Here is a 235,355-nt window from a genome sequence, read left to right as displayed (position 1 = left end):
CAAAGTATGATTATCCTTCTGTTTAAAAGTAATATAGCATGTCATTTCAATAACTTGAAACTAAAACTTCATGCCTAACAATTAAAATAGTCCTTTCAAGAGAAATTAATGTTCTGAAAAGTATCAATAGTCTTGATACCTTCTTTACTGTGAACCTCAAAGCTAGCTGGTCTTGTACGACGACTTATTACTGATGTAGTGTCTGTATAGATACACTGAGTCATGGCCCTGAGCTGTTCTGGCTATTAAAAACTCAGGTTTGACATGTTTCCTCTTCTAAAAAAAATTACCTTGATAGTAATACTTTTCAATGAAAGACCTTCGGGTTCTGTAAATGACTAGACTGAACACACGGGGGAGAAATCTGAACAGCTCTTTAGCCTCAAAAGCAGTTAGAGAAAAGGCTTCCCTTTGAATGCAGAAATAAAGAACAAAGATGAAAATGTAAGATGTGATGTGTAATGTTTGATGGAAAGCTGCTGCTGTTGGGAGACGGAGACAGAGATGCTGTTCCAGTGGTGTGACCGGAGTGGCTATCTAGCTGTAAATAATTTTTTTCTAAAAAAAATTCATGAAATGCTGTACACCATGATCAAAAGCAGGCTATCAGATTTTTTTTTGAGTAGAAGAGGGACAACTTGAGAATGGAATAAGTAATTCTTGGTCTAATAAATGCATAAGAAGCAGCTGGTAAACTCCAGTTTACCAGTTTTCCACTGTTTGGAACTCGATGAGAGCTAAGAAGGTCGGCAAGGACTAGAACTCCTGTGACCATGTTTAGCAAAGGTCTTGCCTAGCTCACACTCTAAAAGGCAGCCTCTCTGCCGTTCCTAAGTGCCTACGTGTTCTCTTCTGGCACAGCAATACTGCACTGGCTAATGACAAATCACCACAGTTGTTCTTTGCAGTAATCTCTAAATGATCCAAAACAGCTGGGAGGGGAAGAAGCTGTCACAGTCTCTTCACATACAACAAAGGTGATGCACAATGGCAGAAATACTGTTATACACATGCTCAAATATGAAAAGCACTGTGTCAAAATAGACTTTTATGTTAAAACATAACTTTATTGACTGTTGCAGGGTTTCTGCAAGGTGATGTACCTTCTACAGGCACTTCTGCCAATACCTAGCTGTATGTCAGATTAGACTTGCAACACACTGTAAACCTGCATCTTAGGGCAAAGCTCTCCTACTGGACTCTGACTGGGGGGGGGGGGGGGAAGGAGGCGGCGGCGGCAAAAGATGTCTTCCTAGATTTTGACAGATAAACTTTGAGGAAGCTTACACATAGGAAAAACTTAGATCTCTAAACATAAGAGCAAAACTTTCTCTACCCCGAATGCCTGACTTTGACCTAAATTTCAGACTTTTCCTCCTTGTATGTCTTCATTTTTCAGAGCTTTAATGCCTTTTTTTAAAGCCTTAACCTGACGAATTGACCTCCAGTAGGTCCAGCACATCCAAATGCGTGCTGTAAAACAAATGTGCTTTTATTATTCACAGGCGTGCCATCAGGTTTAAGTATCGACATTTTACGAACAGAAGCAAACACACAAACAGCATTAGATCTAGATACCTTTACTCAACAGTGGTTTTTTTCCTTTATTGTTTTTTCCCAGGTTAGAGGTATAATGAAGATCTTGGAACAAGGGGCTACGTGAACTTGCTAAAGATGTCTGTTCCAAACCAACAGCGTTCTAGTATTGTTAACCCTCCTCCACCTGAATATATAAATAACAAAAGTACTGGTTGTCAAACAAACCAACTTCAGTACTTACAGAGGGTGGTCATGAAAGCCATGTGGAGACACAACTTTTCCTGGCCGTTTCATCTGCCTGTAGATGCAGCAGCACTGAGTCTTCCCGTAAGAACAATTTTGGTATTGCACTGAAGTATTAGTATGTAAGATATTACAGGACTGCTGAATTACTGTTGGTTTAAAAGATAAACTCTACAGATCATGGAAGACTGCTTTGCATATGAACTGCTTATGTGAACGTAACTAGAAATCCTTGTTTTAACACTATTTTGCAGTCACTGGAAGGGTATAAAAGCAGTAGCTAGATGATATGGTTTAAGCCTATAAAACCAAATGAACGGATAGCCTAGAATGTGCTTGCTTATATTAATGACTCTTGAAGAAAGCTAAGCATTATCTGGATTTACTTGTATGTGTTATCTCCAAGCATATATCAAAAATATTTACTTCCTTCCACCCCTGAAAAGTATCAGTACTCTAAAGCCAACAAGCTTGTCCCAGAATAGTTGGGTTTGGAAGAGACCTCCGGAAATAATATGGTCCAGCAGAGGATGGTTGCAATCCATTGTCCCTGGGGATATGGCCCAAGCATGCTGTGCCACTCTGCTTCCCCCTATAGATTTAAGGAGATTAAAGGGCAGAGTTCTGCAAGAGAACTGCTTTCTCTGGTTCATTCTAAATGCTGTATCTATGTTCCTTTGCTTTCTAATCTAAGATTTTTTTTTGTACATAAGTATCCCTAAAGAAGCAATAAGTGAGCTTAGATGGAGGAAGCACAGCTATTTCTCACTTTTCCTTTTGGAATTTCTGGAGATTGATATTCTGTCTATGCCTCCTTTTACCTCCTTGCTGGTTTATTCAATTTATCTAATCTTTAGAAGTATGGGCTTCCCCACTCCTCCTCTTTTAAGGTGGGGGGGGGGGTCAACTCTTTAATGGTGAATACTTTGGAAAAGCAGACTTGGTTGATCCTAAGGTAAATAGGCAAATCTGGATCCGGTTTGATACATAGAGGTAACTACATTTATAATCCCTTTTTTGAATTCCAAAGCATCTTTGGCATCTTGGTCTGAAGTTTCTAGAGGAATTAAATGCCTCTGCAAAAACAGGAAAGAACAGGTGTGCTGTTCTCATACTACTGTGGTAGAACATCCTTCTAGGAAATGCAAGATTTTATATCTGAAATCTTGTCCCTGCTCAGTATTACCTTCTTTATTTTACAATTTAATCATTACAAAGTGAAAAAGTATGACTTCATAATAAACTCCTGTACTGAGCATAATGTCTCAAGACTAATTGTCTTAATTAGGTATCTTCAAACTTCAGTTTCATTTCCCTAGTTTTTTCATTCAAATGAAAACATCAGTTAATCATGCAATGGTATTTCAAATAATCTGGAAGATGCTGCTTTCAGTATATGAGTAGAAAGGTATTAAAACCATGGCATATTTCCTTCAATTCTCTTTCCAGCCTAAGCAAGCCTTTCAGTTCTCTCCAATTTCCACAAGACTAATTCTACCAAATCACTGGTTCCATTTAGACTAGGCAAAACTCTTGATCTGGATCTGTTTCTCCTGACAAACTTACTTGGTCAGGTTCTCAAAACACCCTGTCAAAGTTGCAGTCTTCCCGTGTCTCCCCCTCACCCCCTTTCTTGGAAGAAACTGTCACTTAAGGTTAACATTAAAGGTCATTCAATTAGAATAGTGTCAACAATTGCAGCTTGCCTCTGGCCAGTTCTGCCTCTTTGGATTTCTGAGGCAGCCACTTATTTTGCTAAAAGTATGTATTTTAGTTTCACCCTTTCACAATCAACAAGAGAATTTCTGGCTTCATGGCAATGAGAGCAAATGTCTTTGCACTTCCTGTGCTGCTTCTTTCCAGGTATCAGATGCAGAATGGACATAGTTGACTATTAACTGTGTTTAAGTTTTCCTACTGGTGTTTTGATTGAACTCACACTCTACACTTATGATGTATTTAGCTTTTTAATTTCACTAAAACAGATTTTTTTAATACAGTTTCTGAACTACTCTGTGTATGCACATTTAGTGGTGATATTCCTGTTCTGATTCTTAAAATTCAGCAGCAGGAATGAGCAGTGCCCTGAATCTGGCTTTAAGCAATGCTACTAAGATAATAGAACGATAATAGTTCATGATGCCCTTCAGCTGTCTTGCTGCCTCATTACTAGACTAGCCCTGACTGGAGAGGCAATGTAACCTGGTAGATGAAGCATTAAATTGGCACCTGGGAGAACCTGGCTCTTCCCCATTTTTGTCAATGACTGAGTGACTCTATCTTTGACTCTCTCCCCCTGCCCTGTTCTGTAAGATGGAGTGCTACATCAAGTAAATTGCTTTGAGTTTAGCAAAAGAGAAGTACGTATATTTTTCATAAGTACTACTACCAGTATAGCTCTGGAACGTGGTGCAAAAAAGCATTCTTTGGGGCTTTGAACGTTCTGCTGGAGAATCCTGTAGGACAGGGCAAGGAAAAATGTAAGATGGGGAGTTCCTGAACACTTACTTCGGTGGTACCCATGACTCTACTAAAAAGCTTTCCTTTAATAAAATATTCCTTCCAACATAACTGTTTTCTTCTTTTGCAATTTAACAAGTTTCATAACTACATCTGTAAGCATCTTCATGTCCAAGTATTTTTACAGCATTTCTTGTATTATTAACATTCTTTCAAAACCACAGGATTATTACAGTATCATAAAGAAACCCATGGATTTGAGCACAATTAAAAAGCGTCTGGAACATAATTACTACACAAAAGCTGCAGAATGCATTGAAGACTTTAAAACTATGTTCTTGAACTGCTATATATATAACAAGGTATGTGAAACACTGCAGCACCCTCTTACCAGTAAACAATTAAATTGAACAATAAAAATAAGTAGTTATTACAATCAGCACAAAATCAGTCCATGACTTGGACACTCTTGGAAATGAGTATCTTTAAAAGGGGGGGCTTGACTGCTAGAACTGACAGAAGGTGCATATGCGTGTCTGAGCCTGCTGTTCAGTAACTGAATGCATAGGCTTCTCTGCATAAAGATTCTGCCTGAAAAATCTCTAGGTTTGTTACATAGCTTGTGAAAAGCACAGTATAATTGCTATACATGCTTAAGGCCTGCTATTATGAATCCTGCTCCACTCCTCCAGTAAGTTTGACAGACTAACCTAACTTGAAATATGAGCTGCGCTCTGTGCTTGAATACTTGCTGGCTGTGTCTTAGCACTCTGAGCTTCAACATCTTTCTTCAGAACATGAAAATGAATAAGGGGATTACAGCTCTGTCTTCCTTTCCCTTTACTGAGAAGTACGTGGATATATGAAGAAGTAGGATTGTGCAAGGGGAAAAGTGGTTTGTTCTTCCAATTGTGAAGCAACTTGTAATAGAATGAGTGTGGGCAGACAGGGCCTTAGGTCCTCCTGTGGTCCTGGTGGCTTGTTCTAATTGTTGGAGCAGGAGCGTACAGACTGGTTAGCTGAAAAACCAAGACTTTGCTATTACATCTTCTCCTGTACTCTGAATGTTATTGACTATATTTTGCAGCCAGGTGATGACATTGTGTTTATGGCACAAGAACTAGAAAAAGTGTTTTTGCAGAAAATAGCACAAATGCCACCAGAAGAAAGAATAGTGATCCTCAACAAAGGGAAGAGAAAAGGAAAGAAGGCAGAAGGTAAGGACTACATTACATGCTGAATTGCTAATGTATATTAAACAACCAAAAGCTGGGAACAGAATTCTCCATAGCTTGCCACAGCTTAGCCCTGGAGTAGTCAGGATGCTCTCACAAGACTCCATTTCTCCTAGAACATATCAGATAAGCAAAAACACTGCTATAATGCTTTAGGTTCAGTGCTGCCATAATACTTCTACAGTGCAGCCAAAATATGGATGTTCTTATTTTCTACTTATAAATGAGCCTAACTAAGGGGGGGGGGGGGGGGGGAAGAGAATTAACAGTTTCATTGATAGTGTTACATCACAGTTCTGTAGGCAAGCTTCTGGTGAAAGGTAGCTTTGCCCATAAGAAGGAACACTCAGTCAAGACCCCTCAAACTTACGAGGGAATATCATATTAGGCTTCCGAATGTAACTTGAAGCTGTTAATTATAAGGGGCCAGAGATTAGCTTCCACTTGTTACTCATCATTGACTTCTGTGCCTTTTTTATTGCTTTTATTACTTGTTTCACTACTCTGAAAACTGTTTCACTTCTACAAAGTGCTCACTTTGTTTCTAATCAAACTATTATCGAATTGCTCTAGAAACATCTAATTTGCTAATATTGGCAGACAAATACATACTTCTATTGATAGAAGTAAGACTATGCTGTCCCTAGGATTTCTGTGCATCTCAGTTTGAAGACCTCCCTGTGATATGGTTTTCCAGTGGGGTCTGAAGGCACTGCTGTCAATTGCCTTGTAGACAAGATGCAGCATCTTATCATTAGATCCAACAGCACCTGACTGAACTTCAGTGGAGCTACAACACTTCGATATCCTGTTACCTCTTAATAATGACTTGCCTTTTGACATATGTGTAGCAATGATCTTAGCTAGCTCAGTTCTTACTGCTTCACTTTACAGAAGTTCTTATATAGCTAAGCAACTCTTCAGGGTCTCCTGATGACTTTGCTGCCTTCCCCTTACTGTTCTTTGTGGTGTGGTTGTCCTTGTTGCCGACAGTTTCTGAAATTAATACTATTTTAAAGAAAGGTTTTAGTTTGACAGACCTCTAACTTCCTTTCAAAAATGATCTCTACCTCTACCTTTCAAAATGATCTGGCAGATCGTGCCATCTGTACATAGGTGTAAAGAAAACGACTGTTATTTCCATTGGCATAACCTTGATTAAACTTGGCATCACTGCTTGGAAAATAGTGAAGCCTGCAGGCCTAAGCTTGAACTTTAACCAAGCCCGTGGGATACTGCTGATGGAACTACTGCAGAACCAGCTAGAATCAGCCCTCAAAGACAGAGAACACAATGTACAGAGGTAACGGTTAACCTTTGAATAAGATACTGAACACAATGGACAGGTATAGGTTAACCTCTGGATAAGAGAAGGCGCTGTGAATCAGGAACATAACTACCGTCCTGGGATGTAGACGTGAACCAATCAAAAGCATGGAGACCACCAACTCAGTAAAGAAGACTGGAAGAGACTGTCCCTGCAGGCAGGGAAATAAGACTGTAAGGAGTATAATTATTCTAGAATTTCTTTGTTCTGCATCCCTCTTCAGAGGCACCCAGCTTGAGCTGAAATGAACGATTGTATAAGAGTCTGACTTAGTGGTGAATGCCTGGGGACCTTTATAACAATAGGTATAGGAAAAGCAGTGGATAATTCAGTTCTATGTATCCTTTTTTTTTGGGGGGGGGGGGTAGGAGGAGGAAGAGGATGCTCAGTTGGCTGGCTTACTACTCTGACTAGTGCCCTTTAAAGCAAGACTACTAGTAAAATATCTTGAGCATGTCATTGTTTTAGCAGAATATGTTGGTTGAGCAGATAGAGGCGACACCTAAAAAAGAAATTATCTTGCTGAGAAACGTTGGAAGCTGAATTAACCTCTGGTTCTTGAGTGATTACAACCATTTGAGATGCATTCATAACACAATCTTGCTGGTAATAAAGCTGTTTAAGCCCACTTATCCCCTTTGTACACACAAATGTGCAACTTGTACAAATTTTGAAATGTTTTCAGTGCTCCATGTTGGATTTGATAGCAGAGTACACTGCTGGGATCAAAGAAATGCTTTTTGTCTTGCAGGCTCTGGCTTTATAAGCAGATCTATATACAGAGCCTGTTTCCCTGAAATGGACAACTGACTTTCATTTCAGATAATGTCATGCTGTTGCTTAGGGTTGGATAATATTAGCTAGTAGGCTTAAACATCTGTGAGAAATGAAGAGGATGATAAAGAGCTGGAGAGATCTTGACAGCTATCTAATCCACCTCTCTGTATGTTTTTTCCTTCTAGCATAGAAAAACATAAGTCTAAACAGTCCTTAAATCAGTGACTGAATTCTATAATATTTTATCAAGATATGCAGGAGTACCTAAGCTTGTTTAAATTTTAACTGTGCTCAAACGCAAACGTTCTTGTTGCCATTTGAACTCACTGCTGCTTGGCCTTTTTAAAGTATCTGTAGAGAATGTCTTAGTCTCTTCTTGCCAAGGAGTTTTGACAACTCACATAGAGCAGCATGATGCCTCTTCAATCTTTCCTCAGAGTTAATTATCTCCCTTGAGGCCGAGTATCCACAACTCAGCACAGTACCCTAGCTGAGGCCCTAACAGTGTTGAGTAAATAGCAGAGTGTGTACCACTGCTCTGTTGTATACAACGCTCTTGTTTGTGTGTGTTATTTCGTTTAGTTTGGTGGGGAGGGGGGAGGAAGTTCTGTTGTCTAACTCTTCAATGTGATTATGAAAGGAATTGACTGCAATATTTAGGACATAACTGAAACTTTTTGTTTTAAAATGATAACCAGAAACTCAGCAGCCCAACCCTGCGACTTCTGCAACTACGCAAAACACAATTCAAAAACAAGCTGAAAGCAGTGAGCAGCCTCCAGTGATGACGCAAGAGCTACAGCAGGTTACGCCAGCTCCTTCCTCTACAGCTCCCCTGACTGCTTTAATGCCAGCTGCAGTCCCTATAACAAAAGTAAGTTACCTCATAGTAACCAAGGTATTGAGATTATTGTTCCAGACACTAATAGCAAAACCATAGGAGCGATGTATATTGTATTATCTTTTCAAAACTTCTATTGTGATAGTAAGATATCGGTTTTAGCTCTTCTGGGTTGCTGCTGAGTAACTGGGGCAGTACTAATGCTACTAAGGAAGCAGAACTTGTGCTGGTCACTTGGTGTATATTCTAAACAATTACGGTTTAAAAATGTTCTCAAAGAAATACAGTAAATTGAAGATGGTCACTCTTGAAGTGTATTTCTAAGCTTCTGCAGGCTTCACCTAAGTGTAGAAATTGCTCTTTCCTTGAGGGCTATACAATGGCTTTAACAGTAAAATAAAGTTGTTTGTGAGGTCTACTTAATTTGTGTTTTCAATGTCAGTTAAACGCTTGGTTGCCGAAAATAGCATGCTTGCCTCAACACTAACTAGTCTAGACAAGTGTTTACGGCTCAAAAAATAAATTATTGGTAACTAAGTGGAATTTGAATTGTATATGAACATGTGCCATTTTGATCTGATACGGTTCTGCATTGGTTTAGTTTTGTTTGCACTCTTCCAATTGGGAATAGGCATATATCAGTCTCTTCCAGTGAATGCTCTCACTTTAATGAAGAGTGAGCATTGAAAAAGCATATTTTATCGCTTCCAAACCAAATACCACCCAAGGTAAAGAAAATAAAAACCTAATCCTTACAGGTAAGGGCCTGCAACCAGGCTTAGAAACTAAGTTACAGTCACTTTCTCTGCGCCAACTTTATAACCTACCGACTTTCTGGTCGGTTTTTAAGCCATTTGAGAAGATTCCACAGCCTGACCTAGAATACACCCTGTTCTTGTCTTTGCCAGTCAATGCCAAGCTCAGTCTTAAATGTAATGCTCTGTAGGTTTCAGTCTGAAGTTGCAAAAATGTGGATTTTGGTAACTGTAGAAGTTATGGTACTTTCTTAGAATTTTTTGCTTAGTTTCAAAGCTGACTGTTCTCTCACTGTTCTGGATACCTGCGTTCTGAATAACTGCAAAATCATCTTCTAGGCTAAAAAAGGTGTGAAAAGGAAGGCTGACACTACAACTCCTACTACCTCAATATTCAGAGCAAGCAGTGAATCTTCTGCAACATTTAATGAAAGAAAAACTGTTAAAACTTGCAGAGGAGAAAAGGAATGTATGATACCAAATAAGCTTCTGAAGAGGGACTTGCCAGATTCTCAACAGTCACCTAAAATTCTTAAAAAGGTTCAGTTATCAGAACAGCTAAAACATTGTAATGAGATTCTTAAAGAAATGTTTTCGAAGAAGCATGCAGCATATGCATGGCCCTTCTTAAAACCTGTGGATGTTGCATCCCTCTCCCTTGGTGAGAACCAAGGGACCACCAAATGCCCTATAGACCTGGGAACCATTAAAGTAAGTATGTTTTGTAGGGGACTGGGATGTGTGTGTTTGCTTCAATAGCTTTTGTATTGAGTGGATTTTAATATTGTTAGCTAAAAATATCATGAAAGCTGCTTCTCCTTTGAAAGAGATAATGGGCACGGAAACTATATACACTTACGCTTTGATTATCAAAGTTCTAAGCCACAGCTTACTGAAGAAAATGCCTTTTAAGCCTTATTGTGACTATGCATATGAGGTGCTTGTAAGCAAGCTGCTAACAAAACATGCTAAATATCTTTTGGTCTACCTGCACAATGCTCCATTCTAAAAAAAGGAAAAACAAAAGAAGATAATTCCGTAATGTCAGCTTCTGCTTCAGTGAGAATTTCATCCTTGGTGAAATGCCCTGGAACATTAAACATCAAATACTTGCATGCTACCTTTCACTGTTCCTGTAAAAAAGGGACCTTTCTAGATGGAGATACTAGTGCCCAATGCTTTGCAAACAGTGGGCACATCTGTCTAGTGTTGAACTATTTAGTCAAGTTAAGACCTATTCTTGTGGGGAGAACTGAATTTCAACAGTCTATCAATTAGCTGGAAAACTGGCTTGTGCAGTATAAAGACGGCTCCTTAATTTCCAGCCAATTATTTTAACTCCAAAATGGTTATGGAAGTTGCCTTGTACCAGTATGCTTAGAATCAAACAAGAGGCTAGCACCTGACCAAATATAATCGCCTGAACCTTTTTGTCTTGATCTGAAAAAGAGCTGAAAAGTAGTACTCCAAAGTCCTTACAGCAAGTATAGTTAAACTGTTCAAAAGGGGAGATTTTAGTATTTTGTTAAAGGGACATTAGTGGAAGGAAAAGAAGCAAGTCTTTCTGTGATTGCTTCAGAGCACTCTTCTTTTATTTCCTGTGCTGGGGCAAGCTACTTTTGATGCTGGACATTAATTCTTGTTCCTTCTCTATTTTCCTGCCAGTTCATGGTGATATTCTCTAGCTCTAAAGTTAGAAACCCTAAATGTGCATTCATTTTCTTTCCATGCAGAAGAAAATGGACAATTCTGAATATAAAGATACACAAGAATTTGCCACAGATGTAAGACTAATGTTCATGAGCTGCTACAAACATAATTCTCCAGACCATGAAGTAGTTGTTATGGCAAGAAAGCTTCAGGTGAGTTATTATGCAAGTCAGACTGAAAACTAGGTAGGGGCATAAGATTCCCTTGTGGTCAGGTGCCCTGATACAGCATCTACTGATGTTACCAACTACTATGTTGCAGTGTAGTTCTGGAAAACAAGCAACAACTTCTTCATGTTCTTAAACCTGAAAAAGTGCTAATCTCTTCACTATTCCTGAACTCTTTCTATCTTTTTAGGATGTTTTTGAGATGCATTTTGCCAAAATTCCTGATGAACCTCTGTCACAGCCCACAAGAGAAATGACAAAGGCTTATTCCAGTGAGAGCAGCAGTGATGACTCTTCAGAAGAAAAAACATCTGAAGACTCTGAAAACGAAAGAACAATGCGCCTTGCAAAGCTTCAGGAGCAAGTAAGCAACGCTATTTAAACATGCATGACAGTTTTAATCTATAGTGCCATTTGCAATTCTCTGTTCTAAGGCTCAGCATCAAAGGTCATTATTTAAAACAATTCCAGTCTTCTGGACTCTTAACAGACCTTTGGTTCCTGTTTGGAAGCATCTCCATATGCTATCTACAAGTGAATATTCTCTAAGCAAATACTAACTGTCTATCTACTGGCTTAAAGATCTTCAAAGAAACTTTATTTCCTATGTCTAGTGGGTGGTTTTTGCCTTCCCTTAAAGATCTGACTGCATTAGGATTCTTCATACAACTCCAAAATGCAAGGGGGGTAGAAAGGTGAGGAAAGCAAGATTGCTTGCTTATTCCACATTGAGTGAATCGTGGGTCTGGTACTCCTGCCTAAACTCTGCTCAAATAAGGCCCACAAACTTTTTTTGCTTTAAAAAAATAAAAATAAATAAAATCATGTTAACATAGGATGACAACAGCATCCAGATACTTCACACAGTCTAGTGACATGGGTTTCTAACAACGTCACTTGTTTCAAGTGGCTGAAGAGCTCCATTCTTATGTTCAGTCTTTCAAAGTGTGCTAGTTTCATTGAGTAGTCCTGAGTTCATCTACATAAAAGCAAGCCATTAAATTCTACATAAGAAAGCTCAAGATGAAGTAAAATAGAAGGGATTTCATGCTAATGCTGATAGTATGGCTGTGCTTCATTGGCTAATAATGGGATGTGACTTGCTGCTGTTTGAACATAATGCTTTAACCTGCTGATGTATCTAATCTGGGGGGAAGGGAGATCGGCATTTGTTCTGCAAGTCAAATGAGGGGCAGTCTAGTTTTCAATATTTGTCAGAGTAGTACATACATCATGAATTTATGAATACAGGTCTGCAGAACAACTTAAAAATCCTACAAGACAGCCTTAGCAATAGCTAAGCAAAAGCATTTTAATGGGGTTCAATTAGAATTCTTTCTGTCCTTCTTCCTTCTGTCCTTCTTCCTTCTAACCTCTATGGAGTTTAAACAAATTTGTGTTAGCTTTTTCTCCAGAGCTGTGTTAGTCTCTCCCAACTAGCTATTTCATATCACAAAACATCTTGGATTTATGAGCTGAAGATGTAAATGACCAGTCCCACTAGTCTGGTTCAGGAATTTTGTTAGAGGCATAGCCCAATAAAGCACTTATGCTTCCCAAATGTCTGAAATTAGAGAAGCTGCTGGATGCTCCTACAGCGATTCTAGTGTTTTATCCTTCACAGGACACTAGAAAACATATGCTGAGAGCTACTGTTAGAAAAGCTTACTTAAAACAAGTAGCCTTACATCTTTCTGAAGACCTAGTCCAGCTGTAACTAGTCTATGACAGTAAGATGCTTGGAAAACAAATGTCCTATTAGTATTCGTTCAGATGGCACAAATCTCCTATGATACCTAAGACCAGTTTATTGTTCCTGTTACACTGCCTGAGACTCAAGGGGTTGTTTGTTGATTTCAACAGCTTAAAGCTGTGCACCAGCAGTTGCGGGCTTTGACCAGAACATCCTTACCCAGACTTAAAAAGAAAAAAGGGAAGGCTAAAAGAGAAAAAAGGAGGGACAAGGAAAAAGCTAAGATAAAAAGCCTGATTCAAAAGAAGAAAAATCTAAAACATAAGAAGAAATCTAAGAAGAAACTGTCTTTAAACATGTAAGTGTGGGGGACTTACGTGGGTGTCAAATTATTTTAAATTGCTGTTACCACAGTAAACTTTTTCTCGCAGTCAATCAAAGAAAACCATGCAGCATGTCTTGTTGGCACATAAGTCAGAAGATGAAGATGGTGCCAAGCCTATGAATTATGATGAAAAAAGGCAGTTGAGTTTGGACATAAATAAACTTCCTGGAGATAAGCTTGGGAAGGTAGTCCATATAATACAGTCAAGGGAGCCTTCACTGAGGAACTCTAACCCTGATGAGATAGAAATAGACTTTGAAACTTTAAAGGCTTCAACACTCAGAGAACTAGAGAAATACGTGGCAGCTTCTTTGAGGAAGAGACCAAGGAAGCAGCGTGGTATGTATGTAGCATGAATGATGCTTGAAAACAGATTTGCCCTGTTTGGCTGTAAGTGTTAACCTCTGTTTCGCATGCAGCTAAAAAACCAACAAAGTCAAAAGAACAACTTAATTTTGAGAAGAAGCAGGAGCTGGAGAAGAGACTACTGGATGTCAATGGTCAGCTAAACCCAAAGAAGCAAAACTTCAAATGTAATGTGAATCTTGCTTTTAGTAATTTGCAATACAATTAGCTTAATGGGATTACTGTCTTGGGCCTGTTTTGTTATCCATCTGGGGAATTTCTCCTCAGAATACTTGAGGTATTAAGCTTCCGTTGCTAGTCTAAAGACTCTTTGGAGGTTAAATCACCTGTGTACCAGCAGCAGCTTCATTCAGTTACTTGTCCTGCCTCAGACCTTTTCCTTATTCTCACACCCAATACTTTATTAAAACAGAAATGATAGCTTTGTCATGTCTGTAGTGTAAGACAAGATATAATGATGGCAGTGGTGAAGTTCATGTTGTCTGGCATCCTCTAGCTGATAGCCAATAGTTAAGAGAAATTAAACCCAGTTGAAGAATGACATCCCCACCATTTATCCTATTCTAGATTAGATAGTCAAAACCTGGCCAGGTGCTTTCAAGTGTGTAGGATTTTTTTGGTTTTGTATGTTATGGACTGAACGTATCTATAGAGCTGTTTGCTGGCACAAGTTTAGCAATACCTGCCACCCCTGCACCCTCTATTTAGATCTTATTTGATCAGGTTATCAATTTTAGATTCAAAGTTCACTTTGATCTCGTCGGAGCTTAAGGGACAACTGATAATTCTGGGAAGCTTTTAAAACTGAACACCTTCTCCCTTATGCTGACATAAACACAACACAGTTCAAAAAAACCTCCCACAGTCTGTATACTTGGTTTGCAGTTCACTTTCTGTGGCTTGTGGAGACCAAAGAATAACCAGCTCTAGTCATGTTTGGTTAGCTCCTTGTCTCACTGCTGCTTTTAGGCTAGCAACAGTTCTGCATCAGTGATAGTTCTGCTGTGTTGCTTTAGGCTTAAGGAATTGCGCTAGGGAAAACAACTTGGTTCAGGCTTTTCAATAGCAAAGACAACAATTCAGTACATACTTGACCAAATCTATACTTCTTGATAGTTCTCAGTTGTGGACTGAACAGATCAGTGCAGCTGATGCTACTGATGCAGGTTCACTTGTTCCTCATTAAACTAGTGAGTGCTGTTATTGCCCTTTATTGGATATTTAATAAGCTCCTATGTGAAACAAGTAAGCTGAAATGACAGAAGCAGCCCTGCAAAACGTAGGCTTGCATCAAGCATAAGTTCTGGCAAGTCTTTGCTGTCTGATATATATGATGACTGGAAAACATCCTAGAAAGAAAAACTGCAAGAAGCAGCTAAACCACTTGCATTGGTTGCCTATTGCAACCAAGTGAATATGTTGTGGGGGAGGAGGCAGGCTAGTGAATCTTTACAACCAGCATTTAGCTTAGGGTCTTCCTTGCAAACAAGAAAGCGTGTTTAAGTGATTTGTGTCCAGAGAAATAGCTATACTTGCAGCTTCTCATTTTCAAAACATCACAGCACCATATCTTTAAAATGCTTTTTGACTGCAGAATTATTGTAAATTCTAAGTTAAACCAACCCTGCAGAGGCAAAATAGTCAGATGGTGGGGAGGTGGCAAGAGATGACATCCTACAGTACATATGGCTCAGGAAAGAGGAGAGTTGGCTATAGATAAAGACTTCAGTATGCAAGTCTGGGAACAGCTACAAGCAGAGAAACAACCTCCTAGCAGCTGGAAGACTTCTGGGGAAAACTGTCTTTGACTAGGTCTGAAGGCAGGTCCTAATTTACCTTAGGACTGTGAGTTGAGAGCACCTCTTTGGATATTTCACTCAAGCAGCTATCTTGCTGCTGGTAAATCTCCCTCCCCTATTAAGGTCTCAAATCAATCGCTAAACAGAGCAGATAGGGGCACGGCAAAGGTCTAGGAGCCATGTGCCAGCACAACCCTAACAGGGTAGATCTAGTCTTGTATGTTAAGACTGTTCTACTGCTGAATCTTTTCCTTTTTATCCTGCAGTTGAAAATGATACTGAGCCCAGTACTGGACCAAGCCGACTGAGTGACAGCAGCAACAGCAGCAGCTCCTCTGACTCTGGCAGCAGTACTAGCAGTGCTTCTAGCTCCTCAGATAGTAGCGACTCTGAATCGGGTTAGATAACTTCCTTTCATGGCTGTGCAGGCAAAATATTTGCCTTCTGACTTACTGTCTGTGCTTATTCCAAACGCTTGCTGCTAATTTCAGTCGTTCTTCTAGGCTTGCTTCATGCTTACGGCCCAGTTTCAGCGCTATTAAATGAATGTCTTAAAACCGAATGTTTAAGAAAAAAGAAATTAAAGAAAGCACATGTTTCATGGTTTTTTTTTTTTTTAAATAAGCAACTTTAGGAAACAATCTGCCAGTAAGAGGTCTGTATCTAATCTGGAGATCTGGCTATCAGACTATAGCTTACCTACATTTTCATGGGTTTTTTGAGCTTTTTTTAATCTTCTGGTCTGCAATGTGAAGGGAGCCTTAAACATTATTTCCATCTGAAAAAATCTATTTATCAGGGATTTTTTAGATGAGAATTCTTTTTCAAAATAGTTGAGACTTCAATGCACCCAAAACCCTGGGCTGACTCCATAGGATTCTGGAAGTCATAACTCAGATGGTGGAAAAGAATGTTTGGGATGCTACAAATGGCTGTAGCATGGCAGACCCTCGTGGGTAAGGTTTAGCTCCTAAGACTAGGGATGAAAATATCAACAGCATTGACCGTAGGCCCAAACTCTATCCTGGGAAGAGAGGCTGCTTAAGGTGTGTCAAGCTTGTTCAAGGGACACTATAGTGCTTTGCTGTCCAGATACCAGAAAGATGCTTCTCTCTATGCATAGAATCTTATTTTTTAGTCTTCTGGGACAGGGTATCTGCCAAATGAGGGCTACAATGCAGATATGTCTGAGGTAACTCTCGAAGATGAGGTGAATCCTCTGGTTGGCCCCTTGCAGTGTGGGGGAAGCAAGCACAGTAAAGTTGTTGGTAATAGCAAGACCCTGATCCCGCAGAAATCTGCAAATGGCTTCTTTGAATACCCTGGGAGTAGTTCTCTATATAAATCAAGCTAAAGAAGACAAAGTATTCAGGATAAGAATATTCTTGTCTATGTGAGACTCGGCTCTCAAAGTACAACTGCAACTCACACACTGTATGTGTGAATATTGCAACATATGTGGATGCCTGATTTCTTTTTTTTTCCTCCCCCTCTTTCTGCCCACCTTGCTTTATTTGCAGTTACAGAAACACGCTCAAAACAGAAAGGAACCAGGCAGAATTGTCCAATTTCTATGGAACAAGCTAAGGTAACTGATTGGAATGGATATAGCCCTTGTACCCTAACCAAAGTTATTTGTAAATACAATGGTATTGGAAATGACAAAAGGGAATAGGGAATTATGTAATTCCCTATTATGTAGGGAATTATGTTAATAGGAAATAATGTAGCTTGAACACTGCTTGTTCTGTGGGTGACTTAAATGGAAATGTAAAATCTGCTGTTTTTGAAGTAGGTTGTGTAGCTATTAAAGAAATTGGTAGACTGGGAGAACTCCTGAGGTTCTCTTACCTCTTCCAGATACCCTGGCAGTTCAGTGCTGGGTGAAGGAGAAAGGAGAAGACAGGAGGAGAACGCTTTCAAAAAAAGTATAGAAATGACCTAATAAACAACGCAAATGCTACTAAATCACTCTTTCTCTAACTATGGTGGTATTATGAGCAACAGCAAAGTCTTATGTGGAAAGTATTTAATGCCTCTAAGGTCAAATTGCTCTATTCCTGTAAACACAGTGGATGTTAATTCTTGTCAGAGTTATCTCTGCCTTTTACAATTTCCTTTAAAGCTAACAGGGATGGAGAGACCTCAAACCTCAAAGCAAGATCACACACAGCCCTTCATTTTTCTTTCAGACTACTTTAAGTGGAAAAAGCATCAAAATTCCACCTCTATATAGGAAACCAGGTGGTAAGCTTAATAGGATCTCTATTCAGCAGCTCCTTCTGCATCTTCATAAACAAAAGCTGAGGAGAGCAATTACACAAGACATGCTTTTCCAGAAAGCTCAGCCTCTGCAATGCCAGAATAACAAGAACATAGTAATTCAGAACAAAATGCAATGTGAGGTTTTGATAGAATTCTGTATATATCAGACCAGGGTAGTACATTTTACTTCCGGGGGGGCTTTGTCTAGTCATCTAAACTCTTAAACACTTGACTAGTCTTACAGTCAAGCTCTATAGCAGAAATGGTGGTTGAGTAGGAAGATAGCATCGCATAGTTTAAATCTATATTAATTACTGAAATTTCTTTCTAGAGAATACCATTGTCTTTACAGAGGATGTATTGCAATGCTGTTCCACAAGCACAGCCTTCATCTTCTCTTACTAGTAGCTTGCAAAATCAAGGATCATCTGAAATACAGCAGCCATCTCCCAATGTACTACAGAGGTTTCGGCCTTTACAGAGTAGATCCCTTAAATCATCAGAACAAAATACCCAGTCTCCCGCAGGTAAAAATCATTATGGCAAGAAACATCACTTTTTGAGTGGACTTTAAGGAAAGAAGGGGTGGGAGAACTAACGTTGATATTGCCCAAGAAGCTTACCTTGAGGTTTTGGAGGTTATCTATTTGGTAACGTTGAAAGCTCTTGCAAAGGGCATGATTGTAAATACGAAAAGTGTCAGCACTGAAGATGAGCTGGGATTCTGGTTATTGGGGCACTTGTGGTGGGGCGGAATAGTATTAAAATAGAGTGCTGTTCTTCCTCATTTCCCATTCAGGGAAGGGAGGCAGCAACTCCTCCCTGAGTTGGAGATGAGATGGAGAATGATGTCCTAATGAACCTAGGGCTAGAAGAAATGCTGAACACCTTAGGGCTGGAGTTAGATGCTTAAACTCACTATCACCACCTTCAAGTCCATACCTGAAATACCTGTTAGCTGAACTTAAGGCTTTGGTACCATGGACCTTCTGACTTGCTCACTGTTATCTAGACATGCATCAATATGAGTTGCTACTTCTTGAGTTTGTTTCTAAGCTGCTACTTCTTTCCCTCCTGCATTTTAAAAGGTCTAATAACCTTAGATACTTCAGAGTTATTGGTAGAAGACAGTTTGAGCTGATAGCTGAGAAGCTAATTACAAACTAATTAAAAATCTCTCCTAGCAGAGCTAGTATACATATCTTCATATCTAGCTAATCCACAGTTTTAAACACTGACCTAATTTTGAGATGTTTTAAGACTGCCCTGTGTCTGATTGAAGTCATACATTTCCCTTCTTTCCTAGGTATAATCACAGCTGTATCTGCTCTGCATGATGCTCCAGCCCAGCAAATGCTGCAGAGTACTCCAAGGACAAATAAGCCTCTTGTCACCCCATGTACTCATGCTGTACCAGAGGTGAATACATAGCTCTCTTCAATGGATTCATCTCAAGTAGCTTTTTTTTTCCCCAAGTATATGCTTGCTCCTTTGAATATGATCTGATATTGCAGTACTTCTGGCTCAGTTTGACACAATGAAGGTCACTTTAGGCTTTTAGCAAATCACTCATCTAAAATCCCACTAACAAAGTGATTCTTATTACCCTTTAATAGGACATGAATTCATTTCCTGTTGGCCCCTACACAAAAGGGAAGAGTTCAGCTGATTAACGTATCACATGTCTAATACAGTATAAAATGGTTTTCTCCTCACTTAATGCTACAGCTTAGGCTCCTGTAACCCTTGCAGAAATATAGGCCAGAAGCCCACTTCATAAGCCAGCAAAAGTGAGATAGACAGTTTATACTACTATGTTTTTGTTCTCTAGGAATATGAATCTCAAGCTCAGTAGTAGTGTGAAGACCCTAGAGGCTACCTCTTGGATAAGTGTGTTTCTCTCTTGCTTCTCCTAGAGCATGGAAACTGAAACTTTCAGGAGCATAGATATGAGGTTACAAAGTATTTACCCACAGTCCATTTCTATCTTAAGCCTTTCTTGGAGAGTGCCCTGGTTAGAAGGGCCTCTGTTCTAGACCCAAGGAAAGTGTTTTTGTTTGGTTTTTTTTTTGATGTTGCTGCAGCAGTATATCTTCTATCTTGGCATGTATAACTATCTACGCATGTTTTTAAATATTATTCCTTTGGCCAGGACTTCATAGTTTTTATTTTCCAAAAGGGGTAGAAAACACCTCTTCTCCTGGGTATATGAATACAAACTTATCTTGCAGGAACAGAAAAGGAACTTGCCCTATCCACTTGCACACACCTTCCAAGGTAGCAAGTAGCACATGTTACGAGATTCAGGCTTGTGTAATCCCTTCCCCAGTTTAAGGGCTGATCTTCCACAGCCCTACAGATCTGCATGATCTTCCACAGTAAAAAGGCACCACTGAACTAAGGTAATTCAGGTGTTCTTCTCTCTGATCCATAAGCCAGAGTGGGGCAACTGGGTTTACAACAGTAAGAGACAAATTCTATTATGTTGCACCATGTAAGGGTTAAAGAGCTTATCCGTTTCTCACTCTACCTCCTTCATCACTTGTTATCTCAGAGTGGTTTGCACTCCTAAATCCCAGGTGTTAACATAGGACTTCCTTTGGCTGTCATAAATATGAATGAAATCAACTCTTTCCTGCTGTTTATATAAACTAGAACTGCAACAATTAACTACTCTAAGCTCTAATACTGCTACTGTATAGTAAGAACCCACATGTTAAGCATTTTAGGGTATGTTTTGAAGTCTCATTTCCCTTCTAGGTATCTGATACAACTTCCCAGGTTGTTACTACCCGTTGGACTAAACAAGTTGAGAAAACATTAATAAATCCAGACAAATCAAGTAAACTTCAAAACACTGCCAGTGAGAAAGCTGCTGACTCAAAATCCATAAGTCAAGAACAAAGTATGTACTGTCATAATAAAAAGTGTAACTAAGATCAGAGGTATAGTTAAAATGTATATGTGAACCTGACTTAAATAAAATGCTGAACACTTGTTCTTTAGCAAACTGATTAATGTACAGGGGGACATTTTTCCCTTGCTCTTTCTTTTTCTTGACTACTTGCTGCTTTTTTTTTTTTTTTTCAAATATAAAGCTAAGTTAAATAGATACTTTGTTCTTGTTTCGTGTTAGAATATATAAAGCCAATGATTTTCTTGATTTAAGAACTTAACTGCCTCAGCATAGGACTAGCAATAGGTAACCTAGTTTTCCAGGAAGCTTGAGAGAACTGATGCTCCAGTCTGTTATGTAGAACTTGGCTGGGCTTTAAAATGTTTTCTGCTGAAGATCCTTAGCACTCTTCTGCCAGGGAGCTTGTTTTGTATGTATTGAGTTACTACCTCTGGCTCTTGGAGGTGACAAGGATCTGCTAGAGTAAAGGAATGTCAAACAGCTCTTCATCATAGAACAAAATGATCAAACTCATTGATCCTGTAACTATTACAATAAAGAAAATGGTTAGTGGCTAAGGCACTGTACTATTATGCTTATGTAATACTGTGGTACTTCATGGGTCACTATGCCTAAGGAAACTTGAACACAATACTTAAAGCAGCCAAGATACCAAACTAACCCACATGAATAAGGGGATTTGAAAAGGCTCCCTGAAAGCTATGCTTTTTACAGGGATGCATCAAACTAAAGATTTCTGAGGTGCAGATTGATCATCTGTGCTGCTAATGTCCTACTAGTTTCCAGAAGGAGAGAACCAAGTGTTATCTGACACGATGTTTTCCTTTCCTCCTTTGAGCCTTACCTCTCCAAACTACCTGCATGTTGTTGAACAGGGGAAGGAACAGGCTTCTGAAAACTTGGTGAAATTTAAAGGCACAGCCTTATAACCTAACTAGCCAAAGAATAATCCTGGATAATTAAGAGTTGTATTATATCAACTCTAAAAATGGAGACTTAACTCTCTATTGCTTTATTTAGTATTTGCATGCTCTTAACACTCCTATCCATACAAAATGCTGATCCTTTTTAGGTTTGTAGCAGCTGGAGCTGGTAAATGTTTTCCATGGATTCAGCAATTGATTTTCACCAACATTTTTGGGTCTTTTGGAATTTGAAGTTCCTGCCCTATATACTGGATGACTAACTGCATCAAGATTATGGTGTTGTCTGAATATGTTAAAAGATTGGGAAGGCCAGTGGGAAGCCAAATTGTTTACATGGGGGGGTGGGGGGGGGGAGAAGCATACCTAAAGCTACTGGGAAAGCTTGCTTCCTTCCATACCTATTTACTGTTTCATATCTATTTACCCTAATTTTCTATTCCTAATCTTCATTTAATCTGCGTTGTCCTGCTATCTTTCTCTCCCGTTTTCAATTCTGCATGTGCAGAGAACAGTACAGGGGCTCCTACCTCTAACACGGGAATTATCTAATGACCCTCTGTCTCTGAGTACATTTGAACTTCAGCCTTATGTTGTGTAACACTGTTCTGTGACTGTAGCTACCTGTCCCCTTCCATGATACAGTGGTGCTTGGTTGTTCCTGTAGCGATATGTCCCAGCTGTGCTCAGTGTTGTCCTCGGAGGCTCCTTCTACGATTAGCACCTCGTGTGGAAAACTGGAAGGGGAAAAGAACAAACCTGTGGGGTGTGTGTGTTTTCAACAACAGTAACAAACTGCCAGTTTGCGTGGCCTCAAATCTGTTGATTAAAAACTGCAGAGTGGTTAGTACTACATGCATCTATTTAGAACAAATCAGGGAAACTAACTCTAGTTTGGTCTGGATACTTAAATCATTTGAATTTTGTAAAGGATTCTACTGTCTCAGGCATTTTTATGAAGTTCCCTAGATCTCTTTTTTTAAAAAAAAAAAAAAAAAGGTATTTTGATTTTTAGGCTGTGACACCTCTGATACTTCTGATACTGTGGGTGCTGGTTTGGTGCTATGTATCACTAAACTCTACTGGCTTGTTAAGAAGTTTAACTTGTGAAATAAATTGGTAATTGCAGCCTTTCGTTCAGATTAAGAAACAGGGCTTTTCAATGAAAGATTCTGTAAAGGCTGATGTTACTATAAGAGATGCCCTAGCTACTGTTTGCAGTTCATGGCTGCAAATGCTTTTGTCACAAAGCCTCTAGGTTTCTGTGTTATATCTAGATCTTTAGCTACACATTGACTATGAACCTAGACTTGCTTCAGTTTGCTTCAGGTGGTGGTTCCTGGCAGGTATTACAGGTCTACTGGAAATCTGTAGGAATAACAGACGGATCAAAACAATCTTAACAAGGGGGATAGGCGTGTTCTAGGTATGAAGGTCTTGCTTTGTTTTGGAGTACTCAGTGTTGCTGTGCAAGGTTTCTTATTTGAAGATCGCAGTTGCTTGTATGAGGATAAATGAGGAGGGAAAAGAAATGCCTGTTGTATTAAGAGAACCACCTTAATACACTAGTTCTCTACTCTGGAGGAGAGTAAGTCCAGAATTTGACCAAGATATATTTTGATTAAACCGGACCTGGAATCTAGGAGGAGAACGGAGATATCGGGATTTGGAACCCTCATCAATAGGACTATAGAGGTCTTCCTTTCTATTTTACTTCTTCACATAGTAAAAGCCCTCCTGCTCCCTTGTAATTATACCATCTCAGAGATAACTGGTTTTGGAGGCTGTGGGTCTTTTTGCAAATTGTACTTACAACAAACTTCAGAGTTTGAAATGCTGTTTTCAGCATTCTGGATTCAAATATCTAAACTTTATTATTTGGGTGTTTAAAAAAAAAAAAAAACCCTACCCACACTATCTTCAGTTTCTTACTATGCCTTTAATTAAAAAAAGCCTCAAAATGGAACAGAAGATCATTGTTATAAGATACGTGTGCTGTGTTTATACCTGGTTCTAAAATGGTGGCTTTTTCAGAGTACATCTAGACTTTCATCTTGGAGGCTGTTTAAAGAGTTTTTATACCAAAGTAACATGTAAGGTATAAATTACAATACACAGCTTTTGCTAACTGTGTGATATTTTGGCAAATTCCTAATATTGCAAAAGTCTCAGGCCTACCCTAATGACTGTAGCAAAATGCATCTGTTCCTGCTTTTGAAATTCTTTTTTTTTTTTTTTTAAAGGTTCAGTAAAAGCACATTTCATACAGAATAGTAAGGCTCTCTTGCAATAACAGCAAGTATCAGAAGCGTTAGTACTGTTAAAATACTGTTAAAAGTTAGTACTGTTAAAATACTGTTAAAAGTTAGTACTGTTAAAATACTGTTAAAAGTTAGTACTGTTAAAATACTGTTAAAAGTTAGTACTGTTAAAATACTGTTAAAAGTTAGTACTGTTAAAATACTGTTAAAAGTTAGTACTGTTAAAATACTGTTAAAAGTTAGTACTGTTAAAATACTGTTAAAAGTTAGTACTGTTAAAATACTGTTAAAAGTTAGTACTGTTAAAATACTGTTAAAAGTTAGTACTGTTAAAATACTGTTAAAAGTTAGTACTGTTAAAATACTGTTAAAAGTTAGTACTGTTAAAATAGTAGTTTTAGTTTGTCTATGTAAATGGCTTTCCCTTCCCTCATAATAAATGGACAATAGCATGAAGTATGTATGCATCCTGCTAGTGGAAATATAATGACGAGCTTTTACTGGCTGACCCACTTTCTTAAACAAGTGGAAATAGGCAGACTAGAAAGCTTTAGGCAGAACGAGCTTACGTGATGAATGAGAGATTCCTAAGTAATGCTGGAATGAAAACGGAAGAGTGCTCGAAAGGAAGGGACAGGAGACAAGTAACCTACAAGCTGCTGCAGTAGAAGACTTTCTGCCCAAATTATTTGGGTGTTTTGCTGAGAGCCCTCCTTAATTTCCCATCTAGACTTGTTTAACTTAATGATTCCTTTGCCTGCCCCAAATGGGAAAGAACCTCTTAAGGTCAACTTAAGGAAACATACCTGTGTTTGGGAGTGTTTCTGCTATTCAAAAAAAAAAAAAAATCTGAAGCGTAAATCCTTAAGCTAATTTTTAGAATGACGCTTCAGTTTGAGGTGACATAGTCCATAACAATCAACATATCACTGAAAATATTTTTTTTTTCCTCCTTTCCTTCCATCAGGTCATTCCGACTCACCTAATGATGGTAAAAACACACCAGAGCCAAAATCCCAAGTTCTTCCTCAAAAGGTAAGAGTATTGCCTTAATCCCGTTTGAGGAGAAGAATCTGGATATATGCCCACTAGGATTAAAAGTTCCCTACCACAGGTGGTTCTCTATAAATCCTGTCTCTTATGATTTAAATACTTAGTGCCCGATAAGTCTTCGGCATTGTCATAACCTGTACAGCTTTCCCTCTCATTTGTAGTGCTAAACAAACATAAATATCTCTGAACTCTGACTATTTTTGAAGGTAAATTATATGCAGGATTAACTTCAAATTAGCACATCCATGTTATGTCATTAATGTGGCTTCTCTGATCTAGTTTTCCTATTTATACTACTAGTGCACCTTTACACAGTTTTAATTTTCAAGTTATTAGTCATACTATTTAATCCTTTATCTTGCTAGTAACAAAAACAATGGATAGTATGTCCTTGCAGAGTAGCAGTGGCATAAAATCTTGAGTGCTGTTGAAAAACCTGTAGTGAAAAAGGATCACATGCTTTTGACTATGGCCCCACCATTATGACTGGGGGACCACTTAAAAGATTTTTATGAAAACTCTGTATATAGTCTGAATTAAAGTGCTTCTAGAATTTTTCTTTAGGCATTTAGCTTTCAGAAAGCTATTAATTTCTTGATATCGACTCCAAAAATATGCATTTCCTTCATATGCTTGGATCAAATTGCAAAGATTTTGTTCCTCAGTCAAACAAGTTCTCAAAGCATGTGAATTTCTGCTAGAAAGTAATACTTCTGAAGAAGACCAGTTTTAGTCTATTCTGTGAAGGAAAGGCTAATAGGATGAAAAAAAACACACATACATATTTAAAACAAACAGAAAATCCACAAGCCTACTATATTGCTATTGTTATATAAGGAATATTCATAAAAATGGGTGTCCTTAGGATTAAAAACCTGTCAATGCTCCTCGTGTAAGCACAGTCTTGTAAATTCATGCTTTCAGGAATTAAAAAATGGGTAGATGGGACCTTAGAGGTAAGGGATTGGGTAAAAAATAATAGCTACAAATGCTAATGAGCGCAAGCCATTTTTCCAAGGAATCTCAAAGCTGATGAGAAAACATACTGAAGTCTGATTAGATTGCTGTATTTGCGCTAATATTCTATTGAAACAAAGAAACTGTTGCAGATATTCTGAAGCAGATTCGGTCAAAACAACACTGTGCTCATGTAAGAACTTAAGCACGCAATGGATGAGGGAGGAAAAAATCCTTAATTGTTGCAGACTATTTTTGCCTTTTTTTTTTTTTTTTCTCCCCCATCAGGACACAGGAGTTAAGAATATAGATTCTTGGGTAAGCTTATGTAAAAAGATGATGCTTCCAGCTCCAATAAAAACATCTGCCCAGAGCTTCAAACAGTTCAGGAAAGCAGCACTAGAGAAGAGGAGCGAGCAAGCACAGGAGTTAACAAGGCCACTGGTGCAAGCTGAAAGGGAACTCCAAAACCTTCCTCAAGGAAGAGAAAGGTCTGCAACCACATATGCTTAAACATTACTCTGTCTTTTGCCTGTTTCAGTTATGTGCAGGGTCTACCATCTGGATAGCTAGAGGGCTTTACGGATTTGTTTTTGCTTAAAAACAGGAAAAAAATGACCTTAGGCTGCTTAATTGATGCAGTATAATTCTTCAACGCTTATGTGTCATCCACGATGGGAGGCTCAAAGTCAGCTTTAAGAACTGATAATGCTATTATTTAAAGCTGTATAATAAATATGGCTGTAATGGGTAGTGTCACAGCTGAAGAAACATCTGGCTAGTGGTAGTAACTGTGCTGTAGCACTGGTGTGATGTTCCATGGTCGTGCTGAGAATATCCTCTAAGAAAATAAATTTAGTAAGGCAGCTGTGTGTTTTAGTAATGACTGGCTGAAAAATCTTTACGGAATGTGCTGTGTATTTGAGGGATACTTGTTTAGTCAAAGGAAAACCAACAGCTTTTTAATTAATACCTTAAGCATGTGTTGCTTACCCCCAGAAAGATTGTTACTGGCTGGCTAGAAAGTGAATCAGATTAGGCAATAGCTGTACGTCAGATACCTACTTGAAGGGCATGAAAAAAAGCTGTACTACTCTGAGCACAACTGTAGTTTTCTTCTCTGCATTGCCATAAAGAAACATATTTAGTAAGCTACTGACATGGCACTCATCAACAGTAATTTGTAGCTATTTTTTAAGTATCTCTTTTAGTGAGTACCCACATCTGCATCCCAGTCTGAGGTCTATTATTATGCTGAGTGGTATAAGTGACTGCCTACTAATTACTGCATTGCAGAAATAGCTTAGAAAACTGTGTGATACCTTTTTGACACGCTGCTTTCAGAAATATTTCCCTCTTCAGTACTTTTTCCTGTCTGGCCCTGTGGAAGGTAAGTCTTAAGTTGGTGCCTAAATTCTTTTGCTTTATTATCCCTTCACTGGTGTCTTTGAATTGCTTGTTTTTGGAATGCGTTATCTCAGTAACTTGAGTATTTGAAAAAGACTTGGGAGCAAGTTGTTTAGAACGTACAGCAAAGAGTCAGGGCACCTTCAGCGGCTACTGGTTTCCATGAGGAGGAAATTCATCCAAGCCCATGAGCTACATCACTGTATCCCTCTCCCCGAGAGAGGGACAAACATTTGGACCCCTGAGCAGCTGCCAGACTTGATGAGGAGCTGGAATTCCTCCACGTTAGCATCTTGGCTCTAAATTCTAAAGAATCCCAGTTTTGGGAACCCCAATGTTTCACATTCACGATGGTCAACCTGGAATACTGCAACACACGCAAAAAACGTTGGCTTTTGAGGTTTTGTTTAAAGTCCTCCCTCTCTAAAAGGAATCAACGCGCTCCTGAAGACACCTTGCATCAGCACACCTGCTTCAGTGCGACTTACTAGAGATAACTGTGCAACTTGTGCCTAAAAACGTAAGAGCAAACCGTCTCAGCTGACGGTGCCAGTGCTTTACCTCCTCACCAGCACAGAACCAGTGAGTTGTCAATTCTAGGTAGCTGTCAAAGCATATTGACTTTTCTTCTTCTTGGAAAAAGTTCTTCCTCTTTTTTCTTCCTAGCTTGTCACTTGTCCTTTGCTCTCTTTTATGTCTTCTACAAATATTTCTCTGTGAGCTCCTAGATGCTAAAGATTCATTGGTGGATGAGACTACTTTCTGTTAAGATAACCACTCCATCATTCTCTAATGCAAGAGAAGCATCTATGGAACAAGTCATTAGGGATGCTTGCCTGAAGTTTGTAAAGTCTATCTCAAATAACTAATTGAAGAGATGGAAGATGAATACAAAGCATCACTAGCCAAGGAAGTACCAGAAACTTAAGTATATATATCTTGCAAGGAATGTGATTTCAATAGAAGTTTTATGTACCACACACAAATCCTATGTGTACAGAATGGAACATAGGGAACCTTATCTTCCTACAGCATAAAAACTGCATGCATATACCTCTCACAAAGGGAAATTACTATGAATCAACATATAAAATGGCACCATGCTTTAAGTACTATGTGCCGATTTACGTGCAGAATCCTCTTCAGGTGCAAACATTTGTTCTGAAGAAAAAGAAGAATCAATTTTTACCCTATACTTCTTTCTTTAAGGGGCCATGAAGGGGCAGGATTGGAAGCCATGGCAGTGAAAGCTTTTGAGGCCCAAAAAGAAGAGTGCAAGAGCAAACAATTGCCAGAAGCTAAACAACACTCTCTTGTTCAAGACCGTAACTTGGCTAGAAAAATGGAACAAGAACGTAGAAGGAGAGAAGCAGTAAGTTGCTGGCTTTCCAGCTAATTTTGTGTCATTTTTAATAGAGAAGAAAATATGCTAGTTCAGGTCCTTAATTTGAAGGACCTGAACTACTGTAAATAACAGAACTATACTAACTGAAAAGTTAGTCCAGAAAATGAAATAAGTTTTCAAGTAGTGCACCACGAAAAGCTACCTACTTGGTCCCGTTACTCTCATCAGCTTAGAATGACTTCATAGTAAAATCAAATTTTAAAATGCTGTTACTAGTCTCTGGATAACTTCAAACCTGAAGTCTTGCAAGCAGGCCATCCTCTCCCATGTACTGCATGTTAGCAGAAGGTACTACTCATATTGTCCTGGTCTGAAATATCAAAACTGAGCCTTTTATAAAGTATCTTACTAGTTTTATTGGTATCAGTGAAGAATACTTCAGTCATTACTATTTCCCAGATTGTGTGTGTGTGTGCTTTTTAATTCATAACATTGTACAACTGAATGTAAGAAATGCAGTGTGATTAAAAATCACACTAGATTCAGATAAGGTCTACTGAAGCTTTTATTTTGTTCAGCTGTTTTCAGAGAGAACTTAAACAACATGCATATGCAAGCTTGTAGTGACAGGGGAAGGTTTTTTTTTTTTTGGGGGGGGGGGGGGGGGGGAGAAGGATTTCAGTTTTTTTAGGTCTTCATAGTCTTTTATATTTGACCTGCATGGTATTCGTTACACCTGAATGCTATGAAAATATCTTGATTTGCTTTCTTACAGATGACTTGTACAATTGATATGAATTTGCAGAGTGATATTATGGCAACATTTGAAGAAAATCTTGAATGAAAGCTGATAGTTCATGCAGAACTTTGACACTACTACAAACTGTACAAATTTGAAAATGTACTGGTTATAAGCTTAAACATTAAGACCACTTTAAAGAGTGTGTAAGCTGCTTTAAAATGCTTAATATTAAAAGCTTATTGATACTTGAAGGATTTGTTGCTTGTTTATATGAAATCTATTTGTTGCTAGGCAGTGGAGCACAGTTGTTTTTTGGACTACTGTTTTGTGTGTTACGTGTATATATAAGAGAAAACATTATCTTGATTTTTAATTTAAAATTTGTTTTAAAAACAATTATTTTTCAGAAGTACTTGAAAATCTTTTATATTGAGCATAGCTGGATTCTTGGCTTTGACTGTATTAAGTCATAATATACTAAATATGCACCTATAAAACTACTCTAAGCCAAGGTCTCATCAATTATGTGGTTGTTATTAAAATGGTCACTGTCACTACAATACTTGTACAACATCTGGACTGTGACAAAAGACCTTTATAATAATGATTTCTGCAGAGTATATGCGTTATTTGTAACCAAAAAACAACAATTCCTGGAGCTCTAATTTCAGCAACAAATCCACCTCATTTGCAAATTCTGTACTTGCATGTCCTTTAAGACACAGGCATGTTGATCTTCTGTTTAACATACGTTGTTAATACAACATGGATAAGTGTGCGTGCATGTTTGGCAGACATTGCTAATTACCTACAGAAAGAAATTAACTAAAATAACCTCCTTCTGGCTCAAGTTTGACAGGCTATCTGATAACGAAAGACTTCAATGTTGGGATACTTGCCTGAAGCAGAAATTGGAGCATAAGAGACCTATATTCGTGTAGATTGCACATAGCTATCTCATATTAAGTACAGGAATAATAAAACTTCTTTTTTAGAATTCTAAACATCAAAATGAAATGTGTATTATAAAAACGTTGGGTGGAAGGGGACCCCTGGAGATAATCCAGTTGAACCTCCTACTTAACTCGCTCTCCCCCCATGGGCACTCCACTGCCTCCTGGGGTTGCCTGTTCCAGTTCTGCACCGTCTCCTAGTGAAAAGACTTTTCCTACTAAGCTTAAACGGCTGACTTTTACCTGTGCCCCCTCCATCCTTTTTTTCCTCCACCATCTATCATTGCCGGGTAGAGTTTGACTCTATCATATCTTACTATTCCAACAGCTGTAGGCTACTTTCTTGCTAGTATGTTTTCCAGGCTCCTGACTATAGTGCTAGTGTTGTTGGACCATCTCTCTTTTTTTCCTCAAATTCTTTAACTACGGGGTCCAAGCCCTGAAGAATGTTTTAGGTACAGCTGCCTCCATGCCAAGTCGAGGAGGAATAATACACTCTCCTTAACTTGCTGGCATAGTGCATACTTATAAGTAGTGAGGGAGAGCCTACACTTGGCTCAAACTCAACTTGTCATCCCTCATCACCCTCAAGTTCTTAGCAGGACTCCTACTCAGCCAGCCAGTACTGACACATGAGGTTATTCCAAGCCTCATGGCACAGTGACGTCTCAACCATCTCCTGCAATTCAGTACTATCTTCAGATTTCGGTTGCCCGTGAAGATGTTGAACAACATAGGGCTTGCTATTACTTCTTGAGCTGTTCTGCTTGCTAGTGGCCAACAGCTAGCTACTAAGCTGTTGATTACTATCCATGAGCATAGCAATTTAGATGTTTTTCAGCACATTTAACAGTCAAATTGTCCAGCCTATGCTTCCCTGGCTTTCAAATGAGAATGCTGTGGGATTTGATTCTAGAAGACCCAAAGCCAAAGTATTTTACCCCAGCTGCTCTGCCCTAGTGCACAAAACTAGTCACTTCATAGAAGGCAATCAGCTTGGTGAAACATAATTTGGAGTTGTCAAAAAGTGTTGACAGTTTCTGATGATCTTCCTGTGCTTTGCTTGGAAATGGATTTCACGTGGCTGTGTGGAAGCCTCTCTAAAGTGAGACTGGACAGCTTGTAGCTCCCTAGATAGTGCTCCTTTCCTTCTTTCAAGATAGGTGCAATGTAAATTCTTCCCAAGCACTTGCTATTTTTTGGATGACAAATGATGGCCTTTCAATCACATTAGTCAGCTTGTTCATCACCCCTGGAGGAACATCCATCCAGTTCCATGGATCTGAATGCTACTTGTCTGCTTAGTTTGCTTAGTCAGGTGGTCTGTGGCAGACCCTCAAAAACATGCTCAATGCTACTTTCCATTTTGATTGTGATCCAGAAACTCTTGATAGACCAGATGTGTCTCGATTCATACTGCAGCTCTGTATAAAGCAGCTCAGTTACAGAGACCACAATGGTGCTTCCCCATATATCTTTCCTAAACGCTACGTACCCCTTTTGACAGCACTCCAGTCATGTGAACTACCTCAAAAGTCCCTGATTCTAATCGCTTTATAGTCCTCTGGCTGCACGTAGGCTTTCAGTTCTGCATATCTGTTAACAAGGCTCTCTACATTGGTGTCCAGACACTTTTGGGATGCCTATGAATGCCATCCCTTCTGAAGAGGAAAACTAGCTTCCTTTGTAGCTTTCTCCCATCCATACCTCCTCTGTTTATCTCTGGTCATTTATCTCTGGTGTCTCCTTACAAACAGTTTAAATATAGTTTAAAGCCCTTCTTGCTCTGCTAGTAAGGCTATTCATTAAAGTATTCTTTACTGTCTTTGCCAGGTGACTTCCATCTTCTTCAAACATAGTATCATTATCAAAGAACTCAAAGCTTTGCTGACAATGCTAGCTTTGCTGTCAAATATTGATCTGCCAGCTGCATTTGCTCCTACATAGACCTTTTCCTTTGACCAGAAGAATTGATGAGAAAAATCACCTAAACTCCTGGCTCACTCTCTCTTGCGTTTGGAGCCCTTTGGTGGTTACCTTCGATCTGCTCAAAGCCTTCACCCATCATGCAGATGTGAAGCAAGGTAGTTAGAAAGGCTTTGTGAGTATCAAAAAGCATGAGCAAGTACGAAACCTCTTGGGTCTGTAGGGCTAATAGGGTCTGCAAGTCCACTAGAATGTGTTTTGAGATCCCTGTCTACTGCTGGCTCTGAATTTTCAGATACAAGAAAAAAAATGCACCTAAACACATAAATGACAGCTAAAGCATGACTAAAACGGCATTCCGGTCCTTCAGGTAGGAGGCTGATGAGGTACTGCTAGCTCCAAAAGACCTATTCTGCCATAAAACTGTTCCGTATCTTCTATTTCTGCCATTGACGAAACAGTAATATTTGATTAAATAGCAACAAGAGTATGCATTAACAAATGCTCAGATATCGAGGTATCACCCCCTGAAATATCCTGGGCAATTCCTCTTACGTGAGCCCTATCTGGATGCATGCTCAGGTGTCCACTGTCTGCAAGATTTGAGTACTTGCCTAGGAAAGGGATTTGGGGTGAAAGACAGGTAGAGTGGTTCTGTTAGTTAGGACATCTTGTTGCACATCCACATCAAAGGTAGTATAGCCCTGCCTTCGTTTTTAGTTTGTATGTCATTAATAACTGTTTTTCCTAAAATAAAACATTACAGTTCACATTCAGAGCCCCCTACCTTGCCCTCATCTGGACATATTTTCTGACTGGGCTAATGCAAGCTCAGGATCTCTTGCTTTGGAATTAGCAGCTGATAGAAGGGAAGAGGAGAATTTATTCTCTGCCTTTCATCCATCCTATATAACTAATGTGTGTTGCTAATGGTATAAATTGATACTCTTGTCCATTTGAAAACTAATTCCTGCTTCTGTAACAACTTTTCCTTAGATCATAGCCTCACCTGCTCAGCAGCTAGGTGTGATATTAGCCTTATCTCTTACTAATCGTGACATACAGGCGAAACCACTCACTGTTATTTCACGTCACTGTATATTGTCATGAGACTTACAGTCACAATTTCAGTGGGGATATAATAATTTGATACGCCTTCTATTTGCAACCTGCAGTTCACTTAAAGAAGGTAGTAAGTTCCTACGTACACACAGAAGGCTGAGTTCAGAGGAAAGGAAGAGGCCTCCCGATGTAAGAAACGAGTGGCAAGCCTAGAATGGCTGCATTTGCCCAAAGTACTCACTCGTCACCACACTCAGGCAAGCAGGAATACTCCTTGTACAGATACAGTCCGCAAATAAAAATGATGCTGCTTGAACACACTAAGTGTTGTCAGTTGCCTAACTATTAAAACGTGTACAAATTTCTGCTATGATACTATTAAGTTACCTTGATCATCATTATTTGTGAAAATAGCTGCATTGATGTGGCATGTTTGTACTTGTAAAATTTTATCTGCAACTGAGAGAGTTAGAAGCTTAAGACAGCAAGGTAAGAGAGTTAAAAGCTTAAAAGACTGCCTCTGTCACTAACGAAAAGAATATGTTAAATTTTTTACTATCAATCAGGCCTTGGTCAGGCTGGAGGCAGAGTCAGTGACATGCAAAGTTGTCCTCTTTTTTCTCTGAGAGAAACAGGAGTAGTTGAACCGACAAAAGATAAGTAGGCAGATGGCACATCATGGAGAGCAAAGTACGCTTTCAAAGCTGGTAAGACAATCTGGCCTGGGGTTTGTTTGGCTTGGCACCCATTAGAACAACAGTTTAGAAGCGAAGATGAGAAAATCAAAATATAAGGATGCCAAAAAAATAACAGGTTGTAGTCCCTACTTTCTCAATTTTATTTATTCACATTTGCTAGCAGTTGACAGGAGAAATACAGAAGATTCTAGACTTTGTTTCACAAAATGCTAGAAAATGCGTGGAACATGCTTGACTGGCACAAACTGGTTTGCCGTGTGCAAGTAGCTAGCATGGTCTTGCAAAGATAAAGAAAGTGTTCCTTAATAAAAGAGGAATTCTACTGCTTTCTTGACAAATAGGTCAGCTTAGGTAGCTCAGCTTGAAATGCCCAGAAATACTGAGTCAGGGTGTGCTGAAGGCGGGGGAACCATTTCACTGTGCAAAAGCTGTTCAGAACTGCTAGGTCTCCAGCAGTGTCTTACTCCCAGTTCTGCTACTGGATCCCTATCTAATAGTTCAAGACTACATCACCAAACTTTATAGGTAATTGAAAAACTTGTATATCATTTAGGAATTGGACATAAAACTACACAAATCAAAAGGAAAAGTTTTGATGTAGTTTGTTATAGAAATCCAGGGTATGGTTATCCCATTGCTTTTGATTAAAGGCTATAAAATGAGGGGGAAGGGTTAACAGCTGAGAAGAGCTAACAGTTTAAAGGGACTTTAGGGTTTCTGTGAACCAACCACGTTCCAATTTCTTCCACTCTTCAAAAGCCCTGAGGCAATGCATGTGAGACAAATGCTAGGGCTAATAAATCATATATGGACAGCATGAGGGTATGAAAGATGGAAGACTGCAAAGACACACGTCCATCAAATGGCAGTAAGCACTCCAGATAGTACTAAGTGTGCTAGCACTTAGCGGACCCCAGAGCACTTTAAGAGGATGAAAGATATAATCTGCATTAGCACAGGCAGCGCTAATGTGACGGTAAAATGAGAACCACGCTTGACCCTCTGCTAACAGCTCTCTCACAAACCAGGTCTGCGCACGTTCACTTGAGTTTGTCTAGGAACTATGACTTGCACCATTTAGAGATTCTGATACAATAACCCTGCCTCAGATCTATAAATCAGCAAGCTTTTCCACCGTTCACGACTCGACTCATTCCAGCAGAAAAAGGTTACAGGGAGGAAAACACTTGGACACTGGCACCCCTATTCAATCCACACCTGCAACTCTTCCGTAAGTCTAAACTACTCAAAGCCCACCTTACCTAAAAACTGCATAATCAGCATGATGGCTCAAGGAAATAAAGGAAAGACTTAAGTCTCTCTGTTCTTTTAAATACACTTCTTGCCAGTTACTGTAGTTCTAACAGGTTTGTGTTTTTGCCAATCTCATTGAATTTTATACCGCGTTATGTTTTCAAAACTCAAAAGGAAAAAGACACCTGAATGTGTGATAGACACATGAATGTGTTGTCACATGCTAACATACAAATACATTGCAAAAATGTCCTCAGTCCTGAAAATGGAAGAGCAAGAGGAAATATCCAAGCAAAAAAAAAATCACCATAAATAAGGAAGCAGTGATGATGTCTTGGTAATGGAAAAGGTTGAATCGACAAAAAATAAAAAATAAAAAAAAATCAATAAAATCTCATAGAGGTAGCATATACAATTATTGAGGGGGGAGTAATGTATACTATAACATATTGTACCGTGGAAATATAGTAGTGCGTCAAGTTTCAGACTAATTTAGTTCTACTCTTGTGAAAAAATCAGCTAAGTGAAAATACCATTTTTCTTTGAGTAGCTCTGATGGCCTAGCAAAGCCACGTTTCTTGTGCAACCAAGTACTTCCTTATAATAAGGCACATCATCTTTCCATACTTAATCCTTCTTATATCCCAGATGGCTATTATCAGTTCACGACTGAAATGAATGCTGTGCCTAATCTATGGCTGGGCTTGCACCAACCTTTCTTTAGAGGCTGGGGGAAGAGGCTCACAGCTAACTCCTGGATTTCCAGTCTTCTTTCCCCAGTTTTTCTTAGAGGATGCTTTCTACTAATTCACTCTGATGTCTAGTTTACTGAGAAACTCGAGCCCACTGTGATACAAATATCAACATCAATTGCTTTCTTCCTGCCACACTTTCTAATTTACGTAACTGAGTCACTGGTCTGCTTGAGGGCAGCGAGGGGAAAATTTTCCTGCAGCTAGTCTGATACCGAGAAGCTGTGAAGGCTTCTTCCCTACAGAAAAGGCTATTAACACAAAGGCTGACACGTAAAAAAATCGTTATATGCTAACCCTAGGGTTGGTGGTATGAGTAATCTGAGTACGAACGGAAGGCTCAGGCTTGGCAGGCATGATTCATATAATTTCACTGGAGCTGCAGAGGTTAGTGTCTTTACTGAATCACATCAGCTTCTGTTTTTATTCCTCCTCTTCTCACCCAAGAGAGGGAAGCAACCTTGAACAGCCCAGCACTTTCTTCCCCCAACAGCCTGATAAAGCCTCTGACCTTCAGTTTGTGGGACTCACATTCTGACAATAAGCACAGCTAGTCATCAGCATGATTCACAGAACTTTCTAAATACCTAAACTGAAACCACCCTTGTTGTCATCTGATGCAGTTTACTGATATCTGATTTGTGCTATTGATAACAGGAAGCTAGATGGTTTCTTTTACAGCTACTTGAAGATGCTATCTTTATTAGTAAAAAAAAAACAAAAAAAACCCACTGAAATATTGGTTTTGTATCTTGCTTAAACTTTAAAATGCATGAAAAGGCAATAACGGGCAATTCTCTAGAACGCTCCCTGCCGCTGCTTAAGCTTCAATTTGATTTAAGTATCAGAAAAATTCTGAACCTGTCGAAACCAGCATTAATTCTGCCACTGCATTCAATGGGACAGGGATTCAACACTGGAATCTATATTTGTAAGTCTGAATTTAGAACAAGTAGGAGAAAGCATTTGGTATGTTACAGACAAAAATTGTCTACAAGCTGTGTTCCATGCATAATGTAAAATATGATATATATTCCATCTGTATACATGCTTGCCCAATTTGCATTTTAAAATATCTCACCCAGTTATACATCTGAGAGCTAGCAGATGCATGGTGTCTTTGCACTAGCTTCTACTTACATCATTGGACAGAACAAAAACGGTTCTTTTGAAAACTGAGTCCTAATCTTCCATACTCAGCTGAACCAAGAACAAATTTTAGCCTTCAAATAAAATCTGGCCAACCCTCCTGACCCCCAAAACTGTGAAGGCAGTTGCACACAGGCTACATTGTTAGCTATGACTCTCTCGTGTGACCTCTACACGTCTTGGATGTGCTGGTAACCTCTCTTCCGAGAAACAAGGGTTTTAGAGCAAGACGTAAAGGTGGGCAGGTGGGCTGGATCAGGATTTGACGTGCAACCTCACTTCCACCTTTCTTGTAATCAACAACTACTAACTCCACGTTTATCTCCCAGAACTTATCAACTGCAATGTATTCCTGCATTTTAAACATGAAAAATCGATGGCTTAATATATTTATGCTTCTTCTTACAATTTTTGATTATATGAATCATTATCATTCTAAAATATCCTTTACCTGCTTATCCGTCAATTAATAAATGATAGGGGCTGATGGAGTTCTTCTTATCTCAGCGGGTCCGTGACCTCACCTGTGTGACCGTGAGTCCTTGCCTGTAGCAATTCACAAACAACAGAAAGGCGTGAGATTGTTCAGCGTATAACCTCAGCCGCACGTGGCTGAGACCGCACTAGCAAATTACACCGCCAGAACAGAGTTTGTAACGATGATCCAACTTCCTCTGCTAGCAAATTCCTCTGTAAGTCGAAAACTTAAGAAGTTACACATTTTGGTACTGGAGCCCAAAATTAAATTGTTATCTTTCTGAGAAATGTTTTGTCCACAGCAGCGCAGTGTAATAACTGAAACTGTAACGTATACGCAAAGGCACTTACAATATCGCCTTTAAAGGGGCAACAGTGAAACACCAATGGAAAAAAAAATCTAGTTTCAACCCATGTTAGAGCTGTGCTCCTACAGCCGCACACCCACGCGTGCCCCTGCCCGCGGCACGCAGCGCCGGCGGCGGGGCCCGGCCCGACCCGCCCGCCGCCGCCGCCGCCCCGAGGGCACGCAGCGCACGCAGCCGCCGCGCCGCTCCAGGTACTGTTTCTCGTTATTTCACCGCGCTTTTTTAACCGCCAGCGGGGGCCGGACTGGCCGGAGCGCGGCCTCTCACGCAGCCGCCACCGGGTCCGGCCCAGACCCGCTGCTCGGAGCCGCGGCCGCCGGCAAAGCCGCCCCGGGGCAGGCCGCGACCGGCGGCGCGGGGCGCGCAGGCGGGCCCGGAGGCGGCGGGGCGGGGCGGCGCGGCGCGGTGCCCGGCGGCGGCGCGGGGCGAGGGCCGCCGGGGGCCGCGGGGCGGGCGCGCCGCCGCCGCCGCTCCCGGTGCCTCCGCTCGGGCGGCTGGTGGCGGTGGCGGCGGCGGCGCTCGGAGGCGCTCCCGGCCGGCGGCGGCGGCGGCGCGGCCCCATGGCGAGACCCGGCGCGGCGTGCCCGCCGCCCGCCCGGCGGGTGATGGTGGCGGCGCGGGCGCTGCTCTTCTGGGCGCTGGTGTACAGCTACTGCGGGGTGTGCGCCTGCATCGCGGGGCTGCGGCTCCTCTGGAGCTTCGGCAGGCGGCCGGGCAGGACCTTCCGCTGGGCGGTGCGGGAGAACCCCCCCGCCTGCCTCCACGACCCCTCGCTGGGCACCCACTGCTACGTCCGGATCAAGGTGAGGGCTCCTCGCGGCCGCCCGCGCCGGCCTGCCCGCTCCCCCCGCGTGCGCGCGCCTGCACGCGTGCTGCCTTGTGCCTGCACCCGTGCGCGCGTGCAGGCTCTCCCATGCACGCATGCATGTATACATGCCCTGCTGTGCATGCATGCATGTGTTCGTGTGCACGCACACACACAGGCATGCACATTTGCTCTCCTGTGCATGCATCCCAGCCGGCACGCGCGCTCCCCTACTCCCTGCTGCAGCCCCGCTGCCAGCTCCGGCTTGGCTGCCACGCGCAGGTGGCAGGGGTCCGCACACAAGCGGCGCGGGGCTCTGCCCTGGTGTGCGGGGACATCGTGAGTCAGTGTTTAGGCCGCTCTCACGACCGCAGCCCGGGAAGCGAGAGTCGTGAGCGCTGCCGCAAACACAGTTCGGGGAGCTGCATGGACTCGCAGGGGTCTGGGGGTATGCGTGAGCGAGGAGCGCGCACTGTGGGTTTTGTAACTGGCTATTTTTAATGAAATGAGCTGTAAGCTCTGACTTTTCTGGGATCTGTGGAGATGGCCTTGTGCCACATGAAAACTTAAATTATTAAGGATCCCAGTATCTCATGATTCCTTTGTGCTCTGTTTACCTGATTAGGCAGCATGTGCACGCTTTTTTGCTTTTAAGCTGTGTTCTTTCCTGTAGCACTATGCAGTAAATGAGCAGGTTGCTAGAGAAGTGAGGGGTCTGGCACTAATGAAGAGCACATGGGAGGCCAGCAGAGTTGCCGGTGTCACAGCCACGCGCGCCTCAGAAACGGGAAACCCGTGTGCCGGGCGTAAGAGCAGGCTGGCGTGTTGCCCCCTGAACACCCCCTTCCAGCAGATGGGTGCAGAGTCCCATGAAACAAAGCAGAAAGACTGTTTGTTTCCACAAAGGTGGCAACATCCCGTCTCTCTTTGGGGGCACTGCAAGGGCTGTAGCAGGAACACACAGGAGGGAGCTGCTGGGAAGGTAGATGGTGGCCTTGGTCTGGGGCTTGTGGCATTTAAAGTGCGACCTGGGCTCCCTGGGAAGATGGTGAGACAGCGTGGGCTTGGGGGGCAAAAATACTTCAGGAATGGGAGGACAAAGTGTACAAGTGACGATTGAATTGGTATGAATGAAGGGGATGTCCTTAAAGCAATAAATAGGTTGAAATAAAACAATTGAGGGTAAATTCCTAGAGGACACCCACTGAAAGAAGTGGGAGGGAGGGGGGCTTGCCAGCTACTACTCACTAAACTGAGAATCTGAGGAAGGAGGTAGAGAAATGTCTAGGATCAAAGGCAGAAGTGATATAGAGGGTGCTGAAGATGATGTAATGGCCCTAAAATTAACCAAGAAGAGATCATTAAGTACTTAGAAACCTATAGATACTGGTACCACTAATATCCGCTACCACTGAGTTGGAGGGACTCCAGCTTCGTTGGCATCCCAGAGAAGAAATATCAGTATAGCTTTGGGCAGAACTTAGCAAAAAGTCCCTATTAAATCTACAGTGAGTATGAAAAAAAGAAAACGGCCTCCGTTTTTGAGAGCCCTTTCAAGTACCCCGATGTCAGTTAATGATTTTATAGCTGCTCAGTGACTTAACAGTACAGTGCCAAGGTAGCTCAGAGAATTTGAAGCACGTGTGGCAAGAAAAGCTTGGTTTTCTGTGCATTCGTGATCCTGGATGTGGCATAAGCTCTTGATATACAGGCAAAGGCACGAGTTGACCATGTTCTTTTTTCCTCCCTTTAAGTAGCAGAGACTGCAATCTGTGACATTTGCTCAGGAGGTGTATGACCTTTCTTCCTGCCGTTTCCTTCATGTGATTTCTAAATAGCATGTTATATTTTGTGAGCTAAGTCTTTCCCAACTTCTATATCCACTTCTGTGCAAGAATGCAATGAACCTGTTAGGTCATAATTTCAGTTTATTTCAATTCTGATAGGTTTGACCTTGGGTTAGCGTAAGCTCGTGTACATCTGTTCGTTTCTGTGGCGTTTCAGTGTTCAGCCTCTGGACTGCTGGCAATAAGCAACTTGCCTATTGGTAATTCTAATAAGACCCATGCCCTAAAAAGGTGCATCAAAAACAGTGACTATAGACAGGGTAGGAAGAAGGTAATCACATTAAGACTGTGTTTGCTGAAGCAAATCTGAAACCTTGAATAGTAAAAGCAAGCAAAAAACACTTACTTTCTAGTTATCTTAATTTTGATCGCTTTTAGGGTTTTTTTTAAATGCATGCAGCCCTTCATTATGCCAGATTGCGATGTGCTATAGTTTTAAATAGCTGGCTGTAGTATAAACGAGCTGACAAGATTGCTAGTGCATTTAAGGTATACCTTACTAAGTCTTCCCATCAAATATACGATGGGTGTCTGTTTGAGAGAAAGGTGCTAGCTTCTGGAAGAGTCTGCGTTTCCTAGGCACCGTCCCCGGCGATGCTCTTCCAGAAATGTTAGCGTGCTCATGGCTGAATTAGCATGTAGTCACCAGAGCTTGTCAGGTATTAAAGAGGGTCCTCCCTGGAAGAAGCTGTGGCATTGAGGGTGGGGACGCTCAGCCCTGCCACGACGACGTAGCAGATCTCCTCCTCTCAGAAACCCAGACGACTTCTGCTTCAAGGGGAAGCAATACGTTTTTTTCAGGGGCGAGAAATTGTTTCTCAGACTGTTGTCCAAACCACATTTACTCTCAAGTCACAGGATCAGTAACAATTCTATGCAGCAATAAAAGCACTTCTTTTTCTTTCCTTTTAGGATTCAGGGTTAAGATTCCACTATGTGGCTGCCGGAGAAAGGGGTAAACCACTCATGCTGCTGCTTCATGGCTTTCCAGAGTTCTGGTAAAACTCCCTGCTTGCTTTGCTTGTATAAAAGAGGCTGCTTGAGATACCTGAGAGTGGTCGTCTCACCTTAGGTATCCCCGGAGTGATCTGTTGTATGTAACCGTGCATACTAAAAATATTAAGTTCTAGGAGGGAACAAAGGACTGAGACTGTTTTTAACTGCAGCATCTAGAAAATAGTGCCTGTAGCCTAACTCAAACCAACCATTCTTCTTCCACTGCAAAGCCGTTTTTTTCCCCCGAGTATGTACACTTTTCTTCATACTTTGGGGAGGAATTGCTTATTTTTAAGGAATTTCCTGTTTGGAAAAACATTTGAACTGTTACGGTTAAAATCAGGAACCATAGCAGAGGGGGCTAAAATGAGAATCCATGTATATTAATGTACAGTATGGATTGCTGCATTTGTTAAAAATAATATACATGAAGTCCTAACTGGAGGAGGGGGAGAAGAACTCTTAAGTTCTACAGTCTTCTACAGCCTAATTTCAGAATGCTACTCAGGGAAAAAGGCTCTATTATTAGTTCATCAGAAGATGAATGATGGCATCTGCAGATACATGAAGACAAGCAATGAATCCAAACCAATCCTAAACGTTTGTTTACAACAGTGGAAAGCAGTCACGTGTCTAGTGTTTTAACCAAATTGCTTGGGCTGTCATTGCCAAGTTTAACCACTGAAGCATGGCTTACAGAGCTTGCACCTAAAAAACAGTAAGGGAATAGGGGGAGTGGTGATGCCAGTAATTCAGCAAGTAAATGATCCTTTCCCATTCTAAACTCGGCTATGGAGCTAGGCTCCACTGTGGGAGCTGTGATCTTTCAAGCCGGACTCAGGTCATACCACGATGAAATGACCCAGGTAAAACAGAGGTCAGTTCTCTCCCCTCAGCTGTTTCCTGTAAATACTAAAGGCCTTGAGGATGATGGTATAAAGTCGTATTTATTATTTTCAGATACGTTTTCAAGGAAGCAGATTGTTCTAATAATAACTTGCTAACTAATGGGATAAAAAATGTAAACATAGATTAAAATCAGCCAGTTAGGTTGGGGGGTGTTGCATTTTCTATGCAAAAAATATGCGTATCTTGCATAATGTATGCTCTAACACAAAAAGACAGCTGAGACTACAGATAATTTCCCCTGCAGTGGGCGTGATGTGCAAAATCCAGCATTTTATATACATATTCTATTGAGATTCAGTATATTGTTTCCAAAATTCAGAAAGCCATTTTTACAGTTTAGAACGATGAGTCACTCTTTAAATGACAATTAATATATTATATTATCTGACTACTCAAATGGAATAATGAATAAGAAACTTGTATATAGGTCATTACTACCACCAATAGCCTGGTTTATATAGCTGTTTTTAAAAACAAAAAAACATGCTAATAGTTCATAAAATAGACACACGACAAATACTGGTGTCGGTTTGTTACTCAATCTGTATAGAGCTTTTTATGCAAGAATTGAGATTGTTTTGAGAGCATGAGATTAAAATAATCACAATTTAAGAGCTATTTAAAGCGCTATCGCGTTTGTATTGCTTGGCTGGAAAAAGAAATGGATACGTATCACAGTTACTAATTTGAATTACCAAATCCTCTACCTTCAAGTGTCTCAAGGTTGTAACTAGAAGAACTATAACCAGCCAATACTGACCATGGTGACTGATTGTGAATGCCTTAAGATGAAAGATGACTTAAGTATATAATGCACCGGAGCCAGTAAGAGCCAGTAAGCGCCTTAGGTGCCTAAGAACTTGAAAATCAATACCAATTTTATGGAGAGACGGTATTAAAATACTTCAAAGTGGGCATAACGTGAGATAGCTGGGTACCTATAGGGATATATGTGAGCTGCTGAGTTTTGTACAAGTTGCCTTCCAGAAATAATGTGATCAGAAAATCATAAAATACTTTCCATTATTCAGCCTTAGGAAAAGAAAGGCATTTACCAACATTTTCAAATCCTGCTTGTGAGGCAGTTGTCTCAGTAATATGTTTCATACGTGATAACAGGAGTTCTGTGAATGTGACTGTAAAACCTACCCACGCAGTCAGACATTTAGTGACTAGCGAACTGTTGTGAAAACAGGATGTGGGGATAGCAAGTAGGCATGCTGCTAGAAACAAAAATATTTTATTTATTTAGGGGCCTTGTTGCTTCTTCTTACTGAAATATATATGATAGCTATGACAGTTACCATGGCAAATTCAGCTTCCAAGTCAGTATATTAATGACTTTTAAAAATTTAATTCCTTGAGTAAATCTTGTAAATCTTGTATTTGTTGATGTAAATCTTATATTTCATTACATGGTACTGAAACAAAAAGGTGATAACTGTTCTGTTTACATGAATACAAATCTCTATAATTAACGAGTGTTGTTGTAATATTGCTTATGTTATGTTCAAAAAACCTAATGACTGGAGGCAAAGCTAAAGTGGAAGAGAAAAAGATATAATATAAACACAGTTTGAATTAAGGTAGAAGTCCATGCATCTCACTTATGATAACTGATGATCCAGAAGCTTTATATAATTTATCTGAGATTTTTGACACAAGGCCAAAAGTAAAAGCTAGATCCTAGCAAGGAGGGATACAGCCATTGTTATATATGCCTAGAAGGATCATATTTTTCATGTATCTTTAAATTACAATATAAGATAAGATTTGTACTTTCTTGATACTGGCTAGTCACAGTTTTAATTGATTTCAGTAACAGCTGAAGGTCAGGTAGTTCTTGCAGGGTCAGGTTTACCACTTTTGTATTATATTAGCTGTATACCATATTCGTCCATTCACTACTTCATATTACGGAATGAGGAATATCCTAAGCCCTTGCCTGAGTTCTTCATTTTGCATATCTTTTAATGTATGTAATTTTATCCCTCTTTTCCACAGAAGCACTAGCAATGAAATGCTTTGTGTAGTACCAACACGCTGAGAGATTGCTGTGGAACAATTCTGGTAATAATAGAGACACAGATAAAGTAGTAGTAATATAAATCATAGCAGTTGACCAAGTTCATTTGTTATTCATCTTATTTCTTTCTTCAGTTAAATTACTGTATAAATTATCTGACATTCCTTTCTTGAAAAGGGGAAAAAAAAAATCTGTCCCCTGAGGCATGCTTCTCTTCTCCATCTGACCCTTCTTTGTATCAGAAGAAGCTGGGGAGATCAGAAAACTTTCAGACCATCGTTTCTTGATGCTATTATGGCTCCAAGGATAAAACAGAACAGTCCTATGTGCGCTCTGGTTTATGCTTGCTTCCTTCGCAGCATAGAGACCACGCCAGCTCAAGCAGCTGTGGAAGCAGCCAGGCTCTGGCCGTGTCCCCTTCTGGGCAGCTGTGCTTCCTTACTGGAGAGCTGAGGGAGGGAGCCCAGAGCGACTGGAGCTGCAAAGGACCACCAGCTCACCGCACCCAGAGAAGAGGAGCTCATTGCAAACAAAGCCCAGATAACTCATCCCCAACTATTTGGGAGCAGTAGGATTGACTGCATTGTCCTATCATACTGCTTGACCTTCTAACTCCAACTTTTTTTTTCCCCTTTGCTAGGTATTCTTGGCGCCATCAATTGCGGGAATTTAAAAGCGAGTATCGAGTGGTGGCTCTGGATTTGAGAGGCTATGGAGAAACGGATGCTCCTTCTCACAAAGAAAATTACAAGTTAGATTGCCTGATAACAGATATAAAGGACATCTTGGAATCTCTAGGTGAGTTAGTAGAACACAAACTGCTCAACTCAGACTATTTAACTTTCTGGCAAAAAAATATAACTAGTTGTCCTTGATTTTAAAAAAACCTGCATTTTCTTTAATAGATACACATTATAGATATATAGTTAAGGATTCTCATATCTTATGGACTATTGTCAATATCAGTGAAAAAGATTTGTTTTCAAATCCTGATGTTTATGTCAGTATAAACAATATGTAAAGAAAATTTTCCATCATGAATTTAAAAAAAAATCTTCCATGTGTGCTGTGAAGTCCAGCAGCCCAATCCTATGATTTCTTTTCTCCTGACTAAAAAGATGGTCACTTACTCCTAACACTTGCACTTAATGAATGCTGCTATGGATTAGAGTCTAATAGCACTTGCAGACAAAAGAATTTAAATCTGGGGAAATTTTTCTGGCACACACAATGTGGAATAAATATGCTGGATTTAAAAAAAAAAAAAATTACTTCTGCACAGTAGTCGGCTCTCAAGAGCTGAATCACTTTGTCTTACATAGCAGTGAGAAGAAAAGAATGGAGAACAAGAGACACGCTGCTCCCTGTGCCAAATACACTAAGTAACAGCCTGGAACTGAAGCAGGCCTGCAAAATTTGCCCCTCCAGCTCAGCAGGAAGCGTAGCTGTTCTGGGGATAAACTGTAGCACCTAGTGAAGATTATTTACCTTACATACCAACAGCAAGACAAAGAATTACACTGTCACTCTCGGAATCGTTTTCATTCCCTGGCTACTCTAAGGGCAGGGAGAATACTTACTGCTTTTCACATACAAGAAATTGTAAAGCAGTCATGCAGTCCTAAGGATTGAATTTAGGATTTGCTTGTGATGTTTGAATATTGTCAAAAGACTGGGCGGGCAGTCCCCACACTTGTGTTTACAGTTTCCAACCTTCTCTGGTTGTGTTAATTTCCATGGTAATGCCATGGTTATGCTTGTGAAGAGCTGTCATCATAATGCAATTTCATAGGGATTTTAAAAATTCCAGAAAAGATATTTCTAAGGCTTGTTATCTTTGTTCTAAACCCAAAGTAAATTCTTCTGGAGAGCCTGGGTAATATCAAAAGTGCTGAAAGAGACTTCCATTCAGGGGGGTTTTAAAGGTGGTTTGACAGCTGTGTCCAAATTTCCGTCAGAACTGAAAAAGAGTTTGGCTTTTATATATTTGATTTGGCACATGCCTGCTCAGTATTGCCATATTCAGTGGAGAACGTGATGGTTTCTGACAACATAGTATATATCCAGACTGATTAAAAAAGGAAGGGTCAAGCTTTCAAAACACACAGTCATGATTTTTTTTCCCTGTTAGTAGTAAAATTCCCATTTTCATCAGTGGAAGGATGAGTAGGTAAACGCTAAGAACTTTAAAGAGTCTCATCAAAACAGGACATGGAGAAGTGCTATGGGCCTGCTAAGTATATATACATAACATTTATCTATGGCTATTAAGTATAACTTCCACTTTTTGCATAATGATGATGTTTAGTGCTTAGATCCCATATTTAAACCAATTCATACAGATCAGTTTTGTTCAGGAGGGGCTCAGATCTCAGTCTTTCTGCCTCCAGTTTCAAACTCCAAACTCTCCGAACGTGACAAGTGTGCGTGCGTTATAATGACTGCAGGTTGAATTGTGTATTTGACCCTACATTGGCTGAGATGAGAACAGTGTGGCCATTTGGATGCATGAATGTCTTTAGTTTGACGTTGACACCGTATGGTCAAAGTGCAGTTGAAGCCAAACTAAGTCATTTTAATCGTGTGTTAAAATTTTAACTATAACAGCGCACTAGTTTTTCTGGCCGTTAGTAATGGAAGCAGTGCAGTATGAAATAGCTGTGTTAACAAATGTGCTGGACTACCTGTTTTACCTAACAGTCGTCGTATGTGATAATTTGTATGGATACAAATGTCACTGAAATAAAGCCCAAATCTGTGTTTATGTGGTAGGATACAACAAGTGTGTGTTGATTGGCCATGACTGGGGAGGAATGATCGCTTGGTTAGCGGCTATCTGTTACCCAGAAATGGTGACTAAATTGATTGTGGTTAACTTCCCTCATCCTTCTGTGTTTACCGGTGAGTTTTATAGTAGTCTTTTGTTAATCCAGAATATTTGTATTTTCTGCTTTGAGGGGACTTGAAGAGAAATGAACTACTTGCTTTTAGTAACATATTCAGCAGATAAGTTACCAGTTTTCAGTGGCACTCGTAATCTGGACTATATTTCATGAAATATGAGTGTATCAAATAATTTTGGAAACAATTTGTTGTAGAAAGTGGGAGAACTTGCAAGCAAATTTACTGGGTTTTTTTGTTAATTCTTGAAGGTCCAGAAACCTAACTTTCCTACACATTAATTTGCTTTATACCATTCTGGCCAGATAAAGTTCCCTGAATGTGGGTGTATATTGCATTACATCTAGCTTAAGGCCCAACTGCATTATTAGAACTGTATAAAACAGCCTCTACATGAATAAGAATTGAATTTTTAGAATTTAATCCTGATTTAGGTGACAAGTGAAACTTTATGATCTTTTTACAATATTCATTGGAACAAGACAACCTTTCCAGGCTATTTGCTAGAGGCTGAGGAACATACTAGCAGTGAGATGAAGCAAGGATCTAGGTGCTCCAGTAGAATTTGTGGAGTGATAGGCTTTGAGTTGGTCTACTACTCAGAGTTACAAAATATTTCACAGGGACTAGATCTACATGCAGTATTTAAAATTACAGTGGTATCTCACTAATTTTAATTTCTTCAATTGCTGACCTCATCCTTTTTCCATTAAAAATAGTCACACCCCCCCCCTCCAGAAATAGTTAGGAGTATTCAATGAGGCTTTAATTTTCATCTCAACTGAAGGTAAATGTGACCTTCCCTGGTGTAAGGTCGCTTGGAATCAGAACCATTCACGCTTACTGCTCTTAAAATGTTCTTGGCCACCTTTCTAAGACATCAAAGGACATTTTGATGGGTAATTAAACCTCACTTACCACAGAAGAGATCTGTTCTCCACCACTGGAGCAAGCAGGAGCTTTTACAGTGTTTTCCCTGAGAGCAGGAGCCAGCCTGTATAGAAGCAAAATACATTTTACTATAGGCTATCTTAGTATTTGTTTGCATACTTGTTAAAGTACAAAATCTGTTCTGTAGCTTGAGGTAGTCTCCCTGAATCAAATTTGTTCTGCTGTGGAAAATACACTGCTTATAAATTGACCGTTCCGCTTGTAATTACTACCATATTCTTTACTATGATGAAAGTCTGGTTTTATTTATTTATTTATTTATACATATAATTCCGTACTAGGAGTTAAAATGCTCTCAACTATCCCTAAGGGATTATGGTACTTCTTACTGTATACCTCACTTGTGCCTTACATACCACTACTTTGGGCAAACTATAATCACTTAGTCACTTAATGCATGTCACTTCTTCTTGTTAACTGATAGCAGTTATGATACTAGATTTCCAATAGTTTCTTCCTTAGGGTTTCCATTTCAGGATTTCTTGACTTCCCACTGCATTCATATGTGCTAACGTCAAAGGACTGGTAACGGATCTGTGTTTATAAGTTTATGCTCAGCAGTGAGGTGGGGAAGTCTGCTTATTAGGAAATGGTGAGTTAGCTTTTTTCCAGTATTGAAGAGATGTCTGTAGCCCTCCTTGCAAAATTAAAATATTAAACACAAACTTTAGAAATCAGGCAGTACTGAAAATAGGTTAGCTTACTAACACCCTAGTAAATATATTGGTAACATACGAGTTCAGAAAAGTCAAGTGAGCAGTGCTGATGATGGTCCATCGAAGGAAAAATACAATGGCTGATGCAGTTTAAGAATGTGTGAGGTATGAATGTTTAGAAGATAGCTGAGACTTAAATTTGCTTTGTTTTAACACCAATTTTCATTCCTTGTCAGAATTAACATTTCAGAGCTGTCTCCTATTTTGGGAGTGAAGGGTTGCCTTCCTGAATGTGCATCTGTGAGGGACAGGTTCTAGACCCCTACCCAGGATCTGCCTGCGTTCTGGGCTCGCTCCTAGGCAGGCAGTTAGATATTTGAACGTCAGTGTTGGCTCTTGCAACTCATTGAAGACACAAAATGACAATTTAAAAAAAGAGAGACTTAATGTAAATCCAGCTACATCATTTTCTTTTGTTATATATGTCTTCAGTGTCTTTCAAAAGTGACACTCTGTAGTCTTGATTATGGTTCTTGAAATTGCCAAGAAAGAAGACTGCTAGAAAAACATGAGCAGGATTGATGCTGTCTTTAGCAATCTAAGTGGATTATCATCTACGGGTTTATGTGCATCACGCTTTTGATAGGAGAAAAACTTAAAGACAGAAGAAACACTTGCGTTTATGTATTTGTTATTCTACAGCTGAAAAAACGCTTTGGACTAGCTGCACAAATAGAACTTAAAGTGAAAACTTACCAAGCTGTGAAACTCTTCAGGGTCTCTGCTCTTCATCTAATCTTTGGCAGGCTTCTGTTTTGCTCTCTCTTTCTATTAACACATATAAGAAAAGACGTATGTTTTAATAGCCGCATCATATACTTACTCCTGAAACAGTAATCATCCTTTGTCACATAGCATGCTCTAACGTAATACTTTTAAAACATTCCTTTAAGTTTAAAAAGTAGCAATATTAACAGTAATTTTGTTTGAGTCATCAGTTTTCATTTTTAATTCATGGGCATTTTTGTTTCAGAATACATTCTACGACATCCATCACAATTGATTAAATCTGGTTACTACTTCTTTTTCCAAATGCCATGGTTTCCTGAATTCATGTTTACAGTAAATGATTTCAAGGTGAGCAAAATGAGTGCTCTTGTTTATATGTTTAACTGTGAGTGGTGGAACAATTACCACCTGTGTTGATCCTTTCTGATGTTATTATATAACTATAGTTACAGGAGAGAAACTATAGTTACGTGAGAGAAATAAGGTGTTTTTTGTTTTTCCTTCAGCTTTATGTATTTCTTTTAGGCTAGTGGAGTATTAAAACAGACTGATACATATGCAGATATAAGTGTGTAGTACCCTCTGGTAGGATTCACTCTTGCTTTTGCGTTCCTGGCAGGTGCTTAGGTATGTACTTTTAACCTACAACACTGTAGTGCGTTTCTCCAGCTAGGCGCTAGTCAGCTGGTTGCGTATTACGCGTCCCGCTGGCGTGCACGCTAAGTCTGGTGCCTGGGGAACTCCTACCGACTTTGCAGAAGCTCCTTTGTGCAGTGGCACGTCCTCCCGTCCCTCATCGCCTGGCACAGGGCAGGCAGTCCGGGCATCTGATTATCAAATTCTGCCAGGTGATTAATTCTGCCTGAGTAACCAATAGGGCTAATATCTTGTATAACCTTTAAAAACTGGCATCCTCTTCCACGTGCACAGTCTAGTACAGAGCTCCCAGTGGTGCTGCAAAAGCAGCATGCACATGGAGGACACAGCTGGGAGGGGGGGGTGTCCTGTCTCCTTCTCCCTCCCACCCTCTTGGCTGCTGGGGACCAACTCCAACAAAAATCTGTGCCTTAAACTTGCCTTTGCCTGTCACAGGTGACGGGGGAGGTCCCAGAAGTGAGTAACTTGGTAATATGGGTATTTGTCTGTAATTACTTCTTCTGAAGTAAATTGCACCAGAGATAAGTGTATTGTATGCTTTACCCATAGCTCTCTAAAAAACATTTGAACCATGCATTATATTCCAAAATGTATAGATAGGTTTTAGAAAGATGTGTCCTGTTGAAGGAGAGAAATAGCATTTTCGAGACATCTTAGGTCACGGCTTTTTATTTTTCATTTTCTAGGTTCTGAAAAATTTATTTACCAGCCAGGCCACTGGAATTGGAAGGAAAGGCTGCAGACTAACAGCAGAGGATATTGAAGCTTATCTCTATGTCTTTTCACAACCTGGAGCGTTAACTGGACCCATTAACCATTACAGAAATATTTTCAGGTCAGTATAACATTCTGAAACCAGGTAAAATATTTTAGAGACCTCTGGAGGCCAAAAATATTATTGTATCTTCTGTCACTAAGGCAGGAAGGAAAAAGGCAAATCTACTTCTAAAGTCTGAACAGGTAACAAATGCATGCAGTGTGAATCAAAGTGAATTTTATGGTATATCCACAGAAGATAGTGAAACAACCAGCGTGCTGAGGAGGAAAATCTTTTTTCAAAATTTTAAGAAAGCAAAGGAAGACCCTTCCTCATTTACAGAGCTCAAGGCAACCACAGAGATCCATCCCTAAATGTTAAGTTGATGTTGATTAATTGTTTGTATTATGGTTCATATTACATAATAAGCTCTATGAAAAACAATGGGATACAACTAAGTTTCCCTTGTTTTTCTTTGTAGTTTTATGAAAACATCTCTCTCTAATTTTACCATGTTTGGGCTGGCTTTTATGAAAGGTGATTAGCTGATTTCTTTGGTAGTTAACCCTAAAAGAAAAACAATTGTGTGTTTTTGTTTTTGTTTTTTTTTTTTGGTCTTGCATAGGTCTCATCAGACTCAGTGACAGCAGTGACCATATATGGCAGGGAGCATGTATAGGCTAAAAGAGAGAGTATCATGACGGGAAATAATTTTGCAAGCTTTTTAATATATATCTTATTTTCCTCCAGAAACTTTCTAATGATTTTAACTGTCTTGGAAAGAGGTGGCTTGCCTTTCAAGACTGACACCCCCTTTTTATCCACTAGAAACTTTGCGGGCCAGGAGGTCTTTAATTCTGCATGTACTCTACTCATGATTTGTGGCCCTACCTTGAAGGGCTACCTCAAGAGGAGTGGGTTTGAACTCTTTACTCCCTCACTGCCTCCAGTCTTCAGTAGTGCTAAATCTCTGGCCCGCTTCTCTAACAAAAAGCAAGCGTCCCAGTATTCTTAATAATGCTTTCTCTTTTCCTCCTCTAAACTCAAAACAGTGGATTATAGAAGCAAGTTAACTTTTCATTTTCCCAGGCCCCAATTTAGTGCCACCCTTACGGCTCTTTCTGTGCCTTCCATGTTGCCATGGAGAGTGCAGGAGAACAATCAACAGGGAAATAATGACAAGAACGGGGATCTGAGCTAGATGCTTCTTGTACAGGTTAAGAGACAAAACCGGAAAGAGGAAGAAGAGAGGTGATTTATTTTCTCCTAAATGAGAGGACACTTAAGTGCAGACACCAGTGGGGAAAAATAAAGAAGTGGCTGTGCTTGTAACAGTATGCTTATTTAAAGCTATGCAGGGAGCAGTTAATACCATCAGCTGGGATGTCCCAGGGCGGCAGGAGCTGAGCGGCGGCGTGGCCGCTCCCGAGCCACGTCGCTGCGCAGCAGCAGCCTCGAGGGTAGAGCTAGCGAGGAGCTATGGAAGCGTGAGTCTCCTGAGCGTGGATCGTTAGAGTTGCCGCAGCACCTCGCATCAGCGAGTGAGCACATGAACCAGATGCTTCTCTGACAGTAACAGTGAAATATTTGTGTTTGTTGATAGCTGAATTGCTGTGGGATTCAGATGAGATGAGTGCAACAGTTGCACATGCTAAAACTGTTGTTTCAGACCTTCTTCAGGCTCAAGAAAAAAGTCTAATATCAGTCATTAATCAGAAAATACCTTCATAGAGCTATTAACTTGTGTGTGTGTGTGAGTAACCACACACTATTTGGTTTATTTTTCTAATGAAAGTATAACTGCACTGAATTCAGAGGATGCCATTTTAGGTGACATCAGCCACAGCGCAGCAGGCTTTGGACTAGAAAAAGATTGGTCTTCAGCTCACTTGGTCCTTGCCCCAATTCTGATGGTCACATGTTAGGATGTGAGTCATTAAATACTAACACTGGATTGAAATTTTCACTTCTCGCATAAGCCATTGAGCAGCATTTAGATCCTAATGACTTGTATTCACCATGCCTCCCAGTGGGCTGTCACTGGTGACCTGCATGTTAAAGGCTTCCAACTCATTACTATCCACCTGTCCACCTCGAGTATGGGTTCTTCAGAACTTGGTTCTACTGGCAGGTGACTATCAAAGAGATGTTGAAATCATCTGGTTCCATCCATCCATCACCAGCACATTTTTATATATAGCATAGCTGTAATTCCATAATCTATAAATTAGATGCAAACACCTTGGGAATTATAAAGCTTTTGTCTTACGCTTAGTTAAGAGAGAAGCAGTTGAAGTTTGAATTTTCTTCTGATACACCATTTAAAAAAAAAAAAAAATTGGATTACTCTTAACAGCAGTTAGGAAATACTTCAGGAATACAGAAAAATTGCCGGTCAGTAGTACCACATGGAAGGTTTGAATCTGTTTTTCAAAGACAGACTTCACAACTGGAATTTCCCTTTCTAAATGTGGAGTTTGCATGTTAATCCTTGGTAAAAGGTATTTCTAGAAACTTCAGGTACAATTCCATACTCCAGACTGAAAAGAAATGCAGTGTGCCTCATAGGCAGTGAAAAATGACGAATAAAGTCTTTATTTGTGCAAGGCTACAAATCTTGCATAGTATTTAGTTACAAGAGAACAGTAGTAAACTGTACAGTAGTGAAAAATATATATACAGTATAAATAGTGAAGAGATCCAGGATACTTAGAAAGTTAAGAGGTAAAGAGATTAGTTTAAGTATACTAAGTGCACTGAATCAGATCATCAGATTATCAGTTTTAACAGTGATGCTACCAATAAGCTATGGTTCAGTGGGTTTGGTCAGTTAGTTTGGAAAAATGAGATCTAAATCCAATACTACAAAAGCTGCTTTGAATTTTCCTAGTTCATCATTCAAACCTGAGAGAGCCCATGTTATTTTACCTTTGCTTCTAATCTGTTCAGTCTGATTAGAATATTGCATACAGAATGTTGAGCTCAAAAAGAAAAGGTCAAACTTAATTAAATGACTGCTTTTCTAGGTTAGCAATCTTTCTTAAAAAATATAGTGATTTTTCAGGAAAGACGGTCTTTCCTGACAGTCTTTAAATATGTAAGAGACTATTGCATAGGAAAAGAAAATAATCTGTTCTCCACATTCCTGCTGGATAAGATGAGCAATGGTTTTAAATTTCCACAAGAAAGATTCATAGTAGGCATTAGGGAAAACTTTCTAATGGTCGGAAGAGGGAAGGACTGATGTAGCACTGAGTTGTGGAATTGCCATCTTGGAAAACCTTAAAGAAAAAAGCAAGATAAATATCTTCTGTAGGTTGAGTCCACTTCAGGGCAAGAGAATGACTTTCTAAGGTTTCTGCCACTCAGTATTTATGATTTTATGTTTCTTTAAGAAACAAACACAAGGATGGGAAACAAGGAGTCCATTTACATTAGAAAACTTGCAGTCCTATCATAAATAATTTTGTCTATATGTCTTTTGCTTAATATTGTAATAAATATTAAATGTTATAATATTAAATATTATAGTAAATGTTATATTGTAACTATATTAATGTTATTAGAATAAAAAGAAGAGCTGAAAATGCCATTTTGCTAGAAAAATCAATCACTGTTATATTTATCAATAGCTGTAGAATCCTGCAATATTTTTCCCTTTTAAGTTCTGCAACCAGTAATTCACACTGCAGTGTAATGCATCAGAACATAGCCTATCAAGTATAGGTATCAAGTATATGTATTAAGGACCATTTTACCTCTGTTTGGTATATACTTTTTCCATGAGGGAATACAGTAGGCCATTCAGGTTAGTAGGCCGTTCAGGCCTGCAGCACACAAAGTAGTTGTTCAATGCCTTACGCAGAGAAAGCATTAAGAAATTTGGAGATTCGGCCCAATAAATGCATGTAACTGTCAAAAGTAGACTATGATTTCAAGTGACCTTTTATTAATATTTCTTGAGATAGTATGTAAGTGGAGAAGAATGTTTTCAAGTGTCCGGTTCTTTGTCTTATGTTAAACTAAGGCATACTGCGTTCGTTCTTTGTCTTTCTGTACTTACAGAGCATAATCTCTTAACTGATTTCTAAGTTTCAACCTAGCACTTAGTTGGCCTTAGAAGTTTGTTCAGAAAATCTTTTGTTATACACCATTGGTTTAAAATAATCCAGTTTGAGCATTAGTACAATAATGATTTGTGTCTGATCAGTTGGAGTCTGTTTTGAATGACTACAGGTAGTCTATTACAATATGCTGCTGAAATAAAGCAGTGTAAGCATAAATACAAAATTGTTACCATCTCTGAAATAGATGAGTTGAAATAAACTCTGATGGCCCATTAAAAAGAGTTTAAATGGGTCACTGTGGTGGTACAACTTTTACTAACATCTTACTTTTTGAGGGCTTTTCTTCAATATATCAATAAAATGGCATATAATGTATTTCTTCTTAAACCCTTCCAAGTCTGCCAAAGCTCTGGACTGTGACGTTTCTTCTTAAAATGTTACCGTCCTTAAAAAGAATTAAAGGACTTTGATTCACATGAGTATTTTTTTTTTTGGTATTGTAGAAAATACCTTGGAACTTGGAGAGCTTGCTATAAGTTACTGTATGTTGATTTCAAAAGCTAAGCTGACTAAATCTGTCTTCGTTTAGTCTTGTTTTTAAAAAAAAAAAAAACAACTCAGTGTATTTTGTTTTTTAAAGTTGCCTACCTCTGCAGCACCATGAAGTCATCATGCCAACCCTGCTGTTATGGGGAGAAAGAGATGCATTTATGGAAGTTGAGATGGCAGAAATTACACGGATTTATGTTAAAAATCACTTCAGATTAACTATTTTGTCTGAAGCCAGTCATTGGCTCCAGCAGGATCAGCCTGACATAGTGAACAAGTTGATATGGACCTTTCTAAAGGAAGAGACAACAAGAAAAAGAGAATGACTGTTTGTACGTGCTTTAAGGGGTCTACATAGATGCTCTTCAGATTTAAAAACTAGTTGTTATCAGGGCCATATTTCCAGCCTGCCTTCTATTTTGAGCTCTGTTAGAGAAAAGTGTTTTCAATGTACTGTACATTTGGACACCAATGTTACTGCTAAAAGAAGTAGTATGAGAATATATGACACCAACATTGGTTTTACCTGTATACTTGTATTTTGCACATAAAACACCTGCCTTAAGATATATGCATTTGTACAGAAAAGAAGTCATGGAAAGTTGCTTGGTTTTGTTTTTTCACTTGCTTTACAGTTTTAATGTGTGGTGCCTTTTACAAATTTATAATCAGACAATGAAGTGGTGCCATACAGAAAGGAAGTTAGGAGTTTTCATTCTAGATTCACCTGAATTTTTTTTTTACTGTATTTTACCATTAAAACACTAACACTTTTTATTATCTATATTTTAGCACACTGAATGACTGAAAAATTTTGGGGCACATTTCTAGTCTTCAAGTGAATAATGATACATATCTTGTTGTACTGTTGAATGCAGCTGCTTTGTGCAATGTGTTTTTCTTGAACAAGAAGAATAGAAAATTAAGATCTATACTCATGTATCAAATCCACCTCTGTCTAATAAAATGCAACTTAAATTATGCCCTTTATCCGACTTCCTATGGAGAGATTTCTTAGAGGCTAAGGCTGAGGTCTGAAAAACTGAAGTGTCTGTCCACTGTATAGCCTTCCTAATGTTGTGATTGTTGCAGTTGCTTGGAAATAAAGCCCCATTGTTGGCATTATCCTTCCCATGTTAGCAACTTCTGTTCTTGTCCCCAAGAACTGCTGCCAACTTTCTGTGTTTATAGGAGGAAGAGACACAATGATTACAAAAACAGAGGGTAGCATTAACTTGCATGTGATGGGAGGGGAGAAGAAAACTGGATGCTACCAACAAAGAAAAAAGCATGAAATGGGAGTCCTCAGAAGAGCTGAGTCCCCTGCCTGTACGATCTCTCAGGGCTCCTTCCCCACCTGCAGCTGCAGAACAAGTGTAGTGCCATGGGAACAGCTGAGGACGAACAAGACTCATCAGGGGCATCAGAGCCAGGGGAGCCTGAACCAAGGGTCCACACCAGGAACAGGAGACAGCTGAGAGGTACTGGAGACTCCCAAGGAGCCTGCTCCCACACGCGCCATCTCATTCAAGCCAGAGTCTCACATAGGTTATGAGCCCAGCTTCTGCTGACTTCTCATTAGGCCTGTGCTGTCAGCTAAGTATTAGCTCTTGACTAAGCTGACCTGATCTGCTTCCTTTCATGCAATTCACATGATTTAAGGAAGGGTCCCCTCAGGATGGTGATAATGGTTATTAATCTTGCCTTTTCCATTGATGGATGGTACCTGACTTGTAAGGATGATCTTTCCCAAAATGTTTTCAACATTTATAGACTTAAACGGTCACATGCTTCTTTTACTACACAGACTTGCATTGGAGAGTGGCTTCACAGATGCTCGTATGAACTGTCGAGCAGAATCCTCCCTTTAGTGTCAAACATTAGCCACACTGCATCACCACTATCTATCTATTTTTTTTTTTCGTTCCGCATAGCAATATAGTCTGAGTTTAATTTGTCTCCGTTTTACAGCAAGGAGAAAAAGACATTTTTCTGATGATTCCAAAATGTCCTGTGTGCAATGTTTTTAAGGAAACTTTCCTAAAGGTCTTTCACAGAAGAACTTCCCTTCTCCCCAAAGCTGAGGTGCACAGTCTCCCTTCAGGGTTTCCGATCACTGTGTAAAGCGAGATGTCCGTACACCTCACGCAGTACCACAAACAATGTGCAACAGGTCTAAAGAGGAAAGGGGCACCTGTAGTCACTTGTAAGTGGGAACATGATGCAAAAGCTGCTTTGATGAGGGAGGAGAGGTTGATGCGCTTGTCAGTGCTGGCAGGTCAGTAACGGCAGGAGGCTGGACCCAGCAGCGTTCATCCCTGTTTAGATGTGCGGTTGGCACATATTTGAAAGGGGAAGTGAGATCTTTGTGGGTTTTTTTTTTTTTTAATAGAGGCCTTTTGTCCAAAGTTGGCTCCCCTGCTGCAGTGCAGTACTGTGTATGACAACTGTGAAGAGCAGGAATTTGCAGTGAAAGGACCGTGACTTTAAAAGATGCTCTGCTGGAAGGTAAACCCAGGTTTGAACACCAGCCACACACTGGAATGTTTTGCTGAAAAAAACCCCTTTAACCTCTTTGTGCCCTAGCTCTCCAGCAATCAACTTTAAAAAACCCTCCCTTGTCTCAGAAGGATGTCTTCGAGCTACTTTTATCGTCTGCAGGGCAGTGAGTTCAATTGCTCAGTAAGAAACCCCTTGCTGGACGGCGGGAGTGTTTCTGGAGGGCCGGGACCCCTCGCCTGCCAGGCCTCCTCCTCCTCGCCCCCTTGCAGGCATTTCTCCTGGCGGTTCTCACGAGAGTTACCGGCAGGTGGACACGTAACCGGTAACAATCGAAAGCCTTATTCGGCTTTTTAAACAGCCTGTGACTACTGGTAAATGGCAGGGTAAGCGCAGGAGATTACATAAGACCCCCAAACGCTTATTTTTGGAAGGAGAGAGGCAGGAACAGACGCGCCTCGAAGCCCCCCACGGCCGCCGCCGCCGCGGCCGGCGGACCGGGCTCCGCGGGGCTCCGGGTACACTCCGGCTCCGCGGCGCTGCGCGCAGCGGAGGGAGCCGCCCCGCCCCGCGGCCCCGCCCTCGGGCACGTCAGCGCCGGCCCCGCCTGCGACCGGGCGGCCGCGAGCTCTCATTGGCCGAGGCCGCCCCCGGCCCCGCCCCGCGTAGAGGGCGCGGGGAATGCGGCGCCGCTGCCCCCGTGACGCCCAGGGCGTCGTAGCTGAGGGACCCTCTGTCGGCCAGCGGCCTCCCGCCGGCACATGGCGCGCTGCGGCCGCGGCAGCGCCGCGCCCAGGGGCCCCGGCGCGGCGGAGCGGCAGCGGCTGAAGGAGGCGCTGGCCGAGCAGCTGCGGCAGGACCTGGGCAGGTGGGCAGCTAACGGCCGGGGGGTAACGGCCGGGAGGTAACGGCTGGGGGGTAACGGCTACGCTCCCGCAGGCTCCTGGCGGAGGGGACGCGCGCCGACGTGACGCTCCACGCGGGCGAGGCGGCGCTGCGGGCGCACCGGGCGGTGCTGCTGGCGCGGGCGCCGCGGCTGTTCGGCGGCCTGGGCCTGGGCCGGGGCCGGGGGCCGCTGCGGCTGGACGGCGTGGGGCCCGCCGAGCTCCGGCGCTTCCTGCGGTAAGTGCGCGGCGGCGGCGGGGGGTGGCGCGGGGCACCCGGGCTCGGCCGCGGAGCGCCGCCTCTCACGGCGGCCCGTGAGCCGCTTCTCGTTTCGGTGCTTTTTTGTGTATTTTTTTTCCTCTAGTTTTAACGCTTCTTTTAAAACTTTCCCATTCCAAATGTTATCTTTACAGCCTTTACATCTCCTGCAGGGTTTGCAGAGGACTCTCCTGCAGCTTGTTTATTTACCTCCACCATGCTCCCTTTGCAGACAGGCTGCGGGTATACTAGTCACCATAACATGGTTTTGCATGGTAGGTAAAGGCTTTGTAATAGAGCAAGAGGAAGACAGCAGAAATCCTATCTGCATCCTTGAAAATTGTCAGTGGCTATTAATACTATTGTTAGTAAGACTACATCATGAAAACAACCAGAGAAAACCACTGTTGTCTCGTTTTTGTTTTTGTTTTTTTTTAATGTTACGGACTCAGAAGGCTAAGAGGACCTCTGAGTGACACATGCAGTGAAAAATTGCATGGTCACCACTGAATTTGTAATAACCTGTGGTGTAGGGCAGAGAATCTAGCTTTCCACCTGAACTGCAGTCCCAGAGTGCAGTGCGCTGAGCTGTCAGCGTGGTGTGGGCTGCCAGCTTCCCAGGGAGGACCAAGATGACTCGTGTGAGGGCCAGAGTGCAGTATTTTCCCTTCCTTTGCTAGCTATTCTCAAATCCCAGTTTTTCACCCCAGACCGTAGGTGAGTACATCAGGGATGCTGGCCTGGTGCCTCCACTGGATCCTGCAGTCTGCCCTAACTCTGTGCCATTAATTTGTCTTTCGAAGAACTGAGCAGCATTTGCTTCTCTTTAACAAGGCTGTTAGGGTGCCATCTACCTTTTATCTAGCAGCACAGCTGTTGGAGAAAGTAGGCAATTTGGGGGAAGTGCAGGAGCCCAACTGTAGGCCCTCTGGGACTCCAAGAGGGACTCGAGATATGCCTACAAATGTAGGCACTTTCAGACTCCAGAGAGATGTGGGAAGGGAAAGGCACTGCAGTTCTGAAGTTTAGTGCCTAAAATATAACTTGGGCTGACTTGTCCCTATTGACTTCATCCATTCTCTCCTGAAAGTTATAAATGAGGCAGCAGATGGCTAAAAACGTATATTCAAGGGTAGTAAAACTAACAGATGTGAACTGCGAGAGTAATGTCTAAAACACGGAAACACTGCAGTTGAATAAACTGACAAACTGGTGTTTATCTTTTAGTTTACTGCCAAAGTCTCTCATAGGAGCATCAGCAAAATGAGAGTGGATTTACTGTTGTTGTTGTTACTTTAACATGACAGACATGTTTTTGCCTCAGTTTTTCCATAAATCCATTATTCTTAGTTCAATTTCATTAATTTGCTTCTCATTCCCATAAGTGGTGGTACAGAATGTTTTCTGCAGAGACATAATGCAAATTAAATATTTTTCCCAATTATTTTAATTAAGCGCTATTATATTTTTATTATTCTTTTGTCTTTTTCATAGTAAGCACTTAAAATGTCTACAGTTCATTGATACTTGCTTTTACTCTGGTCTGTGTATGCTGGAAGACAAATAGTGATCTTGAGAGTCCTGCAGGTTCTCCAAAGAGAAGTATGGTACTAGTCTTGAAAAACATGTTTAAATTCAGAACAGCTAATCTAAACATAAACATTTTATTTTTTCAATCTGTGTAGCTTAGACGCTTATAATTAACCCCACTAAGCTATGAATGAAGTGCGTTTTGTGAGCTCTTTTTCACCAGGAAGAAACTTGGTCACAACAGGTAGTGCAATGTCTGTATTGCAGACACTGTTCACCCTAAGTTTTTGCCTGATGAAGCTAGGTTAATGTTGAGTCTGCCTTCCTGTAGCCTTCTGTCGCTCTTAACAATACCACTTGAAAGGGGTCACCAATGGCAAGCATGTCAATTTCAGATGATTGCTCAAAGGTTCTGCAGCCTGCCTCAAGAGAAGCAAGCAGCTTAGCGTCCCTACAGAACAAGTCTGTTGTACATCATTAATATCTTACCCTCTGAGAGACAAATTGTTTTTTATCCTTTGTCCCATCAAATATAAGTAAGTATACACAGACATAGAAAATATGTATTTCAGTTGACTAGCTTTTGTGGGGAGGATGGACTGTCAAACTAAAGCATGTTAGGGGAATGTATTTCTTGATGCTCCTAGGTTACGAGAAGGCAATAATGCTTCTTCATAAGTTCGGAACCTGGTTTTATTAATTCATGCCAATTATAGATGTACTGCTAGAGGCAATAACTAAAACAGAAAACAGAATTTCTTTGCAACATCTCTGAAGAAAGCATGGGGATTTAAAAATGCATATACATAGTCAAAGCATATCTATGCAAGAGATTAATTCTGCAGAAGAGCATTAGGGATCACAAACTCTAGAGCAGGAGTATGTGGACTTATAAATACATGTCTTAACAAAACGCTTGTTGTCAGCTCTGCAGCATTTTCTTTGTGTAAGCAAGTCTGTAGCATTAACTGTGTTTTTTTTCTCCAACTGATTGTAATTCTACCATAGTTTTTAACCGAAATACTGGCTAGTAGAACTGTTTTTTGATTAAGCCAAAATAATACTTTTTATAAACAAAGTGGGTAGAAATTAGATTTTCTTTTGTTCCATTAAAAGTATTCTGGTGATGTGTGCTTTGGAGTGCAAGCCTGAAACTTAGAATCCAGGTGTCACTAATATCAGGTGTGCTAAAATAATCCCCACGAAGGTCTGCCCAAACTTAGCTAGGGTTCACAAAGCAACTTGCATGCCCTCAGTTGACAGACTTGTTAGAACTTTGTAACTGCAATATGTAAAGCTTATCTATGCTTAGTATATCCTGTGCCTGAACCAAATTTTTCCTGTAGTTGCAACCCTGATTTGATAAGTATTCTTACTTAAGTATATTGCTATAAATGTTAACCTGCACACTGCATTAGACTTTTGGTGGAAAGGGTGAGTATAATTAACTTAAATCCTTGTGCCACTGTACTACCAGAGGAAAAAATCTCTTTACTAGTGTATACTATTTTACATTTTGTGCAATGTGTCCCTTTTGTTCTTTCATTAGCTTATGTTTATGCTAAGCTTTTTATGACTTAATTACACTGAAGAGTTTCAGTACTGGTTCAATTATTTAAAAAGAAAATAGGTTTCAGTCCAGAAAAGATAACTGTAGAAATGAAAATCTATAGTTACTACTCTTATTGTCTCCTGCTATGTATATTGAAGGGATCTGATTTCAGGAAGAACAGCAAAGGACCTAATGACAGTCAGATGAAGCTAAAAAGCAAGAAATATAAATCAAATACAAAGGAATACAGTTGTCACTGTGATGTGTACTGCCATGGGGGTTAATTTGTAGCATCAGCACTTGAGTCAAAGTAGACTGGCCAAAGCTTTGACCTGATGTTTATGCAGTTCTGCACTGGGTAGTACTGGGGTGCCATATCTAGTTGAAGTGCTGGCAAAAACATTCTTGAAGATAAACCGCTAGAGAGCATAACAGTAACTTCTTTCTGTATCCTACTCTATGTACTCCCTTCCTTCATAGAATAAATTTTAGGCTGTAGCAACCACTATTAATACAACAGATATCCTATAGCATTGTTCCAGTTTTGCCTGTCACCTAGTCACAATGCTTGCAAACGCAGCTTGAAACTGCTCTTCACATCTTCTGAAAGAATCTTTCCTATGTGCAGGGAAAAAAATCGGCCAGAAGGTGGAGTATCTGTCAGTGTTACAGGACATTAGACTGATGCTACAGAAGATGATGGCTGAGCCCTATTTTTAGCTTGGCCTTCTCTTGTATGTGGGGTTTTCATAAAGCAGCTGCACCAAATACGGCAGGACTTGTTTTGTTAATTTATTTTTTTAAGTTTATATGTTGGATTACAAAGTAGGGAAAATGGCAAATACTTCCTTAAACAACTTCTGCATAAGATGATCCAAATCACTGGCTAACTATTTTCGTTGTCCCTATTAGATACTGGCTATCTCAGAGACAAAAGTAGACTTCTGCATGTGTACTCTGAATTCCTTTAAGCTTATACCTCAGCCATCTTACCCTTAAAATACAGGCTTTTGCATTTCCTTTAGTGGGTTATGATTGCAGACCAGTCTATTTCAGAAAGAGAACAGCATGTTTCCTCCTGTGCTCTTGAAATGTTGTGGGTTATACCATCTATGCTGACATGATGCTTTTTTATCCTCCTATCACTTGTGCCTGTTTATGTGGTGAGCTCCCTAACCAAGCAAGGAGCATCTGCTCTGAATGACTGTTTCATGTAACTTGGAAACAAGCTAACTGCAAAAAAGGGGTTTCTGTGGCTCTTGCAGGTGGGTGGGCTTTTTTTGTTTGTTTGTTTTTTGTTCAACAGCTATTCTTCCCCTTCCTTCCCATAAGACTTAAGGAAATAAGTAATACGAATTCACAGCTAGTTACCACAAAAATGTAGCAATTCTGTGTCTGTAGGGGTCTCAACTGAACTGCTAATATATGTGGCTAGAAATATGTTTGCGGAGCAGTGCGCCATAACATTACTTGAGTCTGCAAGAAGAATTCATACAAAAGATTGTGGAGTGTGATTCAGAACAGCTGTATTGATGCAAACTAAGGTTCCAACTAGGATCCAATACCTTTCTTCAGAAAGTGGTCAAAAGTAGATGCCTAAGGAGGGATAATAAGAACACGGGAAGCATATATGATACTTCCCCTTATTGTCCTCCCAGATTTCAATCCTTTTCCGCTTGGGCTTCCTGAGCTGTGGATTTGATTTCTAGGAATATCTTGACTAGCCTAAACCATTGTGAAAAATGCTGCAGATTCTAAAAGTTTGGTAAGGAGACCACAGCTCAGCTATCCCCTGCATTCCGAACCTCCCCTTTTGTTTGAATGTGGCTGCTACTGTTTCATTTGATGTCCTATGTCCTTCGTTTGATGTTTTCATTTGATGCTCTTGTATTTGGAAGAGAGTGAGCCATTATTCCCTGTCCATTCTCTTCATGACACATTTTCCAAATGCCTGGCATATCTTTTCTCTTTCATTTGCATCTCCCCCGGACTGATGAATTCTAGCTTACTTTGCCGCTCTTTGAATGGAAATCATTGCACATCCTCGTTGCTGTTCTTCGGACTCCTTCCAGTTCCACTGTCATCTTGTTAAGATGGAAGGGGGGGAAGCAAACTTCAAGACATGGATGAATAATAGATTTATAAATGGCATACTACTATCTTGTTTTTTGGTCTCTAGACTTGCTAATATTTGAGCATTCTGTTCTATCATGAATAGTAGTAATGGTTATCTTTTGTATACACTTAACTCGTGAACTATTTCAGAATGAAAAAATGGCGTTCAACCAATAACGCAGAATTCTGAAAATGCCAATAGCTGTGTTCTTATCTGGTGAAAAATACACATGAGATGATTCTATGCATAACGTGTTTTGAGTAACAGCTTGGAGAAAAAAAATAAGTTATCCATCCCAGAGCAAATGGAACTAACGAACACTGCATTTGTAAATATGGGAAGTACCGGATGTTTGATTTGATGTTTGATAGTGGCCATGTTAGTTTGGTGGTATTACAAAAATGAGCTAAGCTAGTCACTAAGCATAATCAGATCTTGATGAGTGAGGAAGGGGGGAGGGAGGGAGGGAATAAGTAAGATAGTACTTGAAGCTTGTAGTTTAGATTTTATGCCATATCCTGTAAGGAAAAAGCTTCAGAATGATGTCTGTCTTTTGGTGAAAACAGGCCTCAAACACATGCCAGTCACAACTGACACTTTCATCTCCTTTCCACATACACAGAAACCAGCAGTTTTTCTTTTCTCTTCTTAGATTTTATTATTATTTTTGATCCTTGTTCATATGTAATCACAATTTCATAGGGGAAGTTGAGACGCTGAACTGTCAAGTAGCAGTATGTTCAGTGTTTGTGTGATATTAATCCCTTGCTTAGGAAAACATTGCATCTCAATGCCATGGATTTACGCCAAAAATAAAAATAAAAAAAAAAAAATAGAAAGGAAATCAGATTTATGAGGAAAAAGGCAGAAACCTTTCACTGGAACAGTGATTGCCTAAGGGCCAGATTCTTCCGCTGCTGAAATGAATAGCTTTCATGAGGACTTCAGAAATTGAATTGGCCTCTGTGTGAGGCAGTGAAGCAGTTGATGTTGCATCTCATAAGAAGAAATTTACTGAACTATTCCTCTCAAGAAATCGGTTATGTTAAAGCAACCATCTTAGCTACAAAAATCAAGCAGATGAATCTTCTACCAAATCTGAAGGGAAATGGAAGGATCTTAAGTGATCCTGGTGGTTTGGGGTTGCACATGTAACACGCCTAACTTGCGCTAACAAAGATTCACTGCTATAGGTGTGCTGCTGAAATACAGCAAGTTCAACCTTAAATTCAGTGCTCAAAGGTACTTGCTACAGTTGGGTTTGCGAAGGACTTCAGTACATTAAAACAGTGGGCAGGAGTTCACAGACTTCCTACATCTTCAGTGTTACTTATCAGCAAAAGTTAAAGATAGATGTTTTTATCTTGGCATTTTATTGTGATAACCGTTTTACAGTTTTACTAAAACGGTATAATATGGTATTTTAACACATGTTCAGAAGGTATTTCAGTGCTGATCTAGTTATGATTTGAAGTTTCAATATGTGCTATACAAAGTCCCTATTTAAAACAATCCACAACATTTGTATATTAAAAAGAAGAGTAGGATTTATGTTTCGTCTGTGTCCACTTATTTTATTACTGCCCATGCTACCAAGTATCCTGATCTGGGAGTCTGTACTTGTCCCTCCAGTCTAAAGTTGCAATAGTTCTTTTTTTTTTTTTCAGGACATTTAAGCTGATGCACTGTCAAACAGCAGAAACTCCCTTTTTCATACATAGCGTGAAGCTGCCAGTACAGAAGCCTGACATCTTTAGTGTTAATCCAAAAGTTTTTCTTTGTCATAAACAATTAATTAATTTGCATTGCTGGCTGAATTTAAGATGGAAAAAACTCTCTCTCCTGCCATCAAAGTCTTTTGTTCGAGCCTAGTTTGTAATCTCTTTACTAATGCTCTGTGTGAATCTGGGCATATACAAAACATATCCATGGATAACACATATAATGTTTAAACAGTGAGTGTGTAAAGAACTCAAAAGCATTCCCGTAATGACATCAACAAATAGAGTGCTTGTATGGACTTCTGAAAGCCCTTGGCCTTGGTAGGAAAGGTGTGTGTATGTATAACTTCATTTAAGGTGAACGTGGAGAAGGAGAAGGAACAGTTTCCTCCCGGTGGACTCTCAGTGAAGAACTTTCAACTCTGAGAGCAAGTCAGATCTTCTGTAGGGAGGATTTAAAAGGCAGATGCCTGATAGGTAGAGTTTTTCTAGAGTTGGTTAACACTTAAATCCCGTGTTCTTTCATCCAAGCTCATAATTACTGTGGGACAATAGGATTGGCTGTCATAACAGCTTTCAGTAAAGCTTGGTGGCAATAGTGTTAATTTCAGTGACTGGAGGTATTTTTGGAAATGACATCAAAAATGTGTTCCTCATACCTTTAAATATAGCATCATTAAAATAAAGCCTGCCTTTCCTCTCCCTTGCTCTTGTGTCCTCTCTGTGCTCATTAGCATTTTATGACATTTCTGTTTGGGATCTTTTCAATCTTGCCAGCAGTGGATGTGGCTCCCAGTAAGGAAATATACCGTGTAACTTAAATGACTAATAGAAGTGGGCCATAACTCAGAATTCTGTTTCAATTCAAATATTATCTTAGGATTTTTTTTTAAACTATATTTTTAGTGGATGTAAACAAGCCTTATTTGTTTCTAATCAATATTTCTGACTCTTTGGTTGTTTTGAGAATGTGCTTCTGATGAGACTGTATGGTTTTCCAGACCATGTAAACTCAGGCAGCTACAACCGTCAGAAAGAGATGAGCCTTAAAGAGAGATCTTTGAGAAACTTCCCACAGAACTTAGCCTAAGTGATTTGGAATGAGAGAGAATTTAATTTCAGGATATCTTTCAAAAATGAAACTGTGAATGACATCAATTTAATGCGCAGTATGGGCTACTTAGGGTTTTCCTAGTGTTTTGCAAGTTACCTGAAAAGTACCTGCTTTTCTTCAAAGTACATTTTGAGGTCTCTATATAGGCTGTGTGTTGTTACATAAATGAAATAACTTAAATACTAATTATATTTTCTGTGATGCTGGTCGCAGCAAGTATAATCTAGTCCAGTCTCCTGCTCTTTGTTAGATAGGTATGTTGAAAGAATTGAAACACTGATTTTATGTCTTCCTAGTTTGTTTAGATGTCACTGGAAGCTGCTTTCCTGTAAATAGTTAACTCAGTTCGAAGCTGGTCAAGTTCAAAGACTTCCTTCTCTTAGTATCTGCTCCTGATTTATAAAAGAAATTTATACCTTTATAGAAACATAGCCTCTTATAACATACTAAACCAGGGTGTCACAAAGAATGATGACTACTCCAGGTGGTCTAGAACAGTAAGAGCTGTTCACAGCATGATAATTTTGCATCAAGGGTCCAGGCTGCTTACAATAGTGTTTTGAAGAGAGAGATTTATAATATCATGAAAAACATTAGTGCTCCAAGCTATGCGTTTTGCTGTGTATGAAATACTTCCGTAGCTTTTACTTAAACAGAAAGGCATGATTTGATACTCTGTAGAAGATGGTCTTAATTCTTAATTAATTAAGATTATAAATAAGTTATAACTTTACAACTTATAACTTAATTCTGCCTTTAAAAGTGAATCTCTAAAATAAAGGCTGTTGCAAAGCAATGTTTCCTGTAATGGGTTTCTTAAAACTGCAGAATATTCCCTCCTGGAAAGAACAGTTGAAGGGATTGAGCTGAGATAATGAACACTTCTAAAAGACATACTAAAAACATTATGGATGTCTGTGAAGTAGAATAATGTATATGCTCCATCAGACTTGAGAAGTAGTAAATTTACAGTCTACATGAAGCAGGACTCTCATGCGATACACAGATATTTTGCTGAGCTTTTGAAAGTAATCAAGCCAGTACTGTGACAGGACTTTTAAAATTAAGCTGACTAGCCCCCATTCCTTGTCTCTTTACAGGAAAAACATATTTTTAGTGGAGTAACTTTTTAGCTCTAGAAACAAATTACTTTTTTGTGTTTTATCAGCATGTCATTTTGATTTATTTGCAGATCCCTACAAATTTTCTAGTTTTGATAATGGTGCCACGTTTATTGACTTAAGCCTAGTGACAACAGAATTGCGTTCCTGAGGTTCCTTATGTAGATTGTCTGAAAGACTGAGGATTCCCAAGGAGACCGCTGTCTCATTGCCTAGACTATGAGATTCCCTATGAATATATTTTTCAGTTACTGGCAGTGAGAAAGCAGTACTATTAAAATCATGATTTTTTGGCAAAGCAGTGTATTTAATTCTCATGCTTCCTCCTCAAAGTACAAAGTCAATTTGTACTGCCTTTACAAGTTGAATATGCCACAGATTCCAAACACAGAAAAGGTAAATAAATCAAGTTCCAATGCAAATTTAACCTATTAAGAATGGTAATTTACTTTCAATAAACCCATGCTAGGAACCTTCCTGCAGTTTGTTTCACGTTCATCATGTGTTACCAGTTTATTACTACTTTAACTGTAGGATTTGTTTACATCTGCTAAAGATGCAGGGAGAACGTTGGAAGGTTTGGGGTTTTGTTTTGTTTTGTTTTGTTTTTTCCCCTCAAGTCATGGTTGCAAGTGGAATAGTCCATGTGACTTTAAGTGATGTTTCTTGGAAGATCTAATGCAGACAACCAACCTGAAGATGCAGAAAACTAACCTTTAGAGAATTCCTTGGAATTCTGAAAATTCTAGGTTATTTGGAGTTCTACTCTGAATTCCTGCTCCTGAGTCCTACTGCAATGGAACTGTAAAATACAGATGTTAAGCACTGAGAAACGGAGTCAAGTGGGGAATTGTGTGGAAGTCAGAGTCTTAAATTTCCTAAAGAATTGCAAAGTCTCTATGCTCCAGTAGGCAACCTGCTGTTCTGTTCTTGGTAGCCTGACTAGTTATTACTTTGTTTCCCTGATGTCTCATGCTATTCTTACATTGGGTTATAAAACATTGTAAATAAGAAAAGCAATAGAGGGCTGAGCCAAGTTCACAGGTTAGGAGTTTTATAAGCACGTTTACATATAGTAGTCTCCAAAATCTATGTAAAGAGAGTAGCAGGGACACGAACCTTACTATTTCAACATGAAATTTCATTTTTCCTGTTACACGCATTCCTGGACCTCGCTTTCTAAAATGAGTAAAATATCAAAACTCTCATTTCCCCAAGCTTCCTCACAGCTTTTTGTCGTTGATCTGTTGGTGAGGATCCTTACCACATTATACAAAAAGAAACTTGCCTAACTCGAACCTTTAAATGTAGGAGGTAAGAAGGAAGGTTGTTTCTTTGCATCTTTTCTCTGCCCCTTTAGAGGACCATGTTCAAATAGTATATTCAAATTACTGTGTCCCCAGTCTTAACAATAAATCCTCTTTGCATGGAATAAGTGACTAAATGCAAATCTGTAAGTACATGTCTGCTAAATCCAGAGTAACTGTAGCTCTTCTGTTAAACTTTAACTTCATCCGTCTGATATGAAACCACTGATTAAACATGTTATGCGTTCACATTCACTTTTTAAGGCTCTATTAGGTTGCTGAAGTGCAGTATGTTTCTATAAATAGGAGATCTCTGCAGTCACAGACTGCAGGCTTTGTTAGCCTTTGCAGATCTTGATCCAAAAATAAGCTGATGAAACAGATGGGGAAGTGGGAAGCTGAAATTACTAAATGGAGAAAATGAAAGCTTTTGGGTAATCCTCACTGCAAACTTTCATGCTTCAAGCGTTTAATTTCCTTTGAATTGAAATTTAAATCTCAATTTTCTTATGGTTCTGTATTTGTAATTTTGGTGTTAGAAGCTTTTTACACTTTGTTTTTTGTAAATTTGATGATGATATTAAAGGAAAAGTCAAATGCCTTTTCTTGGTCATACTAAGATTTATAAATCAGTGAGCTGTCGTTAATAAAACAAAGGATTTGATTCTGCTGCTGCCAGTAGAGGATTATAACAGATGGACAATACAGAACAGACAATTTTATTAAATAAAAAAAGTGAGGGGGTGGGGGGGAACTTTGTTCCTTGCAACCTGATAATAAATTTTATTTGTCAGAATATGCTAGTGCCTGTTTAACCATTACAGAAATATTTCTGTTTGCTTTCACAGAGATAAATGGTGTTGAAAGAAGTTTTTAGTATTGTTAAGCTCTGTCATCACTGTACAGTTCAGCTGTTGTTTTCTATTCATGAACCTTGTTAAACAAAAATATGTTGTCATTTTGAGCTGGTTCTTTTGTTTTGGTCAATTTAAAAACTACAAGAGTAAACTTAGTGTCATCTTCTAGGCTTGTATATTCATCTGATATAAATCTTAAAGAAGGTGAAGAACTAGCTATGATGAAAAAAATATTGGGAACCAAATTAATACAAGAAAACGAGACTGTTACTCTTCAAAATACTCAAATAACAAATGTAAATTGTCTTGGAGATGACAAAAGAACAACTGTTGAACAGAATTCTCTAAGTGGAGCTATGCCAAAAGAAGTTGCTTGTTCACCTTGTATTGAAGAAGAAATTCCTGGAGTCGATGCAGAAAGCAATAAAGCTATGGCAGGTGGGTTTGGAATTATATTTGTTGGTTTTTTTTTTTAAACTAATTATCCAAAAACTGTTAATGATGTGAAAACATGGGGAAAGGTTATAGCTATTGCTATAACGCAGCTAATATGGATATTCTTTACTATGGTCCACTTTGTTCTTTCACACCTTGAAAAAATGAATTGCTTTAGAAGTTTGGCTGGAACAGATCCCAGACCAGTGGAAACTTGACAGCATGTCACGCATTAGGCATGTAAATCTGCACTGTGTCCAATTTTTAGTTTGTAATTCAGCAAATTACAGGACTTGACTCCTGAGAGCATGAAGCTTCCATAGTATGTAATTTCTCCATTTCTTTCCCTTTTTAGCAAAATTATACTAGTTGCACTGTTTTTTATTTTGAAGATTTTGAAATCTTTCAAAATCTTTCAGAATCTTCCCTTCTACAGCTGTAAGTAACATTAGGCAACGTATAACTGCATCTACACCACAGGTGTTGGCTGCTACAGCTGCGTCAGTAAGATATGCAAAAAGGTAGGATCAAGCAACATAGCAGTTCAGGCAGAAGCTCGTAGCATTACATGACCCTAAATTTCTTCAGAGTCTACTTTTCTTGAACCAAGAGGTATCATATCTCTGCAGAAAAACGAACTGGCTGCATAATCTTGTAAAAGAGTACGTGTAGCACTCTTCTTCCATTGATATCAAATGTGAAGCACTAGTCACATTTCCAGTATCTCAGTTCAAAATGCAAGTAGAATGCATTTTCCATTGCTGCGTCTGAAAAGCCTTTCAAGAAAAGTTCTAGCTTGAATATGCCATGTTATAATTTTTTATGATAGCAGCTTCTTCTGTTCAAATAATTTAAATTATCTGTACCCTGACAATAGTTTAGTCTGTACTGGAAGAACTGAAAGTAACTATTTCCTCTGCCATCTGCAGATAATTCCAAGCTAGAAACTGCATCTGTATTAGGAGAAGACTTAGTGATGCTCTACAAGAAGTGTTGTTGTCCAGATATTACTATTTGCATAGAAGGCACAGACTTTCAAGCTCACAGGTACATACATTAAGTATTTCAGTAGAAATCATTTTAAAATAAAAACACTGCTGGGACCATCTATCTAGTAAATTATTCCTGATGCTGTTCTCTAGGTGTGAACTGCTCTATTTTTTTCAGGTTTTATCATCAGAGGTGGACATACTTTGCTACTAATGAAATTTTTTTTTGTTATCTGCAATGATTATAGTGCTTTTAAGATTTTTGTTGTGCACATATATAACTATAAACTTGTGTATAAACACTGTAGTTTTCTTTGCTAACAGTTTTAAATAATTTGTGCTCTCTGAAGAAGGCAAAGAATTGTAATTAAACTTACACATGTGCTCTGAATAAAATTACAATATATGTAGAAATATTCTGGAGTTGAAATATTTTTTCCGCTCTTCAGAAGCGGTGCACACAAAATCTGATTTTACTTCGATTACTTCAGTAAAGCAGATGTAAAGATTGTTCTTCTCTCTTCAGAGAGCACCAGTTCCAGACCATTTAAGAATCATGATTTCTAGCTGAGAAAGCAAATTAAAGGAGCAATATCCTTTTCTTCTTACTTGTATGTTTGATATCAGTCTGCTGTAATGTTTGTATTTGAGATAGCAAACTGGAGAGCTTATTTTTTGTTCATATTGTGTATATATCTAAAACTGAGAGAGCGGATCAAAAAAACCCTATTATCTTCAGTATTTTCTCAATGCAAATCCATGGGAGGGGGTTATATTAATTACATTACAGATATCTTTACAGATCATATGGGAACATAGTGATTAAAATGGTGAATCTGTTTTTTGTTTTGTTTTTTAATAATAAGATTAGGATAGACGCAGAATCTCCAAAGTGGAGTGTAGTTGGGCATGGCACTTTTCCCTCTGGTCTACACTATGAGGACACTTAGCTCCATAGTTTTGAGAAACAAATACTTCAGTGCAAAAAGAAACTCCACAAAAATATTCAATCAGCAGAGCTTCTTCAGTTTAGGCCACTTACTGCCTGGACCAATGTATCTAGTCTAGCTAGAATAAAATATATGGCAGGAAATCATAGAGTAAACAAGGAAGTTCTGAAAGTCTGCAAGACTTGATTGTTTCAGCACCACATCATGTGAACAGTAGGAGTCAATAAAGGGAAACTAACTTTGGGTATAATAGTGGTGAAAGCACCCATGTGATTTATTTTGAGGGGGTTTTTGGGAAGTTCTCAGACTGGAGACAGTAACATAAGCAGTGTGTGTTTACATGCATGCACATCTCAGTAGTCCTTAAATTTCCATTAAGTCCTATAAACTTCTAAGAGATTTTGTAAAGTGTAAGGAGGAGTGATCTGAGAAAGTTGCAAAGTTATGTCTCTCTACTTAGCAACGTGTTCAGTAAAAAACTTGTGGCACAAATCACGACAATAGGAAAGTACAGATAAAAATTTACTTCAGGCTTCAAATGCACTTGATCTCCATGTTTTTTATAAATTATTTTATCACTGTTGTATGTTTAAGTAATACATACTTGTCAGTAGTATGAGTCGCCTTCTTAATTTAAAATTTTTGAAATATCCACTTCAACTGTGCTTAGCCTTGTAGTTGATCTAACCCTATTCATTACTAAAACTTCTTCGGAAGAGAAAGATAATATTGGAGATGCTGTATTTCACATCTTCATGATACTGTATTACTGTACTTCGTAAGAACAAGAAAGTGAGTGTGCTTGTAAATTCAGAATTTCACATACCTAAAGCTGTGATGTAATACTCATTTAAGCGTGGATATATTTAACTCAGATATGAAGCATTCTTAATTATTAATTATTGCTGGCTGAATCTTTGGAGCAATGTGTGAGAAGTTTCAAATTTGAAGTATTGAGACTTTTTAAGAAGAAAGAAGGGAGAGTTATGAGGCATTCAAAGTACATATGAATGCAAAAGAGAGGGTAAATAACATTCTTCTTCCTACACAAAAATGAGAGTGCTCTGAAATAGTCGGGGAGCCAATAAATATAAAACATGTAAAATAAAGTACTCCCATACAGGTTTCTTTTTTTTTAAAAGAACACCACATTGCTTTTTTCTGCTACAGAAAACAAAGTAATTTTATAAATAATCAGAAACTTTAGAAGTATCAGAAAAAACTGGTATGTATGAGAATATCATCTATAGCTACAGTAAGCCAGATAAAATGTATAAAGGCTGACACTATAACTGCAGTAAATTCGGGAGGCTAAAATCAAAAGCAGTTTTCATTCACTATCCTCTCCTGTTTCTACCTTAAGAAAAGCAGCTCCTGTTTGGAAGGTTTCTCAGCTCTTTCCTGAAGAATCTGACATTGCTGAGCTAGATAAACTACTGGCTTGGGATTTCTTTGTCTTTCATGGAAAAAGTAGTAAATCAGACTACCCTCTTTATACCCTGTTATACCTTTGTATTATAGAAATACAGGGTAATAATCTAAATGGAAGTAATTGATAGCTCTTCTTGAATAGTGCTGGAAACATGAAACACATTGTTGGATGATGTTCGCATCAAGTTAGTTTGACCTTTAGCACGTACTGGTAGGTGGGCAGCTGATCTGGAATGGCAGAAGTTTTATACTTACCTTTTCATTTTAATAAAGAGACTTTTTTTAGTACAAATAGAATTTGAGATAGAGATTCAGGATATAATTATTTGGCTAAAATGTGCTGTATAAACAAGGTTATATACTGTTATTTTGTAAATAAAGCAGAATAAATAAATTTGCAATTTCATGTTATGTAGAAAGAGAATGCTTGTGGCATTTCTTCTGTGTGAATGTTAAAGTCATACCAAAAGCAAGCTTTAACTAAGAAATTTAGAGCTCCAATTTTTCTTTTTTCTTTAGCACGTTTTGAAATTTTAAACGTGCTGGAAGAAGAGGCGTGCGGTATGCAATGGCACCGTAATGCGTAAAGGGCAAAGATTTAAGTCAATGTTATCAGAGAGATTCATAATAAATATTTGTATCTAGTGGAATAATGTTTACTTTTTCTCTCTCAGGGCCATTTTATGTGCCAGATCTAGTTACTTTGCTGCTATGCTGAGTGGAAGTTGGGCTGAAAGCTCCCAAGAGCACATCACTCTTCAAGGGTAAGTGTTGTCTTTGCAAGTCATGTGGGAGCAAAGGTAGGCAATTTTAAATCGCTGCAAATATGCAGCAACTGTGCTGCATATAGAGCACGGGAGATTAATGTGCCTTGACGTTTTTTCCAATGTGATATATTTCCTGAATAGTGTTTTGATTCCAGTACGAAATACTGTTTGAAATGTATTTGTTAATATTGTGAGATGGTACAGGAAAAGTCTTTTTTTGTCAAAAAGAGTGTACTATTCCTTTTTTGTAGAGCATGTTTTAGTACTCACAGACTATTTTGCACTTCTCTCTTATTTGCCTCATGTCACACGTCACGAAAAGCTGACTGGACAGTGTAATCTATTTTCACAGCTATTTGTACAATAGAAGTATCCTAGTTATGATATAAAGACAAACAATTACATTTCATAAATAGTGTTAAATAATGACATTTCAGCATCATACACTAAGAAACACTTTTGACTAGCATGCTTGTTTTTAATGTCTTTCTGTGCAAGTGCCAAAAATAACTGAGCTGTCAGCGAAGGATAAATACTTAATACTTTGTGGATAAACTGGGGACCAATTTAGTTCTTTCCAATTATCATAAAAACCAATTGAAATATTTCAATTTTCTTTTCAAAGCAAACTAATACTTCTGCATGTTAGCTTTTTTAGTTTGTGTGGTGTTGGCTGATTCAGCTTTCTTCAGAAAGAACTGTATACCTTACAGTGCTGCAAAATATACTTGCTTGGTTTTAATACAAAATTACTTAGCCAAGTGGCTCTTTCTTGTATTTTCATCATTTTAATCTTCTGTCTATGTAATAATGTTACTGCAGAAACGGGAAGGTTTTTGGTTGATTTGCTTGTTATATTTTAATGCTCGTAAAAACAATACACTTTAAGTAGTTGCTTAGCTCTTATGCTATATATAGCGAATGTTTTAGAGGTTGGTGGTCAACAGTTACTCTGGTAGTTACATTTGTCTCCCTGAAATTGATTTTCATATGTTCTAATTTCTGTCAAAGAAATTTCAGTCTTTATTTTTCAGTAAAGGCTTTCTCCTGAAAAGTACTTAATCTTTATAAGAGTGTACTTTCATGCCAATGTCTTACAATTTTCAGTATTAAGAATCATCTGAATTTATTGTACCTTTTCTAGTTCAGCTTTCTGCTTTGTGCAGATTTTAATGCTGTCTTTTTAAACATTTATAAATAATAAGTACATATGGTTTACTCTGAAATAAAGAAAATTCTGTATAAGATAACAGCTGTCAAGACAGCAGGGAAACTCCTTGCTGATTTTATGGTTATCCTGTATAGACAGAAAACTGTGTGGATTTTGCTGCTTACCGTGTTCCAACCGTTTTTTTCTTTTGTTTTTAGTCATCAAAGTCTGTTGCTTAAATATGGCTAATGTTTTGAAGGGTCTTCACTCCATTTGCATGACTAGCTTACGCTAACGTACACTGCACCTGTGGGGTCTGAAAATTGCACATTGAGATGTACGTACAAAAGTACAGCAGTGTACTGTTAGGAAGACCATTTAAAAATACATATTCCTGGCCTTTCTCCTTATGGGGCTGGGACAATGCAAGGATGCAAATGCAACTCTGTGGAGCGCTTTTGGGTTTCTTCTCCTTATTTCTTCTGAACATAGCCATAAAGACTTTTCCTAAATATTCTGAGATGCAACTTTTCTCCTTAGCACTGTAATAAACCTATTAAATGTATTTTTATCAAAGGAAAACCTTAATTATATTTCTAAAATCAAGAATTAAAAGTAATTATTATAGAATGATTTTGAAACATGCAGTTACTTAACTGTTGAGTAATTACTAGTAAAGGGCCTCAAGAAGATTTAAAAAAATCTCTTCTGTGTATTATCAGAATAAATAACCTAGAGTTTAGGTAGTTATCACAAATCTCACTAGTATATGGTACTTTTCTGCTTATGACTAATCTCAAGGATTTAAAGTGTTATAAAGTTTCACCAATACTGCTGAGTAGCAAAGTTAACCCACGATACCGTCCCTTAGATAATTTTACATTGCAGTCATCTTGGAGACAGGAAATACTCTATCAGGTCGTTTACCTTCCATTCACAGAATGGCTGGATGATGTATTAGTCTTTTGACCAACTAACTTTGGTTTAAAAATGTGGTAGCTTTTATTCTGGGTATGCCTTTGTTTGTGGTGATGTTTTTCTTTCTTTTTTGCAGCATAAACCACGTAGAAATGAGTGTCATCTTGCATTTTATATATGGAGGTATTCTGGACTTTCCAGACAAAGTTGATGTTGGGTATATGTCAACTTTTATTATTTTTAATTGCAGTTTATACCTGTTTTGTATTTTCTCAGTTGAGAGTCAAAAGGAAACTTCTTCATGTAGTATAAATAAGACAAAGATGCCAAATGTGGTGATCATTATATCTAAACATTCTTGAGGAAATTCTAAAAATAAAGCTGTTGAAGAAATCTTGTTTACTCAGCAGCTAATGGAAAAGGTGGGCCAGCAATTTTTGGAATATTATACGAGAAAAGTAAAAAACAGGAGGGGGTCCTATATCTAAATAATTTGACATTTTGTTCCTACATGCCTTCTAGATTTTAGAATTGTATATACACAATGTGTCATGATATGTTACAGTTAATATTTGGAATGTATCTTGAAAGAATCACATGAGTTGGTGTGCAGGCCATGTAGTTAGTCTTGGAACCATAAAAGATGACAAGTAGCAAGCAATGTAATTGTTGACTTTTTTACTGCTATAGTTTCTAATCCTCGTTTTAGGTTGCTACTGTACAATAATTCTAAACTGATGAAATGAATTGTGAAATGTATAATTGTTCCCTGCAATAATTTATATATCAGTTGTTGAGCTTTGCCACTCAATATTAAACCCCTACAATTTCTGAATTTTAGAAACTGTTGGTCAAAGCTTACTTAAAATAAAAATATAATATTGTTTATAATACAACCCCGTGTCAATATTTAAAACAGTAATTGATATAGCAAATAAAACTATGATATTGATTAGTATATAAAATTAATAGCTTGCTTACTGTGCTTTTTTTAGTATTTGCAAGGGATACAATTCTCAGGTACTCTCATATTAGTTTTATGTAACCCTGGGAAAGAAGAACTACAGAAAGTCAAAACTGCTGGTACAAATATCTTTTCCACTTGCTATCATTAAAATAAAGAGAAACTGAGAGTCTTCCAGGCAATTTTTCAAGCAGTTGTTGAGGCTTACTTTTATGTAATACGACTGGAGTCAGTGGTTGGGGAGATTATTTTTAGGTTAATAAATGTTCTTGTTTGAAGATTATTCTTGGGAGATTTTCACACTTGGTTATCAGTGTGCAGGTATTTCCTGCAGAAACTTCTGATTGAACAGAGAGGTGACATTAGTGTGTGAATTGTCTTGTAAGTGATTTCTTTTTTTGATGCCTGTTGTTATTGCTTTCTCTTTAGTCGCATATTGGGCATTGCAGATATGTATGGACTAGATGGGCTGAAAGAAGTAGCTATCTACATCTTGAAAAGAGATTACTGCAATTTTTTCCAAAAGGTATGTCTAGATCTGTCAGTTATCATGCTACTTTGTGAGCCACAAAGCCTAAGGGAAGAATCACGTTACTTACAGATCACACTGATGAGATAGTTAACCGCTGTGTGGCCAAGGTGTTAGCTTAAGTCAGCAGACTCTTCTTCGGTGTGGATGTGTTAAATTCAGTACGACTACTGACGGGAGTAAGCCTGTGGTATCATCCCCTTATTTATGGAAACTTGTAATCCACACCTGATGAAAAGCAGTATTCCACTCTAGCAATTGAACTTGTATTAAATTACATGGAGTATAATTTAATACAGTCCAATGTATATGCAACTTGTTCTTAACAGGAGTAGGAATATGGAAATACTGTATATTTGCCTATCAGATTTCATGGGCATATATTTTGAAAATAATTTTGTTCAATTTAAGAGTTTAAAAATAAACAACTATTTGAAGTTGAGCATTTTCTTGCATGAGGCTGAATGCTACATTTTTGACCTGTATGGATGCAGATGACCTCCCTGTTCTGCACAAAAGCAAACAAACGTAAATACTGTGGTAGTGAACAGTACTTCTGACTGAACTGAAGATTTTGTACTTCTGTATAGTTTGTGTAAGTAAGAATGTACAATAATTGTGATAATTTTCTAACGCCTATAGCCTGCTCCTGGAAAACAGCAACCTGTGCTAGAATGCATGGCTATTGCTCATTCATTGGGAGTGGAAAATCTATATGCTGCTTGCATGAAGTAAGTAAAATAAAATAAACTATAGTTCGTTTTCTGTTTCTCTCTTTGCTGTTGAAATTAATTTATTTTGAAAGACTGAATTTATTTTGACATATTAAATTTTCATGTTTTACACAATTTTCCTCATTAATATTTTACAGGGATCAGTTAATGTTAACAAGATAGAACAATTGTTTCATCTGTTTCTTACCTAAGAAATACTTTTTTTTTTTTTCCCCCCCTCAACAGATGGGTGCAAAAACATTTTGCAAAGTGTTTGTCAGAGAGAAGCTTTGCCAGTTTACCTGCTGAACTTCAGAACAACTGTCTTGTTAGGTTGATTCAGTCTTTGGTAAGTAGTATATAATGTGCTTTACATAAAAATATGAGTATGTAAATTTTTGCTTATTTAGCTCTGCAAAGTAATTTAAAAGATAATAAATACAGTATTAAATGTGTAGTAAATTAATTATAATATATAAAGATCTCATTAAAATAAGGATTTAAGAACAAATTTTGATGTGCAGATGTAGTTGCTGTGCTTCATGGAACATAGTCTAATGAAAATCATGCAGAAGTCCAGTATAATAATACCAAAGAAGTTTATGAAATGCCATTGTGCCATTATAGCACATCATCATCTGTTCAGACACAGAGTAACAGCAGATTGCCGTTATCAATTCTTACATTAGGTGGTGGGGTGCCAAATTGCAGCATTTGTGATTGCCTTTTCCTCTTAGTCTATATTCTACTCTGGAAACATGTACTTTTTTTTCCCTAGATTTCAGGTGATCACTGGCTATCAGTGATCATAAACCATCTATTTACAGGCAAGCCAATCTCTCAAAATAAAGTAACAGCATAGTATACTTATATGACAGTACTGAAATGCTCCTTCAAAGCTTAGCATTCACTCTTTGTGGCATATATTTATTGTTTCAATTTAGATCCGCCTAAACTTAGGTATTTCCTAATTGTGTTTTAAGATTGCCATCTGAGCTGACTTAAAACAACTTCTTTGAACTTGGCCCATTAACAGAGAATTCGGTCCAGCAGTTAGTCTATAAATGCACTGAACTCTCATAGAAATATGAAGAGTAGGTAGAGGAGCTAAAGGTAAATCTGTAGAGCCGCTGCCAGGCATTATTGAGTATTACTGTAATGTGGATTGGCATACACAAAGTTTAGTCTAGCTAGCTCGGATAACACTGACAGGAAGACAGGATGGTTTCAGTTCAAGCACCCACTAGACAGCTAAGTATGTGAGGTCTCCAGAGGGCTTTTACAGCTCACGCTGAAGGCCTTGTTTCCTTGTCTTTTTTACTGTTTTTATCCAAGCTAATTAGCTCAGGTACAGCTACCCATGCTGCCAAACCTACCCCAATTCAAGAGTTGTACTCTCAAGATGATTCTGGCCAAGAACTGCCCCTTGCTGCAAGGGCTGCAAAGGCTTCTGGGGACCTTCTTGGAAGACTTAGCAAGAGAGTGCTTATACCATCAAGTACTGGCACCAGTAGATCAGCTGTGAGTGGCTGCTACTGCCTATTTAGGTGACAGCTTGAAACACGAGAGATTTCAGAGCTACCTGGTTCTGCCAGGGTTGCTTGACAGTATCCACAGTTATAAACAAATTGTCCTTCTACCAGGATACATAACTTTGCTTGTATTAGTGAGTTTTGTAATATACTAATACAAAGTAAAGATTGTAGCTATAGCTGCTATGACAGTAGGATTATTTTGCTGTTATAGTATATCAGTACGCTAAATTGTTCCTACTATATATATACAGCTTTGTGGTCATACGTATGCATATGTCATATTTGCTATAAATACTAGAGTAGTTTCAAATAAGTTTCTCATAGATAAGTCCATTCTGATCTATGGGTTTTCATGCTTACACCAGCACCCATTGCCAAAGTAGCTCAGGTATGTAGCATAAAGACAGAGTTCACTGCAGATGCAGTTCTAATATCCCCTCTGGTCACACTAGTGTGGCAGCATCAGGATAGCATAAAGGTAAAGCCAAGCCACTTCAGGCCTCTCTTCCCCTCTGTGCCCATTATAATATGTCAAGATGCATTTTACTAATTTAAAGTTAGTGTGGGTGGGTCTTTGCAAGATTCACCATGTTTTATGGACTGAGACGTAAAAAGGTTTTAGAATTGCAAATTTTAAAAATGTAGCATAAGCCTCTTCTGCCCACAGAACAGTTCTGTTGAGTCAACACGTAACTCTGAGCTCTTGTGGCACCCAGTCCAAAAATTTGTGGACCCTGTGTGGTTTTTCCAACTCAGAATCTGCAAAAATGCTTAAAGCTGCTTGAGGGAGAAAGAAGAAAAGGTCTGATATTAATTTTACAGGGGCTATTTTATGTTTTACAATCCTCCTTTTAAATGCTCTGCTGCAGAACTTTTTAACAGTTACACCCAGTTCAGTAGTACGACCCTACTGATTTTTTCATTTACCAATATTGGAAATGTAAAAAATAGTTACTGTGGGGCAGTTCTTTAGAGGAAGAAAAAATGCAAAGAAAAGGAGACAGCTGGTGGGAGAATTTCTGGGAAGCCTGAGTGACGAGCACAAAAACACTAAAATGGAAGTGCAGCTTACAACACCATTCAGGTACTTATCCTTGGAGTCTCAACTAGATCTAAGGAAATGACTACGTTTTTAGGCAAGCAGAGTAGACTCCAGTTTAGAATGGAGCTAGGAAAAGAATCGTAACAGAAGTAAAATTCACTTAGAGCCACTCTTGCAAAGTGTTGATTTAATTAGAAGTCCATGAAGGCATTTTGTATTTCACTGGAAGTGTCTAATGGGAGTAAATGCTTATTGCCTTGTGAGCAGGGGCTGAATCGTGGACAATTCAAAAAGCTTGTAATTGAGTCCAATGGGAGCAGCAAGATCAAATCATAAGCACGTATTTGATCTGTAATTTACCTTATATGCATATAATCAAACTGGTTTTGCTCAGTTTGCTGAGTGAAATAATAAAAAATATAGTTGGGCAATGGCTGTCCGGATTACATATATAGAATTGCTCCTTGCTGCAATATGCATGAAAAAACCTACAATATGCATTCGTACTCATTTCTACTTTGCATGAGTCAATATAACCTGAATCTTTTTTGTGTCAAATATTTATCTGAACTGTTGCTTTTTCCAGCATTACTGCTCTTATTGTGTAATTTATCGGTGACCTACTGGGTCATGTTATTTAGAGCTTTTAGTCCATTTTACTTGTGAATAATGATAAACTGCAAATTCATTTCAAGCCATAGTGTTGCTCAGGTACTGTGCTGATAATGTGATGCCAATACTTAGATAAGTACAGAAGTACCAAAGGCACAGAACAGGGAGTAAATATCACGAAATTTGTTTTTAATTTAACTCTGAACGTAACTGTTATTTCTTAAAGAAGCATTAGAGAATGAAGAGGGTAAGTTCAGTTACAACTCCAGTGCCTAATGGTTGCTTTATCCGAGAGGACAAATATTTGATGTTTGACTCCTTTAAAACAAGCAAAAGGTTTCACGTGTATGAAAATTCTTCAATATTTAGGTATCCTGAAGGCTAAGTGGCCATCTGTACTCACCTGAAACTTTTACGCCCCCACTTTGGAAAATAAGTTTTTCTGTGACATAAAAGGATCTTCTCCATTCGATTTTTTCAGTTATGATTTGCCTTATTTTGTTCTAGATTGCAATATGCAATGACACATAGTTGAAAAATACAACAAAAGCTACTGAGTACTTTATTGCCCATCTTCAGCAGGCAAAACAAAAGCTGTAGATTTTTGAGTTTTTGCTTCAGCTTCAAAGGTAGATATAATGTCCTGAATTATCAAAATCCAAATTCATTTAAAAGAAACTACAATATGGTTGGATTTTTATGTAAGTGCTTAGTAACTGAACAGAACCTGTTTTATAAGCAGCAATTGTTTAGGTGGTTACTCTGCAACAGGCTAATTTCTGTTTTTATTTAAGAACCACAAGAATGCTCCTTTCCTTCTGATGGAAAGTGATCGGCTGATCAGTAGTCTTCCTCAAGTGAAATGGACTGAGACAGCTGTTGCCTTGGCATCTAGGCTACAAGAAGAATGCATAACATTTATTGTGGCAAACTTCCTACATATAGTACAAAGTGAAGGCTTTTATATTTTGTTGCAGGTAAAAATGCTCTCAAGTTATTGTATTTAATGCAGTAAAAATGCATGTATGAAAATGCATGTATAAAAATTGTATAAAAATAAAAATTGTATTATACTTTGGATAGTTCAGGCTGTTAAATAATCTTTTGTTGTTGTTTTAAAGTATGCTTATATGGACAATTAATACAGAATTAGGCAGTTTTTATAAGTGTTATTTTAAAGTAAATTAAGAGTTAATACTGTGTTCATGTAGGTACCTAACTTATGTAGAAGTTCCAGAGAATTTAGTGGGACGATTTCTCGGTTGCGAAGACATAAATATGTACATGAACTTCCAACAAGCTTCCGTAACACTGGACCCCCCCGAATGACAGCATATACCTATAGGAATGATTGCGATTATTAGGAGCATGCTCAAACTTCCAGTGATTTTGGTTGTGAGATGTGGGAATGTGGCAATGCTGTAGGTCCTAGTTAGAACTTACCTAGTCATCGTTTCTCACAGGAAAGCTTTCTTTTAATAAGTAGCAGATTTAGAAAAAAAAAAAAAAAAAAAAGAAGAAGAAGATATTAAAACATTTTAGATTTAGAGTTGTGTGTGGCTGTAAATTCATCACAGGGTGTTTGTTTCAAAAATTTGGATTAACCAGAGGTCTCAGGATTATTATAGAGATCTGGAGGGGGAAGGGGTATGGAACGAGTACACAGGAAGGAAAATGTTCAGCTTTTGGAATGCCTCCTAGACTGATGTGATAGCAGACCCCTTCTGTTCAGTAGGGCTTCTGCATACAAAGTACACTCTTTTGTTTTAAATGGCTGCCTTTTGTTGTTTCCTCAGGCACAGGCAATGAGCAGCAAACCTGACCTTCTAGAACTAATTTTTAATACAATTGAAAGAAGTATTAATACTGAAAATAGCTGCTTGCTTCTTGTAGCTGTGGATATGTTGTTGAATTCCACAAACGTGAAGGAGATGGTAAGTGTTACAATGTGCAGTGTTTGTAGGAAAAAATATTCTGGTAGTGTTTTGTGCAAGGGTTCAAATCAGATGATGCAGTTTGAGCACAGGTGGCTCAGTCCTGCAATTGGATCCACACAGAAAGGCACTAGCCTCAGTCTAATAAATGTGGAAGTGCAGAAAATACTGGCAGTGGTTTACTGGATAATGACACTTTTTCCTTTTTTTTTCTTTTCTTTTTTTTTTCTTTTTAGAAAAGCTCTACCTATGGCAACACTAAAACGTATTGCACGTTAGTGGGAATATGATTCTCATGGGCACCATTACTCTGCTGATCTTTACTATCATTTTAAGTTTGTGATGAGGGAAGACTTACTAAATGTTCAATTACCTTAAACTTACTGGGGAATAGAGCTTATTCTCTGTCTGTCTGAATGTCTGTCTGCCTCTCTTTCTGTTTTTTCTCCCTGGTTTGTAAAAATCATAACTACATTTGCTTTTGTTTAAGATTATGTCCTCTGAAGTGCGACAGCATCTTCATCTGATGTGTGTATTTTGGACTGGGGGGAGGGGTCTGTTTCTGTGTGTGTAACATGCTGTGTATATTCCCACAATTTAAATGATGAATAATAATGTTTAAGCTGTGGGTGACTGTAATGCTAGGGATAATTCATGAATAATATGACATACTGATTAAAATCCAGAATGCTGCTACCAGCAAAAAAAGAAAAATAAATGCAAAATGAATTACTGCAATCTGGTGCTATTGTAGATCATCTTGGTAAAAGCAATGAAAATTTAATCATATACATTATTTTTCCCCAGAGTATTTGACCTTGTTGTGACAGCTGATAGTAAAGAGTTATTAAGGGGTTCATTTAAAAAAAAAAAAAGAAAAAAAAAAACGTTTCTAGTGCTTTAGTATGCCTTGGAGTGGTTTGGTCTCAAAATACTGTAAAAATTACAGTGATGGGCAATATGCTTTCAAAAACAGCATCTCTATCTTCCAGGCCATCATAAAATAAAAGTGATGACATCATTGATCTAGCTTAGGGAGTAAGTAGATTCTGAAAGGAATAATGACTGGTTGCTATGACAATATGCCTCTCGCCAGCTGCTGATTTGTTACTTGAACACAGGGTTTTACGTGCAAGATCCAGGCTCTGCGTGATAAGCTCTGGGTCTTCCTGGTTCAGTCTTTTTATGCTGTTCGTCACACAGAAAGCTGGAAGCTGATGAGGCCAGACCACCAACAAAAAATAGAGACAGGTATGTGTGGCATCAAAGGACATTATAGCTGTTTAGTAATCTGTTTAGTATACAGAATTTAGTACTGGGAAGCCAGAAACAAATTACAGCAAGATTTGTGATGCTCTAGGTTTCTAAAGTGGTGTTTCAGAACTGAAAGCAAGATAGTGTGCTTAGCTAGTTTCAAACATGGAAATCAGCAAGTCATCTTCCGTGAATAAGTCTCCCTTGTTTATTTGTTTTTTTTTCCTGAGAGTGTATACAATAGCAACCAAAGATATGTAGATACATTCTATTCTTGTTTACAGCTATTCTGAATTATTGAAAATATTGCAGTAGGACTTATCTGTCTCCTTTTTAAGGAGAAGAGCACTTTGGAAGAATCAAATCTGCACAAAGCTGATTATCAGTTCTGTGAGTTCTATGATTTTAGTTTCTATCTTTTATTGGTTTTCTATATTATTGCATAAATATTGCTTGTCTCTTGCATAATGCTTATCTCATGTGGACCGTGAGTAAATGCAGATGGCTTGACTTCACAGTTGATTGGTATTGTCATATTGTGTATGCTACTGCAGAGAGCCCCTAAGGAGCTGCATAGTGTTCTCTAAAAATTTTAACAGGCAGTACTTCAGCTTCCAACAAAAAGGAATTTTTGTTCTGAACGCTGCTTTGTTTTGAAGTACGCAAATATTCTGAGGGTGCAGAACTGATGATGGAGTTAGGTTAGTGGCTGAGTATTAGCTTTCATAATACCATGTTATAAAAAAAAAAATGTGTTGAAGATTTCTGTATAATCAAATCACTTGATTCAAAGAAAAGAAAAGGTAAGCACTTGAATGTCCTTTTTGTTAAAGCCATTAGCATCTAGACTATTATAGGAATAAAATTGTTCATGCTTAAAGATGGATTAAAATTTTATTCTAGAATTACATGTTGAGAGAAAGATGCAGGCTCAATCTTTATAAGCATAATTTAGGGGTGTAGCCAAATGAGGTCTCATTGCTACTTTATAGAACAGGCTTGTGATTTCTTCCTGGATTATAAACACCTTCGGAAGCTGAGGAGCTGGATTCAGAAACAAGCGTTATATATATTTGTATGTATATGTTTGCATCCTTATCCTTATTCTAAATTATGTTTAGGCTTTTTTTGCATTAGGGCTTTCAATGCAAAAAAAAATTAAATGTAAGACTGAGGTGTGCCATTAGTTGTCTGAACTCCATCTTGCCAGAAATTGTTTTATCTTTTATATTATATTATAATATATGTGATACATTTTATTTATAAACAGACAGACTGAAATGTTTGCATGCATCATCTGCTTTTAATTATAGGTGAAGTGATTATGCAATACTGTCAGACTAATTTTAACCTTCAGGTGAAATTTGTCTGGGATAATTTAAATCAACTTTCATCTTGCAGATTTCTGGTGGTGGCTTATTCTTCAAGGATTTAACCTATATAGAATTAGCACACTAGGAAGGAGGAGGAAAAATGCCAAAAGAAGACATAATATTGTGGATTTTTTCATTCACATTTTTTGTCTTTTCCTAGGCACAAGTTTATATGGATTTTGTCTAATATATTGGTGTGTATTAATGTGCAGAGTCATTGTTGGAAAAGGCGTTAGATCCCTGTGGTGCCATTTTCAGCATACTTTTTCTCGTGATTTTTACAGACCTATATACAAATTATTTTTAATATCTTAAATGATAATTCAGCAGAATTTTAATCTTATTTTTATACATGTGGGGTTTTTTGTATGTATAAATAATATGTCGGAATATGAGGGACTGAGTGCTTAATTTTTTAAATCAATTTTTTGTAAAACCTTTTTCCAGCTGGAACATTAATACAAACAAAAAAGAATCCTTATTGATTTTTGGGTCTGTATGGCGTCTATAAATATCCTTTTTCTGTTCTACAAGCACGATTGATTTAAAGGCTTTATTGAAAAATGCTTCCCTCCCAAAGCAGAACAGTCTCCCTCCCCCCCACCCCAAAAGGCATTCACTGCTTGAAAATTTCACATGACAATCACAGGATAACTCATGACATTAAGCTGTAGGCTGCCTAAAGAGATATTATGCACATTTAGATATTTTGGCTTTAGAACCTCTGAAAACATATACTATTTAAACAACAGATCCATTACATTAAGATTATATAAATTATTTTATAAATGACAGTGTATCAGTTGGAAGTCACTAGCACTCTAACTTTGAAAGTCTTTTTTTGGTAAATTTTTGTACACATTTTCAGAGATCTCAGTTCACTGCAAGCCTTGAGTGAGCTAAGATTGCAGAAGCGAGTGTGTCTTACCATGGAGATGGAAAAACAGAAGAGTTAAACAACTTGCCTATGGCCACATGACCGCACTACAGATACCACATTTTTTGTTCTGAACATAAAAACGTATTTCTCCACGTAAAATTTGCCATGTAAGCAAAATTATCCTTACTAGAATAATTACAGGACCTAAAGAATTGCTATCTGGTTTCAAAACATGTTAATTTAGTAGGCTGGAGTGTTTTCTGTTCTCCTTCCTTTCCTGCTTACTAGTAAAGAAAATGCTTTTTTCCCTTTTACAGCGGCTTTTGACAAGGGTGATGATCGAAGACTTGGCAAAAAACCTGTATTCACTAGTTCTCAGGTAAACATTGAGACTCAAAAATCTTGTAGACTCAACAGCTTGTAGACTTTACTATTTTCATCATTTTAATTCAATATTAATTTGTCACATATTAATTAATGGAATTTACTTTAGAAAATTTATGTTTTCTTTGTAAACTAGCATTTCATCGAAATCTGTAATGTTCATTATTGGAAATGTTTCAGGAGTCATCCTATGCTCTACTACATTTTCAAATGGATAAGCTCAAATAAAAGATAGGAATTTGTGTTCAGAAACTCACATTCCCCTGTTGCTACGTAATGAAACTGATCTCTGTTTCCCAAAGCAAATGGTTGGCTGCTGAGCTAATGAATCTCTGGTATTGTCACAAGCCATCACAGCACAATCTATGACACTTCCTGCCTTGAAAAAATACATTTTAGTGTCCTCATTCTTAATATTGAGGTTCTCACTTGAAATTACATTACTACTTGGTAGAAAAATAGCGGGGGTTTTATATGATTTGATGGTCAGGGATGGGTGCATTGTAATTATTTTTGGTATCATAAAGAATCCATTTCATTCATTTAATTCTTCATATTCCAGAGAATATCTTTACCTGAGAGACAGAGATTGAACTACCGTTGCTTATCTGCTGGGTACTCTGTTAGTAATGGTTAAAAATTTCCTGTATCACATGTATGTTAAATTAAATTTTGTTTTTATGTTGATAATAATTCATAGTCTTTGTTCTTCTTTGGAATATGTGCCTATATCTCAAAAAAAAAAAAAAAAAGTTTCCTTCAGCAGACACTAATCACATAAATAATGCCAAAAAATCTGTCCAATGTGTGAAATTGAGATTTTGCTTAGATATTTCCATATCCTCTATATAGAGCAGTATTTCACAAGGGATTTACTGGGCACTGTAGTTAGTTTCTGGTACATCTGTAGCTTTGAAAGCTAGCAATCTGAGCTGAAGAAAAATATATTTTTTAATTATTTCTATGCCCAATCTTGTTATTTTAGCTTCATGTACTACTAAAATAGTAGCTGTGTTTCAGAAATTAATGATTATGGATGGTTTAGTGGGAGAAAACTCTTCTGTTTTTCCTTTTCTTTCTTTTTTTTTTTTTCTTCCAAGCTAAACAAATCCATTAGTGAATCAGCTGGTATAAAAAATACATCCTGGACAGAACAAGGCAAGAAAGATTGCTGGGGAGATACTTCCACTAATCAGGATAAAATGAAATCTGATGGATTAGGAGCATCTGGACATACATCAAGCACCAACAGAAACATCGCTAACAGGGCTTCAAAGAACGAGGATGTAAAGGGGAAAGATGGCAAAAAAACAGTTTCCAAGATTACTAAAGATTCAAAACCTGGAGAAAAAGTTGCTTCACCAAAGGCTAGAGCTGTTATAAAGCCAAAAATAGAAAATAATGGAAATGCAAAAGCTGAAAGCATGCTTACCAAGCAAGATGTTGAAAAGACATCATCTGCAAGTGGACAGAAAAATTCAGGAAGTGGCAGAGGACTAAAGAACCAAGAAGGAAAAATTGCAGGTGCCAGACCTAAAGTGCTGACTGGAACCTCAAGTGTGCAGATCAGAACAAAGCCACTGAAAAAAAACACAGGAAAGGAATCTCCCTGCTCTGTGACTGGGGCAGGAACTTCCAGCAAATCAACAAATTCAAGCATGGATATCCAGACTGGCAGTGAACAGACAGAAGAACCCAAAGAGGATAAATTGGCAGAAGAAGAAAAAAAATATACTGGTAATTTAAATTTAAAAAAAAAAAAAAAGTAATAATCTCCTTCTGACTTGTCACAGGCTGGTCATACATTGAAAAACAGCCTGGGGAGTTTAAAAAATAAAAAAAATTCTAGATTGATAGTGACCCCTTCTTCCCATGTAAATGAATATTAACTTCAGATGATAATATTAAATTTCCCCTCTATTAACAAACTTTATTTTATGATTTTTTAAAAAAGTCTCTCATCATCTAGTGGCCATGTAAAATGGTAAAGTTTTCTAGGTCTAGGATCTGCACTGTTTTCAATAGCTCACCTTTATATATTAGAATTTTTTCAGTATTTGTATGCTATGCATTTTCCCCTTTAACTTTGAATTTACTTTACCATAGTGAAAACAAAGTTGTCTTCGAAGACATCAAATGGACTCACCAACAAAAAAAAAAAGACTGAGCTGGAGCCTAATGCTGCAGCAAGCAGGTTTGTTACAACTCAGTACGCTACTTTATATGTATGGGTTTTTTTCAGTTCAACTATTAAACTTACTGCTAAGTCAACATGTACTTTTTAAGCTAAGAATACTCTAGAACAGCTGTCTGTTGCATGTTATTGGCAAAAAAATTAGTTAGCTACTGGAAACACTGTTGTAAAGAAAACTTTTTTTGCCTTTGTTTTGGATTGTTTTATACTAATCATTCTAACATTGTTCTAGGTTATTCAGAGCTCTGCATACTGGAACAGTTAATGATTGTACAAAGTGCTGTAAAATTGTCACCTCTGGAATAGCTTAGATTGAACTACAAAAACATTGGACAGTAGGACAGTGGAAAACCCTGTGAAACTGGTTATTTTTATATATATATACATAAATATATATGTATTTTTTTATTTTCAAAAAGAGAAAAGGCATTATGAAACTTAGATTGCATTTTCCATGTTTTCTATATATATTTGTGTATATATTAAAATGCATATATTACCTGTTCAAATATCATGAAACATTTATAGATCTTAAGCCTAAAACTAATGCATATATTTTATTTCCAGTGTGACAAAAAAATCAACTGGAAAAGGATGCAATGAACAAAACATACAAGCTGTTCTGAAGAAAAAAGGGACTGTGAGTAGCAATTCTGCAACTCAGCAAAAGGCACAGAACACACCTACCAGTTCTCCCAAAAACCAAGGTAAAGTTTCATGTGACAATGAAACAGTCCTCCATTGTTATGCAAAGCTTTATGCTATTTTTTTAGCACAAGTATTTGGCAAAATCTTCTGAACAATTCTGTTTATTTTCCGTGTTTCATTTTTACTGACAGCCCTAAACTGTAAAATGTAAATGAACGTGTCAACTTCGCAATAATTAAACAAGCAGAAAAATCCACTAACTGGCAGGGAAGGCCACCTCTCTAATCTGCTTTGCGGAGTTTTTTATTTTGATGATACATTGCACTTCTGCACTTGGAGCCACCACTGAGTTCTGCAGATCAAACATTTATAATATGCACCAAAGATCCACAGTGCAAACTGCTTGAAGGAAATACTTTCTAAATAATCTGTTGTAATTGCTTTATATATTTACAAAACGAGTAGAATCCAAGTCTGATAAATGAATCATGGTATTTGATACACATAATGCAGTATCTAGTAAAACCATTTCAAAGTAATTTTTCTTCTACATAACTAGCTTCCTAAATAAACATTTGCGTTAAAAAGAATCTTTGGTATCAGGTAAATGCTTCCATTTGATTGTTATTGTTATTGCAGAGAAAGCAGCTGCAATGACTATAAATAATAAGCTTAGATCTAAGAGATGTGTAATCCAAGTATTTTAACTCATAGTTATATGCAGACAAATATACTCTGGTTGGACAAGAAAATCTTTCTGTCCTTGGAACTGCCACTAAAATTTAAAATTTCTTTATGAATTGTTAGTTTATGCCTTCCTTTGTTGTTGATCCCCCTAGCTGTAGCTCTACTGTTATTCATTTACCCCACAAACTTAATTCTTGATCTCAACACTGAGGGAAATGACATCCTAGACCACAGAGATGAGACCCTGCTGTGAAATGATGCAAAATGTTAAGGATGGAACCCTTTTTAATCCCATTTTGATTATCTAACTGAGGGGAGGGAAAAGTATTCAAGTTATACTATCTTAAATGTATTACGATAGATAAAACATAGGACCTGTCAATATGTGGTCATTAAAGATCCTACAGCATTTTCTAATAGAGCGGGAATATTAATTCTGGTGTTCTAATCATATTGTAACTAATGAAATTATATTCTGCCTACTTTCATTTCCTCTGCAATATAAATTGAATACAGTGCTCATCACTTCCTGTGCTAAACTGCTGTGCAGCGTTTCTATGCACTATTAGATAGTTGCTGCTTTCTATGCCAGCGATTACTACCTCAGTGACAAGTGAACTAATTCCTTTGTGGGTAGTCTGTAAGGTGTTTCAGTTTCAAAGATGGCGTGTAAATGCAGGATGGTATTTTTGTCCACTGTTTATATTTAAGATCTTAATTTTTAATTCTTTAACAAGCCTTAAATCCCTTAGCTGCATAGAAAGTTAAATAACTATTACTCAAATTACATAAATTCATCGTATATACTTTGACTGAAATGCACAATCTTTACATTTTTTTCCTCCTATTTGTTAGGCTTTCAGGTGGAATCACCAAATTCACTGAAATCAGGAATGTCTCCAAAACAAAATGAAGAAAAATACGTGATACAACATCTGGTTCAGACAACACTTTCAGAAAAACATTCTTCAACTAAGAAAAAGAGTGTTAAGCAGTTGCAAACACCTGTAGCAAAAGCTACTGCAAAAATAACAACACCTAAAACTCAGGTTCAGTCAAAGCATGGTGAGAGTATGAACAATAAAGACCCAAAACTGAAAACAGTTGGGCAATCTGTATTGAAATCACAGTCCTCTGCCCAGAGACATTCAAGAAGTGAATCTCCTGGTGTCCAGAAGACTATGCACACCTCTGAGCCCAGAAGTTCAGGACCGAAACTTGAAACACACATGGCTGATGCTCTGGCAGTTCAGCTTCACGACAATAATGAATGCACTTCTGCAAAGCAAATTGAACGTCTGAACTCTTTGATGGAAGGTAGCAAAGAAGATATACTCTTGGCATCCTGTCAACAAGATAAACAAAAATTATTGGATCCTCCTGACAGTGGGGAATACAAACTACAGTCTGAATCTTCTTCTCCTCTGATCATCAAACAAACTATTCCTAAAACAACTGTTTTAGTCCAAAATGAAATGGGAGCAAAACAGATCTGTGGAGATGCGACTGAAATTAAACAGCTTACAGATGCAAAGAAAGATGGCAATCCTGCTCAATTTCACTGTCATGCACAGTCTACTAGTGATGGATACTCAGACTTTTCCAAGGAACTCCATCAAAAGGCTACTGCTTCAGGCGAAGGGATGCAATATTCAAAAGCAACAAAAGCCTGTGCTGAACAAAATAATACATTAAACACAGAAATAGGTCTCAACTATGGTGAAAATATTTCACCAAGCTTTTCTAAAAGGATATCCAATAAAGAGGATGAAACATCATCTCAAATTCATATGGAGGGATTTCTGACAGCTGATGAGTCATGTGATAGATCATCCTTGACCGAAGACAAACCAATTACAGTAGATTTAGATGATGTTTCAAAATGTGCCATAGAACAAGTAACAGAAAAGTGTTCGCCTATAGATGCTACAGAAATGCCAGAAAACCATGAAAATGCAGAAATTCCCTTTGTGGACCACTGGAATACGGGGGCACTCGATCCAAAAGAGAGTCCTGAATCAGATACTGGCAGTGCAACCACATCCTCGGATGATATAAAACCAAGATCAGAAGATTATGATGCTGGAGGCTCTCAGGATGATGAAGGATCCAATGAAAGAGGGATTTCCAAATGCAGCACTATGTTATGCCATGATTTTCTTGGAAGAAGCAGCAGTGACACAAGTACACCTGAGGAATTAAAAATTTATGACAGCAGCCTAAGAATAGAAGTGAAAATGAAAAAAGAGGGTTCTGATCTATTCCGTGTTAATTCAACAAGCGATGATGAAATACCAAGAAAAAGATCTGAAATCTGGTCACATCAAGAAAGTGCAAGAAGGGCCAACACTAGAGAAAATGAAAGTTCTACTTTTGGCAAGGCACAGTTTATTCAGGAAACAGACCAAGTTTCTTCTTCTGCTGATGAAACGGAAGATGACAGATCTGAAGCAGAAAATGTTGCAGAAAACTTTCCTCCATCAGATGTTCCTACTCAACAGTTCCAAGGAATTGATAATTTGGCTTTTGAAGATGCAACAGAAAATAATACTGCAACTCAGGAGTTTTCTAAAACTAAAAATTTCAAACGATCTGTTTTACTTTCAGTAGATGAATGTGAAGAACTGGGATCAGATGATAGAGTGGAAGCTCATACATCACGTCAGCATTCAATAGATTCTCTTACTCCTTCAGATGTATTTGATAGTGTTTCCCATGAGCACCATGGAACAACTTTTTATTCAAGATACTCATTGGAAATTGAAGATGGATTCCTGGACTGCAAACAGCATAAGGATAGAGACAACAGGCTGGATAACAGTGAAAGTCCTCTTCTTCCTGACACTGAAATCCTAGGAAAGGATAATCAAGGTACTTCAATGACTGAACAAAACTGTTCAGAGAAAGTGTACTCTGCAGCCAGTCTGTGTCCACCAGCAGAAAAGCAGGAATTAAAAATGAAGAATGAAGTGGCTAGTGAATTTCAACAGTGCAATAAATACTTGGACAATGATGCAAAATCTCAAGATAGACCATGTCATCTGGATCTTCATCACAGAGAGACTAATTCTGATATGCAAAAGAGCAGCTCTGCCAAACCTGTAGAACCCGATAAGAATCAGTTACTGACTCAGGAAGGTCAAGTGAGAGACAGTCAACCAGCAACTACTGAATACGCTAATACTGATTTACTTCCAGGTAATGTACAGAAATAGAAACATTCAGTCATTCCAAAACAAATTAATAGGGAAAACAGTGGCAGTTTGTCTGGGATTGAATCCTGAACTGAAGTAATTTTGGCTGAAAAAATACAGAAAATTTAAATATTTTTAAGTATTTCACTTGGGTGCAGAATACTTGTCTGTTTGAAATATCCATAAACACCTAGTTGTTAATGAGAAACTTGACTACTACAGGAAAACAGATTTTATGTAATGCTAAAAGGAAGATTGGACACAGTTGTCTGTAGTTCAGTTATTTTTGATCCAATCTAACAGTGACAGCATCAACTTTTGATGGAAACTCAGTATTTGCTTTGTCTGCTTGACAACATTCCGTATGTCTGAAAGGGATGTGCAATAACTACAGTAATAACCTTAACTAAATCGCACTGAACTGTTTACTTAACAGCTATATGCATTACTGTTGTAGATTATTTATATATTATATTATACACAAATTTGGATCCTTCTCCCGCTGAATATAACCGAATATTTGCCATATACATCAGTGGGAGCAGGTTTGAACTCTGATTTAGAGCTTACAAGATGTCTACAATTCTAAATTTTACCAGTAAAAGCTAATTTCCTAAAAGAGAGATTATACTTTGAACTAATGATTATATACAGAAAACTTCTAACTTGCTTCACATAGTTAGATGATTACCTGTCTAGTTGTTTTGTGTTTTGTCTTCTTGATATCAGTAATTCAGTTTATTATCCCATCAAAAATACACAATAGTGCTGATTACAACTATTGTGTATTCAGGAGTAATGAAATGCTGACAATGATCTATGTTCAGCTACGCCACAGAACAAGATGACATTAAAAGCTGTACTATTTTTTTTTTTTAAGTTTGCTTGCTCTTGCCTGCAGTTGCCCTTGCATGTGCAGTATAGAAATAAGCCTGTGGATAAACTATTTTGTTTTTAATTCTTTTTTAAGCTGACATAGTGTAAGTCACCATTCAGTAATCATTCTCTATTAATTCCCTCCATGCACCTCCTAGTCTAAATTTAATTTATGTAGTAAATGAGAAATTTCATGTGCATTAAATGTGTATTTACATAACTTGTCACTTTCTGTATCAGAAACTTAATAATGGAGGTTTACTGTTAATTACCAGTGGTGATTGCTGCTTTAATTTATAAACCATACTTTGTTTTTTACATAGGAAATAAATGCCTCAAATTCTGTCAATTTTGTATTACATTTCTCCCTCCCCCCTTTTTTTTAACCTGGTTGGATTGACCTTCCTGAATGAGTTAAATTTTGCTCTACACAGCCCTGAGGGGAAGATCATCTGCAATTTTTACAATGTACAGTATTGTGAATTATTTCAGGAGACATAGATGATTATGACACAATGGCACAAACCTGCATGTATGAACATCGACCTTCAAAAACCCTTTCTCCAATATATGAGATGGATGTTGGAGAAGCATTTGAGCAGAGGATGGATTCGGAAACAGCAGTTCTAGATGTGGATTTTGAAGATCAGCAATTTGCAGAACAGGACTGGACTCTTCTCAGGCAATTATTATCTGAGCAGGACTCAAATATAGGTTTCAAAAACTCTGTTCCTGAAGACCTTAACTTAGCACAATGTCTTATCAATCAGACACTGTTTCTGGCACGAGATGGCTCGAATCCTCAGGGTACATCACAAGTTGACACTTTCAGTAGGTGGACTGAAATAATGTCTCCACTTGACGATTCTTCAGCAAGCATTACAGTGGCAAGCTTTTCATCTGAAGACTGTTCTTCCCCTCAAGGGGAATGGACAATTCTTGAACTGGAAACCCATCATTAAGGTGATCAGATGCTTGCAACTGGACTCCAACCCATTCCCCAAATCTATTTTTGATGCGTTGTTTCCATATAATGAAATACTGCATCAGTCAAGAACAAGCAATTCTTGATACTGAGGCAATCTTTCTGATATAATGAGGTAAATATGTTAATTTATAACCTAGATTTAATCACAAGTACAGTAATTTTTCAAGGCTTAAATGTATGTCTTTTTCTAAAATCAACTTTGAGCATGTATTTTCTAGACTTGTTAGAAAAAAATAGATGACATGAAAGAAAAATCCTGGTTCCCCCTCTCCCTTTTATACTCCTTTCTGCCAATTAATATTCTCATTGAGCAAGAATTTAAGGATGACTGCACAACTAGTAGAGCTATTCCTCTCCTTTTTTTCTCTCTATATGGTGACTTGATTTTACAACAATAAAGACTCAGAACAGTTGTGTCAAAAGGTGATGTGTGCCAACACTGCTTTAAATAATAGAAAAGTATACTTGTGTTTACAGAAAACATTTCAATATGAATCTGCTTTGGGCTTTACTAATATGAGCAACTTGTTCCATCTGTCTCCTCCAGGTTTGATTTTTGTATTTTTTGAGTTTTGTTTAGAAGTTTCCAATAAATTTTTTAATTTGTCTTTGCTTCAAATATAAGACTTCAGAGGGTCTGTACTCTAGGAAGGCACTGTTTCTTTCCTGGAAACACACATGTTTATATTTTTAATGACTTAGTTAAATATATTCAGAGGAGTCAGTAGGATGCTGATCCTGTTCTAAAAACAATGTGTCTAGTATCTCCAAAGGTATATTTCATGCTGAAATGCTGATAGAGATAATCTGGCCACTGTTACATCAGAAGTCTGACTTGCAGGAGAAGTACCTTTGATCTTCAATTCATTACACTTGCACTCTTTTGAGACTGAGGCATGGCTAAATTCTCATGGATTTGACTTTGCTTATTCTCATAGATAATACATTTTTGTAACAGGATTTTTCTCCTTCCAGCTTCATTAGCATCTCTAAAGTGTAGCTTTTATGTGGAGACTAAGTGTCAACATAACCATTTTTCCAGCTAAGGAGAGTAAAATAGAAAGTACTTCTCTACACCGCTCATTCTGCCCTTTCTGGCTGTTAAGTTGGGTGTGGATAAGACTGTTTGATAGGACAAGGGGGAGGAGGGAAGTTATAAAATATTTGTAATTCTTACCAAATCAAAACTCTTCCTGAAACATTCAGGGTTTTTTTCCCCACAAAGCATAAGCCCTCTAAGAAATATCTGCCTATCTTATCTAAGTTTTCTGCCTCCTCCGAGTCATTAACAAAAGCAGTGCCTTCAGAAGTGGGTGACATATGGCAGCAAAATGTTACTGACTTTTTTTGTTAAAAGTATCTATTTAAGACAAGTGCCCAACTTAAGCTGGCTATAACCACAGATAATATGATCAGTTTTGCAAGCTTTTGCACAACTCTGACAGTGCACTTAACTTTGTTTAGAAACTTCATTTATTTTTGTTCATAGTCAGAAACTCTCAGTTGTGTTCAAATATGAAGTTGCCCTAGCATACAACTAATGAATTTATCACCTGTCGTATTTTTAGACTTGACATAATAAGGAGAACTCATGCAAAACATTTAGTTAAGGAAGTTACTCAAGAAAGCCACTTCATCGATCATATACAGAAGTAAAAGTGATGTTTTATTTTCTCCAAATTAATGAAGGAGACATATGAAGACAGGAAAAAAAACAAAAAAAAAAAAAAGAAGGGCTTCTTTTCTCTTTAAGTTCAGGAAGAGGAAGGAGTCAGAACCTGTGGAAGAGGGATGCTCTGTTTCAGAAGAAAGACCTTTCCCCTACTCCTTCAGCTTTTAGCAGCATAAATAGTCTGTGATAAACATTTTAAATGTAATATGCTATATTTAGCCCAGTCTTCATACTGGAGGGAGTCAGATGAACCTTTAGAAGTGCAAATTCATCAAAAGAACCTATCTTTTACCTTTAAGTTTAGGTGTGCAGACAGTGAATTGTTTTATTTACTTTACTGGTTGTAATATGAAAATTAAACCCCATTCCCTCCTGAAGTCCCCACTGATGTTGTTGCATTTCCTTTAATAGCTTTGCAGTAGAGCAAATGATTAGGATTTGGTGTATTGTTCAGCTGATGTGTATGCAATAATAGAATACAGCTTCCCATAGCCACACAGTCTCTGTAGAAGTAGCAGAAATAGAAAGCGGTATTGTTTTTAATTTGCATTACCAGAGTGCCTGTGAGCCTTAAGCAGACCAGCATCCCACAGGCTAGACACTGTACAAACACAGAACAAAAACAAAGACTTCCCACAGAGTGGTTACAATCCAAGTTAAGACAAAAGATTAAAAAAATACGGATGGCACAGCAAAAGGAGAGAGTCAATATTTGTCTAGCTGATTAGCAATGGTTTCAGCACATGATCAGTTTAAATATTGTCACTTTTTTCTCTTTATGCTTTACAGCAAGGGAAAATCGGAGGGTGAAATTTGCAGCCTGGATAATGAGGGAGCTTTTAAGGATCTCTATTCCTGACCAGCTCTGTGTGCCATCTAAACTCTGCCCATTTGATGTTGTTTAGTAGTCCCTCCTCCTTCAGAAGGGCATATAAGCTTTAAGCAGGTGTAGGTGGCTATTATGTTAAATAGTATCAGTCACCTTGAATTCTCTGGAGTCCTGGTCGTGTCTCCTAACAGTGATTTTGTGAATGTTTACTGGCCTCTTCTCCAAAACATGAGAGAATGGCCAAAGGTTTGTTTGAAAACTTAATATGCAAATAATTGAAGGTTGTGTGATAGACGTTAAGTGAATAGTGAGTAAGGGGTTCTGAATGACCCTTAAAGTAAAGACAAGGTGTGTACTCCCAATGAAGCTGTGAAGGGGAATCGATGAAGAAATGGCGTGGTCAAAATAATTTTTAAGGGTTCATCTTTGCAGTAGTATTTTGAATACGTAAGAGCAGTACAACTCTTTTTATCAAAGAGAGAAGAATGTTGCTGTCAACAGGTGATAATGACAGCGTACATGAGAGAATCAGCTATGTGAAGGGATAATTTTAGAAGGACTTACAGGAAACAGAGAAAGAATCAGAACAATTTAGAGGAGAGGACTCAAATCTGAGTTGAAGATAACAATCCTGCTTTTGCCTGCATTGAAAAACACAGTACTAAAGTGAAGAATAGGGAGGGATGTTTTAAATGTACTGACTTTAAGATAGGCTAGACCTCCACAACCTGATGTTCATAGGCAAAATAATTTTTTTTGCTTGAAAAGGAGTATGGCGTGGATTAGAGAAGCAGCTCCCCAGATTTTTCACATATAGGTGGTAGGTAAAATTTAATTTGTGGAATAAATTACCAATAGACATATTGCAGAGAGAAAAGAAAAAGGAATTGAGTCTAGATCTCTTGGACCCCTACAGAAAACTGAGGAAGCTGGAGGTTCTTCCAAAGCATCAGCTAAAAAACAACGAGGGAAACTATGGAAATAAGCAAAGAAGGTTACGGGAATCAAATGAAGATGGCAGGATTTCAAAAAAAGCACAGTTGGCTTTGCTGAAGATGGCCCACAAGGCCAGATGAGGATAAAGTACCAGCTTTGAGGCAGGTTACGAAAACATGCTTGGGGACCGTGATCAAAGTGAGATTCTGGCTTCCTTGGAATGAAAGGAAAGCAGATACCAATTTGGAAGAGTATATGAAAAGAAAGAAACTGAGCTTAAAGATGAAGATAGGCAGCAGTTAGAAAAGCATGTTGGTTAAGTATATTTTGTCTTGATTTTTAAAGCCATGAGATATACTGTATTTATACTGTGTAACAAAAGAAATGAGGAGAATGAGACCTAAAGTGAAGATCGGGAGAGAGGAGCGAGTATGCATGAAGGAGATAAGCATACTCTCTGATAGTGGTACTATGAGAGAGTATGAAGAAGAATCAAATATCTGCTTTTGTGGAAAGACGTTTATCTTCTTCTCTTGGAAAAACTTGCTGTAGATTCAGAAAAATCATAGAATCACAGAAAAATTTAGGCCAGACGGGATTCTCTGGAAGTCTGTAGTCCAACCTCCTGCTGAATACAGGGCTAACTTCAAAGTTAGATCAGTGGCTAGGGCCTTGTCAGGGCCTGTAGCACATGCAATAGTAATAAAGTCAGTAGATAGGAACATCACGCTCACAGGAAATAGGTATTTGAGATAAAAAGATTCTCATTATAACAACATAACTTTGGATGTTGTTGGGAAAGATAACATTAGTCATGAAGTACAAGGAACATGGCTTGCTTGCAATATTTCCAAGTTCTGGATCAGATGTGACTTGACAGTACATGTTTAGTAATCTTAGTCCAACATTTTACATTTTAAGTTTTTAAACCTGTTTCAAAATTACTTTGAATTTTTGAGTTTGTATATCTTATTATTTTGGAGGAACTAGCAAGCAAGAGAACTTCCCATGTTTCTCACACAGACTGTCTATAGGATCGGTTCCCCTAACATTGTCTTCCTTAATTTCTTTCAGAGAATGTGTACACAAAAGCAATGCTCCTGTTCTAAGTACAGATTGCCAAGAGACTATTTTAAAAATCTGAATATATGTTACTGCCCTCTGGAAAATAATTACAAGCATGCTTATTTTACTTTGTTCCAGAAAATCTAAACCTTTGCATGAGGAATTAAGAACTGCTCTTGTGTTTTTCATCTGTTGCCCAGAACCAGGACATTTAAGAATTAGTAATTTTGCTTCTGCTAACGTCAAAGGAAAAACTCCTGCTGACCTCAGCTGAAGCAGGTTCAGGGCTTACCTATATTAAATGCATGTACTAGAAATGCTGTTTTTCCAACAGATGTATTTCATAGTTCTCTAAGTTTTACTCTAATAACTTATCATATTGTACAATTATAGATGTGAAAAATTGCAGCTAGAAAGACTTCAATTTAAGAGTCGTGACTGTGTGTATTCTGTTAATATTTCATGACTGGGGTGATTAACAGCTGTACATTGATAGATGACATTCTTTCCAGGACTAAGCAGGAACAGAGGACAAAAGATAGAATCAATCAGAGGTAGAAGCTCTGTTAAAACAGGTATTTCATGGAAATGGGCTTTTAAATTTGAAATCCACTATAGTTAGAAGATTTTTATCTCTTGCAGAAAATCCATAATGTTTTTTAGGTATAGTTCTTGAACACAAGCTATGATGTGTGCTATTTTTGACCAATAAGCTTCAATATGAATATTTTTGGAAAAATTCCAGCTAAAATCCATTCTTTGCCTAATTTAAAACCAAGCTTCCTATCAGCAACTACAACATGTATTTAAGGGAACTAGACCTGTGACCATGTAAAATTATTTACGTAAAATGTGGATATCAACTGGGGAAAAAAAATGGGTTTCCACAACAACTTTTCTCTACCTTTGATGACTAATAAGTGAAGAACCATACAGTGCATGTGTGCACACACATGCACAAATCTCTTCGGTTTTTGCATTTGACCATCCTTTTATACTTTGCTTCACAGTCTACACAGTATGGTCAATTAAGCAACAGTTCTGCAAACCTCCAAACATGAGTGAATCTGCTTAAAGATTTGCAAGTTGGCTTTCAGATTAACATTCACTTCTCAGAAAGGGTAATGGAACTGGCATTGGGGGCAGGCATTGTGCATACTTGCATTTTTACATAGTACTCAACTTAATGATGAACCATCTGGATACAGTTAGAGTATGAAATAATTAATAACGGTATTCCATTAAGTTGCTACCCTGCTCGCCTTGATTTACTGCTGATGTTCCCAGCTCAGAAGATCATTCCATTAGTGAAATCAAAGCCCTGAGAAATATAATTTTTTACATTATGTACAGCAAAAGACCTTTTGCTATTGCACTGTTGAATATGACTTCTGATTTACAGATCTTGAATAACTGAAGCCTCAGTTTTTGGGGGGCAGGGGGAGGGAGGACTCTACAATCGAAACTAGATACAGTTAACTAGGTCACTAGTAGTCAAAATACTTTTTGTATGTTAAAAGAGATGAAATTGGAATGGAGTGAGTGCATGCTCTGTCTAGTGAATCTGAACAGAGGCTCACACACACAAGTTTTGAACTGTACGGTAGGTACTCATCTCCAAATCAATTGCACGGTTGCAGCTGCGGGGGCCTGAGCCCCAATGACACAGGTAGTCCGTTAGGTTTTATATATAGGCATACAAGTAAAAGCGATTCTGACTTTTTGAAAAGTACTGAACTTTCTCAAGCTCCTAGTGAAGTTAGTGGGGGTGGTAGCAGATCCATATTTGTAAAAATCAGCATATTTTTATATAAGTGTCTGAACAGAAGGATTGGTACCAGAAATAAAATTTTGGCTCATGTAATTTATACGTGTACTTGTTCCTTCCTAACTGTACAAGCCAATTTTGAAACTGAGCTTAGCAAGGCTCTATCAAAACACTTAAATTTTACAGCATCCTCATTGACACAATCCTTATTTAGTCCTCTTGGAGGGTTTGCTCTGATCAGAAAAATATGTGATTTTCTTAAACTTGCGTTTAATGAAATCATTTTAGTTCTTCACCTCCTTATTATAACCTTCCTTTGAGTGTCGCATGGCATTCTGCCTCTCAGTACAATTATATCAATGTGCTTAAACTCAGTATAACCAGGACAAACCATACGTACATGCCACATACTGTGTAGGTATTGTAAAATCTTTTTGTGTTACCTTCATAGAATCAGGTAATTTTCATGCCTGTGAACCTGATAACTACATATATGTCAAACCACGTACCGCACAAAAGTATCCACTTTTTTTTTTTTTTTGTGGTAAAGCAGGAAACTTACTTACATCCCTATTTTCTGGATTATTGTGCTCTTGTAATTGAGATTATGAAATACATATATCCTCTCTCTCTCTCTCTCTCTCTCTATATATATATATATTTATTGGAGTACATTCTGAGAAAAGGTTGAGTCACTACCAATAGTCCATAGCTTTTTGGTCCTATAATATTTTGACTACTCAGTCGTTTCGGGAGGGAGGGTTAAGCTCTCAAATTGAATGCTTGCATTTTTTCCACTGGCTTGCTTTTTCAAACATTTGTCATTAGGATCACAGCTGGGGCCTAGGTAACCATATTTCCAAATGATACCTTGCGAAGCTGCTTTTCTGTTTCCAGAATCACTGTACGGTTTCATAGTCCCATAAGCTTTCTTCCCCATGCTACATATTGAAGATTCTTAGTTGCTTTGTGTATGACAGATGGAAATAAATCCTATATGTAACTTAAATGCTGAGTCACTGTACTTCATTAAGCATGTGGACTGCAACCATCATTTTTAATTTGTGCTTATTAATGGCCAAAAATGTTACTTTCTCTTTCCAGTTGTTTAGTGGACCTTCAGGCCTTTTTTCTCTTGCAAGAGGGAAAAAACACTCTTTCTTGGGTCATGTCACTGGAGAACAGGGCATAGGTGCTGTGTCTGAAGATGAATAATTAGTCCTCATATCAAAATCTATAGAAAAGGAACATGAGTGGCTCTGTGACTGCCCTAAGAAACTGAGTATCAAAAAAATGGTGCCAGTTCAGAACAGATTCGAAAGGCTGCAGGATAGTGCAAAGAAACACTACTTTTGAGAGATCTTGCCTTGCCATAAATCAGCTATGCATCCAAACACTTAAACTATTGCTTTCATCATATAGGAGTTCTAATCCCAGGATCCTTCTGTTCCTGCCTAAATGGGGGTATCCCTTCTGCTCCCAGGAGTTACTTGATAGGCTGTCAAACATAGCACTATTCATTCTCCCTCTTGCAGCTTAGCCTGTATGTGAAATGCACCCTGCAGGTATATGGAAAAAGAATGTGGTTTGAGAAAAAGCTAAGACTAGCAAAATGTCAGAGATCTTCAGAGCAGAGATGAACATAAGTAGTAAAACGAGTCTAACTCCTATTCCATAAAAAAGAATCATTAAAAGCACTTCACTTAAAGGTCAGCTTTGATTGCCCCTTCTCTCAAAATCACTGCAAATGAGACAGGTTTGGGGAAGTTTATGCAAGTAGCTCTGTGCATGTCCCTGAAGGATAAAGAGCTGGATTAATAATAGCTGTAAACAGTCATAGACTTCCATCTCTCCTGCACAATGAAACCATAAAGTTGTGGGGTCAGATGTCGTCTGAAAGCTATAGGAGCGATCAAAGATTGTTTAGCATGGAAGAACATAGTTCCTAGGAAATTCTCTCACATCAAGCATGACTGAGCACAGATATGGTAGCGAAGCAGAATCTAGCTCATAGTATGAGGTAGCAGAAGATCCCTCAAAATCACTTTTTGAAAGTGAGACTATTGGGGGGGGGGGGGAGGGCAGAGAGAGAACATGTTCCAAAAAGTATGCAGTCCGGAAAATTCTATGATCTTTGAGTTTAAGCTCTCTTTAAATAGCCTCCTACTTAGATAGGAGCCTACTTTATACTTCTCCAATATGTCTCATTCCAAAAATAAAACCTAGTCAGTCAATATATACTATACTATATATAAAAATACTATTTGTGTTTCTCACGTATGTAGGATTTTAATCAAGATGTAACAATGAATATCTCTGAGGAGTTGGAGGCTTAATTTAATGATTTTGTCAATCCTTCACTTTTTAATATGTTGAATGACGACTGATCTTAGCATTTCTTGAGACAATGCAAGTTTTTATATGCCAACAGAGCGTCTATGAGCAAGATTCTTGTAGATGTCATAAACTGCACTGCTTCTACCCACTATTTTGCTTGTACTCAATACACTGCATGTTTTGAGGAGACCCCTACTATTACTAGCAATCTTCTATCTCCTTAGAAAGCATCCTGCATACAAATTAAACATGATGTGCAATTTTAGGCATCCACATCAGTGAAAACTTCACATGCTCTATTTGCCCACTTGGCCTCTAAACATTAACAAATGCTATTTTCATAATCCATTTCAGAAATTCAATCAGTAAGAAATAGTCACACTGCTCAAATATGAGAGTAGGACTTCTTCCATATGTATTTTTGCTTTTCTGCTTGTTTTTGTATAGTCAGTGTGCTAATCTCTATGCTAATTAATAGTGTGTATCCTAATAGTAAAAGGATAAAATTTCTCAGTATGATTAATTTTTGCAGCACGCACACTTTACCCCAAATGTGATATTTTAATTTAAATCCAGCAAGGGTAAAGTTCGTACCAACATTAGTTTTTAAAAAACAGCTCCTTTGACTCAAGTGAGAACAAGACCTGCATAGAAGAACACTTAGAAAAGCTTAGATAACAAGTGGAAGACTACAGGCACGTTCTCAGCTGACTTTTTAATAAAAGAACTAGTTTTGGAATTGGGACGGCAAGGAAATTACTTCTTTAGTACTGCTCAGATGACAGAGTACAACTATCTTAAGAACAGAAAAAATGAGCTTTCATCACCTTTCACCTCTAAGCTAATAAATTAAGGAATGTTATTCTAAGTTTGTTCCAAGTCTTTATCCTAATTTGATTTTTGTTTTTCAAAATGTCATGTTTATTATATTAAAATGCAAGCACATCAGTTTATATCTTTTTATTAATCATCTATTAATGCAAAACTGAATAAAACGTGTAAGGAAGAAAACAGAGGATAGTCTTATGAATCATGAAGGAAAAAGTATGGTGCTGGGATCTAGATCTTCCCCTCGGGACAGTTGGGTCCATTCCCTCCAGAGCTTTATCACTTCAGTAAAATCTTTTTGAGGTATTTTCCCTTTGTGGCATACCAGCACCAAACTTGGCACTGCAGTACGCGCAAGAGAAAGTGCACTATACCTGCCTTTTTAGATCCCTACCAGCTAAAAAAGAGCTGCTACTGGCAGTAAAAGTGGTGCTCAAACGGGGCTGCTGAAGTAAAGCTAGGGCTGCTGCTAGGATTCTCCCCTGAGCCATCCTTAGCCTGGGATCTCAGCATCCCCTGTTGCCTAAAATTCAGCCCAGGTGAAGGATGAAGGTTAGGGTTAAGGTTCCAGCTCCAAGAAAGGGCCAGCTGACGCATACAGCAAGAGTAGGCTCCATAGGGGCTGGCAAAGTTTTCTGAGGGCTGCTGGTGGATTTCTCACCTTACTACTCCTTAAGCTGAGGATAAGTTCTGAGTTACGAGTTCCTGGCATAGAGGTGCAGTACAGGCTTAGAGTCAAGATTCACAAACACAAGGGCTTCACAAACAGAAAGTCTGAAACATAGAGGAAAGCAGGGCTTAGGAATGATAAAAGTGAGAGCTGCTACTAGAACTCTCTTGCAAGCAGCCCATAGGCTGGAGACTCAGCAAGTCCCGTAAGGCAAACCTCAGCCTAGTGTTAGGGTTCATAAAAAGAGAAAGCCAAGGCATACAGCAAGATTCTGGCTCAAATGGGATTGCAAAACACATGCTAGAACTGCTACTAGAATACTCCCTCGAGCTGTTCTTAGCCTGGGGACTCAGCACGTCCCGTTTCATAAGACCAAACGAGTGTTAGGCAGGGGTGGTTCTTATACTGGAGGCGGGGGGCCTATTCCTCTCAGAAATTTGTCTCATGAAGAGTCTCATTCTTGTTTTATTTCAACTGTGAACCATTGTCCAACATAATGGCAGCCAGAAATATATTCAATTAAGTTTCCATAATAACATTCAGCCACTTAAACTTAAGATATATTAAGATATATTAATATTTAATGTTATTAATTAGTAATTAATGTTAACTAGTAATTAATTACATTGATATTTAATATGTAAGCAAGTTTAAATATAATAATTGGAGTCAACCAAGTAAGAAAAAGCAGCTTCTGTTAAGCTGATGCTTTTCCTCACTATGCCCCTCATTACTGTGTGCAAGTGATTTACTTCACCCATCCATAGTGACAGAAACTGAATACTGAATCCATAAAACTATGAAACAAATATTTGATCCATTGCGCTTTGATGCCTCTCAAGTGGACATTCTAAGTTCGGGGGGAGGGGGGGTCGTCCAGCTTCATTTTACTTCATATACAGTCAATGACTAATGGGGAAAAAGGCATCTGCTGGTATCCCAGGTTGCTAAATCCAGTGTTTAAATTTCTTAGTAACATTTTTTACAATGTAGTAATTTGCTTTTATGTACCCTATTTTTCTAACGATATTATACAGAAGGAAGAAAAAATCTACTCACCTGTTAGATATGAAATTGTAAATTGCCATTTTACCCCCATCCTATTCCCTGCTATTCTTTTCTCCCTATCTGAATTGATGTAATTCAATTAATGCACATACATATTAGACATACTCCAAAATATGAATTCAGAGACACTACAGTGTTATAAATCAAGTACAATCACGTCAACAGACCAGTTCCTACTCTGTACCCCAGGAACTAGTACTGAAACACAAATGCACTCATAGCAGGCATGAATTCAAACTTCACCTCAACAGACTGTCCACGTATCTGGATCATCAATCCTCATCATAAAAGTTACTATAGCTGTATTTTAAAAGAATTCCCGATGTTCTCAACTGCCTGATTTTTGTATGCAGTCAGAGCAGTGGGAAAAGGCACACAGCTCCACTGTGTTACAGGAAATGCCTCCACAGTTCATTGGCTCTGTCATAGCCGTTCAGAACAACACTGGACCCCAGCTACCTTCGACGTTTGTTGCTTTCCTTTAACTTGCTGACTTTTACATTTATGCTCCACAGAAATTTAAAAATTCAGTATTAGAAATGTTGGACTTACTATTGTAGCATGATCTTTCCGCACCCTTTCAGTGAAGGTTAATCAGAATATTCTGGGGCATCTGACCAACAGAAGTAGGCAATCCAATGTGCATCCATTTCACATCTGCCTGAGTACAAAAAAAGAGAAAGTCATTTTTTAAATCACTGAGATGTCTACTTCTCTCTTCCTAAGTAGGTTAGACCACTTGCTATTTTAATTTTTTTAATGTAAACGAGCATCCCATTTCCTTCTATTTTAAAATCTTCTAAAAAGCATTTGAGAAGGACAAGCTTTTATTGTTATTTCAGGTTTTCAGTAAAAATACTGGTTTCATTATATAAGCAAGAGTTTAGATTCACACATATTGGGTAGACACAAGCTGGAAATTAATGCTTTTTCCCTACTTTTAATGAGTTTCTGCACTATAGCGCTGCTTTACTCCGTAAGTAGTACTGCCTTCTCATATGTGATGAAAGAGAGAGCAACAACATTCTCAGCATCCCCTTTTCTCTGAAAGTGGAGCTATTTCTGGCTTTTAAATTTTCATACTGTCTGTGTAAAGTCTTTAATATTTAGACTATCGCAGAAAATATTTGGAGTATTCCTCTCATAAATGGCTGCAGAATTAGCTGTCCATTAAAAACAATCCATGAAGATTTCCTCTATGCAAAAATTAACTACCATCACTGTTCATGTCACTCACTTGTTCAGCCTGGGAGTCCTCTCACAGTTTGGCTTTTACAGTCCTTTTTCTCACCTAAAAATGTCATGTAATCACACTTCTGTGGCAGCAGGCTCTCAGGCAGACACTGGGTTTCTGCAAGACTTCTATTGGGACACTGATGTCAGGGCTTTCAGTACTATCTCAGCAGAAGTCACTGTCCTCACACACCAGAGCACGCGGAGTAGCAGAAACGAGGGAGAGTCCTCACAGGCCGCAGGAAAGACCATCCAGTCTGGTGCTTCCTCAGGTCACGTCAAGGCCTGCGTTATTTTCTTGGTGGTAAAGCACGTTTCATTTGGGTTTTGGGAGGTTTTCTCTGTTTTAACTCCTCAGGTCTCTGAGGGAAGGCAGGTTTCAACTGCCACAAGTCTCTCATTAGGAACAAACAGCTCCAGCTTCACCTGCACCCACCCCGCGCGAAGCAGACGGCGTCGCGGAGAGGCCGGGCTGCCCCGGCAGCGCCGAGCGCCGAGCACCGACGCACTCCGCACCCCGCCCCGCCATGCCAGAAGCCCCGGCCCGGGACGGGCCCTTTCCCCGCCGCGCCCAGCCGCGCGGCTGAGAGAGAGACGCCGCCGCAGCGCGGGCCCTCAGCGCGGAAAGCCTCTGAGGGCGGGTGGACGGGCGGCAGCGCGAGAAGCCCCTGAGGGCGGGCGGGGGCGCGCGCGAGGCGGCCCCGAAGGCGGGAAGCCCCTGAGGGCGGGCGGGGGCGCGCGCGAGCCGGCCCCGAAGGCGGGAAGCCCCTGAGGGCGGGCGGGGGCGCGCGCGAGCCGGCCCCGAAGGCGGGAAGCCCCTGAGGGCGGGCGGGGGCGCGCGCGAGCCGGCCCCGAAGGCGGGAAGCCCCTGAGGGCGGGCGGGGGCGCGCGCGAGCCGGCCCCGAAGGCGGGAAGCCCCTGAGGGCGGGCGGGGGCGCGCGCGAGCCGGCCCCGAAGGCGGGAAGCCCCTGAGGGCGGGCGGGGGCGCGCGCGAGCCGGCCCCGAAGGCGGGAAGCCCCTGAGGGCGGGCGGCTGCGCGCGCGAGCCGGCCCCGAAGGCGGGAAGCCCCTGAGGGCGGGCGGCTGCGCGCGCGAGCCGGCCCCGAAGGCGGGAAGCCCCTGAGGGCGGGCGGCTGCGCGCGCGAGCCGGCCCTGAGGGTGGCCCCGGGGGCGGCCCCTGAGGGCGGAGCGGCGGGCGGTGGCGCAGCCCTGAGGGCGGCACCGGGGGCGGTGAGCGCCGCCACCGCACCGGCGGAGCGGGGAGGGCGGTCCCAACGCTGCCGCCGCCGCTGCCGTGGCTCGCTCTCACGCTGGGTGCCGGCTGTCAAGGATCGTATCTTAGTGCGTTTGAGACATTTGAGGCTTTTCAAACGAGGAGAGACCCCCCATTAAAAGCTAGATTGGGCACCTAAGGGCACCAGGGTCTTACGCGAGCCAGATATCCACCCCCCCCGGAGCCATTTTGTGTCCTTTTGCCCCAGGTGGGGCTGGTGACACGGGCGCATCGGGGAGGCTGAGAACCTGGCACCTTTGCCAGGGAGCTTCCATGTCCCCCGCTGCGCCAAATGAGCCTTACTAAAATAGAAAATAGCTGCCAAGCTGGGCATCGAGCAATTTTTTTAAAAAGTGAAAATGCAAATGTACAGAAAAGAGCTACTGCTCTGCCCAAAAGCTTGGTGGGCTCTACCAGGCTGAGCAGGAGGCCCGGGGTAGCCATCTCGAAACTGTCTCACTGTGAAAGGTGCTCCATGACAAACACGCCATTTGAAAACAGGACAATGATTCCTTAATCATTGAAGTGTTTTTAGAAATATTCTCCTTAAGCCATTTATTCATTGTGCTGCTCGTACCTGTCACGCCTTATAAAGGAAACCCTCTTAGATGCAAATTCTTCAAAGGTATTTAGGTATCGAGTTGCCATTTTATATACATTAATTTGTTGGTAGAAGGCACCTATATATTTTTTTAATAATTGGGTAGTGCCCTGATTTTGACCAAATATTCAGTGGATCCTTTTGCCTTAAGCATTTCATCAACTTTATTTGTCAGCTAACATTTGTGATCTTTCTTTTGCTGCTTTTTTTTCCCCAGTTTTTTCAGAGGGTGGCAGCTGAGATTTCACTGCAGAGCTATTAAACCCCTGTAAAAATGACAGAAAGTGTTGGGCGGGAAGAGTCAAGATGGATAACAACTGTTATTATGAGTACAGCTCTGCAGGTACCGCACTGTTTGTCAAGAGCAGCATCTGACTCACTGAACACTGAAAGAAGCATTTCCTATATTCTATACATGGAAATACTTCATGCGGTGTAAACGAATTCTATGCTATGTTGAGGAAAAAACAAAGTCATTAGCCTGAACTTGCTTCTACCGTAACACTGGTTCTTCTGGGTTTTTTTTGTGATTTTTCTCTTAGCTATTTCTGTATCTATTTGGCTATCTATTTAGTATTCTTGCTACCCGCAAGCAGTTATACTGCTTCAGGGCTGTCTTCCTGACTCATCGTTCTTGCACTGCACCGACGCTGCTTTCAATGAGTACTAAAATCTGCAAGGGGTGTTCTTTATTTTCTAGATTTCTCCATAAACATTTTATTTTCTAGTATACAGTGTCAACACTGGGATAGGTTATTACTGGGTAAGTGCGCAATTTAGTTAAAAAACAGTGAGCCTCACGGGCATTAACGTATACTTATATCTGTTAGTATCACAAGCCTAGACTCTCTCTGTTCCTCAGTAAAGTGAAAGGGGCTCTTAATTAGTTCCTGACGCTGAGGCCATTTTGATGCCAGCCTGAGAGAATTTAGAGGCTGAGGGCTTTGGCTCACAAGCAAGGACAGAGCGTACATTAGCTTGGCTGACAAGGTTACCACGCTGTCTCTGCTGCACCAGTCGGGGAATGGCGCTGAAGCAATTCCTGAACCGCCACCATGTAAAGCCTGTTCTTATTTGCCTGCTTGCCTCAGAATGACAGCCTGAAAATTGTACCAGTTTGGGAACTGTTTCAAGAGCAACTTAACCCTCAATATGTTAAGAGATGTCTGAGGGCGGTGACCTCATCAGCTATACCGGTGTTACTCACCTCTGTTCTTAAAAACCTAACTCTACTCAAAGCTACTGCCATTGGTAAAGACTCCTTGGAAGCAAATGTGTGGAAATAGCTGCAATACAATTCCAAGAAGACTTTTCTTTTATGAAGGTGTTACTTTGCATCAGTTTGATTACTTCTGCATTATGGTTTTTCTTCCTATGCAGTCCTCCTTTTCTTATAGTTTTTGCTGATATTTGTACATTAAATAATTCATTATCAACAGTGGCTTTGAAGCAGAGAGTTTTTCCAAAACTGCAGTCACACCTCATAAGCAGCTGGTACTGAGCGTTCCCCTTCCAGACACAATTCGAAACATGAAATTTCTGGTAACTGTCTCCTTCATGGTTCAACTCTCCTCCTCCCTACATTGCATTTAAAATGGGTAAGCTAAAAGATGAGTTCTAAAATCTTAATCTAAATCTAATCTAATCTAATCTAAAAAGGATTAAGTGGTGTAATGTTTAAAAAGTATGGGCTTGAGCAACTTTTGTAGAACACACTGTAAAAATGCTTTTTGCAGGCTGAAAAATATATCCAAACACACTCCCCTCTGCAGATGATTATGTTGCATAGTGCAATGTTCTTGTTTTCCTGAGTAGATTGCAGTCAAAAAGCTTTAATTAAAATCATGCCCAATACAGTCTTTCTGAGCTATCTTCCAAGTGAAACGCTGACATCCATGAAAATGAATGCAGTCTAATTAACTGGAGTTACAGAAACACACTATTGTACGTTCCTCATTTCTGCAAATTCCCCTTTAGCACATCGGTAAAAAAAAAATAGACTGTAAAATGTTGGAGGTTCTTTATGTATTATAGAAGGGTTTCCTGTGGCAAACTGAATGCACGCATACAAATTGTGATTCAATTATTTGATAGCATCCAATAAAAATACCTCAAAATTTCATTAACTGAAAAAGTTCAGATAACGTTTTACTAGTTTTTTATTGCAAGTGGAATAAAAAATATTTTCTAAACAACAATACGAAAGTTCTATCTATGATCCTTCAGACAATGCTTTAAGAATATTTCTCTCCAATTTGCTGGCTGAAAACTTGTTTTAAAATAACATTTTAATATTTATTTAGAATCACGAAATTTCTACACTTCTACGGAGTCAACAACACCGAGTTCGATATTCAGATTCGGTGGAAATTGGATCTGTGATATTCTCTCTTTCTGGTACAGTATTTTGAAGTTCATTTATGTTTTTAAACTCGTAAACTCTTACAAGGTACAAAATGAGGCTCTGTCGTAGGCTACACTGCATTGGATAAAGCTGCCTTGCTGAAGCGTCATACAATAGCGGAAGGAGCTGTGCTGTGATTGCACATGAGTCAGAACTGAGAACTTTGGGGCTAAAACATTTTCATTGGTCTTTGCTGTCATTGGACTCCTTGTAGCACAGCTACTTGGATTTGATGATTATTGGCTGAACTGTTCAGTAAATTCTTGTTATAACTGAGCAGACACACTGAAGTGTCACTAAAATATAAGAGAGCCATCAGGATTGTTAGTGTTCATGACCATTAACACAAGAATGAATCAAGACCCTTGGCTTTCATCTTCCAAGTGAGTTTGCAGACCTGGTGGTGAGGGAGGAGTTAAGGAAAGGAAAAAAACTTGGGTTTTTTTTTTCAGTTGAGCAGGTTTGATTAGGAAATCCCTGACACTGCAGATATGAAATATCTGTCTTTCCTTGTTAGAGTTGAAGATGCTTTAGACAGATAGACCAAAATAAAAAGATAGAACTGAATCTTTCCTGAACTGTAAGGATTAACAAAGCATACCTTGGCCCAGTCTTTTGTGTCCTTTGTTGTTAAACCTCCTGAACTTGAGCTTCTTAACTTTCCCTTTTAGAATAACCCAGTTGATGGAGTTATAATTTAATTTTTTCCCTGTGTGCGTCCTCCTGTTTCTTAGTATTATGAATAGTATGGTAGACATGTCGGCTTAATTCTTAAGATGTGGCAGGTGTCTCTATCTTATTTAGAGATGGGAACTGCTGACCTCTTCAAGCAGTATTGGCATTTGCCCTAAATTAATTCCATATAGCAGCTTCTTGTTCCTGACGCATTTTCTTTCAAAGGCATTCAGATATCTGTCTGTACTTTTAGTAGATTGAACACTTTTATTTTGATGTTACGCTAGAAAATAACCTCCAAGTTATTTGTAGCTCTGTCTTAAATTTACCAATCATTGCTGGCCAAATCTTTTGACAGGCAAATGCAGTAATTGCCTCAGGACTGTTGTCTCCAATACCTTGCATGTCACTGTCAAGATGTGTAAATTCATTCACATCTTTGTTTTATTGCCTTTTAAACTAATGCTTGAGCAGGAATGCTGCTTCCTGATGGGATATTTGTAGTGAGAAGGCTTCACGTGAGTACTGCCGTGAAGCATGCATTTATCCTCTAATCATTTTCTTCTTCAATAGGGGTTGCATTTATACTGGCAGATACTCAAGACTTACTTACGACAGGAGAAGAGCAGTTTTTAGACCGCGTTCAGAAGTTCATAAACATTCATCGGAATAGTTTTTTAGTCTTGTCAGCTGTCCTTCACGGACCAGAAGAATGGAATATAATGTTCAGGATTCAGAGAAGGTATGAATGCAACATCAAACCCAACTTCTTATTACTAGGAAGAAATTAGGTATAACTGTACTCAACAGTCATATATGCAGGTGAATTTTATTTTGCTCATGCACTGGAAAATTAGCTGAAAGATACATTTCTCACTATCTCACTGATACGTATCTCACTGAGCCATCTTATTAATGAAAGATGAAAAGAATGGTGAGTGAATCAACCTGACATGTCATAGTCAACTCAGCAAAAGGGGACATTCCTTAAAATATAGCAAATAATATTCCTTTCAATCACTTTAGGACTACGCAGTATAATACTTTTTAAAGATTTTTTTTGCACACTGGAAAAATGTGCAATATTCCTTAATTCTTTTAGCTCTGTCAGCATATTTTTTATGGTAATTAAAAAAAAAACAGGTAAGATTTCTTCGTAAAAAAAGGCTTTATTGTAAAGCATATTCTTTGCCAGCTTTTAACAGCTGGTTACTTGGAACAGCATCTATTATGTAAAGAGCTGGAACAACTGAAATAGTAATCAGTGTTATTTTACATTGAAAGTGTAAAACTGAACATTAAAATTGGTCTGTTTAAAACATTATCTGTGATTTCTACTGAAGCCTGAAAACTCATGTTTCAGTACATACATGCTGAGAACGTTATCAAATTCTGTGTTCTGTACTTCTACCCTAATCAAAGCCACTTTTTTGTAGGTACAGTAGCCCAACTGCAGTTGATTTTCACTCTTCACATCAAATAAGTGACTTTCTAAGAGAGTTTATGATCTTTACCTCCTTGAAATTAGCACTAATTTAGTTAAGTCCTGAGCACACTGCCGATTGCTGATAAGTAGCGGAGCATATGGAATGAAATGTAGGGGTCCTATTACCCATTCGTGAAAACTCCATACATTTTATGAGAGGTCTTAAAAGATGCCATCATTCTACAAGAACATGCTATTCAGCTGATGGCAGAGCTAATTCTCCATCTACTTTTGTGCCTTTGTAGGCTTGATTTCCAGGATATGCTGATCACAAACAAATGCAGCGTTTTGAAAATATATTCCATTTGCCAAGTCAGTAACTGTATTAAAGTAAAAATTATATTTTTGTCATTGCAGGCCACACCAAAGTGATGTTGACAAGGCAAAATTATATTTTGAATGCGTGTGCTTTGTTACTAGCTGTTCTGCCATTGTATGCAAATCAGTGAATGCATTTTTGCATTGGTGGTGGTGGGGTGAAACTTGCTCTATGCTCTCCCAAATTACAAGTTGCTTGTTGGATTTGTTAAAAAACAAAGCAAGCCCCCTGATGTTTTCCAGAGGTCTTTCTGTATTACTCTTTTTTTCCTTGCTTATCTATAGTTTTTTGTAATTGGGAAGGATTTTTTTCATTAAAAGCAACATTACAGGATTGTTGTTCAACACCGTGAACACTTTATGTAGGTTTGTGTATATGAGGGAGGTGGGAGGGACAAACATTCTTCTTCATCACACATCCAGAAAATGAGCATTCCAGTAATACCCTCATTAAATCCACACTGATTTTTCAACTCCTTGGAGCAAAGTCTAGTCATACGTTTATAAAGGTCAGTATTCTGTCCATTGATCAAAATTAATAAAACAAACTAAATTTAGACTTGGTATAATTGGAAGCAGTACTATTGATAGAAATGGATTTTACAAGTACTTACCCCGATACATGAATTGCTGCTTGATTGTGCTTAGTTCATTCATGCTTTGCTTTGCCAACAGCTGGTACTGGCAAAGCAGCATCTGTTAATTTTCCTAATCCTAAAACTGGGATTGAAAGGTAAATCAAACCCCATTTCTGCACTAGATTTTAGCAAAACTCAACAGAAGGATCCTGGCTTCCTACTCCTAGGAAAAGGCACTACTTATATTTTTACTGATTTAGAAGAATGGGCTGCCAAGTTCAGCACATATCTAAATATCAAGGGGCTTGATGTGAATGAGTCCAAGTCATCAGACTAAGGGGGAAAACAAGTGGTAAACACAAAGGGAGGTCAGAGGGAATACACAGTTGAGCAGCTGCATCCCTCTTTTTATTAAATTTGTCATTATTTAAACAAATTCCTCAGTCCTTGTCCTTTAGGCTCTAGAGTGTTTTAGCTCTACAACGGAAAATGGCAGCAATACTAACTACATTGTCACTGTAACAACACACTTAAGGTACAAGCCTAAAATGAGAGAAAGGTTCTGTGCTTGCCTCTTCCATGACTGCCTTGAATTAACTACTGATGCTAATGTTTTGTATCTTCAGATCCCATTCTCAGGATAACAGCTACAGAAGTACATACGAATAACAGATATTTATAGAGAGAGTAAGAGAGCACATTTTAGGCTAAGTTATTTGAACGTCCAAGTCTTTAAATGAAATTCTTACCAGAATTATCCCGTTGGTTTAATTACTTCTAACTCAAACTATCTAGAAGCACCAATCTTTGTACCTACAGAGATTCAGGTCAAATTCTGAAGTATTTTTTAGAACAGTGTTTTTGGATACTTTCCTGTGTTCTGCCAAAGCCATCAAAAATACCTTTTTTTGGCTGACATTTTGAGAACACTCAGGTCTTCGACAATGTATCAGAGGATCGTTTAGTTCTCCTTGAACGTATGCATGCTTAAGAAGTAGAAAAGATTGCTGTTCTAAGAGCCCTAGCAGAGATAACGATAAACTAGTGGTACAGAAATGAAACGGATACACAAACATCATAGACCCTGCAGTTGCTTCTAAAGATAAAAATAATCCTCTGTGTACTTGTGAAAGCACAGTTAGAAAAGTCATGTGCATCACACTGGAATGCTTTTCTAGTTTTGTGGAATAACAAATTAAATGTGCATTCTAGAAGTAACCTTAAATTATTTTGATGTGCAGATTCCTGGGCAGTAATTTACGTATCATTCCAGTTCATAATACAGCTGAGACTGTTAAGTTTATGCTAACTATAGCTAAGGTGAGTCTAATTGCATATACTTAGAAATATCAGGTCCTCAGAATTTCAGAAGTATATTAACCTAGAAAAATCAAGAACTATACAATATGTGTTTGTCCTTAATGGAAATTTTTGTGTCATATTCATCACAATCTATATAATACACTGTGGTAGGAACACAACTCAGATGCTTTAGCCAAGTGTTTAAACTACTGCTAAAGGTAACTTTAAAAGCTCTCAATATCATTTATGAAGACAAATGAGATATTTAAATATTATTTACCACTGTTAAATTAGGATGTCTTCACTTCCTCTACTAATGCAGAACCAGCATGACATCAACATGATTTCTAAATATTTAATAGCTTCTTAAAATAAAACCTCAATCTAAATTCTGTAGTTACTTATGGATTTTTAATGATGCACATACTAGTCTATTATGTCTATAGCTTAACAATTCTTATATAGGTGCATATTGTTCTTTATCTGTATCACTGCAAGGTATCCCATATGCATAAACACATTTTTCATTGAAAAGTCCAAAATATTTGCAAAAGCTCTTTACACATTTTTCCATGAAAATTCTAAGTTGATATTAACTATAACAATACTAGCAGCACCCCACGTACCAAAAATAAGAACAGCACGACATTACAAAGCAGATACTTTTTATCCTCTCCTGAGGTGGGCATCTCAAAACAATAAGCACTAACCTATTTAGAGTATTCATCATTTTAAAAGTTTACAAACTCCATCTCATTTATTATGCAGCAAGAATTGTTAAATGTGTATTACACTGTTGAACTCCACTTTTCTAACTTTTTATGGAATCTATTGATGTCTCTTGTCTAGCCCTTTAATACAGTATTAACCTGAAGTCCTTAAAATTACTGCTGATCCTATAAATTTTAATCTGCTCTTCTACTTGTTCTGAATTAATTCACCAGATTTCAACAGGAGTGTGCCATAAGAAGTGATGACAGTACATACCACAAGTTATCTGTTGCCATTCCCCGCACCCTCCCCCCCCCCCTTTTTTTTTTTTTTTTTTGCAGTGCCAATGTTGGCACTGGTCTTGCTGCTAAAGTGATACATCAAATCAGCTCTGTGTATACCATCCCTAAATATCTGTTTCGGAGAACACAATTCAGTTATTATTATGCTAAAAAAATCTTACATTTGTACTATTTGGAGAATAAGATGTTGGGTATTCCTTTATCTAAAAGTTATTTTGCTCTACTAATATTTTTCTTTCCTCTAAGATAACTTCCAAGCCACGCGCAGATGATATTCATTACAAAATGGCAATGGCAAAAGCCCACATAATAGAAAAGAGTCCAGTTTGGAAGATGCTTCAGCAGTACCAGTTGCACTGTAATTAATTCAGTGTTTGGTTGTTGGTGGTGGTGTTTTTTTTTTTTAATTCATAAAATATAACAGCTACATTTTAAACAAAATAAATGCTCTTAAAATATATTGTTACATTTTCAAAAGACTGTATACAACTTGCGCATTTGGAATTAAAACATTAGTTGTATATTAAACAACTATACTGTGCAAAACTGGCATACATCTGTATGTCATATATTATACCAAATATGCATTCTAACAAAAAAGAAAATAAATTTATGCTTTAACTGCACTATAGAGAAGTCATCCTTATTTCAGCTTGACTCTGAACATATGGGCTTATCTGTACGTAACTGTTTCCCAAAATAATTAAAATACTTAATAAGCCGTAAGGAAAAATTTCATCATTAAAGATAAGGATGATCAAAATAATTCCAAAATAGATTTCTCATGCATAAATAGTTATGCTTATGAAACCTTATATACTTTTATATATATATATATATATATTTTTTTTTAAACACAAGTTTCATTTGCTGTGCTATTATGTTTTAGCATCTTATTTAGCTCAAGATTGATGTTTGCTTTTCTTTAAACCTGGTTTCACTCACCATTGTCTCTCTACTGTAATTTATAGCAAGAGATGTACAGTCTCATTTGATAATACAGAAGTTTGTTTGTTGATATTAACAAGTACTAACGAAAATAGCTAGCATTTACACAATGCTTTTTTAATTCATGGTTCTCCAAGTACTTTATAAAAATCTTCATAATTCAGAACTTGAGTCAGCAAGTATTACGTAACAAGTTTTGAAAACATGAACAGAAAAATAAATGCACAGCTGTGCCTCCTTGCCACAGGATAACAACAACAACATCTTGTTAAGTAGATGTAGTTTCTAAACTTTAGAAAAAGTGTCAAACTGAAGAAGAGTATTTTAAGTAAATAGGCCATATCTGTGAATCACATACAACAACAGTAAAAAGAAAAAAAAAAAAAGAAAACAAAACAGAGCAAAAAGACATGTGAAGAACAAGATTTGCAATTCTTCTAGAAGCCATTCTAAATTACTCTTCTTTAAAGACTGGTAGCCTCCTTTTCAAGTAAAATATAATAGCTAGAATCAACTTGCAATAAGCATGTTCATTCAAATGTTTCAGCTGAGCCGAACATTTTCATCTGTCCCAGCTTTTATTTTCACTTCAATGAGTTCTTCTACTCGTGCTAGAACACTTTCTATTAAATCAAATGTGAAGAGAGCAGAGTGTAAAACCTGAAATGACAAAGGACATTAATATTAATTTTTATTAGAACAATGATTTTCCTCATCAGCTGTACATGTATGTTTGTCTCCAGATCTAAAAGTTTCAGTACTTCTGACTTTGAAGGAAATACAAGCTCACCTGAAGCTGCATTTCAGTAGTCATGGCAGGCATCTTTTCCCCACTAACAGTTACAGAACAGACTCTGTTAGAATTGTGTGCCTCTGTAGGAGAAGAGACAACCAGACATCAGCCTGCTGTTTCACATAATATATTAAATATTCTTTTCATTTGAAAAGTTATCATTCATTCATTAGCATTCACTGTTGTAAGAGCAAACCTAGGGATTGGCCAAAGGTTGAGGAGGGAAGGTGCTGAACTTTAAGGGAGGACAGTTTGACCTGGATGCTATCTCTGCACTTTCTATATGGCATATGACTAAACACTTAGTCTATTCCTGGTAATACCGTCTATGAACTGGTGTACTAGACAAGTTACATAATACAATTAACTAGAGTTGCAGCAATTAGTCTATTTTTCTGTAATTCAAAACAATTTTATATAGCTAAAATTTACCTTAATAGAAAAAAAAAAATCTGGTCACTTTTATTTGAAACATTTTTTAATACTTCCTCATCTAGAGAGATAGAGGAGGCCTTTCAACTTGACTTAATGAATCCAGACAAGAAATATTTATTTTATTAAGCAAAGGTTGCAGGCTCCTTTGTTTCAGGCAGACCTCTTGTAGCAGGCAAAACTAAAAGGACAGGTCTGAAAACTGAGGAGAAAATTCTTACATTCATACTATGTATTTGAAATTTATTGGAACGCTTACAAAAATTACACATTGGAGAGAAAGACTAAACCACTTATTGTCATGGGTTAGATATTCTCTCCTGAACTCACATTTCCTTATGCTTTGTCAAAGGCTAGAGAAATGTAAGAGGATTGTTTAAAAAACAACAAAAAAATAATTTTAGAGAAGGGTTTCCTTCAGAAAACTATCTACAGGTTGCTTTCAGAAAAACTCCTCTTCCTCTGCCACATCCTAACATGGTTTACAACAACACAAGAGGATAAGACTATGGGCAAAAAGCATTACTGACAATTTTGGCAGCTGAAGCAAGTTCCTTGGGCTATCTTAATTATATTGGAGACCACAAAAAAAAACAGAGGATCTGACATACATCGAGGTGGCCTAAAGCAGCTGTAGCTATAACTCTCACTCCCTATAGAATGTGCATGTCTGTTTAACCCAAAGGAGAATCTGACTGTGTGTGTTGGATTAAACAAAACAAAAAATACACAGAATGTAATCCTTCAGTATTTAAGAGAGTACCTATTTGCTGTGTGAATTGTTTCTTCTCTTATTAACCTCCCCACACCTAGTATGAAAACTAAGCGTTATATTTTCACAAAGAGGCTTAGCTGTCCCTGTCTAACCTTAAATCAAAAGTAAAAGTATGGAACAATGTCTTCATGTGGTGGTTTAATATCTAACAGATCATATTCCATTCCACATGATGAAAGAAACGAGTTCAGATTTTTTTGACTACTAATGAAAACTGTTAGTATCAAACATAGCAACTACTGAATTATTATTTGAATCCTGGAATAGTCTAAACAGTTAAATAAAAACGTGATCTATATAGCATTCACCAACTGTTTGCAGTTTGTAAACATAAAGAACAAAGCTAAGAAGAAAAACTAACCTCTTCTGTTTTCTTTCTTATTCTTTATTTCTGCTTCATAGTGTGCTTTCGACATATTGAGTCCTACATGCAGTGGTTTTAAAAAATTTTGCTCGATCTTGGCAAGCAAGGTCCATACACCAGACTATTCAAACAGAATAGAAGAGAGAAGTATATAAATTAGTTTTATTGAAGCAGCATAACGCTAAGCTTTCAAGTACAACCTTTATTTTATTTTATTTTTTTATTTGACTGGTTTTAAAACACACATTTCTGCTCTAGGAGGAAAGAAGGGAAAAACAAGAATTTAGACTCATCCACTTGAGCATAAATAGCATGGTGATGCCTCTTTAAACCCTCCTCTCTCTCAAGGCAAACTAAAAGTTTTCTTTAAAAAAAAAAATTTTTTTTTACCTCATACTGGATTTAAAAATATACACTTCACATGATGCTGTCAGTTAAATGAAAATGTATGTACTATAAACAAACAGGCACTGAAGTCTGCAGCAGTCTGGAAATATTGTGGCATATTGCCAAAAACAAACACAAAAAACAACATAAAATCAACATAAAATAGTATTTATTTTGCTTTTGCTACTTCTATCTTGCTGCATTTTCAAAATTATTTGTTGAAAACAGGAGGATTGAGCAGTCCCAAAAAAAGGGCAAACAGTATGTAGACTGGTAACTATAGCAATGGAAATGCACATTTTCAACTCATTTTTGTAAGTAAAGCTGAAAGGATGCAGTATGTTTGGAGGGGGTGCTAGCTACTTTCTCAGGATAGTACTTCTGCTAATGACAGCAAGTAAACATCAGCTATATCTTCTTCTATGATAATTCAGCAGCAAAATAGCACAAATACTTACATTAATGCTCCAGAATTAACATTCTATTGAGATGCCCAATAAAAGCCATAGTAAACGTCATTCTCCCCAAATATAGAAGGCCTTGTCTATATTGCATTCAGTTTAAGAAGCATTATAGGAATGTTATTTAATTTGCTACTACCCTAACCTTTTTTTCCTCAATTGTTCCAGTGAATTAGGCTCTATCAGTATACAGGAACTATGTGTACTTACTTGAAGGTCTTTTTACCGTTTTAGAACACCTTGCCATTTTTTTCCCCAAGGTTATTAGAATATGTACTGTCAAATATGTACTGTATTCCAATCTGCCTCAAGACATGCACAGAAAACTGTTATACATTTGCTCGTTGCAAAATCAAATTCTGCTACAAGCTGTATCTATGTTACTACTATATGCACGTAGCCTCACTGAAAAGGGTAAGATGCATTACTGGCTCTGCTGCACTGGAAACCGCGTTCACAGGCAAGATCCCACCTTACAGACTTTAAGACAGGAATTGTTTTCCCATCCCTACCCTTATTAACTTCAGTGTATTTTTTTAACCAAGAAAATGGCATTTAGCATTCATTCTACTAGTGTGAAGATTTTAATGAAATCCCTAATGAATCAGAATTTAAAAAAATGTGTTATATTGTTATGCTTTGTATTAATTCATGATCCTAGTCAGAGAAGCCAAAGCGATAAATGAACCCTTCCCCAGTTTGGGATGGGTGAAGGAAGGAGTTTACCAAAATGGCACCCAGGAAGGAAACAAGAGAGACAAGGAAAAGAATCTCAAAAGCAAGGCTGTTCAAGGTTACACAGCATGAGAGGAAAAATTCTCTACTTTGGCACCTTAGAAGTTTTTAGTTACAAAACTGCAGTAGAAGAAAATAAATATAATGCAGTCTTTGTGTCTTTAGATATAAGAACCGTTTATATGACTGTGCTTTCTTCAGGCAATGGCCTCAAAGAACAGTGAAAGGAGGATAAGAGTAAGAATTCTCAATGGTAACTGGTATTGTTGAGTACAGGGGAAATGCACCAAATTTTAATGCTAAATGACAGACAGTTAACTGGTCTTACAAGAAGACTGGTAATTATTTCCACTTGAATGGAGCTCCAATAAAGAAATAACCTTCCAGAAAAATACCGATTTTTATACTTGATTAATAAAAGCACTTGTTACAGAGTGATCAAAATATCTGAACTTACATGAAAGAGACATTTTCTTTCTGCCCCGTTTGCACTATATGAAGGAATAAATAAAAAAAAAAAAATAGGAAGAACATGCAGGGCTCAAAGTTAAGAGAAAAAAAATCAGAAGAGAAGATGCTATTTTTTCATCAAACCATAGGGATACTCCTTATGCCAGATACTAGGCAACACTGTTAAAACTATTGTGCACTTCTTTTTATAGGTTTTCTATGATAATAAAGGAAGATTATTTTAAGAAAAGAGCTATGCATTATAAAACTTACATGAAACTGAGTGGACCACAATGAGCACTTAAATAGAAATCATTCCATAAGTCTGAGAAACGGTTAGAGCCTATCAATATTAATTATATTAATAGTAAATTAGAAATGAACCAATTGAAGGCTATTCTTACCATTTTTTTTCCACAAAATGGTTTTAGTAAGCACTATAAACTATTTTATCACCATTCTATTCAGACTAATAACATTGCTAAGCACATATGAAACTTGCATTCAAATTGAAGTGCTCTGGAAGCGGATCATAAATTTTTCTGTATTTTAGAAGACAGAGAAAATAGCATGCCAAAGTGACTTACCCCAAATCAAAAAGAGAGTCAAGGAATGGGGAGCAGGAAATAAAACACCTTGGGATACTTATCTGATATTTAAAATATTAATCTGACCATGGTATCACTTATTCAAGTCATGAAAGGCTTAGCTCTATTTATAAAACTGAAAAGCAATTTTAATTTAAGCTTTAAAAAGTACCACTGTCACTAATTTAAAAAAAGTATTTGTAATGCAAAATCAAAGTCTCTAGTACCAAGATTAGATGATATTGGCAGCTGATAAAAAGCGACCGAATTGCATGGATTAGAGGAATGTTGGGACATAATGATTAAAAAAAAAAAAAAAGTCAATATAGTTGCATTTGTTATTTGAATAAGGAGCCTTTCAGTAGTGGAACAATGTCCAAAAACAGAATACAAACAATTCTAGTGGCTTTTCAACACAGTAGCTGCACAATGCAGGCCAGAGCACTCAAAATTATAAATCAATTGCTAGAATATGGAATCCTTACATTGACCCAGTTGTGAAATTTAAACAACGAGTTTTCCCTTGACTATCCAGGGGCACGCGTCCACCAATAGCTGGATAGCAGTGACTACACACCAGTTACAAAATCCCAGATCTGTCATAATATACTACAGTGAAAAGCCATACAACAGCTGAATGATAAACATGGATTGTACTGATCTACCAGTAACATATGTTGCTAACTGCTTTAAAAGAGCTAAACAGAACAGAAACAAAGAGGCAAGGATTACTGGTAAAGCTATAAAATCCTGCTTTAAATGAGACACCATAAAAATTATGCGTATAAAATACATAAGGGCAGGGCCCTTATTTTTAAAATACACTGCAAAGTTTAAATACGCAGAGTATTTCTGAAATATTTACATTCAAACATCCAAGCACAGGAGACCTGAAGGTGAGGGAGTATACCTACTCCCCACCAATAGCTAGGTAAACTGCAGTGGTGGACCGCTTAGCCTATTAAGTTAGCTTTGTGTATGAAGTACTTTATGCTGTATCTGGTAAAGCAAGGTAGGAGGAAACAGGAACAATGTATATAAAAAGAGAGATCATACATAGGAAAAGAATTATGAACTAAACATATGCTATGCCTGTTAGAACTCTAGCTGAGAAAGCCTTTCCCCTACAACAGAGATCTCCAAAAAAATGAATGATACACATTATAAACTGAGCAGCTTGTAAAGAAGACAGACTGTATTAGGAAGAAACCAATCCGGATCAGTAGGACATGCTTGCCACTTGCAATTATAGCAGTGGAACTAGAGATTTCCTTTCTTCTCCCTTTTGGCCAACGTTTCAGATGTTGTAAAACGTAACCATTTTGATAGGGGAAGTCGGAATTTCACAGTATCAAGGATAATGCAAAACTATACCAGAACTACAGTACAGTCTGTGGGATTAGCAAGTAGGAAGAAACTATTCATATTATTTTGCTTGGAGGAAGGGGAAAAATGAAAAACCCAAGGATAAAGCTGATTCTCCCATTGCAATCCTTCTTTTCATTTGTATGCACTGAAGATCTCCTACACTGTGCTAAATTGGATAGGCCTATCAATTCCGTTTGTTCCTTCAGAAGGCGGATCTTACACACAAGAATTCGTTTGATGTTAATACCTAGAGAAGCTTTTAACACGTATCTAACATTCAGCTTAATAGTTGCTGCAAATATAGAATATTTGTGCACAGTTAAAATTGTGCAAATATGATTATTAAATACTGTGGAAGAAATCTTAATACTAACAACTTTTATTTTAGCATGTTGCCGAAAAAAAAGTATTTTTACTGAAGATGAATAAAAGGAATCTCTTGAACTGCAAAGAGTTTGTAAAGAAAACCATTATACAACATTTGGGGCTTCAGGGATAACACTGAACAAGTAAGGAAGAGTGACAAATTAAGTATGTTTTTTTCTCATGGTACTACTTCATAGAGATTTCACTTTGTGATGCCATCCTCTGAAATTATGGACACAGACCACAATTCATTGAGCAAAGTAAAAGGATTGGCTTGCTTATGTTAACAGTAAGTATGAACGCAATCAATTTTCATCAGAACGAAATAACACATCACGCATCTCTTAATGTAACTAACAAAAATACCACTTCTGGATTTCTAAACACTGCAAAGAGGAATCAGAAGAAGATATTTTTGTATCAGGGCTAATTCATATGAATTTGTTCACATGACTCTGTTCGCATGAATTTGCCCAGCTCTCAGCTAATCAATTAACACTTACTTGATTATCGTATTCACTATCCTTAATGATTAAGTATCTCAGTAGATTTAGTGATGCCATAATTCTGCGAATTAAAAACATTATATCATTTAGTGTACAGTTCTACATTACAGGGATATTAACTTTAACAGCCTATTAGCCAGGCATCCTAAAAACATCAATTTATACAAAATGCAGCCATTCATCCGCTGAGCAATATAGGCTGATTCAGAGCACCAGCCTGCAGTAACTTCCCTTTTACAACAGAAGCTGACACTTTACAATTAAGATTAAAACTGGCAGCAGATTGGAGACCGCTGGTGATTGTGAGGGAAAGATTTTCTGAGGAGACTGAACTGTATTACAGAATTTAAGAAGCATCAGAGTGAAGAATGGATATAAAGCTTATTAACTTCTTGCATTTCACCTTTCCCCTCACTTACACATCTTAGCATCTATGATTTTTCTTTATTGTTTCTTTCCCCCTGACGTGTGCTGCAACACCTTATTCTGAACTACCTGAGACACACTCATACTACAGGGAGGGAGGAAGCAGAAGAACAGGAATTAGTAAGAAGACATATAGCTCCCCCACCCACCCACCCACCAAATGCATCACTGGCGATCCAAACCAGTGACTGGAAACTAACGTAACAGTTGTCTTTAATGCTACTGAATTTTTACTTTCGAGTGCTTTGTAAATATCCCCTTTGCTTTTGTTTTACTCTAGATTCTAGCAAAAAACTACTCATTGATATTTCCGAATAAACAGTAACACTGCCTGCAGTTATGGTATACATCGGTTTTTAAGTAGCTGTGCGCTTCATCTGACCACCACTACCCTGCTGATTTACAAGCCCAATCTTTACTCACGATATAGGAAGAGACTTGTCCTATACAGAAGATTTTCAAAGACATTTCCAGTTATTTTTGTATTACTTAATGGCAGTATTGCTGTTCAGGTGCTTCTGTATTCCCACTGATGAGATACAGGACTCCCAGCAGCAGTCCGTGAAACAGCCTTGAAAAGGCTGTGCTATAAGATGTACCAGATAGTTGTTACTCCCCTGCATCACTAAGGCAACGTACTGCATTTCTTTTGTTCTTCCAGCTGCTAAAGTTCCTTTCCTGCTTCCTCAGAAAGCTGACAACCCACATATCCCTTAAGGAATAAAGCTTTACCTGTTCTGCAATTTGACATCAGGTATTACATCCTACAGGTGGGAATGCAGAAGGAATTCCTTTCTTATTGTTAACCTCAACATAATTGAATTGTGACATTTTTCATGTAGAGTTAGTTGAATGGATGGTTGAAATAACTGATCATTCCCATCTCTAGTTCCAAAATTCTAAAATACATTGATGCATTTTAGTAAGGTAGTTTGAAGTCTTCTTTTAAATGGTCAAAAAAAGCAGAAAAGCTTCTAATTGTGATTACAGCTCGCTCACCTGTCTGAATTTTGCAGAAGATCTGTCTCAGCACCTTCAGGAAGCAAAAGCACTAAATCTAGAAGGGAGATGAGGTGATGTCCTGTAAACCAGCTATTGTCATGTACCTTCTGAAAAACAACACAAAAAGTTCAGCTGAGTGCAAAGTTTAAATCTTAAATAACAACAATTATAATTTTGGGAAAACAAAAAAAATCAAATGCTGGAAGAAATATTTTCTAGTTACTGCAAGTGATCAAAACACACTAGTCTAGGAGATATATTCTTCTCTACTTTGTCTCTCCTTGACATACTTCTTTTCAATTTCATCAGAATGAATTATCCACCTCTTCATCATACCACCATCAATAGAATTCATATTTGTTTACATAAACTTAGCAAATGGTACTAGGCGCTCTCTTCTTCATATTGAAGTACGGAACAATTAGTCATTTTTACCAGAAACTGTATTTGTTTCATGACGGCATTGTGTCATATCATGTCACTGCATGTGTTCCTGAATTTGCTTTTCAAATGCTAAGGACAGAGAAAGTAATTACGTAGGCAGACATTCACTTTGTGCACAAACAAAATCAAAAGGATATCTGCTAGCACAGTCCTGGGCTTGGGCTGGCGTATATAGGGTAATAACAAAGTCAATGTGATTTAAACACACACTTGTACGTAGCTACATTCCGAGAACATATGCGGCTCTACTCTTAAGGTCTCTGAAAGAGCAAACGCAAGGTTAACATTGTTTCAGGTGCATGTTACTCTCCTAATGAAAACTATTTGGACTACACTGTTCCATATTAGGTGTTTAGCTTGGCCTCAGTTTTTCAGGAGATTTCAGATAAAATGGATCAGATGTTTTCAAGACTAGGGAAATGTAAACATTTTGTCATGTAAAAAAAAAAAAAAGAAAAAAGAAAATACATTTTCTGTGAATATTTCTAAACCCACAATTCTTAGCAACGCTTGCAAGCAAAGTACAACTTCACCTCTGTGGTTCTTTGACAGAGGAAGCACATGCAACTACTTGTTAATGAAAGGGGGAGGGAGAAAGAGGACGGAGACACAATCATTCAATCGTAAGCTGAAGAGAAGAGTACTAGGTTTTGAAGTGACAGAACATTCTTAATGATTGTGATGCCCTCTGCATTGAGGATGGGACACTTGCTATATTGACAAAGATTTCTCTATATTAGGTAAAATTACAAATTGGGGAGGGGCAAAACAACCCCTCCCCTCAAGCTTGCTTATAAGTTTGTTAGAGCTTTGTAGCTAAGAGCCCTGAAAATTCCCCCTCCTCAGTGAGGATGCTTAAGCCTCCTTTAACTGGAACGGATGACTAAAGGGTTTCCATGTCATTCCCAAAGAGCAAGTGGGCACACTCCTCCCTGGGAGTTTCATGGCATCTTTCAAAAGACTGTTCCAGGCCAGTACAATGCAGCTCAGAGCACGGTCTTGTTTTTCTATGGCTTATAAAGACTCAATGTTGGCAAAGTCTTTACACGAGGCAAAGGAGAGGAACAGGCAGGCTGGGGGAAAAAAGAGATCACACAGAGGACAAAAGCCAGACAAGAAGAAATCGGGACAAAGCCAGAAATGGACTGGTAGGAAAATTGACATTAGACAAGGAGCCTGAGAAGGCCAGCTGGCAACGTTAAGGTAGATCAGCTGAGGGACCTTGGAAGATTAAGACTAGCTAGGCAAAAAAACTAAGAGGGCAACACGTGACAATTTTCTACTGCCATCCATTTATTTCATTAGGTCTACAGCAGGATTCTATGTAATAAACCTAGAATATTCACATTAAAAAAATAAATAAATATTTGTCTTTTAGACAGCCAGGAAACTCCACAAACAAGAAAAAAAAAAATCAAGAAAATTCTGAAGCTGCATAGTCAAAAACTCACTACTAAGGAAATTTCAGAGTATATTTTACCCATTCAATTTTAATGCAAGGCCCTTTTAGAAGAGTTTTCATAATAGTTATCTTCTTCACCCTTGCCCCATTCAATATACAGGGTAAACTATTATCTAATAAATCGGAATTCACTATTTTCTAGTGTAAGATTAACAGCCTGAATGTGTTAAACTACATAAATGCTAGCATAAAATATGCATAAATATACTATATTTTCCTTTTCAGCAAAAGGTCATATCCCTGAGAATCAAATAGGCTTAGGAAAAAAACCTTAAGTAGTATAAAAAAAGAAAAAAAAATTAGATCATTTATTTTTCATTAAGTTTTCTGACTTCCTGGTATAAATGATGATAAGATATGATTTAAATAGCTTCGATTTAGCTCAACCCTTTTGATGAATTTAACATTTGTGAAACAGTCATATTATAATGCCGACTGTCATTATAAGACTCTAGAGAAAAATTAATAATTCTGTCTGGACTTCAGGGTTTGAATTACATTCAGGAAATGAGAAACTGTAAGGATAAAATCAGATACTAAGTAGTTCCTCTTTAGGTAAGGAACACGCGTTTCAAGTACAGAAAAGGAAATAACATGCTACAAAAATACAAGACCACGCAATTACAAATATATATGTCAAATTAGAATGTAAAAATACATATGCAGAAAGAAGCCAAATGAAAATTTTTAACTATATCATTTCCCAATCTTACTGCAATCATACTTTCCTTTTCAAAGTGGTTTTTTTTAAATGTATCACTGAAAGCTTAAGCTATACACATTCTCTTAGTACAATACCGATAGAATTTTGAAGTGGCAAAGTGTTTTTTTAATGATAATAGGCTCACCGTTAATGATAAGTGAATCTGATCTTTTATATTTTGAATAATGTATCCTTCCACACCAGCATGGTTGCTTGTCTTCAGTAAACACCTTGAAAAGAAAATAAGGACGTTATCTCCTCAAAGCTGCCAATAACAGCTAGCTCAAAACTTAGGTGGCGATATGGCCTTATTAAGTGGGAGTTTATCACAGAAAAATTGGGTGAATATCTAACCTTAAATCTCTAGGTTATGTTAGGACAGCTGAGTTTTGTTGGGAGGCATTTGAAATTCATTAGTCATCCAGAAATCAACATAATAAAATTAATCTAGTTTTCCAGGTAACTACAATGATTTCTGACAGAATTGCTAGGTAACTAAGTTGTAAAAAGAGTGATATTACACAATCTACAATAATTTGGATGCATACCTGAATAAGGTATATTTTCCCTCTGCATCAAACTTGTCTATGAACAACTGCAAAATACTTAAACTCTTCTTCCTCTAAAGAAAAAAGATGCATGATTTATTCTAATTTAAAAAAAAAAACAAAAACAAACAACCAGCACTTAACTCATTCTATAGGTCACATTACATACCAGATGCTCTATGGGACAAAGGGTCATAACTTTCACCAAATTCTGCAATAGGACCAAGAAAACAAAATTGAATTATATCCAGATCAATTACATCAAACTGGTTGACTACTCGAGACATTGAAACAACAAATCAAAACAACACGACCCTCCCAGCTCAAAATCATGCCTATAAGAAGATTTGATCAGGCAATTTAACATTGGCTGCAGTTGCTGAAAGCTCAGGGCTGAAACGCAAGAATAAGATCCTCCTACTGTTGTATCCAAACAAGAATTTAGTGAGGCAGTTGAATTGCAAGGAAAGGGCAAAAATTAGCAAGCACCATCTTTCAAACAAGATCAGTGCCCACCTGCCTGAGTGGCCTTTACATACACTAAGCATATTTTAATTGTCATTGAAATTTCATGGCCTAACATGTAGAAAAGACTTACTCGGGTGTTCAACACAGGAAAACATTGAAGCCTGCTGATATGTTATATGCTGCCATTTGAGTTGAACATTATACTTCCTATGTAGCCTGTTTTTAAACTCCCTATGCAGCATAGATGTAGTTAAAAAGTAAAACGTGCCGTATTACAGAAGCATGACCGGAAAATTTAGGTGCCTATTTCTGCGGAGTGTGACAACTAACAAAACATAAGACTTGTGAAAACATCACGTATTTAAACTATTCATGGAGCAAATAATAGAGGAATAACATTATATTTGAAATCAACTGTTTTAAGTTGAAACAGTGATACATCCAGCAAAATGGTAGAATGACCTTCTTAGCTAGTATTAGAGGAGTAGAAAATAATTAATGAAAAGCTTGACAGCTACAGTATGGGAAATACTTAACAAAAAAAACGTGTCTAAGGATACCTCTTGCTTTGCAAAGGAACAATTACAAGTTTTTAAGTCTCCAAAACTCAGGCCTATAAAAATTTAAAATATACAAGAAGTATCAGACAGTTGAAGGCACAAAAGCACGCTTCCAACTCTAAACAGCATATCAGTTAAGATACTGGAGGCTGAACTCCATTTACGTATTATTTATGGTAACGACACCCCACAATCGCACTAGTAGCGAGCTAGTAGAGGTATAGTAGCAAAAGGAGAAGGGGTGATGCTCCTATTTCACGTAGGTGGGTAAGGAAAGCCTTACCTATGAAAAATCCTTCTCATCCTTCAAGGAAAAGCTGTCTCTGCTTTACCTTTTTCCTCACACCCCCACCTCTTTTTCCCATTGTGTTGTATTATATTAATGCGAAAGGGTGTCACAGGCCGCACTGTTACAACGACAGTTTGTCATGAGTACCACCGCTATCACTGAACAAGCGGAAGGTCCGGAGCTAGTGTGAAGTTGGTGGAGAGTAAAACCCTTGACATTCTGCTTTGCAGAACAGTCAGTGCACATTACAGATTCCCCTTGTCCACAAACAGTTCTGTATAGCAAGACACCACAGGTTTCAATTTGACAACACAAGTGTATAAAGGCTCAGTAGTACATCCTCTCTTAAACACCTCAACACCAGCTAGATATTATTTATAATCAAACTTTAGAGATTTCTGTATGTTGCATCTTATTACCTGAGGTACAGTAATAAAATTGCTGAATTCTAAATACTGATGGAGAAGGCTATTGTCTTCCATTCTCAATAAAGAGCTCTCAAACAGATCCTGCAAGTGGGGAAAAAAATTAAAATGCTAATACTTTGCACATATGTAACACATTAATCTATTTGCTTAACATTTCACAGCTAGAAATTCCTTTGCTATAAATAATATCTTTTTGCTATAAACGCTTATTCACGTATCCAGAGCTCCTAGGAACTACAAACGTGCGTGGTAATGGTAATTCAAAGATTTATGCATGTGCGTAAAGTTCAATAAACGTGGAAGAGTTTGCAAGACTGAAGAACATTAATTAAGCCTCCAAATATTTCTGAAACTGTAATTTGAACTATCATCTGAATTATCATTTGTCTCTCTCCTACAAAGGGAAAGTAGAGTTACACCGTTACTTAAGTTGGAAAGAATAAATAGTTAAACAATGAAAATTCATTAAAGGAAAAGAAAACTTACAAGTCCTTTAGATAACACAGATTCTTCTGTTCTAGAAAAAAAAATTTTAGACATTAATAAATTTAACATGCAAATGGAAAAAACACTGCTTATATTTCAGAAGTAGTAGAAGCGAGATCAAAAAGGAACCCGGCCTTCAACAATTTTCAATGTTTTCTATCATCTTCATTATTCCGCAAAGATTTTCTAGAATATACCGGACTGATGGAGAGGCTGCAAATTCGATTCATCTCTTTGAGGTCAAAAAATGGTATTTCTTCTCAATATTTATAAAAGTTCAAAGGCAGGAGCTCATGTCCCATAGGCATTAAGATATTAATTAATGAAGAGAACGAAACTTTTCCTAGATGATTCCATTTGCACAGTTCTGTAAGCCAAGGGGAAAGACACCAAGTCCTAATCTGAAGAGACCAGGAAGTTTTATTTAAATTTTACCTGGAAATGGTAAGCAGTCATCATAGCAAATCCTTCAATAGCAGTACTAGAAATTATTTTGTCAATAGTGCTGCTTACAGAAGGCCAAATAATCACAATATACAGAAAAGTCTGGTTTCCTCTAGAAAGCCTGATCAGATTTCATATCACATCAAAATATATTCAAATAAATACTATCGTGACAGTCTTATCTAACAGTAAACTGATCACAGACGTATAAATAAATATACATTCCAACTACTCTGCGTTTGTATTAATGACCTTAACTTTGCATTTTCAGAATAAAGTTTCTAAAAACGATATCACAGTACAAGCTGAAACATTAACTGAACGCTTAGGACTTTTCATAGCTCTTCAGGAAAAAATGAAGCCATCTTGTCCTGGAATTGGCCATTTTAATTCTCAGCTTTAAAAAGCTCCCCTGAACATCCTTGGTATATTCAAAGTTTCATTCAATGAATTACTATTAAAAAAAAAAAAGCCAGAAATATACCATGCGATCAACAAATATCATATAAGCCTACCTTTTCAGTAGGACTTCGATGTGTGTCATATTGCATTGCAGCAGGTATGACGGACTTAAAAGAGAAAATGGTTAGGTGTACATTAAACTGCATAAACCACGTAGGTCACAGTCACAAACATATTACATAGTTACTACGTGAAAACGTATATTGGAGAGGCTTAGTCTTTTTTCAAAAATTTACACAAATATCTTTACAAAATTAATAATTTTGAAATAGATATACGAGCCAGTAAGTCAAACTGCTGTTCATAATTCTTACATGGCACCCATATATAAATTCATAATTGAAATGTTGATAGATGTTAATTTTCAGCACATCACCAGTAATACCAGTTTCTTTAAAAGAACAGCTCATGTACAATTAAATAGTAATTAAATAATCTGCAGAACTGGAGTATGTACTTATATGTATATAATATAAGCTACATAAAATAAAGACATAAATGTTACCATAAAACAAACAAAATACAGTTTTTCATAATAACTGTTTATAAAAGTTTTATTCTGCTCATAAAGAGCCTTCAAGGTAGAAACTTATGATAAGCGAGGAAGAATAGCTCTTACCTAACTACCACAGGAAAGTAATCCATACCAAAATACTGAACAAACATCAGATACGACAGACATGCCAAAGAATCCGCAGAATCCTTTCGCTCTACATCCGCAAACTCCTCGTTCTCCCAGGACAGATTTCTGCCTTTATGATGTAAAAACACTAATGGTATCAATTCTCTCATATTCCATAAAATGTCCTAAAAAATAAAGTTAGATCGCACATAATTGCCTTTAAAAGTTTCAAACTTTGTATTTACAGTAAAATCTCTCACATAGTCACAAAATATTTTCAGTAACTTTTGCTATCTATGCTACATGCACAAAAAAGTTTCCAGGAAAAATAATCACTGTTAGAAGGACGTTATTAGGATAGCAAAGTCAGGCACTCAAAAGATAGCATAAGACAAAATAAAGTCATCCTGCAAAACCCTGGTTTGGTCCCCTTATCCGCACATGCTGTGAATAATGATAGTTATATGATCACATTATGCCACAGGACCCCTGCATTTTTCAGTTCGCAGAATATTTACTTGGTATTCTGCCTTCTCTTCACTGTTCAATAGGCAACGCAAGGCTTATCTACTAAAGGCAAGCTCTGCTTTAAAGCTAGAATCATTCTGTATGGCCTTTTCTTCTAGTGATGCACAACACAGGAACACCCAAGTACTTCGCAGACATTAGTGTGTGTATGTTGGGGGGCGGGGGGGGGTTTCCACACATTCCTGTGGGATTAGGAGGTAACGCAATACATATTGCAAAGACTGTAGAGGGAGCGGAGACCCCAAGGTTAACTCACTATTCTGGGGTTATCCAATTTGGACATTTCAGAGAATTAGCATTACATAACATGTCAAATATTCAAAGCACGGCTCTACTGACCTTAGCTGCAGCTCTCATTACCCCATTCTATAAATAGCAAAAGTGATTTTCTTCAGAAAAAGGAAGAAAAGATCGTTTGTAATAAATTGTACAAAACGTGGTTTCAAATTGTGCCAAAGCGGTCTACAGGAAAGGCAGGGATAAAAATCCGGTTTTTTTAGAGCAGCCTTCAACCATCTTAGCTATTAGATCATCTTCTAATAATCTCTGCCTCCTTCACTGCACACCTTACAAGTTCAGCATTAAACGATCTCACGGACCAGAATCTTTTTCTTTACACCACCCTGATCGATCCACAGTAGCAGTTCCATCCTATGCTCTGCCCGAGACATCCCGTACAAAAATATGCATGTGATCATGACAGAAAAATCCAATTAGGGTTGAACAACAACCCAAAATTTTGCTAAATGTTTACTCCAGTGTGCTTCACTTCGCAACCTTAACACCTGTAAATAGAATTTTGTGTGCACAAATTCTTAGCTTTAAAAAAAACGTATTGGAGAAGAAGCAAACAGAACTGCATCGTAGGGCATCTATACCGACAGCAATCTTGCTCTAACAAAACACATTTGCTGTGTAACACATTCAAAAACCAGAGTAACTGCACTGATAGCAGAGAGTGACCATGTCCCCACTACATTTCCAGCTATAGCATCAGAAGTAGTCAAGCACCTGTTGATATCTTAACAGGTCAGCTAGCTTGCACTTTAGGCACCATGTTAAAGACCTCTCTGCGTGCAACACATGCGTCAAGAGTAATGTTCAGATTTTAACTTGAGCTAATACTGCGGCAAAGATAATCCTTTAAATATCCTAACAAATTCATGTATCACCAAAAAAAAGCAGCAGTTACAGCAAAGTAGCAGCTGCTGATTCAAACAGCAGCCCAAACTGGCTTAGCAAGAAGTAAAACTCAGTCTGTGAGATTTATACGTTCCAGAGATGGGATCTGAAACTGTTCCAGACCTTTCCCAGAGTAAGCATGATCTTAGAGAACCCTGTAAGTCATCTGTAGAACTGATTGTAGGGAATTCTGAACTGCACAACTGGTTTAGCATCACTATAATTAATTTTGACTGCACTTACTATAATTTCAGTTGCAAAACGCCTAAAGGGATGTTCTTCAACGCTTTCAAGTTGTTCAAGTCGAGCTGTTAACAAGGGGTATTTCAGGCTTTTCATACAGCTGAAATAGAAAGGAGTGACACAAATAAAAGCACCAGTTAAGTACAGACTATAACAATGTCACGGATGACCAAGAATAAAGTCTATACTCAATAGCTGCTGCTATTCCTGGTATTCCAAGCAGAATAAAAAAAGAATGCCTCTCTTAAAAGCACTGCTTAAACTTCACCTCCAGAATGGTATTATCCTCACTCTTATAAGCTTGAGAAGAAGCAGAGGACTACTAAGTCAGCTCCATATCACAGAGACTGAAATTTCTTTACCATTTTTCTGCATTTAAAAAGTTATTTTTAGTCTCCTTCCCTCATCTCACAAATAGGTAGAGATTTTTTTCTTTTTTTTTTAAATATAGGATTAGTTTATATAAATTGATAGCATTATAAAACACTAGTAAGATGATCTATATACTGCCTGTGCAGTAAATGTTAACTGCATTTTGTTACGTTATGGGAATATATTAAACTGACATAAAATGCTCACAACTTTAGTAATTCTTCCTTCAGCTCCATGTCATTGCATTCTGATGATTTTTCCATGTTTTTAACCACTTCATTCACAAAAGGCTTAACAAAGTCCACAACAGCATTACAACATTGACAGAGACCCAGTTTATCTTCTTGTATTTGTTGTTTTGTGTAAGGTACAGGCAATGGAGCAAGCTGATTCATAATCACGGCCAAAGATAAGCCCACTGAGTAGGCCTTCTTGTTCTGAAGTTTGAAAAGCACTGAAATAAAGAGAACAGTTTGAGATCTCAAATCATTACTTGCCAGAGCAAAAAGAAGAAGAAGGGAAAAAAAAGAATACATAAGAAACTTTTCAGTTTCAGTAGAGCAGAGGGATCGATGCCTGAAACAATATGAGTAAACACAGCAAGATTAGACAACACGATCAGTTAGCTTAACACACTGTAGTTAACATGACCACAGAGTTGATATTGGCAAATAAATATTAAAGCAGATACACCTTTCAACATATTCCTTCTTTCTCTATAGCACAGTGATGAGGACTGGAAAAAAAAAAAATCTGTCTTTTTAGAACTAGTGTAAGTGAATCAACATTCATTTTCCTGACTTGAAAATGGATTTGCTCTTGCTTTATCACTTGATTCTTTCTGTGCTTGGCAAAACCAAAGATAACGGACCAACATTTCTGCTGAGATCTTGACCTTCAGTAAGTCAGCTCAGAACTGTTCTATTTTCCGTGACAGAACTAGCGTGGCCCCCAGACTGAGAAAAGAGCACAAACTGCTCTCCACTTAACTGCGCTCAGTGCAGGCTACCTGCAGATTAGCTATCCAACGAAACATACCCTTCCAATTACCAAAATGCTTCTCTTATTAAATTCTAACATAACTCAGTAACATATTTCAAAGACTGCTAAAATTAGACTTCAGCTTGACAAAAGACGATTGTTTTGATCTCACATATCAAGAGAGAAACCACTACTTGTTACCTACTAGTAGGCAACCATTTTTATTATTTTTTTCATGTAAATCAGAAGAATGCAATTTCTCAAATAAATATTCCAACCTACTTAAACTAGAAATAACAGTTTTATACCAGAAAAACACAAAAATATGGAATTGTATGTTTTAAAAGTTAAATAATAAAGAATTCCACAAATCAGTATAATTTTTGATTTCTGTAACAAGAATATGAATAAGTTTTAATTCTGTAAATATTGTTGGTGCCATAACACCAACAACTTACAAATGATGAAAAATAGCTGAATACTGATTTTCAACTGATGCTACCACTTCTCTCTAATACCTTTTTATAACAAGCCAACACAAGCATGGAAATTATACCTTGTGGTATTTTACAGTAAAGCCTGTCAGGATAGAAGTGTTCTGAAACTATTTGAGTAAAGGCTAAAATAATTCAATAAATTAACAAGAAAAGTATTTAGCTCAACAATCACGCAATAAACTGAACGTTACCTGTCTGCAAAGGTTGAAGTAACAACATGACAGTTTGGCATACTTGCTCTCCAGAGGTCTGCTCAATCTGCTCAAGTAAACCCAAAAAAAGTTCCTTTGGATTACATAGCTGCAAGAGAAGAACGATGCATATTTTTTAATCATCACGGTCATGAGCTAAAAACCCCACCACGAGCACTGTGACAGAGAATCTCTTGTACATCAAATAAAGCAAATCTAAGCATCCAAAATAATTCTTAAGAAAAGCAAATATGAAGCAGTAAGTACTTGCTAATGTTTTCTGTAGAACGTATATGTGTATACACTGTCATACAAGCTGAAAACACAGCAAATATAATTGCACTAAACTCAATTCCTATAGTCTCTAAACACCTTACAGTACCTTAGCAAAGAACCGTTCCTTAGCAGTATAGATTAAAAAATAAAAAAAAGAACCTTCAATGTGAATGTAATTCAAGCAATAGAATTGGCAAGCTGTTTTCTAAGTAGCTGAGTGAAAGGAAACTGGTTTCCTACAGATTAAGGCTTATTTCCCTTCTACACCAGAACCATCAGATAATCACTGCCATACCTCCTATTTCTGCATTAGACAAGAAGTAGTATTTCCAAGGCTGGGGCTATCGCGGTGCCGACTGTAGCAGCAGGACGCCAAAAAAAAACCTTCTAATAGATGAGCTGCCTTTTCCTTCACAGTAGTGCTATAGCTCTTTGTTTTGCCTGGTTACTAATTTCATGAAATTTTTAAGAGGTTTATTTCTGAGAACACTATCCCGGTGCCTAATTCAGATGAAATTCAGGCCTATGAGTCAAAAAGTTATGGGGAACAAGCAAAAGAACCCAGAGTTACTCATGCCTTGTTTTCTTTGGAAATCAGCTTAAAAAAAAAAAAAAGTGTTACTGTATTAAAAACTATGTATTTCAAAAGCATACCTGTACCAACTGATCCAGTATCTTCAGGCAGTGTTCCCTCTTATCATCTTCCTGTTTATACACTAAAATACATCTAACTAGAGGACAAATGAGATTCCAACCCATATTCTTGATGATAACCTGCAAGCCAGATTTTCAGAGAATAAATCAAAACTGGACATCTTCTAAATATAGAAGACTGTACATACAATGATCAAAAATGAGAACAGATCAATGCCTTGGTTCTAACCAACAGCAGATAATACCATTGAAAGCTTAGTATCTATTATAACAGGCTTCTGTGCTTGACATACTTTGTATTCTTTCCCCATATCTGGCAACACAGCTGCATATTCCGTATAGTTTTCTTCAGTGTATTAATCCTAACATGTCGTTATACGTTTCCAGATATTTATATGATAAAACGTTTCAAATAGGAGATTTTTTGCTGGTTTTTGAATAGACAAATCAAGGAAAGAAAATTTAAAGAAATTATTGTTGGACAATATTTTGTCCACGGGAAAACCCATTCTTTGAAGACCTTCAGTTGCTACTGAAGATGATCACAGAGATCATAATCAGACTCGAGCAATATTGCCAAAACATTCCATCCCTCCCTTCCTTTCAGACTTCCTCTTTATCTATATTCAACGTAAGTACGTTCTCCCAGCCCCTCAAAGCGCATACACACAATTTCTCTTCCATTAGCATCAGCTTAGCTGTTTGCTCTTACGGTTTTGGCCAATGCTGTTATAGCCATCTGAAATTCTCTCTCCTGCCACAGAGGGCCACTGTCACTTTCTGTTCGTTATGAGGTTGGCCTCTCTTCTCCCTTCTGCTTAACTCACAGGAAAACAGCTGTTAATAGCTTTGTTAAGATTACTGTGACTTGAGTACACAAGTCATAGTAACTCAAATTACACTAGAATGTGCACTTCACACAGACCAACTGATTAACTATTCATATGTGCACCCTTACTCCATAGTGAAAGTAGCTTTCCCACCTCATATGCAGCTTTAACTATTAATGGTGTGTTTAGCACACAGCTAAGACGTAACATAAATCTAAACTTACCTTATTTTTCTCATTTTGAACTACTTCTAATAACTGAGCTGCATATCCATCTTCTAAACACTTCTGGCCTGCTACCTGAAACAGATTAAAATCTTCTCCCCTGAAATCAGCTTCTTCCAGAATTTGCTAGAAAGAAAATACGCATGTTTGACTCTGTATTTTATAAAAGACAAAAAATAAGCAAACCCAAGCTTTCATTGCAAAGTCAAATGGAATGTCTTTTCTTGCATATCATCTTTTATATACTAAAAATAATTACTGAGAGCCACTACAGAAGAGAAAGCAGTATTTCAATAGTATTTTCCAAGTCTAGACAACAGCATGTTACTTGGGAGATGCATTTTCTGCAACAATCTGCTAGCGTTTTGTTCCTTCACACAGCTACTGCTGAGTGAAACAAGAACATATCTTCCTCCAAGAGGCAGAAGTTACCAAGCATCTTGGGATAAGCACCAAAGAGAAGGCAATGAAGCATGAAGGCTAAACCTAGCTGCCCAATGAGGAGTTCTGCTAACAACCGTCCTGCTTTTAGGGTCATTTTGCTTTTAATTACAGTGTATAAAGACAAACTTACTCTGCTTTCGCCTACAACTGTTATGAAAAGTACTTACGCATCTCTGTATTATGGCTTGAAGTTCATCAACTGCCATTATAGTTTGACTTTGTTCTTCTGGCATTTAAAATTTCTGTAATAAATTAAAAAGAGTGCAATACTAAACCACCCAAAGTAAAAACAGAGGTTGAAAAATAATCACATTGTCAAAAGAACGCTGAATAGAGAAATGAGAAGACTCAAGACAAACATATTACGAAGACTGAATTATAGAAAGATAGGAGAAAAGCATCTTTAAGGAGTGTATGCTATATTATTCTACCTCCTGTACTTGCAGGAGATACTATTTTAGACAGGAAGCAGCCTACATTGCGTACAGGGGAGTAATTTTTCAAATGTTATCAGAGGTATCTTAAAAATTTGTCAGCAGGCTTTGGCTACTACATGAACACCTACATTGAGAACTGCAACTACTGCAGAGCAAGTCTGGACTTGCTGCGTACCAGGTGCGGATGTCCCCGCTACGCTACATTTGCTCTGAATATGCTAATCAGATGAGCTCTCTGCTTAGATCTGACTAGAAGGCTCTAATTAGATGATGCCTGGGATGTGCATAGCTGATCCAACCACCGTGCCAGTTTATATCAACACCGTTTTAGTCTCATAAAGATTACATGTGCAGTATCATTTACTTCTTTCTACTGCTGGTTCAGTGGCCTTTTACCTCTAGACACTACAACTGCTGTTGCTGAAAGCAGTTAAGTTAAACATTTGAGTAAAATTAAGTGCATATCAAGTTCTACCTGGTCAGGGCCATGACTTACAAATAAAGTCAAGTTCAGTTTTCTCACGTGATATATCATAGCGGTAGTCACATTCTTTCTTTATGCTTTACGTTAATTCCACGTGCATAAATATGGTTACATAACCACTGTGACTGTATGCACAAGTCACTTGCCTCTGCCCTTGAGTGAACAGCTAACTCTCACGAAAATATCCAAGCTCCGTATCTATACGGCCATCTCCATGTACGGTTCTCCATCTTTCCCCTTAAGTTTGACCTTAGCTAACGCAATACCTACGCATCTAAGCTATTCAGATATTTACAAAAATCAGTCAACTCACTATAACCTATAAAGCACCCGTATGTGAATTTTATTACTGAAAGAATAAATAACTTACTTTCTGTTCTAAATTGCCTATTTTAACATTTCTACTTCACTCCAATGTAGCAATGCATCGGGCCTGTCATTTTAATTTTGTGATTATCATACACTTTGTTAGCATTCACTGCACTACTTCAGCTCTTAATTTTACAGGATCTTACTAATTCCCCCCAAACAATGTAAAGATACTTTTGAACGTTAATAGCCCTGCATTTTCAGCCCTCAGTAACTTTATAATGCATTGACAGCCTTGAGGCATGCCCTGAGCTGCCAGGGATTTGCCAGCTGAGCCCAGAGCCAGTTCAGGTCTTAACACTTAATCCACTTCCGAATTAAGTCTTTTCAGTGGTTTCAGTAGCCAACGACACCTGAATCACGAAGAACTGTCCGCTACCAATTCTCAAGCGAACTGCCCCCTCACTGGTAACATCCAGTTGTTTTCAGCCCCTTCCCTCGCTGGGCGACGGCACGCAGGCCAACGCGAGGCGGCTGCCGCCCGCGCCCGCCAGGCTGAACGAAACGCGCACCACGCCGCCGCCCGCTCACCTCAGCCGCGGCCGCCGGGCTGCGGCCCCTCCGCGCCGCCACCGCCACCGCCTCCCGCCGCTCCGGCCCGGCCCGGCCCGGCCCGCCCGGCCGCCGCCGCCGCCTCTCCCCGCTCGCGGCCGCGGCCCGGCTCCGCCTCCCGGTCAGAGGTCAGAGGGAGGGAGCGCGGCGGCAGCGATGATGGCGGCCGCGAAGCCGCAGGGCGTCGCGAAGGGGAAAGCGAGCCGGCGGCGCGCAGGTAGGCTCCGCGTGCCGCCCCTCTCCCCCCCCCGTGCGGCGCCGTGGGCTCTCCCTGTGCCCTGAGGCCGCTCCGGCGGAATGACCCAACTCGCGGCACAGGAGGAGAGGAGGCCTGCGGGTTCCCGGGGTCTCTGCTGTTGCCTGTGCGGCGACAACGGTTGGAACACCTCCCGGCGCGGCTCCCGCCCTTCCGGCGGTGCCCGCGGGGCTGGAGGGGGCTCTAGAGGTTGCCGTGAGCTCGGTGGGGCTGGGGAGGGGCGGGCAGCGGTGCGGCGCCGCCGCCGCCGCCGCCTCCTCCTGGGGCTGCGGGCCCCGCTTCTGCCGCGGTGGGCGGCGCCGGCGCCGGGCGTCAAACGCGCCGCATTTCACAGCTGATCAAAGCCCCTGAAAATACACGTGTGAAGCTTATCAGTCTGTTTTGTTTCCGCCCTGCTGCTCCGTGTTTGCCTGGACAGTATTGACTGCCCAGAAAGTACTGAAAATGGCTTCATGTTTTTAAAAAAAAAAAAAGTGGCGTATGCACGAAGGAGATGGGCGGTGGCAGGGAGGACGGGGCTCCGGCGGGGGGACGCCGCGTCTCCTCTTAAGTGCGGGAGACGTCAGGTGTGTTGGCACGGAGGGGCTGCCTGGGCGGGCGCAGGAGAGCGGGGTTGGCGCAGGCAGAGCCCCGCTGCGTCGGCGGTGCCGTGCCGGAGGCCGCGGCCTGTCGCCGGGCGGGGGGCCGGGCGGGGGGCCTGCGTGGCCGAAGGCAGCCCCTGCCCGCGGCCAGAGTGAGGGGAGGGTGAAAAAAGGGTATCGCTTCCCAGCGGTGTGGCCGCAGGGGGAGAGCTGCGTTTCTCAGCTCAGACAGAAGCCGTTTTCCTCTCGCTTGCTCGTTATGCAGAGCCTGTCACACGAGAGAACAGCGTTAGGCCTGTCTGTCCGCTCGCGTACAAAGATTGCGTCTAACTAGTTGCTGAGTGGATTACCAGCTTACGGTAGCTAGGCGCAGCCACCAAAAACCAAGCGCCTAAGCAACTGCCTTGATTATGGTTACAGTTTGGAGTTTGTAATGTTTTCCTGGATCGAACTATTTGCACGGTGGCTGAGCATGGAAACATGACAGTTCCGTTTGTTCACGGCTTAAAATGCATTTTAAAGGAAGAAGGTATACTGATTTATCTATTTGATTTCTAGGAAATAAGCATTCAGCTGCTCTGAAGAATGAAGATGCTGCTCAGAGGTACGATTTCTAACTAGTAGTACATAGCGATCTCATTGTTTTGCTTCATTTTGATTATATTCTCCATTTCACTTTTTTCTTTTTCTTTCTCAAAATACCATAGCTAACTTAAGGAAATAAGCCAGTATACAGATCATGCTAACCTGTTTTCAATGATGCTGCATAACTTTTAACTACATACCTTAATATAGAGATACCTCATTCAAACACTTACAAGATAAAACACCACTTCCCTACTTAAAGCACTAGACAAGGTAGTGAGTGATAGTAGCTGTAGAGGGTGGTATTATCATTTTTTTCCCCTTGAAACCCTTTGATTTATTCCTTCTTTTCTTTTGTACCCTCACGCTCAGTCTTGTCCTAGTCCTTTTTCTTTCCTGTACTTGACGCCTCTCCTGTCAATCCATAGATGTTTGTCCCAGGCTTTTGGTCCAGCCCGTTCTGGGCTTCCCCTCCTTTTAAGAAGAGTCAGGTTTTATAGTTGGCTTTTTTAAAAGTAATACTTCTGGTAAAGTAATAATAGCTGACTTAAGTCAAAAGACATTGTTGTTGGATTTCAGACTGTACTGCTAATAATTAGATTTCTATCTTATTTTCTCAACTCTTTATCTAAATCTTGAAACACTGATTTCGGAGTGTCTTAACTCTTTAAGATCCTACTTGAGAAACCAGTTCCTATCCTCTCTGGGGGATTCTCAAATGACCCTTGGAAAAACAGATACATCTCTTCCATCTCTTATTGAGCATTTGCTGAACATGAACCCGGTATTCTTTAGAATGATTATAGCCAACTTTTGAGTCCAGAGCTGTATATTAAATCTTAACAGGGCTAAAAGCTGCAGGACAGATATTATGTGCTGTACAGGTGTGGGGGAGGAGCTGACATCTTCTTGTTGGATGAGCATGTAGCTGGCTCACACAATGACTCAGAAATGTCAGCCTGAGCAACTTGGTCTGGTTTGCCCCTTCCAAGTGCCAGAGATTTGGTTTACATAGCGTTTATTACCCATCTGAATGGCAGACTTGAACTGCGCACTAACTTCATGCGGATCTTAAGTCTCAGATTTGTCATCCTAGACTTGATAGTACTTAGGCCAAGCTCCAGGAGAATAGCTTGACCAGAAAGAAAAATGAAACGTGTTTAACCTCCAGTCTTTTCAGAAATGAAGATTAAATGGTTGTCCTTGTTTTACCTATGGGCTCATACCTTCTTCCTTTAACCTGGGTGGGACAGCATGTCACCTGTTCCAGAGCAGGAAACAAGTGGCTACATGAGCAGTAAATGCTGCCCAAAACGTTCAGAATCTTAGTGCCGATGCAAGTGGCAGGAGAGGGGTTTTTTTCTGGTGAGAGGAAGAACTACAAAGGGAAATCTCTGTTCTGTCACTTGGGCTGCTGGTGTTTAATCACCGTAGTTCAGAGCAGGAGAATAAAATTCAGCAAAGACCAAAATCCGGGTATATCAAGAAAATGTAATACATAGTGGAGTCTCATTGCAGCCACCTGGAAGGATATAATGGAACGTATGACCAATGAGTGCAAGCAAAACTGCAGTTCTTGTGGCAGAACGTGTAATTCCATTGTATAGTTAGACTCTTACATGCTTATGTAGTAAAAAGCGTACCCCTGCCTTTTGAGTTCTTACACTTTTGAGCCTCCTCTGTTGGGAGAACTGGTTTGGGGTGATAGAGTAGTCCTAAACTAGGGTTTCTGTGTGTGCAAAAGATGATTGCTTTTTTCCCCATTATATCTTTTGGTCTAACAAAAATTACTGTCTCTTCTTGCAGAGCTCTCTGTTTTTGTTTTTTTAAGTGTCACAGGCACAACAAACCTACTGATATAGTTAGTTATCTTGTGGCAGCAATGTATTTACTTACCAGACAGGAGGTTCTTCTCCCTCTTGAAGCTTTTACTTTTTTCTTCTGTGGTGTTTTGCCAATAAGAGTCAATGCTTTTCTGACTGAGGGGAAGAGAAAAGTAAACAAAGTTTGGAAACTTGTTTGGTGGCCTGTGATTATTAGAAAATTCCTAGTCCAATTACTTGTTGCTTTGTTAGGCCACCATGGTGAAATGCAGAAAAATATAAGCTGCTATATTTCAGAAAAAAGAGATAGAGAAGACTGGGTAAATTGTTCATGGGAGTCTGCTCTCTCTGTCATCCAGTGTTTGTTCTGTTAAAGGAAAGCAGCCCTGGAGGCTGCTATTAGAAAGAAGATTGAATTTGAAAAAAAAGCACTGTATACTGTTGAACAGCTGCTGGAAGAGAACATCACTGAAGAGTTCCTTGTGAATTCTGTAAGTGTTGCAAGTTTTTATACCATTTTGTATCTTAGCGTTAGAATTTTTTTAAAAAGTTCTTGGAGCTGTTTTCTGCAGTTTAAAGTAGACAAATCTCTTCAGATCTGAGGACGATTGCCGTATTTTCAGGGGTTTTGCAGAGAAAATATGCCCTAGTTTTCAAGGACTGTATACACTTATGTGTATATACTCACTTTATTACCACAGCCTTCATTTATGCCTCTTGAGCTCCTGACTGATGGGTGAAATATTAAAACGGTAGCTCCGGATCACCTCCTCTGTGGATTTAGAGAAAGTTTCTACAATGCTGCTCTTTGCCCCAAAGTTTATCTGGCAGCACTGTTTTGCTGGCGTTGTGTGAGGATTATTCCTGCTGCAGTTACCTGAAGCGAAGCACTGCAGGAACATGTTACAGTTCTGGTACATGTGGGTTTCCTAGCTAAGTTTTCCATGACCAAATTGGAAACGGTACATAGAGTGGGAGCTCCTGCTGCAGTAGGAGAAAGGTGACCACATATGGTGAAATCAAGTCCAGAATTAGTTGCATGGCCCAGGCCAAATACAGGATAGTTTCATCTGGCCAAAGCTGAGAGATCAAGCTCAGGATGACTGTGTTGTGCAGTGGGAATTAATGTGGAGCTTTTCAGCAGTTTTGTGAACATGCCTAACAGTATAACTGCCATTACTTTTACTTGATACTGTAGTTAGCGGAAAATGATTCCGTAAAATGTTTTCTTTCTAATAATAATAACAAAAAAGCAAGTCATCATACTGAAAGCTGTTTCTACAAAGTAAATGGTTTAGATGAAACTTTCCTCACCAAGCTCAATAAGTTTAGGAGCAGGCTTAAGTTAGTTAAGTCCTTCCCTGATATGAATGCCGTAGCCCAGTATATAATTCTGCATGAGGGCATTTTTGTGACTGTAATTGGGGGAGGCGGCACAAAAGACTTCCAAGTGTTTTGGGACTGTGCAGAGAAGAAGAGGAAACTTTCTGAAATGGCAGAAATTCTAGCAGGAAAGGAAATAGCTACCTTTTCTGCTTTTGTCAATATTTAGATAACTTGGAGGATGGGAGACGGAAGAACGTATCTGGAAAAGTATAAAAAGTGTTGGTAAATAGTTGTATATAATATGTCAGTAGAGGAAAACTGTGAAAATGTGTCATGCTAAAGACAAAATAATAAGACTTTTTTTCTTTAAGTAAGGAGAAGTCGGTATATCTTGCTTCTTTCTCTGTTCATTCACTGTTTTACTATTTTGACTGTGTAAATTCTAAATACTGTTGATTAATTAGGTAATATTATTTAAAATATTCATATGCTTATGAGATGTTTTGAGAATGACAAGCAATAGATCTTATAATATCCGTTGATAAATTATTTTCTCGTCATTTTAGGGAAAACTTATTACACCATCTCACTATAAAGACATTGTTGATGAACGTTCTATCATCAAACTATGTGGTTATCCTCTGTGTCAGAATAAACTGGAAAACGTAAGTTGCTTTTTATTAATGCTCTTATCAAAAGCCTGTTAGCATTTTTAAAAATTCTCTTGCATTTCCTTTTTCATTTTATGCTTACAATTTTAAACATGGATTAAATTATTATCAAGTAATAGGCCAGTGGTCCCATAACTCCATGTTGGTCTAGTCCTTCTGAAGTAAGAGTTTAAATCTGATCGGCTGATAATCATTGCTTTATGACTGAATCACGTGGCATCTACTTTGACAGTAATAACAATGAGTAAGGAACGGCTTCATCACCTTTCTTGGTGCATGCAGAAACTTTCTAATCTAGTTCCTTCCTCAATGTGACCACATATCTCTGTGAGAAGAAGGACTGAAGTGAAAAAATAATACAATGCAGGGATATTACTGTATGAGTGCATATACGTATGCTCTAAAAATGTGTGTTGCCTGTGTAAAGATCATAGTCACACTTAAAGACAGTACTTCAGAGCCTGCTTAAGAAGAACTTAAAGTTCAGTTGTATAAACTGTGATGTGATCCCTGCTGTGGTATACCTGATTATCTGAAAAAAATCTATTCAAATAGAGAGGTTTACTCTTTTGCATTTCATATGTCCTCACAGAAATTCACTTGGTAACTATATTGTATTCTATGGAAGTTCCTTTTTGTCTTTTTGTTGGGGAGCAATCTCTAACAGTACAATCTAACAGGTATATAAATAGAGGAAGGTTAGAAAAGGGCATATATGTAATTGCCCAGTGCTTATACATGTGTAAAGTTTCTCCCATAGCAGTTCCATTGCTTTACTGTCAACAGAAGGTATCTTGTAGGTCTGAAGTTGTTTTCTACCGATAGCAAAATGTAAATGATTAATGATAAATTGCCGTTCTTGCATCAGAGGAGGTAATACCAAGATAATATAGAAATTAGGTAGTTGGAGAACGTAATTGATTTTTAATATGTGAATTAAGAATCAAGTTTTCTATAAAGTCATGATAGTAATGACAGTCTTGCTGATGAAGGCATATCGTTTTAGGTGCCAAAACAGAAGTACAGAATTTCAACGAAAACAAACAGAGTTTATGATATTACTGAAAGAAAGGTATGGTAACAAGCTATTTCTGAAATGTACTTAATATTGTCTCAAGAGCTGAAATACATTTTGTAAGAGCGTTCATACAGAGGCTTGATTCAGAGCTTATATGTTTGATTCTTACAAAAATCACTTTCCTGAATCGTTAGACTATGAAGTTCCTAGATAGTGTATTTCAGTTTCTGGATGCTCTCTTTGGAAAGAACAAGCTATTATCTTCCTTTCTAAATTTAAGCATAACACGAAAAGTTGTACTCCTATAGCAGGTTGGTTGAATGTGGTAATGCTGATCTGTTAAAGAAGTATTTGTGAGCAAGTATTTTCCATTTTGCTCCAGCATAGTCAACAAGCTTTTGTTGTGGGGTCAAAGTGCACATCCTTTTAATTCTCCAAGTCTGTAACAGTGCAATATAAATTCCATCCTATGTGTAATTGCATTCCATAGTGTAATTACCTTGATAGTTCTTTTTTTGAGGACTTTTCAGTATAAAATCTGTTTCTTTCCGAAGTCTCTTTCTTTAAGCGTTACGGGTGTGCTTGAGTAACCATCTTTGTGCCTTCTCACAAGATACACAATGAACAGCTGATGATAATACATTAAATTGCAGGATGACTGTTTCTAGTTCCACAACAGTTTTCTTCAGTGCCCTTACTTACTTTCTTTTCCTCTGGTTATAACTCTGAGGATACGCAAAATTCTAGGAATTGCTTTTTCAAGTTACCAGGCATGACTCTGAGAAGAACTGGGGTGTTTTGTCTTGTTCCCTGCTGCAAGTGTGCTGGCTAACTTCTCAAAGGTGGTGCAAAATTTTAGGTGTTATTCTGAGATGTTGCAAAAAAACCGAAGGTCTGTGCTGACCAAAATGCATACTATAAATTTTCATTGTTAAACATCTGAATTACATTGCATATCTTTAAACAGTATGGCCAGCTTGTTGGGTTAGAGATTCCTTTTAAATGTTTATTATTTTTCTGTACAGCCCGTTACAGGTTTGGTTCTCAGTACATAATAGCAGTGCAAAAAAGAGGAGGTGGGGAGAAAAAGTTACAAGTGGTTTGTAGGGAATGAGATAGGGCTGTTTGTTACATTTGATTTCTCCTAATGAGTTAAAAGCCTAGTCATAGACCTAAAAAGAAATATGAATTGGTACCTCAATTTTACGAGAATTGAAAACATGAATTGTGTACCTTTCTTTGAGTATTAAAGATGTCTTTAGTCATATTTTGTCTGCTTTCTCTCTCTTGTTCCCAGTGTTTTTGCAGCAACTTTTGCTATAGAGCGTCTAAATATTTTGAAGCTCAAATTTCCAAAAGTCCAGTATGGATGCGAGAAGAAGAAAAGTAAGCATAACTTTATATTCATTGCTCATTTTGAAAATATTATGTTCTCTATCCAAGCAGCAATGCTAATTGATTAGCTATGGTGCATCAGGAAGGTTAGGCTGAAGTAGAGGTAACTGATGCTAACATGTTAGCTTAACATGGTGTTCATTTTGAAAGCGTTGTTACCATATTGATTAGCATGTTGACATGAATCAATGCTATTCATGACGACAACAGACATCAGGACAGCACAATAGATGTGCCTTTATTAGCTTAGAGGGCCGACTAGTCACTGACAATATTCAATTCGTATTAATATAAAAGTGTATTTGTTAGGATTGGATTTTTGCAAGTCATATAGTGCACAGGATTAATTCATTTTATCCTGTGACAAGAGAGCTCCTAATTTTAGGAGAGCGCAAGGACTGGGCTTAAGGTTAGATCCTGAATGTTTGCACCTGAAAATAGACTATAGCATGAAGAGTTTCTTTATCCTGAATAAAATGCTAATGTCAGATTGCCCATTTCTTATTCTGACCTCTTGAAACACTACACATTTCAAAGACTCTACAGTCCCCGTTTTAATGAGTTGACTAGCTTAGGAAACAAAGGCTTGCAAATAATGAACTGTGCCACTGAGTGGCACTGTTTAATAATAAATACCTGCATAGCCAAAGTTCAACGGTGTTTATTTAGCTTTCTTTCTCGAAAACGCTACTTCTTATAATCTTCTGATTTTCATCAGAAGAAATAAGCAGAAACTAAATCTGGAAGCTCAGTTTCACAGCTCAAATCAGACATATGAAATACCTGATCAATGGCAGAAGAGGTTTAGAGCAGCCTGATCTGATCTGAGAGATTCTAGTAGGTAAAATCAATCTCTTAATGAAATGTGTAGGTAAGCTTACCAGTTTTTGGGTGAAACTATTTTGTTGGGGTTTTTTTAAGAAAATATTTATAAAATCTCCCTTTATTGTTGCATAAGCATATACTTCTGATATGCCTGACATGGTGAATTATTTATGCTAAATGGTACGTTATTACCCCCTACCACCTCCCAAAAAAACCCAATCCAGGTAGTGCATGGCTTCTCTTAAAACTCTAAAGATAAGTTACTTGGTGTTAATAATTTTAATCCTTTTTTGTTGTCACCTTTAGTTTCCAGACTCAGTTCATTCATGTGAGTGGTGCAGCTGGCATCTTTTTAAACCTATTTTCTATACTGTCTAAGCTAAGGTGTTACTGCATTGACTTGCATTTGGCACATGCTTAAAAGGTTTTCTTTCATTCATGAGAAGGATGGGTGAGGATTTAAACTTTAGGTGTCGGATAAGACATATAGTAACTGCCTCGTAACGGAATTGAAGGACATTAATTGCAATTAGAACTTAGGAAAAAAACCTGTTGAGAATCTGTTTAATGATGCTTCCTAGAGTTTCTGGAAACCTTTGAACTCCATTTTCTTAAAGCAGTATAACTTGATAGCCTAATTTCTAACAAAGTAATATTTCAAATAAGTAAAGGCACCCTAAATATTAAGATACATGTTTTTTTAATGAATTTGGGGCAGTTTCGTATAAACTGCCAAGGATTATTTTTACTGTAGGAATCTTGTGACCTATGTGGAGAAGTTGAGAGAGCTGAGCATGTTAAGTTGGCGAAGAAGAGACCAGAGATTGATCTAGTAACAGTCTATAACTACTTGAAAGGAAGTTACAAAGATGACAGAGCTTCTTGGTTGATGCCTGGCAACTTAACAAGGGATGATGGCCACAAATTATGGTGTGGGGGGTTCCGATTGGACGTACGGACAACAGTTTGCCCTAAGAGAACAGCGGAATCTCCATCTTTGAAGGTTTCCAAAATTTGGCATCACGAAGCTGTGGCTGACCTGATCTAAAGCTGGTGACAATCACATTATAAGCAGGAGGTCAAACTAGAGACCTCCAGAGGTCCCTTCTGGCTAATTATGACTTGCTGATTCTATTAAATGTTGCTCAGCCTAACAGCATTGTGCTGCATACGCATATGAGTCATGCTTTATGAACACAAGTGAACCTGCTCTAGCTGACTGAGCAGGTGGTGTTGCCCTGGATGATGATCTACAGAGGTTCCTTCCAACCTCAACCATTTTATGATTCGATATACTAATGTGTATTCCAAAAGCACTTGTTTAGGAGAAAAATAGTCACTCTGTGTCTTCTTTTTGCAGATTGCCAGACATAGAGCTGCTGAAAGAGGGACAGAGGTACACTAAGCAATGGTTTTTTTTGTTCTTCTTGTTATATGCATTTGTAGCATCACACCAGGTGAAAGGGAAATCTTTGATTTCCTGTTATACAAAAGACCTTAGAGTCTGCACAAAGGATTATTTGTCTTATTTAGTTTTTTCCTTTGTGATTCTAAAATAGCATATTTGATCTGTATGATTTAGTGTACAGCTGCTCTTGGCCTATATATCTTAATTGAGAGTGTTGAAACCTGAAACGAATATACTGTTTGTACTTTGCACATTTTATGCCATCTATTCAAAATAGTACCAATTATATGTGTTGAAAGCTTCTGTACTTCTTAATCTAAGACATCTGTATCAGCTAAATTGAAGTCATGCAACTCTGTCATCTCTCTGTATAGTGCTGTACATAGTGATTTTTTTTATTTTTGCAACACATGGCCATTAGGGGGCAAACTTGCATTTGCTTGAAACCAGCTCTGTTGTCCCCCTGATTTTCAGAGTATTAAGATTTTTCTGTATCTACACAAAGAAAGATGCCTATTTTCATTTTTAAATTGTAATATGTTAAAATTCATCATGGTAAGTCTGACCTTAGTCTGCTTTTTTTAGTATCTTGTTTCGTATTCCTTTCTGACACCAATAAGGAACTGGGAACTTATCTAAATAGTATCTGTACTTGCCCTCTTGATTGCAGGACGTTGCAACTCTTTTGAGTTAGAGTACTTGTAGAAGAGAAGCCATGATTCTTAAAGCAAAAAAGTACACTTCTGGTATCAGGGAAAAATGCTTTATTAATCTTACTTATAGGATAATGAAAAGCTATTATAGTTAATATCCATTTCGTATTTCATCCATGACTTGTGTTTTCTGTTACAGCGGTCAGTCTGGAGAAGAGGTGAAACTATGTGATGAAGTAATTAAAGCTTCTGACATTGAAAATCCTAGGACATCTTCAAACCCATGTGAATCTAGTTTTGCTGGCACTGTCAGTGACAGCAGTAGTGATACTGAACAAGAATTCGTTTCTTCTGTTCTACCAGGAAGTCAATCAAGTTCAGCTAATCTTGAACAACAATTGCACAGAAAAAGCATCCTCACAAAGAAACATTTTCAGGAAGTGTATTCCAGCCCTAAAAATGAAGACTCAGAAGTGCTAGAAGCCACTGAACAGCTATCTAATTGTAAATTAGATGCTCAGGAAGAAGTGCATTCTTGCTCTGTTCAAAATAAACTAATTGTAACTTCTTCACAAAGTACTATTCCTGGAAAATCAAATACTACAGAAAATTACGAAAATACTTGTAGTGGTTCACAAATAGTTTTTTTGAGTGTGAGCAAAAAAGGAGCAGAACAGCTTAAAAGAATGCTAGCTAACTCAAAACAACATAAAAAATATGGACTAAGGGATCCAGTTAACTCCCTGGCTGCCAAAGGCAACTTATTAGAAGTGCTTAAGCAAACATTTATAGAATGGAGAACTGAAGAAACTTTAAAATTTCTCTATGGTGCAAACTACACTTCTTCATGCTCATCAGAATGCACATCAGCTGCCAACCAAGAGAATGAAGAGCTTGATGAGGATGACTTAGATACAGCTGATGATCTTAGTGTTGCTGCAGGGGAGTCTAAAACTGGTTTGAACCATTCTTTACCTTTCAGAGGCTCAGGTGGAATAGTTAAGCCTATACCTAGTTATGAAAAGTTAAAAGAAGAAACAGAATTTCTGGAACTCCGAGTAAAAGAGTTCTATAAAGGAAAGTGTATCTTGGCTGAAGAGGCGATGACACATGCACAAATAGAAGAGCATCAAAGCAAAGATAAAGTAAGTGTTCAGTGGAATAGTGTCCAGGCTGTTTAAAGTCTGCCTTCAAAGAATTATACAAGCTCTTTGTTTCCGTCTCTGTAAGTGGATACTGTCTTGGATTATGCAAGCTATTAATGCAAAATATAAAAGGGTTGGATAGATTCGCAGTAGTCCCATAAGCTTGAAACATATTTCAGGTTGATAAGAATGAATTTTTGTGACTGTTTGACACTCACTGAATTCTGAAAGCTGCCTTTCAGTTTGTGAAGCATGACAGATTATTCCATTGCTTGAGCACAACTTGAACATGGTCTGAGGCAAGCAGAGGAAGTGCTGGTAAACTGAAATGGGAGGAGTTAAGAAGTAGATGAGCCCTATACAGTTTTTGTAATGCAAGGGAAAGTCGGTGTACAAAAGGTACAGATGCCTCTGTAATCTCTGCGGAAGGGCTGAATATACAGCCTTCAACTATTGTACTGATTCCTTTCCCTTTATAAAGACTTTCTGATGCTTCAGTATACAACCATTGTGTTACCTAATTGTGATGAGGTGAAGCTGTTACAGAAGCAAGTGTGAGGAGAGCTTAGTGCCTAGAAAGGCTGGTGGTTACCCCAAGTCAGAGGACTATAGGGATTCTAAGAGTGTATAGCGAAGGTTTCTGTAAACCTCTACTCCCTTGCAGGGCAGGTAAGGAAGGTTTCCTTAGAAGAAAAAATCCATCGTAAGACAGACTAGACCTCAGGTGAGGGGGAAAAATTACTGTTTCCCTTCTTTGATTCATTAAACAAGACTTTTATTTAATGAATACTTTTCCTTTAAGTCATGACAGGGCATACCTGAGTTTGGATTTCTTTCCTTCTTGAGTAAGATTAGATATATGGTATTACTTATTGTTAAACTTCTCCAAGTTGGATCCTGCTCATTTTTTTAGATAGGTTGCTGCAACTTAGGTAACTTTAAAAAAAAAAAAAATCAGGATTTGCAGGCTCTAAGAATTGTAGAGGTGTCTGAGGTTGCACTCCCTCCAAGTCAGGTGGGCCAGCTGACAGCAGCCAGGTGGTCTTGTTGCTACTGAAAAACAGTAAAATGACTTTGCAAAGAAAGGAGAAAAGCAGATCAGCAGGGAAACCATATAGGGGGTTTTGCGGGGTCAGATTAAGTGAAGTTCTGTCCATTAAGAAATTACTGAATTTTTTTTCTATTCAGAGATCAGTATTTTCTTATTTAAACATTTATTGATAAAACGTGACTGTTTTCATGCATTGACTTCAATTCATGATTAGGTTATAGATGTTCATGTTTTTAATGTTGTAATACAGGATGATCAACAGGAAGATCTCACCTTCCCACTTGTTGATTCAAATGCTCAAATGCAGATTAGAAAGCGGATTGTCCTTGAAAAACTGAGAAAAGCGTAAGCATTTCTTATTTCCTTAAATATCAAGCTGGAGTTGCTGCTCGTTCGTCATCGGTTCAAGTTACAAACAGACTGTGCAAGGATGTTCTGGCCTTTTTCTAAGTGGCATTGGTTATAAGTTAAAACCCTTAAAAGAACTTGCTTATTTCTGAGATGATCATTTGTGATACAGTTTTAGAGAACAGTTTGCACAGCCCTCTGAGGTGAATGTTAAAAACTCGCTGTTGATGTATTCTGTAAAAGAAACTTGCCCCTTCCTAAGGAGAGTCAGAGCTTGTGGTTGGCAGCGTTGTAGGCTGGCGTGACAGCATGTTGCCACTCTTCAGTAGTTCAGTAGCAAAAGTCACACAACTGTGCCATTACACTGGAAGTTTCTGTACTTGAGGATCTAAATGTTGCTAAAACATACATAGCTTAAAATGAGAATAGGTGCTTCCAGAAGGAAGAGCCCACAGCAAACACTTCATTTATCATCCTACTTTTTCCCAGTGAATCTTGAAATATCTAAAATATTTAAATTCTTTAAAGTTGTTTAAAAGCAGATTCTGATGGACAACAAATATGAAATAGTTGAATAGCTTTACATATCAACTTCTGATGTTTAAACTGAAAAACTTGAAGTTGATTGGAGGGATTATAAATGTTTGTCTTGTACAGCATACATTGGTAAACAGATCTACCCAGAAGGAAGCGGTTTTTTTCAAATCTATTAAATAATTTAAGCAAAGCTCTTGCTAAAAGAGTTACTAGTACATATGCAGACAGCTGCTATTGGTGTGCCTCTTGCCCTAAGCGATCATTAAAAGCCGTCCAAGCTGAATCTTAAAACTTTCCAAACATCTTTTTTTTTTAGGTTTTCTTTCTTTTTTTTTTTTTTTTTTGCTTTTTTATGGTTATAGTTTTTTGAGGAGTGTATTTAAAAAAAAAAAAAAAAAAGCTCCATTCACTCTTTGTCTCTACCTGCAGCAAGTGCGGTATGAGAGCATGTGGTGTTAACTATGGTGTAAGAAAAGTGACTATAATGTCTCTGATCTTTCCATGAGTGTCAACGTTGCATGGATCCCACTACTACTGCATTATAAAGCAGTATCTCTCCTCCTTCAGTTTTTTCACAAGTTTGTCAGCCTTGTCCAGCTTCTAGCAAAATTTCCATTGAACTTAAGTTTTGTACTCTATGAATAGAAGGTATGAAAGACAGAACATTGATTTCTTAGTTTCTTCAAAGTTTTTATTCTTGAATATCCCCTTCTTTAGTTGATATTTTAAATTTTATGAGGTGATGCAGTATTCCCATCATACTTGAGTAAGAGAGACAATTTTCCTTGTGGCAAAGTGATGATTTCTTGGTGTGTTCAGATGAGGTCAGTGGGAATATGAATAGACATGGCATCATAAGAGGCCTATCTTCAGTTTTTGTAAAACATGGTGATGTAATGGAGAATAGAAATATTCATTCTTCCAGCAATTCTGAGAAACCATGCACATGTTACAAGTAAATGTAAGTATATGTAAGGATGATTCTTCACATGCAAGAGTATTAACTATTAAAGAACAAGTAAATAGAGGCAAAATTTTCATCCTAAATGTGAAAACCAGTACATATTATTTCCAGCATTTGAGGATACTAACAACTAATTAAACAGTTTATATATGTGCAGTCTGTGATGTGCTGTATCAAATTTTGTGCGCAGCCAAGCGGAGAGGCAACCTGTTCTGTTCTTTCTTTTGAAATTTTCCTCTTGCCCCGCTATTTTGATTCCAGCTGTCAGCCTTATAATAGACTGTTATTTCTGTTTATAGCCTTTTTGCATCATACATTCATCTAAGGTTAGAAGATACTTTTTGTGTACCTACCTCATTTGGGTGAATAGATTCCTTTTGTATTTTAATTTTTGACCAAAATAAATATAAACATTTGAAATAATTGAGGATTAAAATTCTAACCCTCAGAATGTAATCTATTTGAGTTTTTTTAAGAACGTCCTGTAAGAACTGAAATGTAAAGCGAATAGTTTATATATGTAGAACGGTGTATTTGCTTTCTTCTTTGCATTTGCGCTGAACTAGAGCTTATTTTTATAAATAAGTTGTTGCAGAGGAATTAATTCTTTAAAAGAGAGGAAAATGTCTATTAACCAATATGTTTTGCCCTCTAGATTACCTGCAGTTTTGGGCCCTCTTCAGATTACACTAGGTGATGTTTACACAGAACTAAAAAATCTTGTCAAAACTTTCCGGTAAGTATTGTTCTTTTTTAGAGATTGATTTGTTCGTTTGTGGGGGTTTTTTGTTTTGCTTTGGTTTTTTTTGACTGATTAATTACACATGCTGTTGAGTGATTTAGGGGCAGAGAGGGCCCCAGTGCATATTTGCCCTTCTCTAGCTGTGTCTTCACGTAGGTAACATTGCATTCCCTATGGACTAACAAGTCATCCCCTTCCCCTGCTCCTGACAGTGGCTGGGTCACCAGAATTATTTGTAGGTTTTTTAAAAACTAGGCCAGTGGTCTCTGGAGGATGAGGGTGAGTCTTTTAAAGGTTCTGCTACCTCGTCACCTCCTATTAAGCGTGGATTTCTGAGATCTGTCACTTTCTTTTGCTCTGTGCTCCCTATAGCTGGGCTAAATGATTTTAATGTGATTAATAATCGTTACCGCTAACTTCCAGAACTAGGAAGAAGGTCCAGCTTGACGTGTCCAGCTTCGGATTTTAAGGGGAAAAAGAAGGGGATGCTTTATCACCACAGATAGTCAGAAGCCCTGGAGAGGGTTTTTGGGAACGCTGACACTAAACAAGGAGAGAAATCAGAATAATAGTAACTTCTCTGAATGTTTTTAGGTTTTCTTTGGGCCACAATCTTATATCTTGGACCTAGATCAGGTCCTGCATCCTGAAGCATTGTTAGAGTAAGGAGCAACAACAGTTGCTAACTGTGTGTAGTCTGTCACTCTTAAAACAATTTTTTTCCCACTAACCTACGTGAGGTTTACATGAACCCTTTCAAACACTCATTCTTGTGGCATTTGCCACAAGGAATCTAGGCTTTTCATGAGCAGAAACCCAGTTCTGCCTGAAGCCCTTATGATTTATCTTAGATGAAGCACCCCTCTAGAATACAGATTTCTGTATGTGGCATTTCTAGTCATGGAATCTATTTTTCCTTTTCCTTTCTGGTAACACTGTGCATGATGTCCTATAATTAGCATTTTTAGTATTTGAACTTGATTCTGTAATTGCAGTCTTTAGGAGTGTTATTGTTGCTGATAGCAAAAAATATAAAGGTACAAGAAACAGAGAAGTAGTAAAGGCCTCTGGGCCCTTTCTCCTTGCATTTCTGCTGCAGAAGGGTCTGTTGATGCACAAATGCTACCTCATGGATGTTAAGATGAAGACTTAGTTTTGAATCCCCAATTCTATACGTTAGCTTAAATTTACCTCATGTGAGTAGTCTCACTGATTTGAGGTTGAATGCTTTGGTAGGGTGACATGGGATAAGTTTTAACCTCTATGTTTGCAGGGTTTATACGTTGTTACTTTCTTCGTTAATGTGGTTAAAATGCTTAATGAATAAGGAGGCAGCACTGACAAATGCAAGTGCTCTTTTCTGCATTTTGTACTGGAAATATTTCAGCTTGAAGAACTTGCTGAAGAGGGTAGGAGATAAAACACATGGCAGTACTAGAGCTTAGCTGAAGAAGGGTAAAAGAGCATGTGGTGAACTGAGCAACAACAATTTTCAGCTCCATTGGTTTTTAAAGGAACACTTGCAGTTCAGCCTCTCTTGGGCAGCATTTTATTCAATCACCACTGCTGGGAAACGCACTAGAGGGATCTCAAGAGACATTTTAGAATGGTTATAGCTCTTTCCAAGCAAAGTCCCTCAGTGCCTGTAAGCTTTTGTTACGAAAACTGAGATGTCAAATAATTCTCCAGAGTGTTTAAGGGCACTTTGTTAAAAGATCAAGAGAAAATTAGCTATTTATGTAGAAATCTAGGCTAAATGATTAAGTATTTGAACGTGATTTAAAAAAAAAAAAAAAGAAGGAAAGCTTAATAGCACATATGGAAAACAGAATTTCTTTTGTACCCTATGGTTACAAATATTGAAGTTCCTTTTATGGAGCTCATTGTTGACATTGAACTCTTTGTCAATGAATGTGATACAGTTGCTGCTTAAAGATGTGTTCAAGACTTTTTATTACAGCTTTGTCTTAACTTTTTTTCCAAGATAATATTTTAGCTTTTAAATAAGTATTATTAGTGCATGTTACCTAATGTACGCTCACCAGCAGGCTTTGACATTGTCAAGTAGTCAAGTGGAATTTTAAGTTCTGAGTTTCAGCTTAGTCAGCAACACTTTGTTGTAGACAAGGTTCTGTATGGAAATATAGAAGTCTCAGAACTTTAATGACCTTTGCTCTTCAGCACTGGGGAGAACTGATTAACATGACTGAATTGCCAATTGAGCATACTATTATAGCAAGATAGGATGGATATAACAGTGTTTGCTAACATAATTAGAACATTTCCTGTGAGCATGTCAAACTTGAGCATGCAAGTGGATTCATTAGTGCAGACCTGTTTCTAAAGCAGCAGATCACCAAAGTAAACAGCCTCCTCTTGAAGAGAATGTAAAGTTACAATAGTAAGTCATTTCTGCTGGTTATAATCAAACTAAGTTACAATTCAGTATGTAAATATGCTGCTCTCTTTTTGGGGAAAGGAGTCATCTTTTACGGTTAGGCAGGTGTAGCTGGAGCCTAAAGAAGATCTGTGCTTCAGGATATGCTTATGCTAACCTGGCTTAATTAAAATACAGCTTCCCTCATCTTAGTGTAAATAAAGTTTTAAAAAATTAATAGTTAGCTGAGGTCCTCTGAAGTCACAACCTTAGATCCTAACCTATGGAGTCAGCTTGCTGCCTTACAGAGCAGGCAAATGGCCAAACTAATGGGTCAAATTCTTGAACTGAATTTGTATTTGCCTGCTCTAGGAATTTAGATGTACGAATGAAAAGGTTGCTTCACTTGCAAAGACACTGAGCGCATTGCCTTGCAACAAAATTAAACTGTAAAAGCAATAAAAAAGAGCCTTCTATGTGGGGCACATCTTTTTTCTTCCCCGAGCGTAAGAACAAGTACATGGGTAAAACTGAGAGACCCAGCATGGGCCTGTTTAAGGGAATATTCTTTCACCAGGTGCACAGAGACTTGATGCTCATAGATGAGAGGTGTGTTCTTAAGGATAGATGAACTTTTGGGAAAGGAAAGAATACTCAAGAAGATAATTTATAAATGGGTACAAAAAATAGGGTACAAAAAGTATAAATGGGTACAAATGGGTACAAAAAGTTTGTTTTCTATGAACTAGTTACATTTTAAGGCATCTCATTTAAAATATCTGATGATGAGGACAGATTAGGGGATACACTTTATTTCAGCACAATAATCCTTGTGTCCCTCTGCCATTCCCTGTTAGATGGCATTGCTATCAAAAAACGATTTCCTGTAATTGTCAGAGAACATAATACTGTTGGGGAAAGGGTGGTGTACCCTTGCCTTGCTAAAAGTTTCTTTTCTGTAACTTCCAGTTTGTTGGGGTTCCTGTCCAAATTCTATCTCAGGGCTCTTAGGGATGTGCTTGAATCTGCTAATCTGCTGCCGCAGCAGGCACTGGTTACAAATCACGTGGCCATCATTCATTAATAGTGTTTTGCTAGCAAAATCAGCAGGTGACAGTAACTGAATGAGAAGACATACCAAAGGAAAAGAAGTAGGACCAACTGTGTGTGCTGCTTTTTGTCATTTTTGGCTTTAGGTTTTCATTCAGTGGTTCCTTTAACTTTGGACTTTGCTGTACTCCCACAACTTCCATACTAGAGTTCACTTTTTGTTGCAGGCTGTGCTCTAATCAGTTATTGGGAAGTGATTTATAATGGAATTTTTCTGCATCTTTTAGCCCTTTATCCCATCAGCTTGTCCCTTTGATCCAAAAGGCCCAATCTGAGCTTCTTCACAGAGTATTAAAAATGCTCTGTGGGTCCTGTTTGTTGCCTACTGGATGGTGGAAGCAGTTCAGTCCATCTGCAGTGCATCTTCCTGCAAGGTGCTAGGGTGAACTACAGCACCCACAAACCAGCAGCTAAGTGGCCCACAAAGGTATTTGGGATCATCTTCCAGCTTTCTTGGCATACTTATCCTGCCTTAAAGAGGCTAAGTGGCTACGTTGTATTTTGATAGTTGCATATCGTTTTCTTTAGTGGGGAGGGAGAAGTTGGTCAAACTCTTTGACAAAAAATATTTCACTGCAAAGCCAAAGTTTTGTTACCCAAGATGCGTACCCAAAGTTTTGTTGTGTTTTTACATTTCCATATGATACCTTTATAACAGAACTCTAGTGACCTTTTTCTCCTCTCTTTCATGGACCGTTCTGAAGTAACAGTTTTGGCTAGAGGCAAGACAAAGAATTAATGAACCATTTTTATAGAGGACTTGCGCTTCCCTGTTTCCTGAAAGCTTTGCTCTTCAGAGGCCTTGGTGTTGACACACAGCTTATTTTTGAAAGTGACTGCCCTTCCACTGCTCCTTGTTATTTAAGGCTTCACACCTGTAGGTTGCTAGCTTTAGTCTGATCTGCCTAAAATGTTTTTTTTCAATACAATTGCACAAGTGCTTCAGGACAGGTGTTGTACCGAAAGGTTACTCATTGCACAAGCCTGACTGTTCATCCAGCCCAGTGACAGTAGTACATCAGCAAATCCATATTGCCGTATCCTGCAGGTTATCTGTGTCTTCTGACTACCTCCTTTGTAAATAGCATATTGATGGCAGTGACTAGTGTTGAGACCTTGCCAATCAATACTAACATTGAATAAGAGTTAATTGACACAAATAACTGCATCTCTCAGTTTGTGTACAAGAATGACGTGTTCCTGTGCTCTAATCAATATGGCTCCTTGTAGAGCATTGAAATAAAGCTGCTTTCTCTATTTGACAGAGTTTTCCCAGGTGATTTGGAGCTGTCTCTTCCACTGTATCTCATCATAGCAGATTAACTGGAATGTTACATATGAATTGCCTGTCAAGATGATTCCATCAGGCATTTTTTCAGTAGTGTTTATCACTGTCATCAGTATTGAGTCAAGACCTTCAGCCTTTGTTTTATCTCTTGTTCTTTAACCAGAAAATGTAACAGTTTAGCAGGTACTAACTTCTGCTAGGTACCACCATTAGCTATTTCAAATAGTAATTGATAAACATTAACCTTTTAATAACAGAAATAATCTATATTTACCAAAACGATTGGTTCTAATTTGTCATGACAGTTTCTGTACACGTAGTACAGGATACGTGTTTTTCCTTTCATCCTTTAACAAAGTTAGGACTGTAGAGGCACTGCTTGAGTGATCATTGCTTACAAACCTTATTTTGGTTGGAAAACTTTTGAGATTTGAGGAGAAAAAGAGGACAATATTACTTTGATCATTACTCCCCTTAGAAATAAATTTTAAGAATTTGTATTATCTTTCTGAAATAAAGGAATATGAAATAATTGTATAAAGCATCTTATTAATAACTGTGCATTTCTAATTACCACTTTGATTTTTTTAAATAATTTTTTGTAAAATAAACAAAATTTGAATTTTAACAATGGCAGATGCCGAAAACTTGGATGTTACCATTTTTTAACATCTTTTTTTCATAATTATGTTCTTACTCAAAGAAAATTAAAAAAAAAAAAAAAAGACTCAAAATTCTCTTGAAACTGAATTTGTTCCGAGATATTTGATTTTAAAATTGCTATACTTATGCAATGTACAAAAAAAGAATGCTTTTAGTTCCTGTACTGGGATGCTAAATGTATAACTGATCTTCATAGATCACTATGCTTTGGGAGCCCCTGAGCATAGCAATGTGCTCTCCTGCTCCTGAAGCTGGAATTATTGTACATGATCAGTCATCAGAAAGGATATGTCTCCACCCTGTCTGCAGCTGTGATTTAGTAAGAGATTAGAGGCACACTTAACATTCATTTGTTTGAGCTACCATAATTTGTGTGATGACCATTTGTCACGCTGCCACTAGTCACATTTAGTTGATCGTGTTCTGGTTAAATTGCCAGAACTGGCAATGTGAAGAGATCCAGTGATAAAGCCTCTAACGGCTAGGCAGCTGATGGTAACGTCTACTGCTAATGCCGCCATATGGCTTTCCATAGGTGACTTACAAAAGTACTTCTCTCTGCAAGTTTCCACGGGTTAAAACTTCCCGGAATTCCAAAACTTCCTGTGAAATATCTAAAAGTGGCTTAAGTCCTTTTTCCTAAAATGAGCCATGAACATACCATGGAGACGTGTTCTCCTACCCCTGCAGTGCTTGGTGTCCTCCAACCTTGCTGTGTCTCCTCTCTTCCTGCACGTTTGTGCGAAGCCCCTGGTGGAGCAGGTGAAATACCACCTTTTAGGAAAATGATTACCCCCACACATTCAAGCAACCTCCCGTAGTGTCTGTAGAAGCGGATATGAATGAAGAGTAGCTTCATTCTGGATCTGAATTTATACTCGGCAAGACAGAAAGGAGGCTGAGAGCACGAAGGAAGGAAACGTACTGAAGCACTACCTCTTACTATTTCTATTGTATGGCACCATCTGTCTAAATCAAATTAATTCTGCTAGCCTTTTTGGAGGCCCACATAGCTGCAGTTTCATTGTTAGCTGTGACTTTTCCATAAAATTACTCTTGCCCTGAACACTATGGGTCACACCCAAAACTGGCTGTAACTGTTCGAGTGTGACCTCTGCGTTTGACTTAAAGCAGCTGTGCCTTACCTAGAAGTTAAAGCAAATGTGTCATGAGGCATAAAATACAGCAGCCCTTTTGTTGAATACCCACATGGTTCTTGATGCACACCTCGTTTTCCTCTTCTTATATCTGCACTGGCTCCCACTAGGTTAGAATTCAAGGTTTCTGTTAATAGTTCAAGTCATCAGCGGACAGTTTCTAGTTCCTTACCTAATCCAGTCTGTTTCCACAACATTAGCTCTTACAGCAAATCCGGATCTGAAACCAACGGGGGGGGAAACTGAATGTAGGAAGGCCCTTCTTTTCAGAAACATATGTGCAGTTCCTGAGAATTTCCCGCTGGATAAGAGGGAAAGCTGAGCCCTCACAGCAGTCAGAACTATTTGCAAGCCAGTTCTTTGAATTAGCTTCTGTTCACTCTTTGCGTCCCGTTTTCATAGAGAACAAAGAGACTTAATGAGAATCCTGCAATCTCTTCATTACAGGATGAGATGAGAGAGAACCCTGAAAGTTGGTGAATGGCTCAGATACAGCTGTAATTGCCACATTGTACCATAGCATATTGAATCTTAATGGTAGACGTAAATGAAAATTCAGCAGTCAAGATCTGTTAATCTTCACTTTTACTTTAGAATGTTCTGATGTTCTTTAATTAATATTTTTCAGGTTCACAAACAGAAATATTATTCACAAAATGCCTGAATGGACTCTAATTGCTATTGTCTTGTTATCTACGTAAGTAACCTATAATGTCAAATACTGTCATTCACAACTGCCTTAACTAGCCTGTCAGGACAAGATTTAGTTTTCAGATAGAAGGAGGAAAGATCGAAATTGATGGGGAAATCAACAGAAATATTTTTGCATGCAAACAAAGTAACTTCTCTTGACAAAGCAGGTGACTGTCCCACTTGTAACAGCATGTTAACAATGGGCAAACTTAATGCTTATTTTTTAAAAACAGTTATGTTTTAGGGTTTTTCAAGAGGAAAGGTGGGAGGAAAGAAGAGGATACTTCACTTTTCTCCATCCACTGCTGCCAAGCAGTCTTCCCCTCTCCGACAGTATTTTCTACAAAGTAACATGCGTGTTGTTTGCATATGGCATACACTTTCCGTATTCAGTAACATTCCTCCCTTGTTTTGGAAAACACTAGCTTTTTGAAATTAGAAAATGCTAATTAGAAAATTAGTAAATTACCTTTTATTATTTTATTATTCCTTTGTAATTTTTCCTCCAAATTTATTAGAGAATTCACTTGCATGATAAAAGTCAAATTATTTTGGTAGATGTGGTGTGCTTCTAAATGTTTATGTTTGAATTATCTTTCAGTATTCTAGCAGACTTCTTTGAGAGGGGAAACTTTTGTTTAGTAGCCCTAACATTCTGATATTGGGACTTTTTTTGTGGATTCACTTTATTGTTCAAGCTTATGATACTGCAGCACCTAGACCCATCCTTAGCTTTGTTCTACATTCTATAGATTAAAATTCTTTACAATGATTTTCCTAACTGGAAGCCTCATTTTATTATAATCTCTTTCAGTAAGCTTCTATACTGAGACATGAAGTATAAAAGTTGCAATCATATGCATCAAGTAACTTTCTTAATTTATATTTTCCAAATTTGTGTATATTTCTGAGGTTAAAAAGAAAGATTAAAAACTTTGCAGTGTAATAAAACAGTTCTTTCACAAATTCATATTAAACATTTAACATTAGTTCACATCTTAAGAAATCACTGGTGGTTTCACACAGTGTCAGGCCCTACCTTTCAATAGGGTTAAAACCATCAAGCAATCTTTTTATGTCTTTCAGCTTGAATTACAGGATTGCAAAAATCTTATTTCAGGGACTGTTTATTACCGCACTGCTGCTGCTTCTTTTGGGCTTGCTGGGTCACTGGAGCCTGTAGGACAGAGAAGTACTTACAGACATTCAGAGGTCAAGAAGTGTTGTGGGCCAGCCTCATAGCATCCCCAGTACTGCACTTACTTTCTTTGATATTACTTTAGTCTGACACATTGTTCTGGCTTTGCTGTCCCAAGGAAGGCTATACCAGTAGGCATTAGAGTAGGCTTCAGCGAGCCTTACATCTGTGTCACCCAGCCAGATACCGCTCAAATGATTCATTAAATCAGAACACAGAAAGTAACTTTACTTGAATGCCTTGGCATAAATTTTTTATCAACTGTAAGAACAAATCTTTTGTCATTTTTACTATATATTCTTATGGTTGAATTGGTAATTTGTGAAACAGATCTTATGAATTTTTCAAGTAGTTCCTTTACGTTTAATGAAATGGTGACTGCTTTGATCATGGGTTAAAACATGTCACTGGTCTCTGCTGCGTATGATGAGCCTTAAATGTTTACATACCTACTAATTGTTTTATGGTTGTTTCAAAATGTTAAGGAAGTAGCAGGCAGTCTTTATATTAGTAGCAGTTAGAAGCATAGAGCCAAACCTTTTTTTTTTTTAACCTTTGTTTTCTAAGAATCCACCCCTAAGCAAATGACAGTTAAATTTTGTCCTAAAATAGAGTGGATTTCTTATCTAATGTTATGCTAGTGAAGACCTGAACAAAACTCTCATTGACTTCAGCTTATTATAAATTTATTGCAAGCTGATGATCTTCAATTTTTGAACAATTTCTCTGAGCCCCTTCTTAGGAGAAGCTGTGCGAGAATGTCAGGATCAGACAGTTGCTCTTGATTCTTCTATGTGGAAGCTGATGAGTGTTGCATCCTTTCAAGAAAGAGCAGCACAGAACACTTAATTTTTTTTTTTAGAAATTCTTACCAAACTCGAAGATTTAGTGGAATCCAGAAGTGTGCAGAGAAGACCTGAAAACCTATTGCAGAAAGCTGGCCAAGTCACTTGGGAAACAGATCCCCAGATTGTGGACGTTTCTCACTTCCTGTAGTCTTCCAGGGAACCTGCCAAATGTCACTAATATTGCTCACAAAAGGATTTTACTGTACGAAGTCTTCTCTGCTCTCCCCTTAACTATAACGAGAAATGATGCATGCTGCAGGACATGGAATGTCATTTAGATTGAGAAATTATATGGGGCCTGGGTCAAGAATGGGTCTTTACTAGCTTCTTTCACTGAAAGAGGCGAACGTTTTCTGGAAATACATTAACAGGTATTGACCTGGTCCCAGATGCAGGATGCCCATTTTACTCCTAACACTAATCAGTGAAGTAGCATAAGCAACACCCTGACAAAGGATGATACTTACTCTTTCTGACTGGAGGAAAGATCATGGGATCATGGGTACCCTGGGAAGCAGGAGGTATAAGAATATGGATTAAAGAAGGCAGAGTGAGCATAGGATTTCAGGATATACATCAAAAGAAACTGCCAAGACCTCGAGTATTTTTGGTTTTGTTTGGGGGGGATGTTTTGTTTAAAGTAGCAACTGTTGGACTTTGCTTGCACTCCGTCTTATGCATAGATGTTGTGGCTCACCACTTCCTTCTCATATATGGCTAGAGTGTGCTAGGGGCTGATACAGTATACTGAGCTTCACAGTGCACTCGGAGTACCCTGACACTTTCTGTGGTCTCTGAGCTCTGCTGGCCAGAATCACTGTCATCATTACTGCTGTATTGAATTCAAGTATTATCACTTCTTAATGCCTTGTATTATGTTATGATGATGCTATCCTCTCTTCATGAGAGCGTGGGTGAGTGTGTTTGTAAAGTAACTCTTTGTAGGCTACTCTGTGTAGGATAGTCCCAACACCTAATTTCGATGCTTAAATTAGACCTAGGCTCTCTGTATAGTCTGCCAGTCCTCCAGAAGCTATTCAAAGCAATTACATGCTCTTGAGCCTATTGACTGTTAAAGAAACCTGGGCTTCTGATTCATAGCTTTGAAGTAAGGTGCCTGAAGTAAATATCTCTGAAGTAAATATCAAATGTTGGTGATCCCAATAGTGGAGCATATCCTCTTTTTAGTGAACAGCTAGATTTATTCAGTGAAATCATCCTATAAAATATAAACAGCTAGCCTGAACCTTTATTGAAAATCTAGCCTGAGGCAGTCTTGCCTTTCTGACCAGCACGTTCAGCAATACTTATAGACTTTCCCAGCGTATCCTTCAACAGCCAGTGAAGAGATTATGTTCAAACAATTATATTAATGCCTACCATGGCATGGATGACTCTTTAAAAATGATATGTAGATCAAATGCCTTATTTATCTGCCGATTCTAATAATTTTATTAGTGGTAGGTTTTTGTTTCGTCCTGTTTGAATGTTCAGTATACTAGCAGAATTGTATGTTATAGTAGTATCTAGCTTATAATGTAGTGTAAACTGGAATGTAAAAAGTGTATCTTTTCCCCCAAAGAACTTTATGAGATATCAAATGAAGCAGATACATAGATGCACGTACAGTAGTTCAAGAAAGAATGGAGAAAGCGGTGGGAGGATTGGTTACTATACAAGCACGGGCATTTGCTGTTTTTAGTGTATACCCCTGGTACAGTCTAATGGAAAGCTTTCAAGATATTTTCAGGAAATGTCTGCTTTCATCTTAGTTATCTGAGCTGGCTGGTTCCAGTGAACTGTGGTCAGCTTCATCTGCAAAGCCTAAGCAAGAGGGTCCCCCCCGCTAAAAGCTTTGAAGCATTTCAAAATGTTCTGGGATTAGTTTATAAGCGTTGGGCTGCAGTATTTAAACAAACTCAAAATGACCGTGATCACTAAACAAAAGCCATCATTATATGTGTGCAGCCACTTCAGATAAATGTGTCGTGTGGAGATGTACTCTAGAGGTTTGCTCTCTCGGAGGTAACAGTTCAGGAACTGGAGAATCTGGGTATGAGTATGTGTTTTTACTTCTTTGCACACCAGAGCACACCTATGGCTTGAAACTGAAATTTCTAAATTATTTTCAGAGGAATTCAGATGTTTGCAGTATTTCTGCTGTGTTCATGATGTCTGAAAATTATCTGAGGTATAAGTACATATTGAATGTGAATGAATTTTCCAGAGTGACTGTAAAAATTACAATTGTACTCAACAGATATGCTTTCCATTATTCTGTTTTTGTTTAAATGACATGTCTGTTTAAATGACTTTTAATGTCTGAAAGATACTTATTCCTACAGAGGTAGCATACAAATAAACTGGATGCTCTTTTATTTAGCAAGTCTGATGATAGAAAAATGAGTCAAGTTTCACGTGGAAAAGATAATTCATCTCTAAGTAGAAATGTAATTGTTTCCCATTCTGAAGTAGTTTGCAGGTCCAAAAATTCAAAAAAACCTTTCCTTTATAAGAGTATTTGAATTTGGGCATGGTCTTTGTTTCTACCGTTGGTCCCTAGCTGTAGAGTATAGTTTTGTGTAAAAGAGGGAAACTGCAAGTATTTTTACACATTAAGAAAATTAGGAAAGTGTATTCTTTCTCTTACTAATTACAGGTTATCATTTGGTAAGCGTGAACTCAAATAGGTTTTCTGTTAAGCAGTTCTTGCTTATCAGCACTTTCTAAGCAAACTCAATCTGCTTATTTGGCATATTCTGCAGGAATCACTATTACTTTACTTCCTCCTAGCATGTTCCAGGATTACTTGGGAAATATATACAGTACAGTATTTTGAGGGATTTGCAGCGTTGTTAATTGTAGAATAAATGAATGCCAACTTCAAAGTTTAATATCTTCGTCTGCCATTCGTAAAGGGGGAAAAAAAAAGAAGTAGTCTTAACAGTTTGAAAGAAAATGTTTCTCTTCCTACCAGAAAAATGCTGTGGTATTAGTGCTGGTGAGCAGGAAAGTGAGCAGCTTGAATTTCGTTGCCGTGTACACAGCTGCAGTCTTTTTCCATTCCAGCATTTCTCATGGATAGCCTGTAGGATGGGAGATTTGGATGTATTGTGCAACTTTCCTACATGCCTAGCACAAAGTCTTGGAGGTGAATCCAGGATGATAAGTTCCTCTTTCCTGTAAAAACACTTCTGGTCCTTGACCTTATTGGCAAGAGGGGAGCCGTGGCATGTGCTGTCTTCTGGAGTTGTGTTGCAGGGAGTAAGCAGGCTTGGTGCAAAAAGCGCTCTTCTCCACACCTGCCAGTTTTACTGCCAGGGTTGTGGCTTTAGGCCAAGTGTCTTGGAAATCCCTTCAAGAGATAGAAATCTATGTGTTCCCAGCAGATGTGTGCGTGGGCACGCAGAAAACTGAAGTCATGCCAAAGTGTGCAGAGCTTGTGTTCAAGGAAATGCGTCACCTGTTATAGATGGTCCGTCATGTTGTTCTCCTGATTAATCTCTTTATTAGAGGAAGAGCATAAATCAGTAGAAATATTTTTCTGTTGGGGAGAATTTTGGAGCTTCTGTTTAATTGCCCTTGGGAACTTTATGTTCCAAATGTATTTGCAACTTGTGAATGAAAAAGACGGCAGTAAGGAAAGTACTTTCCTCTGCCACTTCATTTCTGCCTTTTGTGTGTGTAAATGTGAGGTAAGTTTTTTGTGGCAACTTCTGCTTCAACTGTCTGAAAGAGAGCATGCCAGTTTTTGGAAGATAGTTTTCATGTTGACTCTCTCTTTCGGGAGCTGTCAGTGGAGTTCATGTCCTGTTAAACTTGCCACAGTTACGTGCTGATCAAGCAGGTGGAAAAATTGCTTAGCCTAATTAGAGAGCTATTAGAAATTTCTTTTTCTTGAAAAGGTATTTATTAGGCGATTTCTTTTGTAATGTCATGTTCTCCCTCCCTCCATAATCCCTGCTTTACTTCTGAAAGTTGTGCCATAGCCCACAATAAGTTCTGCTTCTGTACAGTCACTTGTAATGTAGATTATTCTGAACTGATGCTGCAAGTAAGACAACGTGAGTAATGCAGCACTGTTAACAGCTGCCTTAAAAGTAGTTTTAAAGGTATTTTAAGTTCATCTACTGAGCAAACTGAACTGTAATTTTGCACCTGAATTCTGAAGTTCTAGCCTTATGAAAATAAAGTTGCTTCCTTATTAATAATTAATCTTAATACAGTAAATGCAAACATTTTTTATCATGAAACATAACCCATCTGTTAAAAGAAAAACATGACTGTGAAACACAAATGTATCTTTTATTTTCAGAGTTTTAGCTTTATCTTAGTAAACTTTCTAAAGAACAGCCTACATTTGTTGGGTGCATGACACATAGGACGTTCTTTTGACTTACAGGAAACTTCATAAGATGCAAATCAGTGTTGAGTCTGCTTGTTGTTTCTGAACCAAGAAAAATGTAGAGGCATACATCACTGGAAAGGTTACCACGGCTTCCTAGAATTTGATTCCCGGGTATTTTGTACCAACAGAATTTCTAGCATGGCTTGTGGATTAAGTTTTCTTCTATGCAGAGCGTCATACTGATACCCCTGCTAGCCTAAGCATTGTCCTCTATTCTCCTTTCTGCACTGAAAGAAACAGTGCCCGAAGTAGAAGTGTTGTATTACTTAACTCTTCTGATACCATTACAACAGAAAAACTTTGATCTGTAGATAATCTCTAAAAGAGCAGTATGTTTTGAAGATCTGAACCATCAGTCCTCTCCCTATGATGATGCAGATTATGGAACATAAAGCCTTAATGATGCTAGCCAGTAAGACAAGCTATCTAGAAAGACAATACTTCACTCCTGAGATTCTGGTTTCCTCTGTCATATTGCTGTTGCAAGCATCTGATCTGACATGGCAGCCAATTTTTTTGCTGTGAAGTGAATGAAGGGTTTTTAAGGAGGAATAATCCTTAAAGTGATTTTTAAAAAATCTTCAAAATCTTGCTTTATAAATAATTCATGTATTTGAGAAGAAAAATAATTGAATCATTGAGCTAAGTTATAACGTGCTTAGATCAGAGAAGTGGTCCACAGAACTACTCAAACACCTGTGCCTCAGCCATGCTAGTTAGGGAGGCATAAAAAGATGCATTTCAATAGTTTTCATATTTACATTATGGTGAAGGATATTGGTCTATCTATAATATTTTGCGGTGATCAGAGATAAACTGAAAATTATTTAGAGGCATGAAAAATTTGGAGAGTGGAGGAGAAGAGAAGATTAGCCCGAAATAATTCAGGAAGGAGACAAATAATTTTTGATGTGATAAATTATAGTGGTTGGCATACTGATGAACTGGAGACTTGTTTTCATTTCCTGATAGTGCAGGAATTAACTCCAAAGGGAGTTTGTACTTTCTTCTCCTTATTTGTTACTTCTTGAGACATAAAAGCAGTTTGGCACCCAGTGGTCTGATCCGACGTGGCAATTAATTTCTGATCCTGATGCGAATGTTAACACTGAAGGAAAATAACATACAGTGTTTCCTGAAGTGCATTTCTTTCATGTTCATGAAAACAAGCAGAAAATACAGCCTCTTTAGGGAGGGAAAGAAAGAGATGTTACTGAGAAGATGATGTACAAGGTGTGTCTCTGGGCAATGGGCTCTGATGAAGCCCTTGGAATTTATGGGCAGTCCACTCTAGTGCACTTAAAATCCAGAGTGCAGGTGGCTCGTCCTGATGCAAAGTGTAATGAAAACAAGTGCTTGGGATACCAGGGCACCTGTCAGTTAACCAGAATGTTATATATATTCCGTCTCCCTGACTCGAGCATAACTGAATGTTGCTACAGGTATGACTGTAACTGTTTGCATAGTGAACACCTAGATAAAGGTCCTTAAAATAACCATACACTCCTAAAATTTTGAATAGCATGATATAAAAAAGAACTGGAACAGTCATGTCCATAACAGTGCATGTTCTTTTCTCCCCGTTCCCTTCCAAAAGTAAAAGTATACTTTAATTAGCTGGCAGAAAACATAACTAACCAGTACTTGAGAGTCCAGAAACTGTAATGTACATTACTACATATTGCTAGATGTGAAACCAGTTTGACTATATCGATGTGAAAAGTGTATAGATGCCTGATTGTTTAAAGGCTTGGGATCTCAGTATGTTTAATTTCATTTCGATGTGTATTACACGTGTACCACGTATTCCATTGAAATGCAGCTAACTCTCTCTCTCTCTCCATGACTGTCTTAACATTTTATGAAGACACTGAATAGATCTAACTCATTTATCATAAAACTTGGTGTTTCCGAGATGAGATCTTCAGTCTTTTAACAGGATAAGGGATACTTGAGAATCAAACTTCCTCACAGATGCAGCTTTTTTCAGGTATGCATGTAGCTCAGGTATACCTTCACAAATGGCAGTTAATAGTACTCTTCCACTGTAAAGGTTGTCAAATGGAGATTTAAGAGTAGCACAGTGATTTACTGGAGATCATGCAGCAGGTCAGTGATAGATCCAGAAATAAAACAATCAAGCAGAAATAGGCGCTCTCTTTCTCTCTCTCTTTTTTTTTTTAACTTTACTTTTTTTAAACCTCCTGTTAGCTGGTGTATCTGGGGAAAGGTGGTTAAGAATCTTTAACTTTGGGGGATTTTTAAGAATCTCTTTTTGAGAGGTCCGAAGCTGCTATTGTTTTCAAAAATGCACAATGTAAGCAGAAAAATCTTGACGTCCTTATGTTTAACCTCTAAAGAAAAAGAATTTGGACACAGTGGAAGCAAGTCTATTCCTAGTGTGTCTCTTTACTCAGCTGCAATATCCCAGGTGTTTGATCTGTATATGGGACTGAAAGGCAGATACAATGGTTAGAAAGTTCTGAAACTAAACTATGATCGATTTTATGATCATTGTTTCCGTAGTAACTGAGTACAGGTGAGTACAATTTATATAGTCAAGTATTGACAAATTATTCACCTGAGCATATTGCATTGTAGCTGTTCCACCATAACATAGTATTTATCTAAATTAACCTTTATTGAAAACAAATTTTGCATATCTATCAAGATAATGCATTTATGGGAATAGATTACTACTATACAGCAGCAAAAAAATCCAGTACATGCAAAAATGGATGTATAATAATTCATAAAATTCATAAAAATATGCTAAGTCTGTATATGCATGCATCTTTTAGATATTTAAATTGCCCAATGTATGTGCAGAATATATAGCAATGTATATTTTACAAAATACTTAAAAGGTTCGTGCTCTCAAAAGCTTACATCTTAGCATTTTTTAATCTTACAGAGACTTATACCTGTGCTTAATTTCACATAGCTAACTAACGCAAGGACTTCAATGGCATATATTCCAATATTTGAGAGGTGTCGCTGGAAAACTTTGTGGAACATAAAGAGTAGGGAAGAGAAGACGGAAATGGATGAAAAGATCATTTTTAAAATAAATTTAAAATTTATTAAATTTAAAATTTCAACAGAGTTGAAAAGAGGAAAAAAAGAGGAACAAATGTTAGGACTGAGAAGTACCTTTGATCTGTCAGCTGGTTAGCAGGAAACAGACTTCAAATAAATGGAGCTCTTTAAACAAGGTCTGTCCTTGAAATGTGTACCTAAGAAACTTAGATTTGTTAGAAGGAAACAGCTGATAGTGATTTCTTCTGGGTTTATATTGTGAACTCTATATTGCCTTGGCTTTATGCAGATAAGTAAGCTAAACTGAAACCTTTTGGAACAACTCTCTGTATGAATGTAAGTGCTTTAAATGGCACACAATATAATGTAAGTTCTGATACTTTGTGACTGTGAACTAGTGTTGTAGTAATAAATTGGAATAATGGTAATATAGAAGTGGGCACCATACTCTGATTTGGTTCTAAAAAACTGTCCTGCAGTCATACTTGTTAATACAAAACGGTGAAACACTTTTAAATGAATAAATGTTTGAAAATAGGATTCCTAAACACCCCTAGAACAGAAGGCAAATAGAACCATTACATACTATTACTATAGTTTTGAACTAGTCGTGCGTCCTTGAATTTTTGTATTGTAACATGAGTGTTAGTTGTCATCTTTCTCATTAGGCAGGCAAAGCCTGGGTGAAATACGGTGATCCTTGAGTATCTGATGAAGCCAGCGGGGCTTGGCATTACAGGAGCCACATAAAGCTGGCAAATGCTTGCAGAAGGTTTTACCGCTTGTTTTGCATCTGCTGTATGTTCTGAAACATGTAGTTCCTCTCCTGGACGATTATGGAAGGAACTGAATTTATTATAAATATATATGTATATATTTATTTATGTATTGATAGGTACACACACACACACACACACACATATATATAGTCAAGAAAATAGCTCAGAAGGAACATTATAGGAGTGATAGTATGTGACAAGAAACACTGCTGATGCTTGCATTGCAAAGGTTCAGATAATTGTACGAAGCCGTAAACTTTCAAAACTTCTCTTGGCTCAGTAGAAATTGTTGCCATCGTGTTTATGTGGTACTGGTTTCCCTCAAGGAACTGAAAGATGGTAGTGACAAGAAATGCCATTTTCCAGTTACTTTCTGAGAATTATGTTATATCATTCAGTACATTGGGGTAAAATAGTATGTAATGTGAGCTGACAGTTCAAGATGCTTGTTTAAATATTGAGGCATTTTTTTATTTAACTTTTCAGTAATTTATATATACAGTCTCCATTTTAATTCATTGTCTTCAAGTATACAACGTTACAGGACTGACAAATAACACTGATTGGCTATACCAAATGGCTACACCATTTGATGCAATATTTTGCCACAGTTGCTTTGAACAGGTGTATTTTTAAGACTTATTTTGTGTGTTCCTTTGCATTAGACTTTGCATTATACTTCTGCTTTGTTTATAAAATGAATTACTGACCTAACGATGTGAATGGAGTGTTTTTTTATTATAAATAAGAAAGTGTTTTACTTCTCCTTCAGTAAAGGTCAAATCTAGCTTAAGAAATCAATATTATGAGAAGGCTCTAGGTTTCCTCTCCCCCCTTTGTGGCTCTCATTGTATCAGTGCAACTTATTATAAAATCTTTTCATTGCAGAATCTCTGACGTTATATGGCTGGCTGTTACAAATAACAGCTGGCGGCTGATGGAGTGAGCCTTAGCTTTCAAGGGAGGGGGAAAAAATGGAGTAATCAGTATATCCTGCTATTCATGCAAATAGCTTTGTTGATTAGGTAAAAAATGCAAAGTCTCAACACTTTTTCATTTTATTAAATCTATTTTAAATACATAGTTTCTGTACTTGGTTAGGTAGCTATAAGCCTGTTGCCAGAAGATGTCTGCCCTGCATAGTCCAGTTAAAACTTTGGAGTTCCCATACAGTATACAGCTTAATGTTTAAAACAAAGCCCAAACTTCCATATGACGTGTCAGAGTAGAGCCAGCCAAGTATTTTACAAATGTTTGCTTAGCCTTCAAAGCTCCTTTGAGGAGAGCATTACCTTTCATGTGTAAGGGGAGAAAAGGAGCAGAAATTCACGACAGGACCCAAGGGAGCCTTGCTGCAGAGCCTGGTTGCGTGGGGGTGGCCCCCCAGCACCTTCCTGGAGAGCAGTACTGTTCAGTGGGGGGAGGTTCACATGCCTCTTGGATAGTGGGGTTTTCTGATTTGCCAGTCACCATATCAACTGCGTGTGAATAACTCATTTTAAAAAAGAGTGAATCCGTTGACTCTCTCGGTTGTTACGAAGCGCTTGTATCAAACAGTTAAATATAGGTATGCTTTACCTATATGATAGGTAATTGTTATAGGTATGCTTTCCTTTTACTGTTAGTTGTGTGCATTCAGCAGCACCATAAGTGAAATTTTGGACCATTAAAAGGGATGGAAGTTGACTCCTGTGCAGACTTGTACTATTGAAAAGCGTATGTGGAAGGGGTGAATTTTAAAAGAGGTAAAACATATATTTTGTTTAGTATATGCATAGACATGTATCAACGAGAACATTTTTCTTAAACAGACTTTTAGAAGCCGCATATGGAAAAAAAAATGACAGTAGCGGAAACAAAGTTAATTTTTGAATGAACTTTCAGTTCAGCAGCATACTTGGATTATGTAGGAATTCGAGTCGTTGATTTCGAATCAGTGTTTGTAGCATTGATTTAAATGTAGTGGACAAAAATTTTAAAAATATAAATAATTTAGCTTTGGTTACCATCAAAGGATTAAAGTGTCTGTGCTGGATTCTGTGGACAAGTCAGTACACAATAATGAAAGGAAAGTTAAATAATGAATAAGACATAGGTTGCTGCACTCTAGCTACAGAATTCTTATCTTTATGCTGAAAATAAAATCTTTAGGCTGTATTTAAAACCAAACCAGAAGTAGTTTTTTTGCCTCAGTAAGAAAAGTGTTTATTTCTGTCAGTTGTTATGGTTTAGCATTGTGGCTTTTAGATTGTTTTATCATTCATCCAAGAAAAAAAGAAAATATGAATACATTTGGGGAAGTTGATGAAAAATGCCTCTGAATGCTGACTTCTGTCTTTGACCTATAGGATATGCTAACAAAGGGCCCCACTTAGGGCTTGCTTTAATTCCAGAGCTGCAAATGGTACTAATTATAACTACTTTTTTTTTTCCACTAATAACATGTAATTAAACAGAAAACTTAATTCCAGAGATATCTTTAAATACTTTTACATCTTGTTTATAAGTTAGATGCTTCCAGTTCAGGACAGTGTGTCAAATATTAATGTGTTCTAATGGAAAATATTCACTCTAGAGACAGCCTTTTGCTTTTAACAAGGATTTTTTAAAATGTTAGGCTTTTTAAATCAAGCTCAAACTGAAATTTTAAGAAACAATTTTTTTTAATGAAACTGTGAGCATAACAGCTAAATTGCATGTTAGGCATGGAACGTTTTCCAATTTCTGAGAGCACATTAATGCAGTATGATTGTATCACCACTTAGATATACCTAAGATTATGTATTTTTTAATCTCCTTGTATTGCAGCTTTAACCTACACCTGCACTCACATTGTGCCTCAGATTGGCTTTCTGGACAATATTAACTTCTGCTTGTTGGATGCATTTTGCTTTAAGCTCTGTGAATTTCTTTTTTGCAAAGTACAATTCTCCAACCATTGCAGTTTAAGAGATGAAAGTCGTATTTTAACATAACTCAAAGGCATCTAAATATTTTTCTAAGTGCTAAATTCTGGAAGGTGAAATTCCCACTTCAGATTATTCTATATTGAAAACTTTTATCAGTGAGTGTGCTTAGGTTAGAGTTAAATTTGCTGAAAGCCTCTTTTATAGGTGACAGCACTTTGCCTAACACTAAGGAGCAATTTTTGTGACACTGCTGTGATCTAATTTACTTTAGTAACAAAATTGCAGTCTCTAGTGACCTGTAGTATATCCAGTGATATACTGAGGGATTCTACTTCAAATTAAGCAAATTGTCAATATATTTTGGAGATAATTCAGAATTGCAGTGATGTTTTGCTTTATTGTGTCAATATGCTCGAGCATTCTTCAGTAGGGACTCATGAAACGGATAGACGCTGCAAATGTTTCCGTTTACCCCAATCATGAGTGATGGATACGTTCAGTATCCTCCAGTTGTACATACAGGCAGATGCTCTGCAGGCTACAATGCGCATCTGTTTCAGCGTCTTGAGCCTAGCCACTTATTTTTCTTCAACAAAACAATTACTTATGTTTAATCAGTTGCTCTGGAGACCACTGTCAAAGAAACGCAATTGTGGAATCCAGGATTGTATTCTGTAAAAGTCTGGTGTATTAAAAGATGTAATTTCTGAATAATAATATCATTTTATTGCAATGCTAAGCTTATCAAATCTGCAGCATAAGAGTGTTGCAAATATCTTTGACATAATCATTCGAAGGACTGAAAAAAAAAAAAAGTTCCTGTATGTCGAGGGAAGAGAACACTTTATAGTGTAATGGTTGTTCCCATTCATTCATTTAATATGGCTTTGCATACTTCTAGGGGATTTTTAACACTACGTGAGAGGAACTGTTATTGAGAATGACTTGCAGCTTCCTATTATATGACTGAGATTTAATTTTTATAAATCTGTTCAAAAGCATATTTAAATCTAGGAATGAGGTTTTGTGCTATATTTTTTTAGTTGCAATGTAAGGAGTGGGAAGTTTACTCTATATAGCTGCTGAAGGAGTCTTGGGCTACTGATGAAATTAAAGTACCTTGTGCTGCTGAAACAACTTCAGGGGCTCCTGTCTTAACCATGGTAGCCTCCTCGGTACTCTCACCATAACCCACCCTTGGTCCAAGAAGTGGTGCCATGTGCTCAGCTTGGCCATCAGTCGGTCCAGCGCTGAGGGCTTGTTCAAGGCACCTCAGCAGGTCGTCTTTTTACCAGCCTTCCATGGTGTCAGTTTGAGGAAAATTCCTTCTCCTACCCGCTTGCCAACTGAAATCACTGTGTGTAGCCTGTTTTGATCAGCCCACTTGTTCCAGTCCTTTATACCTTGTAGAAGCCATCAAAGCAGAGATGATTTGCCTCATAAATTGACCATAATGATAGGTGCAGAGCAGGGAGGAGTCTCTTAATTCTCCCTGTAAATCGCAAGAGCAGACAATATTTAGGTAATATTGTTCCGAAGATTGACAGAAATCGTGGGGGAAGAAAAAAGTGGGAAGTCCTGTGCTTTTGCGGCCTCGTAACATTTTTCTGCTATATACTGATTAATTCATAAAGATGATAACTGCTGTCTTACATTCATGACTTCTTTTTCTAAATATGTAACGCACACAGGAATCTTCCAGGTGTGAGTTTTGACTGGGAATTTGGCAGATTTCTAAATTCTTTTCTTCTGAATTAACTTTCGATTGTCCATGACACCCATGATGATGGCATTCCCTGCTTTTGGTAAAGACCTATGTGCATAAAACAATGAAAGTGTTTCACAGGCATCAAACTATTAAATTAAGGCATACAACTGCATCTGATACACTGATATCCTAGCTTTGAGAAAGAGTTTATGTTTGTTTTTGTTACTGTAAACTCTCAAATGCATTTGTGTGTCTGCAAAGTGAGGCTAACTCAGCCCAACACCCAACATCAAAAGTAGAGATGAGTATCGTCAGGAAAGCATAAAGTACAGAAAAGGCAGAAAGGAAGGCTCTTAGCAGCCTGCTCAATGAGGAAGTCACCATTTAGGAATTGACATAAGTTACGCTGCTTTTACAAACCAAGCTGTCACGTGTGCAAAAAGAGCAAAGGATCATTGATGAGTCCGTGCCAGATCCCAGCAACATGCTTAGATGTAGAGTTGCCATCAAAATATTTTCTGTTTGTGTTTGAGTATTAGTGACATCCTAGAAGACGTTTAATCTTTAGGGTTTGGTTTGGTGTGGTTTTGTCTTGTTTTTGTTTTAATTCAGAGTGGCTTCTGTTTAATGCTTTATTGTAGTACTTGCCAGGTAACTGGCACTCCAGAATCTCTTTTGCGCAGTTACATTTCTTCACGTTTTTATCATTATTTCTCCTAAATCAATCCTTGTTGACAAAGTGAAATGACCTTATGTTGTAGCAATGGAACAAATAGGCTCTGCAGTTTTAAGTTAGCATATTGCTGTAACAGCTGATTGTTCCTGCAGAACCTTTAATAGCTATGTTAAGTCATTTGACCTGACGTTAAAGGCTTGTATGCACTTTTATTTTTTCTGTTAAGTGTAAGTAGGATGTTTCCAGACCTTCAGGTAAAATCATTGTGAGGTGACTATGAGGAATCTGACAGCCCTCTCCTAGTCCAATTTGTGACTGTCCAAAGATAGCAAAAGAAAGTACGTGGGACTTCCCTTGCAGGTAGGCAAGAGACTTAGCAAGAGACTACCGAAGGCACCTCAGTCAGAAGCCTGCTGGCATCTGCCCTGCAGCACATCTGTGGCAGTCTGTGACTAATTTTATTGAGAATGAAAAAGAAAAAAAAATTCTGCCCTACAAGCGCTGATAGCTCTTGCTTTGTTTCCATGTTCTGATTTCAGGAAATGAGTGTTCAAGAAACTTCTGTGATCGTTAGTGAGACTCCCTCATTCGCATAGAAAAAGAGATATCAGTCATCCTGGTTATGGTGATCTTAAAAAATAAGTCTTAAACACCTAAAACAAAAACCCGAATTTAAAGAGAGAGCATTTAAAAGATAATTTTTTTTTTTAATGTTATGATGATGAGGTAGTGTGATTCATGATGCTTGAATGCTTACTATTTATATTTTGTTTGGAATTCCAAAGTTTTCTGTGGAAAGACAGTTGGCACTTACCTTTCTTTATCTGGCTTTATAATTCTGGTCTTGTTTGAGTTTCAAGCATGGCAAACAAGATAAAGAACTGAAACAACCATGTTCATATCCATGGATTTTGCCATGGTCAACGATTTTTATTTTTAAAACTTCTGCCTTTGGAAAGAGGTAAGAAGATGCTTATTTTTATTGCAGTAGGAACTGATTGTTAACTTTTGTGATAATAGGCATATGGGTTTTGTTCATGACTATGGAAATGTTTTGCACAACACTAGGTAAATTTCTGTACGTTCAATTTCTCAGCAGTTTTCCTATAATTTTAAAGGACCGGGTTCAAAGGCTGGAAAGGAATCCAGCTCTTGTATGTTCTTGCCACTGTTTGCAGGCCTTTATTTCAGAGATCTCTAACTGGGCAATATCACACTGGTTGCTTTGAAGAATGTAACTTTTTCAGAGGGGTTCACAGAATTCATTTTAAACAAAGAGTCCAGAAAGGTTTTGTTGGGGTCCAGTCTCTGAGGGGGAGAGGGCTGTGCAATTAATTGTTTTAGGATGCCTGTTCACGTCTTTGGATAGGAAGTGCTGATTAGTGCTTTTAACTACATAAAAACATCACCATAATCTTTTCTGAATGTATTCTGCTGTCTGGTTAAGGTATACGTAGGTCTGAGAACAGACTGCACGCAACACCGTATCAGTTTATGAAATATATTCCATATAATGTTACTTTTTAAAATGTTTTAATTTAGGTCAGACTTCTAACTACACTTGTCAAATGCTTTTGTAAAGAGACTAATTCATAGAAAGCTTGGGTCTTGAGTTTAAGCATTGAAACTATGTGAACATTTTATGATAGCCAGATGTCAATTAATAGCTTGGCAATAGTTCATTGGTCTTTCCGTTATTTTCTTTTTTGTTTGTTTTTTTACATGTAGCATATGTGGAATAGTCAGCAAATGAGAGTTTTATCACTCAGATACAGTTTGACATTTTTTAACACTTTTTAAACTTTACAAAGACCTGTTTACCATATGCTATAAGTGGGTGTGCAGGAAACGACACTGTTTCATGAAGTCTGATTATGCTGTACTACTTTTCCATGAACTGAGCATGAAAGTTTCCTTTTAACGGTGTGCTGAGGGCAACCCTTTGAAGCATGGGTGTATAAGTTTGGACAGTAACATTTATGTTTGAGTGCTTCTGTAGGTGACAATGTTTTTAAATCACTTAGTCCTTTACCTTTTCTTATTTAAGTCTGTCCTTGAAAATTTTCTCCCCATTAATTTTGCGACATGTGAAAGTAAGTAACCAGAAAGCAGAATTTATATATTTTTTCATTCTTGCAGTAACCAGTTATTATTGCTCCTGTCCCAAGTATCCTATTTCCTGTTTACATTCAGCCTTTTCTTTTTAAAGGTGCTGCAGAATTTTGTGGCAATTCCATGATCCTTGAATTGAAATCCTGTCTGTAATTAAGTTGAATTAGTCGCAGTAGTTTCTTCAGAGCTAGGGTCATTGCAGCCTTCAGTGATATTAAGATAGCGTTTCCAAATATTGTTCTGGCTTATTTGCATACAATTATGGCTTACTTCAGTTGGTTTACTTCAGTTAGAATTAGCACCTCATGCAAGGATGGGAGCACAGCCCCTAATGCATCGGTAGCGTACTGCATCTTGCCTGACACAGCTCTGCCTAGTGCAGTACCTCAAACGCACCTTGGACCAGCGTTAGAGAGGGCACGAAACATTTTGCTGAGCATAGACTAGCAACTCGTGCTTGCTCCCAATGCAGACAGGAGCTCCTGCTTCTGTTCAAGCAGCCATTTAAAAGTAGAAAAGTACCTGTGGGCAACCACTTCTCAAATTACAAGTTAAAGCATCATTTAAATGCCAAAAGGATGCAGTTTATTAAAGTGTTTTTACATACATTCATAAATGTTTAATACACTGTCCCGTCTAGAGGCAATTTTCAAAAAATTACTGGAAACTAACATATCTCTCTTTGAAATTACATTTAATTCTTTCTTCTGCTTATCAGATAATTAGCAGGTTGACTAATTTTTAAACAAAGTTTGGTGAGCAAAAATATTGATCCAGAGCTAAAACTTCAGGGGATTTTTGTTCATTTGTTTTCTTAAGTTTGTTCTTCAGCGTTAGTGCCTGGCAGCGTCTGTGACAATAGCAATACCCTTTTCTTTCTTAGTAGGGTCTATAATAGCTACTCCTTAAACAGCGTCTTAAACAGGGCCTGTTGGGACATATTTGTAGTTTATGAAAATATATAATTTCACAAACTGCAGTTCTAAAAATATATTTAAAAAAAAAAGACTGCTTAACATGTGAGCCTCGTGGCATAAGGATTTTAGTTTTAGTAAACTGTATTTACAACTGCGCACAAGTTTTCTGCTCCTTTAAAAAAGACAGCATCTTTATTACTTGGTAAAGCAAAGGCAGGAGGAAGAAGATTCGGGTAAAATAACGCATGTAAATCTACATTGCAGGGATAGCGTTTTGCAGTATTACAGCCTCCTGGCAGCAGCACTCAGGAAGTGATGACTGCTCGTGCCACCAGTTGCTTTTCATACATGACCTCTCTAATCCCGATAAGGGTGTCTTGAAGAGTAGCAACAGTGCATCTGCCCATCTTTCCCCCACCACGCTCGTCTCCAGAGGAACCTCTGGCGTAGCTGATCTGCCGCCAGCCCGCGCGCTGCTCCCCTGCTGCTGCTCCGGCTTCCCGCCCGAACCCACCTCCGGCGCGGCGTGGCAGCCCCCGCTGGAGGCACTCTCTTTTACCAGGTGAAATAGCAGCTCTTGCGCTACTTGCCATGAAGGAAACGGCTCCGGCCTGGCTGTCGTGAAGTACGAAACAAAAGCTAGCGGTCTCAGGCCGAAAAACACAAATCCACCTGCGTCTACTGCTCCGGTGGGAGAGAGCTGCTGTGGCAGGCGTGGGCCTCAGGCCAGGCCCGGCCCTTACTTGGGGCCTCTCTTAAAGCCCTTCGCACCTCGTGTCAGTGTGTACCACATCACATATTTAGCTAACTGTTTGTATTGAAAGGGAATACAAAAAGAAATGGAAAATGATTTAACTTCTTAGAAGTCTTTTGATCAAGATTTTTTTTTTCTCAAAAAACTTACTTTTGTATTAAGGAACAGTATTTGCTGTGTCTTGTGAGATCCTTTGCTGGTATTCTACCACTATTTGTATTCATTTACAAGAACCTTTAATACGCAGCTTTTTCCAAATTGAGATGCTCTTAATAGCAATGGCTGCAAGGAGGGTGATCGCGGTTGTTGCTTGGTTAAAGGCCGTGGGAGCTGTGAAATTTTTAGGAAGCTGTAGACTACCTTGAGCTTCTTATTAAAAGTACATCATTTCACACACATACTCTAAAATAAATCTATTTCCCAGACTGTGTCAATGACACTATTTATCTGTGCAAATTACAGGGTTTGAGACGAAGTAAACTTTGGGATATGAGTTCAATTACGTGATCTGCTCAGTAACATGCTGAAGTTACCTAACATTCAATGTAAGCTCTAATACTTGGTTTTGTTAATTAAAGATAGTTTTTAATACTTGTGAATAGGAAATAGATTCAGCCATTACTATCTTAAGTGCAATATTTTTACAATAATGCGTAAGAATTGTAATTTATAAGGTTTCTAAGTACACAGTGGCAAACTAAGGAATTGCGTTGCTCTCATTACTCATTCACATTGGTCTTCAGTTTTTGAGTTTTATTAATGTTTTCTGTGCCTACGTGCATCAAAGGGAGTAAATAATCATCTGAAATGTCTCTATGAGAAGCTTCCATGTGTTTGAGGAAACCTTGGCTTAAAACAAAACTAACTTGCTGTATAACTATTTTTGGGATACAGTGGAGGGAGGGGGTCCTGCAAGGAAGAGGACCCTACTATATGTCTTTATGAAAACTGACGGTGTGCGAGTCTTTTCGGTTACGTACAACAACTATAAAGGAACCTTGTTATGAATTTGTAGTTAAAATATTCTTCTTGGTTGCTTTAAAATACAAAAGGCCTATAAATTCTATTTTATGCGTTCAAGGAACTAGACAGCTTTCACAAGATGAATGTTTAGGAGCTTTTTGGTAAAGATGACAATAACCGATATCTTTCCTTTTTTTATATGTATTTATACAGACATTTTAGATTTTTTTTCTGAAAATTGTTTGTGTTGTATAACACCAATATACAACTAATTAGAGGCACACAAACTATTAGCCCAGTTTTCCTAATTAAGCTTTCTTTACTTTCACTAAATCTTAATAAAATGTCTTGCTTTTTACATCTGATGCTGAAAATTCCCTTTTCTGTATCAAATAGGATTTTTTTTCTTTTCCAGATTGTCACCAATTATTCCCGTTTTCAAAAATACTCAGAAGAGCCCAAAGTATACACAGTTCCTGTCTACATTACTAGAAGAGCTGCATTTCAAAAATGAAGATCTTGAAAGTTTAACGAGAATATTTAGAAAGGACAACTTACCTGAATGGTCAGTCAATGTAAACATTTAATATTTTCATATTTAATGTGAATTTTGCATTTCATGAAACTAAGCCAGTTAACGAGGATTTTATTTTTCAGTGTTTGTAAGCATGCACTGTAACTACAGATCATATCAGCCAGAGCTGAAAATGCGTAAAGTACATTTTAAAGTGAAGAAATATATATGACATGGAAATTAGTGTTGTCATTTTGTCACTTACAGTAAATGCCAGCTACTTGTTACTTATCACTTTAATCTTTTGATAATATGTAGTTGGTTTACTGCAATTTTGAGAGGAATTTTTGCTCAAGTTCTATTCGAACTTAAGGAAAACAAAAAAAACTGTGTGGCTACAACAACTAAGTCTCAGCAGTTTTGTTTTTTATTAAAATGGTTGTTACGTTTAGTCTTCGATATATAAAATGAAGTGTTAGAAACTACTTTTTTACATAATATTGAGATTACACTTTGCATTCTGGATAGGCTGAAAAAACAAGAGTAAATGCTTTATTTATACTGGATACAACGTTATAGTATATAATTAATCAGTTTATTAACATTACTAATCATACTCCTTTGTTACCGACAGAACAAGATGGTCATCTTAACATCTCCTGCTGTCCAAAGCGGTGGTATGGAGAACAATAAAATATCTTCAATTGTTGGGACTTTTTTTTTTAATGAAAAATGAAATTAAGTATTGATTGTATTTCTTGCACTTTTGCATTTTCATTTCGTTCCTATGAATAAGAATCTTGAAATCTTTCAGAGAAGCTGAATAAAACAGCACTTGTTCAAGTATGGCTAAAGACTGGTTAAGATTTGAATGGTCTGAAAACTGCCGGTTTAAAAGCAGTAGAAGGGGACTTGGATTTTTTTTTTTTCTTTGCTTTGCAAATTTTCAGCCAATTTTCCTACAGGCATCGGGGAAAGAAAGGAAGAATGAATGTCAGCACGGAGGACTAACTGCTGCTGGCATCTTTCCTGTTGACTCAGTGCATGAAACTGTATTCTCTAAGAACGATGAAGTCTGTATCCAAAGATGTCTGGAGCCTGTTAACGTGTTACTTCTAAGAAAAAGGCTGGTCTTTTGAGCTTGTGTAAAACTTATTTTTAAAGCCCAAAGTACTAACAAGTAGAGAATGCTTAAAATAGTTTTTTAATAACAAAAGACTTGATTTTTGGCTTTTGGTAGTCATTTCATTTAAAATAATTGTTTTGTTTAGATTGAGAATGTTTTCACTTGTCCCTATTACTAAATAAGTATAAAATGCAATTTAAAATTAATCCACTTGTAATTCTTAGTGGTGTCGTCAGATGGTGTATTGTATAGTTCTCAGTTCATAGCACACTGTCCTTTGGCAGACTTAAAAAGAAAGTTGTAACTGACAGTGCTTGGTTTGCAGTAAATGCTAACGCTAGTTAAGACTGAAGCAACGCTTACCAGGACTGCTGCATAGCAGCTCCACTTAGAAACAAAGAATTTTTTCTTTTGTCTTGTTTCTGTAATTGGATACCAAAAGGGAACTCTGCACATAATTAGTTTACTGCTGGGTAGTTCCTTCATGATAATCAAGAGATAACTGTGTTGATTTCCCTACACATAAGTCTGTGCAGCTTTGTCTCTGGAAGCTCCATTGTGCAGTAGAGCTTATTCGGGTGATGCATGGCTTCTCAAAACTTACCTTGTAATGGGAAGTTATGTTCAGCTTAACCTGTAAAAGCAGTCATTTAGAATGAGGAGGACCTTTAATGCAGTGTTAAAGCCGTATCTTTTTCTAAGTACGCAATAGGGGAAAAAAATACCCATCACAGTTGGTGTGTGTCTGATGTCAAATTCATAAGAATGCATGATGTAATCTAGATAGAAGATACATTATTTTGTACCGTGATGGAAAACTTGTTTCTAGCTACATATGCAAAGAAGGGACAAGACCTCACCAAAATATGAGCTTATAGAAGACTGAGTAATGGGTAAGATCCCTGAGCAAAACATACATCTTGAATTTGTATCTGCTGCTGATTTAGGAGATTGAATATATCACAATTTTTTTTATTTATTACTCTGCTGTAGATTCTGAGTAAGCCACTGTTCTGTTCCATGCATCAGTTTACCTTGGGACATAAAGATTGCAACTACCCCATGACAATGCTGCTAGTGACTACACTTAGAAGGAATTACAAGCATACATCATACTAGGAATATGACTGTGTTTCTTCAGCTTCGATGGCTCTCATTTGAAGTTTTTACATTTCCTGTCAGCTTAGCGGTGTGATTTTGTTAGTTATTTTTAGGCTTGTTCTTCAGCATTTACTGTGTTGGAAACATCTGAACTTGTAATACGAGTGAACAGGTCGCAGGCCCAAAGACCTCTTTATTGGGGTTCACTGTAGCTGCTTTCACTGCCTGCCTTAAGCAGCTCCAAAAAAAAGTAAATTTCCATGATTTTTGCCTCTCCTCCTTGGCTGCTGTGCTTATATAAGCTCACTTTTTTTCCTTGCCCTGAGGGGAAAAAGAATAACCTTTCTTCTTCCATGACCTTTTTCATCAGTCCAGAAGAAAGACTTTTATAATATGCTGGAAATTCCCTGATTCTTCACTTACCTGTAATGATTCCATCTCCCTTAGACTTGATTAAAATATGTGTCAGTAAATGCAGAAAGTGTACGTATACCCATTACTTTGCGACAGTAGAAAGGCTATAGACTCATCTAAAAAGGATCTTTTGTACTACCAGCCTTAACCTGTTCTGCAAAAAACACAGCTCGAGCATCAGAAGACAAGTTCATTCATCCAGTTTTCTTATAAGCATGTTTTCTAACAGCTTAACTGGGTAGAAATTTTCAAATCTAGCCCTAATATATGAACTTAAAACTTACTTTCTGTCACAACTGTCTGTCCTTTAACAGACGACTTTAATCTCTCTCGGCCCACAATTTATGTATTTTTTTTCATTTTGGTTAATGTTTGCAGGCAGATTGTTTCCTCATGGCCTTGCTGCTGTGCTTACTGTTTTTCCTTCCTATGTTAGCTTAGTGGGTGAGAACAGGTGACACCCGGCTCAGTGGTGGGTTTGAGCCTTATCTCACATGTGCTGCATTTCAGTGTCTTGCTGGTAAGCTGCAGGAGCGTGGGCCATTACTGCTCTGGGGCTTAGAGCAGCTGGGAATAAGCCCCTTGTGAACAGCACCGTGGAAGGGGCAAGGACTTGGCAAAGCCATCACACCTTACTTAGATTGAAAGGATCATAAAAGTGTAGCCTATTGCAGTGACCACGTGAAGCATCCAAGCGTGTCTGGCAGGGAGCCTGTATCAAGGCAAATATAGTATGATATAGTTTGTTGTAATAGCCGAAAAAATCAACCTCTTCTGTGTTGTTTTTTCTCAACATATATAATGGGTAAAGAACAGAAGAATGCTTTGTTTAAAGCTTAAAGCAAAGCCTGCTTCATGCTGCTGCAGCTTCTCAGCATTAAAAGAGTAGTGTGTGTGATACACCTGCATGGTACAGATACGGATTTCTTACAGGGTTTTCTGTAGATACAATGAAGTCAGCTCAGAAAGAGAACAATGTTAATAAAAGCACATTTACAGGGAAAGCCAACAGTTCCTGAGTTATTCAAAGCAGGCTTTGTGCTGGCCAGAGAGGGTGAAGGAAAAGCTTGCATGTCTATTTTTCACACCAAAGTTGAGTTCAAGCCCCTGTAAATACTGTCAGTGTAAATACTGTGCTCTGTACTACATCTTCTAGCACAAAGCCCTTCACTACTGCCACGCCTTCCTTGTGCCCATTGACCAAGCCTGCTGAGCTAACAAGACTGTCCTGCAGATCTTTTTGCTGAATCTGTGTGTCCTACCCTTCTCGCCCTAGCTTGAAGGAATCTGGACTCTACAAAATGCAAGCGAGGATGAGGCAGTACGGCTGGACATTATGTCTCAGCTGACCTTTAACACCTGAATCAAAAAGAACTGACCCACACAAGGGAGAAGAAAAAGGAAGAGAGAAGTGGAAGCTACTGTTCCTATCTTCCAAATTTAGGTATCCAACCTTAGCTACCTGCCTGTCTCTGCGTCAGAGGGAACTGAGGTCCTTAAGCTTAGGTTCTCCAAATCATACTTTGGATAACTGTATGAAGTGGGTGGTGTTAATGCCTCCCCTCTTCTTCCCTGGTGGCAGAACTAGAGCAGATATAAATCAGCAGAGAGCTTTGCCCATAGTAGACTGGCTATCCCTAGACAAAATATTTGGTAATAAAGCATGGCACAAAACTCGACGCGGCCTGCCCCCGCAGAGCAGGAAACTTCTAAGCTGTCTAATCTTATCATTCTTTTATTTTGATGGCTGCTTTTCCAGTTTACAACTGTTTCACAGCATTGAATTTTTTTCTTAACCTGCAAGAGTTATAACCAAAAGAACTGACATGAATGGGAGTATTTGGGAATAAATTAATGCCAGTATTGAAAGTACTTTCAGGAGGTTACACTCTAGTCCTAGGATTTGCCTATAGGCTTTCCATACTTACTGTTTGTTTCTGCAGTGGCTTAAGAGCATCCAGTACTGTGGGTGGAGTTTAGCTTGGTCTCACTGGGGTAACATGTAATGGTGAACTGTCATTTCCAGTGGTCATTAAATATTGAAAACACAGAATGAGTCTCCTGTTGGCAAGTCTTAAGTTTCCATAAGTGGCAGGTGGTATATAAGGCAGGGCTAGGCACTTGTAAAACCCTCTGTGTTTCTCCATTGCATGTCTCTACCACCTGACAACCCGTCCTCCTCTGATCAGAGTCAGAGGAAGTAGGTGTGCCTTCCATTAGCAAAGACAGAAAGTAATATTGCTAGAGCTTTCCCCCCTACTTGTGATGTTTCCCCTTAGAGCCACTTTTGCGCACAGGCTTCAGACAGCATTTCGGGAGCTGGGCTGCCTGGACGAACCTCTCAGAGGTGAACTGTGATGTTTGTGGTGCTAGCCAAGGTTTGGGGGTGGGGGGAAGAGAGCTGGAAACCTCTGCCTTCCAGTAGCTGTCGTTTGAGCACTGGTTTCAAAAAGCAAGTGAAAGCATGCATTGCCTCAATAACTGATCTGACACAGGTGATTAGTGTTAGTCACCTCCCCTCCTTGGCTGCGTGCAGCTATAGAACAGGGAGCAACAGCAAACTGGAGTTTTGAAAAAATAGATATAACTAGCCCAAAGTAGCAAGAATCAGCAAGAAGAAAAGCATGAAACTAGTACAAGCCTTTTTAAACTGTCCATATCCTGGTAAATGGGCAATACTAATGTGATACCCTTTGGGTGTCCTCCTCAGTGTTTTCTGAAAGCCTCCTCAATACCGAACCAAGTTTGGGGCAGCGTTAACAGTTGTGACGGGTCTGGAAACACCAGGAACAGAGGCCACCAACTTTCTGACCACCGTTTCTAAGAGCTGAGAGCCATGTTTATCCTCCCACTGATTTTGCCACCCTGGTTGAATTTGCCAGCTTAAGTCCTTAAGTCCTACTTAGGAAGGCATTACTGACCAGAATAATGCAATACGTGTGACTCCCTGTTGCAGCTGAGATTTCCACCTATGGGTTTTACCATTCTGTCCTATGGTTACTCCCAGAGAACAGCTCCCTAACCAGATGCCTTTCCAAGGACAGCACAGAGCTGACAGTGGTGATAATAAGGCAGTCACAGCTCACCAGTTTGAGAACTCCCTACTTCAAAGTCTGTCCTCCAGAATCTTTTGGTAGCCTACACTTTAAAGGCAATATCTTTGGTAAATGTTGGCAAGCTGTGATTACCTGCAGGAGCTGCACCCGCAGATCAGAGAACAGGGTAGGCAGGATTATTGATTGGTAACATTACAAACCACATCAAGTAAGTGTCATTGCTGACACTTTTTAGCCTCTTAAATTTCATAGGGTATGTAACTGAACTGAACACTCTGAGTGGGACAGCAGCAATTTCATGGAGAGTCCTACAATGTGGTTAGAATTAATCATCACTACAGAGAGTCTGGATGACTTTGTATGCAGCTTTAACCAGCTGCAAACACTTAGATCAGGATTTACATCATAAATCTTGCCTTTTTGTTCTACTGAAATGGGAGTGTCTACAAATCAGATTAATATAATTAAACAGTATAGTAGTAAAAGAAAAAAAAATAGTATTATCTAAGAAGCCAGAACAACTCTGCTTACAGCTGCCAGCTAAGATCTGACTCATCTAAGGTATTTTATAGCAACCATATGTTAGGCATGTCTATCTCACCTATTATGCAAAAAATGATAACGTTTCCTAATCAGGATTTGCCACTGAGCAGGATTTTCCGTAAACATCTCAGTATTGCAGGCGCTATCCACCATCAGAGGACAGCCTGTTGCAGACATTTGTGATTTGTTAATTTAACAAATAGAATAAATGGCTGCAAATCTGTGGCTAGTACTGATTCAGCAAGGCTGGCTGTTGCTCAGAGTATAGGTATCTTACTCTGTCTGGTAGTTAATGTGATAAAATATAATTTAGAAATTCTGTTTTAGAAAAAAAACTTAAGAATATCTACAGTTCTGGTGGGAGAAACCTGCATGTTTCAAATTGATGATATGGTCTGGAAGCAGGAGCTACCATGTAATACCTTAAAAATACTCCCCTGTGACAGTACAAGCAGAGTCTTATTTGTGTAACATATTTCCCTGCACAGCCAGGAGAAGGAGGGCAAATTCCTATCAATGCAAAGGAGAGAAAAAAGATTTAAAAAAATAAGTTTAAAATTATGAAATTAAGGCCTTCTGATAACAATGCAGTTGATTAAGCTAAAACTAATCATTGTATGTTAACAGCTAGCTGTAAACTTTTTTTTTTTTTGAGGCTTTTCACACATAGTTCCCTCACACACAAAGCTGCCTGAGCATATATACCTCCTGCAGTCTTTCTTACATGAATCCTTCTTGGTTGAATACTTACACACACAAACTGGCCAAATGTCCATCCATCTTAATTGTTCCTAGGCTCTCACTGCAGCATCAGAATAGTTTAAAGGAGTAATACGAAGATGGAAGCTGTAGTCCCTATGTTCTCTTCTGTTCTGTAAAGGACAGTAGTTTTACTGCTCAAAGAAAAATGACAAAGTTCATATTGAAACAAATAAACACAAACTTTATCCTAATAATTATATACCTCATTTAGGGATCTTGATCTCTTATTTGTGAAGAGGTGCCCTTCACTTAAAAGCTTATTTCAGTTCATTCTTCTATGGCAACTTCAAGTTCTGAACTGCAGGCTGTCACTAAATTAAAAAAAAAAAAAAAAAAGGCAAAAATAGATGTTTTTGCTCCTTAAGATCCTTGGCTTATTATGAAGTTTCACAAGTAGAAGTGTAGTTAAAGAGGTTCTTATTATTTTTCCAAAGGGCATTTGAAAACTTTGAAAATAACTTCACAGATACTTTGGCCTTCAACAGCTCTGGGTCAAATACATGTCATCTCTGCTAACTATTCATTTTTAAGATCCTCCCAAGCTCTGCTTTTTTGTACACTGAACATCTGATGCTTCTTGTTTTTCTTCTATAACCACAGATGTGCCCTCTTCAAAAACTCACAATCTCAAAATGCTAAACTGGCAAGCTTAGTGTCAAACCACACACCCCAAGCAGCAAGCAGTGCTGGAGAAAAACAGAATCACGCTTGAAGAAAAACAGAAGAAATCACACAAATTGTTTCCAAAGAATGAATCTGAAACATGTTCAACTTGGTGCAGGCATTCGCGCTTAAGAAACCACATGACATTTAATATTCTATTTTTTTATGCTTGTTTACTGTATGTGTAAGCAGAGGCTGCCCTCTGAAAGAAGAGATGAATTTGAGCGACTCTCTGTATTTGCTTAAGGTTAAATTCATCTCTTTGAACTGAATTGAGCCTTGCTATGGGACCAGCGTGGGTCTCCGTATTTGCCCAGAAGCTTCCCAGTAGCGTAAGCTGGATGTCTCCCCCGGGCAGGCGGGGTTTGTGCGCCTCGGAGCCCCGCGCGTTGCCAGCACCGCTGCCGCGCGGCTGCGTCGCGCCTCCGTCTTCACTCTGACTGCCCAGCAGCACCGCGGCAGCCTGCCGCTCACTAAACCCTCCGAAGCAGGAGTTGGTAGTGTCCCTATTTTATAGGCAGGCATTTGAGCACAGGGCCTTGAGGTAACTTTGTCCACTGCTTCACGGAAGGGCTATCCCAGCACCCACAGCTCTTTCATCTGTAGGTCTGTGCTGCAAGACCCCCCCCCCCAACTGCGGGGGACAAGATTGGGACCATAAAGTTCTGACATTAAAGCGCCAAATATTAGTAACTCAGCTTGGCAGTAATGCTGTGAGTTATCTAAAAGGGCCCATGATACTGCCATGCAAAGAATGACATGTAGAAGCAGTGGGGGCAGTCATTTTCCTGCTGAAAAGATACGTAACACCAGCCAGCTGGTTTCTTAATTCATCTGTTGTCCTTTTCCAGTGCAGACTCAAACACACTTTGCAGGATGCTTTCACCTCATCTTTACAGCTCATACTTTGTCTTCACATACAGGAACAAAAAATCAGAATAACTAAAATTTAAAAGCATAGCTACAAATATGCCTCCTTAGCAGCCTTGAAGGCTCTCTGCCAACATGCAACTGCAAGACGATACTGTCATGCAGGTTTCACTGAAAGAAACATCCTTATTCTTATCTGGTGATTCAAAGATAAAACATTGACCTCCAGTTTTGGTACTTGAACACTGATCTTCTCTAAAGATCTGTTTAAGAGTAATACTGGATTCCGGGTTACATCATTTATATTTTAAGGGGTTTGAGTCAAAAGCTGCATTTCTTCCTAGTTCATCTCTAGCCAATAACCTTGTATTCAAGAGCGATGGCGCCTGAAGCAAAGCTGATAAAGCCACCAGTACTAAGAAGTGTGCGTTGGGGTGGGAGGAACGGCAACAGAATAGATATCTATCTTTACATCCCTGTTTCCTTCACAGATTGGAGGAAGGAAGTTCCCTACAGGCCAGCCCAGGAGTAGCTTCTCCCTTACAGCCTGAGAGCTAGCACAGACAGACATGCAATTTCCAAGAGCCATCATCTTTTAGAAGTATCGCTTTCAGTATTTCACAGATATTTTTACCTTGTCAGGTTTCTCCCTATAGCTAGTGCAACTGAAAGCCTTTTATTAAAAACTCACAGCTAAGTGTTGCAACTTTCAAAGCCACGTTCTCACCTCCCTGGTCACCCCACCCTGCTTCCTCTCTGTACTTTGCTCCTGTCTCTTCCAAACCTTGGCTACTCTTCCCCTTCCCATCCCTGAGCCGCATCTGTGTTTCCCACTTCCTCTGCTCAGTAATTCCAACCCCATCTATTCCCCTGCTTTGTGCTCCGGGCCCCGGCCTGCGAGGCTCCCACCCAGCGGCAGGGTTTGGGCAGGAGGAGCCCTTGGGACTCCTTGCCGCAGCCTGGCTCCCTGCCCTCGTGGCCACCCACGGGCACCTCGCACGGCCACTGGGACCCTGCTGGTGGGACCCAGCGCCGGGGCTCACTGGGAGGTGCGAGGGGGCCCTGCACCATGACCAAGGACGGACGACGACTCGGCTGTCCCTCACCAGGGACTGTTCTGTCTAGTTTGTTGGGGACAGCTTACCGCTGGGGCGCCCCAGAGGCTGGGAGAGGACTGTCAGCCTTCAGGACAGTGTTGTATGACTAGCTGGGCATCAAAAAGAGCACTCATCTAATGGGTCTTCCTACAGCAGCTAAAAATGCTTATGAAACTTGTTTCTAAAACAGATATGAATCACCCAGCAGCTAAAGCAGTGCTCCTGTGCAGAGCTGATTAAGAATTTTTATGCAATTTCTTTATTCAGAAGAGGCCTACTTGGTTGAAAATGAAACCTCTGCAGGAAAAGGTTGGTTTTGATTAATTTCTCAACTTGAAAAAGTATCTAGATTGACGTGAAACATACCGACAACATTTCTAAACAAAAAAACAAACAAACAGTTTAAAGTGACTTTTCATTTTAGGATGAGTTAAATTTCATTTTGATCAACTGATTTCTAGACATTTTAGCATATTTTGCAAAAAAACCCTAAAAGTTTACATTTTCACTTTTCTTCACAGATTGGACAGGAAAAAAAAAAAAACCTACTAAGGTCTGTTTGCTATAGGTTTAGGTTTTATGAATGCTCAAATCTGTTTTGCTTTAGTAGACGTACAGCATTTATTTTAAAACTAACATGGTGAGAAGAAGTAACAGCTTTATTCAGAATTTCCTACTGTATAAGAATCCCCAAATAACAGATGCTGTGTCTCTACCAGCTATGCCCTACAAAAGCCATCATCTTTCATAACGCAACCTCAAGGAAGATTTTATTACTGAAAGAAGACATGCATTCCTGCTTTTAGTTAACAGCTGTAAGAAACTGTCTACCTTCCAAAAAAAAACCAAAAACAAAACAAAAATCAGCTTTTACCAAGATTACCACTGAAGATGGATCCGATTGACAAATGATTAATACAAGATTTTTTTTTTTTTTTGCTAATTTTTTGAACAAGATGATTGTCTTCTTATGGCACGTTTGCATGTATTGAGGGGAGCTTTTCACCACTTGCGGACTTATGTAAAAAGATTATCAGTTAGTAGTTTCAGCATCAATTTCAAAGCTTTTCACAGAAAAGGAAAGTGAAAGGGTAGCGGAGTGACTCAGCCAGGCACGTGGACTGTGTCAGTGGCAGAGCCAGAAATAGCATCTCAGCTCCCAGCACCCAGACTAACAGCCCGGGGACAAAACCTGCCTTTCACTGACATTGATTACCAACATCCCACTGTTTCACAAAAGAAAAAAATCCCTTTCAGGTAAAACACGCATTTGAAGTTCCAAACATAAGTGTGTATTCTTGGCGATCTGTGCTGTTGGATTTCCGTTACACTGTTGTCTAATTTAAATTATACAGTGGACTGAAATAATCTCCACCCTACCCAGAGCTGAGAGAAAAAGGAGTTGGTTAGCACATTTTTTCCACATCTGCTGCCAAATGTCTTTACCTTGGTGTTGCTGATACTATAAGCCTACACCACACCAAATTAGAATACTAGGCTGAATTGGGTCAGCTTTTCATAAGTGTTCCCCACCAGATTTCAGTCCTGTTTGTACATATACCCATTATAACCTCTAGGCTTAACCTTTAGACTTAGTTTTCAAAATGATTAAGTATGTTGAGGCCAGGCACTCTAAAGGAAGAGAGGGACTAAAACCAGGCCGTTTGCTCTGGCCTCAATTTTAAGCGGTGAAATCTTTTGAGATATCTGGGCCACTTTGTTGTCTATTGATAGCTTCTTCAGTGGTCAGAGAGATGAAGACAAGGCTACAGATGCAGGAGGGGGGCAGACGGGTAGGACTGGGTGAGGTGGGAGATGACTGGGATCTGCGGACCTTCAGGCTGGGAACAGAGTGGGGACAGCGGGTTGAAGCCCCTGGCTCAGCGCTGCTGGTGGCGGCCACCAAACGATAAACTAGCAGGGCTAGTTTAAACTCACCTCACCTTACAGATCTTGAGTCACTTCTACCAGACACGTTTCTTAAAAATAGACCTTATATTAGGAAGAAAAAATAAGCAGGGCATACATGAAGTGGATTGTAAACCATCTTGCTGCTGAATCTCAAAGTGGAAGCCATTAGTAAATTTGGTTGACTGTGAATCAAGACTGCAGGGATTAATTCTCGATGAGAAATGCTTTTCGGTGGGTGGGGGTTTTTAGGTTGTTTTTTTTTTTTTAATCCAGACCATCAGTTCTCAATGGGGAGGCATTTTCCAGCCAACAAAGTACATCAGCATGACAAGCACTGTACAGCATGGCACCGAGCAATCTGACAACTGCTGAACTTGGCAGCTTGGAGTCCCCGACTAGCACTTGTTCAGAGGGAAGGAGAGGAAGTGCCAGCACCAAATGCCACATGGGAACGCTGGCAGCAAAAGCCTAAGAGGAAAGCATCAGCCAGGGTTTGGGAAAGAGACAGAGGATGATGGCAGAAGTTTGGTAGATAAGGAGGGAGCAGCAGATGAACTCAAGGTGAGGAGGAGAGGGGGTAGAAGCAGCAGCAATGCTGGAAATCCCTAAAGGTGGCTGGTAGTTGGCAAGCGCATGGGGCAGTGAGCTGGTAAGGAGGGTAGGTCAGTGTTTCACAGCAATCCAGAGGAGCACGTGGTCACAAAATGCATTTTAATACAGCCAGATGCAAGAGAATCAACCTGGGAAAAAGCAAGCAAGCTCTTGGGGTAGGATGAGCGTCTGCCTCTGAAAGCAATGACTTAGGCTAGGATGGGGAGTCAGCTTGAATAACTGTTTCCACTTGAACACTCGGTATAAATGCAGTAATTTTATTTTTAGCATCTGCATCTTTTTTGTCAATGCTGCTTACTACTTCTCTCTGCACACATGCTTCTTTAAGTACAGTTGTAGTTATAATAGAAGAATCACCAGGAAATCAGCACAGGCATCACAGATCTGCAAAACTGTTACAGAGCCAAGCCAGGGTGCAGCTGATGGAAGTGAAGTGTTGTGTGGGAATTAACTATTTCCGCACTGTGTTATTCAATCACAGTGGCCCACTCTCACATAGCTTTCTGAACTCCAGACAGTCTGCACAACGGTTAAAGTTTGGCACTGCAGGACCTAAGTGCTTCATCCTCTATCCTCTAGAGAGAGCTGCAATAAACAATCAATAAAACAAGAGAAACGTAGAACCCTACTTCATCCCTTTCCAGTGTGGAAGCACTGAAAACACGGTTTCTGACACAAATGCTTATTCTGAGGTATTTGTTACCAGGCTTTCCAGTAAAATAGCCATAGGCAAAAAAGTACTCAATCTGAAGGCAAAAAAAGTACTTAATCTGACTGATACATTAGGCTTCCTAAAAACCACACTGAGGTGCACGTTTGAGTGCAGGCACATGAAAATCTCTTCAAACTTCTGATGGACTAACAATGATATTTCTGTCAATATGCAAGATTGTGATGAGGTCCTGTGGCACATAAGCCTGCATAAAGCATAGTTATTTAGTGCTTTAGGACTTTTTTTTTTTTTTTTTTTTTTAACTGGTATGACTTCAGTGCTAGTTTATGCAAAGTATACCTCTAAGAATGAAACAGAATGAGACAGAACTTAATGCCTTGTTCAGAATAGCACAATTCACGACTGTACTTAAATCACTCCTCTGCTTAGATGAAGGTATTACTTCAGCAGAGATATTTACCTCTAGAAAACGGTATTATCTGAAACACTCAATTCTACAGATCCACAGTTATGTATTTTGCTGACTTATTGCTGCCAGACATTTGTTATTTCTGCGGTGCAGGGTAGATGTACCTCAAGATCCTCAGTGTTATTACCACCATATAAACATCACTTACGTATCTGTAGACGTTTGTACCATTTTTTAATTACAACTAACAGGATGGATGTAATAATTCACTTGTAATTCCTAAAATAGGAAACTTTCACATAGACAGTTTTCCCACAGAAAGATGAGCATCTTCTCTTTAACATGTGTGGGGTTAAACTATTGCCTTTCGAAACGCCTGCCACTGCTTTTTCAGGTTTCTCGTTCTCTCTTCATGCTCACACACAGGTGTCGTGTAGTTGGCTATTAAGAATATTCTCACTCTTCGCAGGGGGCACAGAGCACGCACTGCGGCTGTGACACGGCCACCCGTGACGGAGCAGACGTCCAGCCTGGCCGTGACAAGCCGCGCAGCCCACCCCGAGCCAGCTCTGCCCCGCACCAGGCTGCCGTCCTCACAGCTGAGCGCAGCCTGGTCAAGATGGGTCTGTTGGCTTATGTTTTAAGACGGTGGGAAGATGCCGTTTACAGACTTTAGTCAGTAGATATTAAGATCCTAATTCAGAACAAAAACATATTCCTGACTGCTTTGGTTTTTAAGCATGTTGATAGAGCCATTGGGACTATCACCGAGAGGATTTATACTGACACTACGAATGCTCCCCGGTTTGGCACTGCTCATCAATATCATGGTGGCTATTTAAGCTTTCCACTGTACACGAGTGGAGGCGTACCCTATAAAGCTTCCTGCCTCTCCCCCTTACAGACCCATCAACCCTTGTAGCCAGCGAGACGAGGACCATACAGAAAGCCACCTTCCTTGTTGCCCAGTCTCAAGCCTCCTCAAAGCAGATGAGCCCCAAGCAGTGACTGCATCCCCTGGATGAAGGGCCGCCTGTGCTCCTGCACTCAGGGCCCATATATGGAGGAGCACAAACAGCATCGACAGCACTGGCATTTCCACAAGGCACTTGCCTTTGCAACCTTAAACTATGTTTTCTTATCAAGTTTTGGCCAGGTAGTGAGGGGGGGACCCCAAAACCCAGAACAGAAAAGCTGTTGTGCAGCAGTGAGGCTCTTGTACAGCCAGGCCCTGTACCTCCCTCAGTCACGGACACTTGCTGTCCCTGCTCATTCCCAATTCCAGGGTCCTTGTCCAGGTTTCAGGGACTCGTTGTTTTAACCTGCCCTGGGTCCCCTATGCTCCAGTTCCCCCTGCCCCTATATGAGGGTGTTTGTCCCAGCCATCTCCCCCAAACACTCAGGGTGCTGAGCCCGCAGGAGGAGGAAAGGGGGGGATCCTGGAGGTAGCCTGCCTGCTCTCACTCTGCCTCCTGGATGCAAGGAGCAATTTTAAAGGAATTTAGCTGCAAAGATCTTGAGAGTCTCCACCAAACCCTGCATGAATTGTAGGTTTATAACTTGCAGAAGGCCCTACAGCTGGATAGAGGTAGAACCCTGATACTAAACGCAAAATCTTTGCTACGGCCTTGATCTCCATGTCCTGGAGCAATGCAAGAGCAGCAGAGGTACCAAAGTGCCACCAACAAAGCAGGAGTCAGAGATCCTTGGTCTGTGCTGGTACCAAGTCCATGGCTGCAGGTAGCTGTGCTGCGCTTCCCTTTTGTAGCTGTGAGTCATGGCTTTGCTCCAGGAAGGGGCTGCAGCAAACCCAGTTGCTCTATCCTTGCCCAGACACCACTCACAGGCATCCAAGTACAGGCTTGAGGTAGAGGTAATTGGCAGGGTCATTAAGGAAAACCCCATGCTCCCCCATCCCAGCACTTTGTCCCTGCTCTCCGCAAGTATGGGTCTCATTTTCCCTGTCACACACCTTGAGATGAAGGAATAAAGCACCCAAATCGGAGCAGCAGCTTGAGCAGGATGAACTCTTTCAGGTGCTTTTCCACCCTCTGAGGGGACCTGAGCGTTCCTGCGGGGACCTCCCAACAGGAGCGGGGAGAAGGGAAGACATCCCATGCGGAGTGCCACGAGGGGGAACTACAGCCTCACAAAGAGAAGGGCATAGAGCCAAATCGGCATTTCCCCAAGGCCTCGTTCTCAGAGGCTGCTGAACCACAGTGACTGCCTGAAACCCAAGCAAACACCAACGTTGAAGTTCAAGCACCAACATAAGAGACCTATCTGTTAGCCTGACTGCGTTATAGGCAAACGAGAACAGGGTCTGTAATACTCATCATTAGACAACTTTTAAATATACAGTGTTCCCCTATAGTCTTATCATACAGCGGTCACCACGAGCAACTTCACTTAGCATGCAATGACTGTTGAGTCGCGTGCAAGAAATAAAATGAGCACAGAACAATTCTGCTTTTTAAAATGCAAAAGATTAAAAAAAGTATTTGAAATAAATATCTACTACAAAAAAAAAACCACACACACACACACACACGCAAAAAGGAGAGAAGATCCTTCCAGCCATGCTATGTGCCTTGTGCTATTTGGACCAAGCTGCACCACAGTGTGTTTGAGCACGGTGAAATCACGCTGTTAGCGGACTCCTGCCATGCCATAAACTCCCATTTCTGCCAAGTTCAGTTTCTGATCATGGAAGGGCTAATCCTTCACCCTGGGTTAAATGCTTTGTGCTAGCATTAGTTATGCCAGCTTTTATATCTCTAGCTGAATGTAATGAGTGTCAGACTGACCACAATTTGGTGTGCTGCTATTAAGTGTCAGTTCTTTCTCCAGAAGGGCTTTAAAGAGCAGCTCTCAGTGCTATGTTAGTTCCCAGCCTGGAGAAAGAGCAGAGTGAAAAAACAGATGCTGCCATAAGCACAAGCCCAGCGCGTGCTGAGCTATGCACAACTGCAGAGGAAGTGCTGGAGATAAGAGCAACACTTACTGACCCAGCATTTCCAGTAGTCAGCACTGACCAGGAAACAACCGGTTTTGCCCCAATAGCCTGATCTCTGCCAAGTTAGCCAGCAGAAACACTCCAACCAGCGTCAGCGAGATCCTCTGGCTTGCTCTTGTTACAGCAGTTAGATGTAGTCCACATACTATTTCCTGGGTTGGGGAGGTACAGATAGGTTCAACTCAGTTTAGAGCACAGAGCACTCGGGTATACCCTAAAGATGACAGATTAGATATAGGTCATTCAACAGTAAGCTTGTTGCCCCCCTCCTTTTTTTTTTTTTTTTAAACCTGAAATAAATCTGTTACATGCAAGTCAGCTCCTAAATGCTCCAGAGGCAATGGGAGTTTGCTCATATACAGAGCTACATAAATACCAAAAAAGAAACTAAAGATTTGACCTTTGTTTACCCAAGCGATTTTCTACTGACCAAAAGTCAAGTCAAGAGTTTAATCAGACTTCTAGGATTGATTCAGCTCTGAATTAGGCCAGCTTCTACAATTCAACAGTAAGCGCTGCATATGTGTCACTAGGAAGCCTACGCAAAGGCTGCAGTAGCACAGGCACCCACAAGTCACACAAAATAAGCAGTTTGGTGCAAAAGCCCCGAGCTCGCTACAACGCACTGATTTATTCACCGCCTCTGCTCAGCACAGGCAGCTCTGCTGTGAATGTCTCCTGCATCTCGCTGCCCGCAGGGAATGCCCAGCGGGTCGGCAAGGCGGGCGCGCGGGCAGCCCAGGCCCTCGCCACATCGGGGGCGAGCCAGTCCTGCCTGCACAAGCACCGCAGCATGCTGGCGAGGGGCAACCTAAAACCATCCCCAACACCAGCACGGCCGAGTGGGTAGCGTTAGATACTCTGCCACCAAGCTCAGGGTGAACGGCCCTTTGCCCACATGTTGCTTCAAGTCCAGTCCTCAAAGGCACTTTTCCCCTTAATTGAAGGCTTCATGACTTGCTTTGTAAAACCTTGGGCAAATATTGACTCTGAGATCCAACAGACTGAAAATATTTGGTTTGTACCAGATGTGTTGCGCATATGCATATATATCTTTGAAACACTAGCTGAAGGAATGATTTGGGAAAATAAAATTTCTAGGTGGACGTGTTTACTTTACAAGGTTGTTTGCACTACGCTCAGATCCTGAGAAGTGAGCGTGAAGGTCTTAACCACAGGAAGAAAGCCAGTCGCAAGGGCTGCAGCGCACGGTGCAACTGCAGGCACGCACGTGCGTTCCCGCGCATGCATGCTTGCCCACACGGCAGCTGGAGGGCTGAAGATTATTGGTGGACATGTTCATGAGTCCATACATTCCCACCCTGAGGGCACCTGAAAAGGTTTGTTGGGTGAAGAAGTAGTTACTGAGCTTAACATTTCAGGCCAGGCTCCGAGGCCTCGGCACCTGGGCCTGCTCTTTGCCAGCACTCTGCTCACCTCCCCGGAGCTGAGGGCCGACGTGCGCTCGGCTCCCGGAAACGCTGATGCTCCTCCTGCAGGAAGGTAAGGGCTGCCCACTCCTCTCTCAGTTCTCTTGTCCCATTTGGTTAGAGGGCAGAGTTCTGGTAAAAAAAAAAAAAAAAACAAAAACCCACATATCTAAGCATAGAAACAGCTTAGGTCAGAAGGCTGAAATTAATGGAGAGGGAGTTTGAGAGGTTTAAGTTGTTTCAGTTTTCCAGTGTTTGAGGAGGTTTTTGTTTTTTTTTTTTTTTCCCCTCCTTCTTCGTGTGTCAACTCCCCTGTGCGTCTACTCTCTCTCCCCCACTGAAATCATCGTTCAAGTGTGGTTTGTGGCAGTTGTAGAGCTTGTATTATGGGAAGTGGAGGAGGTGGGAAAGCAACATGGGAACTAAACCAAAAGCACTTCAGTAACGTTTCTAGAACCTGTGGAGGTTCTTCTCATCTAACAGTTAAATCTGAGGAGCGGATGGGGTTTGGGTTTTGGGGCCTGTTAGATGGGACAGGAGCATGAAAAGACATTCTTCATATTTGCCAAGTAAGCATAGAAGCAGAAAGTCAAATTTATTCAGTATATTCACAGGAAGAATCCTGGTGAAGTATTTATGTTTTTCAGACAACACAGGACATATACTGGGCCAAATGTAAATAGGTAGAAGCTGTACATAACAGAATTATTGTTTGGGACTGTTGGACTGTAAATTTATAGCAATGCTCTTTGATCATTCCTCTTAAAATAATCCTCTGAGTACACAACCCATCCCAGCCAGTGCTTGAGAAGTACAAGACTAGGATTTTGCTGCGTCTTTCCCCCCCCCACCATGAATCTCTGCATGCAATACACAACCGCACACCAACAACTGAGGCCCTCGTGCCTTCAGAGCAGATATTGCCCAGAGCAGCACAAATAGCCAGACCACACCGATCCACCCGTAATGGGCTTCCTCCCACTCCCACTTAAAATATGGGGCAGGGTGAAGCTTTCCTGGTCATGAAACAACACTGAGAAGAGCCTCAACAGTGAATCCGTCCCCCCAGACGGGGTACCTTATATAGGCACACTGTGAACAGACTTTTCCTCTGAGCCCAGTGAATGGGTTTCTAGATGTACAGTTCACTCAAGGATGAGGTACGTATTCCTTGAGCCAGATAGTCTTTTCTATCCCTGCTATTTGGGGACCATGCCCAAAACCTTTACTCAGATGCTAAACTTACATTGAAAACAATCTGATAACTTTTGGGAGCTGTGTGAACATGACACCACCACCCCCGCAGGGGAGTTACAGGTTAGTGTCACCAAGATAATCAACTAAGTCAGCAGTGAAGAAGGAATTCAAAGTTTAGCCATATGTTTCCTTGAAATTATTCTGTAATGCCACAAACTCACTACTGCGAGGCCAAGACACTTCACAGTTCAGGAACTAGTTTTATTTTAGAGAAGCGCTTGAAAGACACTTCTCTGTGCTCATGATAAAGCAGTTAAGTTCAGGTCACAGTGTCCCAGAAGCACACAGAGCCTCCTAGCACAGCTGTAAATCCAGAAAAGCCACTCTGATGTTTCCTCTTTGCCAAGCAAACTCTTTAGATGCAGGTTACAGTCAATACGCCTCATACCTGTGCATTGCCATCCCTCACCAACAGTTTCCCCTTCCCTCCGCAAACTAAAAGCTAATAATTGATGTCCAACGTGGTCTTGGCCCTGGGTACCCACGTGAGTTCAGTCCAGGTTTTTCTACCTCGGGATCCAAGTATGTATTTGAGCACTCCATCGCCCCAGGCACATTCAGGCACTTCCCTCTCGCAGCACTGGGGCTTTCCTTTGGAGGAATGGGACCACTCCGGCACCTCCGCATGAATCCGTGGCCTGACTTGCCTGGCCACACAGCCAGTAGCCTGGGCCAGATGAGAAAGGCACTTGCCACACACACATTTTCTCTGAAGTATCAGCCTGGAGTTTCCTCTACCTCTTTGTCAATCACTGTTACAACATACAACCTAGCACCACAGTTAGCAAGATGTGCAATTACCCTGCTTGAAATTTCTCTTTCGAGTTTGCAGAACTGCAAACACACAGGTACTCCCAGCTCAGCGTCCTAGCAGGTTTCTCTGGGCCATAGATGTGTGCAACTAAACATCATCTTCCACGGACCACAGCTTTTTCATACTGATACCATCTCCCCTGCAACCCCAACTCGCCTTTTCACAAAGGGGTGTTTTAGTTTGTTTTTGCACTACAGAAGCAGATTTCAGTCTTCTAGGCATTAAATAAAGCTGTTAAGTGAGAGTCTCAGTCACACGGAGACTGCTTTGTACTAAGCTAACAATAAAAACAACCTTTGAAAGGCCCTTTTACACTGCCAGGCAGGGAATTAGGCTCATTTCGCGTTCGTTCCTTGAAGCTGACAAAATACTTTGTTATGCTGTGAGCAACACGAGCCCTCCCTGAAGCCAGGAGCAGGGCCGGGGCAGCTGCGGCGTGGAGGCGATCAGGGATCCTGCCGTGTCCCCAGGCCACCACCATGGCTGTGCTCATGGCGTGCCTTAGCCCCTATACTTGGGTTCAATCACCACCCTTTATTCACAAGAGCTGTAAGAACACCCCTTTGGGGTAAAGGGGCTGAAGTAATAGGAAACAGAGCACCCAAAGCCCAGGCCAGATGCATGGCAGGCCAGGAGCAGGGCTACACCGTCACGGGCCCATCCCGAGCCACGTCCTCTTTGGCCAGGGGCCCCCGTGCAGGAGCCAGCTCTTAGCTGGGGCATCTGCCTCAGTGTTCGCAGAAACGTAACCTCCGCCTCGCACAGCGAGGTGAGTAACCTCGGCCTCGCGCTGCATCGGGGAAGGGGGGACGATGACGCAGCGCTGAGTCACCTCAGAAAGGCAGCGGAGAGCAGAGGACAGCCACAGCAGCACTCGGTACAGCTAGGAGAAAGCGAAGCAGCAGCTTTTTGGGTAGGAAGAGAGACTGAGTATTTGTTGGCTTCTACAGACTTTTGAGAAAATTAAAGGTGTGAGGAAGTGAGGTTTTTATTTACCTTTTATGCCCCTCAAAACAGAGCCCACGAGGCCTCCAGCATCACCAGGCCACTCTCCGCAAGAGGCAGCGGTAGCAACACTGGAGACCCGACTCGCCTGCCGCTACCTGCGGGGAGTTTCACCGGTACCAGCTGCGTTACCGCCGCTCAGTTAACGGAGAGAGGCACTGGAGAGAGCACGATAACATTTTATGAGAATTTCTCTACCAGCAACAAGAGACAACCTCACTGTAATACATGCTAATTGCTTAGTCACGCTAATTAATTGTGATTCAGACCAACAGCAAGTGAACCCAGCCCAGGCAGAGTGGTTGTCCATAAAAGTTACTTTGCTGTATGCAGTCCTTAGGAGTCAGCAAGCTTTTGGAGTCCAGAACTACATCTCCTTACAACCTTCAGCATTTTGCAGAGAGCTCCTTGGCTCTCTGGCCACTACTGAGGTCTAAAACACTAGCGAAGAGAATGATCTGATGTCCTTAACCTTGCCAGAATATCAGTAACGAAGGCGGCAGCAGTCTTCTCCATCATGCAGAGCCCCACAAAAAATTGCTCAAACCTAAGATTTCAGCAACTGAACATGCAGAGAAACAAAACGGACATCCAAATGGCAAGTAGAAAAAGCCACAGTTAAAACCAAACCACAGCAGTCTCAAAAGAGAGAAGTAGTAGTCAAGCATCTGCCCCTCTGAAATTACTTGATGCTCAGCAGTTGGGGGCACTTCACACTTGAACAGGCACGTGCTCCTCCAGGGCTCCATGTCTGGCTACAGTCCCCGCTGGAGCTGTGTTAGAGGTTTTAACAAATGGCAATATATAGGAGTTGCTGAAGACTAGCAGAGGACAGAGCGCACCCCAGGCACATGCAACCCCTTCCTCCCAAGGAGGCAACCGTTCTTTTCCATCCCCTGCAAGGGTCTGTGACGCAACGTTGGCTGGGGAAACCGGGAAGGAAGCACACGCTGGAACATCTCCCCCCTTGCCTGGGATCAAAGGAGAGGCAGCAAACGGTCTCACTATCTCGACTAGCCACAAAAAAAAACCCATCCAGAGGTTGCCAAACCCCATAGGAAACAATGTCAATGAGCCCCTCTGGAACTAGGCCCAGCTCAAAAAACACCCCGGGAGCGAGGCTAACCGACTCCTGGGGGAGATTAGCTCACGCGCAGAGTGTCTCTGCCGCAGTGGAAAAGTCACACAGGAAGGAGACGTTTCTCAATGTGAAATAGAAATGGAAAAAAAGTCAGGACACACAGTTATAAATCAGCATCAATGTTAAACTATTGAAAATGCAAATAATTCCAAAACCAACTGACAAGCAATACGCAGAGTATGTGGCAGAGCTCAGCAAAGGTCAGCCCTTTCTAGCACAAAGCCTGGTACAGACACACAGGAAGACCCAGCTCTTCACTCTATGAGCGTGTGACCTAGGAGAAGACGCCAGTGCCCTGACTCACACCGAGCATTACTTGGCGTGAGTAATTACTCGGAGTGGTGTCCAGGTCCAGCAGGTCAGAGCTATTAGACTGTCAGGTGCGCAAGCGTACGGGTTGTCCCCACCGCTCAGCCTTTGCTAGTGCTGCAGCTCAAAGAGCAAGAACAGCTACATAAAGATGATCATTTTTCACCTATTCCCTTTGTTTTAGGGGTGGAGGGGCATGGAGGGTGTCACCCTTCCAGCCCTCTATCTACATTGCTATGATTTAAGGGAAGCAAAAGGCAACAGCAGAGGCAGAGCTGACGGTTGGTCAGACTGGGAATTTAGCAAGTTTAGCAGATAACACAAGATCAAACCTTCCCTTCGCTTAAATCAGCGTGAGCTCATTGCTAGTGTTGGCCATTGTGAGCAACTGAGATCAAGTGAACATCTAATCTCTTCTGGATCACTGTCTAATCAAAGAAGTAATGTGTTGTGGCTCTTCACAGCAATACTTAAACTTTCCTATAGAAAGCTGAAAACATTATTTTATCTGTTTTCTGGTCAGATAAACGTTCTCTTTTGAGCTACTTGGAGTTCAGCTTCCTGTCTCTTATACCAATACCTCCCCCCCCCCCCTTGAACTTGCCTGTTGAGTCTATCAGTGAGTTTTGGGAATGTATTATTCATTAAAAAAAAATAAAAGAAAAGAAAAGAGCGTAAAACATAAGTAGATACATCACACTGAAACGCCTGTCACTCCCGAGGATTCCCACTTCCATCTCACGCCAGCTGTTTACGTTCAAGTAAGGAAACCAGCGTGAGGCAGAGAGCTCGGCCGCTGGTTGCGCTGCAGCCCCGCGGGCCCTCTTGGCTAACACCCGTCCGCCCGGGGCAGCTCCCTCGGGGCGGCAGCCGCCGTGCCGCCCGGCCGCTCGAGCGGCAAAGGAGCGCGGCATCGTCACGGCAGCCACCGCCGCCTTGGCGAGCGGGGCGAAAGCCGGCGGGGCTCTGCGCCCGCCGCCGTGACCCAGGCGAGCGGCACCCCCTGCGTGATGGTGTCTGGCCAACCCGGAGATGGCAAGTCTGTCAGAAAGTTACCTGGACGGTGTTTAAAAGGAAGTAAAAACAAACAAACAAACAGCCCCACACATCTCACGATCACATTATTTTCTTTCTAGGTTTGTATTATTCAGTGTTCTTCTGTCATGTCATCTCTGCTTTCAAAACAAAACAAACAAAATCCAGATGAGACTAAGAATATTGAACAACCACACAAAAGCGCTTTGCTTTCACCTTGCTTGAAAGATTTGTCATATGCTCCAGGTTATTCTGCTGGGCAACATTAACAACGCGTGGCCAGCATGTGCGAGACATTTTTTTGCCAGATTTATGAGCTCCTTCTATTTAGGAGTCCATATATTGTGTATATTACCAACTGGTGCGATACAGACTCCGGAGACTTTGAGACTCGTGTCTTTTTTAAAATTATTATTTGGACTAATTGGGCAGCCAAAGACATGAGTAGGTATCCAATGCATTTTTGGAAGTGGCTGAAGCTTTAGATGCCGAAATCTCTTTTTAAATCTGGTTCCATCACTTCACAGCCCTTATAATGCGTTACAGACATTTACATGCCTTAAATTCATTTAGATTGCTTTATCACTCAGCAGAAAATACACTGGAAACAACCCACTATTCTACTGTCCTTATTAAAATAATGAAGAAAACAACAACAACAAAAAAGAAGTTACCTGTGGTACTCTCAGAAGACGCCTCCCCTACAGCTGAGGGCATGCCAGCAGCCAGGACGTGGCTTGGCCAAGGAGGGCAGTCTAAGACTCGGCAGGGAAAGCCTCTGCACTCATAGCTGCGTGCAGCCGCCTCGCACGGCGGGTCCCTGGCAGAGAGGCACTTCATCGCCGCACATGCATATTTCAGTACTTTTCTAAATCAGAATTCCCTCAAAGGGCAGTATGCTGAGCTATGTTTCCTATATTTCACTATTACGTTTAGAGTAAGACTCAAATCATAAGAAAGGCCAACTCCATTCCTGCTGTGAAGGGGGTTATGCTGGAGATGAATTTGACACAACTGACCTGTTCGTTTTTCTCTCTTAAGGAAGAGAGACATAGAAAACTGAGGAGCACTCCTTTATCAGTGTGCAACAGCAGCGCAGCTTGCGGATACGCAGTTGCACGAGTCTTGCAATCGTGCGCCCAGGGGTTATTCTAGAAACCTCTTCCTCCCTCCCCGGCAACTGCAACAAAAGTTTTGCTTGAGGAAGGAGCAAGAGCCAGCGGAGCTGGTCGCTCGCTTGTGTTGCAATAGCCAATCTGAGTGTCACTATCTGCTTTTGGAAACTGGCCGTAGAGAAAGCGCAGATGATGTTTGCATATTTTAATTTTAAACATCTCTGCTGGGCACGGGGATGGAACCTAATAAGTTGCTTTGTTTCTGCCTCATGAATTAATTCACCTTGCTAACTGATTTGGATAAAGCATTCTGACTCCAACTAATACCTTTGCTTTCTGGGCGAGCAGAACAACCTTTGGGGGCTAACTCATGCGGGCAGTAACTTGCCAGGAGAGAAGCTTTTATAATATCTAGATCGGATAGATATATTTTTTTAACCCACTTGTTCCATCCATGTCTTTTAAATCAATCAGATAAATTCACCTTGTTTTTCAATGCCCTGAATCCCGATAGCGCTGCACACTTGATAGGTAATTTAATCATGGTTGGTGTGGGTGAACACAAGCTCAAATTAGCTTCTGAAAGGCTTAGTGGTCTTTTAGATAGCTCTGCCTTTCCGCTTTTATGCGGGAACTGAGCTTCACCAACTGGTTAGCTAGAGGTGCTATTAAAAATTTACCGGCAGACACAAAGGTGTGCTCCAGTGTCTCTCCTTTCCCTTTCTCCTGTTACGGCGGCAGACAAAAGGTGCGGGCCCCGCTTCATGAATAATGAGTCATGTAATATGCATAATGCATTTTTAATCGCACGAAGCAATAACACTGAGAAAGATATTTCCAATCTTCAGACTCACGCTATACCGCTACACCCTCCCAGTAGCCTGCTCTGATTCTCCCCAGATAGGTCCCCCCCACCCCGCTCACACCACAGAGCTGACCTCGAAACCGTGACTTTCCCCTGGACCGAGGGGCGTTTCGCCCAGACGAGGGGCAGGCCCCACGCGCACGTCGCGGGCGGACGGCGACCTGCCGGGACAGGGAGCCCAAACCGCAGCTCGGCTCCTCCGCAGCGAAAGCACGCGGCGGTTTCGAACGCGTTTGGGCCCGAGTCACGGCTGGACAAACACAGGTGCCCAGCGGCATCCCAGCAAGCGGCAAGACAGCCCGAAGGAAGGCACGCTTAAAGCCACGACAAAACCTCCGCCGAGCGTCCTTGGGGGTGGGAGAGGCTGGCCGCCCGGCTGCCACCGCCGGCCCCGCTGAGGCCGCGGCTCCCTGCGGCCCGGCCTGCAGCAGCCGAGATTCACGCTAGCCTCAAACCCCTCGAGTTACCCGGTTCGAGAACAAGATACCGGGGGGGGGGGGGGGGGAACAACACGACACAGAACAGCACACTTGGCTATCGCGTTTTTAAGTTAAGTGGTGGCCCCTCTGGCCTCTTGGGGCCCCCTAGCACAGCAGCGCTCTACCACGGGGTGGCTGCGCCCAGCAGGAAACCCCTGCCCAGGGCACCGGGCCTCGAGGGGGCAGCTGCGGCCCCACAGCCGGCTCACGCCGTCCACAGCCACCGCTCTCCCGTAAAACCAACACGGCGCACTGTCCCGACAGCTGCTCCAGGCCTACCTGTGCCACCCAAGCGCCCCGCAGCACCTCCACCGCTGCTGCCTCCCTCTGCTCTGCCAGTTACCCCTCCCCAGTTACCCACTTAGCTCCTGCTGCTAATTGACGTTAATTAACCTAGCAGAAGGGGGCTGATGTGGTGCCGGGGCAGCCGAGCCCACACCCGGCAGCTCCTCTGTGCCAGCTGCTGCGATTCGGTGCCGCGTCTCTGTTCAGTGCGAGCCCCGGTCTCAAAAGCCCTGTGGCCGGGTCGTGCCCCAGCCGGCGGGGCGAGCGCGGCGCACGCCTCGGCAGCGGGGCCCCTGGGAGCGGGGCTCTGGCTAAAACACTCGGCGGTGCCCAACAGCAGCAGGGCGGGAGGCGGCCCGGCCCCGCGCCTGGCAGCCACCTCGGCCTTCCTCACCGGCCGCCGCGGGGGCACGCGCTCCCCCCCGGCGTCGCGTCGAACAGCGCTCGCACCCGTGGCTGTTCCACATCTTGCATGATACAATTAAATATTCACCAGGTTAGAGAGAGGGAGGCGCAGGCAACAATAACCCGCTGCTTGGGGCGCTCACCCGCCTGCAGAGGAGCCTGCCGTCCAGACCCTGCCTCCACGCATAACATAAGCTTGTATACAGAATAAAAGTATAAACAAAGCGGGAAACAGAGCGTATATCCATGTGGGCACCAGGGCGATGCGCACAGCTAAGAGGCCAGGCGCCGGCGCTGGGCTCCGCCGGGAAGAGGACCCCGGCGGCCGCTGCCCCCCTCCTGCCTCCCCTTTGTGCGGGCTGCGGCTGCCAGCTGGAGCGCGCCTGCTCCCGAGGCGGGCCGGCAAAAGGCAATTCTGCCCGTCCCAACAGACTGGCGTGTAACTGAGGCGCCCGCTGCTCGGGTGCCCCTGCCAACTGCCAGGCACAGGCGTTTAATCTTGCAGGACCTTCAGGTGCCTCCTGCTCTGAGTGGGGAATTTTGACAGCCCAGGTTTCAGCGGCTGGCACTTCAACTGCTGTTCCGCCTCTACATCCTTTTATGGCAACAATCCTAAACAGCATTCCCCAGTCTTCAAAAGCATTAAGTGCTTTAACTGCAGTCAGCAGGAGTCAGACACACAAATACGACATCTGTGCTTTTTAATCGCCAGAGCCACTGGGAAAGTTCTGCGCTGCCTGTGTTCCTCCGTGAGCGGCGCAGCCCTCGCAACGTTTAGAAGTGGGGTAGAGTTATGAGGGCTGAAGTTGACAGGCATGTTCAAGTCACACAGTAAATAAAAATCACTCGGGATGATCCTCAATACTTTATTAATTTAAAACATTATTCCAATAAATATGTACCCATAAACATAAGACACTCCATAAAATCTAAATAAGGACATTTACAAACCTATCAACAAAGTAAAAACAACTTTTTTCCTTTTAACTGAGGTACATGCAGGGTCATTTAAGGCAAATTCAGTCAATTATACTTCTATAATGATTCCTGCCCACCTCAGGTTAAGTTTCCCTTTAGAAATTAAAAAACAAAAACAAATATACAAATAAGCCTATTGGGTAGCTATTTCCCAGTTATTTATAACAAGCCCAGAGTGCGGAAGCCAACGGTCGTCCCAAGACAGACAGTCTGTGCCCTCCCTGTGCTCCTGCTCAGCCAGGATCAGGTGGTTGTTGCATGGGTTTCTAGTCATAAGGCATAACTCTGTGTTTGGCTTCTCCACTCAAGTCTTTCCCAAACTTCTTTTTCCCCAGTGGATGTAGCAAGAAGTAATTCCCCCATGCCTCAAACATACACTCGCACATCCAGGTCTTGCATAAACAGAGACAGCTCTGGAAGGATCAAAAGGGCCTCCCCTCTGTCAATGCAGCTCCTGATTTATGCCAGAATAAGTGAGAGCAGGGTCAGGCCCAAGTTGGTCTCTTGGCTTCAAAAGCAACAAGATAACAAACTGCACAGTTCAGTCCAGATCCAAGCCTCCCTGGTAGGAAACCAAGAGGGAAGCCATTCAGCACTGAAACTCAACAAAGGCAAGCACACCCTACAGCATTTACTGACTGCTGTGTAATTAGCGCGTAAACACGGTTACACCCATGTTTCTCTGTAAGGTAATTCAAGATACTGAAAACTTGAGGGGTTTCATCTTGGCCATGGGTGAAAGATTTTCCAGCTCACATATATTCGGTAGCTTATCCGTATTTGGAGTACCAGGCTTCATGTCTCAAAGGTTTATTTTCCAGTGTTATTTCAGAAAGAGAGAGGGGGAGAGAGAGAGAGAAACCCCAGCCTTTAATTTCCGCTTTCACAGTCCTTCAGGTTGAGCTTTCAACGTGTGGCTCTGTTCTCTTCTTTTCTCTCTAAGCTCCTGGTCAGAAAGGCAATGCCAGGGTCTGTGCTACAGACAAGGCTCAGGTCGAGCCAGGAAACCAAGGGAGTCTGTTCTCATAGTGTTGTCGGTGCTTTCCGTATTGCAGCTGGGACTCATTTCAGGCCATGCTGTGTCTCCCGGTGTCTCCGTAAATCCACCTTTCTTTGGAAGCCTTTGCCACACAGATCACAGCCAAAGGGCTTGAAGCCTGTGTGCTTCCGACTGTGGGTGATGAGGTTGGAGCTCTGACTGAAGGCTTTTCCACACACCTGACACTTGTGGGGCTTCTCACCTGCAGGGAGAAGATGGCGGGAAGAGGGGAAAGAGAGGGTATGAAAGAGGCAACATGCTGCTTAGGCGTGCAGAACAAACAGGAAACACGCTCTGGGCCTCAGAGCTAATCAAAGTGATTCCTCTGTAATCACCAAGTGATTCATTCTTACTAAAAAACATGCCACGGGGAGCCTCGAAGCATTAGCTGGGCCTTCTCTGCAGCTGAGCAGGCCTGGATCTGGCTGTACCTGCACTGTCTCAGTCCAGATGTCCTGGGAGCAGCCTGAAGCACAAAGTGCTCCCAGGACACTATAACCTGTGAACACATTGATATTTGGCTGTGTGGGCTCTATGTGGTTTAAATTGGCTTTGGGTCCTAGAAACATCAGGAATCCTTGGAAACACCGCAGGCCATGCTGACTGCCCGACATTGATTACTATGGCATCACCGTGGGGGCAGGTGACAGTGGTTAAGCCAGACCTAGTGAGCTGGGGCCTGTCCCCAAGGGAAGTAAGAGGCCCTTGAGTGAACCCTGCAGGGCAGGGCTCATCCAGAGATCTGCTCTTCTTTCCATTTCCTACCCTGAAATGCCAGCGGGGTCACGCGGAGCCAGCTCTGAAGCCCTCCTCCAGACAAATAATGTGAACAGGAATAAATCCAGCTTCTGAACTTCTCCTACAGAGTTGTCAGTGGCAAAACTCACATAGGCACCCATGGGGGCAGATCTCCGTGCATGTTCGTATTGTTTATTACCAAATGACAGATAAAAGGGAACCCCAACCACAGAACATGTGTGTCTTTCCAAGCTTGATTTCAGAGCGGCTTTGCACCTGCAGAGCCCGCTGACTTCAGCTGGAGCAACAAGTGCTGTTTGCACATTTGAAAATCAGGTTCTTAAAAACATAAGATAATATAAAACGTGCTGGAGGCTCGGGTCACGAGAATATGTTGCATATGAAATGGATTCCTGATTCAGTTAAGCACCTGGCTTTATATTAGCAATTTAAAAATCCAGGGGCAGTTTCTGATCTCACATAAAAATAGTATTCTTGTCTAATTCAGGATTTGGCTGAAATTTTAGTTCATCAAGCCTCATCTGAAAAATGTATCAGGCAAACACTTTTTGTTTTACTTCCTAAATCATTCCGTTTCATCCAGAAAACATCTGGTGGAGAACCTTTATAAGTTACATTTATTTTTCACTGCTTATGATCTAGAAAAATCAAATACTTCACACCAAGCAGTGCAACGTATAATGATCTCTCTCTTACATATTTGTTATTTTGCTACTCCTCCCTTGATATCTGCTACTAGTCACTGTCAGGGAGCAGGATTTTGGTCACCTGAACCTTGGCTTTGACCAGTAAGAGTCATTATTCTGTGCCAACAAGTGTTTCTGTATCCCACACAGGTCACGCATTTCTCATTACTTTAAAAGTCAATGGTGCTGGTTTGAAAGGCAAGATTTGCTTTTAAAGATCTCTGACCGACATGCTTTCTGACTGAACAATATTCTAAAAACAATTTCCTTCAGTGATTCACCTGCACTTTATTAGTTTCCATGTTTATTACTGACAATGAAACTTGATAACTCTGCACCTCTCCTTCCATTCTGTATCAAACTGCAGCCATGTGCTTGGAAGGTCCGGGTGGAAATGAAGACAATCAATCTCTGAACAAATATTTAGTCTAAGAGTTGGACCCTGGGCCCTCCAGTTTAGTGTTTGATCTAGAGGAGGAGGCTCCTGTGGTTCCTATTGTAAACTGGCAGGGCCGGCAAAGGGAGATGCTGCAGTCAAATTCACCTGTCATTTTCCAGGGACAATCAAGGCCACATGAATATAATGCTCTACAAATCATCTTACAAAAAAGCCCTTTGAATAAACAATGGTGGATCCTATTAAGGAAGCACTGATTGGATTGCGAGGATTTGGGTTATTTAGCAGCTGCGGTTCATGAAACCACATTCAAATCGTCCTCCTTTGCACAAGTAGAGCTCAGATAGCGCGGACTGCAGCAGGGCAGTGAGAAGCACAGAGAGATGCATGTACCGTCCCAGCTGAGGAGGAACAGACTGCTGCCCGGAGAGCTCCCCCGAGACCTGCCCCCACAGTCAGGGCCAAACACCAGCATCTGCAGGACTGACCTGTATGAATGAAGGTGTGTTTCTTCATATCCGATTTCTGGTGAAAACGCTTCCCACAGTACTGACAGGGATAGGGCCGGGTGTCTGAGTGGATGAGCAGGTGGGTGGACAGGGTGGAAGATCTCTTAAAACTCTTGCCACATATCTTACAATCAAAGCTGCGTTCCTGCAGAGAGAGGAGCCCAAACACATGCATGTTACACCATGCCAGAGACCCTACCACAGCAAACCACCAGGCAGCGCATCAGTGTTGCCCCTTTTGCACTAGGAAGCACTTTTTCCTCTCTAGAGAGTTGGACTGGCCTGAGGAGACACTAACTCAAGCATGACTGCGCCACATGGTAAAAAAGATAATGCACCGCCTCCCACTCCCTGCAGAGATTTAACAGACTGGCCCTTCCTGCCACCAGGAATGACCAGGTGGGAACAGCCCCCACCAGGCAGAGCCCGCCTGCACCTTTCAACAGGGGCTCTCAAAACGCTCTCCACTGGGAACCCAACAGCCACAGCCTGGAGCATGCAGGAAAAAAGCTTTTTGACGAATCAAACTAAATGCATTAAGACTTCGCTGTCTCCCCCTCCTCTCCCTCACATGCTCCTTTCCTCATCACTCTCTTCCGCCATAAACTCATCTCTTCCTTCCATCCTTCAACTCCCATCATCGCACCTTCCTCTTCCTGCTATGTTTTCACACAAATCGTCTTACTTTATTTAGTTTTTTTATGCACTCTCCCTGAGATGTTCTCCCCTCCACGGCTTTAATGTGCAGTGCTGCTCTTTTCACCACTATTTAGTGGGTGATGAGATATTTCCCCTCGTTGTGTGCTCTGCCATTGCACACTCATGCCCTTGTAAATAAAACAGTTAGTAAACAAACATCACTGTAACTCTATCCTCCCAAAGCCAATCTGAGGAAGGGAGATTTGCCAGGCCAAGTGGGTGGGTGAAGGGGAAATATGGCACAATATCAGCAGATGGAAAATGTTACAAATCCTCCTACCAAAATTAACTACCATATTCTTTTGGTGTGTGACTCAGAGTGTGTCGAGACGGGTGAAGTCTGCGCTCTATACCTGCCTGGGTGTTCAGATGTTCCCTGCATAGACACAGTGACTACAAACAAGGGGAGATTCACCTCTTTGGGGGCAGGGGGAGGAGAAGGAGTGAGGAGACCTGGGTCAAAGGAAAGCATAGCAAGCTTCTTCAGCTGTTCAAAATGTCCATACCCTTCACTACAATTTCCAGCCCTGAGAGTAAAATTTAATTATTTATTATCTGTTACTTCTAGAGTGCCAGAACCGCCTATTGCTTAATACAGACACATACAATGTCTGGGCAATGGAAACAAAGCCCGTGATCTTTTAATGTGTTGCTCACTAGCTGCCCACCCTCTCCTCTGCCTGCCACCATATTCTTTACCCACAACTGCCCACTGTGGCCCTACAACGCTTTCCTCTTCTCCTCGGTTTAAATGCCCATTTACTGCCCTGTGATTGCCCTCGTGGCCTCTCTGGTGCTAGCCCCAAGCAAGCAGCCAGCCCTGGCCCTGTGTCTCTCAGCCTGGCAGTCCGCCCCAGCTCTCACCTGCGAGTGCACAGCCTTGTGCTGCTCCAGGCTGACTGCGTGGCCAAAGGTCTTGCCACACATGTCACAGGCAAAGGGCCTGGTGCCGCTGTGTGAGCGGCGCACATGTACTTCAAGGCCATGTGGAGTGGAGAAGACCTGAGGGGAGAGAGCACGCAGAGGTCAGGCTGGCCAAGGAAAAGAGCCTGGGGAAGAGTCGTACCCGGCACAGGGGAAAGCCGTCCGTACCTTGCTGCACTTGACACACTTGTAAGAGCCAGCGCTGAGGAGCAGGGGACGACACAGGAGATCCGCCTCCACTTTGATGCCACCTGCCCCCTTCTCTTGCTGCAGCCCAGGCTGCGAGTCAGCATAGAGTCCTGGTGCTGCTGCTGGAGGCCTCTCAAAAAGCCCCGGGCCTGGGGAGCTGAAGTCACCATAAAGTCCGAGGGAAGAGCTGCACTCTGCACCATAGAGGGCAGGCTCGGAGCCTCGCTCACAGAAGAGCCCTAAGGCTGAGGTTCGCTCCAGCGTGGGGCAGGGCCTGTAGCTTTGCACAAGGTGCCTCAGGTCGGAGCCACCCAAGCTGCTCCACACATATGGCTTGAAGGGCACCGAGAAGGGGGGTGCTTCGTCCAGCGATGGGCACACAGATCGCTCTGAGGCTGTGGGAAAACAAGGGCATGGGAGTTAGTGTGTTTCACAGTGCACCCACCATCATGAGGCAGAGTTAGCTCAGTACCCCGACTTGTGTCCAGAGGCTCCTCCCCACAGCTGCACATCAAGGCTGTCCCTTCATGGAAAGGCATTTGCTATATGGCACCGCAGGGTCAGTGCATCCACTACTAACTACTCCCCTGCTGCCCCAGCCAAACTATTAAAAGCAGCCACCAATTTTGTCTACCTCCGTTTTTGGATGCCAAGTTGGGGACACACTGATCTCACTGCTGAGATACGGAACAACTCAGGCTGCAACCCCCTTTGGTTTTATCTGCAGCTCCTCAGACAAGTATATCTAGAATATCCCAAGCTGGGCATCAAAACTGACAGTCCAAATGTTTAAACTCTCATGTAGATCCCACCCACCCATTCTGTAGAAATGACATTACGGAGGTGCCAGAAGGAGTAACCGTGCTGAGATTTACCCCTTCAAAAGAACTAAAAGCTGCTTGTTGTACAATGTAATGCCCAAATCTAGTCTCTGAACTTGGTGCCACAACTGTCCATAACAATACTACAGCATTATCAAAACAGAGAACAACTTTAGAGGTGCTTCAGTTCCATGCCTCGCTTTTCAGGAAAAAAGTTAAAAAAAAAAAAAAATCCGTCCTCATCTGAAAGAAAATTCTAGTTGTTCCAGATTCCTCTGAGCGCCCCTAAGAAAAGAAGCTGAGCACACCCAAAACACTGAGCTTCACAAACATATTATGAAAACCATTGGTACCAGGCTGTATTAAAAATTAAAGACACAAAAGGATTCTCCTGTCAGTCATAATCAAAGTGAGCTTCCACCAGGACAGGCTGCAAACTGCTCAGATGGCTTCACCTGGCTCTAACCAGGCTTCCCCTCGGCAAGGGCATCCGGCTGATGCGGTGGGCACCACCAAAGGAATAACACTCGCAGGGCTCTTAGCAGGCGATGGATGCAATGGCAGGGACACAGCGTCTAAAGGCACAAACGCTCAGGGAGCCTTGCATACAGAAAAACACAATTGTACTGGGAATATGAGGTACTAGATCCCAACCATTTTTGCCAGAGACTCTGATTAACGCTTGAGGTGCTCTACTTTCACTCCTCATCACATCAGGCAGCAGCATGGGGAGAGTCAAACGTCTCCACTGGACAAATGTATTAGTGAACCAAGGAAAAGAGGAATTAATTAACTGCTGAAGTGTTGCCTCAGCCTTCAGCACACGGAGATAGCCGGGGTGGGAGAGGGAGGGAAGGCACGATGTGTTAGGCTACTGCTCTGGAGAGGCAGATGGTCACTGAGGGTTGCAGGAGAGAGAGGGAAGTGAGGTGAAAATGGAGCACTGAATGACTGATCTGTTTGCTGTCTCTTTCACAGTTTCAGATCTTAACAGAATCTCAAATTCTTCCATTGAAATTAGTAGTCTTTTGGTTGGAAATATACTGGGACATCTGAACAGAGCGATGAAATCAAATTAGCTGACATGGTGCTGAGCATGATTTTTCCTGTTCTGCACTGACTGCAAAGTTGTGGTCAACGTCACATCGTCTATTTTGTGTCTTTGCAACCAGTTTCAGTGTTGCCATCTCTCATGATTTTATCGCAAAACTCAGAACTATCTTAAAGCCCCAGCTCTTTAAACTGTACAATTTCATCAGGCCCTCAGCTTTCTTTTTGTTTGCTTGTTCTTGTAACTATTTTTTCCTCTTGAAAGCAACTTCTAGCCCAGACTGTAAATAAAAGCACAAAAACATAAGCCCTCAATATTTCAATACGAGAGTTAAAATATCCATCAGGTACTACTTAAGTCTTGATTTCTAAGCCAGTCGGTTGAGGGACAAGGAAGGCAAGGTTGACCTGATTTTTGAGCCCTTGGAATTGGCAACACTGGACACTGTAATACGCTGCCCCACAGATCAGCTGGCGTGCCATGTTCGTTCAAACCCCTCACACGTTTTGGAGACCTCACAGGCACAAGTGCAAGGTGAGCCATTCACACTATGCTTCCCAAGGGCACACTCAAGACATCCAAGTCCCATACCCAGCATCAGAGATTTGCAAACCCTGCCTTCCCATGCTGCTGGGCAAGAGACACTCCTGGGTCTGCCTCTCCACAGTGTCTAGTCCTCTGGGGGTCAACAGGGAGAGAGAATCAAGTTTTCCCCTCCGCTTCTTAGTGATTCTGTACAGCCCTTAAACAGATCATCCTGGGAGAAGAAACATCAACACTCTTTTCTGAAGGTGAGGCAGATTCCACCCAAAATGGTTCAGAACGGATTGATACACACAGAAAAGAAAGATTCAGGTGTCCTCCTCCACAGACCACAAAACACCATGCTCCCTGCATGACAACTCCATTATACCCAGTAAAAAGGCTCCTCACAACACTGTAGCATCAACAGATTCAGAGGATCCTAATATACTGCTTCACAGAGCTATCAGGCTCCTACTGTGTAAGCAAACGTGTGTGATTACAGACATACATAAAAAGTGAGGTTAAATACCCAAGTGATTTGCACTCATGGAGTCAACAAAGCATGTAAAGCGTTAACAGCGTTAACAGCGCTCTAAAGCTATTGTGCCTGTGTGTGTTCCTCTGGTTCGGCAGCGCTACCCTCAAAGACAGACCTGAAATCTGGCTTTCGCTCCACGTCAGAAGTGTAAAGGGCACAGGCACCACTTTGGGGTGAGGGGGTAATAAGTACTATTCACTGTACCTGCCCTGTCAGAGCATGATTTAGAAACATCGTTTCTCATCTGCTCTTACTGAGGAAGCACAGAAACTGTGCTCCACCCAGACACACAACCATAAAAATCCAGTATCTCACCAGTGCATCTTGCTGAAGTGACCAAGGCACAAATTCCACCTTCACACCGAATTTGGCAAGGCAGCTAGAGGGCAGGAATTAGGGGGGAGCTGTAGGAGGAAGCCTGACTATCTAACCCCACTACCACTGCCTGGATTGTTGACATAACAGCATCCCTGATGCACTAAGGTTCATTTAACGAAGCTCTTATCCTGCAAGGTTTGGGAGTCCCTTACCATCCCTTTCCCCCAGTGAATGGGAGCAGACAGTTTCAGGATCCCTCCCTCTCGGGAAAAAACTTCATGTGGGGATGTTGCTCTCCTTTTGCCAAGATGTCGCCCCCAGGTAACGGGATGGTTGTCAGGGGACTAACGAATCCCACAGTAGCGGAAGAAGTGAGCAGCGAGGAGGTAAGGCAGAGCAGCCCTGGTAAATACCTGCTCCGCTTCATGTCCGTGTCTTTTGGACACCTGGTGAGAATGGTCTCTTTCTCCTCCAGAAATCGTAATTATTTCGGGAAGGACGAGCAGGCTAAATTCGTTAGCCACAAAAATAAAATACATTGCTACATTTTGTACAGAAATATTAGCAAAAGAGAGACGGCTGCATTCTCGGGTTTGGTCCCGTCTGTCATTTGCACGCACTGAAACTGTCCTATGGCTGGCTGTAATGATACGGCTCTGTATTTTGAATGTCCGCTCAAAGGGCTTCTGGACTTCTAAAGGAGAGGAGGGTCTTTAAAAATGCTAATCCACATCGTTACAATAAACCATTGATATGCAAGGATACTGTAAGGACAAAGTAGGAGAATCAGTGGAGAAACAGGACTATGTATTTGTTTGCTGGCATCTGCTGTCATTTTGCAAAGCTGAGATAATTTTTCCCTTGCTAAGACAGAATTTTTTTTTTTCCAGATGTCACTTTTTAACCAAGGCAGTAAAAAAGCTTTCTATATATATACATATTTTTGTTATAAAACCGGCAGCATTGTATTTTTAAACGAGATAAGTATTCACGCCAAACTGGGGACAGCATCTCCCACTGCTCCAACCACATCAAAGGCAGGACGAGGGAGCTAGAGACAGGCGCTGCAGCCATAAGTGTGAGTTTCCTGGATTTGGGGTGTTTAAATCTGACCGCCATTATTTTCATCTGGTTTTTACAAATGCGTTTTTAGAAAAGAAAAAAAAAAAGTGGGAGAGATCCTTTTTATAGACCAGAGGCAAGAAATATCCTGAAAGGGAGTTCGAGAAAGCGTCTAGCAGGTAGAACAAACGCATAGTCAATGCTGTTTACTACAGGTATATAGATAGACAAGTAGATGTATTTACTGTCTTCAAAAACATCGATTCCAGTGAACTTCACGACAGCTGGACCCTGTAGGCAAATGCCGAGACCTTTAAAACATAATTTAGCCTTAGCAATTTATGAGAAACCAAAAAACCGATGGCCTTGGGCATCACAAGTTTCCTACAGCCTGACTGTAACCCGCCGTTCCGTTAGCAGTGGGAGATGGGCTGGAAAGGCAACCTGGGAGAGAGAGCACCCGAAAAGGAGTGGAAAGGACAGATTTGCCTTTTCCCACGCACTGCTTTTCGATTGCGGCTCCCAGCCAAGCGACACTGCCCCACGGCACCAGAAAGGCAGCCGGACCCCGGCTGGGCGCTGCTGGCCGCGCTCCTTCCTACCTGGCGAGACGGAGGGCGAGGGCGGTCTCCAGAAGTCCTCCAACTCCGACACCCGGTCGCAGACGCTGCCCTCGCGGCTGGGCGCCGACTCGGAGGTGCCATCGGCGGCCTCGGTGAGGTGCGACTCCGGCGAGAAGCGGCCCCGGGCCGGCTCCGGGCCGGGCAGCACGGCGCCGCACAGCCCGCCGCCCTCGGGGAGCTTGCTGTCTGCGGGGAGCAGGGGGCCAGGGGGCTGCTCAGCGCCGGGCACGGGCAGGGCCGAGCCGCCCGGCCGCTCCGCCGCACCCGCCCGCCCGGCGCCGGCGGGGGGGCTCCTACCTGCGCAGATCTGGGCCAGCACCGTCTCCAGCCGCAGGCTGTAGTCCTCGTCGGCGGAGCGCGGCTGGTGGTAGCTGTGCGCTTTCTTGCTCTTCACCAGGAAGGACCTCGGCATGGTGCGGGGTGCTGCCGCGGCCGCCCCGGCCGCGCTCCGTCTCCCAGCGCCGGGCGCCGCGGCGGCTGCGAGCGTCACCCCCGAGTGTCCCGCGGGGCGGCGGCGGCGGCGGGGAGGCGACCTGCCGGGGAGGCGCCCAGCCCGCCGGTGAGGGCCGGGGGCGCCGGCCGGGAGGGGCCGCTCGCCCGGGGGCGGCGCGCCAGGTGGCGGCGCGCAGGTGGCTCCGGCCCCGCCGCCGCCGCCCCGCTCGCCTCGCCCCCACCCCCGGGGCTGCTCCGCACCCTGCCGCCCCCCGCAGATGCCGCGGGGGCCGCCCCGGCAGCCCGGCGGGCAGCGGTGCCCGGCCCGACCCGACGGCGGGCAGCGGCTGGGCGATCGCCGGGGGCTGCAGCGGGATCACGGGGGGGGGGGGTCGCCTGCACCCCGGTCAGGCCGCGGGAGCCCGGCCAGAAAGCTCCGTGTTTGCCCCCGCGCCAGCAGCGCAGCCCGAAACGAGCCGGCAGTTCCCCGGCCCCCCCAGAGGGCTGCACAGCCCCGGGTCGCGGCCGACACCCGGCACAAGCTCCCCCCCGGCACCGGGACAGCGGAATTGTTGCAAAAAAATCAACACACGAAATCCGAAATCTGAGTTACGCCGTTCCTACTGCTGCTGGACGGACTGATTCGCTCATTCAGCGTCAACCGCGATAACGTGACAACGAACAAAACGGAATCTGTCCCGCCGGCCGCAGCTGCTGGCGGCGGGCACGGCACCGCGCAGCTGCCGGCACCGAAAGCCGCGAGGTGGGAAACCTCGGGGGGGGGGGCGGGCCAGGGGCCAACGGGGAGAGGGGCCAGGAAACCCAGAGCTGCCCCAGCCTAGTCCTGGAAGGCGGCAGAGGTTACACCTCGACATCATTTGGCGCTTTGCAAAAAGCCTATGTACACGGCGTTTAATTGGTTCTTTGAGGGGGGTTGCCCCTTTTTTTTTCTCCTTTTCTCCTCGACTGGTCCCAGATTTGCGAAAGAAGAAAGGAGGAAAGGGGCCGGTCCCGCCTGCCCCGGCCCGAGCCCAGCCCGTGTGCGGAGGCGCCCAAACCGTCCGGCTCGGCCGCCGCCGCCGCGCTGCCCGGCAGGTGCCGGGCTGGGCCCGGCCCGCGCCGCCGGGGAGGCGCCGCCCCCGGGCCCGGCGCGGCGCGGCGGGGGGGAGCGCTGCCGCCCGGGCCCACCTGCGCCTCGCCTCATCCTCGAGCGGGGGCTGGCAGCCAGCGGGCTCGGGCACGGGGGGGAGGGGGGAGAAGCAATCAAAGCGGCTCGATACCGCGTCGCCCTCCCCGACAGTAACGACAACAACAACAACCGTTGGGAGGCTCCAGGCGCCGTTTCTGCCGCGTGTTTTCGTCTCGGCGCGGCGCTTTTCCCTCCAAAAGCCAGACCACGGAGGCGCCGCCGCTCCTCCTCCCCCTTCCCCCCCGCCGAGGCTCGCCGCCCAAGGCCGGAGCCTCCCAGGCGGCAGCCAGCCCCCGTGGGAAGGCGCCTTCCTCAGCCCACCTGGCCGCCCGCACCGCGCGAGAGCCGCGGCGCCCCTCCGCCTCAGGCACCTGCCCCGCCCCTCCCCCCGCCGGCCGTTGGCCCGCGGGCAGCGCGCGCGCGGTGGCTGTCGGCGCTTCGCGCCACGCCGCTGTGGGGGCGCGAGGCCGGCGCCCGCCAACGGCCGCCGCTGTGGGGGCGCGAGGTCGGCGCCGCCCGGAGCGGGGCCGAGCGGCTCTCCCCCTCCTAGCGCGATCGGCTGGGACCCTGCGCCGCCGCCACCGACCGCCCCCAGGGGCAGGAGGAGATCCGAGGAGAGGGGGCGCTGCCAACCCACCCCTCCCGCCGACAGATGCCCAAGCGAGGCGAGAAAAGCACGAGCGCTTACCCATTTGGAGGGGTGAAGGAAGCTGGGCTGCAGACGGGGTTTGCGCCACAGTCTGCTAGTTCGGGTGACTTTAAATTTAGCCTTTAAGGAGCAATGGTGCTTGAGTTGGCTTTTTTTTTTTTTCTGTCTCTCTCAACTCCTTCAGAGCTCGGCCCCCTAAACCACAAATTCCACTTCCTGAGCGTTAGGAGCTTCTGCAACAAAAAAAAAGGCTTTAAAAAAAAAAGCCAAGGCCTCACAAATCAGCAGTGTTCCCCCTCCTCTTGCTCTCTCTCTCTCTCTCATTTTTCCTTAAATGAAAATGTCTTACCGTATTCCACCTCACAGGGCTCGCTGAAGTGACATCAAAGTGTCATTCTGGAATAGGGCGTTTCATTTCTCTGGGGGTTCTGCTCTAGAAATTACACACATCTATCTGAACTATTCTTGGATCCCCTTCAACTTCCGCAACGAGAACAAGTCACAGATTCAAAACACAGATTGACTCAACACAGACAGAGACAGGGCAGGGGCCGGAGGAGCAGGCGCCAGCCCTCACAAGCCAACTCCAAGCAGCATCTCTGCTCTGCCCTCCCCGCCCCGGGAATGGGGGACGAGACCTCCCGGGGCGATCTAGACGCGCACGGTGTTATAATCGGGGTTAGGCAGGGCCCTGGGCGATGCAGACCTCCCCCAGCCTAGAAATAACTTGTTGTGGAAAACTCTTTTGGGATAAATACGCCCAACTGCGCTGAAAATACCTTAAGACCCAAGCCTAGAGGTTTGCTCATTTCCCTTCGGATTTAGGTAATGGTTAAATATGGAAGGGGTAGGCGAGGTTCTCCCTACCGCCCCCCTCCCCCCCGCGCAAGGAGGCTGTTGTAGCTTGCGTGATTCAAACGCGAAGGCGAAAAGGAGCGGAGCCGGGCGAGAGGGAAGCCGTCGCCTCCAGCAGCCCTTCCTCGCCCCCAGCCCCGGGGCTCAGTTCGCGAATGCCGGGCGGACGGGCGCGAAGGGCTCCGGGGGCTGGGGGGGGGGGGGGGGGGGACGCGGCGCCAGGGGCCGGGCGGCAGCCGGGGAGCCGCCCGCACCGCAGCTCTCGGGGCCGGGCAGCACCAAAACCCGCACCGCTCGCATCTGGAGTGCCGCTCTGCGGGGCCAGGAGCGGCGAGGAAGGAAGCGTGTTCACTTTTGCAAACAGAAAAAGGGGAGTCTTGTTTTATTCCCCCCCCCCCCCATCCTGGAAAACACAAGAGTTTTCCAGGTCCAGCCTCGGATTCCTGATGCAGCCAGAAAATCCGGCTCAGATCTTCGGTTCTGGGAGCTTGGGCTGGGTATTTCTGAGGTGCTTCTGGGCTTCGCTATTGGACATCTCGGACCTCCAGCAATTTCCTTTCGATCACGGCAGGGCCATACTTTTGCAGGCTGCTTGCTTCCCGAGGTATGGCTTTGCAGTGATCGAAGCGAGGTTTAACACCATTTCCCATCCAGAAACGACAGAGACATTGAGAAAGCGGCTGAAGTTGGACAAAGCAGGAGCTGTGCTCAGCCTTCAGCCCTCCTCACGCCCAGGAGCACGCTGGCTGGGAGGAGCAGGTGCTTTTCTGCAATCCCCCAGAAGTATTCACAAATTAGTCACTTCGTATCTGTGAGCCCGTATGGAACATATCGTTAACCCGACTTCCCAAAATCTAACGAAGCAAGCAAATATCACCACGAAAAAAACTCTCCAACCTTTTAAATGATGCTTTAGTAGTAACACAAGAGGAAGTTGAAGCACACGACTGACACATCACCTTTAGCACCTTCATTATTGCCGGAAAGTTCCTGGTGCTGGGCGCAGCAGTTTTACTTACGGCATCTGTGTACCGCGGTCTCCTCGCTGTGCTTTTGTCCGATTACTGCGAAAATCATTCACGCTATCAGTTTTCAAAATAAATGCCGGAATCAGTAGAAATAACCAGATTAGAACAAATCGGTGTAATTCCATGCAAGCGTCCGCGTCGACTCACTGTTTGTGACTATTAGTGAACCGGTCTATCTCGATTACCTAAGACATGGGCTGATACGTTAGGAGCCTTTCGATTACCTTTTCGACCAGCGCTTCGGCAGCGTATAATGAAAGCAACAGAAAGCATTACCGTGAATTAGTATTGTCGCTGACAAACAGTTATGACCTGGATACAAAAGAACACATATCCGTGCTTATACATCTGTGAACAAGTCAATGCACGTACTTTTGCGCCTTTTAAGCCAACGTAATTTCTGTGCGGAAAACGCTTTCCCGAGGCTGCGGGCGCTCACGCGCGCCGGAAAGCCCAGGCGAAGGTGGCCGCGTTTTGTCACAGAGAAGCACCGCGTTCTTCAGCCCCGCTATTCGTAACCCACGTGGAGACGGCACTTTTTTACTTTCAGCAAAAATAGGGAAATCAAATGAGTGAATCCAATGAATGCCTAGCACAGCATCCTCTCATGTTAGGGGTGGAGGTTTCACGGGGACTACGAAAAGACATCAGGTTTCTTGGAGCGCCAGCTTCCTCCAGCGAGAAGAGAGCGTGTATGAAAATGGCTCGTGTTACACGATTTACGGAACCGATTCGTGCATAACACGCACCGTGCCCCGCCAGCTTTTCGGGGTGACCGCCGACCTGCTCCACACCGCCGAGGAGGACGGGCAGAGCCAGTGCCGGGCTGCGTTCGTCCCAGGCAGCGCGGGCCGGCTCTCCCGCCGAGCCGAGCCCAGCCGAGCCCCCGCCCCGCTCTGGAGACGACGCGGTCCCAGAGCGCGGCCGCCCCGCGCCGGCTCCGCTCTGCCGGCAGCCGGCCGCCGCAGCGCCCTGCCCGCGCCTGGCAGGCGGAGCGGGAGCTCCCTGCGACACCGGCTAACCGAGCCGCGCCCCGCCGCCGCCGTTGCCACGTGCCCGCGGCGGCGGCGCGAGGCCCGGAGCGGCGGGAAGCGGCCCCTCCTTTCCCACTCTCCGAGGGGAGCCGTTACGGGAGCCGTCAGAGCAGCCGTTAGAGCAGCCGTTACGGGAGCCGCGCGGGCGGACAGGTGCGGCCCCCTCACACACGCGCGCGCGCGCACACGCACACGCACAGAGACACACACACACTTTTCCAGACGCCCCGTTTTCGCCTGTTCCGCTGGTTGCGAAGTATCCCGAGGGCGTCCCGGGGTAACTGCCGCCTGCGGGGCAGAGCCCGACCCTGCCGCGCAGGGGGCGGCCAGCGCGGCGCCGGGAGCTGCGGCGGGCGAGGGCGGCCTGCCTTGCCGGGGCGGGCTGCGGCGAGGAGCCGCAGCGCTGGGCGCTGTCAGCAGCGCTGCCGCTGCTCCTCCTCCCGCTCGGCTTGGCCGGCCGAGGCCCATGCTGTCATGCGTGAGCTTTTTTGAGCTCGTGGACTTCTACCCCTTTTTTATCTGGAAATCGCCCCTCACTCATTTTAGCTGGTAACCCCACAGTTACAGTCTCACAGTGTGAGAATACTGCTATATATCCCAAATGGGGAAAAGCCAAAGGCAACGACCATGAGTTTGCAGAAAGTGGAATTCATGTGAAGTGTAGGTAGTGAGGCAGGGAAGAGAGACTTTAACAGACAGAGCTGCTCTAATGCTCCTCCCGAAGGACCTGTAATATTCAAACATCAAAACTTGCTAAAATACATCTGAATACAATGGTAAGTATATTATTATTAACTCATAGTGACAAAAGAAAGGAGAATAAATGATGGGTTTAATCTAGTGTGGGGTCATGTAAGAGCAAAATCATGCACTACAGACTGAAGAGCTACTCAATGCTATTTACTGCACTGTAATTACAGGAACTGCCTGACCTCACTATTAGACAGACCTAAGAAAACATCAGATAAGGTAACAAAAGTGATGGGATGCAGATGGGAACTTCATGGTCAAAAATGATGAAACACTGTGATGAGAGGAAGGATTTGAAGACCAGGATTTGATAGGTTAGTTGCTTGGTCTGTAAGAGAAGAGAAGCAATTTTTTGTGGGTAGAAGAAGTCAGGATTAGGAGCAGGTAGCAAAGAGAGTGATTCTGTGTGGAACTAATGAATAACATGCACACTTGGATGTGGTAGAACCTGAGGGCACAGCTATCCCCAGCACTTTCATTGCAAGAAGCTGTTAGAACTGGCACCATGCATACATTGGGAAGGGTGTCTTTAATTTTGTTACAGCTTTTTCAAAACATGGAATTATTTTTACATTTTCCTGCTTATTGCTTCTGTTTTTTCCTAGCACCTTTTTCACTACCGTCTTTATGTTTCTCTTTATGGCATAAGAATGTACTGTAAATATGTGAGACTTTAATCAGCAAATTTGATAACTAATTTTTTGGAACTCTGGGGAAACCCAAGTACCTTCATCTGCTGCTCTCACAGCAGGTTAGAAAAAATGATGACTGCTGTGAGCACAAACTGGAGAGAGAAAGTTGCAGTAGGTTGTGCTGTTGAAGGCTGGGGTGAAAAGAAGGATTCCAGCTTTGTAAAGGAGCAGTCCCAGAACATACCTGCATTTGGAATAGAAGAAAGTTGCTTCAGTAAGTTACAGCCTGTAGACTATTCAAAGTGCTCTCAGGAATGTTAGTTCTCAGAGTGGGAGTCTGATGTGAACATTCCAAATAAGGTGCAGTTTCTAAGGTGCACTTTCCTGGAGCACCCAGCCACAATAAAACCCTGGTTTTGACAGGAGCCACTGGCAGATATTATAACATAAAATTACATGCTTAGCATGAATGGAAGTTTTAAAATAATGATTCTCATGAGCTCCTAAGTACATTTTCAGTTTCTTCACAGTCCAGCAGTCTGCCTTTCTGTTATTTCAGAAAGAGAGATTGCTATTGAATATATTCTTACTATTGTCACGAAAGACCCGAAATTTCAGTCATATATGCAACAGTATTCAGTTCTAAGAGTATGCCTGATAGCTTGTGTATTTTACAATTGTGAAATGAGTCAACTGTTAATTCCTGGAAAGGGATGGTGTTAAGCTGTTGTATCTTGGAGCTAGCTGTTATATCTTAGTCAGTTAGTGTCCATGTGTGCAGGCATGCATATGTTAACATGTTTTCTTCGTTCTAAGAAGCTATATAGAGAATGCTGCATAGACGATATGTTGAAAGTCAGTTTACAGATACTGTGTGCTTTTCATTCCATCATGAGGTGTTTGGTATGAAAGGCTACTGGATACATTTATTTAACCTTTTTTTCTTTCTTTTTTTTTTTTAACTGTCTTGATCCAGTTTGTAAAAAATGCTCAAAGAATTACAAAAAATTATATTGTTTTAATTACAGTGATAGCAGTATTTCACAGAACGAACTACAACTTCAGTAAACTAAGTCCAGAAATCCATTAGCAGATGCCTGGCTTTCCTCTTCCCTTAGTGCACAGAATTACAGAGGAGTCAGTAGTTAGTCCATAATTAAACCTAATACTGCTATTTCCACTTAGGTAGGACTAAAGTCTATTTTATAGGTTGACTTCTGATTTTAGTTTCAGAGACTAGCCTAATGACTCTCCTAGGCGATTTGCATTATCCTCCACATCCTACCTTCCTGAAAAATCACTAACATGTTTTGCGACCTCTGCGGTTAAAGGTTAAAGCAGCACCTTTATTCTGAAATGTGAATATTTTTCTGCAGACATATCTTTAGGTCATTGTAACTTAAAACATAAATTTTGTATGAGCAGCACATTTCAATCAAACTCACTATCCTATTCTCTGATATAAAATAATTGTTTCATTAAACATGCAATTCCTTCTTTGTCGCCATTCCACAAAATGGATACAAGTACTGAATGAGTACAATTTTACACGATATACAAAGCTGTTTTGTTAAATTTATGCAAATTCCTAGGCGGATGCTTCTCACTTACTTTCGATCTATTTTATAGAAATATATTTCAGTTAAAATAATATAGATATTCAGGCATGCAGTTGAAACAATTTTAGCTGAAAATGATACTTTGTTAACGTGTATGACCGTGAGCCCTGTATTTTGCCAAAGAATGCCAACATGAACGAACAGCTGATGGACGTTTCTAGCCTTCACAGATGTACTCCCTCCTGCAACTAATCATTTTCCCAGTTTTTCACAAATGTGATAAGCTTCTTTTAAGTGAAGTTTTATGGAGTTACAGTAGACTGAATAAAAGAGACTCACAACTATAGCAGCATTAATAAAATCAACAGTCCTACGTTAAAAAGGTCTAATTCATAAATTCATTAACTCCTAAAATAGTCACTCACTTAGCCTGGGGGAGTTAAAAAATGTAAATATTGAGGTTTTCCTACCTAGTGATGGAGAGTTTGAGTAGTTAGGCTCTTCCACTTTCTAGTGAAAAGATTTAATTATCAGATTGAGGAAGCAGAAACATTTTCACCACCAAACAAAATATAACTTACATGGAAACCCTGTGTATGGCAGGGCATCCCCTTTACCTGCTCACACTTTACCTAACTGCCTTCTCAGCTGCAACCTTCACAGATTTAAGCAGCCTACTAAGTTTTTGTGTTTGCACGCTTTTGTTAACTTACACTTTTAACTTAGATATGTGTCTTTTGCAGCCTGCACGTAACAAGAAGGCAAGTTTAACAGAATTACGTTTATTAGATCACGCAAGTAAGGTCAAGCAATGTAGTAGAGTCAATGTGCTTTATTTATTGACACGAGTAAATATATTATCTGTGCTGTTGATGAATCAACATCTCTTTTGGAGCATATTTGAATCATAATACACATAGGCAAAGCAATTACTATTATATGTCCTTACATACATATGGGAAGAAAAGTGGGATGATTTTGAACAGCCTCTGCTGGGTTGTCTTACAAGGATAACTTTTATTTTGTGTTTTACTTGGTCTTCTGAAACTGTAGCATCTCCAGTGATTCACCTCAATCTCTCAAGCAGATGCATTTATTTGGACAAGGCCTTTTGCTTTTTCCTTGATATTTTTATTTATGCTATTATTCAGTGTCAGTACTATTAGTATAAATAAAAACACAAAATTTCAGGAAATACCCCTCACCAACTGATCTCATTTACTATCAATGGAGCAGTAAGGCAGTTATTGCAAAATCATAGCACTTCACTGTTCAAACAGACAGGATTTTATGGCTCTCCAACTGAATTTTGCTCCTGCCGCTTATTACGGAACATTACCTTTTAAGAGAGACTTGCAGCTGGTATCGATGACAGGCAACATGACATTTGTCACCTATCCTCTTGGGCAATTATCCAGGTGCAAACAGAAGTTATCATGATGCTCATTGGAGGGGAAAAAAGAAGGCAACTGTTATTTGCGAGTGAACAAAAAGGCTTTTGACTTGGTTTTGCATATATGAAATTTCCAAGAAGTTTTAGAACCAATGTCAGCTAACCCTCCTCAGAGATGGCAATTTCCACCAGCTGTGCCAGGAACTATACAGCCACTAGTAGGACGTGGGGACTATTTGCAGAAATAATTGAAGAAAGCCAGAAACTGCAGAAATAGGTAATGAATTTGTCACCCATCTGCTTTGAGATTAAAATTAAGTAGCACCTAGGCAAATAAGGCAGCTGACAGACCCAGAACTTGCTTCTCCCATGCAACTTTCCCTATCACTATTTTTTTTTTATAAATGTCTTTCTTCCCTTTAAGTTTAACTGGCTCTTTTAAAGGAATCATTCAGAAGACATGCTCAGAAGTCAGGGAAATGCTGTGAATGACTAAGAGGACTAGCAAATGTGTTTAGCAGTAAGCTTCAGCAGTTGCGGAATTTTAAGCGGATACTAACCTGTGAGAAGCAATGTAAGAGGGTTGTGTAGGTACTGATTGTCAGAATTGACTTGTGCATTGCCTACTTTTTTTAATTAAATAGAATAGTTGCAATATCACTAGTAAACCAGTTTTAAGGATTGTTTAGTTATGCAAGATGGCTGTAATAGCTGCCGTTTAGAATATTCTTATCTAGAAAGGATCTGAGAGGTCAGATGAGTATTCATATGACAACTTAGAGGATGAAGTGGTGGTGTTCAAGTTAGGGCCACACTGGTGTAAACTGAAGCTCTCAGCCTTCAGGAGAGTGTTCAAGAGAGGAATGCTCAGCACCTATTGCTCTGTTGAATTATTCCTATTTTCTTCTGCTGACAGTACAATAC

The 235,355-nt window shown here is 40.1% G+C and overlaps 7 protein-coding genes and 1 long non-coding RNA gene across 21 annotated transcripts; 5 read left to right on the top strand and 3 right to left on the bottom strand.

Moving 5' to 3' along the window:
• Nucleotides 1-5,371: 5,371 nt before the first annotated feature.
• BRDT (bromodomain testis associated) lies at nt 5,372-29,496 on the top strand. The gene is made up of 17 exons (XM_068952513.1): nt 5,372-5,459; nt 8,280-8,455; nt 9,517-9,888; nt 10,911-11,039; nt 11,245-11,418; nt 12,918-13,105; nt 13,179-13,471; nt 13,552-13,665; nt 15,564-15,695; nt 16,818-16,885; nt 17,894-18,089; nt 18,869-18,981; nt 20,323-20,467; nt 24,631-24,698; nt 25,962-26,164; nt 28,290-28,452; nt 29,201-29,496. The coding sequence occupies exons 1-17, from the start codon at nt 5,396-5,398 to the stop codon at nt 29,267-29,269; spliced, it is 2,667 nt and encodes an 888-aa protein (XP_068808614.1). The 5' UTR covers nt 5,372-5,395; the 3' UTR covers nt 29,270-29,496.
• An 8,859-nt stretch (nt 29,497-38,355) lies between these two features.
• Nucleotides 38,356-56,841, top strand: EPHX4 (epoxide hydrolase 4). 2 transcript variants are annotated; one of them, XM_068952524.1, is made up of 7 exons: nt 38,356-38,609; nt 41,371-41,456; nt 45,030-45,187; nt 47,162-47,290; nt 49,931-50,034; nt 51,030-51,178; nt 55,808-56,841. In XM_068952524.1, exons 1-7 carry the CDS (start codon nt 38,367-38,369, stop codon nt 56,040-56,042), a joined length of 1,104 nt encoding a protein of 367 aa, XP_068808625.1. In that variant the 5' UTR covers nt 38,356-38,366; the 3' UTR covers nt 56,043-56,841. The 2 variants fall into 2 exon arrangements, with proteins under 2 accessions (XP_068808625.1, XP_068808626.1); XM_068952525.1 differs by lacking the exon at nt 47,162-47,290 and having other exon boundaries at nt 38,357-38,609.
• Nucleotides 56,842-58,976: 2,135 nt separating this feature from the next.
• BTBD8 (BTB domain containing 8) lies at nt 58,977-104,402 on the top strand. Of its 7 annotated transcripts, none has more exons than XM_068952506.1 (18): nt 58,977-59,083; nt 59,155-59,337; nt 70,846-71,114; nt 72,041-72,158; nt 75,156-75,245; nt 77,453-77,533; nt 78,710-78,806; nt 79,452-79,540; nt 79,769-79,871; nt 83,506-83,688; nt 84,508-84,645; nt 85,767-85,896; nt 88,470-88,531; nt 89,637-90,273; nt 90,643-90,730; nt 91,298-91,437; nt 92,921-95,263; nt 96,628-104,402. In XM_068952506.1, exons 1-18 carry the CDS (start codon nt 58,977-58,979, stop codon nt 97,095-97,097), a joined length of 5,328 nt encoding a protein of 1,775 aa, XP_068808607.1. In that variant the 3' UTR covers nt 97,098-104,402. The 7 variants fall into 7 exon arrangements, with proteins under 7 accessions (XP_068808607.1, XP_068808611.1, XP_068808610.1 ...); XM_068952509.1 differs by lacking the exon at nt 58,977-59,083 and adding an exon at nt 59,514-59,633 and having other exon boundaries at nt 59,286-59,337; nt 70,989-71,114; XM_068952510.1 differs by lacking the exon at nt 58,977-59,083 and having other exon boundaries at nt 59,263-59,337; nt 70,989-71,114.
• Nucleotides 104,403-107,199: 2,797 nt separating this feature from the next.
• On the bottom strand, nt 107,200-110,282 carry LOC138068024 (uncharacterized). Its single transcript, XR_011142541.1, has 3 exons — nt 109,534-110,282; nt 108,849-108,957; nt 107,200-107,332 (listed from the first exon to the last, which is right to left on the bottom strand). It is a non-coding gene; the product is annotated as an uncharacterized lncRNA (long non-coding RNA).
• A 1,370-nt stretch (nt 110,283-111,652) lies between these two features.
• Nucleotides 111,653-120,522, top strand: C8H1orf146 (chromosome 8 C1orf146 homolog). Its single transcript, XM_009682532.2, has 5 exons — nt 111,653-111,745; nt 113,706-113,799; nt 115,055-115,223; nt 118,105-118,183; nt 119,425-120,522. The coding sequence occupies exons 1-5, from the start codon at nt 111,677-111,679 to the stop codon at nt 119,542-119,544; spliced, it is 531 nt and encodes a 176-aa protein (XP_009680827.1). The 5' UTR covers nt 111,653-111,676; the 3' UTR covers nt 119,545-120,522.
• Nucleotides 119,567-144,022, bottom strand: GLMN (glomulin, FKBP associated protein). 5 transcript variants are annotated; one of them, XM_068952493.1, is made up of 19 exons: nt 143,938-144,022; nt 142,284-142,358; nt 141,673-141,798; nt 140,619-140,738; nt 139,689-139,797; nt 138,227-138,473; nt 137,648-137,747; nt 135,692-135,879; nt 135,126-135,179; nt 134,167-134,197; nt 133,672-133,761; nt 132,105-132,146; nt 131,936-132,009; nt 131,533-131,617; nt 128,776-128,885; nt 127,348-127,411; nt 122,488-122,611; nt 120,917-120,999; nt 119,567-120,786 (listed from the first exon to the last, which is right to left on the bottom strand). In XM_068952493.1, exons 2-19 carry the CDS (start codon nt 142,347-142,349, stop codon nt 120,670-120,672), a joined length of 1,830 nt encoding a protein of 609 aa, XP_068808594.1. In that variant the 5' UTR covers nt 142,350-142,358; nt 143,938-144,022; the 3' UTR covers nt 119,567-120,669. The 5 variants fall into 5 exon arrangements, 2 of the variants coding, with proteins under 2 accessions (XP_068808594.1, XP_068808595.1); XR_011142537.1 differs by lacking the exons at nt 119,567-120,786; nt 120,917-120,999 and adding exons at nt 128,200-128,362; nt 128,509-128,675 and having other exon boundaries at nt 122,536-122,611; XR_011142538.1 differs by lacking the exon at nt 127,348-127,411.
• Nucleotides 144,023-144,071: 49 nt separating this feature from the next.
• On the top strand, nt 144,072-188,731 carry RPAP2 (RNA polymerase II associated protein 2). Of its 3 annotated transcripts, XR_011142535.1 has the most exons (15): nt 144,093-144,175; nt 145,354-145,399; nt 147,580-147,694; nt 149,096-149,194; nt 150,207-150,272; nt 151,516-151,604; nt 153,799-153,834; nt 154,699-155,644; nt 156,946-157,040; nt 159,200-159,280; nt 166,510-166,578; nt 185,433-185,730; nt 186,385-186,467; nt 187,301-187,450; nt 188,034-188,731. XR_011142535.1 is itself a non-coding variant. In XM_068952491.1 (13 exons), coding segments are annotated over exons 2-13 (1,761 nt in total). In that variant the 5' UTR covers nt 144,072-144,175; nt 145,354-145,380; the 3' UTR covers nt 188,035-188,731. The 3 variants fall into 3 exon arrangements, 2 of the variants coding, with proteins under 2 accessions (XP_068808592.1, XP_068808591.1); XM_068952491.1 differs by lacking the exons at nt 185,433-185,730; nt 186,385-186,467 and having other exon boundaries at nt 144,072-144,175; nt 147,585-147,694; XM_068952490.1 differs by lacking the exons at nt 185,433-185,730; nt 186,385-186,467 and having other exon boundaries at nt 144,075-144,175.
• Nucleotides 188,732-214,644: 25,913 nt separating this feature from the next.
• On the bottom strand, nt 214,645-225,438 carry GFI1 (growth factor independent 1 transcriptional repressor). The gene is made up of 6 exons (XM_068952489.1): nt 225,208-225,438; nt 224,890-225,096; nt 219,952-220,367; nt 219,724-219,861; nt 218,140-218,305; nt 214,645-216,011 (listed from the first exon to the last, which is right to left on the bottom strand). The coding sequence occupies exons 1-6, from the start codon at nt 225,320-225,322 to the stop codon at nt 215,833-215,835; spliced, it is 1,221 nt and encodes a 406-aa protein (XP_068808590.1). The 5' UTR covers nt 225,323-225,438; the 3' UTR covers nt 214,645-215,832.
• Nucleotides 225,439-235,355: the final 9,917 nt, after the last annotated feature.

The sequence above is a fragment of the Struthio camelus genome, chromosome 8 (genome assembly GCF_040807025.1).
Source record: "Struthio camelus isolate bStrCam1 chromosome 8, bStrCam1.hap1, whole genome shotgun sequence".
In the NCBI taxonomy this organism is placed as follows: domain Eukaryota; kingdom Metazoa; phylum Chordata; class Aves; order Struthioniformes; family Struthionidae; genus Struthio; species Struthio camelus.
The sequence above is the reverse complement of the archived record's forward strand: the minus strand, read 5'-3'. Positions and strand labels throughout refer to the sequence as shown.

Bases quoted from the DNA above. Each gene is read 5' to 3' on its own strand.
- BRDT (XM_068952513.1), top strand. From the start codon at position 5,396: ATGCCACCAGAAGAAAGAATAGTGATCCTCAACAAAGGGAAGAGAAAA. The intron at 11,040-11,244 runs GTGAGTTATTAT...CTATCTTTTTAG, and splicing joins TTATGGCAAGAAAGCTTCAG to GATGTTTTTGAGATGCATTT. The intron at 16,886-17,893 runs GTAACTGATTGG...ATTTCTTTCTAG, and splicing joins TTTCTATGGAACAAGCTAAG to AGAATACCATTGTCTTTACA.
- EPHX4 (XM_068952524.1), top strand. From the start codon at position 38,367: ATGGCGAGACCCGGCGCGGCGTGCCCGCCGCCCGCCCGGCGGGTGATG. The intron at 41,457-45,029 runs GTAAAACTCCCT...CCCCTTTGCTAG, and splicing joins CATGGCTTTCCAGAGTTCTG to GTATTCTTGGCGCCATCAAT. The intron at 50,035-51,029 runs GTGAGCAAAATG...TTCATTTTCTAG, and splicing joins TTACAGTAAATGATTTCAAG to GTTCTGAAAAATTTATTTAC.
- BTBD8 (XM_068952506.1), top strand. From the start codon at position 58,977: ATGGCGCGCTGCGGCCGCGGCAGCGCCGCGCCCAGGGGCCCCGGCGCG. The intron at 75,246-77,452 runs GTAAGTGTTGTC...TCTTTTTTGCAG, and splicing joins GAGCACATCACTCTTCAAGG to CATAAACCACGTAGAAATGA. The intron at 95,264-96,627 runs GTAATGTACAGA...GAATTATTTCAG, and splicing joins TAATACTGATTTACTTCCAG to GAGACATAGATGATTATGAC.
- C8H1orf146 (XM_009682532.2), top strand. From the start codon at position 111,677: ATGACAGAAAGTGTTGGGCGGGAAGAGTCAAGATGGATAACAACTGTT. The intron at 111,746-113,705 runs GTACCGCACTGT...ATATTTATTTAG, and splicing joins TTATGAGTACAGCTCTGCAG to AATCACGAAATTTCTACACT. The intron at 115,224-118,104 runs GTATGAATGCAA...TTTGATGTGCAG, and splicing joins ATGTTCAGGATTCAGAGAAG to ATTCCTGGGCAGTAATTTAC.
- GLMN (XM_068952493.1), bottom strand. From the start codon at position 142,349: ATGCCAGAAGAACAAAGTCAAACTATAATGGCAGTTGATGAACTTCAA. The intron at 128,886-131,532 runs GTGAGCCTATTA...GTTGTTTTTCAG, and splicing joins AGATTCACTTATCATTAACG to AAGGTACATGACAATAGCTG. The intron at 120,787-120,916 runs GTGAGCTTGTAT...TTGTCATTTCAG, and splicing joins CTACTGAAATGCAGCTTCAG to GTTTTACACTCTGCTCTCTT.
- RPAP2 (XM_068952490.1), top strand. From the start codon at position 144,115: ATGATGGCGGCCGCGAAGCCGCAGGGCGTCGCGAAGGGGAAAGCGAGC. The intron at 145,400-147,579 runs GTACGATTTCTA...GTTCTGTTAAAG, and splicing joins AATGAAGATGCTGCTCAGAG to GAAAGCAGCCCTGGAGGCTG. The intron at 153,835-154,698 runs GTACACTAAGCA...TTTCTGTTACAG, and splicing joins CTGCTGAAAGAGGGACAGAG to CGGTCAGTCTGGAGAAGAGG.
- GFI1 (XM_068952489.1), bottom strand. From the start codon at position 225,322: ATGCCGAGGTCCTTCCTGGTGAAGAGCAAGAAAGCGCACAGCTACCAC. The intron at 218,306-219,723 runs GTGAGAGCTGGG...CTCTCTCTGCAG, and splicing joins ACAAGGCTGTGCACTCGCAG to GAACGCAGCTTTGATTGTAA. The intron at 216,012-218,139 runs GTCAGTCCTGCA...TTCTCCCTGCAG, and splicing joins ACACACCTTCATTCATACAG to GTGAGAAGCCCCACAAGTGT.